Source organism: Sphaerodactylus townsendi, linkage group LG02, assembly GCF_021028975.2.
Source record: "Sphaerodactylus townsendi isolate TG3544 linkage group LG02, MPM_Stown_v2.3, whole genome shotgun sequence".
In the NCBI taxonomy this organism is placed as follows: domain Eukaryota; kingdom Metazoa; phylum Chordata; class Lepidosauria; order Squamata; family Sphaerodactylidae; genus Sphaerodactylus; species Sphaerodactylus townsendi.
Window position 1 is genome coordinate 162,117,408 of NC_059426.1, and position 282,174 is coordinate 162,399,581.

The 282,174-nt window shown below is 45.4% G+C and overlaps 1 protein-coding gene across 2 annotated transcripts; it reads left to right on the forward strand.

The window, feature by feature from the left end:
* The first annotated feature begins 37,195 nt into the window (after nt 1–37,195).
* RCOR1 (REST corepressor 1) lies at nt 37,196–242,388 on the forward strand. 2 transcript variants are annotated; one of them, XM_048485455.1, is made up of 12 exons: nt 37,196–37,697; nt 37,834–37,893; nt 129,498–129,581; nt 179,041–179,093; nt 187,887–188,048; nt 197,557–197,675; nt 205,923–206,001; nt 217,837–218,049; nt 224,520–224,597; nt 228,448–228,505; nt 231,355–231,584; nt 234,815–242,388. In XM_048485455.1, exons 1-12 carry the CDS (start codon nt 37,454–37,456, stop codon nt 234,854–234,856), a joined length of 1,422 nt encoding a protein of 473 aa, XP_048341412.1. In that variant the 5' UTR covers nt 37,196–37,453; the 3' UTR covers nt 234,857–242,388. The 2 variants fall into 2 exon arrangements, with proteins under 2 accessions (XP_048341412.1, XP_048341413.1); XM_048485456.1 differs by having other exon boundaries at nt 217,852–218,049.
* Nucleotides 242,389–282,174: the final 39,786 nt, after the last annotated feature.

Genomic DNA, 282,174 nt, shown 5'->3' on the forward strand with positions numbered 1-282,174 from the left:
AATAATAATAATAATAATAATAATAATAATAAGTGTTGTTGTTTGTTTGTTTGTTTGTTTAACATAATATACCGCCCCATCCCGAAGGGGCTCTGGGCGGTGTACAACATAAAACATCATAGTATATTAGCTAGAGGAGCGAATCAAAATTATAATTAACATCTACGCTCCATCACTATAAAATCCCATTTAAAACAGCAGTTATTTCTTAATACAGGCATCCCACGAAATCCTTACTTAAAACCTAAACCCTCCCAGAGAAGAGGGGGCGGGGAAACGGTGGGTCCCGGTGATGTTAAGGGCCCCTATTTATTTATTTATTTATTTGTTTATTTGTTTGTTTATTTATTTATTTATTTATTAGATTTTTATACTGCCCTATCCCCGAGGATATCCCCGATAGCAGAAAGGAATAAGGAATAAAGGGAGGCACACTCAGCGGCTGGTCTCTCCAAAGGCCCGGTGGAACAACTCAGTCTTACAGGCCCTGCGGAATTCACCGAGATTCCGTAAAGGCCCTGGCCCGAGTGGAGGCCAGCCGTATCATTGAGGGGCCTCTCATAGAATGCTCTCATAGAACACAGAGGTAGGGGATAATACCTTTGTATTGTTGAAGGCTTTCACGGCCAGAATCACTAGGGTGTTGTGGGTACAGATGCAGGCAAAACATCAGGAGAGGATGCTACGGGAACACGGCCAGACAACCCCGGAAAACCCACCACACCCTGATAATACCTTTTTCTCCCGTGGTACCATGTCTCAACAGACATGACTGCGCTCACAGAACTCCATTTTCCTGGAAAAACCAACTTGCAAGTGTATGGAGTCCTGACTTGGATCCAGGCTACGTGGAGAGGAACAAAGGGCCTTTTTAATCTCTCAACCTTTGCTTGGCTTTGCTACTCGTAACTGAGCTCTCTTCATTGATATTAGGTGCTGTGCTGCAGCTGCTGTTGCCACTGCTTCTGCCAGACAGCCAGGATCCTCTCCCATCACCAGGTATGGTGCATGCTGGGACAGGTGCTCATCCTCCGCCCTAGAACTGCTCACCTGCTCACCTGCCCTCTCATGGGGAGGGGTGGGCAGGAGAAGGTCCCTGTTGGCTCCACAGAAGCCCAGCACCGATCTCTGGGACTTTGTGCTCACAGGGTACATGTTGGGGCTCGTGCTGGGCTCATGGGGAGGCACCTGGGTTGCAGGGGAGGCATGTGGCTCGCTGCTCACCTAAGATGCCAAAAAACCCTGAGCCATCCCTGGTATTCTTCAACCAGAAGAAGGTAGGTACACCCTGCACCCACTGAAGGTTCTGGGTACCCTTCAAGGGCTGCCCCACACAGAGTACATTGCAACAGTCCATACTAGAGGTTTCAAAAGTATATTTGAGCATGGCAAGTTCCCTATGCTCCTCTTGAAATTGTATCAGGCTTCAGTTTATAAAAATTGGTGCAGATGGGAATAGTGTAGATCAGTGATGGCGAACCTTTTTGAGACTGAGTGCCCAAATTGTAACCCCAAACCCACTTATTCATCGCTGTGAGAGGTAAAAATGTTGCTTTTACATATACCAAAGAGGTGTTACTTTTATAAACATAAGTATACACGGGACAATGACAATGATTGCCTTATAAGTTATAAAAGAAGGTATCTTTAGGTGTTTTCATAAGGTGTAAGACTATATTAAGTTATCTACACACATAAACATATTTTAGTGCACAAATATGGGATTTAGAAGTCACAAAGAACATACCCTTCACAGAATCACAAGATTTAGTAGGTGAACTCTGAATATAAAGTTCATGTATAGTATCTACACTTGAATATAATGAGGTTGAAAGCCTGTTAAGTTGGATGGAATCCAAAGAGAGATGGGAGTATGATGCTTAGTATATTCCATTTGACTTGTGTATTTCTTATCATATCCCAATTAAAAGCACACCTGCTTTAAAATAATGAGCTAGCAGAAGAAGAAAGGTCAAGGGTTAGAGGGGAATAATAGGTGATGTGGTGATGTAGTAGTTTATAATCATGTTTGTATATTTGAATGCTTTTATATTGTAGCTAAATAATGAAACTTAAAGAATATGTTAATCACTCATGTTCAAAATATGTATCCTAATGCTTCATGTGTAATGAATCCTGCTATAAATGTTATTCTCTCAGTTTAAAGTGTAAAATAGCTAAAACAGCTTGCTTCTCTAGATCCTAATCAGTAAGTGCTATTAAACAGAAACTCCATTCAGAAGCTTCTTAAAGCCTCTAGCTAAAGTCTTTTTCTAAGATGCTTCTGAAGCTTGGTTTCAATAGTCATAAATAATAAGGGAACATGAGTTCTTGTGCCAAACAGACACCTGCTGATAAGAGGGCCCCTAGCAAGCTTGGGATAGTGTCTTCAAAGCAGGGGAGTGGGTCAAGAAAACCTAGGTTCTTGTGCCAAGAAGTACCCGCTTATAGGAGGCTAAGATCCGGTGCCAAGATAGAAGGCCTTTGGATGAAGGGGTAAAATATGATGGTGTCTTCACAGTAAGATAAGGGAACCAAAGACGTGGCAGGTGCATCAAGAGGGCATCCAGAGGAAGGATATATATATCATGAAGATATATATCATGAAGACACGGCATGGATATATATCATGAAGACACTAACGAAGGGTTGACAGTTAAGAAGAACCAAATATTAATTACAGGAAATGACCATATAGAGATGTATTAATTGGAGGAGATACCATCCAGGCTGGTATGATTAGACAGAATTCCGCGGTGCCAGCCTGAATCCACTTAATCAGTTTCACCAGTACGGGCCACCAGCTGACAGGCCGATGGGAATTGTAGCGTTCGAACATCTGAGAGCCGCAGGTTCTCACCCCTGGACTAGATGAATTGTATTAGGCTGCTGGCCCTCATCTCCTAGCCAATGGAGAAGTGAGGGAGGGATTGGGTAGTCCTGAAAAAGCAATATAAACTGTTGTAGAACAAAGGAAGCGTGTGCCTACCACTGGGTAGGCACCCGATCTTGCAAGACCGTAAACCAATAAAAGCTTTGTTATCTGCTTCACCAACTTTGTCGAGATTATTTTGAGGGTCCTTGGACCCACGTTTCTAACATCGCAAAGTGCCAACACGGCAATTTAACCTGAATACTGAGGTTTTCGTTTAGAAAAAACGGTTGGCTCCGAGGTGTGTGTTACTCGGGAGTAAGCTTGGTGGTAATCGGTGGCTTTGCTTTGAAGCAACCGTGCAACTCTTCCAATGGGTGAATCACAACCCTAGGAGGGTTTACTCAGAAGCAAGCCCCATTGCCAGCAACTGAGCTTACTCCCAGGTAAAGGATCACACTTTAGTTCTTCACATGAAAATCAGTGGGGTTTAACAGCGCTTAACAGGGTTACCTACACTGCTTCCCCAAAACTAGGTCTTGGGTTTACTTGGGTTTAATGGTAATAATCGAGCGCAGCGGCCCAGGCCGGCCTAGATGTGGGGGTGGGGCACTCTGTTTGCGTGTGCCCACAGAGAGGGCTCTGAGTGCCACCTCTTGCACCCATGCCATAGGTTCGCCACCACTGGTGTAAATTGTCCCTGTACTTTTGTAGTTAGCCTTCTTTTTGACCTAGCCTTCTTTTTGATCCACACTCTGGCATGGAAGCTTTGCTGGGTGACCTTGGGCAGTCTCTCTCTCCCCTCCCCTCTCCCTCAGCCTATCCTGTGTAAAAAGGGTGTGTGTGTAAATATCTAAATAAATAAATACAAAGTTAAGTTAAAAACGTAACATTGTGCTGTATTTTATCCAAATATTAAATACAAAGAGGTTTTGACAAGATTATAGGCCTATTTTTTTGCAACTGAGAAAAAATAAAATTGACACAGTAAAAACGGAGTGGCTTCAATGAACATTCAGCCCCCAAGGCCTCTTCTTTGCCAAGTCTCTCCCTGCGGCAGGAGATGTCCTGTCAGCTACTTTTGTTGCTGTCCTGTGTAATGGTACAATGGAAAAAAGCAGTGTGATATCACTTCCTGGGGGAACCCAGAGGTGAGGTTGTGCTGCTCTAGGAATCTCTGGAAAACCTATGGTAAAACCATACAACTTCTGGGAATTCCAAGAATAATGTGACATTACTTGTTTACCTGCAGAACTGAAGTAACGACACATAAGCTGCAGGCATCCCTACCTACCACCACCCCCCCCCGCCCCCGGCCTGGCAATTTTACTTCACAGCATTTTTTAAAAGACATGTGTTCATGAGAAATAGGAATAAACACTGTGTTCTAAGCCAAGATAGTCAGAGGAGAAATGAAATGGACGGCGCTGCCCAAAGTTATTAACAGTGAACACACACTCTGGACTTGAAGATTCTAAACAGAATTGGAGTGCAGGAGAACAATATGAGACAATCTTTCAAAAGGACAGCTGCCGTGTAGTTTTTGTCAGAGATGACAGCAGCAATGTGACTCACAGCACACACCATGGGTAAAAAGACAATGTCACTCTGTAAACATGGAAATAATTTGCTCTCTTGACACCTGCCTGATTGCTCTCACGTGCCTTTTATATTTGCCTTTAAACAGTTATACAAACTGATTCACTGTGCAGGATTTATAAGGTCACATTGATAATCTAGCATTAGAGAACAGCCATATTATGCTTGACGTAAGAGCCATCTAGTGTGAGTTGACTGTATGTGGAAAAGAAAGCAAAATCTGTGTAGACATTTTGCATGTTCACTGCGTGGACATTTTGCATGTTCACATTCTTGGAAGAGTCTGACAGCCAACTCTCCAGGCTGAGCCAAAAATACTGTCAGATCTGACTTTGGGTAGATCTGAGAGCGTGCCCACCAGTGGATATCGTTTGCATCTAGTGCACATTTAGCACACATCTTGCGATGGTGCATTAGCAAACATCCAGGAACTGGGGCAAGCATGTGGCAGGATACACAATATCAGTGGTGCACCGACTCTTTTGGCAAGTGACTCACAAGTCAACTCCAACGTTCAGCATTGGGCAATTATAGAATGTGCAGTTTCACCTAGCTGGGGATTATTTGTCCACCAACGTATACAATAGGCAGCACAGCACATGAACACATGGAGCTGCCTTCTACTGCCGTCTTCAAACTTTTGGTCTATAAGTATTGTCTACTTTGACTGGCAATTGCTGACCAGGATCTCAAGAGAAGGTCTTTCATATGACCTATTACTAGGGACCAATGCAAGGCACTAGGATTCAGACAAAAATTATACGTGTTTTTACCATAGAGTTTTGACAGAATCCTAAAGTGTTGCATCTGATTGCTTTTTAATCTAAGAATGCTAGGGATTTATTTATTTACTTCATTTATACCCCACTGTTCTCCCCAACGGGGACCCCAAGTCTCCCACAACATTTTCCCCTTCATTGTTTTCCTCACCACACCCTGGCATAGTAGGTTAGGCTGAGAGCATGTGACAGGCCCAAGGTCATCCAGAGAGCTTCCAGCCACTGGATCCCTAGAGGGGCAAGTGCAAAACAGCATGAGGAGTTTGCTCTTCTGTTGTGGGGTAGAGGCAGAGGTGGGATCCAGCAGATTCTCACAGGTTCCCGAGAGTAGGTTACTAATTATTTGTGTATGCTGAGAGGGGGTTACTAATTGGTGATTTTGCCACGTGATTTTTGCCTTAGTTACGCCCCTCCTCTCAGCAGTAGCGCGCAGAACTTGAAGCAGTCTAGCAGGAGGTGCACCGGCGTGCGTGGCAGCCTGCACCTGCGTGCATTCATTTCCCGCCCAAGGACTGGCGCAGCGGCTGCATCCTTGCCACAGGAATGCCCCGCTGCCGGAATGCCCGGCCACACCCCCATCGTGCCCCGCCCAGCCCCATTGACACTACGCCACAGTTTGAATCCCACCACCATGGGAACCTGTTACTAAAATTTTTGGATCCCACCACTGTAGTCGTACCCACGAGGTCCCAGGGAAGAGACGACACGTGGAGATTTCATCCGGTGGAGAGAGCCAGCAAGCAGGAAGTGCGGGATCCCGAGATCCTGGCAACTCTGCCGTGCGCTCGCCCCTCACACCTTTTATTAGGGTTTCAACGGGGGCGTGTAAAGGGGTCGGGCAGGCGGGAGAACGGGAGGTCGGGAGATCGGGAGAGCGGGAGATCATCATGTGATGCATGATCTCATCGGGCTGCTACGTGCGGGAGGAAGCATCCGTGTCTGGGTCTAATCTTCACCTGAGGGCAGGAGCCCTTTTGTCCTTTTGTATGGGACACCTGGTGACCGCGAGTCAGGCAGTTCATGACCCGTGACTCATGGGGGAGCGGGGGTTGGGGGAGCGTGTGCGCCCAGAAGGCCGTAGCCGGCACTGGCATGCCTGGCGCTCCTTCTACAGTTCTGCCGGGTTCGCGGGCTCACCCCTACACACCACTGGGTAGAGGGACAGTTGGGGGCCCCCAAGTGCAGGACCCGTGGCAGCTGCCCCAGTTGTCCAATTGGTAAGACCATCATGGCTTTCCAACATTTTCCCTGTATCTACTCTGGAAGTAGATAACATGGGAATCTGGTACAAACAGCACCAGCCGTTCTCAGGATACATATCCCAGGGAAAGAGTTAGTGCATAGGTGTCAAACTCGCTGCCCTTCAGATGTTATGGACTACAGTTCCCATCATTCACTGCCAGCATCATGCTAGCAGAGGATGATGGGAACTGTAGTCCATAACATCTGGAGGGCCATGAATTTAACACCTGTGAGTTAGTGCAAACATACCCCATTTAGATTTTTTAATATCATGTAAAAAAAAAATAGGCGTTCGACCGAATGAGATTACAATGTTATATTTATAACTAAGAATGTCAATATGCCAAAGATAGCAAATCTGAAGTAATTACTCCCACAGCAACTGTAACGTCAGCCAACTACAAATCTTGATTGTTATAAATTTAACAGTATGTGAGGGATGGAAGGAGTTTGTATGATATTTCCAAGGGGAGTAGGTTAGAAGCAGAACTTTGCATTGGCTGAACCTTTGTGGGAATCTACTATGCTGCCTTTTGGCTTGAGTTGGGGAAACTCCTAAGCATGTGGTGTCAATTCAACCCAGTATTTGGCAGAATTAAAGCCTGAGGGAGAGGAGGAAGAAAATGCTCAGGCTGGTGCCAGATGTGGCTTGTGTGTGTGCAGCCCTTCATCACAAAAAACACACAAGCATGAGCAACCCCATCTTTCCATCCACTGTTGGAGAAAGAGGGTTGGTGTGGTGGACAGTACTGCCACGTCTTTAATTCCAGCCACGGAACAATAGCATTGTGAGCAGTTTGGTCCAGATTGTGACTTAAAAAATCAGCATCTTGGCAAATGACAATCTTTCCTTCTGTGCTTATTTATTTATTTACACTTGTAACCCGCCCTCCCCCGAAGGACTCAGGGCGGCGTACAACAATAGCTTAAACCAACACCAATATATAACATTCAATTCAATAAAACAGTTCCAATAACTCAGATAAAATCAGAGGGCAACAAGCCCCCCCTCCTTCCCTCTGCACCCATGGGAAGCCGAGGCAGTAGTTGGAATACTTATGATCTCCCCAGCTGAAAAAGTTTGATTGAGCAAGGCTGTTTTACAGGCCCTGTGAAATTCCTGTAGGTCCTTCAGGGCCCTAACCTCCTTAGACAGCCTATTCCACCAAATGGGGTGCAAGGCCGTGAAAGCCCTGGCCCTCGTGGTGGCCAGCCGGATGTTTTTGGGGCTGGAGAACTCTAACAGGTACCCCTTAAAGGAGCAGAGGTCCCTGAGGGGGCAATATTTCAATTTGTTTACATTATTTATAGTCCATCTTAGTGAAATTCAAGGTGGATTACACAATGCATATCAGTGCAATCAATAGGATGGTACATCTAATAAGCAATATAATAGGACTAGGAATTGCAGAAATGTTGAAACTGACCTGTCTTCTGAACATAGCTTAGGTATTAAACATGACGTGTTAAACAATGCAGAGACATGGTATTACATCAATAGATTGAAACACTTTTAGAGTAGATATGTGAGAGACAAGGTGTCTAGGGTACAAGGTACAGGGTACAAGGTGACCAGATATAAAGGTGTGAAGGGAAATCTCCAAAGTTCAGACATAGAAGCTATTTGCTTCATTACTAGACTTCTGACAATCCATCTGGTTAGCAGCACGGACCAGATTTCAGTTGGGATGGAGCCATGTTGAGTAAATTAAAACATGAGCAAAACTGAAAGATAAGCAACGGCATGATTATATTTGAAGCGGCATACTTTAACATCTCCCCCCACCCCCAGTGGAACAATAGCAATGAGTGAATGAGTTTTTGTTTACTCTGCCGTTTTCCCTGAGTTATTCTTCCTGGCTGTTTCAAAAAGTGAAAACCGAGTAATCAATGTATTAAAAACCTTTTTAGTGGAAAACTCACAGTCCAAAGGGGATGACATTTGGGAACGCAATAGTCTCATTTACAAATGAACACAATGAGGAAGGGTTGCTTGTTCTGTCTTAACATTTCACCCTAGATTTTGCAAAACTTGAATACGACATTAAACTGTGAACTGAGAATCGGCTGAATTCAACACAAGCGGTTTGCTCTTTGTCTATCTGTGGTCACCATAGCTACCATTTCAATCTACTAACATATGTAGTATTATTTTGTTCTCAAACTCTTTTATCCACAGATGCTGTCAAGAGTTTTATTTTTTTTATGCATGTGATCTATGCATCAGGTTTTGACTGTGTCAAACTGAGTAACTAACAGTGTAGTCCACAAAGGGGCCGGGGGGGGGGGCGGCAAAAGTGCTGAGGAGGCAGCGTGACCCTCCCTGGTTTAAACGCCACTTGCGTTGGCATAAGGCATTTACATCAAGGCCAGGGAGTGACGTGGCAGTGCCATGCATGGGCCCTAGCACAGATGTGGCGGCTGCGCACACTGGCACAGCTCTAACGCAGGGTAACGCTCTGATGTCAAAGGGGGTGTGTCCACGGCCAGGGTTGGCCTTAGAGTCCACATTTGCCAGTGCAAACCTGCGCTGGTGAAAGCATAGGTGAAGCCAATAAAGCTGCATGCAGCAGATCCGCAGGGGTTGAGACAATGTCACTGTCAGGTTGCTGGCTGCAGCATCATTCCCAACCGTGGCACCGAACTGTGCTGCCCACAGTAGCTGCTATGATGGCATAAGCATAAGCATAAGCATTTTATTGTCATTGTGCACGCACAGCGAAATTTACAGCAGCATTCCTCGATGCACACAATTTCAGACTCATACCCCATCCTCACTTTCCCCTTCCTCCACCCATCCCTACACAGCATACTACAAGGTAAATGAAACTTCTAAACATCTAAGAAGAGAATAAGAGAGAATAGCTTCTCAATTCCATATAGTATTTCGTTGACATTAGAATAGCTAGTATTTTTTAAATTGATGAGTATTTATTAAAATATAGACCTGACACTGGTACAAACAAAATTCTAAGGCTGATTCCGCATGGGCCAAAAACAGCAGTGGGAAAACGGTGTGAAAATGGTGTAAAAGGGTTTAAAACGGTGTAAAAGGGTTTATACTGTTTTCACACTGTTTTCACACTGCTGTTTTTGGCCCATGCGGAATCAGCCTAAGATATAAACTACAGAACTATTCTGAAACATCAACACTCATTTCTCATTCTAGACGGGAAAGCATTCATTTTCCAAATTTATCAGCCATTTGGCCATGTATTAAACAAGTTAATTCACACAGACGACTACGTTTTGCTAATGTCTGTAACCAGTCCTCTTTCTTTGGGGTTATGTTCTTCTTCCAGTTCTGTGAAAATTAGCCTTTAAGAATGAATAGCTATTATTTTCTTGCATTATCTGTTTTTTGAGGTTATTCTTGCTGTTGATGACAGTAATAAAAATAATAAAAATAGCCCCCCTATTTAGCCCCCCTGATTTTTAAAGAGATGTTGTCACAGTTGCTATGTGCGTCAAAGTGAGGTCAAAGGAACCCAGACACAATGCATTAAAAGTCATAACATATAATTTGGGCTTAAGATGCCTGGTTGGGAGATATTCTGGGAAGAATCATGTGTAAACTCAGTGAAGAAAGTGTGGAGTTTTATTGCAGTGTATAAATTATCACTGTACATCTACTGTTGGGGGCAGGATACAAAAATCATATTACCCCCAGAGGTGGGATCCAGCAGGTTCTCACAGGTTCCCAAGAGTAGGTTACTAATTATTTGTGTGTGCCGAGAGGGGGTTACTAATTGGTGTTTTTGCCACGTGATTTTTGCCTGAGTTACGCCCCTCCTCCGCTCCTCAGCAGTAGCGCAGAACTTGAAGCAGTCTAGCAGGAGGTGCACCGGCGTGCGTGGCAGCCTGCGCCTGCGTGCATTCGTTTCCCGCCCAAGGACCGGCGCAGTGGCTGCTTCCTTGCCACAGCCCCGCCCAGCAATGCCCTGCCCCCAGAATGCCTGGTCACGCCCCCCGTTGTGCCCCGTCCAGCCCCATTGGCGCTACGCCACAGTTTGAATCCCACCACTATGGGAACTGTTACTAAAATTTTTGGATCCCACCACTAATTACCCCTCTCCTGAAAGATCTGTACTGGCTGGCCATCAAAGTGTTTCTTAATACTAAAGGCCCTAAAAGGCCAGGGAATAGAGCTGCTAACAAAACCCCAGCAAATACCAGTGCCTGGGAAGGGTGGAGTTTGGGGTGGATATGATATCACTTCCAGATGATGCTCTGGGCTACTTCCCCTAGTCTCTATGGTTTCTGCCACAGAAATTAGGAGAAAATCCTAGACTGCCACTATGTAGAGGCTATTTTCTCTCAAGCTCCTCATTCACTGAGAGTGGGAAATTGGGGCTGGAGATAAGCAAATCCTTGCCCTAGGCAGGTAAATGGGAACCCTAACGTGAAGGTCAGCCTCTGTCTATACAGCCTCTCTAAAATCTTCCTCAAAAGTCTTGCTGTTTGTGCCCCAGGGTCTTTCCCCACTTTCCCCTCTACCACCATCGCTACGCGCTACTCACTGCGCGCGTCATTTCTGGCGCGCACCCTGGCTTCCCCACACCCCCACGCTCTGCGCGGGGTCGTCAAAAGGCGCCGTTTTCTCCAGCACCAGGAATGATGAGCGCTGAGGGGGCGCGACAGTAGGGAGTGCCCTGGGACCCCGCGTTACTTGGCCCAAGTAGCGCGCAGCAGAAGTTAAGTGGGGAAAGGCCCCCAGTCTTCAGAAGTGAGGCAGAAGGCAACAAGAGAAAGAGCTTTTCCAGCGGTAGCTCCTTGTCTGTGGAATCGCTTTGCCTTGAGGTATCTACCAGGTAAAAAAGCATTTCTTTTTGCTCAGGCTTTTAATTAAGAGGCTGAGCTTTTAAAAATCGTTTTTCCAGTCTGCTAAGTCTGATAATGGTTTTATGAGAAGTTTTTAAAAGATTTATAACAAACTTATGCATTTATTCATTTGAAGTATTTATCTTCCTTCCTTCTGAGCATCTCAGGACCAAAGGAGGTTGAGATGGCGCTCTGTGTTTCACTCGGTAAGCGGCCTCGAGCGGGTTCTTCCAGGTGGCTTCAAAATTTTCTCAATCAATACATGACTCAGAGAGATGTTTAGAAGCCTCTGCTACTTCCTCCAGAAATGTGGTGGTGGTGCCTTTATATTCCTGAAAAGATGTCTGCTCTGAGAGTAAAGCTCCCTGCAATCTCTGCGATGGTTTTATGCCAAGAAAACAATACACATTCCAAAAATTTCCTCAAACCAAAGAACGGTGTCATGAGAGGCGTGGAAACAACATTTGAATCTCATGTTCCAAGAGTGGAGAACAGCAGCTATATTTAGCCATTTCTGTTTCAGGTGTAAAAAAACCCAAACAGCTAATGTGTGTGGCCCTCTGTTCTGCCACGTTTTCAGGCTACTGGGTTGTTATCACTTGCTTTGTGGAATTGGTGATAACCCCTCATGGATTCTTATTGATATATTTAGTAAATAAATTTGCATTCTGCCTTTTGTTCATATATTTGCTTTGTCTTACCCAGCGCTCCTGGTAACTCAAGAAAACATAAAAATATGAAAAGCAAAGTAAAAGTTACTTTTCATGTTATTCTTGTATTATATAAAAATAAAAAATTTATTAAACGGGAAAAAAAAGAAAACATAAAAATAAATGAAATGTAAAAGGGGAAAAATTAGTTTGTTTACTTGTAAGCTGCCTTTCAACTAAAAAGTCCACAATACAGTTTAGCCATTTTTGTCTCAGCACAATATCATGCATCAGTCCCAATACATAATAAAATATGTGGTGGTAGAAAGTGTCTTCAGGCCGCAGCTGACTTATAGTGACTGTGTAGAGTTTTCAAGGCAAGAGATGAACGGAAGTGGTGCCACTGCCTGCCTTTGCAAAGCAACCCTAGACCTCCTTGGTGGTCTCACAGCCAAGTACTAACCGGGGCTGACCCAGAACTTCTGCGATCTAACAAGATCAGGCTAGCCTGGGCCGTCCAAGTCAGAGCATATAAAATATGTGAGTGAACATAAAACACTCAATTAAACACACAATTAAAATATGGTAAAAGCAATAAATGCCCTAACCAGGATGGCCCAGGCTAGCCTGATCCCATCAAATCTCAAAAGTAAGGTCAGCCTTGGCTAGTACTTGAATGGGAGACCACCAAGGAAGTCCAACGTTTCTATGCAGAGGTAGACAAATGGCTTAACCATCTCTGTTTGGATTGTGCCTTGAAAATTCCATGAGGGGTTGCCATGTCAGCCCACCACCACCATAAGCAATCACTGTAAGTTTTCTATTTACTTATTTACATTTTTAATAATAGTTTTTATTGAAAGTTTCAAATCTACATAAAATTACAATTACGTAAGTGTCTAGGTAACAATGTACATCTCCCAACAATTTGACAAGAAGTTGCATAGAATAAAACCTAGTGTCATTTTATTATTTCCCCTTTGTTATTGGTTAACTGCCCCTACCTACTGTGTTCCCCCGAAAATAAGACAGTGTCTTATATTAATTTTTGCTCCCAAAGATGCTCTATGTCTTATTTTCAGGGGACGTCTTATTTTTCTGTGTTCTGTTCGTCGGGCATGCTTCCAAACAAAAACTTTGCTACGTCTTACTTTTGGGGGATGCCTTATATTTCGCACTTCAACAAAACCTCTACCACGTCTTATTTTCCAGGGATGTCTTATATTCGGGGAAACAGGGTAGCTATACCCTCCCGTCAAATAATCTACTTCGCACTGGAGATATAACAATGTTAGGGGTTAAAAGAAACAACGAAGAACACCAACTGAGAAACTTATTTAAATTTTAAAAATTCACTTTTTTCAATACTATTTTACAATACAATTTTAAAAAATCACTTTTCTAATAGTGCCATTATTTTTGGTTACTGATCTGATCCAAAGGCTTTCTGGGAAAGGCAGATCTTTACGGAGGCAAAAGTTTTCAACCCCTGTGTGAGGCGCAACAGCCAAAGCCGTCCCTCTTGTTCTTACCAGCCCAAAATTCTGGTTCCCAGAAGAAGGCTTCCTGGGCTGACCTGAAGTCTTGGATTTGTTGTTATGGGTGCAGGCAGTAAATCATATTATTGTCCATATACAATGGATGTTGATGGCATAACAAGCAAATGACAGATCCTTGCCCCGTCGCCTTATAAATGATATTTTGACAGAATATTTATTTATTTTATTTATTTCTTCGATTTTTATACCGCCCGATCCCCAAAGGGCTCCGGGCAGTGAACAACACAATTCAACATCAAACAGGAGCAGGTCATACACAAAATATAAATACGTAGGCTCCATCTCATAATCATCAATAAAACAACCTAAAACTCATAAAACAGCGAATAACAATTAATACATAGATAATACATAAATGAACAAAAGGCGTCCAGAAACCCCAATTTAAACCTACCCCCCAAAAGGGGGACGGCGGGCCCCTCAATATGAGGGGACTCTGATGTAGCAGCACCAAGGCAAGGAGCAGTAAGGGGGCACCATATCAGCAGCTGGGCACCCCAAAGGCCCGGTGGAACAGCACAGTCTTACAGGCCCTGCGGAACTCGCCAAGGTCTCGCAGGGCCCGGACAGCTGGAGGAAGGGTGTTCCACCAGACCGGGGCCAGTGCTGTAAAAGTCCTGGCCCATGTAGAGGCCAGCCACATCATTGAGGGGCCGGGGACCACCAGCAGATTGGCCTCTGCTGAGCGCAGAGGCCAAATAGGGACGTATGGGGTAATGCGGTCCCGAAGGTATGAGGGTCCCAGGCCGCGTAATGCCTTGAAGGTCAAAACCCACACCTTGAAGATGATTCGGAATTCAACCGGAAGCCAATGCAGCTGACGCAACACAGGCTGGATATGCTCTCTGAAGGTGCCTCCTGTGAGCAGACGTGCCGCTGCATTTTGGACCAGTTTTAATTTCCGGATCAAATGCAAGGGAAGGCCAGCGTAAAGCGAGTTACAATATGGCAGGAAAGGTTGAAGATCCTGTTTTGGGGGGAGAGGGGACTTCCTGAGGAGCAACCATGGCAGGGAGGCAGGAAAATTTTGTTCTGTGGGTAGAACCGCTTGTGTCTGTGGAGATACTGATCTGGTGCCAAGTTTGAATATGCATAAAGGATGAATGTGCATATCAGTGAAATTAGTTTGGATTCATTCCATGAATAAAGTCCAGGTGTGCAGCTAGACAGTCACTACTGTGGAATGCACTTCCGCTTTGCTAAAACATCGATTAGCACGAGGGCAAAAAAAAAAAAATCCCTTTGCACAACAGAAAACTGTTGAACTTGTGGGAATGGTAGTAATCTCCCTGGCAGAGACTATCTAGGACACGTAGAACATGTTTGTGGGATCCAAGCCATTGTTTTGTCCCTGTAGATTTTTGTGTAAGATTTATGAGACGAAAAGAACACGCATACATTTCCCCCTCTCCCTTTATTTCTCTCAACTGTTTTGCCCGCAGACTCGAGTGGGATTGGGAAAGAAGCAGCTGATTTTTTTGAAAACTGTAATTTTTGACAATATAGCCCTCAACACACCGCCAAAAACTGAAAGTCTGAAGTGCCACATTTTCAGTGGAAATATGTTTGGTAAAGTTTTGGAAGATTAACCTTTTTCATTTCCCAGCCTTTGTTAGCAGACGCTCAATAATTTATCCCCCAACCCTCTGTAGAGTTGCCAGCTTCGGATACCTGGATATTTGAGGGTGGAGCCTGGGAGAAGGAAGGGGAATTACTTCGGTAGGGTATTCCACCTTTCGAAATAGCCATTTTCTCCAGGAAAAGTGGGATACATTTTAAATAAATACTCCATAAGCAATCTACGTAGTCTGGAGTCCAGTTCTAAGAACATAAGAACAAGCCAGCTGGATCAGACCAGAGTCCATCTAGTCCAGCTCTCTGCTACTCGCAGTGGCCCACCAGGTGCCTTTGGGAGCTCACATGCAGGATGTGAAAGCAAGGGCCTTCTGCAGCTGTTGCTCCCGAGCATCTGGTCTGTTAAGGCATTTGCAATCTCAGATCAAAGAGGATCAAGATTGGTAGCCATAAATCGACTTCTCCTCCATAAATCTGTCTAAGCCCCTTTTAAAGCTATCCAGGTTAGTGGCCATCACCACCTCCTGTGGCAGCATATTCCAAACACCAATTACACGTTGCGTGAAGAAGTGTTTCCTTTTATTAGTCCTAATTCTTCCCCCCAGCATTTTCAATGAATGCCCCCTGGTTCTAGTATTGTGAGATAGAGAGAAAAATTTCTCTCTGTCAACATTTTCTACCCCATGCATAATTTTATAGACTTCAATCATATCCCCCCTCAGCCGTCTCCTCTCCAAACTAAAGAGTCCTAAATGCTGCAGCCTCTCCTCATAGGGAAGTTGCTCCAGTCCCTCAATCATCCTTGTTGCCCTTCTCTGCACTTTTTCTATCTCCTCAATATCCTTTTTGAGATGTGGCGACCAGAACTGGACACAGTACTCCAAGTGCGGTCGCACCACTGCTTTATATAAGGGCATGACAATCTTTGCAGTTTTATTATCAATTCCTTTCCTAATTATCCCCAGCATAGAGTGGGGATTCCTAATGATCCCTAGAATTCTAATCCTGAGAAATCTCCAGGCCCCGCCTGGAGCTTGGCAACGCCTAGGACTTTAAGATCCCAATCAGATGTGCTCAGAATCTCAATTGGACTTATTCCCAGGAAAATGTTCCTAGGACTGTACAGTTTATCTTATATTCATATTGATTTTATAATGAAATTGTTTGCATTTTAACCTGTGGTGAACTTTCTTGGGGATCTTCATTTAGAAAGGTGGTCCAGAAATACACAAAATAACATACCGGTAATTATAAATTAACAGGTGAAGGCTTCTCTGATTTAAGGAGAAAATGAAGTTTCTGCAGGTTAGGTTGCTGTTAAAGGTACGTGCATACATAAAGAAAAGTGACAGACTTAAATTGAAGGAGAGAATTATTCTCAGCTGAAGTACTCTCAGATCTTTCCTATTCCTTCTGCATTTTTCTGTCAGTTAGGAGCAATTTCAAAGTAATTTGAAATGCTTGCAAAAAGGGACAGATTGCCACCTTCTGTGGAAAAAGCTTGTGGGAGAAGGGAAATGCCAGAGGCCTCCCCCTCTCCGTTACAGGCGCCAGTTCCCAGCCTGAAAGAGATTGGAACGCGGGGAAAGCTTTTGCTGCGTAGAAGCCAGAGGGAGATCTGCAGTGAGCGAGCGGCAAGTCCTTTCCCCTTTCATTATGCTGCATTCTTTGGAACCTTTGAGACAAATGAAAAAGAAGGGGGATGTTAGGGAAACTCTTCCCCCTTTGGCATGAACTCCTCCAGTCCTTGGCCTAGGCTCAAGGTAAAACCCAGAAAATCAGATTAGTTGTTTTAACGCTTGCATTCATTCAGATAATAATTCGACAGAACCCCCAAAGCTAAAATATGAGAGGGATGTTTTTGTATGTGTATAGGACTATTAGCTACCAGTGTTTCAACAGCACTACAATTCTGGGTTTTGGTTGTTGGTTGCTTCCATGGGGATGATTCCCCATTCTGCTCTGATTGTTGCTACGACTGCGGACCCATTTGTAGTGGCAAATGTACTTATGCACAGAGATTTCACATGCTTTCCCGTCTCGTCTGCCTTTCCCCCCACCCTTATATCTCTGGCAGTCCTTCTGCCATTTTTAATCAGTATGTCACTATAGCAGTGATGGCGAACCTTTTTGAGACTGAGTGCCCAAATTGTAACACAACCCCCACTTATTTATTGCAAAGTGCCAACCCGGCAATTTAACCTGAATGCTGAGGTTTTAGTTTAGAAAAAAACGGTTGGCTTTCTCTTCCTCCGCCCCACCCGCTCGATCAGGGGCCAGCCTGCTGTAGGATCCAGCAAGTCCCACGCACACCGCTCTGTGCCTCTCTAGCATCTCTGCCCCCTCTGCCCCCCCCCCACAGGCAGCAGCCACCAGGAGCACAGGCACCAGGCCCGCCAGCCGAGTCCTCCCTGCTCACCGTGGTGTGCACACGTAGTGCTCAGTGGCCCAGGCCAGCTTAGATGGGTGTGTTATATCTGTTCCAGAACATTCCATTAATTACATCAATAAAATATTTCGAAACATGGAGAACAGATCTAACAAGGTTTATATGGTCAGGTCGAAAGCCAAGAATAAAATATTTAAACATGATAGATACAAAAGAAAGAGGTGGTTTAACAGTACCAGATTTGAGAACCTACCATGATGCAGCGGCACTAGCATGGGTAAAAGACTGGATCCATTTAAACAATAAAACATTACTCAAATTAGAAGGCTTTGATTTACCACAAGGCTGGCATAACTATCTATGGCCAAATAAATCAAATAAGGAGGTAAGGAATACAGTATTTAAAAGCCACTGTGTTAGAGGGCCATTATATAAGATTTGGAGTAAATATAGAGACATATTTTATGCAGGTATACCCCAATGGCTATCAAGGGCAGAAGCATTACAAATAAAGGATACAATTAATAACAATGACTGGATAACATATAAAGATACCACGTACTGGGAAGGTAGAGAAATAGAATTTAAACCGAGAATAAATATTACAAAGGAAGAATATCAGATCCAATGGTTTTCATATTTACAACTAAGGGACAAGTTTATAAAGGACAAGGAAGAATGGGGGTTTATTAAAGAAGCCAATGAATTAGAAGAAGGAATCAAATATACAGGGAAGAAGGAACTCAGCAAACTCTACCACATATTATTAACACAAGTTACAGAGACTGAAGTTGTTAAAAATGCAATGGTGAAATGGGCAGAAAACACAGGGAAAGTAATAACACTAGACCAATGGAATAAGTTTTGGACAGGCATATATAAACTAACACCTAATACCGATATATGGGAAAACAGTTTAAAAATGTTTTATAGAACGTACATAACACCCATAAAACTGACAAAAATGCAAAAGGGATACTTACCGCTATGTTGGAAGTGCAAAACTGAGATAGGAACCTTTTTTCATGTGTGGTGGTCCTGCAGAGAGGTACAGAAGTACTGGGTAAAGGTGCACAACTGCATCGGAAAAATTCTAAAAATCCAATTTAAGAAGACATCTTTAACTTACCTGTTAGACCCTGAACTAGAAGAAACAAACAATCTGAAAGAACATAAACAGGTGTTTACATACATGACTGTAGCAGCTCGTCTTACTTTGGCAAAACACTGGAAAACGGATTATATACCAACGTTAGAAGAATGGGAAGATAAAATGTCATACTATGTAACGATGGACAGACTATCAAACCAACTAAAGAACAAAGACTCTGAAGAATATGTCAAAAAGTGCACACTTTGGTTTAGATATCTGTCAGGGAGACATAACCAAACAATTAAACCGATAGAATACTAACTTTAAAATGTGGAAATACTAACTAACTAACTTTAAACTAATAGAATAATACAAATATATTATTATAAACGAATTAATAAAACGCACATATAACACAAATACATGAAACTGAAATACTAACAAACTCTTCTCTCTTTTTATAGATGTGAAGCAATAGATATTTCAGAACTAGAATAGAATGCTTGAAATAATTAAACAAATAACTGGTTCTAAATGTTAGACAATCAGTAATAATACAGTAGATTAGAATTAATTCTTTTTTAAAAGATAACCATGAGTAGTTTGGGAGTTGATATATTAATTTTATATGGTAATGCTGTTGGGGAAGTCCGGGGGGGGGGGGGGTTAACTACAGAGGGTAATTAGAAGCAGGGAAGGGGAGTATTAGTACACTCTGTAGCAAGATAAGTTTTTAACCTGGACAGTAGCTACATAAGAATCTCCACCCTAATGTATCAGTGGGGAAGAAATACAATAATGACTTGCTTAACTGTACTTGTTTGTAAAATCCTTTTTGTGTTTATTACTAACATTAATATAGCAGTGATCTGAAACAACAACATGTAATAGTAAAGGTCTTTGTACCTTTCTTTTTTCTTTATTGTAGAATTCCCTTATTGAAGAAAGGGAGAACTTATGGACAGCTTCTGATTACGCAATATTACCTGTATCTTTTTTTCTGTCAACTTACTATTATGTATTTTAATTTTTGTAAATCCAATAAATAAATTTAAAAAAAAAAGATGGGTGTGTGTGTGTGTGGGGGGGGGGGTGATTTTCCACCCCCACATGACGAACTCTATGTGTGCATGCCCACAGAGAGGGCTCCAAGTGCCACCTTTGGCACCCGTGCCATAGGTTTGCCATCACTGCACTATAGTGTTTGAATCTCCTACTGATAGTTTTAAAAGAAATTAAAAACCCACCTGCAGGGAAGAGGGGATGGCAAGCAGGAAGGGAAATGGTGTCAGATGTGGACATCCACACGTTCTCTTACAAATTTTCCCAAACTCAGTTTGGGAATTATTTCTAGGAAATATCATGAATGTTTGGGAGAAATAGAATGTTTGGGAGAATGTTTGGGAGAAATCAAATGTTTGGGAGAAATAGAAATGGAGTCAGGGAAAACCCTGGAAGTTTGAGCACATGAAGCTGTCTTCTACTGAATCTCTGGCTTGGTCCATCATGGTCAATATTGTCAGTGCAGACTGCCGGTGGCTTTCTAGGGTCCCTTTCACATCAGCTCCCCCCTGACCCTTTTCAATGCAGATGCTGAGGATTGAAACTGGGATATTCTGCATGCCAAGCAGATTCTCTGCTGTGAAGTTACAACCCCTCCCAAAAGGTTGGCAAAAACATGTTGATGTCTTGCTGAAAACAATATGAAATCCACAACAATTTTTGGCGTGTGTTTGTAGTCAGAGGAATTTCCTTCCATGGAAGGAAGCCTTCATATACTACTGAGTGCCATAGCAGCATACAAGCCATGGCCCGTACCTTTTAATGCTGACCTCTCATGCAAGGTCAGCTGTTTGCAAGACCTTGGGTCTGAGTTCTTTTGCAGAAGCTCAGATTTAGCATTTGTGTAGCCTTTAACATTAACTCTTTCATGAATTTGCAAAGCAAAGAGGTCTGGGAAAGAAGTTAAGTTTAACCTAGGCCGGTTTTGCACGGCAAAATTGTACCGATGTTAGCACAGATGTTAGCAGTGCAGCCTGGAATTCTTAACGTCCCTCGAAGCTGCACCGGCTCTGCCCCTGCACTGCACGGCCATTTTCCCTTTTCCCGCTTTCAAAAACCGCCAAATTGGAGGTTCTTTTGAAGTGCCTCAGTGTGACTCTGCTTGACCCTGTGTGCTTCGGTTGCCGTGCAAAACACCACAGCAGCAGAACTGTGGCCATTTTTCCTGCCCTGCTGCTCTGGCCCGCCCCACCAATCAACAGGCACCCCCACTTTTCTGACTGAAATCCTTCTGTGTGTAAGAGAATTTGCGGCACCCGCACACCCCTCTTTTCTGACTGAAATCCTTGTGTTTGTGAGAGAATCAGCGCCCTGCTGTTCGCAGCACCCACACACCCTGCTTTTCTGACTGAAATCCTTATATGTGTGAGAGAATCAGCGCTCTACTGTTTGCGGTGCCCGCACACCCTGCTTTTCTGACTGAAATCCTTGTGTGTGAGAGAGAATCAACACCCTGCCGTTCGCAACATCTCCACACCCCGCTTTTCTGTCTAAGATCCATGGGTTATCCCTCTGCAATGAAAGACACGTCTCTTATCAACAGGGAAGAAGTTTTGGGTTCAGAGTCATTTAAAGCTAAACTAGTAAAAGTGAGTGAGAGAATGGAGGGGAGAATCAGCCAGCCAGAATGTAGGAAACAGAGGTTGTCTACACATGTGCAGAAGAGAGTGTGGTGCAAATGGGAAAGCCCTGGGCTCGCGCAAAAACAGCTGGGCATAAAGCAGTGGCATTCCTTGACTCATGGGAAGAACCGAGGAGCTATGCAGAATCGGAAATGGGGGGAAAAGCCCCACGGCATGTAAGATCCTGACCACGGGGCATTTTGACCATGCAAAAAAGGCCCTAGAAGCTTGAGTCCTGCAAAACACATTCAAGAACCAGGAACTAAGCTTGCTAGAGCTGATCTCTACATCACAGCTCAGCTCTCTGCAACATAAACCATCTTTTACATGCTCCACAACTCAACCCCAAAAGACATATGATTTCTAATGTGTTATGTCTGAGTTCCCTTAATCCCACTTATTTTTCCCACAACTACACAGCAATTGTGAGGAAAGTAATTTTAAAGTTGATGGGGGCCCAACTAGTGCTCAGGAATGTGGCGCTGGGGGAGGAGGGACTCGTTCCTTCCTCCCAAGATGATTTTCCTGAATCAAAATGGCCCCACGGGAAGAATTAGTTGTCCCATTTTGGAGCTCGAGTACATTGGTGAGGGCTTTTTTGGTGGTAGCTCCACAATTATGGAGCAACTTCCTCAGGGAGTTGCACCTGGCCCCCACACTTCAGCCTTCAGGAGGCAGTTGGAAATTTTTATTTAGGATTGCAATTGACTAATTTTGTTTTTATTTATTTGCAGTACTAATTAAATTTTAAATTGTGGTCTTTTATTTTTTTATAACTGTTGTTTTGTTTGCATTGTAAGCTGCCTTGTATTATGCAAGGTAGAAAGGCGGCTAAAATATTTTATAAATAAGATGCTTTGTGAGATAAGCTGTATACAACCTTTCTTGGGGTTTTTAGTTCAATGTATGGAATCACCAGACTCCATTTTGTTTTTCTGGAACTTCAGTTCCAACTGGAAAACCGTGGGTGCCCATGAACTGCAACGCACCTGGAATCAAAAGAAGGGGCAGAAACTATTTAAATGTCACTAAATGCAAAAGCTCATAAAACAAATGCAAGATTATTCATAACTCCAAAGAACAGTGACTGGTAGCAGCTGGTTAAGGAAATGCCACTCCCACGGTAAAAATGACATGTTTTCCAGCTCAGTGTCTTGGTATTTTACTTGGATTAATAGAAATTACATATTTCTGAAATTGTCTGTCAATCAGAAGCCTTTTGAATGTTTAAAAACAGGCTGAACAGTGCTCCAAGATTGATCCGGTGCCACGTGGATTTTGTGTGTGTCCACACAGACCTGTCTTGACAAAAGTGTAGATTATAATAAATTGGGAAAAATACATTGTCTTGAAGACCTAGAAGATGCTAAATGCCTGCACATCTTGCGGGTGTAAAGTGACATTAAGTCGTAGCCATCTTATGGCAACTCAGTACAATTTTCAAAGCAAGAGACTAACAGAGGTGGTTTGCCATTGCCTTCCTCTGCATAGCAATTCCATGCCATCTCCCATCCGAGTACGAACTAGGGCCAATCCTTCTTAGCTTCTGAGATCGATCAGGCTAGTTTGAGCCATCCATCTCAGGGCATGCCCACATCTTAGTTTATCAAACTTTCCCCGCACCTTTTCCACAGCACTCAAGGACTTCAGAAGAGTCTTCTTGCAGAGATAAGGTTGAACTGGACCATGGAACTAATAAACGGAGACATGTTGATCTTCAATGGAAGAGCTGGATTTAAATCCAGTAGCACCTTAAAGACCGACAAAAAATTTTCAGGGTATGAGCTTCCGAGGTTCAAAGATCTGATGAAGGGAGCTTTGACAATGGAAATCGTGTTTGTCTCTAAGGGCGATTTCGCACTCACCGTGTGAACTCAAGTTCGACCTATGTTCAACCCAAGTGCTCCCCACATCCTGTGAATCTGACGTGGGTTCGTCCTGCTCTGCTCCATTCTGCCATTAAATTTTCGACTCCACCTCCGAGGCGGGGTGAACCGGCGAAGCTAGGTTGAACTTAAGCGAAGCTGACGGGAGTGGGGAATATTCGTCGGGTAGATTCGCCCGTTCAGCCAATCACAGACGAATGTTTTGGGCATGCTCAGAACGGAAGACTTGCGCCGGCAAAAAGCGCGCTTTCCCCCCCCGCTTCCGTATAACACTGACGACCATGTGCAGTAACATAGGGCAGATTGCATGCCGCTCATAGCAACGAGACGGCAACATTTTTCCTTCACAGCACCATTTCGCCCAATCAATCGCACCTCATCCCTCCCTCCTTTCGGGTGGCATGTTATAAACGTTTGTCATTTTGGAGGGGAAGTTGCCATTTTGATCTGACTCCTGACAGCTGAGCACAGTTGAGTCATGGCCGGCAGTTGCTCCACCTCAGGATCCGTAACAGACAGTTCTGACAAGAGGATCAAAAGATGCATTTCCCGCGCGAAATGGAAATGCAAGCCACGAGCATAAGAATTTACGTAAATTGCACCTTCTTACGCACATTGCTTTGCGACGACAATGCTACGTAGCTGTAACGTAAAAAAAATTGGGGAAAAAAGGGACGCACTTTCGCATTCCCGCCCGAACGCAGCAGCCAATCAGGCACGACGAGTGAATGACGCGGTGAGGTGATCCCGCCCTCTGAACTCGGCTCTGGCAGGACAACCTCGGCTGCTGTGGGAAGTTACGAGGGGATTGACATAGGTCGACTCTTTCAGCCTGATGAGTCGACCCTATGTCAATTTTCAAGTGCGAAATCGTCCTAAGATGCTACTGAAGTCAAATCCAGTTCTAATAAACGAAGTAGCTGAGCAAACTTTCAAACCTAGATGACCCTGTTCCCAGCCTGATATGCTAACCGCTACACCACAGCAACTCTTACTTTAAATTTTAATGTAAGGCAAATTAGCAGAGTGACAGACGATGACAGAAACACCAATGTTAGCTGTCTGGCTTGGTTTTCCTTCTCAGGTGTGGGGGAATTTATGGTTAGCCCATATTTCTTTTTTGCAAGAGACATGCTGTGACTTTATCAGTACAGCTCTCCCCATAATGGCAGCTTCAATCAGGAAAAAGACTTCCTGATGCTGAATTCCTCCATAGCATAACGCTGTTAAATGACACAAAGTCTCTAGCTGGGCAAGATGCTGAAATTCTTTCTTTGCTGCAACTCTGGAAATAACAGAATTCCATTCAGAGAATGGCCCTGGGCTGGCCCCTTGTTGAGTGCCTGTGTGTGTTTTAAATGGCCTTAATTTTAATGTTTAGAGCCTATATTTATGTTGCATTTATATTTAAATTATGAGGGTGCTCTTTTGCTAAGTTATGTTATGTTGTTTATGTTGTACGCAGCTCAGAGCCCTTTGGGGTGAGCGGTATAAAAGTCATAATAATAATAATAATAATAATAATAATAATAATAATAATAATAATAATAATAATAATAATAATAATAATAATAATAATAAATTAGTGTATTATATGTATTAGTGTATATATTAGCAGAGTAGAACAGAAGAGACAGATTCTCAGTTGCTTTTTATATATGAGATTACTAATTATAAAGGGAGGGTTACATGGAGATAGAATAAGAAATCCTTTCTTTCCTGTTACACATCTACATTGCTGTACGTTTGGTTACATCTTGATACCCCTCTGCTGTCTCATGCTCGTGGTCGTGATGGTGCTGGTGGTGCTCAAACAAAGAAACAGAGTTGACTTTATAACTTCAGATGTACATGCTAACGACCATGTTAGCAATGGCTATTTGACTAACCAATAGCTAATCAATAGATCAGGTCATAAACAGTGACTTCAGCAACTTGTTGACATAGTAACAGTTAACCCTTTTAAGACTGAGTTGTGACAGCCACTTGAAAAATCCCAACATCCCTTCTCTCGGCTCCTTACAGATATTGGACTGCAATTCTAGACACTGCTGTAAAATAATTCACACATTACAAAGTCTGCCTGCTGACATGCATGGACTGTCAAACAGCAGAGCAGTCCTAAGCACATGTTCTTCTATGTCCATTAAAATCAATGGGCTTAACTCTGTTTGGGTTATACTGTAGAAGTGTTCTGGGAAATTAATTCCCAAGCACACAAGGGCCCAATTCAGATTGGGCTTGCAACAGGCAGGAATCAGAGGCTTCGATTGTCTCTCTTGTGCCATTCTGCTGACTGATGCTGTTTGCCTGTTGGGGAAGCCAACATGTACTGAGTGCACAAAAGTATCTTCAGCTGAGCAACAGCAGCCTCCGGAGCCATTTCCAGTGCCACAATTCCATATATGTGGAAATTAAGTTCCCAGCATGGAACTCCCAGCCCACATCTGTTGGTATCTCACTTCCTAACTGATTAAACTACCCTAAGTACATACAACTTTCCATCAGCAGGTGTAAGAGCAGCCTGGGCTGAGTGAGGCATTATCTAGTGATAAGATGGCAGAAGAGGAATGAGTTGCTCCTTTTTGATAAAGCAACCTGGCAGCTAAATTTGTATGAGAAAGAAAATAGTTTCAAAACAAGCCGAGGAAAAGCGAGGTTTGTTGAAATGCTCCCAGAATCACAGTCCATCTCTAGACAACAGAGGTCAGTTCCCCTGAAGGAAATGGCACTTTTGGAGGCTGGACTCTACAGAGCTATATCCCACTGAGGTGCCTTCCATCCCAAGCTCCATCCCCAATCGCTAGGAATTTACCAATCGTTGAGGGTGGCTCAGCATCTGCTTTGCATGCAAAAAGCCAGAACTAAATCAGGAAACGGGAACAGATAAAGACCCCAGAGACTGAAGGCTTTCACGGCCGGATTCAACTGGTTCTGGTGGGTTGCAGCCCGGAAAACCCACCAGAACCACCCTAGAGATCTCCTGCCAATCAGTATGTAATATTGAGCCCATGGGCTGGGTGTTCTTAAGCACGTAATGGCTGCTATTTATATTGAACTTGAAATCCGCACAAAATGAACAAGAAACCTCTCCAAAACCTTATTGCCACAAAAAGTTAATTTACCTCACCCTGGCTTGGTGTGGTTATATACAGTTAGGTTTCTTTCTTTTTTTCTTGACTTTAACCTCAACCAGGCAGTTTAAAAATATATATGTTTACTTCATTTATATCCCCATGTTTCTCTCAATAGCGACCCAAAACGGCTTATAACATTTTCCTCTCCTCCTTTATCCTTACAACTCTGTGATGTAGTATGGGCTGAGAGTGTGTGACTGGTCCAAATACCCCAGTGGGCCTCCGTACAGAGAGAGAATTTGTACCTGGCTCTCTCAGATCCTAATCTGATGGCTCACAACAGTTAAAAAAAAAAAAAAGGGAGTCCCGGACAAAAAATATTGTTGTGGTGCCACATTTTTGCATAGTAGGACCCTCAGTGTGACACGTGTACATTCCACAGGCTTTCCCTGTTAACTAATTTTTGTCTAAAGAATACACAGCATTTCTGCCAGGTAAGTACTGCTTTAAAAAGCACAGAAACCTAGTTCAGGGTGGAGGTGGAGAGCAGTAGGAAGCCTACCAGGCTTTTACTGCATATTAAGTATTAACTAATAAAAATATGGCTGCTGGAATGCCTAATTATTGCAACAGATGAGGCCTGCAAGATTTAGAGCACATCGGAACACCATAGAGCTAACCTAGGAAACAGACTGCCAGAGCAGAGCAGAAGTTGGCCGACTTCAGAGCTCTGATTCCATTATACAAAATGCTCCCAGCGGCAATTGGCTGTGGCTCAGTTTAAACGCAACACATTGTGTATAAAAACAAGATGGAACTTACCTGTGTACAATCCCATGTGTTTGGCAAGAGGTATAAACCAGGTCACCTCTTCCTCGCACATAGATCATTCAGATGTCTCCGTACACGGATGTTGCAATGTGTATGTGGCGATCCAGTTTAAGAATATGGAACCCTGCATGGATAAGGGCATTATTTTTTACAAACTTGATGTGGTGTCTCAGTTGGCATTTTATATTTAAAAAGAAACAACCCACCAGAGCAATTTACAAAAGCCATTACAAAACACCACTGATAGAAACAGTCCTATAAATTACAACTAGTCTCATAAAACCATTGGGGAGGGGAAGAGTCTGGTTGAAAGTGAATAAAACCTTTCGAACAGAGGAAAAAGCCCTTATTTAAACCACTTGTTAGGAACTTGCATTGAATAGTGGTTTAAAGGATTGGACTGGGATCTGGGGGACCTTCTGGGGATCTTCACTGTGCCAAGAAGCTCATTGGGTGACCTTGGGGCAGTCACATGCTGACTTTTTCCATACAAGTCCCCGAAAACATTTTCAGTTCCCCGTTTGTCTGCAATCACCACCTTGAAATGATTCCTGACCACCATGTTGTAATTGTTCTGGGTTTTTTAAAAACTCCTGTATGAATTCGACGCTTCAGTGCTTTATGCTACGGTTCTCCACAGCTCATGTAATTGTAGATTTCATTACCCCAAATTTTAAAAAACCCAAACTGACAATAAACAGGTGAGATGGCCGGAGTGAGCTCAGAAAATGGCATCGTGGAGGAACACCAGGACCTGCTGAGAGAGGCGAGGGAAACTTCCTAAAGAAATTGCACAGCAAGTCAAAATGTTTTGAAAATGTTTCACCAAAGGAATTGCTAGAAAAGGGGATGCATTTAAACGTCTTCAGGCTGGAAACAAAATGTTTTGGGGTCAAAACATTGCGGAACTCCTCAGAGGAAACTTTTTTTCCTGCTTCACTAAGTCAGCTGTAACTTTACAGCACTTTCTACTACTTCTATGCAGCAAGAATAAAAGTGAACATATCCCTCTCCCCCTCCCCCATGGGCTCATCAGTTATGGAAAATATTTTTAGGCTCCAACCCATATGTGCCCCAAAGTCTATATATAGACCTCCCCCAAAAGATCTAAGTAGAATTGAAACTTCATCTGCTACGTGTTGGGCCATCTTTGTTTTAGAATGTTCCACTTGAGTCTTACTGCCTGCATAACAGAACTAGGTACTGTCTACATAACAGAACTAGGTAGGCACTAGGACAGAAGCCGAGCATTAAAAAAAAAAAGATGGACCAACATGTGGCAGAAATTGTTACAGTTCTACTTAGATCTTTTGGTGGAAAAAGTATAAATGAATAAATGTCATTCATTCTGAAAGCGGGGGCAGGGTTGCACCATCAAGGTTGGACAAAATCTGCCATACAACTCTAATATCAGGTTTTCTAAATATTTGTATTGTACAATACCAAGTATATAAAAATGATACCCACCGTGACAGGTATTTACTATGTGCATATAGAACTGTAATTAATGTGAGACTATTTGCATTCTTCACAATTCTAGACCCAGTGATTTGTGAAAACATAAACAGGGGATGTGGGGTGGGGGGGTGGTTGTGATTGATTTCAGACTAATCAATTATTTTGAAAATGAATGGAACTAACAAACAAAGGGGGTGTTGGTTTATAAATGTGTGATTACTTAAGAGCACTGTGTGAGGGATCAGATTTTTTTAAATGGCTCTGAGCACTGAAAGGCAGAGTTCAGGACTGGTCTGAGACAGGTGTCTTTACAGTTGCAGTAACCCAATTTTGGAATGCTCTCTTGGGCTCATTCCGCACATGCAGAATAATGCACTTTCAAACTGCTTTCAGTGCTCTTTGAAGCTGTGCGGAATAGCAAAATCCACTTGCAAACAGTTGTGCAAGTGGTTTGAAAACGCATTATTTTGTGTGTGTGGAAGGGGCCTTGGTGTCTGTTTGCTGGGTGCAGAGTTTACATAGCTTCTGATGCTGAGTTAAAACATTTATTATTCCAGGTTTTGTTTTCTTCTTCTTCTTTTTTGCTGATGGAGGTTTGGTCTCCACCTCTCCCTTCCCTGTTCCGGATCTTCTCATGCGATTTATGTATTAGATTTATTATTGTATTACTAGATTGACATAAAATGTTTGTGGATTTTAAGTTATTTATAGGCTAGAGCCCTGTTAGCAATTGTGAAATGGGAGAAACAACATGACTATTCCACAGGGGTTTTTTTTAGTCTGGGATTCCTTGAGCTTTCAGGAGTCTGAGCAGACAGATTTCTGATCCCCCTTACCTGGTTTTTAGCTATTCTTAACATTTTGTTTCTTAGATAATATTCAGTTCTCATCAAGCCTTTCATCTGTTTTAGTGAGAAGACCCTTGTTGGTTAATTTACAAAGTCAGAGGGAATATGTTCTGATACCTTGTCCACGGGCAGCTTGGGTTTTTTTGACTGAAATGGGGTCCAGCCACTTTAGTACCGGATATAGTGATGATGATCTGCTCTCCCTATATTCTATCATTTTCAGAATCTTTAAATTTTGTTCATCTTAGGATTTTGCCATCTACTATTTGTCTTCTTGTTTTAGGGCGGGTCATTTTAAAATGTGCAAAATCATTTTTTAAAATTGTATTTCTAACTTTTATTGTAAATTAGCTTAGAAATTAAGCTGAGAAATGAGTAAGTGTAATTAAATAAACATCTGTGTTTGTAGTCTGATCCATCTCCCCCTCCCCCCCTCCAAAACACACACAACAACAGGATAGGACTATCATTTATTGTACTATAATTTAAAAACTGTAATCAGTCCCAGGAAAACATTTACATCCTTCTAACAGCTGCATATTTTTCCAGTTAAAAGTACTCAGTTGTCTGGATGTGCTAATTTTATGGAGTCTTTTCATTTTTATTGGGTTTTGTTAAAGATGCATAATCCTGGCATATATTTAAAAGGAGGGAAGTGATGCAAAAGTTTCTAGCCACTTTTTTGTGGGCAATTAAATAAACAAAGCTTTGGATATATGAATCACACCTTCCAGGAACGGGAACTAAAACTTGGATTGGGCAGCCTTCAAGTTCAATTGCAGGGAAAGGCAGCTTCTCAGTTTTTGAGGTCTTCTCTCTTCTCACATAAAGAGAAGGAACTTAAGCTTCCACTGCCCTCATGGTGTCCCATGGCAATCCTGTGGGATTTTCAAGGCAAAAGACGTTCAGAAGTGATTTGCCATTGCCTGCCTCTGCATCAGTACCCTGATATTCCTCAGTGGTCTCCGATTTAGTATTTCAGAAGCTAAGCAGGGTTGGCCCTGGTCAGTATTTGACCAGGAACAGCTCTGCTTAGTTTCTGGGATCAGGTTAGGTCTGGGCCCATACTGTTATACTGACCTGAAATAGTCATGGGAAGCTATTATATGTACCATATTTGGCAGCGGGGGTTCATGTGTACACATAAGTTACATGTTAGTTTCCCCATGGAGACAAACAGTAGTTACCAGCACCATTTTGAATCAGGAAAACAATATGGAAGGAAAGCTTACACACTTTCTTGTTGTGGTCTTGTTCCAAATCTGCCTTGTGCATGCCTTGGAATTAATGTTTACAATGGAATTCCCAGGCCACATTTGGGCAGCAAGATCTGGGTGAGGGAGACACAAAGACTTCATAACACATGAACTGGGCCTTCTTTTCACTCCACACACCACTTCTCCAGCTGGCTTTAATGTATGATAAAGGCAGTGGAGGAGATGGAAACATTGCACCAGGGGTGATGGGATTGGTAGGTGGGAGAGAAAGTCTTTAGCTCCTTCCCAAAAAGTTTGAGCAATGGCAACAGCTGAAGGATGCTTAACAGATTTTTCTTTCTCTTCCTTAGGGACTTGTGTTTACTTGAAACAACTTTGCCACAACAGTAGCTCCACTATCAGGAGAAAGGAAGATGGGAAGAGGAGGCCTCAGGAAGAGAAGTGAAAGGACAATACAATAAGGAAAGAGGAAGAAGAGAAGAAGAATGGAGGAGTACATCCCCTCCCCCCACCCCTTTTTATGGTTGCAATTATCTTGGAGCCCGCCTGGAATTACAGTTTGTTAGTTTTACTGAAGACCAGCATGGCTTCCCTCTGAAGCTAACTGATCTCCAGATTATAGAGATCAGTTGCCCAGGAGAAAATGGTAGCTTTGGGAGTACACTCATAGCATGTAATGGGCCGTATTAATACTTATGCTTTGCTTAATTTTTTTCTCTAAGGCCCTTTCCACACGGGCCATAAACAGTGCCCTGGGGACGGCAAAAACGCTGTCCCCAGGGATCTTGGCGCAAAGCCGCCGTTTTCCCACCTCGCTTCCCCAGCGAGGTTTTTGGAAAATGGCGGCTTCCAGCTGCTGCCATGCAAACAGCAGCTGCTGGAAGGCGCCATCCCTCCCCCCTTTCCCCATCGGCCTACCTTCTCTGCGACCGTCCGGCACGTTGCCGAGGCCTGGGGACACACACCCCCTGCCCTGCGACTCCTGAGCGGTTGCGCAGGGCAGGGGGGGCGTGTCCCCTGGCCTCGGCGACGCGCCGGACAGTCTCAGAGAAGGTAAGTCGATTGGGTAAGTCGATTGTGCGAACGGTCCCAGGGGGGTTGGGTCGGCGTCATGTACCCAACCGCCACCATGGCCGTGCGGAAACGGCCTAAGATTTCTGTTGGTTCTATAACTGTCAGGCCTGGTTCCCCCCAGGGCCTGGCATCAGTGGGCTGCAGCCAAGATCACACTTGTACTTGCTGTTGTCTGAGAGCCCTTTCTGTTTTCTATGGCTGTGCTTGTAACTGGTGAAGTATGCAAACCTCCCCCCTTCCTCCATTTCCTGGAGAAGGGAGTGAGTTCTATCACTGTCCTTGGGCTGAACACATAACAATACTGTCTTCATACTATGCTTTTCTTATGCAGGCTATTGTGGGAACTGGTGGGAGGGGGGAGTACCTGAATGGACAATGTTTGGAAATATATACCTGTTGCAAGCTATATATAGATATATACACTTTTTGCAGCTAAGGTACTGGCACAGTTCAATAAAGCTCTTGAACCATTCCTGAGCCTCAATTATTGACTGGAGTAACAGACCCTTACAATAACCCAAATTGTATTTCATTGATTACTTAATGTCCCATGCTGACTCCCTCTGTGTAACCCACCTTGAGTCCCTGTGAGAAAGTGGACTATAAATAATGTAAATAAATAAAAACTGAATTTTACTCTGCTGAGCCCCCTCCCCAAACTCCACTCTACCTGAGCTCCACACCCAAATCTACAATAATTTCCCCTGCAGAATTGGTTCCCTACTTCTCTCAGCCAAGAAGACCCACCCCACCCCACCCCATCCCTACCCACCCCTCCTAGCTCCTACTGTTCACTACGGTTTTACAGACATGTCAGATAAAATCCATTGTATGCAGTCTTAGATTACACTTGGATTAGATTTCCCTGTCAGCGTTCCCCAAAACAGGGTATCTAAAGCCACTGACTACAATTTTAGTTGGATAAGTGTTGGCAAGCTCAGGCATCAATTCAGTTAACTGAAAATTCTTTGTTCAAAAATGTAAAATATCCTTTTATATCATAGAATCAGAGGCCACTTCCGCACAGCCACGCTGGGGGTTGGGTCAGCGTACATCACGTACATCACGCCGACCCAACCCCCCCGGGACCGTTCACACGAACAGTCCCGATAACGACCGGGAAGACAGCGCCACGCTGTGCCATTGCCCAATCGACTTACCATCCCTGCGATTGTCTGGCGCGTCGCTGAGGCCAGGGGACACGCCCCCATGCCCTGCACAACCGCTCCGGAATCCGATGCGCCGGACGGTCACAGGGATCGGGCAGGGGGGGAGGGATGGCGCCTTCCAGCCACTGCCGTTCGCACAGCAGCAGCTGGAAGCCGCCATTTTCCAAAAACCTCGCTCGGGGAGCGAGGTGGAAAAATGGCCGCTTCATGCCACCGGGGAGGAGCGAGGGTGGCGCGACTATGAAGCAGCTGCGCCCCCATGCGAACAGCTCCCTTGGGACGGCGTTTTTGCCGTCCCCAGGGCGCTGTAAAAGGCCCGTGCGGAAAGGACCATAGAGTTGTAAGAGACCTCAAGGGTCATCCAGTCCAACCTGCTGCCATATAGGAACACGCAAACAAAGCACTCCTGACAGATGGCCATCCACCCTCTGTTTAAAAACCTCCAAAGGAGACTCCAGCACACTCTGAGGCAGAGTATTTCACTGCCGAACAGCCCTTACTGTCAGGAAGTTCTTCCCAATGTTTAGGTGGAATCTCTTTTCCTGCACTTGAATACATTACTCCTTGTCCTAGTCTCTGGAGCAGAGAAAACAAGCTTGCTCCTTCAAATATTTAAACATGGCTATCATGTCACCCCTTAACCTTCTCTTCCCCAGGCTAAACATATCTAGCTCCCTAAGCCGCACCTCGTAGGGCATGGCGTTCAGACCTTTAACCATTTTGGTTGCCCTCCTCTGGACCTGTTCCAGCTTGCCAATATGCTTCTTGAATTGTGGTGCCCAGAACTGGACAGAGTATTCCAGTTGAGATCTGATCAATGCAGAATAGAGTGGTACTATTACATCACTTGATCTAGACACTATATTCCTATTGATTCAGCCCAGAATGGCATTGGCTTTCTTGGCTGCCACATCACACTGCTGACTCATGTTCAGTTTGTGGTCTTCTAAGGCTCCCAGATCGTTTTCACATGTACTGTTGTCAAGCCAGGTGTCACCCATCTTATATCCATGCACTTCAGTTTTTCTACCTAGGTGCAATATCTTACATTTCTCGCTGTTGAAATTAATTTTGTTAGTTTTGGCCCAGCTGTCTAATCTGTCCAAGTCATTTTGAATTCTGACCCTATCCTCTGGGGTATTACCCACCCCTCCTAGTTTGGTGTCATCTACAAATTTTATTAGCATGGCCTTTATTCCATCATCCAAGTCATTGATACAAACACTGAATAGCACTGGGCCCAGGACAGAATCCTGCAGCACCTCACTAGTCACTTCTTTCCAGGATGATGAGCCATTCATAAGCACCCTTTCGATTCGGTCAGTCAACCAGTTACAAACGCATCTAATAGTAGCCTTGTCTAACCAGCATTTTACTAGCTTGCTTGCAAGAATGTTATGGGTGACTTTGTCAAAGGTCTTACTGAAATCAAGGGATGCCACATCCACAGCATTCCCTTCGTCTACCAAACTAAACATTTAATTTAAAGTTTATATTCATGCCCTGAAAGTTTAAATTCATATGCTGGTATGAGGCGGAATATCAATAACATAAATAAATACATAAATAAATTTAAACTTTACTTAAAAACGTGTACAGAGAAAGAAACTGGAAAACCCAACAGAAACACTCAATAAAAGCTTAAATATATTTCCATGGGAGATTCTACCACCTGTGGAGAAACAAAAATAGAGCACAGCCCCAGACGGCAGCCATTTTGTAGTGGCACAGAAGGCTGGGTGACCTTGGATCAGTCTCTTTCTCTCTTGGACTAATTAATCACAAAGGGGTGTTGTGAGGATAAAATGGAGGGAAAAACAGTGGTGTAGGCCATTTTGGGTCTTCATTGGAGATAAAAATAATTTAAATAAATAAAAAAACCAGTAGTGCCCATTGCCTCAACTTGGTTAGAAATATTAGCCAGAAGGAAGGGATCATCTGATTCTTTCATGGATGAGAGGGTGCACTGTAATAAATATGCAGTCAATTCGAAGTTAGAACTTTATTTTTCTGCACTTCACTTATACCCCCCTTTTCTCCCCAGTGGGGACAAAGTGGTTTACATCATTCTCTATCTTCCCAACAACCTAGTGAGGTAGATTTAGTTCAGAATATGACACTCGCTCTAGGCCACCTGGCAAGAGCGGAGTTTCTGAGGAGTTTCAAATGTGGGTCTTCAAGATACCAGTCAGACCAGCCATTCTCAACCAGGGTTCCGTTGCACCCTGGGGTGCCATGAGCATGTCCCAGGGGTACCGCGGCAACACTACCGCCCCCCTCATTTTTGTGGTGTCTCCCACAGGCGACAGCAAGGACATGGAGCTGGCCCATGGGGCAGAGCCTGCCACAAGGTCAGCAGCCGCCCCACCCCCCCAGTGCTTCCCTTCACCCTGGGAGGGGAAGGTGGGGGGTGTGGCAAGCAAGGGCAATGGGAGGAGAAGGTGGAGGGTGGCAGCAGGGGTACCTTGAGATATGAAGAGTGAGGTCAAGGGTACCCTGACCTCGAAAAGGTTGGGAAACACTGAGTCAGACCATTGTGCCACATCAGCTACCAGTACATAAAGTGGAAATATAAGCTTGTTTGGTCTGACATTTATTTTTCTATGCTGCTGCTTCAGACAGTCTAAAAATTAATATAAAATTAATATAAAATATATAATATAAAAACCTCAAAACAATTGATAATCCTTAGGGAGAGTATTTGAGGAAACGTCAGTGACTAAAGCAGATTGACAATCTACCTCACCATTCTTTTTGGTCTGCAATCCTGTTCGTTAAACAGGATTTTTTTTCCAGAAACCAGATTGGTAAAAAATAAATAAATAAAAAGACGTCCGTGAGACTTATTCCTGAGCAAACATCCCTAGAAGCAAGCAAATAATAATCACCTTTATTGGCCTGTAGTACACTATACCATCGCCATCGAAGCAAGCTGTTGCAGCACCTTCTGGATTGGGGCCTACAGTCTTTCCGTGGTGATTTGCAAAACACGTTTTAAATCTCCACCTGTCTGTTTAGCTTTTGTGATCTGCTTTGGAACAAGGGATTCAAGTGGGCAGTCAAGGTGCAGGGTTCTTGGTTTCCTCAGCAAGGAAACGAAAACCAGGCCTCAAAGATCAAAACAAAAGCACTGCCTCCACGGCCAAAGCGAGCTGCAACTTCAATCCTGCTAAACTCCACAAGGCCTGCCTCTCTTTTCCTGCTTCCTTCTGTGGAACAAAAAGGTTAGATGTTCTCTTCTGTTAGCCTCCATCTCCCCGCTTCTCCTCCTGAGTGGACCAGGGAAGAAAGCAGACTCTCAGTTTGGCATGACGGTTAAACACAGCTTGGAAAATATAAATATATATATATTAAATAAATAAATGCATGCACCCGTCATCAGCCTTGTTCTATGTCTCTTGCCCTACTGGTGGCTCTTAGGGGTGGACGAAGAGAGTTGCACTCTCTGTTCGAAGGAGACGTTTGAAATCTCCTTCAGGCATTTTTTTAAAAAGCGAAATTCTATTGCATGAGAACTCTCTGCCGTTTCCTGCCCGTGCACGTTTGCTGGAAGTCGCCCCATTTTCGTACAGGCAAAGAAACGAGACTCCCAAGCCAGAAGCACCGAATTGCTTGAAACTCTCAGCAAAATCGGGTGACTTTTCCCACTCGGGCCGCCTCCCCCTCCCCCCTTTTTTCCCCTCTTTCTCTGAAAAAAGAAGAGCTTCCCCTCCCAAGGCGAAGGCTCGGGGGAGAAAGAAAAGGAAAATGCCTTCCCGGGCACTTTCCACGCACACGCGTGGGAAGCGCAGAGGGCAACATGACCCCCCCAGCAGCCTGGCCGCACTTGGCGGTTTCCAGACTTGTTTCTTTTCTTTGTATGGCAATTTCATTCAAACTGGTCAGCGCGCCTCAAGTAACCCTCCGCCACGGAGGAGGGGGTGAAGGAGGAAAATAGTCCCAAGCTACTCAGTCTGACGGAGGAAGTATGGGGGGGGGGGGGAGAATAGGAGAATAGGATTGCGCCTCGCGCCTCCCGCGCTCCGGCCACTCCAGCCGTTCACTTTTGCGCCTCAGTCCGTTCTCGCAGAGCGCAATTGCCCCGCTGGGGGGGGGCAATTAGTCAACTGCCCCATCCCCCCCGCCTCTTTCCCCTAAACTGCCTCATTGGGCGTCGGATCGCCCCGCTCCCCACCACGTAGCGCAGGCGATACGCCTCCACCTAACCTGACAAACGGAAGCGCCGGGCCGGCTTGAGCGACGAGGCGGGAGAGCCTATGAGAAGCGAGGACAGCTTCCCAAAATGTGGGGGCGGCCAATGGGGGGTGGCGGGAGGCGGGCCTTCGGGGAGGCCAGCAGCTCAGGTTGACAGAGCTCAGTCCCAGCGCAGGGAAGTGCCAAGGGAGGGATGAGCTTCAAAGTTCGAGGCTGGGGCTCCTTCCAGGGGATTTAAAGCTGCAATTTTGGAGGAGGGGGGCCCGCCCTCGCAGCCTGCATTCGCAACCTCCTGGCACTCCCCCTCTGCTTTCTTTCCCCCTCCCCTCTTTCTCCCCCCCCACCAGGTTTTATATATAAAAAGCCTTTCTATTATTCCCCCCCCCTCCCCGATTTGGGCTCTGATCTCTCTTACTTTATTTGACCCCCCCACCCCATGCCAGCCATGATCGAGAAGGGCGCAGAGGTCTCGGGGAAAAGGCGAGGCAGGAACAATAATGCCAGCAGCGCGGCTGGCGCTTCCAGCAACGCCTCTGCCGCCGCCGGGGCTGCCCACAGTAACAATGGGAATCCGAAAAGTTTGGCGGCGGCGGCGGCGGCAGCAGCGCCTAATGGGAATAGCAGCAGCAACAACTCTTGGGAAGAAGGCAGTTCGGGGTCGTCCAGCGATGAAGAGCACGGTGAGGATCGTGGGGTGTGTGGAATGGGGATGAAATTAAAACACCCACCAAGCTTTTCCTTGCGAAGGATTGCACAGGACTCTAAAAGAACCCCCCGTTATCATCATCATCATTATTGCTATTATTTTTTTTCCAGGAGGAGGCGGCATGAGAGTGGGAGCCCAGTATCAAGCAGTCGTGCCCGACTTTGATCCTGGTAAGTCTACTTAAAAAGAAAAAAAAAAGCACACACAAAACACCTCGAAAGAAGAAATGCAGTCTTGCAGGGACTTCTCTTTCCGAAGAGCCTCGGCTGTGCCAGCCTGGGCCACCCTCCGGTTTCAGCCTCTCGTGCCCTCTGGGAGAAACTGGCGCCCAGGCCGACCCCATGACTGTTTACTCGGAAGTAAGTCCCACCAAGTTCAGTGGAGTTTACTCCCGTGTAATTATGCATGGGGTTGCAGTTTTTTTTTTTTAAATCGCGTCCTCAAGACTGAAGTGGCGAGTTTTGGGAAGGGGTGGGGGAAGGTCGGAGCCCTTTTTTCCCTGCGTGTATGTTATATTTTTAGTCACGTGGGTGGGGGGAAGGTAATTTTCAAGAAGCGAGTAGGGGACATCTTTGCCCCCTCCCCCCAACTTGTGTCCCCCCCCACACACACACACTTTGGGGAAATAATACCACCCAGGGTTGGGGGCGGGGCGGGTTGTTTGGCATTGGGACCGGAAATGTATTTGGGAAATGTGCCACCATGCTGGCGGGGGTGGAGGGTGGGGGAAGATTCTTAGGTTTTACTTCCCTCTGTGAAATCTCATTAAAAGTACATTATTTTTTTTTGGTCTCTCTTGTTCATTCTCCCAACGTGAGTTGTGTTTGGAGGGTGTTGGTGGCAAGGAGAGAAGTAGACCTGGGCGACACCATCTAGTCGAAGAGTCAGGATGATTCTCTTTCTCTCCCCCCCCCCCTTCCCCTACTTTCAGGTGTGGCTACTATATTCATATTCACACTGGCATAGGGGGAAAGAGACACTGTCCCTTTATGAAAATCAGTGCCAGCCTACTCCCTCGGACTCCTCCTCTTTCCCCGCCCCACCACCCTCTCAAAATCAATTATTTTAGATGCAATTGACCTAAATCAAATTACTTAAAAGAATTAGTGGTTTATCTAATTGGATTTTTTGAATGGCGCTGGGAGGACTGGGTTGCCCCACCTCTTCCTCTAGCCCTCATGACAAAATTTAGGGCGACGAGCGTGTAAAGGGGGGGGGGGTTGAAGGAGAACCGATTAATAACGATGATAATAATAATAATAATAAAGTCATTCCAGGGGGGGACTTGGTTGACTGGGTGGCAAAACAGGAAGCCAGGATTAGACCAGCAGGAGCAAGTCAGTCAGTGGAGAGAGGTTTAGAATTCTCTTTTCTTGTGGCTCGCATGTCTGGTGTGAGGGTTGGAAGTGGCATTAACAGAAGACTTGCGTTCTTGCTATCTCAGGATGGATGGATTTATTGAAATCAACTGTTACTTTAGTTGCGGGGATGTGTGAGGTGGGGGGAACAGACTGCTCCATGTGCTCGGTATTCCGTGTGCTTGAGTGAGTTTTCGGTAGGCTTTATTTAAAATGGAAACTGAGTGAACAAAGGAATCCAAGTTCTACTGTAGGAGAACTAAAAACCTGTGGTCTGTTTGTATGTGAGGGAGCTATGCCTGGCAGTTTGGGTTTTTCTGACGGGGTTCGCTCCCTCACTTTCGAAATATGAGAATTCTTATTTGTTTATCAGTGCAGTTCAATGACATGGTGGTTTTTAAGCAAAATTCTCCACTGCCTTCTAGTCGTAACGATACAGCTGACTTTTGCGTGTGGCTAACTTAGTAGGATCCTCGGTTTTTTGACTCTTTTGTTTTAACACCAGAAGAAGAATTGCTCCTTCATATGCTTGCAACGCACATCATTTCCATAGTCTGACCCTGAACTGTTCCCTCCTGTGGAATCTTCCTTTCTTCCCCCAACTCCTCCTAGCTGCTGCTTGTCTGATTGTACTCTAGTGTTGTGTAGAACTGCTGAAGCATCACTCCCAGGAAGTGTGCAGTTTAAATCTTCTCTCTGACTACAAACTCCCCAGAAACCTGCTCCTTATTCATAAGCACCTCTTAGTGACTACTTTGAAGTCAGAGAGCACCTAGGGTTGTAGATGCCATGTGGGAAAGGTCTGGGTGGGCGTGAAGTCTTCGGTAACTTGCTGTTTCGTCCAACCCTCCCCCTAGAAGCAGTTATCAAATATAAAATTTGTATTGTGGTAAAAGCTGCTGAGCAGTTGTGCCTCATGGGAAATAAAATGCTCCATAAATGGAAACTATAGTGCAGAGCAACATGTGGAGTCTATATTTTTGAGCATAACAGGATAGTTATATGTCTGCTTTTTCCTCACCTCCCCGGCCTATCACCGATGCACGCTAGCCATATATGTCTCCATATATGCTGAACGAATCCAACTTGTCACTGATCGTATGATAAATGTATGCACATCTGTTTGCCGTATCTGTGTGTGTATGGGGAAATGATTTCCTGTTTTATGTACACATGGCAAAATAAGGGTTATGTATGTGGATAGTATAACTCACACAAAAAGGGAATTCCCGCGGTTAACTTCTATGCAGGGAACTTCTTTTGGGTGAAGTGACCCTTCTTAAGTAAGGGGCACTCTCTGTTTCTAAAATTCTTTGCTCCCCACTGCTGTGTTTTGTGCACTTAGTGGTCCAGCCTTCTTAGCAGCATTGCCTAAAATAGGATCTTGCCTCCAAAGGGTCAGTCAATTTGTAAGCTCCATTGTGATGGAGTGGGTTGTGGTTGGTGTCTACTCATGCCCCAATTAACTGGTTGGACTATATCTACAGTACAAACAAATAAAGCTGTTTGAGGCACTTTGAACTGCATTGTGGCTTTGCTGTGGGCTTGGGATATGCTGTTAAAGGTGGGTGCAGAAATCTTTAAGAGAACCTTGGTCCTTCCCAGAGCTCTCTTTAGGTCAGGAGAGAACATCAAGTCTTTAAATCAAACTGAGTATGTAAATTGGTGTATGGTTATGGATGAAGGTACAATCCAGTTCTCGTTGCATGAGAGATGTCTTCTTTCCACTGTGCCAGTAACTTCTGTAAGTGGAAACTGAGTAGAACAGGCCTGGGATGTATTTACTTGCCACATGGTTCCCAGGAGTTAATCCGCATTCTGATCTCCCATCCAGTATGGATTCATGTGACTGCCAAGTGCAGATGGCTCCCATAATGTAGTCAGCTAGCATATGCTCCAAAGTTTAGGTGGGGCAGTCCTGTGACTTGAACCATGTATGGTCATTATTTAAGTAAATCCTTTGTGTTGGTATAACATATGAGAAACTCGTCCCTATTTTAAAGCTTTTTTTTAAACTGTCCGCAGTATCACATCTAACTTATGGTGACCCTGTGAGGTTTTCGAGACAAGAGACATTTGGAAATGGTTTACTATTGCCTGGCTCCGTTTCATGCCTTTGGTATACCTTAGAGGTCTTTCATTCAGATGTTAGGCAGGGTCAGGGCCAAGAGGGTGTGATTGGCCCAAGGTCACCCAACAAGCTTCCATTCTGCCAGTGGGAATTTGTCCCCAGGTTCTCCAGCTCCTGGTCTAACACTTAAAGCACTACACCACGCTGACTCCTGAAGTCTGATTAGAAATTCAGATGTTCTGTTACATCGTTGGAGAATCTGATGGTTGAAAATGAAATGCTTGAGTAAATGAAATACTTGACGCTTTCCCATTGGCTTGCAGGTTATTAATTTGGCCCTGTTCCAGTGAATCCTGTTACCCAAATGCAAAAGACCTCATGTAGACAATTGTGGATTTCACTCTCTTCTTTTCCTATTTTAGAAGGGAGGTAGGGCTATACGCCTGTTTTAAAGGCGGGACCTGAAGTTCCACTTCACGTACATCTGTTCGTTAGAGCTCCTGTCGATGGAAGCACGTGTGCCACCTTTTATCCTTGAAGTTTTATTTTCATCCCACCCTCCTTGTAATGAAGTTCTGTTCTAATTGGAAGAAAGAACTGTCAGATTGCTCTGCACAACCTGACACTGAGGTATTGCTTAACTCACACAAATGTCAGGAATGCCGAATGAATCTTTCCCAGAAGTATTTTTGTTCTTGAATGTCAGCAATTCCCGTAGAAAAAAAAAATAAAAAAGCGTATTGTTTTAGCCTCTCCCTGAAGCAGTAAGGAAGCATTATATCCAATTGACTGGGGAAGAATCCCTAGTTTTGTTTCTCAGGTGTCTACAAATTTGCTGCTGGTCTGAAAACCAGAGATAAAATAGCAAGCTCAAAATTCCTCCACTCCCTAAAAGATGCCTGCCATTCAAAACGCTTCAAAAGCCCTCCTGAAGATGTTCAAGGAGGGGGCTCCTCTCACCTTTTCAGAGAACTCATTCCACAGAGTTGGGGGCTACAGTGGAAAAGACCACCATGATCAGTGCTAGACGGACTGCCCTAAGTGATGGGATAGCGCCGGATGTCACACAGGGAATTGGGAAGGAGACAGCCCTTCAAATATGCAGGTCCCAAGTTATGAAGGATTATAGAAATCACAATCCTTTATTTAGGCATGGGGTGCAAGAAGAGATAAAGTTGTTTATAAGATGACTCCAGTAGAATTCCACTTGAGAGCCAGTTTGTTGTCAGGGTTATAGTGCAGGACTAGATATAGGGGTGAAGCTAGATTAGAGGTAAAGTTAAATGAGGGGGGGGGCTATTTTTGTCTCCTAGATTTTTTCCTTGCTTAGAGAAAACAAATTTGATTGTGTGCATTACAGCTGCCCCCAGAGTACTTTTCTCATAGTGGCGTGGGAGGTTAAGAGCTCGTGTATCTAATCTGGAGGAACCGGGTTTGATTCCCATCTCTGCCGCCTGAGCTGTGGAGGCTTATCTGGGGAATTCAGATTAGCCCCCCCCCCCCCCCCCCCACCCCCCCCTTGCCGCCCCAACAGCCCCCCCACCCCCCCCCCCCCCCCCCCCCACCCCCCCCCCCCCCACCCCCCCCCCCCACCCCCGCCCCCCCCCCCCCCCACCCCCCCCCCCCCCCCCAACCCCCCCCCCCCCCCAACCCCCCCCCCCCCCACCCCCCCCCCCCCCCACCCCCCCCCCCCCCCACCCCCCCCCCCCCCCACCCCCCACCCCCCCCACCCCCCCCCCCCCCCCCCCCCCCCCCCCCCCACCCCCCATCCCCCCCCCCCCCCCCCCCACCCTCCCCCCCCCCCCCCCACCCCCCCTCCCACCCACCCCCCCCCCCCCCCACCCACCCCCCCCCCCACCACCCCCCCCCCCCCACCCCCCCCCCCCCCCACCCCCCCCCCCCCCCTAGATACACGAGCTCTTAACCTCCTATGCCACTGCTGCTCCTAAGAAACGAGCAACAAAATAGGTCAGAGTCCTCTAACAGGAACTGAGCCTTTTGCTCTAAATTTGCTCAAGAAAACATGGACCACATATTAAATCACACTACAATCCATTTTAGCCTCGGTTGGAACACATAAGGGCATTGCAAAAGATACATGCCACAGAGTCCACTGACTGACGGGGACAGGGACGTAGCATGCCTCAAAAAGGGATCTTTAGCAGACAACCCAGCAAAACCACTACAAACAGGCAACCACCACTGTAATAAACCAAACTCTGTTTAACCCGGGAAGTTGCTGTGCATGATTATATACAGGAGTTTTACAAGCCACTTCAAATCCTTCCAAGTAACTTCAGTCAGAAATAACATGAATTGTAGGCAGCAGATTATTTTTCAGAAGAGTTCAAATGCCATTCCAGAGCCTTTGGAACATGTTACCATTTTATGGCATGCAAATAAGCAAAAGAAAAGTTTTTCAGCCGCGAGATGTGACTTTAAGACCAAACAGCACAGCTCTGCCAACTTTCCTGCCCGAAGGGAACAGCTTTAACATTGAATCTGAAGTAACAAAGTAAAAGGTGTAGATTAGAATGTCTCGCTGGATTGAGAGAGACAGGCAGTACCTGCCCTCCACCCTCTGGGAAAAGAATGGTATCTTCCAGGATAACGTGGAATCCCTGCAGACTCTCCTTCTTTCCACCATTTTTGGTTGGTAACTGGGCAGGACAGCAGGAGACCACCCGGGTTGTGAACTGCGAAGGAAGGAAGAAAGAAAGCACATGTGAATGGACGAGGAAAACCGAAACCCAAGAAAACTGAGAGCAGAAATGCCTCCATGAGAGGGCATTTACCCAGCAGAGGTGGGGCGATTCTATAGCAAAACCTGGCATGGGCCTACTATTGGAGATCTAGTGTGGGGTAGAGGTTGGCATGGGGCCAATTGGCCATGCTGGCAGGGGCTGATGGGAATTGTAGTCCATAACATCTGGAGTGCCAAAGGTTCGCCACCACTGGATTAGCCTGTACACTCCCACACATGCCAGCTGGGTGACCTTGGGCTAGTCACAGTTCTACGGAGCTCTCTCAGCCCCACCTACCTCACAGGGTGTTTGTTGTGAGGGGGGAAGGGCAAGGAGATTGTAAGCCCCTTTGAGTCTCCTGCAGGAGAGAAAGGGGGGATATAAATCCAAACTCTTCCTCTCTTCTGAATTGCGGCTTCTCTAGATTTGCTTTCTTGATAGTAACCCCTGAGGTCTCGACTGCTTCCAGATGTTTTGGAACAGCCGACGAGAAAGGGTATTGCAGGATAGTGGTAATAATGATAGTGACCATTGGAAGTCAGGCCGCTGTCAGCTCCCTGCCGTGTCCAAGCCATCCAGAAGTCAATCAAGCCAGGATGGGTTGAAGCCCTTTGTCACGACCCAGTTGGAAATTCTTTCCCAACTCCTACAGTCCTCAGCAGCTATCTCAGCAGCCATTTGCACCTTCTGGAATCCCAGAATTAGCCCACCTGGATTTACTGCAGGTGTCCCCTGCAGAAAGTCCTTGTATATTATTTTTTCTTCATTTACTTCATCAAGGGTGTCCAACTCTGGCGCTTCAGCTGTTCCTGGACTACAATTCCCATCAGCCCCTGCTGGCATGGTCATGGGCTGATGGGAATCGTAGTCCAGGAACAGCTGAAGCGCCAGATTTGGACACCCCGACTTAATCCGTATGTCACTTTTATCCCCAATGGGGACCCATCATAGCTTACATCATTTTCCTCTTCTCCATTTTATCCTCAAAACAACCCTGCGAGGTCGGTTGGGATGAGAAAGTGTGGCTGGCCAAGGTCACCCCATCAGCTTTCATGACAGATTGGGGATTTGCATCTTAGTCTCCTAGAGCAGTGGTTCCAGAGGTGGGATCCAACCAGTTCTCACCACTTCTCTAGAAGTGGTTACTAATTTTTTCTGAGTGCCGAGAAGGGGTTACTAAAGCAACCTCCCTGCCCAATAGGGACTGGAGGTGCGTGTGTGCGGCGGCGCCACTGTTTGAATCCCACCACCATTGGAACCTGTTATTAAAATTTTTGGATCCCACCACTGAGTGGTTCCGAACCCTTTTTTCACTCATGTACCTCTTGGTAACCCATTTCTTTAAAACTGTGCCCCTGTATTAGCAAAATGTTTGTAATTAATACAGTTACTGTTATTTCAAACTTATATGTTACAAATAAATGGCCCAATAATGGGATTGAAAGCAGTTTATAGGAGGCTTATTTGCTTAGTTGTTTTTAGAGGGTTTATTAGTTTTGGATGTTAGGGAGGTTATGTTTTTATTAAGTTTTTGTGTTCTGCTGTTGTCCTGTTTGGAACCTCCCTATATGTATTGTGGTTCAGTAAAATTTATTATGAATAAAAAAGAAAACCACTTGCAAGGAGACTGAGACACCCAGTTGGTATTTTGTAACAGTTCTTCCTTAGGACAGAAAGGGAATGTACTCATGTATCATTCGACAAATGGTGACTTTGTTCTCAGATGGTTTCCCTTAAGCATGTATAATTCAGACGATTATTATTAAATGTATAGAGCTGTCAGCTGGGAAAGGACCCAACTCTACTATATCTACTGAACTCTTATCAAAGTGTACTAAGCCAAGTAAAAATGCCTTCTGCATCAGAGCTCCGATAACACTAGTACTGTCCTCATAACTAACCAAGCCATAGCACACTTAATTAACGCTGTATTAACAATAATCTTAAAATAAATTTGTTTCTCTGTTTGCAATGTTTTGCTACCATTGACACTGGCATATCTTAATCGTTGTTATGCAGGAGAATCAATGGGCACAAAACAAACATTAAAACCAGAAATACTAAAACCAGTGGGAAAACCTTCAATCTCCCAGAATACTCAATAACATTCGTTGAACAGACTAGCACAAACTACTACTGCTAGTTCCTCCATCATGTAATTTTTTCCCTGTATTCCCAAACGCTCCAGGTTGAGAACCACTGCCTAAGATTCTAGTCTGGCACTCTAACCACTGCATCATACTGGCTGTTTACGCAAACAGTATCCTTCCTTCAAAGGTGTCAAAGTCCCGTCCCTCCAGATGTTATGGACTAAAGTTCCCATCATTCCCTGCCAGCATGAATACCATGTTTTGATTAAGGTTGCAAATCTTCAGGTAATGGTACGAGATCTCCTGCTATTACAACTGATCTCCAAGCAAGTGATCAATTGCCCTGGAGAAAATGATTGTTTTGAAGAGTAGAGTCTTTGACATTATACCCCTTTCAGGTCCCCCTGTTCTCCTCAGACCTGACTCCTACCATATCCAGCTATTTCCCAACTGGCAGCTCTACTTTTGTTCTGACATCAGAAAGGGAGAGAACCAGGTGGTGAGGAGGGTAGTTTGTTTTCAGGGTATGGGATTGTGTCATAGGAAGGGTTCTTGGCCCACCTGAGGACCTGTTAAGTCAGGGTTGTGCCCTCTGGGCCTGCCATGTTTTAGACGCCGTGTGAGTGTGTGGCCTCTTAGGGCCTGGCTATGGAATTTGAACGTGTGCTAACTTGGATATCTGGTTTAAAGAAGTGGCAGCTGAAAGCTGATATAAGGCGTGGGGTAGGGTAAATTTGCATGTCCTTTAAAAGGGGAAATGTTGTCTTCCCTAATTGCACTTTAAGCCCCCCTCCACTCAGGCAGCCATGTTGGTTGTAATAAAAATGGAGAGGCTTCTGGGTTGCCCTTCTAATTGGCTAGTTAGTCAGATGCTAGTCAATTGGCTAGTTAATCAAAGTAAAATGGTAGAGGAGAAATTGAGGAGGAAAAAAACCAACTCCACAAATAGTGGGATTCAAAGCCCACCCAGTGCAAAAGGTGCAGTAGACTGGAACTTTTCTTACGCTGAGTCCAGATATATACAGGATGAAAATAGTATTGCGAGGACAATAGAACACATTAATATTCAGTGTGCAGGTAATGAGCAATGTACTACCATTAACAAATTCTAGAGAGCTGCTGTGGTTAGAGTGTTGGTCAAGATCTGGGAGACCCAGATTCGAATCCCTGCTCTGCTGTGGAAATTAATAGGGGAATCTTGGGCCAGTCACAAATGTTTCACCTGATGTACTTCACAGGATTCTTAGGAGGATAAAGTGGAGGAGTGGAGGCCAAAGCGGGCTGCTTTTGGATCCCCACTGAGGGGAAAGGCAGGATGTAAAGGAAATAATGAAATCATGAAGTGGGCTGGATTGTACATTGCATTAATGATGCTGAATGAACTGTATTGTACTTAGGTGTCCCTTTGTGAAGAAGCACAGACTATCAGTGCAGTATTATTGCAGAGTTACCTCAGTCTAAGCCCATTTGTTTCAATGAACGTAGCCTGCCCACTGCTAGTGAGCAGGTAAGTATTGCGATCAAATAATGAATCATGAGGATCTTTGTAACCGTTTCCCCAAACCTTTGGGTATCTACGGATTTTGTTGGGGGTGGGGGTGGGAAAAGTGGCATATAAATGACATTTAAAATGTAGGCCCTTTTTTGCAGTTCAGTCTTCAGTCTGATTAAGATTGAAGGCTATCACTTTTGAAACGGTTCAAAGTATTCTAGCTGCGAGACAGTGCGTGAGAATCCCTGTGTTACGCCAAGTCTGGCTTGTTTCCTTAATTGCTCTGCGGTTCTCATTCCAAACTGTAAATTTGCTAATTGAATACCAATAGAGCTCCTGGACAGTAGGTTTCCTGGGGGCTTAACTTCTGTACAGATACACTGTTATCTAGCCTGTCATTCGGCAGCTACTTTGCTGGGGTGGAGGGCATGCCCACATAATCTTTCGGTCTGAAGAGGCTAACGCTTGTTTGGATTTGCTTCCTCTTGGAAACAGCACCTGTTCTTCCAGGAAAAAAATGTATTTTCACTTCCACTTTCTGCTGGCTTTTCCTTTCTTCTTTATCGTATACTGTTTGTTTCTACTGTGTTTTCATGGTGTGCCGTTTTTTTGCCACTGGATCTGAAAGCATGTTGATTTGCTTGAGAGGGAAGAGGATAAAAGGAAAAAAAACATACTGATCTTTCTCTAGATGAAGTGAGATAGCTAAAGGCTCTTTGAATTGGCTAGCTGTTTATATTTTTGGGGTTTTTCCCCCCTCTTCCAAATAGGGAGAATGGTGGCTTCCAGCATAGTTCTCCCTCCTTCTGTTTTATCCTGACAGCAACAACGTGAAGTAGATTAGACTGATTTAAGACCACCTGGTGAAAATCTGAACCTGCAACACCTAGATCTTAGTTTGATGCGCTCTGGCTCTTTTAGAAGTGTATTATTTTTTTCACGTCCCTAAAAGCAGTCATGGTAGACCTGAGCTTGAATAACTTATTTGGAAGCTCTGTACGGCTTTCTTGGCGAGGTACATTCAGTAAGTGGTTGTGGTGGGTTTTCCGGGCTGTGAGGCTGATAGATCTTGTTCCTAATGTTTCGCCTGCATCTGTGGCTGGCATCGTCAGATGTGTATCACAGAGAGAAGTCTGTTACACACTGTGTCTAGATGTTAGGAACAAGATCTACCAGACCACAGCCACACAGCCTGGAAAACCCACCACAACCAGTTGAATCCGGCCATGAAAGCCTTCGACAATACATTACATTCAGTAAGTTCATGTGGGGTTAATGTTAAACTCTGGGTTGTTTTTTAGTAATTTAGGTTTAGGGGTGCATTTTATTGTATTTTTTTACAGTATTGTGTGATTTTACTGTATTGGATATTATTAGATTATTATTGGATTATTATATTTTGATGTATTCTGTAAGCAACCTTGAATATGGTCTTCAGAAAGGCAGGTTGTAAATAAATAAATAAGTGACCTGGGTCCCTTGGGGCATTAGCATAGTCCGGAATGTTCTCGCAGGAAATAGCTGACATTTGCCCAAGAAACTACAACTATCAAATTCTGGCTATGAAAAATGTCAAGTGGCTGAAATTTTGGAAGCCTGTAATGTATTGAACACACAAGGTATCTCTGTTTGTTTTAAGGGAAAATGTTCTAGCAGGAAGTGAAGGCTAGGTACATAGTTGTGCGAGAGATTTCTCGAGCTGAGGTACTACCTCCAAAGAAGGGCCGTGCCTGAGCAGTGGAACATCTGCATGACCTGCAGAAGGCTCCAGGTTCAATTCTTGGCATCTCCTGTTAAAAGGACCAGGTCAAAGGTGATGGGAAAGACCTCTGCCTGGGACCCTGGAGAGCTTCTGGCCATGCTGGCAGGGGCTGATGGGAATTGTAGTTCATGAACATCTGGAGAGCCACAGGTTGCAGACCCCTGGAGCAGACAATACTTGACAAACCAGATCATTGTACGGTAGCTTCATGTGTTCAGAAATGAAAGAAGCAGGAAGTTGCAAAGAAGGATATAGTGACTATATTCCTTTCTCACCCTTGTTGAACCTTTGTGAGGTTGGGGCAACGAGTAGGTGTTTGTAGTGTTGGTGAATTATATATCCGTGTTTGGGAGTGCAACCTAGACGTGTACTATCAATGTGATTTTTTTTTTTCACCTGAGCCTTAGGATGGAGCAATTTGAACAATGGGAGAACACAACTAATACAAATCTTTTACTGGCCAAAGTTTTGCTCGAGGATAAGGACCCCAATATCTCCCATGCTGTGGCAAAATTCTGTTTATCTGCTTGCCAAAACCCCCCGCAGTGTCATGATAAATACGCGGGCAAGTGTCTCGTCATAAAGGGGCGTAGTTACTTTATTGTGGTTGCTTTCATACTTTGTTAACTTCATAGTCAGTTGGATTAATGTTTTAATAGTATGTATGTGCATGTGGTGGTTACGTTCTCTCCTTTTGTATTGTATTGAAGTTATACTGCTGGTCTAAGACCGTATTTATTAAATTTGATTAGTGGTCAGAGGGGCTTAAATGGGCATTAAGTTTTAATTTGAAAGAGAACTTTTGCAAAATGCTGTATCATTGATATAGGACTCTAGAAAAACTGACAAAAGTGTTTTAAAGAAGTGTTTAAAGAAGTGTTGGAAATGTGAACAGGAAGAGGAGACCTTTTTTATCACTTATGGTGAACTTGTGCAAAAGTTAAGGAAGTTTGAGGTCTATACGTGCAATAGTCCAAAAAAGTTTAAAGAGTAGTGTAGAAATGGAACCGGAGGCTTATTTTTTGCGACTTATGGACAGATCTCTGGAAAGAAAACATTCAACTTTGTTTTTATATATGAAAGCAGCAGCAAGAATATTATACAGAAAACTTCAGCTATGCCTACAATATAAAAAGTGTGGGTAAAGGCTGGTTGAGGTGGCTACATTAATTTTGCTTCTGAAAGAAAAGAACTTAAGTACATGGAAACTGGAAACCCTTGACAGAGTATGTGAACACATGCAGAAAAAATAAATCTGTGGCTAGTGGTTTTGAAGGTTAATGATTGTTAAAATAAGATCCAATAGAGAAAAGAAAGACTTAAAGAAAAGAAAGAGTTAATTTTATTTTGTTGCTTTGTGGCCAGGTGCTGAAAGTTTAGGGTTTAAAGGTGAATATTCAGTGCAGAAGAAGCTGGACATTTCTATGAAATAAGTACTTTATAATTTAGTGAATTTTTGTCTTTGTGTGTGTTTTGGATTTTGATTTTGAAGTACAGATTTAAAAATTACTTTAAAAAGGATGGACCAAGAAAGAAATTGAACTGAATTGATAGTTCAGTGGTCTCTTCTCCAGTGGTCTCTTTGTACCCCCACATGGGAATGTCAATGTGACATAGTGGTTAGAGCAAAGTGATTAGAGCATTGCCAATTGGCCATGCTGCTGGGGCTGATGAGAATTGTAGTACATGAACATCTGAAGTGCCAGAGTTGGATATCCTTGCAGTAGAACAGTGATAGAGAACCTTTTTGAGACCGAGTGCCCAAATTGCAACCCAAAACCCACTTATTTATCGCAAAGTGCCAACACAGCAATTTAACCTGAATACTGAGGTTTCAGTTTAGAAAAAAGGTTGGCTCCGAGGCGTGCGTTACTCAGGAGTAATCTTGGTGGTAGTTGGTGGCTTTGCTTTGAAGCAACTCTTCCAGCAGGTGAATCATGACCCTAGGAGGGTTTACTCGGAAGCAAGCCCCATTGCCAGCAACCAAGCTTACTCTCAGGTAAAGGGTCATGCTTTAGTTCTTCGCATGAAAAGAATGATTTTCACTGATTCCTGCCTCCCACTGTAAACGTTCATGTAGTCTGTAATCTGGAGAACTAGGTTTAATTTCCTGCTCCTCCGTGTGAGCGGCAGAGCCTAATCTGCAGGACAGGGTTTTTTCCTCACTCCTCTGCGTGAAGCCTGCTGGGTGACCTTGGGCTAGTCACAGTTTCCCCTGAACTCTCAGCCCCACCTACCTCTCAAGGTGTCCTTTGTGGGGAGGGGAAGGCAGTTGTAAGCTGCTTTGAGACTCCTTGAGGGTAGAGAAAAAGTGGGGCCTATAAACCAACTCTTCATTTTCTGCAGTTGGCAGAATTACTGTTACACAGATGGAAACATGATTTAAGATCTAAGCCGCTGGAAAGGTTTCACATGATGCTCACACCTTAATGGTAATACAGGGAGGGTGCAGCTGAAGAACCAGAAAGCATGAAATAATTAAATGGGATTTCTCCCCTTCTGGGGAAACTTTCCTCTTTTTCTTTTTAAAGGGGTGAGAGAAGAGGAATTTACATGTTCGTTTGAACAAAAGGCAATTGAATTAAAAGCTGTTATCTTTTATCTTTCTGGGAACAGTTTTGCCATCAATTGGCTTATCTTCTGTCTCTTTTCAGGCCTATCTAAGGTGCAGAGTGAAGCCACAGCTCAGCTGTGGGTTTGGTCATCTGAGCAACTGTTGAGCGTTTACCATTTTTATGCAACGTCTTGCTGTGTGTAGGATATTAGGTCATTTAGTCCTCTGCTGATACAGAAAGTGAAGAGCATCTAGTTCTGCCGACAGGAGATTACATTTAAACCGTCCTTGCGAAACACTGACCAGTTAGTCCACAGCATTTACTAGCGATATCTGCCAGTAAGCTATAAGCAAGAAAAGAAACCTGATCATAGTTTAAGAACATAAGAACTAGCCTGCTGGATCAGACCAGAGTCCATCTACTCCAGCACTCTGCTACTCGCAGTGGCCCACCAGCTGCCTTTGGGAGCTCACATGCAGGATGTGAAAGCAATGGCCTGCTGCTGCTGCTGCTGCTCCCAAGCACCTGGTCTGCTAAGGCATTTGCAATCTCAGATTAAGGAGGATCAAGATTGGTAGCCATAGATCGACTTCTCCTCCATAAATCTGTCCAAGCCCCTTTTAAAGCTATCCAGGTTAGTGGCCATCACCACCTCCTGTGGCAGCATATTCCAAACACCAATCACGTGTTGCGTGAAGAAGTGTTTCCTTTTATTAATCCTAATTCTTCCGCCCAGCATTTTCAATGTATGCCCCCTGGTTTTTAGTATTGTGAGAAAGAGAGAAAAAGGTGTGAGCATCATGTGAACCCTGTGGATTCATCACAGGCACTCAGACTGTTATTCATTTGCTTGCCTCACTTACTTTATAATCCACCTCTCTTGCTGAGACTCGAGGCAGATTACAAAATACAAAAGCAATGCCGTCAAACAGCGCAAGACATCTGAGAAACAATGCAATAGGACCAGTTTAACAGATTAGATAAGGATGCAAACAAGTAACAGTGAGACTTGCAATGAGCAGTGTGGAAACGAGATTGCAAAAGCAGAAGACTGGGCATTGAAGAGAGGCACGGTGAAACAGCAAGCGCCCTGACCTGGATTGGCCAGGCTAGCCTGATCTTGCAAACTGAGCAGGGTCGGCCCTGATTCGTACTTGGATGTTAAACCACCAAGGAAGTCCAAGGGAGTAAGCAATGGCAGACCACCCCTGAACGTCTCTTGCCTCGAAAGCCTTCTGGGGTCACCATAAGTCAGTTGCAACTTGCCGGCACTGTCTACCACCAATACAAGAGGTGTGGTAAACTGTTCCCTTTATATAAGCACGCTCTGGATCAGTTACATTAAACGACAGCCGTGGCCCCTTTAGAAAAAAATGCCTCCTTAAAAAAACCTTGCCGTATGCTATAGGAAAGAGTTCAATTGGCTGAAAGATAAAACTACCAACATGTGAATAATATGCCATTAAAGACTGAATTTAATAATGCCTCCCCCAGAACAGAAATGGAGATGGAGGGGAATGAAGCCTCTCTGAAAAAAACAAACTTAGCATTGAATTTTGCTTCTAGGGCCATTTTGGTTTTGCTTCTCTTAAACAAGACAATGTTATTGCTTTCACACCCCTCTTGTGCTCTAGATAGCTTACAACGCCCTCCCCACAACTCTTTTAATGCACAAACTCAAGCAATTAAAATGGCTTTGGTCTCACAGCAGCTGCAACCCACAGCCAAACTGGACCAGTGCATGATAGAAAGAAGGAAGATGGGCGTACCCTCCAAAGAAATACTGCATTGTCTTTGGCCTGTTCCTTACCAGTCATTGTGCAAACTGAGGTATCTGTGCCTAGAGGGCTTCCAGGACAGATAACAATTAGAAATAAAGACAAACTGGGCCACTTTGTAAACTGTGTACCTCTTGGGAGCTTGGCTTGCTGAAAATGTGGCTAGTGGTCTCTGCCCATGAACTCTTCAGTGAGTATGGGGGACCCTCCTCCTTCGAGTGGGCTGCGGGGCATGTCTTCAAACTTGTTGTTTTTCCTTTTCAACTTTGGTTTTGTGTGTTTTGGCTGTGTGCAAAGCTTGAAAATCCCTGTGATTAAGACCTTATTATTAGCTCAGGGATCTTGGCTGTGATCAGGGCGAACTGTGCAAGGAAGCTGATTGGGAGGGGTAGCTTTTCACCACTTTCACACTTGGGAGTGGTGCTGCAGGCAGGGGAAGGACTTTCCCTCCTTGCACCCAAATGAATGGTCTACTGCATAGGTGTCAAATTCGCAGCCCTCCAGCATGATGCTGGCAGGGGATGATGGGAACTGTAGTCCATAACATCTGGAGGGGCGTGAGTTTGACACCTATGGTCTACTGTTTTGCTGTAACAGTTGAGGAGTCTGGAAGTGCATGCTCAAAGAAGAACTAATTGTGTGTGTGTGTGTCCTTAAATAGTATCCTTAAATGGGTATTCAAACAATCATCTTACACCATTCTGCCCCACAGCTCTGATATGCTCGAGGAACTTCATATTCCCAGTCTGTTATACCAGCTTGGAAATAATCCTCATATCCAATTCTGTTGTTTTTTAAAAAGGTTTTTTACTGGCTATTTTAAAGATGCTACTAAGATCTACTTCAGAGGCATTTCTCTGTCCCTCTCTTTGAGTTAGGTGGTTGACTTCCAGAGATGGGGCCTCTAGTATGGTGGAGTCATTTTTGGAATTCCCTCCCCCCAGCTGTTTGCCTGGCTACCTTCTATCACTAGGTAGACATGTACCCAAATTTATGTTTGACTTTTACTGTTGTGCTCGGATTTTGTTGGGGGGTGGGGGGGGGGTTGCTGTTGGTTGGCCTTCATTGTTTTTGATGTCTACTAATTGTTCTAGCTGAGCAGTGTTTTTGAAGTTTTCAACAGACTGTTCCTATTATTGGCGAGTTTCAACAATCCGTATGTAAACTGCCTCAGAATCTTTGATGAAAAGTGTAATTTTTGGAAATGGTAATTTCAAAACTTTCAAGCACAGAGGAAAATGGAATTCTCAGCTATGTGTTTTTTTTCTTGTGAGGCTGTTGTTGGGGGCAACTCCAGGGGGAGATGGTGTGGGGAGTGGGCTACTGACCACTTCTCCTGCGGATGTTTCCCCAGTTGTGTTTTTACTTCCTGATCAGGCTCAATTCTTAGATCAGCACAATTTGGCTGTATGCAAACCAGAGGGATTTTTAGCATGGGGAGTTGGCACAGTAGAACTGCCGGGCAGAACTCCTTTAGATTATTTCAAACAAAGAACTTGAGAACTTGCCGAAGTGACATCTGTTGAGATGTCACCAGTTAACCTGTCACTAGGTTATAAAAAAATATTTTCAGTTGGCAAAGACTAAACCATGAAGGAAATCTATGGTTAAAGTTCACTCTTATAGCCTATTTGTGAAAGATGCAATATTGCTTTAGCTACCGCTGCACCATAAAAAAATATTCTGTACTGACTCTCCGGAATTGCACACCTGTGAAAACTTGAGTTGAAATGTTGCTCATGTGTATTCTGAATTTACTTTCTACGGCTGCTCTGGAAGCCCTGAAAACCTACCACATAGTATGTGTGCGTTCTCCACACTTAAAACAGTTTAATTATAGTGTGTGTATCAATAATGTGTTTTCTAACTTCTAGATTCCTCTCTAATAGGTCTATCAGTGGCTACTAGCCATTGTGACTAAAGGGAACCTTTGCTTTCAGAGGCAGTATACATCTGAATACCAGTGCCAGAGGCCTCTGTGCCCTGTTGTTGGCCCTCTACAGGGAGTGGACTGGGAGCTGGACTAGATGGACCACCGGTCTGATCCAAGCAGGGCTCTTCTTATGTTCTCTCCAGAAATAAGCTGGTCTGCAGGGAGTAGCTTGCAGATATTCTAGTAAGCAAGTTTGACTAGTCGACCTGAACTCAAAAGAAGCTTTTTGAAAAAGTGGCTGGGTAAAATACAGATTTCTAGTATACTGTTTAGTTACTTGATACAAGGTGCACCATATTCCTTTGCATAACTGGAGCAGGCCTCAGGTACTTGATGCTTCATCTCTAAGGCCCCTTCCCCACATGCAGAATAATCCACTTTCAATCCACTTTCAATGCACTGTGCAACTGGATTTTACTGTGCGGAATAGCAAAATCCACTTGCAGTCAACTGTGAAAGTAGATTGAAAGTGCGTTATTCTGCATGTGTGGAAGGGGCCTAACACTGATTACAAAGGCCCTTCCTTGTATCCTGGTTCTATCTGATGTCTTCTGTGTTTGGGCAGGATTGTGCGGAAGGTTTTCCATTGCTTAACCTTGGTTTCACAGTTAAGAAAAGAGTGGGCTGTGTGTTAAGGCTAACCAGGGTCCAGGGTTTCATCTTAATTACAGCCATCTTTATTAACTGCAGCACTGACCTAATGTTAGTACCAATATAATGTTTATTTGTACTTATCAGCGTGAAGGAAGGAGAGTGTATGTCATTCTCTAGAAGGAGACTGGGGAAGACTATGCAGCCTTGTGACTTTGTATCCCAGAAAGATAATTTCTGCATTGGCTTATAAAGTGGATGCTCTAGTCCAGGGGTGAGCAATTATTTTTTCCATGGGGCCGCATAAGCCTCTAGCCAAGGCAACCGGCTTCTGCGGGGCTTTCAAAGGCGCCTTGCTCCCCAGTATGGCAGGTCTGCTCTAGTCTAACTTCATGCTGATTGTCACTTGATGTTACCACGCAGTGCGGATGTTGAAATTTTCTTCAGAAGAAAACAACCATTGCTGTAATAATGGGATGGTCTTAAACCCAATCCTCAGTGCTGTGGAACGCAATTTTAAGAGTTCAGGGCAAATGATATAATTTTGATTTTATTGTAGAATCTACAGTCGTGAGCCACTCGTGAGCCCGTCTTGACGGGAAAAGGCAGGTTATGAGTTCGAGAAATAAATAAATATCATTGCACTGAGCTCATACATCTGTGGGTTAATCTTTGTATTGCTTTATTGCTGATCACTGCTAATAATAGGTATTGTTATTGTTAATAATACCTATTATACCTATTGCTAATAATAGCAATAATTAGCAATAATTGCAATAATTATACCTATTGCTAATAATAATACCTATTATACCTATTGCTAATAATAGCAATAAATAGCAATAATAATAGCAATAAATAGCAATAATAGCAATAATTATACCTATTGCTAATAATAATACCTATTATACCTATTGCTAATACCTTCTGCTCCATATGGGTCCCTAACATCATCAGGACCCACTATTTTTTCTTGGGAGGGTTTAAGCAAGGGTTTCGTGGGACGCTGTATTAGGAAATAATTGCTGTTTTTAACTGTATTTATGATAATAGTACTGTGATGATTTTATATATGATGTTTTTATGTTGTACACTGCCCTGAGCCCTTCGGGGATAGGGCGGTATATTAAATCAAATTAATAATAATAATAATAGCAATAATAGCAATAATTAAACCTATTGCTAATAATAATACCTATTATACCTATTGCTAATAATAGGTATTGTCTACTCAGGCGATAGACAGTGAGTGGATGGCAAAGAAGCTCTAGGGTTGGGGAAGAGGCAACTCTGTTCTAATAGTATTGATTGCTCTCAAAAATTAGACCCTCTCAAAGATAGGAGAGCTCTATAATAAAATGGACATCTTGTTGTAAGGACTTTGTAAGTATAGTGCCCGTGTCATTAGATCCTGTGAAATCATTGGTGTCTTTTTATTGTGGGGGAGGAGTTGAAGAACCAAGGCACTTGCTGAAAGATCCTCTCAAGTAGCTTGTAAGCAGTGGCCCTCTTAGCTTTCCAGGAAAAAATGCACGAGGGTATAATTCCTTAAGCTCCTGCCCAGTTTTTCCCTTTTTTTAAAAAAGGTGGAGATTGCCCCCCCCCCCCAATCCCAGTGCAGATGACATGTGTACTTGCTTAACGTCAACAGGACTGAAACACAATATTCTCTTAGATCTTTTGCCAGACTTGGAAAGTATACATTTGAAGTCATGACTGATTACTCCACCCTAGAAGCGGAACAGTGAGCAAGTTTTATAGTACAACAAACTATCAAGACTAAAAAATTGGTTAAGCCGTTAGGGAGTCAATTTAAGAGCTGTATTTGCGCCCAGTAGCAGCTTAGAGATCCCCTTTGGCTGGCCACTTATACCCCAAATACTTTGTTGGTCTTGAACCTAGCTCTTCTACTTGAATCTAGCTCTTCTAGTGTACACCAATACAGCGACCCAAGTGCCAAGAAGACCAGGCCTGGCCTTTTAGGCAGCCCCTGTGTTATGCCTGCTGGGTGGAAATTCAGCCGTCCAGAGTACACAGTAGGATAGGATGGCTTGTAATTTCCTATGGGCTCTATTTCATTCCAGCAAGGATTTATTTTGAGAGAGGGAGCTGTTCTACTATGCCTGCTTCTTCATGTATTTCTGTCTCTAGACACCATCATTTTACCATCACTCTCAATTTAGGCCTACACTATCAATTTGGGCTCCAGTCTATTTCTATTTTTTATGGCTCCCGACTTAAACACAATTTTCAGGAGGACTTTCTGCGAGTACGGCCTTGTAATTTTTTTGCCTGTGTCTCTGTGTGAAGTTGGCTTGTGACATAGGCTAATAGAGAAGATAAAAATCTAGCTTGGAGTACTATAAGCAATATGACTATGCTGTTATGTAAGTGACAGGCTGCTTTCCTTCCTTGTTAGATGGGAATAATTAGTCATGATAAACTGCAAAGCCATGTGAGCCAGAATTCCAGCCCAATAGGGAGAGAGAGAGAAAAAAAGAAAAAAGGGTAAGATAGGAACTCTGTGCTACGGAGAAGCTAATTCTCTTCATAGTAACATCAAGCTTGGAAGAGGCTGGGTCACACAGTTGAATCTTTACTTCTATAAAAAGGAAGCATTCAGGTACGAAATTTCTCTTCCTATTCTTTCCAATTGTGCCTGCTGTATTCTTTAATAGAAAATTGAACCACATTCTGCCATCTTAACAAAGTTTTAACTTAAAACAGCAACAAGATAAAGAAGCAACAAGATAAAATTTTGATGGGGAACTTGATGAGTTCCAGTAGATAGTTAGAAGGCAAATGAGGGACTACCACTCAACCTTCTTATCTGTCTAATACATCTTTACCTTTCTTCCACGGAGTTTGGAAGGTCCCCATCCCCTGATTTTGTCCTCCCAGCAACCGGGTAGATGAGGCTGAGATAATATGACTAGCGGGCCAAGGTTGTTTGTCAAACGTCATGGCAGAATGAGGATGTGCATCTTGGTCTCCCAGATCCTAGTCCAGAGGTCTGCAACCTGTGGCTCTCCAGATGTTCATGGACTACAATTCCCATCAGCCCCTGCCAATTGGCCATGCTGGCAGAGGCTGATGGGAATTGTAGTCCATGAACATCTGGAGAGCCACAGGTTGCAGACCCCTGTCCTAGTCTGACATTCTTAGCAGCTTCACTGCACTGTTAAACTTTTCTGAAGCTGGTGCAGATTTGGATCTGGTCGGTGACTGAGTGGGAAATTTGCATGGAACCCCCATGTATCTGCTTTGAATCCCACCAGCAAATCTTCAAGTTTATGGTAGGCTGCTTTCCAAGGGCCACAGGGACGAAATCTTTTTTTTTTCAGGACCAGGCAAAAGATGCAGATGTTCTAAATTTCAGTGAAGAACTAGAAGAGGTTGTCTAGATGAGACCTTGGATTTGGATCCCACCAGCTTTTCTGCTTGATCTCACTCAGTTTCCCTCCTTACTTCCCTTTCCTCATATCACTTTTGTCCATATGGATCTCGTGACCCCTGCCATAGCCCTTTCTAATGGTCCCCTTTCAGTGGAAAAGCTAGTAGGACCCATTGCTGAGCACTTTTTAAAAGCAAGTTCTCATAACGTCTGATTGTGTTGTCTAGGTGAACTTGATCAACAGAGGTGGATGCTGGATGGTCTCAACATACATTTAGCACCATCGACCAGGAAAGGAATCACAGAAAAGAGGATGGGCCCCTTTACTTTGCTTGCTCCTATGCTGGATCAAACTAAAGGTTTATCTAGTCTAGGGTTCTGTTTTGCGACCGTGACTGTCCAAGTGCTTCTGGGAAGCCTGCAGGCAGGGCATGAATGCAGCCATCTTTCATTATTGCCCCCCTCCAACAATGAATGTTCTGGGGTATGCTGCTTCTGACATATAGTTTCTGTTTAAGTCTCAAAGCTGGCTGAGAAAAACAAAGCTACAGTGGATAGGTGTTTTTTTTTTCCATAATACTTTTTATTAATTTCCTTCTTTAAAAAACACATTGAACATAAAACATACATGAAGCCATTGAAACACATAAGACATCAACAAATATTAACACGTAACAAATGACCCACATTTACAGTTACCCAAACATAATCTATCCTACCCCAACTACCCATAACAATAACACATAATTCAGTACATCTAAATCAAATCAGTTACTTTACTATTCTTTGGTAATTTAAATAAATTTCTCTTTTTATCTAGGCCCTTTCAATATCCCATAATCATGATTTTATCCCTTTTATTGTGATGTAACTGCCCAATACTTATTGCTTTGGACTTCCCCTGTTAAGTGACTGAATCCATATTTATTTTTCCCTTAATAAAGGTATACAATTTATTTCATAATATAACTTTTTTTGCAGATTAACTTATTGCAAAACTATAATTTTTGTAAACCGTTTCATATTATATATTCTTCAATCATCTTGTATCCTTTGAACTCTTTTCTAGATATATAATTAGCTTTCCCCAAGTTTTCAAAAACTTTTCTTGTGGGAGTTCTTTCAATCTCGTCGATAGTCTGTCCATATTTAGGTATTCTATAACTTGGGTCATCCATTCTTCTTTTGTTGGTGAAGCTTCATTCTTCCATACTTTGGCTATCCGCATCCTTGCAGCTGTAGATATATATAAAAATAAGTCAATATTAAGGTCCGGAATTTTCTTTATTCCTAATCCTAAAAGATATATTTCTGGAGTTAGTTCAAATGATACTTTTGTTATCTTTTTCATTGTTATGTGTATTTCTTTCCAGAATTTTGTGATTTCAGGACAAGTCCACCACATGTGTAATAATGTTCCAGTAATAATGGTCATGTCCTCTATTGATAGAGTGCCATGGTCTGACCATTATGCCCTGAAGGTTCGGATAGACATGCCGCAACAACCCTGTCTAGGCGACGGACGTATTTTTGTCCGCCCGCGGAGACTTATGGATCCTATTGGATTCCTGAATGCTCTGCGGGACTCTGAACCCTCCCGGCGCCCTCGATGGGCTAGTGGAAGGCTGGAACTCCCGCCTTTCCGATGCCATGATTACTGGCGTCCTCGCTGCTTTCGTGGCTGGCTCCCTGGTATACCGAGGAATACGCATTATGAAGCCGGGGAACTTAGGCGACTAGAGCGAGGTGTGGAGGAAAGCTCGCGGCGAAGCTACCGCGAACATCGTTATAGGGGGTGTTTATGAAAGCCTATGAGATGGCGGCCGAAGGGAGGCGAAGAGAGTCTTCTTCTCCTCCTCTCTCGCGTCTGCTAGCTCTCGCCCAGTACAATTGTTTAGCATTATTAGAGTCCTTGACCTCATTGTCCGAGGGGTCCACAAACTGTCAAGTGGCTGGCTAGCTGTTAGTCGTTTATGGGCTTTTTTGCAGATAAAAGTCGTAATAGTGGCTCAGCCACAACCTACCCCCCACCTTAGAGACAATAAGTGGGCTGGAGGCTCCCTTGCAGATCTTCCTTGGCCCTTGTTTGTGCCCGGAGTTCTCCCTGCTCTCCCGGAAGCTTAGCTGTTGACAGGAGCCCCTGGCTGCTGTTAGACCCTACTACCTGTGTCCTCTGGATCCGTGCCCCTCCTGGCTTGATTAAAAGCGTGCCAGGCGTGGGCCCTCACGACCCCCACCTGTGTAAGAGTATCAGTCAATAGCTCCCTTGAGCAAGGGTTTTCCCCACCTGGTGGGTTGAAGGGAGGCAGTGGTCCGCCTCTTGAAAGAGACCATCGTTTAGATCCTGGTGATCTGGCCAATTACCGCCCGTTTGAATCTTTCGTTTCTGGGGAAGGTAATTGCCAGCTTGAAGTTGGAGCAGCTTCGGGGTTTCCTGGAGTATACATCGACTTTTGATCCCTTCCAATCCGGTTTCCGTGCTGGGCATGTGGGACGGAGACTGTTCATCGTCGCCGTCACAGATTTGCTCCGCTTACAACTAGACCAAAGGCGGATCGGCGCTGCTGGTTTTGCTAGAATCTAACCGCAGCGTTTGATGTGGTGAATCCACGACCTTTTGACCCACCGCCTGTGCCGTTTCCGGAGTGCGAGGGCACTGTCGCTTGAATGGGATTACTTACTCGTTTCTCCGGGACGGGCCTTGGCAAGTGTCGGTGTAGGGGACCAAAAGCGTCCCGAGGAGGTGCATCACTTTCGATGCTTGGGGTGCCTCAGGGAGCGCTGTTGTCCCAGCTATTATTGCTAACATCTATATCGCGACCTTGCTCAGTTGGTGCGAGAGGCTTTAGGCTGGCGATGTCACCAATATGCCGATGACACTCAGCTCATTTCTGTTGACTGATGGAGGGCTTGCGCCGCTTCTCGCGGCTCTCCAGCATTGTTTGGAGGCCGTGGCTACAGTTCAGGTTGAAACAGAGCAGGCTGAAACTAAATTCCATGTCGAAGCCGGAGATCCTCTGGCTGAGGCGTTAGGGAAGGTTGGGAATTTCCAGCCCAGCCACGGTGTGGGAGGGGGCTTTATTGGCACCAGCCCCCCCTCTGTCGCGACCTGGGGGGTCCACCTGGGATTGCGTCTCTTTCAATGGAGACCCAGGTGGCGCCATATAACCCGGGTCAGCGTTTTACCATCTTCGACAGGCCCGGTGGCTGGCTCCCTTCCTCTCCAGCGCTGAGCTTGGCCACTGTAGGTCCCATGCAGCGGTCACCTCCAGGTTGGACTATTGCAGCACTTCGCTCGCCAGGCCTTCCCTTCGCGTCTGATTCGGAGATTAAAGATGGTCCAGAATGCAGCGGCATGCATGCTTGTGGAGAGTGCCATGTGGGAGAGCATATTACACCCATGCTTTCGCCCGCTTGCACTGGATTTGCCAATTGAATGTCACGAATCATTTCAAGGTGCTGGTGTTAACCTTTAAGGCCTTGCTTCACGGCATTTTTTCTGGGGCCTCGGCTACCTACGGGACCGTCTGACCCCATATGTCCCGAACCCGGTCTCCTGCGTTAGGCAGAAGACCGAAAATCTGCTGTTGATCCCTGGCCCCTCCATGATCATGACTGGCCTCCACCCGGGCCAGGGCAGCACAGCTCTGGCCCCAGCCTGGTGGAGCAGCTCTACCTCTCCAGCTGTCCGGGCCCTCGCGGGGTTGCTGAGTTCCCGTGGGCCTGCAGAGCGACTGAGCTGTTCCACCGGGCCTTTGGGGAGACTAGCGGATTGATAGGGGCCCCTCCCTCCCTCCCTTCTTGTTCCTTTTTGCGAGAGACCTATAAAAAAACCCACTCTGCTGACTCCTGTAGGAATGATATTTAGGCGCCATCTGACTTTAAAGAATATTAATGCTGCATTTTAGCACAGAGTAAGGTTTATTTTTTATACGGGCCATCCTTATTTATATTACATTGTATTTTAATTGATGGTGCTCTTTATACTGTTCACCGCCCTGAGCCCTTCGGGGGAGGGCGGTTTATAAACCTAATAAATAATAATAATAATAATAATAATAATAATATTTTAAAAGATTCCTCCCAGTCTTGATACTGTATATCATGTTTGAAATCTTTTGCCCAACTAATCATAACTTCCTTCACATTTTCTTTCTCTGTTTGTAGTAATATAAGGAGTTTATATAGTCTGGTTATTTTTTTTATTTTTATCATCCATCAATATTGTGTCTAGCTCAGTATTTTGCTTGTTTATTTCCATGTATTTTTTGTCTATTATCAGCTGTTGTCTTATCTGGTCATATGTAAAACCAATGGCATTCCTGCTTCTCCCTATCTTAATATTTTCTCTAATTTTAAGTTGTGTTTCTTGATTATTCCATAGTAATATTTCTTTGTAGGTTAGCCATGGTTTATTATGTGCATTTTGAACACTTTGACAACTCTCTGTCCTTGATACCCAGTGTGGAATTTTGCTGTAAAAGTTGTATTTATATCTTTCCCAGATTGTTATTAAAGCTCTCCTTATTATATGGTCTTTAAATTGTGTCAAATTACCTTTAATATTGGGCCATAAATATTCATGCCAGCCCGATATTTTGTTGAACCCTTCTAAATTAAGGAGTTCCTCATTTTCCAAAGTAATCCATTCTTTGATCCATGTCAGGGCTGCAGCATCATGATATGTCATTACAGTGGATAGGTGTTGTGCTGCTTGTCCTCCTTTCCATCATCTGACTCAGGTTCACTGAAATCCATTTATTGCATCAGAGTAACTCCATGGGGTTGTCGCTGGATCTAACAGTTTCCACTAAGCAGCAGCCTATATCCTCCGCTGTGTACCTTCTTCCTATAACGGTTTCCCGAAAGCGAAAGTGTTCTCAGGCTGTCTAATTTCTCTAAGGTTGGCACCCAGGTAAGGTCCAGGTGTTGTCTGGCTAGGGAGAGGAACTATTACTACTAAACTCTAAACAAAGCAAGCATAAGCAAAAGTTGTTTGGTGCTACAGTCTCTTGGACGCCCCCGGAAGCACATGGCAAGACCCTAGGGCAGGGGTCCCCAAACTTTTTAAACAGGGGGCCAGTTCACTGTCCCTCAGACTGTTGGAGGGCCGGACTAAAAAAAACTATGAACAAATTCCTATGCACAAATGATTGTAAAATGTTTGACTTCACCTTTCAGCCTTTCTGTCATGGTCTATTTTTAGAACAGTAACCAAAGTATGTCAAGTACAGGGTGGGCTCCAAATATTGTTGGGGAGGCTGTGGAATACCTTCCCCTGTAAAAAAAAAAAAAAAAAGCAGAACTTTCCCAATGAAGCATTCCATCTAACCCGGGATCAGGTATCTTCCTGGGTTCTTCCTCCCTAGCAGCCAGCGAGCGATTCCCATTTGCCAATGGGAGTGAGGCAGAACAGAAAGCCTGAGAGCAAAACATGGAGTAGCCGAGAGGGAAGGGCGGAGCAGGCGATGCCACATGTAAGGTTTCCAACTCTGGGTCAGAAAATTCATGGAGATTTGGAGGTGCCATCATGTAATTGCAATCAACAGCCGTTGGGGCCGGTTCCTCCTCTCCCTCGAGCCCCCACTTTGGCATCATGAATGGAGCCACATCGCTTAGCCATGTCTGTGGGCGGGATAGAAAATGCCTTCAGGGGGCCACATTTGGCCCCCGGGCTGTAGTTTGGGGACCCCTGCCCTAGGGGGAGTGTGGTCTGGACAATAGGCTTAGGTCCCTTTTGAAGCCATCTGAAGTGACGGCCATTACAGCTGGATGTAGTAGAGGATTACAGGCTTTGTTCATGCATAATGTGCAATAGTTTCCTTACCAAGTGCATATGAAAAAGATGCTTTAGGGAGGAACACTTAGAGAAAAACACAACTACTGTGTTTCCCTGAAAATAAGACAGTGCCTTATATTAATTTTTGCTCCTAAAGATGTGCTGTCTTATTTTCAGGGGATGTCTTATTTTTTTGTGTTCTGTTCGTCGGGTATGCTTCCAAACAAAAACTTTGCTACGTCTTACTTTCGGGGGATGCCTTATATTTCGCACATCAGCAAAACCTCTACTATGTCTTATTTTCAGGGGGTGTCTTATATTCGGGGAAACAGGGTATGCCAGTTTCCCTCGAAACAGTACAATTCATTTGAAACTAACAGCAAAATGCCCACCTAAAGAGAACAGCCTTGCGTCTCTTACAAAAGAGTGTAATGCCTTGGGGAAGGCATTCTGTAAGCCCGGGGCTGGCTCTGAAAAACAGAAGCCCTGTGCTGTGTCCAGCGAGATGGCTCAACTAGGAGGCGGCCCCTTGTTATATACTGCTCGCCCCACTCCAGAGAATAAAATCCCAGATTTCTCCCACAGGCTCTTCCAGTATCACATATCAAATAGGAATCAAGTTTAACATTAAAGAGCAAGCCAATTACCACCAGGGCACAAGAGTCTCATAAATATGTATATTATCTGGGACCTGTAAGCCACAGGCATATGCAGTACCACTACAACCATTCCACTGACTGAGCTAAGCAGAACTGTTTAGGAAAGGAATACTACAAATAAATTTTAATGTCTAGAAAACATCTATGTACTTTCTAAAAAACTGCCTTCCTGCTTTTTCATTTTTGTAATCCTCCTTGATTCAGTACTAGAAAGGCAGATCCTAAACTAAGTGAATAAAATATCACAAATATTATACCCGCGTAAATGTAGTAGTCCTAATGGAATGCTGCTTTTGTCTGTTTTTAAAAAAAACATTTTACTCATGAGCTTGTTCAGTACTTCAGATCCTCCAGGGGCCGCCTCCTAGTTGAGCCATCTCGCTGGACACAGCACAGGACTTCTATTTTTCAGTTGCAGCCCCGGGCTTGCAGATTGCCTTCCCCAAGGAAGGCTCCTACACCCTTTTGTAAGAGACACAAGGCTGCTCTGTCTTGTGCTTGTTGTCAGAAGCGGGAAGAAGGGGCTCCCAAAAATCCTAAATATCCCCTTTAGCCAGCACGGTGTAGTGGATAAGAGTGGTCTGCTCTCATCTGGAGAACTGGATTCCCCCCCCCCCCATTCCTACACATGAAGCCTGCTGGGTGATCTTGGGCCAGTCCTCTCAGAACTCTCTCAGACTCACCTAACTCACAAGGCTCCCCGTTGTGGGGAGAGGAAGGAAAGGAGTTTGTAAGCTCCTTTGAAACTCCTTACAGGAGAGAAAGGCCGGGTATAAATCTAAACGCTTTCTCTTTTTCAAAGTTCTTTATCCCCTCTCCCCATTTGTAAAGCGCCACCCCGTCTAGGATTTTTTTTTACTGTTTAACTGCCCAGTTCTGTTGGTACCAGGACTGTGACTGGTTGCAATAGCATGATGCTTATTTGTGCAGCAAGCAGTTAGCAAAAGTTGTCAGCATGGGTTACTGCTTCTGACATCTGTGTACTTCAGCGTAACCTGAACAGCCGCACTTTGTGTGCGAGCAGTGATGACTTTGTTCTTAGAACTGACAAAATAAAAGTAACAACAAAATGCACGTCTGAACACGTGCATTTGCTTCCCCCTGTAACTGCAGGTTCCCTGTGCATTAAAAAAAATATTTAAAGTAGTTATAAGTCTACTTTTCTCCCAGATATCTTGAGACACAAATCCCTCCCGTTTTCAACTCACTGAAATATTACCAAGGTGGAGAAGGGTTTCCATTGCAGAAGACTCCTCTTTCCAGGGGACATAAACCAGGGCATCTCTCTTGTAAGCACTGCCAAATTGTTACAAACAGCATTCTTATATTATTTAGAATAGCAGTGGCAAGTTGCTGCAAAGAGGCCCGTAGCAGACGAGCCCATTTGTGTCTACTCTGCTTACAGTCTCTGCTTTCAGGATTTGATCATTTCCTTTTCCAGCTGCAAACCTTTGCACATGTTAGAAATATGCCTTTAAGAGCTTTTATTGGAAAGCCTTTTGCATTCTGTAGGCAGTTGTGGGAAGCGACTTCGGAGTTCCTGACGGGGACATCGACGGAAAGCAAACCCGATAGCTTTATTCATACTACTCCTGGCACTCCCCCCCTTTTATCTACATTAAATGTGGCCCTCCTGGGACCCTCTTGCTGATTGTGTGTGGCTGCTAACTTCGCTGTTGGTGACAGTAGCCATGGAAACGCAAGTAGGAAGATGGGAGTTTATAACTCCCTACTTGTTGCTATGCAGGCCTACCTCACTGTCGGTATTGCATTGTCTTAATGTCATCAAGACACCTTCTGATACTTTCTCTGTTCATGAAAGGCGGGAAAGGGTCTTTCATCCCCTCCTTCCTAGTTGCTAGATACTTCGGGGAGCAGAGAGACAAGTCGCCAAATTGCAGGACTCTGGAATTAAAAAGGGGATAAACAGAACCTTTCACCGTGGTAGCGTAATGTGAATAGTAGCAATGGGAGGATTGAAAGTGGATTTACAGACCACATTAAATGCGACTGGGTAGAACTTATTTGTGCAGCACTTGAGAATTAAGTGTTTGAAGAGACGGTTTGTGAGACAATAATAGGAATTGTGGTTTGCAGAGTGTTTCCCCTCCACTCCTACTAATGCTTGGGAGTGATTTCTGTCACTGAGCTACCAAGTGTATTTTTTATGCAGCAAGGAGGGTGAAGGGCTAAGTATTTTCAGGTAGCATCGGAGGCCAACTGTTGATTCCTATTCCGACCTTTCTGCATTGTGTTATTTCTTCGGAAATATTGCGTGAAAATTTCACAATGCCCAGGTGAATCGACGCAGCATTATTGTTCAGGTCCTTGGAGAAAACGTGCCTTGCGTGAAGCAACTGGGAAAAGGGGATGGGGTTTTAAAAAACATTTTAAGGAATTTCGAATCTTATTTTTGTTGTGACTGGAAGATCATATAATTCTTTGCACCCTTTGATCCAGGGTGTCCTCTGTCTTGCAGAGGAGAGCGACAGTGTCTTTCCCTACTAGTAATGACTGTACATAGAATGAAAATGGGAGTTTCCAGAGAGCCGCCGAGCTCTCTTTGAAGTACTACTGATTTTTTGGTGACAATCAGAGTTGGGATAAAACCAGGAGTAAGGGTGTAAAAGGAATCTACAGAAGGAAGAGACCAAAACATTGTCCGGTACAGATTGCCTCCTGAAGAAGAATCTTCTCCTTTCCCTTAGTTTTAGACATTTACGTAATGTATTGCTTCTACTGTAGGTGGGGGACATCTCAGATGGGTGTCTTCTCCACCAATAGCAAGGAGGCAGGAAATCGTCATCAATTTTGTCATGTCACTTCCTGTCTTTCAAGGCCATATTTGTTCAGTATTTTTTCCTGCCTAGCAGGGAGTGCTAGTGTTTAGGAGAGGCTCCTAGGTAGTGAACGTGTGTGTATGTGGAGTGTTTGTCGCGGCAATTCACTCAAAAGAAAGAGAAAACAACAGCCTTCGCCCTAATCTTAACGGGCAAGCACAGAAATCCTCGTAGAGCACGAAAAGCGGAACGTTCGTTTTTCCCGCCTTTTCTACGCGCCCGCCAATCCAAGATGGCGTCGGGCTCCTTCACTCCTCCACGACCGGACTTCGCCAGATCGGCGGCTGAGGGAACCTCCATGCTGCGAGCCAAGGGCGGGCGACCCTCGCTAATTCTGGCTGCACCTCGACGAAAGAGACAACCTGCAGAAGAAAAAAACCGACAGGGTAGCAGGATTCGCTGAGGGCCCTCCGGCCATTCAAAAGCAAAGAAAAAAGCTGCCGGGAGCTTGACGCTTTCCCAGGGCGCTGCCACTGACGGCGGCTCCCAGACCAGTTCCTCCTCACTCGATCGGGATCTGGAGTGTTGTGTCTAACCATCGACTCACCCCTACCCCCCGCCGAGGTGGCTGGAGGGCGCCATGGGCGGCTCTCGCCAACGCCAGGTACCGGGGCCCCCCGGCAGACAGTGGGAGGGAGAGCCGCATCCGGAGCACCTCTGGATCCGCTGGGCGCAATCGCAGCTGGTCGCCAACCGGCGATTTTGCATTCTGGCAACGGCCCCTCCCTCTTCCTTCTTTCAGTCGCTCAGAGAGCAAATTGACAAAAGCGCTTTGGACGACAGGGAGCAACGAGTCATTTAAACAACCCCCCCCCCCCTACACCACCAGAGCCATAACCTGCTCTATGTGGAATCAAGGGCGGCGTGCTCCCTATAGAGACCCCCCTGGCCTTACAGTAAGATGAGGAAGAGTATATAGAGGGGAAAGGCGATGAGGATGTAGAGGAGGCCAGATTCTCAGACAATGAGGAACTTCCTACTACAGAAAAAACTAGAAATATCAACCCCAGTTCTTCAAAACAGGAGGACATCTCAACTCCTGATCTCTAAAATCTATCTCAGCCCTGGACTCTCCAGGACCAGGCAGACGCTGAAGAACCCCCAGCCAGACAGAACGGGCTAACCCATCCAAGCCTATCAAAGGATAATCCCCAAGGGCAAGTCTGTTTATTTCCTCTTCAAGACGCTGGAAACTCAAAAAAATTTTTTCCTAGTCTCCAGAATACTTTGTCAAACGTGATAACGTTAATGGCTTCAACCTCATCGGTGTGAAGGGACTTCCCCAGCTTTACAAAAGTTTTCATCTTTTACCACAGCAATTCCACACTATGCTGAAAGTCTCCAGCAGTGGAAGCTCCCATAGCAGTTCTGCACTCAGGAGCCTTGGTAGCCAAAGAAGGGGAAAGCAATATTAAAGACTTTTTAGACAGGTGAGATCTGGAGGAAGTGCTCTTGTGCAGGTCCTTCCACGACTGGCTGGCCGTGAAAGCGATCAAAGCTCTACCCCAGCATCCACAATGGCCAGAGCCACTATGGAATGGACCAAAAGAATTTTAGACTTGGTCCCAGCAGAGAACACCGCTATTAGAGAAGGTATGGAGCTGGTGTTCATCGCTAACGCTTTTATTACAGGATCGCCTACATCTTCTGATGCATCAAGTTCGCTATGACAGCCAGAACCATACGCTGCCCGTTATGGTAGCTAGAATCTAACACCCGGCTTCACTTCATGGCAGGTAGATATTCAATCCAAAACGCAGTGGCTGCATATTTCCATTATTTGGGACCAAGTTTTTTCCCGTAAAGATCTAGAACAAGTATTGATCCAAACCAAAGACTAGAAAAGCAATGCCTAAGTCAGTTTTAGGCAAGATTGCATACACCAACCAGCCAGGAAGACGCACGCAGTAACATCTCAGATCATATAAGACGCTTCCCAGATTTAACAGGGGACCACAACCGTAATTCATGGCAGACCTAGTCTTCCTTTCGTGGCAAAACTCATTCCAAGAGCTTTAAAAAGCAAGGCGCGAAAGGGTTTTCTTAAGCCGGACAAAAAATAAACAATGACTTACAGATAGCTCCCGGTAGGGGACGCCTTTGCCAATTTTCTAACAGGCCTCGGCAAGGAGAGCCTACATAGACCAGTGCGGATCTAAAGAGGTAATAGGAGACGCGTTAATGAATAGGATCTCCTCAGAATTCGTCAGTCCCAGTTGTTTGTTCCCTCACCACTCTCCAAAAATCCGAAAAAAAGCCAAAAACGCATTAGAAGCTGTCTCTACACCTGCTGGAAATCCAGGCTGTAGAGCCGGGCGTTCCTCCCCAGGAGAAATCCTTAGGGGACTCATTCTCACTTTTTTACTGTACCAAAAACTTAAACGGGGAGTCCAGGAGCAGTGGCAAGTTAAACCTCCACCTTGTCAACAAATTCTTTTCACTAATCAAAATTCTGTACTGAACTCCCTCAGGTCCATCACCACGATAGCCCTGAGACACAGGGAGTTCCTCATCACTGGACCTGGAGGGAAGCCTACTTCTGCACATACCCATCAATCCGGCACACGAAAAAAAAATTCCTTGAGGGGTTCATTGTAGGCAATTCCTCAGCTACCAATTCAGGGCCTTGCCATTCGGATACTAGGCTTTCACGGCCCCCAGAACCTTCTCAAAGCGGGTAATTCTGGGACCCATCATTCAACTTTCTTCCAGGGAAGAGGGGATACATATACATCTCTTGCTTCCTTAGATCGCACCTGCTAATCAGGTCTCAGAACAGAGCCAAAGGGCTCCAAGACATTGCCAGAGTACAACAAGTACTTCAAAACTATGGGTTCCTAATAAATGTGGAAAAAAGCTCTCTCTCCCCAACCCAGAGACTAGAGCATCTAGGAGCAATTATAAATACCGCAAAAAATGCCCTATCCATCCCACCGGTAAAAATCATCAAAATACAAAAAAAAGCTCAAACAAAAAATCCTAACAACACTTCGACCTCAACCCTTCTTCTGCAGCTGGCTAGCCCTCCTAGGGACTGTTCATCTCAGTCATAGACCTCAATCAATGGGCACGCTTACATGCCAGGACCACTCACAGATTTTCTTAAGACTGGCCTTCCAACTAGGGATATCATTCTAAGAAAGTGACAGGAAAATCCTTTACCTAACCTCAAGAGGTCAGAGAAAAGCCCCACCAGGATCTTAACAAAACAACCTACAAAAGACAAAGTGCTACCCTCCACAGACACAGGTCCTCAACTCTTCACATACAGACTCTGGAGCCTCACAGGGTGGGGATGGCATTAAACCAAAACTTTGTCTGCTGCACCTGGATTGTCCCAGGGAAGTGCCCGACTTCCCATCAATGTGCTGGAGACGCTGGCAGTGTTCCTAGCCTTACAACACTTCCAGTCATCAGAAGTACAACAACAACATCTGATAATCAAGACAGACAACATCATCTCTACCAAGATGTATATAAACAACCAGGGGGGGCTCAAGATCCCCAAAACTGCACAAGGAAGTCTTTAAAAGTCCCTCAACTGGTCGGAAAACACACTTACTGTCGGTATCGAAGGCCCAATACATAATGGGGATAAAACAATCTATTGCAAGGCAGACTCAATGAGCAGACAACAAGTACAAATAACAAGGCGCACGGGAGACTCAACCTAAGCGCGGGTCTTCCAGGACACTTGTCTACACCGGGTCAACCCAAAATCGGGACCTTGTCGCTTTCACGGGCGACAATACACAGCGCTCCTGGAATTTCATGTCCAGGTATTACCACCACAAAGTGACACAAGTGGGATGCCATCACAGCACCGCGGGGTCTCCTCGCTCTGTTACTTTACGCTCTTCCCCGCCAATTCCTTGATTCCATACTTCCTACGCAAAAAATCAGGTTGGAGAAAGCTCAGGGTCAACTCCTCGCCGCGATCTCACAATGGCTACTAAGACCGTGGTACTCCACGATACTTCAGAAATGTCCAATTCGGGCTTCATCCATGGTTCTTCCGATACTGCCGGAACTATTAACACAGGGTCCCTTAGCCCACCCAGACCCAGGGTGGCTCAGGTTGACCGCATGGAGTGTGAACGGAGAAAACTGAGACAAAGAGGCTACTCAGCTAAGGTTACCAGGACCATACTAGCAGCACGAAAACGTTCCACTATTAACATCTACAATGCATCCTGGAGGACATTTGTTAATGGTGCCAAGCATGAGAAGTGGACCCGGAAGCTCCCTCTGTAAGTGACATCTTAGATTTTCTCCATAAAGGTTTCGAGAAGGGACTCCGATGTGCCACCTTAAGAAGGCAAATCTCGGCTATCTCAACAGTCTGCCGGCTGATAGGTGAGAAAACCTATCGCGAGTACACATCCCGCCAAGTGGGTAAACTTCTTTGAGAGGAGTTAAACTCTTCCTCAGCCACCAGTGATACACCGGTTCCCCTCATGCCATTACATGTCCGTCCTAACTTCACTAACCAAACCTCCATTCGAACCGATCCAAACCATCCCATTGGCGACATGGGTCCGCGATGAAAAACTCTGTTCCTACTTCTGCTATTACTGGCCAGTGCATGCAGGGTCTCTCGGAATTGAAAGCACTTCATCGGGTCAATTTCAAGCGTATGTAACGCTCTTTAAAGATACAGAGCTTGTCTTACGCTTAGACTCCTCATTCATTCCTAAAAGTATACTCCAAATCTATATATCCAACAAGAAATCATAGTACCAAATTTCAAGCCGAACCCCTCTCATCCCAAAGAGCGTCGTGGCACTAAACCTTGACGTCCGAAGAGCATTGCAGCCTTCATAATCAGGACACAGAAGACATCCGCTGAAATGGAAAGTCTATTCCATTAATGTTACCCCTCTGAAATGTGGGCTCTCAATGTCACTAACAGTGGCTGCATTAGCACGAACGCTGAAAGCTACTAAATCATCGAAGCATTATAAATCGGCCTCGCTGACAGTCCTCGGGGCGTAACTGCGCGACTCAATACGCAGCTTAGGCTACCAATGCCGCCTTCCGCAATAGGGTCTCAGTGGAACAAATTTCAGCAAGGCTGCTTACCACTTGGTCATTCTATAGTTCCTCTTTCATCAGACACTATACAGATGGACTCTCTGTTAACTGGAAAATGGCCTCTCTCGGCCGCAGAGTGTTGGAAACATATCATCGGGATTCGATGGACTCCACCTCTATTTGGGGACACTGCCAGAGGTAATCCCATCTGAGATGTTCCCCACCTACAGTAGAAGGATCCATTGAATACTTCACTGAAGGGTCTTTCTACTCAGGTAAGTGTATTGACTTCACTCCCCCCCGGTCCTTATTAAACCCCGATGCCTTGTATATAGTTTTGAATGTTAGAATAACACAACGCTGGAGATTCCTGTTTGTTAGCTCGTTTATTCAGTTAACGTATTAAATTGTTTAGTATTGTCATAGTCAGGTCACTTCGAAACGGACTGCTAGGTCATAAGGATACTGAACAAATATGGCCTTGGAAGACATGAAGTGACATGACAAAAATTGATGACGCATTTCCCTGCCTCCTTGCTATTGGTGGAGAAGACACCCATCTGAGATGTCCCCCTTACCTACAGTAGAAAGACCCTTCACAGTAAGTATTCAATGGATCCTTCCCAACAGAGAGTTTAGCACGATTGAAAAGCCCCACTTTTGAGGTCATGAGCCCATATTTAGCTGCCCTTTTACAAGGCCAACTGCTAGTGTGCTTGTGTAGAGAGCAGGGGCATCCCATTTCCTCCTCTTTGTGTGCATACCAAGAAGAACAGTGGGATGATGAGGCTGTAGTGGAAAAGATTTATTTTTGATCCAGGTAGACTCAAAGACAGGTGACTGTGATGACATGGGACTTCCTGCTGTGCGTTTGCAGCCAGTTGGCTTCCATGCTGCCCTCTGGAGGTAAGGTTAGCCCCAAGTAGAGAAGGCCTATAGCAATGATGGTGAACCTTTTAGAGACCGAAAAGCAAAGTGGAGCAAGGGGAAACTGCACCCCGCACGCGTGTGTGCCCCTGAGCCCCCCCTGCCATGCCCCCCCCCTGTCCGCCTGGCCCCTGCCCTGGAACACCCTGAAACACCACCACCATAGCCCCGGAATGCCCTTTCCATGCCCCCACAGGGGTGCGCTCCCAGTAGATCGTGCACCCCTCACCCCTTTGGCGCTATGCCTCTGCCAAGTGCCCAAACTGGGGCAACAGCATGCATGCCCACAAAGAGGGCTCTGAGTGCCACCTCTGGCACACGTGGCATAGGTTTGCCACCACGGGCCTATATGGACAAAATTAAAAACTTTAAAACAGTTTTTCTCCTTAAGGACTGTTTATTCTTTGTATTGTCGGGCTATTAATGGCCGGGATTATCAGAGTTTCGGTATTTCGAGTCAGGAATTCTAGCAGTGTTTCGACGCTTCATTTGCATCTGTGGCATGATCCTCTGAAGATGCCAGCCACAGATGCAGGCGAAACGTCAGAAGAGAATGCTGCTAGAACACGGCCATACAGCCCGGAAACCACACAGCACCCAAATGTTTATTCTTTTCCCATCCATTCTTCAAGTATGACTGATTTTGTATGCACGATACAGTATTGAAGAGTTAAGTGTTTTCGATGTCACAACGTTTAATTCTATTCAAATATGTTGCTGGGACTGTCTGAGACTGTCTGATCCAATACAATTTCTTTTGTTAACTTCGAAAGTTGTTTCTTTTCAGTGTTTTTCTCTACTTCTCAGATCGTGAAAACTAAGGGTTTTAAGTCACTTCTGACTTAAGGTGACCACATAGGGTCACATTAGGAGATGGTTTGCCATTGGTGGACTCAGTGTCATGATCCTGGTATTCCATGGAGATTTCTGAACCAAATAGTAGGCAGAGTTGGGAATGCTTGTCCCAAGATCTCCTGGCAAACTTCCATGGCGAGAGTGGGGATTTAAGCCTAAGTTTCCCAGTTCTGATCCGACACCATAACCTCTCATAAAACTAAACTAGGATATGCTAAGTTAGCATAAGAGGCAGCATTTTTAAAATACTTTTAATGATTTTATAACCACTGCACCAACAATTTGTGGTGTTTGTGTGCTTGTGTATTCTAACTCTGTCACTCACACGTTCATGCACTCGCTCTTATGCACGGTATAGTTACAGTTTTCCTTGCAGAAACAAAGGCTTTTATGCCTGTAAATTCCACAAAGATGCCAAATAGTAAAAATTATCGATTATGCATTTTCTGCTGTTAAAGAAATAAAACAAATTTGGGTTTGATAGGAGTTTGATAAGAAAGAGAAGATATTGCACATTTAGGTTTGATAGGAGTTTGATAAGAAAGAGAAGATATTGTACATATCTCAGCCACCCTCAATTTAATTACTTTTTATTTCCCCCCTCCCCCCATGGGTTTAAATTTTCTGGAAAATTTACATGTACAGGCCCAGGTCTGGCAAGGTTGAAGATCGCTGGTCACTATAAATATAAATTCCTACCCAGAATTCTAGGAACAATTATCTTGAACCGTAGGGCCTAGTCTGACTGGTCCTCATGGTCTTGGGCAGGGCAGTGTGTCAGCTTGGCTGCTCCGGAGTGAATCTGGAACTTGTCTTCATGAACAGGATGTCTTCTACTGAGCCAGGGCCTCTCTTCACTGCTGCTTTACTTTGCTCCTACCCCAATAGAGAAGCAAGTTCTGGTAGGCGCAGAGGCAGATGTCTCCAGCAGCATGTTGAGAGTGACTATTCCATGGAATGCTGCTGTGTTTGATTATCTCTTGCTCTGCCATGGGAAAGCTTCTCAGCTTAGAGCTGTTCCCGAAATTAGCACTGAGTTGCCGTAGTATAGTGGCAGGGACTTGGAATGTTAACCAGTTTTCAGTGGCTGCTTGGGCGTTGGCCAAGGTTCCTTGTTAACAACCTGATTAGGAAAAAAAACTGTTCTCTTCAACGTTTGGAAACTGGGAAATATAAAAAGCTGCAGTCCTCCTTTGGAGAGGGAAGTGCAAGCAGTAGTTTGCTTGTCTGGACTTATTCGAGATAGTCCCACCCAAGGTAGAAGGATCCATTGAATACTTCTACTCAGAAGGGTCTTTTCTACTGTAGGTAAGGGGGACATCTCACGACCCTGGTCCTTTTTAAACCCCGATGCCTTTTTTACAGTTTTGAATGTCCTAACACAACGCTGGCCCACTGTTTGTTAGCTCGCTTATTCAGTTAACGATTAAATTGTTTGGGTATTGTCATAGTCAGGTCACTTCAAACGGACTGCTAGGTCATAAGGATGACGGAACAAATATGTCCTTGAAAGACAGGAAGTGACATGACAAAATTGACACTACTTCCACCTTCCTGCTATTGGTGGAGGAAGACACCATTCTGAGGAGGTCCCCCCACTGCCAGTAGAAAGACATCCTTCACAGTAAGTATTCAATGGATCCTTCCCAACAGAGAGTTTAGCACGATTGAAAAGCCCCACTTTTGAGGTCATGAGCCCATATTTAGCTGCCCTTTTACAAGGCCAACTGCTAGTGTGCTTGTGTAGAGAGCAGGGGCATCCCATTTCCTCCTCTTTGTGTGCATACCAAGAAGAACAGTGGGACACGAGGCTCGTGATTGGCTTTGATCCAAGTGTGGTGAAACTCAAAGACAGGTGACTGTGATGACATGGGACTCCTGCTGTGCGTTTGCAGCCAGTTGGCTTCCATGCTGCCCTCTGGAGGTAAGGTTAGCCCCAAGTAGAGAAGGCCTATAGCAATGATGGTGAACCTTTTAGAGACCGAGTGCCAGGGGTGGAGCAAGGGGAAACTGCACCCCGGGCACGTGTGTGCCCTGAGCCCCTGCCATGCTCCCAAGCCTCCGCCTGGCCCTGCCCCGGAAACACCCCCAAACACACACCCACCATAGCCCCGAATGCCCTTTCCATGGCCTCATTGCGGGTAAGCCCCAGTAGAGCTGCACTCTCACCCTCTTTGGCGCTATGCCTCTGCCAAGTGCCCAAACTGGGGCAACAGCATGCATGCCCACAAAGAGGGCTCTGAGTGCCACCTCTGGCACACGTGGCATAGGTTTGCCACCACGGGCCTATATGGACAAAATAAAACTTTAAACCTGTTCGCCTTTCTCCTTAAGGACTGTTTATTCTTTGTATTGTCGGGCTTTCACGGGTCGGGAATACTGGAAGGGAGCTTCGGACAGTGGTCAGAATTTTAGCAGCATTTTCTTCGACGTTTTCACTTCGCATCTGTGGCATGATCCTCTGAAGACGCCAGCCACAGATGGTATGCGAAACGTCAGGAAGAGAATGTTGCTAGAAACACGCCATACAGCCTGAAACCACAATAAGCACCCAAATGTTTACCTTTCTTCCCATCCATTCTTCAAGTATGACTGATTTTGTATGCACGATACAGTATTGAAGAGTTAAGTGTTTTCGATGTCACAACGTTTAATTCTATTCAAATATGTTGCTGGGACTGTCTGAGACTGTCTGATCCAATACAATTTCTTTTGTTAACTTCGAAAGTTGTTTCTTTTCAGTGTTTTTCTCTACTTCTCAGATCGTGAAAACTAAGGGTTTTAAGTCACTTCTGACTTAAGGTGACCACATAGGGTCACATTAGGAGATGGTTTGCCATTGGTGGACTCAGTGTCATGATCCTGGTATTCCTTGGAGATTTCTGAACCAAATAGTAGGCAGAGTTGGGAATGCTTGTCCCAAGATCTCCTGGCAAACTTCCATGGCGAGAGTGGGGATTTAAGCCTAAGTTTCCTCAGTTCTGGATCCCACGACACCATAACCTCTCATAAAACTCCAAACCAGGGATATGCTAAGTCAGTATAAGAGGCAGCATTTTTAAAATACTTTTAATGATTTTATAAACCACTGCAATCAACAATTTGTGGTGTTTTGTGTGCTTGTGTATTCTAACTCTGTCACTCACACGTTCATGCACTCGCTCTTATGCACGGTATAGTTACAGTTTTCCTTGCCGAAACAAAGGCCTTTATGCCTGTAAATCCCACAAAGATGCCAAATAGTGTGTACTATCGATTATGCATTTTCTGCTGTTAAAGAAATAAAACAAATTTGGGTTTGATAGGAGTTTGATAAGAAAGAGAAGATATTGCACATTTAGGTTTGATAGGAGTTTGATAAGAAAGAGAAGATATTGTACATATCTCAGCCACCCTCAATTTAATTACTTTTTATTTCCCCCCTCCCCCCATGGGTTTAAATTTTCTGGAAAATTTACATGTACAGGCCCAGGTCTGGCAAGGTTGAAGATCGCTGGTCACTTCTATAAATATAAATTCCTACCTAGAATTTCTAGGAACAATTATCTTGAACCGTAGGGCCTAGTCTGACTGGTCCTCATGGTCTTGGGCAGGGCAGTGTGCCAGCCACGCTGCTCCGGAGGAATTTGAACTTGTCTTCATGAACAGGATGTTTCTACTGAGCCAGGGCCTCCTCACTGCTGCTTTACTTTGCTCCTACCCCAATAGAGAAGCAAGTTCTGGTAGGCGCAGAGGCAGATGTCTCCAGCAGCATGTTGAGAGTGACTATTCCATGGAATGCTGCTGTGTTTGATTATCTCTTGCTCTGCCATGGGAAAGCTTCTCAGCTTAGAGCTGTTCCCGAAATTAGCACTGAGTTGTCAGGAGCCCAGTGGCAGGACTCTGGAATGGGCAACCACTTGGCCAGTGGCTAAGCTTAAGGCCATAAGGTTCCTTGTTAACAACCTGATTAGGAAAAAAAACTGTTCTCTTCAACGTTTGGAAACTGGGAAATATAAAAAGCTGCAGTCCTCCTTTGGAGAGGGAAGTGCAAGCAGTAGTTTGCTTGTCTGGCAAACTGTAGCTTGTTCTAAAGTGGAAGTCACTGATTGGTCCAGGTAACACAAATGGAGGGTGAAAAACACGAACCAGGACTTGTTCACTTAGCGCCACACTATGGTTGCATCCGAGCCAACAATTTTAATACTGCTTTTCCTGTATACGTTAATGAACCAGGGCCAAAGTTGATTTTTTGAGGTCCAGTAATGTTTTTATCTAAAATATATATATTGAGATACTGTGCCATATTTATACATCAGTAAGTGATGTTGTTTAGTATCCTTGAATGTATGAAAAGATGGTAAACCAATCGTTAATATTACAGTTGTTTCCAAGTAGATATCGTTTCCCTCATGCAAGAGGCTGAGGGGGATATGTGATCCAGAAACTCCTAGGTAACATGAAGGCTCCATTTAGCTGTAAACTGCTACATTTAAATTGCTGTACATACTGATTTACATGCTCAGTTGGACAGGAAATATATTAAGGAGTTGGAGTGCTGATTAAATCAGCCATTTTCATGATTAGTTTAATTATTCCATCCTGGTTATGTGCTTCTCAGTCAAACAGTATTTGGCTCAGTGTGACAGTGTTTCGCTCCCTGTCCCCTTCCAGTATGGGCAAGTAACTTCTTCAGTAAAACAGAATAATCTGTTTTCTTCCTGTATCTCACCCTAAGTGATTTAATATGGGAGTGACTAATTCAGAAAACAAAATTAAGATGTTTTCTCTCTCTCTCCCTGCTTGTATATAACATGTGGCTATTTAAGAAGGTTTTTTAAAAGTGAGAAGTGCATTGGACTTATCTGATTGAAGAGGAGTCCCCTATCTCCTTGAAGACTTTATGGTGGCAGTAGAATATTCTCTCTCTCTCTCTCTGTATTTTTGTTCTTCTGCAGTACCCCACTGGAATTTGATCTGATGTAACTCAAGCCTGGCTCTGTACCAAACATCGAATGGAAATTACACTAGGTTGCTAAGGATCCAGTTTAGTCAAATTGGTTTAGATCAGTAAAGAGAAGTAATAATCCTAGCTATCTTAGTTTTACATAAAAGGTGTGATTTTGTTCAAGTGTACTGAAGGGGGGGGCTGCCAAATTTTAATCTCTCTCTCTCTCTCTCTCTCTCTCTCTCCCCCTGTGTGTGTGTGTGTGTGTGTGTGTGTGTGTGTGTGTGTGTGTGTGTGTGTGTGTGTGTGTGTGTGTGTGTGTGTGTGTGTGTTGAGAGAGAGTTTGTAGCTTGGGAATTTTGAGCTGTGCCTTAGAAACCAGGGGCTGTACATAGAAGAAATTCAAATTACTTCAAACTGAAATAAGTGGTATTCACCCACCCCACAATGGCTTCCATGCACTAGCTAGACTGGGGAGGGTTTGTGTGGACGTCCATTCAAAGGGAAACAAACCCACCAAGTATCTTTCTAATCTTTTTAACGTTGCAAAGAAACAACTGTTTTCATTTTTTTTGAAATGTTTTTGTAGTCCTGTGAAGCTGAAAATGCTGTACGGGGGGTGGGGGTGGACCCAAAGGAACTTCTCCTGGGACTGCTATATTTCCATCATTTGTATATTAATCCATCTGCAAAGGCCATTCCTGTTCAATTGGCAGCCATCTATTTTATTTTTTAAATTTTATTCAATTTAAACCATCAAAAGGCAGTCGAAAGAGCAAATTGGAATGATCAAAAAAATTTTTTTTCTGTGAGATGCTAATGAAGGGGCTCAGAATTACGGGAAGTTTGAGAGAATATCCATCTTCTTCATTGCCCCTCTGTTAGTCTGCTTCCAGAGCAGTGAGTAAGTCTCCTCAATCTCCGTGGTTTCCTCTAACTCCTGGATCAAGCTTTCTCGGCTCTTCCAGATTGCACACAGTGTCCTTGTATTCCCCCCCCCCAGCACTGTGGAGAATTATAGGCTCCCAACTGTGTTGACTGTGTAAACTGCTGTAAGCCTTGCTGTTTTTGGGCTGCCAGGGAGTGATGAGAGGCTACTGCGGATGGGCCCCCCCTCAAGCTGAGTGAACTTAACAAGCTGGTGATGGGTGAGCCGAAGGAAGTCTGCACCTCATGGGAACTGTTTAATTAAGCCTCAGCTGGTCTGGCGACTGGAGTTTCTTCATCGGCTGCCTCTGGCTAAAGAGCTGTAGGTCAGAAACTAGTCACCTAGTTTGAATTTCAGCCCCTGATTCAGGCCTTTTTCTTGTTATGTCGTGTTTTATACCCTTTTGCTAAGCTGCGTGTCACCTCACCAACCACACACTCCTTTTGTTTTTCAGGCAGGGTCTACTGTCAGCTTTAGGTGGGTGCGATAAAGAGGATTTCTTAATCCTGTAGCAGGAAGCCCACCAGTTTCGAATCCAGACCCCTTTGTCTCGGACCCTGCAGAGTGCACGTAGGGTGATCTGGGCTGAAGATAGACACAGGAGTCATATATAACAAAATTAAAATTGTTCAGTTGGCACATATGACTTGTAATTCTTTCTCACTCCGGCCTGCTCGCTGACACAGTTATCAGAGCTAGGAGATGTGGTGTTCTTCAAAGTTACAGCGTTTGTCTTTTCAGCAGTTCTGCCTTAAATACAATAGCTAGACAGCTTGAATAGGGTCAGTGCTTTTTATCTGGGGACAGCACCCAAACTCTGCCTGTCAAAAATCAAACACCAATGTCCCTACTGGATTCTCTACCTAGTCCAGGAATACTTCCTGCTCCTTCTCCCTCCAAAACCAAAACTGCCCCATTTCTCTGTTGGATGTCGACAGTTAAACTGCCTCCATTATTTTTGTTCTTATCTTCTCACTTCAGCATTCCAGTCAACCTTTCATATTTGATTGCTCATTGCTGAACAGGAAGAAAAGAGGGTTGAATCTTTTCCTGCCCATCACAGTGACTGTTCTAGATAGTGGGAAGGTTGTTGCTCTTGTAGACAGAAGGAATATGGGCAACTAAAACCCTCAGATTACTCCAGGGGATCAACTTTAGGGTAGCACACGAGCAAGGAAACGGGATGAACTTTTGGGGTTCAAATTGCACCTTTTGGTCTGTATATCCAGAAAACTAGGATGTATTAGTTTTACTATCTTGTCCAAGAGTTGTAAAATCAGTAATCTAAACTTCGGGATGTCGGGCCAGTACTTGTTTGGTGGGAAGCTTTTAGCCTGCTCCTGGAAGTGATTATTGGTTTCCAAAAGGCACTCCAGACTGCAGAAAAAGGAATTAAAAAACCCTGTTGGCTTGAAAGGGAAGTCTGTGTTCAAGATGGGAAGTCTATGTTCAAGGCCCACTGCCTATTCCAAGTTATGCGAACTTTGTCAAACTTCTGTCTTCTTGCATCCATTCCAATGGAAAGGAATGTAGATGACTCTGTGTTAGTACAGATAGCAGTACTTCCGTTACTTTTAGTTTTCTCCTTTCTTCAGAGTTTCCCTAATTATTTGTGTTTAATAGGAAGATCTGTTCCTTTAATGGTTGTAAATATGGCCTGACTGATTTTGAGAATCGTACCTGCTAAGGGGGGTGTTCTTTCACACAACCAGAATCAGATCAAGTGCTTACAGGAGAGAAACAGGAAGGGGAGAGAGAACTGGCTCCATAGGTATATCTCCCGCTCACATACCTGGTCTTCGTGGGGACCCCAAGAGGCGCTTTCAAGCTTGCCAAATGATGCACTTTCAATCTAATTTGCGGTTGGATTTGACTGTGGGAAATGGCAAAATTGTCCTGCAAATGATAAAGTGCATTGGGAGTGCATTATTGGTGTGTGTGAAAGCACCCAGAAAGAGGAGGGTTTTCTCTTGGTAGTGGTAAATTTCCTTTGAAGAAGGGTTCTAAGACTGCGGGGTGCGAAAAAACGTTTCCCATAGTTTGGGTTTTTGTTTTGAAGGATTATAAGCAGTAGTGGGATCCAAAAATTTTAATAACAGGTTCCAATGGTGGTGGGATTCAAACAGTGGCGTCGCCGCACACACGCGCCTTCAGTCCCTATTGGGCAGGGAGGCTGCTTTAGTAACCCCTTTTCGGCACTCAGAAAAAATTAGTAACCACTTCTAGAGAAATGGTAAGAACTGGTTGGATCCCACCTCTGAGTACAAGCCAAGACCTTTTGGTTCACCTAAACTGGGAAGAGGGACGTTTATGACAGTTGCAACCTGTAACCTTACAGTGTACTTATTAAGCCTCATTTTTGTGGGTTTTTTTCCTGCTGTTTCTTCCTCTGCTGACTAGAAAGCTTATAGGTATAATACACTGAGATCAAGGTTCATAATCTCCAGGCAAAGTCAAATCATGTCGTGGGTTAGATATACCTTGTGGCTGATCTCAAATGGCAAATCCCTAAAACCTAAATCTCTTTTGACACTTTGGAGAGAGAGAGAGAAAAATATGGACTTCCTTATTCCTTAAAAAAAAAAGCTCATCAGTACACAGGTTCAAATGTCTTTCAGTGTTGAAATGGCGAACAGAGTTAACAGTATGAGTGGCACGCTTTTTTAAGTACAGAGAAAGGAACACATAATTGTCAGATCATCATCTTGAAGACTGGCCCACGTACTGTTAAAAGTAGATTTTTTTTTTTTGCCAGGAGCAACTGTCTCCATGTATAGAATTCAAGCTTTCAAGGAGAGTACCCTGTTTAAGGTGAACATATCTAACTGTAATTCTTGTGCTGGGCTGGAGAGAGGAAAAATGAGTTGATCTGCGGGTTACAGAAAGGTAGTGGAGATCTTTGGATGTACTCCTGGCAGGAGGAGAGGTCATGGTTCTGAATGTTCCACTGTGTAAAAAGAAACTTGTGTCAGGGAACAGGCAAGGTTAAACCTTGATTTCTAGTGCGCTTGCGTCACGTCGGGAGCTTTTTGTTTTTGCATAGAGTAGCTTTCAAAAATATGATTCCCAGTTGCAGTCTGAAGTGGTACATCTAGTTACTATCTTGGATGCATGCTGCAGTCTATCAAGCAGCTTCTATCCCAGCCCCATTACAAGGGCCCAGGCCTTTGTATATCTTTGCAGACACGGAACTGAAAATGTGTTTTAAATCCTGGGAGCAGCAGTGGCGTGGGAGGTTAAGAGCTCATGCATCTAATCTGGAGGAACCGGGTTTGATTCCCCAGCTCTCAAGTCAGCCTGAGCTGTGGAGGCTTATCTGGGGGGAATTGGAGCCAGGCCTGCTGTGCATTCCACACATCCCGCCAGCTGGGTGACCTTCAGGCTAGCTTCACAGCTTCTGGGAGTTTTCATTCTCTAGCCCACCCACTTCACAGGTGGTGTTTGTTGGGGAGGGGGAAGGGCAGCATTGTAAGCTCCTTCGATTCTCCTGCAGGAGAGAAAGGGGTATATAACCAAACCCCTCCTCCCTCCTCCTCCCTCCCTCCCTCCCCCTCCCTCCCTCCTTCTTCTTCTTCTTCTTCTCCTTCTCTCTTCTTCTTCCTCTTCTTCTTCCTTCTTCTTCTTCTTCTTCTTCTTCTTCTTCTTCTTCTTCTTCTTCTTTCTTCTTCTTCTTCTTCTTCTTCTTCTTCTTCTTCTTCCTTTTTCTTCTTCTTCTTCTCCTCCTCCTCCTTCTTTCTTTTTCTTCTTCTTCCTTCTTTTCTTTTTCTTCTTCTTCCTTTTTCTTTTCTTCTTCTTCTTCCTCCTCCCTTAGCGAAATATGCTGCACCATGTATATGAAAAGCTCCTTTCCCACATGGGATGCTCTTATGTCAGCTGTGGCTTAACCCATGGCACTGGTGCCAGAGATGGCACTCTGCATTCTTTCTGTGTGGGCATGCACAGTCTGTCATGTAGAGGGGTGAAAATCACCCCCCCCCCCCAAGCACACATCTAGGACTGGTCAAGCTTGATCCTCTTACCTTGGGAGTAAGCCTCGGTTGCTGGCAATGGGGCTTGCTTCTGAGTAAACCCTCCTAGGGTAGTGATTCACCCATTCAAAGCGTTGCACGGTTGCTTCACCATGCTTACTCCTGAGTAACGCCAAGTCCTAAACTAACCTCAGTATTCAGATTAAATTGCCGTGTTGGCCCTTTGCGATAAATAAGTGGGTTTTGGGTTGCAATTTGGGCACTCGGTCTCGAAAAGGTTCGCCATCACTGTCCTATGTACTTCACCAAGAAAAGCAAGGTTTGAAAATGCACACATGCCATTTTGTAATAAATGGGAGTCCTCTGGATCATTTCACACTCTCACACGTGAGGGTCTCGATTGTATGGGCAAATTGGCTGGATCAGTGGGATCCAGAGATGGTTTTGTAAAAGTGTGGTTTCACCACCACCTCTTTCAGTCTCCCTAAGAAAGACCCTAACTTAAGGGAAAGATTGATAATATAGGGCAGGGGGCACTGTACTTCATTGCCACCGGCCTTGTCCACCCATGATGTGCACAGATCAAGACAACACGTGATAGTTGCAGCTGCAAGTATTCTGTCAACATCGGCTTGGGAGAGCAGTCTGAAACGGTCCTGTTTAGGACCAGAAGATGGCCAAGGAGCCTCCAGTTCTTCTACTGGGAGGTCATGGCGGAGCAAAGAAGCTTGGAAAAGCCTCACAGCTAATGGCCAGATCACTAATCTTGTTCGGTCCCTCAAGAAGGGAAGTGAACCTGACCACCCCTATATCACCTCTATGGACAAGTGAGCCAGCAGATGCCATGGACCCCAGAAGTTTCCACAGATCTGTGGCCTTTGCCTCTGCCCCCCCCCCCTTCTTGTTTTCCTTGCTCCCAAAGTTTAGGAAGCATTCTTCTTGGGTCAAGGACCTGCCTTTTGCTTATGTTACGTTTATTCATATAATCACCCATGCACAGTGCTTTATGGAGCAACTAAAAACCACCACCAGTTGCATTTCCACGAACCAAAAAGGCCATCAGTACACTTGGTGATAACAGTGTTTTAGAAGTGGCTTTTGAAATCTAACATCTGTTGGCAGCAAATGCACAAAAGCCTCAGGAAAGAAAAGGCACAATTGCTTCTAGGAGATGCAATTTCTCAACTCTCTCAACACACCTCTTTGCTGCCTGGAATGTGTACAAGTTCTATTTCCAATATTCTTAAGAGTCTATTAAAGACTCCCCAAGTATTTCTCCCCCCCCCCCCCATCAAGGCGGATGCTGAAATATTAGTCTTCACTCCCTACCAGAAGCGAGCATGTCTGATCCAAGCAAGTTGAATAGCAGAATTCACAGAACTTTGATTCCACAGTCCTTCACATGAGCGGCAGACTCTTATCTGATGAACTGAATTTGTTTCCTTGTTCCTCCACATGAAGCCTTCTAAGTGACCTTGGGCTAGTCACAGTTCTGTTTGAACTCTCTCAGCTCCACCGACCACACAAGGTGTCTGTTGTGTAGAGAGGAAGGGAAGGAGTTTGTAAGCCCCTATGAGTCTCCTTACAGGAAGGAAAGGGGAGTGTAAATCTATACTTCTCCTATTTCTATGTGCTATCACTCTGAGACTTCTGTTTATTTCTCCTAAACTCTCTGGTATGCCATGGAGTCCACCTTCTGTAGCTGCCATTTCCTCCAAGGGAACGGTCCATTGGTATACTTACCCTGAAGGGGCCTTCTCCTGGTGGGCGACGAGGGGCAGCCATTTTAAGGCGGCCTTGTTAGATTTAGGCAGGAACTATAACAAACATGTAAGGAACACCGGGGGGGGGGGGGATCACGAATGACAATTAAACATACACCCACGTACACCACTTCACAAAAGACGACAATTAGGTGAATAGGGAAACTAATAGAAGAAGATCTGCTAATAAAGCTAAGTCCAAGACCTGCTCTCCCTGCTGAGGCAGGAAAAATACAGAGGACAAGATGGATGCCAAGCCTTCTACAGGAATTGACAACAATTAGTCCTGCCTCCCTGAGAAGGGGTTGGGAAATCACCCATACAGGATGCCCTCGCTCGCCTCCAGGAGAACTGATTTCTGTAGTCTGAAGATCAGTTGTAATTCCAGAAGAACTCTAGGCCGGGTGGCAGGGGCTGATGGGAATTGTAGTCCATGAACATCTGGAGAGCCGCAGGTTGCAAACCCCTGCTCTAGGCCTTGTCTGAAGGTCCATACCCCTGCTTTGTGTGTGCCACCTCCTAATAAAGAACTCACAAGACCCAGTGTTTCAGAAACTTTATGTATTATTTAATAACATGTTGATTAGCAGTAGCGTTATGTGGTTTCAGTTACGCAAGCAGACTCGCTTATACTGGCTGTTACACTGAGCTCTTGAATTTGATTTGTGTCGCTCTTTAATTGTAAAAGGGTGAAGACTCCTGTGCTAGTTCTTGATTCTTTGAACTTGTGGACTGGCTCTTTCTATTGTGTGCCTTTGATCAGCGTAGTTTGCTCTTCTCCCTCTGCACTGCTGTCTTGGGGTGGAGATAAAACCAAGGCAGTGAGGGCACCTTGTCTACAAGATCTCTGTTATAATATGGGCAATGTGATAAACTATAGAACACAAAAATACACTATGCCCATTGGGTTATGCCCATTGGCTTATTACACTTATTACATACAAAAATCACGCACAGGGGAAAAGTGCAAGTGTTCTATTCATATACAAAGGTACAATAGAAACATGTATACAAACTACAAAGACTACACGCACAGACAGCTGTTAATGTGCATCCTATTATTATAACGCACACTCCTTTCTTAGGAATTTAAGTCCTCTATGCATCACAGTCCATGAGGATTTCCAAGTATATGACAATGTTCCAAATCAGCATCAAAGTCAACGTGTAACGATATTCCAGTCCAAAAATGGCTCTTTCTACCGTGTGCCTTTGATCAGCCTAGTTTGCTCTTCTCCCTCTGCACTGCTGTCTTGGGAATGGTGTCCCTGGAGATAAACCAAGGCAATGAGGGCACCTTGTCTGCAAGATCTCTATCACTGGTAGCTGTTCACTTCCCCTTTTGTACTGGAGCTCAGCAAGTCTATCTGGAATGAACACTTACATTTCCCCTACATCTCCCCTGTTTTAGATTGCAAAGCCCTTTTCGGGTGCTTGTTGGAAAAAGAGCCACGTATTTGGAATAAATGCTAAAATTTGGGTCAGGATCATTTTTCTTGTACTCTGTAAAACACACTGTGCCCTGTGTAAAATAAGAGGTAGTCATTGCTGTACTCAGCTAGTATGGAAGGGGGAGATCTAAAAAATGTTCTGGAGTTATGCAGTGGGATCTCAGCCTAGGGCAGTGATAGTGAACCTTTTCGACCGTAGTGCCCAAAATTGCAAACCCAAAACCCCACTTATTTATCAGCAGTGCCAACACAGCAATTTAACCTGAATACTGAGGGGTTTTGCATCAAGGCCCCACCTGCCGCTTGCGCCTCGCGCGCTTGCTCCAGTGCCCCCACCCCACCCCACCCCTCTGCCTCCGTCAGATCGCTTCCCACTCAAGCAGGGGCCAGCCTGCTCTAACCTCCAGCAAGTCCTGCGCGCACCGCTCTGTGCCTCTCTAGCATCTCCGCCTCCTCTGCCCCACAGGCACCAGGCCTGCCAGCCAAGTCCTTCCTGCTCACCGTGGGGCGTTGTGCCCAGCGGCCCAGGCCAGCCTAGATGTGTGTGCGTGTGTGTGTGTGGGGGTGATTTTACACCCCCCACATGATGAACTCTGTGCACTCTGAGTGCCACCTCTGGCACTCGTGTCATAGGTTCACCATCACTGGCTTAGGGAGTTCCTGGATTAGAGTCACACACACACAAAGCCTTTATTGGCATCATACAGTAAAACAATTTGTAACCAGAAACGTTTTACAACCAGAATAACATAAGCTGCAACTCACAAATAAACCACTACATTTAATATAAAAAAATCTCCTTAGCAGATGTGCCAATTATATCCAACAGAAACTTAAGCAACTAATTCAGAAAAATCCTGATTTGATCCATCCAGGAAATACGTTATCCTTTGATCATCTGTCATATCTACATTAAAAGATGTAAACAAATGGTCGGGCCATACCTTATAACCTTAAGCATTCCCTATTTGGACAGTGAAACATGATATGCTCTAGTGTTTCTACTTGTATGCTGTTGCAAGGGCATAATCTTTCGGTCTTTGGTATTGGATTAGAGTCTGTCTGAGGACCCCCCTCCCCATGCCAGCTACTGTGAACCTTCTGAAACGAAAAGTTATTCTGCACACACTGTGGCTCCTGAAGGGGTATAGCTAGGGAAAATGGAGCCTGGGGCAGACTCCCAGAGCCCAGCAGATCTCCCTGCCCTCCCAAGAGTGCCCCACTTCTTACCTTAGCCTCAGAGGGAGCAGGGTGTAGGTGTACATCGAGTGAGGAGGAGTGTGGGGTGATTTTCCACTTTCCCATGTGACCCCAATGGCGTCTGCCCGGGGCTTCTGTCCCTACCCCTTCCCGTAGGCTCCAATTACCCTCTTTGGAGATGATTGTGGTTAACAATGCCTCCTCCTCCTTCATTTTTTTTAAGCTTATGTCTGTCTCTCTGTGTTTTCTCTTTTGCAAGGGGTGTACTTTATATACTGCAGCTGCTTCTGCAAATGTGTTTCCACACTTTCCTAGGAAAGAGAGTGCTCAAGGGAGGCTTGTGATATGTAAGTTACGCATGTGCTGGCCTTTTGGTAATTGCTTCTGCTGCTCCACATGGTGGTAAAACTTCCCAGTTCCCTGGCTGGATTATACTCAGACATCTTCTGGGGCACATGCATAAGGACGCCGCGCTCTGAGGCCAGTCACCGCAGGGCCCCTTGTTGACTCTGAAAGACAGGAAGGGCTTTATTTTTTTTCTACCTCAAAGGGCCTCTGGTAAAATGATGGCAGAGCTAGAGGAAAAACCCAGTGGTAGGTAGAAACAACTCAGGGAAAGAGAGGGTCTTCTGGCTCACTGCTGGGTAAGGCACAGTCTGGATGTGTGGAAGAAGCAGATTTTAATGAGGCGGTGTGCATTTTTCTGGTCCCCCTACAGGGCAGTGTTAATCAATAGATTCTACTTAATCCCTGCAGCAGCTTCCTAAGGAGGAAGTTTTGAATTTCTCTCTGTCTCTCTCTGTGTGAGTATGTCAGGGTGACCACCATCAAATTTTAAAGGTATGAGGAAAATGATTGCCAGCAGTGGAAGATCCCTCCGCTTCAGAGCCAGTCAACAACATGTGGAAGGTTTTCAACCAGTCCAGAATCCATTTTTATTTTTAATTAGGAGAATAGGAGAACATGGGAAGGCATAGTTTTAAATGTATAGGACTGAAGCCTCTCCCATGGTATTACTTCCCTTATGGCTTTGTGCCTTCATTTTTTCCCCTTCAAATGCAGATGCGCTTTCTCTCAGGCTTCCAGATTCTGCAGTATTTTGTGTTTCTTTAGTTTAACAGGGTGGTGGTTCTTGAGCACTCCTTAGAGCTAGGGACGCTACATCTCCATCAGCCCCTGCCAGCATGCCCTGCTGGCTGGGGCTGATGGGAATTGTAGTCCATAACATCTGGAGTGCCAAAGGTTCGCCACCACTGGCCTAGAAGCTGCCAAGGTTGTCTCCCATTCTGTTCATCCGTAAATATTTAAATATTAGAATGCAGATAGAGACCTGTGTGTACTGTTTTTGTGTGTGTGGAAAAGAACAGTACCAGTGGTCTCTGATGAAGGGAGCTTTCACTTTTGAAAGTTTATAACCCCCCCCCCCCAAATCTTGTGCTACTGGCCTCAAATGTAGGCCACAGGCTTTCAAGAACCGTCATGGGATTCTGGACAAAGATGCTACCTGCCCTTTTCCCGGTTATGACCCTGCTTCAAACCATGTGCCTCATTTTGTGATCTTTTATTTTGCGCACATACATTTATGTACCAATATGCACAGGTGTCAAACTTGTGGGCCTCCAGATGTTATGGACTACAGTTCCCATCATCCCCTGTCAGCATCATGCTGGCAGGAGGTGGTGGGAACTGTAGTCCATTAACATCTGGAGGGCCGCGAGTTTGACATCTATGCATAGGATAGATATGACAGTGTGGACTATAGTTCATTAAAACTTCATATCACAATAAATCTTTAGTAAGTAAATCAGGAAGAAATCTATTTGAGTTTACCCTTGAATCTTTACCTTGCAATAGTTAATGATGTCGTGGTGCTGGATGAGAAGTCCTGGGATTGATTTTGCTGACATATTTTCTGAAAAGATGTCATTTGTCATGTAACAGGAAGCTTAATGTGTCCAGTAGCAAAGCAGCATTTACAAAAGGGATATTAGATGTCCCACCAATGCAACAACTCGCTGCCTGTACAGTGTTTAAAATGTAATTTACTCTAATGGCGGGGGAGAGCTCTAACTTCTGTTCCACGTGTTCAACTAATTAAACAGATTAAGGCCTTTTCTGCTCAAGTCACTTAGAGTGCTTCTGGGATGTTTTTGTTCCCCCCTTTACCATGATGTTTGTCTGCACTCACCTTTTCCAAATGTTCCATGGCTTCAGTGAGTGTGTTAAAAGATTTTTTTGCTTACTGAAATGATGCTTAGTTTATTCATTGCTTTGATGCTCTGTAGATCCGTCTAAGCGACGCTTCATTGATTCAGCCAAAAATAGCATAAAAAAACCACAAACGCAAAATGTTGAAAATAAAGAGGTGAGGGACATGAAAGAATGGTGGACCAGGCACCAAGGGAGAAGTTGGGGGGGCGGCACAGAGGCATAGAAAACAGCCTGGCTTTTTGGTGGGAAAGATAAAACGTTTCAAATGTGCCCTCACTGTGAAGGAAGCTGGCTTGGAAGTGTTTCACTGAAAAGAAACACTGTAAAAGTGTTTTCAAAAACTACGGAGAACAAGTATTTTGGAAATGTTTCTGAAACCAAAGGCGGCGGGGGACTCCGCAGAGGAAACATTTTATTTCCAGCCTGAAAACATTGTAAATGGCGCATGTGAAAAGGCCTAAGATTCCATTACCATGCATCCTTTTACTAGTTTGTTAGATCATGTTAACTCCCCTCTCCCGCTGCTGCTTCTGTTCATAATAGTAACAAGGGTTTGCTGCTATCAAGTGCATTCTGAGTTGCCAACCAGAGGTGAGAAGGAGTTGAAATCAAGACTGGCAAAGGAGGAGGTTAGAAGGGAGAAAGAGAGAAATGAAGGCATATCATGAAAGGAAGAGGGCAGGAGGAGGGAGGAGAAAAGGGTGGAGAAGTGGAAGATAATTTCGGAAAAGAGAAAAGGGTTTATTCTCTAAAACACACTTGCAGGGAAGGTCTGGCTAAGGAGACAAAACTATTTAATTAATTAATTTATTTATTATTTAGGCTTATATACCGCCCTATCTCAAGAGGGCTCAGGGCGGTGTACAACACAAACTTCCCCACAAAAATAACTAACCCCAACCCCAACAGGTGAAGCAAATGGCTAATACAAATAAATAATTTACAAATAATAAATGCACAACTCCATTTGCTATAAGCTAAAAATCCATTAAAACAACAGTTAATACAATAAAATGGCGTCCAGCAAATATCTGAATTTAAATTTAAAACTCTCCCAGAGAGGGAAGAATGGTGGGTCCCATTGATGTTAGGGTCCCCCCTGATAATAAAATATGGAGCTGAATGGAAGACAGGGAAGAGGGACACAGACTGCTGGAAACAACAACCTTGTTAGGAGAAGCTGCAGCTTGGCAGCAACCGTAGCAACAATGAGCTGTGCTTGCTGGTCTTCTCTTGCTCCAGGACTGGTCTGGTTGGTGGTTTTAACAGGACCTGCGAGCGTTTGCAGCAAAACTTTGCAGAAAGGGACAATGAGTCCAAAGCTTGACTCTCCTCTGTCTTGCCTGCTCCCCTAGTGGCTGAAAAGCAGAACAACATTAGAAGAAAAATAAATGGAGCTGTGTTCATTTGGACTCCACCTGGGATGTTTTGGCCAGTGTTGGGGGCTGTGTCAGAATGGTTAAAGCAGAGTCTGTTGAAGTTGCATCCGTCTAAGACGAAGGTCCTGTGGCTGAACTGGGGACTAGTGCGTGGGGTTGGACCATTACCAACTCTTGACGACGTGCAGCTAACACCTGTGCCGACTGTCAGGAGTCTTGGTATGATACTTGATGCCTTCCTATTGATGGAGGCTCAAGTTATACATGTGGCTCACCTGGCTTTGTGTCATACGCTCAAGTTGAGATTATTGGCATCCTCCTTGTCCCAAAGAAACCTAGCTACAGCGATCTATGCAACAGCTACTTCAAGATTGGACTACCACAATTCACACTACACAGGGCTGCCCTTGGGCTTGCTTCAAAAGCTCCAACTGGTGCAGAGTTCAGCATCGCAGGCCCTTACTGGGACCCTGTGGCGAGCACATATACAACCTGTGCTCTGCCAGCTGCATTGGCCCCGGGTGGAGTACCAAATCAAGCTCTAGGTTTTGGTGTTGACCTTCAAAGCCCTAAACAATCTGGGACCATCATATCTGTGGAGCTGCCTCTCCCAGTGTGTTCCCTGATGGATGCTGTGATCAGCAAATAACAATCTACTGTTCTCCTGGAGGCGAGGCTCGGGCATCCTGATTGGGTGATTTCTAGCTCATTCTCAGGGAGGCAGGACCTATTTTTGTTGTCACTTCCTGAGGAGGGCTTAATCACCCTGCCTGGATCCAGTATTGTTCCTGCCTAGATAGGGAGTGCAGGGCTTGTCCAGTGCTCCAAGCCCCTCAGGCAAACAAAATTTTTTCCTTCTCTGTCTAGTCCTGTCTTCTCGTCCAGTAAGTGTAAGTCTTGTACTGTTTCCCCCCCCACTTTCAGTCCAAACCCTTAAGGGAGAGACCAATTCCCGCATAGGCCTAATGGCCTCCCTGCGATCCTTCTCCCCGCCGCGAGAGGCCTTTGGAAGGTCCGCGGCAGAAGGGACCCGCGCTGCCACCCGCTCCGGGTCGCAACGTCACGGCTCCGCTGACGCCGCCATGGGGTCTTGCTCCCAAGCCCCGAACACGGCCGCATCAGAGGAGAACCCACCGGCGCCATTACCTCCGCCTCCCCCGGAGCGGAAAAAAGGCGCGAAAGCAAAAGCAGGCGCAAAAGCAAAAGCGGCCCCGGCCAAACAGCAAAAGCGGCTGGAGACGGAGGCCCCCGTCTCCGCACAGAGCACCAACGTCCTTACTCAGGACGCGGCTGGCGAAGCTCTGCAACTTCCCCCGCACCCCCCCCCCCCAGAGCCAAACGGAGGAGTCAGGCAGAGAGCGTTCCGGCTCCTCTGCAGAGGGCGGGGGCGGGGAGGACTCAGAAAACCAAGAGGAAAATAACGACTCTGACTCAGACCGGCCCAGCAGATCCCGGCCCAGGCAAAGGGGGGGGGGGGCATCCCCTTTGATAGAAAAGGGGAGGTCACACTCAAGAGGATGCACGATCGATTAGCAATAATTCTTAGGACACTTGCATCCTCGGCCACCATGGCTAGAGCCGCCATTATATGGGCCAGACGAATCCTTGCCATCATTCCCCCAGAACACATAGGAATTAGGGAAAGCATGGAGAGAATGCTATCAGCAGTCTCCTTCTGGGCTGACTCCAATCTGGACGCCTTCACCCTAACTTCCCGAGTCCTAGCCCTAGGGGTAGTTGTGAGGAGACAAGCCTGGCTCAAGGCCTGGCAAGCGGATTTTCACTCAAAACTCGTAGTCTCCACCCATGACTATCACGGATCCAGACTCTTCGGCAAGGACCTGGATGCCGTCCTGGTTGAGACCAAAGGAAATAGAAAGACTATGCCAAAATTTGTCAGAGCAGACCAGGGATCCCTCCATAAGTCCTACACCACATTTAGGTCCCAGCGCACCCTGGCGCGCACACCCAGGGACGGCCGACGATGGTCTGATTCCTATACCTCACGCAGGCGTCCCAACAGCAACAACCATAACAACAGCAATATGAACAACAACCAGTCTTCCTTTCGTTCCTCCAACTTCAGATCAGGCAGGGGAGCCAAATCCTTCCAACCTGACCGCCCAAACCGATCCTGACAAACCCAAGCCCCTGGTCGGCGCCCGATTGCAAAGATTCCACCGGAGCTGGACGGGCCCCAATGTCGACCTATGGACCCAAGAGGTGGTCACCACCGGCTACCTAATAGAATTCCTCAGAATTCCAAAACCCAGATTTCAAGCCTTCCCCTCCTTGCGAAATCACCAAAAAAGGCTCAGGACACAGCAGGCAATCCAACACCTCCTCCTGATCCAAGCCATCAAGCCGGTACCTCAGTTGGAACACTTTTGTGGAGTCTACTCCCATTTCTTTACTGTTCCAAAAAGAAACGGGGAGTGGCGAGCCATCCTAAACCTGAAGTACATCAACAGGGCCATCCGGCTACGTCGCTTCAAGATGGAAACCCTCAGGTCCATTGTGGAAAACCTCCGGCCCGGAGATCACCTAACATCACTGGATCTTACCGAGGCCTGTCTGCACGTGCCAATCAACCCTCGACACCGTTGCTTCCTGAGGTTTGCAGTAGAGGGTCAACATTTCCAGTACCGGGCTCTTCCCTTTGGACTCGCCACAGCCCCAAGAGTTTTCACAAAGGTCCTTCTTGCTCCCATCACTGCCCTAAGGGAACAGGGCATTCACGTCCACCCCTACCTGGACAACATCCTCATTCGATCAACCTCCAGGGAACAGGCAGGGGCGGACGTGGACCTCGTGATGACGACGCTGACTTCGTACGGTTTCTTGGTCAACTTGCAAAAAAGTTCGCTGACCCCAAAGACGCGCATGGAACACCTGGGAGCCACGATCAACACCTGTGCCAACGCTCTCTTTGTACCACACTCAAAGGCCCTCAAAATCCAAAGGCTAGCGACATCTTTCATCAACGCCAAGAGAGTAGCCTTGCTACAACTAGCAAAACTGATGGGCCTCTTCATCTCCATCATAGATATGCTCCAATGGGCACGCTTCCATGCACGGACACTGCAGAGGTTCCTGAGACCGTATCAGTGGGATATCATGCAGAAGAAAGAGAAAACAGTAATCCTTTCGACGCAAGTCAAACACAGCCTCGTTTGGTGGTCCCAGCTCAAGAACTTATCCACAGGCAAGGTATATCTTCAAGACAACAAGGTGCAGATTTTCACAGATGTCAGCCTTCGGGGATGGGGAGCCTCCCTCAGAGATCAGGTAGCCCAGGGCCTATGGAGTCCCGCACAAGCACGCCTCCCTATCAACCTACTGGAGATGGTGGCCATTCGACTGGCGCTTCAACACTTCCAACACCACGTCCGCGGTCACCATGTCCTGGTCAGGACAGACAATGTGGCAGCCAAGGCTCACCTCAACAATCAAGGGGGATCGAGGTCCGCCCAGCTACATCGAGAGTCTGTCAACATCCTGACCTGGGCAGAGAGACACCTCAGATCGCTCTCAGCAGAGCATATCAGAGGGAACCTCAATGTCGAGGCCGACTGGTTGAGTCGCCAAACCATTTCGGAAGCTGAATGGAGACTACACCCGTCAATCTTCCTGCAAATATGCCAGCAATTCGGGACGCCCCAGGTAGACCTGTTCGCATCACAACAAAATAATCAACTACCGACATTCATGACCAGATACCACCATCCCAGCGCAGCGGCCACGGACGCCCTGACCACCTCATGGCCTCCGGGCCTGATGTATGCCTTCGGACCGGTACCTGTCCTTCCCAAGCTTCTGAGAAAGATCTGGAAGGAGGAGGCAGAGGTCATACTGGTAGCCCCATGGTGGCCAAGAAGACCATGGTTTTCGTCCATTCTACAACTGTCTGTTGCGCCTCCACTTCGTCTCCCCACACCTCCAGACATGCTATCACAAGGGCCAATCTTTCATCGGAACCCAGAATGGTTCTGCCTCACCGCTTGGCACTTGAACGCGCGGCCTTAGAGAGGAAGGGATACTCCCAGAAGGTGATTAACACCATCATTGCCGCCCGCCGACCATCCACTCTCCGCATCTATGACTCTTCGTGGAGATCCTTCACCAAGTGGGCAAATAAGAACCACATCGACCTCATTCGCCCCAAGGTTTCCCAAGTCCTAACGTACCTACAAGAGGGGGCTGAAAAAGGCCTCAGAAGCGCAACCCTTAAAAGACAGATAGCCGCCCTATCCACGGTCTGGATACGCTTACAAGGTGTCACTGCCTCTCGACACCCAGACATCCTCAGATTCCTAAAAGGTGTGCACCAGACCCAACCTCCGGTAGTTCATCGCTTTCCCTCGTGGAAACTAAACACCGTGCTCAACGCACTAACAAAACATCCATTCGAACCCATTCAGACGGTGCCCCTGAGATGGCTCAGGATGAAACTTCTCTTCCTAATAGCCATCACCTCAGCAAGAAGGGTCTCCGAGCTCCGCGCTCTGTCTATAAACTCTCAACTCTGCATTTTCCACAAAAACAAGGTGATCCTGCGGCTAGACCCAACTTTTATTCCAAAAGTGGGATCCTCGTTTCACCTTAGACAAGAAATACAGCTTCCGGCCATTCTTTTCCCAAACCAAAACACCCAAAGGAGATCCTCTGGCACACTTTAGACGTCAGAAGAACACTCAAGGCATACATTATTCGCGACAGAGGGGCGACATCAGAAAGACCGAAGTCCCTATTCATCAACGTGCCTCAGTCTCCCACCTCCTGAGCCCAGATGGCCAGAGCTTCCATCAGCTCAAATATCAGAACCTCCATCACCGAAGCCTCTGCTACAAATCGTCCAACATTCCGGGTTCCTCCAGGAATTACGGCACACTTCCACCAGAAGCCGCCCAAGAGCAAACGCCCGCTGCTCAGATCGCCAAATTCCGATAGAGGACATCTGCAAAGCAGCTACATGGTCCTCCAGCGACGCCATTCGTCAATAAGCACTATAGACTACAATCCAAGGTCGTACAACGACCTGCGGCCTTCGCCCAACGTAGTGTTAGGAGCACATATTCGGTGAATAGTGATCCCACCCGTTAGGGACACTGCTCTGGGAGGTCCCAATCAAGGGATGCCCGAGCCTGCAGCCTCCAGGAGAACGTGTGTCCATTGGTAGACTTCTACCCTGAAGGGGCCTTCTCCTGGATCGGCGGCGGTGGGGCATCCTGGCCCTCCCAACAAGATCAATTCACCGCAACAGTACTAAAGAATAATGAGCGCTCACGCAACCACACACTAGTCTATTAGACAAAATAGTTAGGAGCACATGTTTTTAGGCTTGTTGCCTCAGTTATCAGACGTTGTATGTTGTTACTTCCTAATGTTTTCCCTTTCATAAATGTTTGAGATCTTGCACTATACTACTCCGTTACTCCAAATACTGGATCCAGGAAGGGTGATTAAGCCCTCCTCAGGAAGTGACAACAAAAATAGGTCCTGCCTCCCTGAGAATGAGCTAGGAATCACCCAATCAGGATGCCCTCGTCGCCGTCCAGGAGAAGGCCCCTTCAGGGTAAGTCTACCAATGGACCGATATCTGGCTGACTTTGGCCGGGGCATTTTTGCCCCTGGCCCCGATTTGCTGGAACACTCTTTCTTGATGGAATTCCACAGGGCTTATAGGACAGAGCTTTGTTCCATAAAGCTTATGGTTGAGGCAACTACACCTGTACCATCTGAATGGCCTCCCTCTTCTCCTCCACTCTATTGTTGATATTAGTGGGATTCTTTTAATAGAAAATGATTTTATTTGCCATCTGTGTGTTTAACTGTTGCTTTTTATGTTTTGATGTCTATTGGAAATTGCTCTGAGTCCACAAGGGGAAAGATGGCGTATAAATATAATAAATAAATAAATAAATAAATTGAATGCAGCCTTCAGGGGCCCTCCAGCGGCCTTGGTGCCCAGGAATGAGTCTAGTAGATGTAAGTGGCAAAGATAAATATTTTCTTGCCTCGCTGCTCCTTTCCAGGAAGAGAATTCTTTCTAAGTAGCAGTGGCGTAGTGGTTAAGAGCAGGTGTGCTCTAATCTGGAGGAACCGGGTTTGATTCCCCACTCTGCCGCTTGAGCTGTGGAGGCTTATCTGGAGAATTTGGATTAGCCTGTGCACTCCCACACACGCCAGCTGGGTGACCTTGGGCTAGTCACAGCTTTTCGGAGCTCTCTCAGCTCCACCCACCTCACAGGGTGTTTGTTGTGAGGGGGGAAGGGCAAGGAGATTGTAAGCCCCTTTGAGTCTCCTACAGGAGAGAAAGGGGGGATATAAATCCAAACTCTCCTTCACCTTCTCCTTCTCCTAAGCTGCTCCTTAGCCACAGAGTGGTATTGTTTGCCCCTGATGGTGGTTGAATTCAAATATCACAGAAACCTCCAATTTTTAAAATAAAGTACGGTTAAAGAACTAACTAAACCCTGGGTGGAATCCCATCTACAATTTGTCCATCCAGAAGGGCTTTTGTGCAAGGAAACTTAACCCCCCCCCTGCCTCCCATAACAGGTCAAGCCCCCTCCAGAAATGCTGCTTCAGGGCACGGTGAATATCCATGAGCAACGTTTTTTCAACTGACCCGCTGGGATCCAATCTTTACTTTGCGCTTGACAGCCGGCAAACCCTGGCGGTTTGAAGCGTCTTCCTTTGTACGTCGCCACTGGCCACAATGCATGATGATGCGAGAAGTGAGAATTCAGCCAGAGCTCTTATTTCAGATTCCTCCATCCTGCTCCTCGTGTTCTCGGCTTGTGATTTTCCTGCTTGCTTCTTGCTTCTCCAAACCCGTGCGGCGAGGCCCTTTTTCTTTTGCTTGCGCAAGGGAGAAAGGGGATCATCTGATAGCACGGAGACGGCACCCTGCAGGCTTGCAAGGCAGGGAGGCCAAAGTTAGCTCTGCCCGCTCCAGGGTATCGCTCAAGAGAGCAAGGTGCTAGTCACACTTGAGTCACATTTCGTCTGCAGCGATGCCGAGCAGACTCGGGAGACTCATGATGCAGTCACACCTTTGTCATTTTTCATGGGGATGCTTAATACGCCTGCAAGGTGACGCCGGGTGCTGATGAAGCAAACGGGTCCCTGGCTGCGGGCATCGATCCATTCAGCAGCTAAAAACGATGCTGGAAACGCGAGCGGGAAGACCCCTGATCAGACCTCCCTTCTTTCTAAAATTTGGAAACTGGTGTGGTGGGCTTTTTGAAAGGGACCAGAGCTGCGAGCAGGCTTGCCAACCTCCAGCTTTCCATAGTAGGTTTTGAGGCCAGAGCAGAGTATCAAGCCAGAGTCTCTGTCCCTGAGAGCCACTTCTTATACAGCAGCATGTAAAAGAACCTTAAGGATTTTTGGTAGCCGTTTTGGAAAAGGACCCCCCCCCCCCCCCCCCCCCGAAAATTACAAGATTAACGGGCCACTGTGGAAGTTTCACGAAGTCATTCAACAACTGGGCCGTTGGTATGCCCATGTGCATATTGTTTTTGTTCATTTGTTGCGTTGAACCCTTTGTAGAGGGACCGCTTCGTGTAGGAATCCATGTGTAAATTGTCACAACAGTAATAAGCCTGTGTACATATCGGTCATGTTGTTAAGTTTAACACAGTATGAAATCTTATTTCTGGTTGTTTTGAGTGTTTATGGAATGTTAGAGATGCTGGTACGACGGTGCAGTTAGCCATACAGGTGCTTGGTTGGATTGGTGACCTCCAGGTGGGGGCTGGAGCTTGCTTATTATTTATTTATATAAAACATTTAGTCCACTTCCCTTGGATGGCTGCTTTGGAAGGTAGACTCTATGCCACAGCAAACTCGCGGCCCTCCAGATGTTATTGGCTACAGTTCCATCATCCCCTGCCAGCATCTGGAGGGCTGAGAGTTTGACACCTATGCTCTGTGCTATAATATCTTACTGAGGCCCCTCCCCTCCCTAACACACACACACACACACACACACACACACACACACACACACACACACACACACACACACACACACACACACACACACACACACACACACACACACACACACACACACACACACACACACACACGTCCTATGCTCCATCCTTAGATCTCCGGTACTTTCCTCCAAGTGAGAGATTGTCAGGTTGACTGATTTGTGGTTGGCTCCTTTTGTCCTGAAACTCTTGACGCTGGGAGCCGCAACTAAGTTTGTGTCTCTGTGGGACAGCAGATCACTGCTTAGGGGCGACAACAAGATCTGCTGGTTTGGAGCTGGAGAGGTTTGTTCAAATGTTAAACGATTTTGTTAGTGAATGGCCTCTGTCGTAGCCTCTCTCTCCCCTCCACCCCTTCAGTAATTTCTTTCGAAACCTTTTAGCCCCAAACATTTGAGCCTTGTTTTGTAGAGAAGGATTTTCCAACCCTTTGATTATTTGGGTTGCTTGTTTTCCGCATCTATTTCAGGCCTACAGTATCTTGAGATGGGGGCGATCAGAACTGTGGACAATACTCTAATGGATACAGTAGGTCTGTGCAGAGCTATTGGCCTTCTATCTGCCATTCATAGCTCAACGACGGTATTTCTTGAAACGTTATATCCTATCGTTTCTGTTCTTAAAAGCATCTATAGCCCAGCATCATTTAAAAATGTGGAGAATATTGGAGCCAAGCCTTAAAATAGGGGGCTACCTTTACTTTTTTATTGACATTTTAATCCCACCCTTCTTCCAAGAAATGCAGGACTGTGTGTAGCAGCCCTTTTCTCAATTTTGTCTTCACAATAACTGTGAGGTCAGTTAGGCAGAGAGAGAGAGAAAGTGATAGTCTGGTTTTTGTTATCTCAGCAAGCATTGTTGAGTGGAGATATGAACCTCTCTAACTGCTTAATTTCCATTTACTGTAGAGAACTTGGCGAGGAGGGAGGTGTTTATCTAATGTATACCATATCCTTTTGCCAGTGGGCACACAAAGGGCTGCACATTGTTGTCCACTCCTCCATTTTATCCTCACAACAACCTTGTGAGGTAAGTTAGGGTGACTATGTTCCCCTCCTGAAGTCACCCAGCAAGCTGCATTGGCACAGTGGGGATTTGAACCTTGCTGTCCCCAATCTTAGTATGACCCTATAACCACTATACCACAGTGGCTGTCAGGAGCGAAGGGGCCAACTGAAATTCTTATTGTATTATTGTATTATTCGATTTGTATGCCGCCCTCCCCCGAAGGGCTCAGGGCGGTGAACAACAGCAGCATAATAGCAAACACCAGTAATCATAACATCAAGCAACAAAACAGCACAAACATAGGATCAATAAAACTTAATAAACACAGCATTATAAGCAACAAGAACATCAATAATCATAACTTCATAAGCTATAAGGCAACATTAATAGCAGCCTACATCATCAGCATAGATAGACATAATAAGCACAGATGGCGACTTTCCCCTCCTGTAGCCTCAGACTACCGAAAACACAGTGACCCAAGACTAACCCCCAACCAATCTACATCCGTGTTAGTACAGTAAGCCTAGTCTAGTGACTAATCTGAAAAATACAGCATCATATCACTAAACTAAACCTAAAACAAACCTAACTATGCCTAACACTGGCTCTGAAGAATTTACAACACAATAAGCACATTACCTAAGAATAGCGATCTTTTTTTAAACTCCCAAATAACAGATCCCACAACTACAAAAATACAATGAACTGACAGAGTCAGCTCCACCTACAGCATAACGCTCCCTAAACAGTCCCCAAACGGGCCCACAGCAGGAGGCGCCTTGGGCTGCTGGTGGAGCTCCTGTTGTGGCTGCCAGACCCCACCCCCTGCAGGTGTTTCCAATGGGGTGGGTGGCGAAGGACTCCTTCCCATGGGCAGCAGGTGGCAGCTCACAGGGTCGACTTCTGCTTGGCTGGCTGGCAGGCAAACCGAGGCCCTTTCTGCACGGGCGGTAAAGAGCGCCCCAGGGACACTAAAAACAGCGTCCCTGGCGATGCAGCAGCGCCGGCCTCGCAACCCCCGAGCGGCGCGGAGACGCTGCTTTCGAAGCTCGCTCCCTGAGCAAGGTTTTTCAAAAGCAGCGGCTTCCAACTGGAAGGCACCATTTCCCCCCCTTCCCCAAATGCCGTACCGTCCCCTCCAGCCTTCTGGCGCGTTGCACAGACCAGGGGACACTCCCCCCCGGCCCTGCGACTCCAGAGCTGTTGTGCAGGGCAGGGGCGGTGTGTCCCCTGGCCTGAGTGACGTGCTGGAAGGCCGGAGGGGAGGTAAGGCGTTTGGGGGACGGCGCAGCCTCTGTGCAGGCTCCGCCATCTTCCCCACCCCTACCGGAACCGTCCGTGCAAATGGTCCTGGGGGGGGGGGTGCGTTGGCATCGTTTCTGCCGTTGTACCCCCAAAGTGTGGCCATGCAGAAATGGCCCAAACCTTATGGCAAGAGCTTGCATAACTAGAGAGCCAGGAACAACAAGATTTTGTTTGTGGTGATGAGTTTAGCTTCTAGTGGGATAGGAAGAGTGACAATGGACTTTGGATGGTAACCTGTGTGCATGGGAAACTTTTGTAAGGATCTGGGAGTCTCTTAAGTGCCCTGATCTAAATTTAATATTGCCAGTTTAAGTAGTCACATCCTTCTAAGCGTATTGAAATCAGTGGACTTGGGCACTGTGTAAATATTTACTCTTCCTGCCTCACCCCACCTCCCAATGAACTTTGCCAAGTGTATTTGGGCCGCGTGCAACTTTCGTAGCCTAGCCTACCTCACAGGATTGTTGTGTGAACCATGTGCAACTGGGATCCCCAAACCCGTCTGAGGCTGTGGGAAATTCAGACAGTGATGGGTGCAACCACAACAATGGCTGCCACAGGAAGTGGAGCAAATAACGAAACGGCTGCCTCAGGAGGCGGAGCCAACCACACAGTGTCAGGGAGTGAGATGATTCTAACAGTAGCGCTTCAACTTTTCAGGCAGAAGTTCTGAACATATTGCTTAACACTATTTCCTTGCATATGCACAAGCTTACCTGCATTCACCTGGTGAAGATCCTTGTTCTGTGGTGACAGCTGATATCAAATCAATGGTTTTTTTTAAATTTGCACAGCTAGTCAGAAGCACTGCTGGGGAAGAGGCCTATCTAGTCCCTGCCACTTGCTAAAAACTTGGGCGGGGGGGGTGGTACCAGGAAAGGCATTGGCAAGTGTTACGTGTGGGACTCTTGATACATGCTATCTTGAATTCCTTGGAAAGAGAAAGTAAGGCAAAAAAGTATACCAGAGAACCTCAAAGGGGGTGGGGGGTGGGATCGGGGGGAGGGGGGGGGGAGAAAGCCAGTTATCCACCACTTCCTTCTTTTTTGTGTGTGTGTTCAAAAACTTTTCTACTTGAAGATAGTTTCTTACAGGCAGGTAAATCTCTATCTTTGTGTGACCATAATAATTAGAAGCGGCCTAATATTCCAGAGAGTTGGATCCTGACTCTTTTGAAAAAGAAAGCGTAGCACAACAAGAATAGTGCCTCAGCAGAACTCCTTTATCTTAATGGCTGCACACGCTTGGAGCTCAGCAAAATATACAGCCGGCTTTCCTTCTGCTTAAACTACACACCCAAGGTCACTTAACAAATTAGTTTAAATGTGGCATCCTGTTTTCCCCTGCCCAATTGGAGGGTTTTTTTTAAAACCATTATTAAGTCAAGGATTTCCCTTCTCTCTCTCTGTACGCTTATGGGGTGAAGTGATACCGGGGTGGGAAGGGAATAGAAGGTTATGAACCCAAAGATCTCTCTTCAGCATTAATAAATCTGAAAAGAAGACTTGCATCTCTGAGAGTGCCTCCCCTGGTGCTGCATTAGCCGGTAAAAGAACGGATATTAGCTTATTCTCTCTCCCCTGTGGTGGCTGTAGCTCTTTCCTGTATCATTAAAGAGGCTCCCCAGGATCCAAGGCCCCTTCTGATAGCAAGAAATGGAAAAGAGGAAACGTGCCCTTTCTGCAAGGAAGCGTGCAAATTTAAAAAGACACAGGAAAAAGGATATTCATTTCATTCTTATACAGGCTGTTACTGGGATTTGTGAATGTCCTGTGCTCAGAATCTGTTCAAACGATCCCTCACTGAACAACGAGAAGGGAGGCGGCAGAACACCAGTGGGGCAAGAAGGAGTTCTGGAAGAAACAGGAGTGGTTCCCTGGGGCCTGAGATTTCATGTCTCATTGCGGAGAGATGGAGTGGTAACTTGAGTGTCAAGAGTCGCATCCGGAAGACCCATTCAAGCCCCGACTTTGCTATGAGCAACCTTGTCATTCACTCTGTCAGCCAAACCTACCTCACAGGGTGGTTGTGAAGACAAAATGGAGAAGAGGGAGAACAAGGTCATGCCCGCTCTGGGTAGAAAAGTGTGCTATAAATGTCTAAACGCTCCTGTAACTAGAATGTTGAACTTGGTGTGTAGACTTTGGAAGACCGAATCTGCTTGTGGGTGGGAGAAGAAAGAAACAGTAGCTATAACTGTGTGTGTGTGTGTTTCAATCTACAAAAGGCATAGGAGAAAAGGTTAAACACTCTTTTCCCCCAACAACCACAATTTTAACATTATATTCCTGTGAGGAAGATTGACATTACCTTTCTCTTGGGCTTTTATCCCACAGTGACCTTCATCAACCCACTATCTTGCCACCAAGAAACTCTACAATTAAGTAGTCTTATTTTTCACTCTTGAAACTGGGGGGTGTCAAAAAAGTTATGCTGTAACCTGTGGGAGAGGGAAGTCTTCTGTTCAGGGTGGAATGCAGGGGGAGAAATACAACATTGTTACTAGGCTATACTTTGGGCACACTCAAAATTGCTGTTTGGATCTTGGCCTGGCCTACTTAATAATGGGCTAAGATATCACACAAACAATGAGTTGGTAAGGATGGCATACAGACCATTGTTGATCTGTTTTGGGTATTGTAGACTACCAAGCAGAAAACAGGGGTCAGTGCTATCAGTCAAAGACCAGGAAAGTGATTTGGGCTCTTAGCTGATAGTTCCACGGGAATGTCAACTCAATGCATGGCAGCTGTGAAAAAGGCAAACTCTATGCTGGGCATAATTAGGAAAGGAGTTGATAATAAAACTGCAAGGATTGTCATGCCCTTATATAAAGCCGTGGTGCGACCGCACTTGGAGTACTCTGTTCAGTTCTGGTCACCACATCTCAAAAAGGATATCGAAGAGATAGAGAAAGTGCAGAGAAGGGCAACGAGGTTGATTGAAGGATTGGAGCACCTTCCTTATGAGGAGAGGCTGCAGCGTTTGGGACTCTTTAGTTTGGAGAGGAGACGTCTGAGGGGGCATATGATTGAAGTCTATAAAATTATGCATGGGGTAGAAAATGTTGACAGAGAAATTTTTCTCTCTTTTTCACAATACTAGAACCAGGGGGCATTCAATGAAAATGCTGGGGGGAAGAATTAGAACTAATAAAAGGAAACACTTCTTCACGCAACGTGTGATTGGTGTTTGGAATATGCTGCCACAGGAGGTGGTGATGGCCACTAACCTGGATAGCTTTAAAAAGGGCTTGGACATATTTATGGAGGAGAAGTCGATTTATGGCTACCAATCTTGATCCTCCTTGATCTCAGATTGCAAATGCCTTAATAGACCAGGTGCTCGGGAGCAGCAGCAGCAGAAGGCCATTGCTTTCACATCCTGCATGTGAGCTCCCAAAGGCACCTGGTGGGCCACTGCGAGTAGCAGAGTGCTGGAGTAGATGGACTCTGGTCTGATCCAGCAGGCTAGTTCTTATGTTCTTATCCCCCAAGGGTTGGCCTTAAACGCCCAGAGATGGTCCTTCATCTTATAAACCCCCCCATCCTCCAAAAAAACCCCTTTGTCCAACGTCATTGACACCTTTCCATCTTTGTTGCTGTACCCACACGGAAACATCCCCTGGAACCAGACACCGGCCATTTGGCTCTGAACCCTGGATCTTCTTCACTTCATGATCAGGTTGTATTACCCACATACCCCATACCCTTTTTCTATTCCAAATGTATTTCCCAACCAATCTATATCTTAGGAACTCTTGTATGTGTGTGCAAGTTTGCTGAATTGGATCAAATACTTGTGAATCCCTTATCCTTACAATAAAGATAGTCATATTTGCATTGTATTCCTCTCTGTGGATTTTCTTCTGAGAACTGATCTTCGTATATACTTTGTATATTAAAGATTCCTTATCTGGCCTCTTGCAACATTAAAAAGCAGTCTGCTCTAAGCTGATATTCCCCACTATATTGAGAGACTATGTCTCCAATTTGGGTAACGTGTACTGTAACAGTTAAGAGTACTAGTGCAGCGACCCAAGTTTAAATCTCCATTCTGCCCTGAAGCTTGCTCAAAGAGCTTGGGCAAGTCCTATTCTCCAAGCCTCACCTACCTCACAGGGTTGTTGTGAGGATGAAAGCTGGGGGCAGGGAAGGGAGAAGTGTGTACACTTCCATGAACTCCTTGGAGGAAGAGTGGGATTAGAATGTACTAGAACAGGGGTCTGCAACTGGTTCTCCCTATGTTCGTGGACTACAATTCCCATCAGCTCCTGTCACTTGGCCATGCTGGCAGAGGCTGATGGGAATTGTAGTCCGTGAACATCTGGAGAGCCACAGTTTGTACTAGAACCATGGTGGCGAACCTAGGGCAGAATTGGCCATGCTGGCAGGGGCTGATGGGAATTGTAGTCCGTGAACATCTGGAGTGCCCTAGGTTCGCCAGAAGAATTCCAGCTTTTGATAGAAAAGTTTTCCCCACCATTATTTTTGATTAATTGCTCCTGTACTGGTAGGTTTCAAGGGCAAGAGAATTGATAAAGCAGCTGCATCATTGAAAAAAAATGTGTCCATGCCCTCAAGTCCTCAAGTCCAAAGGGGTGCATGCATGGCATGGCCAGAACCACTTAGGAAGCAATTTATGTAGCCTGACACACCCTCTCATACAATAGCCAGTGCTCAGGACTCAGGCTAAAAATAAGCCTGCCTCAAGAATCGCTATCCTCTATACGTGCTGCCTGTTGTGAATTAAGCAAATGAATCAATATGCATCTCTGGCATGATTAAGCTTCTGATAGCCATGGGGATGGGCATCAGAACAGTGAACGTGTGCCCTATTGGAAATATCTGTGATCTCAGTGGAAAAGGGTGACATACAGATGACAGATCTATCTAGCTGGCTGGCATCTGCTGTTTCCTTATGAAAACCTGGCATGCTTTTGAATTCGTGGGTTGGATTCTCAGATGCCTTCAGTGGACATAACGGCTGTAGCACTATTGGAAGGTCAGAGTTGCCTTGCAGAGGAGGAGGCCTGTGTTCCCAAGGGCAGTCTTTTCTGCTAATGCTAGGGACTCCAAGTAGACTTCCAGACAAGCAGCTGTCAAACTGTGCTGGGGCCTGACCAAAGATTGCGGTAGTGTGCGTGCACAGAAACAAAGCAACGTAAGGTATTCCCAAGGTTTTGTATTTTGCTAAGCAAGTGTCGGCATGCACAGAATTCCACCTTTCAAAGCTTTAGCAACCGGGTTGGATCCTCAGAAGTTCTGTGAAGGTTCTATGCATCTAAATCAGGAACCGAGCTTAGGAGATCATTTTAAAACAGAATTTCTTCTCCTGGAAATCTTCCACTGAACAGAACGCTACAGTAAAATTGTCTGTAGCTAAATACCTAGGTTGTAAGCAGTGAACTGAAACTTGCAAAAGACTCTCTGAATTCAGTTAAACAGCTGCTTCTTGCTTGCAATAACTTTGTGGTGAGCCCAGTACAGCTTCTCCAATCCACCCAAGTATGGGATTCTTTCAGTGCATTCCTCTTGCAAAATGAATTCAGTTCCAACAATCTGGGCAACACAGAGGCCAGGCTACAGTATTATTTATTTATAGTTCACCTCCTTGAGACTCAGGGTGTGTTACATAATTAAAACAGTGAATAAGAACAGCATAAAACTGGATTTTAAACTTTCAGAGAGGTTTCAGGTGGGTTGCCACATGGGTTTGCAGCGGAAGAGCAAGGTTCGAATCCAGTAGCACCTTAAAGACCAACAAGGTTTCCAGGGCATAAGCTTTTGCGGTCAAAGCCCCCTTCGTCCAAATTAGACAACAATGCACTGAAGCAGAATAATGCATGCAAACTATTCAACAGGGCTGGATTCAAAACTGCAGAAAAATGGTGGGAATGTGTACAGGAGAGCCAAGAGCTATGGGGCTGAAGATATACCTCTGAAGATGCCAGTCACAGATACAGGCGAAACGTTAGGAACAAGATCCGCCAGACCACGGCCACATAGCCTGGAAAACCCACCACAATCAACTGTGTATGCAGAAGTTAATCAACATAAAGGGGGAAATTAAATTATAATCATAATATTATTGTTGTAATCAAGCTATTTCAGGACTGGTCTTTCCAACGGCCCATCACTTTGTCCCTTAAATGTGATGGTGGATAGTGTTGTCAAGTCACAGCTTACCTATAGCATCTGTGCAGGGGTTTTAGGGTAAGAAACCTCCAGAGAACTATGACTCGCCCAAGATCACCAAGTGGGCTCCAAGTGGGGAATTGAACACGGTTCTCCAGATTACAGTCTTCCTTCAACGCTCAAGATTCACACCACACAAATCTGTGACACTTGCCTAACTCAGACATTCTTGGTTTCTGCTTGATTTCAATCAGCATCATATTCCTTTTAATTTGTAAACAACCTGTTAAATGATGTATCTCTTAATTTTAAAGGCCATGGTTGAATGCGTTCTAAACCTTAGGATGTTTCGCAGCAACAAGTTCATTTTCTAGACTATAAATAGAGATAAGAAGGAAGAAAAATCAAGTATGCTCAGCCCTGTCATTGCCCGCCCCCGCCCTCCCCCCCGCTAAAATAGTCTGAAAATGTGGTACCTGGATGGTACTGTGAGATGCTTGGATTCCAGGTGGCCTGTTCTTTATCCCCTCTGATATCTTGGACTGTGACCAGAGCTGCCAACTGAAGCAGTGAGGATAAACAAATTAAAAAAATGTTCAAGGTTAATATACCTTCATGCTTATCTACCTTATTGTATGTATGAGGGAGAGATCAGTATAACACTGGCAAAACTGGTTACCTCTCCTTTTTTAAAACCAAGTATCAGCCACCCAAATGGCTAAACCAGGGGTAGGGAACCTGCGGCTCTCCAGATGTTCAGGAACTACAATTCCCATCAGCCTCTGTCAGCATGGCCAATTGGCCATGCTGACAGAGGCTGATGGGAATTGTAGTTCCTGAACATCTGGAGAGCCGCAGGTTCCCTACCCCTGGGCTAAACGCTGCGATTTTTGAAGGAAGTACAGCTGTTAGCATCTGTTTGTCAGGTGTTTGGTGTTCAAAGATTTTTCCCATCTTCCCCACTACTGGAAGAATAGCTTCCCTAGTACCCACTGCTGTATAACAATCATAGTGATAATAACCAGTTTTCGGAAGCCTGGGGTTACACGCACCCAGGATTTCTCTAGCAATGCCCTCCTGGTACGTCGGACTAGGATGCTGGAGAGACCTGTATTCAAACCTCCATTTTGCCTTGATAATTGCTGAGTGACCTTCGGCCTAACCAATTTCACCCGGCCTAACCAATCTCACAAGGGGGCTGTAAGGATAAAAGGAGGAGTGGAAAACAGTTCATGCTGTTTTGAGTTTCTGTGGGGAAGGGCAGGATTAAACCGTACTGGATAAACCAGAATAACTAGGTGCTTTATTGGTATAAAACGTTAGTGAGTTCCTAAAACTTAGAAGGGAAATGACTTGGAGGCAAAAAAGAGAGTTCGTGGTGGAGCGAAGTATAACAGGAAGCAGGTTAAAAAAGAGACAGAATGGCTTCTTTGCTGTAGAAACTCCCAGTGTGCTACAACCGTGGAAATGAAAGTCTAGGGGTGGGGGAGTGGGGGGGGGGTCGGGGATAATTTTTAATGATGTTTTTATTGTTTTTTTTATTGCCGCTGTTGGTTTATTGCGTTTTTATTTGGATGTTTTATTGTTCTAACTTTGTTGTAAGCTGCCCGGAAGCTTTTCATGAGGTGGGGTAGAAATATTTATAAATAAATAAGATTGAGCCCCCCCCCCCCCCATACTGAAATACAAACCTCCCTGGGTTGTTGTGTCAATAAAATGGAAAGAGAGGAGAACGACGGGAGTCCCTGTTGGGGAGAACGGCGGAGTATAAATGAATGATCGGGGCGGGGGGGGGGGGGGGAAGAAAAATCATTACTATTTGAAGAAGGGAAATCCACCTGTGAATCAATTTTGGTTGTGTGGAGGCGTGGAAAGCAGCTGCTCGAGAGCAAATTGCAGATTTGGCTGAGAAAAAAAAAGATAAACAAGGGCATAAAGAGAGGGTACAGAGAAAAACAAGGAAGGCCTCTGAGAATGCACATGGGTCTGAAAAGTGTAGAAAATCTCCCCGTTGCCCTGCACCCCACCCTTCTGGAAAGGCCACCTAAATATTTGGATGTTTGCTGCAGCAGTTTGTCCTTTTGAATCTCTCTTTTGTTATGGAGCAGGGTCAGCCCAGGAAGGGATGGGAAGTAAACTGCGACTACATCAGAGCAGCAGAACTAAGAAATCTATGAATGAGCATTAAAAGAAAAAGAAAAATCGCTTTTGATTTAAGGCAGTTAATTCTCTTACTCCTATTGGGATTGCAAAATCCTTTGCAGCCATAATCCAGTTACTGCTCTTACTTTTAGGGAATTTTATCAGTACAAAAACTGACAACACACACAACCCTTACTGAAATCATCCACAAGGCCCTTTCAGTTCACAAAAAATTAGTTTTAAGAATCCTTGATTAAATTGTACTGAGTAAAAATACATTTGACTTTTTTTTCCTGCTCCTAGTTAGATTTTGTTGTGTTGATTTCTGGTGTTCCGTCCCATAACCTGATTTATGTGTTAGTATTGATTGACTGGGATTCCTAATTTAGTGTTTTTGGTTTGGTTGATGTAAATAGCTGAGAAATCCATGTGTTTAGATGAATGCATGGGGTTTGAGCTTCACAGATGTTCACAGCAGTTCTCCTGAGAGCTGTTTTCCCTCCCCAGGGTAGCAGAGGGTATATTAATACCTAAAACCCCCAAATTACTTAAAACCCCCAGGTTTGCCTAATATTGTATTGATAATGGTGCAGGGTGGATTTGATTTAAATCATGGTTTTCAACATAAAGGCTTATTCTTGATGGTATAATCCTAATATTTAGAAACCGATGACAGTTTCATTTTTAGAATAATAACTTTGTGGATTAGTTTTACAGTTGTATCAAAAATATTGATTTGGTTAAACTATTAGAAATACATCGATAGATACTAATGAAATTATTGCAAAATGAAATATCTCCAGTTTCATTTGGGCCGCCTGCCTTGCATTTCTTTGTTGCAGTGTTTGCATTTTGCTCATATGCCTGCCTTACCCATAGGTGGAGGAACTTCACTAAAATATTCCCAACCTGGGTCTCTTTTATGGCCTACTGCCATTATAGATTTTTCTTTAGGAAGAGAATTCTATGATAAACCTTGGATTATATATGAATAGATCCTGACACTTGTGGAGTATTGTACTCTAAAAGTTTCAGTTTCATTTTTATGGGTTGCCCTTCCCTCCTCTCACTTAGCTCCTCTTGCAGCTCTGTTTCACTCCAAACAATTTTCTGTTCATTGAACTTCTTGAAACTTTGCACTTAAAAGGTAAGGGGTTGATTTTGTACACATAGATTTGCAAAGGGACGCTGGGATTAAGGACTTTTTCTCAACTCTATGTTTATTTTGTAACATTTTTGATGCGAGGAAGATAGATGTTATCTTCAGACACAGATTCACAGTTTGGGGGAACTAAAAAACCAAGCAACTATGATAATGTCTTCTACATGGAAAAACTGCCCCAATTAATCTTACAGAAGCCTCTGGAAGAGTATGACATAGTGAATAGATTAATGGATTTCGTTTACCCAAAAAATTTAACATGGCATGAATGTACAGTTTTATGCTACATAATTAAAAACTAATTTCATGATGAATAACGGAAAACTATTTAAACTATTTTAGATCAATGTTTATTGCTGTTTGTTTTCTGAAATAATGATTCTTGGAGTAGTGGTCATAGTCTTAAGCGAGGAAAGGGGGGTGTTCAGTTGAAATCCTGACTTTGCGTGGAAGCTTACTTGTCAGCCTAACCTACCTTGCAAGGTTGTTTGGGGGGCAGAATGTAGGAGGGAGAAGATCATAAGCTCCTTTGGGTCCCCATTAGCATGAAAAGTAGCACATGAGAATCTAAAGAATAAATAGATACAGAAATGGAACATTATAAAACAAGCACTGGAAAATGTTTCACATCTGTGTTGCTCTTCTAGGATTCCCTTTTCTGTGAACATCTTCTCTTCCCCCAGAAACAAATGCCAGTTGTCTTTAAAAAAATAAGTTTTCTGATTGTTGCGATTTCAAAAACAGCACAGTACCGCTAAACCAGGATAGATTTTTTTTGTTAAAAAAACCTTAAAATGAAATCTTTCTTCTATATATAAAACACGAACTAGTGGAATCTTAATGGCACCCTAAAGCTTATTATATTTATTCCTCCATAAGGTTTCATGGGACAGCATGTTATGGATTAAAAGGGCATGGAAGGCATTTTTAGTTCATGACATTTACGAACCAAATTCAAATGTATATAAGGTAAACCAGTGGCGTACCTAGGCAAACTGGTGCCCTGGGCAAAACCTGAGTTTGATACCCCCCATGGCCGGAGCAGTCCGGCAGCGGCACACAACCTTCCCGGATGACCCCAGCAGCCCAAGTTCACTGGAGGCGAAGCTCCCCGTCCTCCTGCTCTGCCTCTGGTGTCTTGTGGGCCACTGTACAGAGTGAGCGGGGCTTAGCCAGAGTGGGCAGGGCTTAGAAATCAGGCGCCCCCACATGACTTACAAATTTCTGCGCCTTGGGCAGCTGCCCACTTTGCCCAATGGGCGGTATGCCACTGAGGTAAACTGTACCCCTTAGAGACGCTGTAGCTGATCCCACAGCCCCTCTGTTAAACAGCATTAACCCTGAAACTGAACAGTACAGTTTTTGTTTCCTCAGAAGGAATAGGAATCACATTATTGATATAGATTTTAGGGGATTATCAGGTATAGCTGTGTACAGGAAGATTTAAATGCTGCTTAATTTAGAAGTCTTTAATTAAAAAGAAGCCACTTGATTTGTGAAGCTTTGGCCCTGGAAACGTTCCACCGCTTTTAGCAGGCCTTCTGAGCGTGCACCCAGACTGTTCATCCGCAGAGGATTTGCTGTGAAGTCTTGGGAATCTTGCTGAGTTACGCACCTGCATTATTTGCTGATCAAGGCTAACGTTGCATTCGAAAAGAAATGGCGTGTGAAGAGGGATTTACAGCAAAACACAGGCGAATTCTCTCTAGGTTACTGTGACATGCCGATCTCTCAGATTGCTTTAACTTCTCATTTTGTAATTACATCTCTTCGCCCCCTTGCCCTGCCCTTCTGTATGTCTTTATGAAGAGAGGCGTGTGTGATAGCAACAACACACACACACACACACACACACACACACACACACACACACACACACACACACACAAATCTCTTTTCTGCTCTTGTTGTACCAGCTGAATCGCATTCAGCAGGGTTATTCAGGGTAGCTTGCCAATTGTTTCCGAGATCAAAGTCCCAAAAATATGAAGGAGTTGGCATTTAGCTGTGTGATACCATTTTGTATGATTCTTTGCTGATAAAATCCCTGTGATGTGCTCTGATTTGGATGTTGGATGGGGAACAGATCGTGCTGTGGATGAAACTGAAAATGGTACAGAATTTAGTGACCTGCCTGATTGTGGCTAGTCACAGACGCACATTATTCCTACCCACACATATTGTACTGTGTGCCAGTATGTTTTTGGGTTCAGTTCAGGGTACTATTGCTTACTTTGTAATGTTGCCTTGGCCTGAGGCCGGCTTACTTTGAAGGACTTCCCCTATATAGCAGGCCTTCTTAGTTTTTTTGGTAGAGAAATTGACGCTCTGTGTATTGTCGAAGGCTTTCACGGCTAGATTCAACTGGTTGTTGTGGGTTTTCTGGGCTGTCTGGTCGATCTTGTCCCTGGACACAGTGTGTAATAGACTCCTCTCTGTGATACACCTCTGAAGATGGCAGCCACAGATGCAGGCGAAATGTTATGAACAAGATCTACCAGACCATGGCCACACAGCCCGGAAAACCCACAACAACCAGCTAATTCTCTTTGTTAATGAGCCTTTTTGGTGTTTGGTGTTCTTATGGATTAGCCTTCCATATGGGTAATGGTTCCAAAAGGTGTGTGAGGCTGAAGTTTTGTATGAGAGCTTTTTCTATAGGAGGAGGTTAGGTTTTATTATTTTCCATCCCTGTCATCCTAGTCCTACTGCATCATTTGTTGGTTGTCCCTGCTGTCTGATTTAATTGTTTTTCAATATTTTGCAGTTGCTCCTGAATCTTGGTGATGAAGGTGGGGTTATAAATGAACTTAATAATTAATGGCAGATGTGTTTTTAGTTGGACTTTGTAGATAGTTTTATCTGTTCAACATCTTCTGTTTCTCGTCGCCACCTTGGAGATTGATGAGATATATGGTTTTTAACTGAATAGTTGCTACTGCCAACTGAAGATAATGTAGCTACCAAAATGGGCCCTGCGCCCGGAAAACCTTCAGTGTGCCTTTGAGTCCCAGTAGACTCATGGTGACTTTCTGAAGTTCCACTTCATGGGGTTTTCAAGGAAGAGATGAGCAGAGGCGGTTTGCCATTGCCTTCCTCTACATAGCAGCGCCAAACCTTAGGCGGAATACAGGCCTTAGTCTTAAACAGCTGCAAGGCTTTTAGCAAGTGGTGTAGAAGAGAGAAAGATATACAATGAGGCCAGGAAGTCATTTCATCTAGAAGGAACAATTGAACGCACAAAACAAAGATTGAACAGAAAGGAGAAATAATCCCATCCTTGTGGGCGTGGATCACTTCAGATTGGTAATGAATCGATGAAGGAAATTGTGTCACAGGTTTTCACCTGAAGGGGGGGTTTGCTTTCTGTCCTAAGCTAGGTGCTGCTGTTACGACTGAGAGTGTTGAATCTGTTAATAATAGGCAATTGGAGGCCAGTTCCCAGAATTCGTAGAAATATGGTAAATCCCGGGGGGAATGAAGCTGCATTTTGAGAACGGTGGCCCAGCTAGATTATAATTTATTGTGTCTTGAAAATGTCTTTCAGGTGATGCATGTTTTCTTAGCAACAGGCAGAAAAGGGAATCTTGAAGTTAATGCCTGATATAAAGGAGCCATGAACGCTGACACTGTTGTCTGCACTGATATCTTTTTTTCCTTTCTCCAGCCTGAAAGACTTGTGGCTTTTCAGGACTTGTGACAGTAAAAAAACCTCTCCAATTTAACCTGGCAAGTGGGATGGTGACATTGTGGTTGTGGTGATTCATGTATTTTGCTGCATAAGAACTGCTGGAATTAATTTTTAAAAGGTGGGGGAAGCTCCGCTGCTTGTTAGCTACAAATCTGTCTGTACTTGGAATTCACTCTCTCTCCCTCTCTGGTGCACGTACGCTTTCCCCTGCACAGGTAAAGCTTCCTCATAAATAAATGTCAGGTCATTTCTAAAGTCGTCCTGGATTCCACTGAAGATTATGCCAAGGTCTGATCTGTGCTTGAAAACCCACAGTTCGAAGAGACAAGGAGGATACCACAGAATTTTTAAAAAGGAGTTCTAACAGGGTATCTGTTTCAAAGTGTAATTTCACACCTCTCACCTGGTATGTGCTGCCGTGAGGGAATTTTGGTCTTTTTCTTTTAGAGCCTTCCACACATGTGGGGAAACTGCTTCATTAAGACTGTGAGGATTCCCACCTTCCACAAGAAAATACAGTTTAAAGATGCTTGCATGAATGGTCACTGAGCTAAGCAATTGATTTGTTTTTCCTCTCTTTGTTATTAAGCTTTCTTGAAAAAAAAAGGCAGCTGGTGAATTTTAGCCCTGTGATCTTGGCACGCGTTGCTTCAGTGTTCTAAAGAGACAGAGAATCCAACATCACAGTGCTCACAGATGGAGATTTTGTTCAGCTGTTTCTCCTCCCCAACCCATAACCTTTTCAGTGCATGGCCAGAGCTGTGTGAGGTGTTGTGTAATATGCCTCTGTGTTCTGCTGTTCCCATTCAATTACATTAAAAAGTCATATTTCTGGTGCTCAAATATTCAGTGACTTCGAGTCTGAATTTAAGTGTTCTTGGTGCGTTTCGCGAATGTTGTGTTTCAGTTAGATGTCCAGCAGCTAGAAATGAATGTCCGTCTGCTACTTTAAAAATACCTTGAAGTGTACATTGAGAATGAACTTGGAAGTATTGGTCACTCGGCTGCACAAATGACGCGTTCCTCTATGTGAAAGTCGGGACATGCAAAACCATACTGTGAGACAGTGGTCTTTATTATTAAATGAGCACATTTCTGTCAAACCCTTCCTCCAAGGCTATATGTGATGCCCCTTATCCCCATTTCGTCTTCAAAGCAGCCCTGTGAGGTGACTCGCACAAGGTCCTTTAATGAGTTTTGCAATGAACAGGGATTTGAAGTTAGAGCTTGCCAGGTCTGGTCCCGACATTGTAACAACTAGACCAGGGGTGTCCGATTAGAGTTGGACACCTCTGAACTAGACCATGCTGATTTCTCCTTCTTCCTGGAAAATTCTTGGCTGTTTTACCTTTGGTAGCTTTGGAGTTAGAGGCTGACATTTAAAGTGGAATTTTAGGGGCAGACCTAAGAAAATTAAACTTTCTAAAAAAAACAAACCCATTTATTTTATCTGTTTCCTTTGAATGTTATTTTTGGTGAAAATTGGGAGCAGGCATGAAACAATAGATCACTTGTATCTGAATTTGCCCTAGCCATTTCGGCTGATCAATTCTGAAGTGCAAGTCACTGTTATCTAAGTTTTAAAATAAACTTGATGCAATTTCAGTGGGCCAACTACAGGATATTTATACCCTTTTTCCTTGTGTAGTATTCAGTATCTTAGTAAAGTTTACATTGTAGCACTGATCAGTTATTCTTGGTACGCTATCCGCCGAATAACGATGCCCAGTTCCTGAGTCCCCGGGAAACTTAACAAAGATTTTTATTCAGGATTCATTTAAAACGTTTCTTAGTCACATTTCTGCCTCATGGAACTCAAGGCAGCTTACAGTATAAAAAGAGCATAATACATAGCAGTTCATAAAATACATGGAGGCCATGAATTAAAAATCACAATTCAAAATTTGACAATAGGCAGAAGGACTAGGCCAGTGATGGCAAACCTATGGCACGGGTGCCCGAGGTGGCACTCAGAGCCCTCTCTGTGGGCACGTGCACACAGAGTTTGTCTTGAAATTGCCCCCCCCCCCCCCACACACATCTAGGCTGGCCTGGGCTGCTGGACTTGATGTGCATGCACCTCAGCGAGCAGAGAGGACTCGGCTGGCGGGCCTGGTGCCTGTGCTTCAGGTGGCTGCTACCGGGGGGGGGGGGGGGCGGCGAGGCGGCAGAGATGCTAGAGAGGCACAGAGTGGCAGATGTGGGACTTGCTGAAGGCTACAGCAGGCTGGCCCATGCTCAAGGGGGTTATTCAGGTTAAATTGCCGAGTTGGCACTTTGCAATAAATAAGTGGGTTTTGGGTTGCAATTTGGGCACTCGGTCTCAAAAAGGTTCGCCATCACTGGACTAGGCTAATTAAACACTGTTCTAAATAAAACTGTGTCCAGCTGCTTCCTAAAGATCAAAAGTGAGGGGACCAGGTACACCTCCTCGAGGGACTCTGGGGAACAGCTGTGCTCTGTGCACCAAATCTTACATCAGTGATGCTCAGTGGGTGGGGAGCCACATGTGGCTCTTGGACATGCTACCTCTGGCACTTCTGGGTACAATTCCCCAATATGATATGTGCCTCCTATTTCAGGAAAGTGAGCAAGGCCATTACCTAGTTGGGCTTGTGGCTGGCAGGTTGTTCCCTCATTGAAACAACTGCCAGAGGAACAGGTAAGCTATTAGGTTCACTGAGATGCAGGCCTCGTGCCAGAGATGGAAATAGATGTGGCTCTTTTGGTTGACAGTGGTTGAGAATGTCACGTGAGCACACATGCTTGTGATTCAGATCAAACTGCTGGTGCAGCACAGTCCGTATTGCCTACTCAGACTGGCAGCTGCTCTCTAGGATCGTAGGCGGAGGGAGGGCTTTCCCATTACCTACTGCCAACCAATTCTTTCAATTGAAAATGCCGGGAATTGAACCTGGGACCTTCTGCAGAAGCTCTGCCACTGAGCAACAGCGCCCCCCTTCCCCCTAAATGTTGCTCTCCATATGCTGCAGAGTGAATAATTCCACTGTATTTCATGGGCAGGGTTGACACTTTTTGGCTTGGCTGAATGGCTGGAGTATAGTTTTTGTTCACATTAAGCTTTATCTTCTTCTTCCATCTGCAGATGGCAGAGAACTTCAGGACTGAGAGGTATGCCCTTGTGCACTCCATTTATGCGCATGCCTGGGTCATGCAGAAGCCTTGGTCCCTTGCACTGCCTCTGCCTCCTGCAAAACTTAGCAGTTCAATGTGGGGAAAGGGTTCTTTCTCGTCGTTTATTCATTCATTCATTCATTCATTCATTTATTTTATTGTTTAGATTTGTAGACTGACCCATCCCCTTGGGCCTCTGGGCGGTGTACAACAACATCAACATATATCCAGCTTGTGACGAAATAAACAATTATTACATGTATTAAAATCCATTAAAATCATTAAAACAGCGGTCAATACAGCGGTTTGCTATGAGACAAGAGGTAATAGTGTCCTTCTTTATGGTATAAGTTTTGGACAGGGGTCTGCAACCTGTGGCTCTCCAGATGTTCATGGACTGCAAATCCCATCAGCCCCTGCCAGCATGGCCAATTGGCAGGGGCTGATGGGAATTGCAGTCCATGAACATCTGGAGAGCCACAGGTTGCAGACCCCTGGTTTTGGAGATGGCAGAAGCTGCCTCTCCTGCTAAAGTTCAGCTGTACAAGGACATCCCTCCAAAACTGCTTACTCCTCTTGAACTTTGTAAATAGAGACCTGGAAGACCTCCCGGGAATGCCTCCCTCCACCCAGTATATATGTAGTCATCATAAAATGTCCCAGTCAGAAAGGATTGCCTTTTGTCCTGTTTAATAAAAATTGGGAGTCTAGTGGTACCTTAAAAGACTGATATTTTTATTTTGGCATATGAGGAAGAGAGTTTGGATTTATGCCCTGCTTTTCTCAACTGTAAGGAGTCTCAAAGTGGCTTGCTAACTCCTTCCTTTCCTCACCCCACAACTGACACCTTGTGCGGGAGGTGGGACTGAGAGAGTCTTGAGAGAACTGTGAGCGTCCCGAGGTCACCCAGCAGGATTCACGTGTAAAAGCAGGGAAGCAAATCTAGTTCTGCAGATTAGAATCCACTGCTCATGTGAAGGAGTGGGGAATCAAACCCAGCTCTTCACACGCTCTTAACCACTACACGGTGCTGGCTCTCCAGCGTTTGTGAGTTGGAGCTCGCTTGATCAGATTTATATCAGAGTGCAAATCCATCAGGCTGATGTGTGCGTGCAACAGAAAGGCAGGGGAATGTACCAAGGAACGATGATTCGAAAACAAGATCCAATCTAAAGAATAATTAGCTCACTGAAAACAGGTGTGAGACATACTCAACTATTATTAGATTGGCCAACTGTAAAACATAGCTCAGGATGAATGAGATAAGCAGGTACAAAAGGCCTGTACGGAAGCATAACTGAAGTAATTAAAATCTGTTAAAGGTTCGACAGGCAAGTTATTATCATCTGGAACATTTGAGTTCTCCTGAACTAATGTTTTTTCCGGGCACATATGCACTCTTGCTCCTAGTAGGCAGCTAATTTGGTGACTCACAGTGATGCTGGATACCATTTTATTTGGCTGTTACAGTTCCTCCTGGGCAATAAAGCCACTTAGATTCGGGGACAGGGTGGGGAATGTGATAACGCTTTCAGTTGCAGGGTGGCAATTCTTGAAAACAGCTAGCAGTTTCTTATCGCAACTTGTGGCCTGTGTCTGTTAATGAGGGACGTGGGAAAACCAGGCCTGTTCGCAAAGATGACTAGAAAAATTGGGTTGCTCAGGAGGCGGCAACTCAAATTCTTAATCCTTCAGTTTGCTTTTATTCTGGAGATTGATTTTAATACACACAGAGAGAGAGAGAGAGAGAACGAGAACGAGAACGAGAACGAGAACGAGAACACGAACTAGGTGCCATGGAGAGCAGTTTATTTGACCTGATAGATCCCAACACATTTCATAATGAACTTTATCAGGGGATCTCAATCAGAAACTTCTCTAACTCCCACCCTGAACAAAAGTGTTATTTTAATGTAGAGCCAAATCAGTTTCTAAACCAAAGGCTGGTTGTTAATGCGTATCATGGGTATAAGTCAGTAGTGGCAAACCTATGGCACGGGTGCCAGAGGTGGTACTCAGAGCCCTCTCTGTGGGCACGCGCAAACAGAATCCTCCCCCCCACCCCATCTAGGCTGGCCTGGGCTGCTGGCCTTGATTATTAGCATTAAACCCAAGACCTAGTTTTGGGGAAGCAGCATAGGTAACCCTGTTAAGCACTGTTAAACCCCACTGATTTTCATGCAAAGAACTAAAGCACGATCCTTTACTTGGCAATGGGGCTTGCCTCTGAGTAAACCTTCCTAGGGTTGTGATTCACCCGTTGGAAGAGCTGCACGGTTGCTTCAAAGCAAAGCCACTGACTACCACCAAGCTTATTCCCGAATAACACATGCCTTGGAGCCAACCGTTTTTTCTAAACCAGGGGTAGGGAACCTGCAGCTCTCCAGATGTTCAGGAACTATAATTCCCATCAGCCTCTGTCAGCATGGCCAATTGGCCATGCTGGTAGGGGCTGATGGGAATTGTAGTTCCTGAACATCTGGAGAGCCGCAGGTTCCCTACCCCTGTTCTAAACCAAAACCTCAGTATTCAGGTCAAATTGCCGTGTTGGCCCTTTGTGATAAATAAGTGGGTTTTGGTTGCAATGTGGGCACTCGGTCTCGAAAAGGTTCGCTATCACTGGACTAGAAAATGGTGGGGACGGTGGTGGCCTCCTGCAGGAGTATTGGAACTACTGACTAGGGCGGCTGCTGGTCATTGCTCTTTAAGCAATTGAGTTGATTATTGGGTTTTTGTGGGAGGTCATAGAGTTAGGTTAGTTGGTTGGTCCCCTTGTGGGGGCAATAAGAATTAGACTGCTCATAGTTTTCTGGTACTTGGGTAGGGTTTTTTAGTGTTAGACCACCCCGGTTATGGAACCGAGGGAAATCGTTGTCTTTTGTTGTCTTGCCTATAAGGTTAATTTTGAGGCTTGTTAGTGGTAATGGTTAGGTTTTCATGTACTATGGATTGATATTTTTGGTAGCTGTTAGAATGTTGTGTTGTTTGATGCTATGTTGTTATTATGCTGTGAAATGTAAGATGCTATTATACTGTCACAAATTGTTACGATGCTATTATGCTGATATGTGTTAGTTGTTAACCTGAGACGTTGGACCAGTGTTAGGATTTGTTGTAATTGACTTTACTTTATGCCTATTGTATTGATATGCTGTTGTTATTTACACCGCCCTGAGCCTTTGGGGGAGGGCGGTATATAAATTAAAAGTCAAACCAAATCAAAATCAAATCACTTCAGCAGTGCTGTCCCCAGTAGCAGAGGCGTACCTAGGGAAAATGGAGCCCGGGGCAACATCTAGGGGGAAAGGAGCAGGGGGTGCGGAAAACTCAGCCCTGGGCTCCATTTTCCCTAGATACACCTCTGGGCCAGCCACGGTTCTCTTTGAACTCTCTCAGCCCCACCAAGGTGTCTGCTGTGAGGAAGGGAAGGGAAGGAGTTTGTAAGTCCCTTTAAGACTCCTCACAGGAAAAAAAAGTGAGGCATAAATCCAAAGTCTTCTTCTCGTCTAACACCCAAATCCTTTTAAGTGTTGTGTGTATGGGGGTGGGGAATAAATTGTAGCCAAAAGATAGTTAAAAATTACCACCCTCACCTCCTCCTTCAAACCAAGTTTTAAAAACCCAGTGAGGACTAGAAAACTTTCCTACAAGAGGTTCCTTGGGTAACTGACAGGCCTTTTGCTATTTTGCCCTTTAGATTAAGAGAAGAAAGGCAGCTGAGAGCCTTCAACAAATTTCTCCAGAAAATTAGATTCAGGCTAGAACTGCCACAAGGCCAGTTTTAAAGCAGCCCAACTGTGCAAATCCCTGACATAAAGGAAACTTGCTACAAAGATTAAATGTTTTTTGGAACATCAAGGTGCTTATTCCCTGGATGTTTTCAAAAATGGCAATCTAATTCTGGTCCTGCCCAGTTAACAACTTTTGCGTTATTTTCAATACCCTGGGGAGGGGGGGAAATGAACCATTTAAATTAGGTTAAAGTAATTTTGCTTTCTATGCAAACCTGGATACAGCTTTGCCTGTCATTTTTACATCCTTCCTGGAAGAAACAAGAAACCTAGAAATTACATGCAGCAAAACCCTTCCAGTATTTCAAATTGCTCGTGCACAACCCAAATTAAATCTGATAGTGGAGTTGTGCAGAGGCGTACCGGGGGGAAATGGTGCCCGGAGACATCCGTTCTCTGGGCGTGCCCCCCATGCCTGGAGTGGGGCCCACCCCTGCCCCTCTCCCAGCTGCTGGCTTTGAGCCAGCAGTCCCTTCTGCCCTCCCCTCTGGGGCAGGAGTCGGCAGGCAGGAGGGGACAGGGCTTGGGGGGGGGGGTCCTCTGGCTTCCTTGGCCCCGCCCATGTCAATGATGACATGGGCGGGGCTGAGGGCGACAGAAGGCAACTAGGACTTCCTGCTGCATTGCCGTCTTCCTGGTCACGTGGGGGTGATTTTGCGCCCCCACGTGACCAGATCAGTGGCACCCGGGGATAGAGGGTACCCCCTGTCCCTAGGCAAATACATCACTGGAGTTACATTTACTTGTTTTTAAACCTAGACCAGCAAACCTGGTTCCCACTTTGCAACATTTTGTAGAAGATCCTAATCTCCATTCAGTCCCAATCAGTAGTTCACTACAATAATATCAACCGTTTGAAGCAGAGAGGCAGACCAATCCAAGAAAAACCCACATATGGAAACTTCTACAGAAGTTTGATTAATGTTTAATAGCCTGGACAAGTACTTGACTACACACCCAAAGCAAATCGGGGTGGTGTCTCAAGAGAGCCGTTTACTTTAAATATGAGCTAAGAATACCGTTGGCAACGCTGACCATTTTTCATTCATTTTACCGACACAGGACAGATTATGAATGGAAAAGGTTTAAGGTTTAGTAATTCTACCCCAAATCCAAGACATATAAAACCCATGTAGCAGTGCTATAGAGCTTAAGTATCTTTATGGGCCTTACAGGATTATCTGTCTTCTTGGCTCAATGCAGAGTATACTGAAAAAAAATGACTGTCAAAATAGCTATACAAAGCTGTACCATTTAGAAAATCCATATCCTGCCTTTACACGTAAGAAGTGCCCTCTAAGCACCATCGGAATAGAAACTTGGGAAGCCCCAATTCTCCTTCCCTAGAAGTTCCAGTTTAAGTGCCTCTCCATGGCCGGACCTATTTAAAAACACAGGCAGGATATAACTGGAGAGGCCGAGGATTGAACCCAGGACCATTAGGACAAAGGATCTACAGTCACTAGGCTAGGAGAGACCTCTGCCTAAGAACATGGAAAGCAGCTGCCAGCCCCAAAAGATAGCAGTTAAATGCAGCAGTAGCACCTTGCAGGTTCCAATCTAGAAGGAAGATGTTTCACAGAGGCCAGCCACCCATCCCTGCAGGAGCAGAAGGCTCAGCAACCTTTTTATAATGACAGAACTGAGCAGTGTCAACATTCAGAGCAACAGATCAGCAAGGAGCCAGTCGACGAGAGCACACTCATGTAACAAACTATACGTCTTAACGTTACCAGTGAGTGACGTGCTGCTTAATAATCTACAAAGTTTCCACAGCTAAAGTGCTACCGTAGTTGCTGCAAGTCCTTTATTAGACAGTGGTACACACAAGGACTCACAAGCAGTAATAAATATACACAGGAGTACCCTGCCCAATTGTTTTAATGCATTAGCATGGACTTGTGCATGGTTTGTGCAGTTGTTCACCTCCATCATTCCCCTTCCGGTAAAGCACCTCTAAGAAACCTTTTAGTCCCATAAAAATCTTCGTCTGCCATTCCCTTCACACACCCGTCTACAATCCCAACCACCCCTCCAATGTACCTTCAAAGTTAAAGGGTTCGTTTTCTTTTTTTGAAAAGCCTTTTGGTTCTATACCAAACTTATCTCTGGAGCCATAGTTTGCTGTACAGGAGAATTTTCTAGATTGTCCAGAAAATATAATTAGTCCAAAATACTGCCACCTGACTTTTTTCTAGGAGGAGAAAATACATTACTCCGGTGCTCCAAGAATTACAATGTTTACCTATTTGTTTCTGGGCACAACTGAAGGCGTTGGCTTGGAACCCCCAGACAATTCGTATCCAGACCAGCACTGAGGTGTACCTGCTTTTAAGAAATGAGGCTCCCTGTAGAATAAAATATTGGGAAGTTGGAAGACTGTAATCCACCAAAAGCAAGGCCTTTTCAGTAACTGGCCCCAGCAGTGTGGAATCAGCTTCTCTTAGATACCTATTTTGCATCTTCATTTGCTTCCTTTCAGTGGCAGGTGGAACATTTTCTATTCTCAACTTGTGATACTGGAAACTAGTCAATGTTTACAATGTGGCTGAGTTGTGGCTTCATACTGAGAAATATTTAAGAGAGTTTTACATAGTTGTTTTGGTTGTTTTGAGGCTGCCGTTTGGGTTTTACTACATTAGTGTTGGCTTGAACTGCAAACTACTTTGTGAGTCTTTCTGAGCTAAAGAGAAATAAGAATATTCTAAATAAAATGTTAATACAGGGAAGTCTGTTTAGGTATTTACAAACCAAGTTGAACACAGCAACAGCTACTAGTGTGATCTACTAGGCCAGGGGTCTGCAACCTGTGGCTCTCCAGATGTTCATGGACTACAAATCCCATCAGCCCCTGCCAGCATGGCCAATTGGCAAAACTAGGTCTTATGTTTCATGCTAATAATCGAGCCCAGCAATCCAGGCTGGCCTAGATGTGGGGGGGGGGAGGGGGGGCTCTGTATGCACGTGTCCACAGAAAGGGCTCTGAGTGCCACCTCTGGCACCCTTGTCATAGGTTGCCGATGCCCCACTCTCAAATGTTTTCTGGGCGTAAGGTGCCCAAATGGTTCTTTAAACAGAGGGACTCTCAGACGTTTCCGATGCCCCACTCTCAAATGTTTTCTGGGCGTAAGGTGCCCAAACGGTTCTTTAAACAGAGGGACTCTCAGACGTTTCCTGAGCAGCAGATTGTCATGTGGATTCTCAAGTGTTCTCCTATGTTTCCGTCACAACCTCTGGCGGGCTGCTGAGCCAGACTCGTTTTGGGCTGACCCTGCAGGGCGATCTTTCCATTCTTACTCACACAAACCTGGAGGGATCCGGGGAAGTTGCTCCGGCAGTTTTTGGCACGGTTGAGCACCTGCTGCAGGCCGAAGAGGCAGAGGGCGGTGGAGGTGGGCATTCTGGGCATCTTGCCGGAGGTGATGGGCCACTCCTTCATGGGCCTGCTCCCGGCCAGGTTGCTGAAGGACCAAACAGGGAGATCTCCCATTTTAGACTTCTTCTGGGCAGTCCTGTATGAGGTCATGTGGCTGCATCCCCAAATATATACTAAAGTTAAAAATAACTTTTTAGGATTTTACATCAAGCTCATGTTCTTAACAGCTACCTCAACGGGGAGGTAAAGGTGTGCTTGTTCTAGACCGTGCGGATGTGTGTACTGCAGTAGCGATTAGGTGAAGAAACCACCTTGGTCACCCTGGTGAATGACTTGCACTGGGTGATGGGCAGGCAGAGCAGGGCACTGTTGATTCTGCTGGAACTCGCAGTGACTCTTGATACCATCAGTTATGGTGTCCTTTTACTGCATGTCTGAGCAGGGATTGGGAGGTCCCATTTGTGGCGGTTCCCATGCTGCCTGAAGGGGGTGGTATTTCGGTCAGGACTCTGCACCACATCTTGTCATTCAGATTTTGAGTCACTGTTTCCTCTCCATCCCCGCCCCCTTAGAAGACCCCCCAAGCACAGCCACTCTACCTTCATTTTGCAAAACCCTGCATAAGCATCCTACCCGTTGTAGAGAGGATGTATGTTTAGCATAATCCGCATAATTCATGTTTAAGGATAGTCACGTCTCTCTCCCATTCTCACCTTGAATAAGCCCAGGGTTCATTTAGAGCAGAGTAGATCATTTGACTGGCGTTGCCACTGGAAGTAACTGATCCAGTTCTACATGCTGACACAACACAGCCCATTTCTCTCTGCTTGCTCTCTTTTCTCTTGGCTAACAGTGCAGGGAATCAAATAACAGCCTTCGCTGCAGATCTGCTATTTAACCCTATAGAACGAGTATTTTTTGGTCATGGTCAGCTCCTAGAGGGGGTCTGAAAATGAGAATTGTATCTACATTTGAAACGTGGTGCAGACACTCCTTGCATTTACACAGGCTATATCCCCAAAGAGACTTTTCTCCACGCCTTCCAAGCCATATCAGTTTGTTTCTGGAGTATTCATGTGACACAATTAATTGTTTGATGCAGATTTCTCAGTCTTTTCCTTACCTCTGTTTTTTATTTCTCAAACCCCGGTTTGTTACAACCTTTATGAAAAGAGCATGGTCCAAGTGCATTGGCAGAACAGCTAGACAGGACAGGTGTGCATTTTTAAAAGATCCTGCCCACATGGGCCTCATTTTCCGTCCGTCATCCCTGCTCAATTGCCACTTTCCTTGCTGCGACACCGGAGGGATTTTTGAAAACTGGTAATTACTGTTGCATTAACATATTATAGAGGTGTGGATAGCCTAGCTTAACTTCAGCTCGTTGGAGCCTGGGAGCTGAGTTGGCCATGGTAGTTCTCTGTCTCACCAAAAGAAAAACCAAAATTGTAACTTCATTCGCCACATGCCGGATCGTCCTTGTTTTCTAATGCTCCGTCTGGGTCCTAGTGCCCATTTAGTTCTGTTAGGCAGGCACCAGGATCCAAACGGAGCATTCTAAAACAAAGGCAGTCCAGCATGAGGCAAATGAAGGTACAATTTTGGTGTTTCTTTTGGTGAGACAGAGTACAGTACTTGAATGAGAGACCACTGAAGAAAACTGAGGCTGCTAAGTGGAGCAAGGCAATGGCAAAACCAACTCTGCTTCTCTCTCGCCTGGGATCGGGGCTGCCGTGAGCCCATTGCAACTCAGTGGCATCGTCTTCTTTTAATGTTAGAATCTGTGGCAGCAGTGTGTTAGTTCCTGTAAATTTTCAGCTATCTTTTAAAAGAACTTGAGATTTTGCATTAAAAAAAAAATGAAAACAGGGCGCTCTGTGGCAATAGATTGTTATAACACTATTGCACAATAACTGAATGGCAATTGCTGACTTGTTTTCTTTTAAAAAGCCCTCTGGTGGTGAAGCGTGGGGGAGAAAATCCAGGGAAAGCAGAGGCTGATGGCCGTGCAGACCTTGTGCGCAGACAGACAGTCCATTTTCTGTGTGGAAACTCCACTGGTAGTGGAAATGGTAGGGAAATGAAGAATCCTTGCAATGTCTTTTGTTTCCCTAGTCCTAGACGTGTTATGTATGAAGCATCCCTACAAGGCATAACGTTTGTCTTTTTTGATTTAATATTTTCTTTCCTAATTGGGAGCGGCTCCCGAAGGGTCTCAAAGACCGAAAAACATCTCACCCATCCCAGTTTTCTTCCTCTGTTGGAGAATGACTTACCGTTCTTATGTTTTAATCTGTATATCTGTTGTTGTTTTTCTTCCCCCCCCCAGCTAAATTTGCAAAGCGATCTCAGGAGAGAGAAAATCTTGGTATGCTCGTCTGGTCACCGAATCAGAATATATCCGAGGCAAAGTGTAAGTCACTAGATATTTTTTCCTTTTCTTTGTTAATATTGTTTTAATAAACTGTTTCAATAAAAGTCAAGATGGAGTTGCCTGGGTTCTCACCTGGGAGCGCCTGCAGTTTGTGACCTATTCTACTCTTCCATTGTGCTAAGAAACAAATTAACGTTTTGGGAGTAACGTCACCTTCCAAAGGGTCTTTGTTACTCAGATTACCAAACTGTGTGCAAAGCATAACTGTATGCAAAGCATACAGTTACCCAGATTACCAGGTCCTATAGGAAGAAGAGCGAGCGTTCTCGAAGGACTGTTGTTCATGGCCACAAATCTTTGAAGAGCTCACACCCAAGCTTCCCTTGATTCCCAGCCAATTAAAATCTTGATGCACGAAGAAGAGAGTTGTTGGGCTAGCCAGAAGGGGAAAAGAAATTGTGCTGGCTTCTCAGCAAATGATAATCATAATCATGAGGTTGAGGGTGTACATTCCAATGAATATTTGAATTTGAATCTCTTGCTGAATAGGATAGAGGAAAAGAGGGTGGTGGTTGATTTAAGCTAAGAGAGAAATCTAGCAGAGAAATGACACGTGGTTTCAGTTCTTCTTGGCCACACACCACAGCTAGCCTGACTTCATCATGTTACACCAAAAAAAAACTGCTTCAGATTCAGGGAAGTGGGTGGATGATGATGAGGATGAGGATGAGGATGATGATGATGATGATGATGATGAGGAGGATGATGATGATGATAAGAAGAAGAAGAAGAAGAAGAAGAAAGAAGAAGAAGAAGAAGTCGTCGATGACGATGACGACGACGACGACAGCAGGGTCGAGGACAAAGAGCTGGAAAAGGATCACGAAATAGAAGGACCTACAAATTGAAGTCAAACGATTGTGGAGAAAAAGAACAGCAATCCCAATAGTGGTCGGTGCTCTAGGAGAAATTCCAAGAAACCTTGAAAAGCATCTGAAAAGCCTAAACTTGGACAGAACATCAGTCCACATGCTGCAGAAAGCAGTACTTCTAGGAACCGCACACATTCTACACAAATACCTCTAATATCCTAGGTCCTTGGGAAGGACTTGATATTCAGAGTCGAATTCCAGACACTTGTGCCGTGTTGTTAGGTACATATAATAATAAGTGTGCCATCAAGTCACAACTGACTCACGAGGACCCTAAGACCGTGGGGGTTTTTCAAGTAAGAGATTAGCAGAGGTGGTTTGCTTTTGCCTTCCTCTGCACAACTACCCCAGTTTCCCTTGATTGTCTCCCATTCAAGTAGTTATTGTGCATGGCTGTGTTTAACTTCAAAGCTCTGACAAGGTCAGGCTAGTCTGGGCTACTAGGTCGCTGGGTGGACGCATGAAGCTAGTTTATTCTGATCCAAGACCATGTATCACTTAACTGGCAGTTCTCTCCATCTTCCCCTGACCAGCTATCCGATTTCCTTGCGCTGTGAATGATGGAAACGGAATCTGGGGCTTTTCTGTATGCAAAGCATATGTGTTGCCATATGGTCATAGGAAGGAGAGAGGTAGTCCTGATTTCTGATGTGTTTGGAGTTGACAGTTTCCCCAAGCTCACATCATTACTTATGAATATCATTAATAAACACCAGCCAGGAAATCTGGGTGCAATTATCCATCTCCATGTTAATTACATGATGGGTTACTTGCATCCAGGCATCAGTTGCGTGGAATATGATTCTGCGTCAACCTAACATTGAAGGATGAATGTGAAGAGCACTGCATCCATGTGCTAATGGAGTTGTGTGAGCCATGGGGGCCTTAGTTAGGGACAAGCAATCTGAGTCCCCTTCTGCATGGGCCAATAAACGCAGGCTAACCACGGTATAAAACCTGTGTTTGGGGGACGGGGGACTTTGCACCAATCCTGCTCCTAATGCTCTGCGTTTTCCCCCAACCCAGATTTTTTCAACTACCTGCGATTCTTTTGTTTTAATGTGGATTGCTGCTGTGGCCAGACAAATGGCTGCCCCAGAAAGCACTTTACTTGGCCACGCTACTCTTTTTTTCCCCAGTCCCCGCCTCTCTGCTGTGTAGCTACGGAGGGGCACAGGGACGGCAACATGGCTGTGGAGGTCCATGCCTGCCAGGCTTTGTGGCTACACTGTGGAGGGAGGTGAGGGGGGGGGGGAAGCGCCTCCATGTGAAGGTGCACGCCCTGACCAACGCGCTCGTTGACCATGAGACGCCCTGCCGTGCAAACGACCTGAGGCTACGGATGGGTTAATTTACCCCGCCTGCAACCCGCTTTACATTTGCCGTGCGGAAAGGGCCTGAGTTAAATGCAAGCAGGTCTGACTTATGCTTCAGAATGCAAAGCTTGAGCTTTACAGTAAAGCCGGTGATTTGGGTAGGGACCAGTCGCTTGCTTGGAGCCCTTGTCTCATTTCTGAGCCCACCACATGCCTCCCTGTTGGTGTAATCTGCGTAGCCATTGTCAGCTTACATAAAAATGGGGAATTATTGCATAATTCTGGTATACTCCCATTGGAATGTTCTCATGCATACTCCCTGCAAATGTTTAAGTCTGTGACAAGGATATCCACAGATGGCATGTGTCATCTTGCTCCCCCACTGTAGGCAGGCTCTACACACACTTCTAAACTGTTCTCCTGCATGTGTATCTTCAGATGAGTTGTATTGAGTGCGTGATGTACAATTGAATACCGTGTCATGCATTCCAAAGAGCTTATTAAATTAGTTTTAGTGACTGAAGATCTCTCTAGTTTCCAAAGGCTTTCAGGACCATATACAAGTGTACCCCCTATTTTGTTTCCTGTTCTCAACGTGAATTGGAGTTGTCGCTTCTTATCATAGAGTTATAGGGCTGGAAGAGACCCCGAGGACCATCAAGTCCAATCCCTTCAATGCAGGAACACACAATCAAAGCACAAAGCATTCATGTTAACATGCATTGGGGTGGGCAGGGTTGGTGGTGGAATCCACCCTTTCCCTGCTCAATTTGTGTTCATAAACTCATCGGTGCGGCGTATTGGTTATGAGCAGCGGATTCTAATTTGGAGAACCAGGTTTGTTTCCCCACTCCTCCATATGAAGCCTACTGGGGATCCTTGGAGCAGTCACAGTTCTCTCAGAATTCTCTTAGTCCCACCTACCTCACAAGGTGTCTGTTGTGGGGAGAGGAAGGAATGACGCTTGTAAGCCGCTTTGAGACTCCTTACAGTTGGAAAAAGCGAGGTATAAGTCCCAACTCTTCTTTATCATCATCACTGAAATGTTTTGAGGAAGACATGAGAACAGCCATGCCAGAACAAGCCAGAGGCCCACCAAGACCAGCACTCTGTTCACACATTTGGGTCACCAGCTTCTCCTAGGAAGCCCACAAGCAGAACAACTGCAATAACATCCTCCTGCTTGTGCTCTCCGGCGACAGATACACAGAGGCATACCGTGGTACTGGAAGAAGTAGACATCCATCAGCTATTAGCCACAGATGGGTTCCCAAGTATGCACTAGTTCTGTTTACCGTATATACTTGTGTATAAGTCAACCCAAGTGTTAAGTCGAAGCACCTAATTTTACCACAAAAAACTGGGAAAACTTTTTGACTTGAGTATAAGTCTCGGGTGGGAAATGCAGCAGCTACTGGTAAATTTCAAAAATAAAAATAGATACCAATAAAATTACAATAATTGTGGCATCAGTAGCCTACATGTTTTCGAATATTTATTTCAAAGCTGTGTGGCCGGATCGGTCTAGTGGATTCTGATTACCAGGATTTTACCTTTGCATATGATTGTAGTATTCTTTATGCGGTGTATCACAGAGAAAAGTCTGTTTCTCAATGTGATACACCTCTGAAGATGCCAGCCACAGATGCATGCCCGTTATAAACAAAATCTACCAGATCCCGGCCACACAGCCCGGAAAACCCTCCAGAACCGTAGATACCAATAAAATTCACATTAATTGAGCGTACCAGCAAGTTAAATGTTCTTGAATATTGGTCGTTCAAAGAAAAACAGTAAACCAGCCCTGTAAGCGGCGAGGGTCACCAGGTGGGGGGTAAAAGGGCAGGAACCTGCTGAGGTTTATATGCTTGCCCCCTGTTCTGCAGAAGGGGGGCGGGAGGAAGCCGCTCTATCGCTACAGCGGTTGGAGCCATGCGCGGTTGGGGCTTTCAAGGCTCCGCTCCAGCCGCTATGGGGACCCTCACTCGCGGCAAGTTGAGCCGGGCTGAAAAAAAGTCAATTTATACAATAAAGTATATACTGCAGTTACTGTTTCGCCATACTTCTCTTAATCACGGTAATATCAGGGTGCATTTTAAAGTGGATAATTTTGCACTTTTCTGTAGTCATGTGTAAAAAGATGCATGGTGCCGATCCAATCCGCCGCATTCGGTTCCAAAAGCAGCGAACAAACGCCGCTTAGCGTGTTCGCCGCGTCTCTGCTCTCTCTGTTTTCCTTGAAAAGGCGTGTCATTTACTACTAGTTCCAGAGGCCTCCTAACTATGGAGTTGCTCTTTTAACAGCGTTGTCTCAAAGGACTGTTGCTCATCACTTTCTAGAGGAACGAAGTAAAGGCTGCGGCGGCAGCCTGTTTGAACGGCTGGCAATAAATATTGAACTCTTTGAGGGTGAAGTTGGAGTGATGACACAGCGTATTGCCGGTTAAAAGTATCATTGGCAAAACAAAGGTACAACTAACTCTTTCTAAGCAAACTTTACCGCTGCCGGTTAGCGCCCGCCCCATTTCAATGGCAGTTTTGTAGGAGGAATTGGTGTTGAATTCTGTCCCCAGTCAAGCACGGTGATGTCTCTTCTTTCCTCTGCTGCTTATCTGAAAGACTCCAGCAACAACATTTTGTAAAGGGCTTGAAGAAGACGACAAGGGAAGAACACAGATCGCACGAGCCTTTGCTCTCTCTCCTCTTTTTCAGCACGCTCACAGCCCACACTGGTTTCTGTGAATATTTTAAGCATTGTAATTTTCATATATGTTTACTTGGGGATAGTTGCTCATTGACCACGGCTACTGGAAATGTTACGCATCTTCTGTCATTCCATTTGTGTGTTGATGTGTCCAAATCACTTGGAATTCCGTTATTAAGCAGGTTTTTGCCAGTGGCGCAGGCTGCTAGCCAACTTACCAGTGTGCCTGCAGGCGGGTACGTGGCACAGCAGAAAAGGTGAAGCTATGGCCATGTGCCCTTCTGGAGGAGTGAAGGCACTTTGCATCAATCTTCAGATTCTTTTTCCTGTATGGTCTTCGGGGGCATTTTCCATGAACAGAAAATAGAAATGAGTAGCTGAGACTTCTAAAATTGGCTGTTGTGGGTTTTCTGGGCAGTGTGGCCGTGGCAGGGCCGACGGGGGGGGGGGGGGAATGGCATTCGGGGCAAAATGGCCCCTGTGCCCCTGCGTGCCCCCTCACCCCCCAACACGCCCCCCCTTTAAAAGTTAAAAAAAAGGCCTGTTCTACGCAATAATGCTCCGGGGTGGGGGGGTGGCCTGAGGGAGAGGTGGGGGGAGCGATTCTCTGCCCCCCTCATGCCTGCGCCCAGGGCGTTTGTTTCCCCTTCCCCCGCCCCATGGTAGCGCCACCTATGGGCCATGGTCTGGTAATTTTTGCTCCTAAGGTTTTACCTGCAGCTATGACTGGCAACTTCAAGACCAGAATAGCACTGCCTTTTAAAAAGTTATTCAAGTTGTCAAATCTGATAGAATTTTTGGACTTAACAAGACTATGCTACTGCGTGTATTTGACATTTTTTAAAATAATATATCTATTTTACAGTGTGTGAGCAGGATGCAAAGTTTCTGTTCTGTGAATGGGGGTACCTTTTGCTGGTGTGAAGTTATCCAACAGTGGAAATCCAAGCTTTGGATCCAGCCCCTTCTCTTTTTTTTAATGCTTTCTTGCAGAAGTTCCCAGCACTACTTTGGGATCTTGTGAAATTTTAAATTAGCATGTGTGCTAATTTGAGTCACTCAGCAGTGGGGTAGAGCTGATATTCGCAACATGCGTTGGAGTTAAGAAAGCTTGCTATGACAAGAACACAACTGCGTCTTGCAGCTGCTTATGGTTAAATTTTAAGAAGAAACAGAAATGAATCTGTTCGGACTCTGTCATCCTTTGCCACTGGTAAAGTAAAATGAAGTGAATGGTAGGAATCAGGGTCATCAAGTACAGGGCATGGTCCAAGTATCCTCAAGGAGAAATACTGGAGAAGTGAAGAATAATAAGGAACAAGATGTTATTGTTCATGTATTTTTCTGTAAAATACTTCTCAGAAGTCACTGTCAGATATGCATCCAGGTGCATTCTCATGCCACCTGGAATGCACATGTACTGTCCACATCAGTGGGATTTTCTCCACACTCAGTCCCTCAGGAGCAGCAGTGGCGTAGTGGTTAAGAGCAGGTATACTCTAATCTGGAGGAACCGGGTTTGATTATCCTGCTCTGCCGCCTGGGCTGTGGAGGCTTATTTGGGCAGTTCAGATTAGCCTGTGCACTTCAACACATGCCAACTGGGTGACCTTTGGCTAGTCACAGTTCTTCTGAGCTCTCTCAGCCCCACCTACCTCACAGGGTGTTTGTTGTGAGGGGGGAAGGGAAAGGAGTTTGTAAGCCCTTTTGAGTCTCCTATAGGAGAGAAAGGGGGGGGGGTATAAATCCAGCTCGTCTTCTTCTTATGGAAATCATTTTCCCATTGCAGGCATTTTCCCATTGCAGGCATTTCCCATTGCAGGCATTTCCCATTGCAGGCATTTTGTAAAAAACCCAGTATAGTATAATAATTCTATAAAGATCTGCTGTCGCTTACTTCAGCTTCTAATAGAACAGTTAGCACACAGGTGAAGAGAAGAACAACCCCCCCCCCCCCCAAAAGGAGGTGGTGAATCATCGGAATTTGTGTCAACCATGCCGTTTTGGAGCTGACACAGAGTTTTTGTAGGGAATCTTTGGAAGGTGGAAGTAAAGGGGAAAGTTGGAGGAAAGTTCCAGGAAGGCTCTCATGTATGGAAGCTCGGTTGGAGTGTGCACTTCTGGACTCACGGCAGCCTAAGATGATGATGATGATGATGATGATGATGATGATGATGATGATGATGATGATGATGATGATGATTTCATTAGATTTTTATACCGCCCCATCCCCGAAGGGCTCAGAAGATATGGGCCATTTCCGCACTTGTGGTCTGCTTTGCATTGAGCAGACATCTCGTTCAGGTTTGACTCTCAGTTAGGCACTTGTCACACTGCCTTCAGATCAGAGAATCCTTGTAGTTTCCAACAGCTCTGAAAGTGCGGCTTTTGCACTTCCTTTCCAGGGAAAGTGAAGGAGATCATGCATTTAGTTTTCTTCTGCGTTTTTTTTAAACTCCTCTCCACCTTTTTAAACCTCCTCTCTCCTTTCTCTCTGTAGGCCACTATTTCAGAAGGAACAGAAGAGCTAAATTGTAGATCTTGATCAAAGTTTTGCTCCAGCAATGAAGAAGAAGAAGAAGGATTTATATCCCCCCTTTCTCTCCTGCAGGAGAGTCAAAGGGGCTGACAATCTCCTTGCCCTTCCCCCCTCACAACAAACACCCTGTGAGGTGGGTGGGGCTGAGAGAGCTCCGAGAAGCTGTGACTAGCCCAAGGTCACCCAGCTGGCGTGTGTGGGAGTGTACAGGCTAATCTGAATCCCCCAGAGAAGCCTCCCCAGCCCAGGCGGCAGAGCTGGGAATCAAACCCGGTTCCTCCAGATCAGAGTGCACCTGCTCTTAGCCACTACGCCACTGCTGCTCCTGGGTATAACTCACAGTCCAGCGATATTTTATGAATACCAGGTTGTTCCAGTGGGACTGCTAGATCCTCTAAATTGTAGATTTTTTTCACAGGTTGTGGAAGATTTTAAATAGGTGCCATGAGCCAGCCACAGTTTGTCGTGAGGAAGTCTTCTCTCTAACAGCAAAGTTGATGTGACATCTGGCACTTTCACAAATTGGGGTTTGGTGCTTTCCCAGGAACTGTGTTTCTAAGCTAGAACTAAACTGTTGTACTGGCTACTGGCTAAGCTAGAACTAAACTGTTGTACTGGCAGTGTGAATCTCAGCAGCGAATTCTGTTTAGATTGAATCATGCTATAGCTCAGCTCATGAATGGAAAAGGGAGGCACAAACCTGAGATTTATTATGTATGAGTAGTTTTTTAAAATTAACTTAAAACATCGGCAGGAAGAAGTGGCAGTGATTCCTGACCAATGTAATTTTTTAAAATTAACTTAAAACATCGGCAGGAAGAAGTGGCAATGATTCCTGACCGATGTATGTTTGAAATGGGATCTACCCTCCCCATTGTCATCATTGCCACCTTTGTTGCCGCTGTTATTGTTAATTGATGCACTAGCACTTTATAGTATTATTGGTATTACTGTACTCTATTTGGGATTAGTGACTGCCGGAATCAGATAACAGAAGTGTTGAATGATTGTAGGCAGCCAATAGATTTAATTATATTTGTATATGTGTATGCGTAAGTTAGGTTGGAGTAGGTAGTACTATAAGGGTATTGTTAGTTTACTAGATTTTTATATGGGGGGAGATGGCAGCGAGGGGGCAGTGTGGGGGGGCAGGGAGATCCCAGTATTGTTGGGACGGGGAAGATACGCGGGTAGGAGGGGGCCGTATGAGAGAAAAGGGGGGAGATGCATTTATGCTCGCCCCCTTTCTGGCCTCCGGCCTATCCCGAGAGATGCGGGCAGAGAGGCTCAGGTATACCCTGCTTCGAGCCTGGTGTTGATTAATGCCAGGTCCATTAATAATAAGACTGCAACGCTTCGAGATTTTCTCGAGGCGCAGCTGATGGACCTGGCCTGCATCACCGAGACCTGGGTGCGAGAGGGCGAGACGGTCGCCTTGAATGCGATCATGCCCCCAGGTTTCGCTTGTGTCCACCAGCCTCGAACACAGGGCCGGGGGGGGGGGGGGGTGTGGCGATGTTCATCCGAGATTCCATCACCTTCAGGGCAGTCCCTGCCCCTCAAATTCCCGGATTCGAGTGTGCTGGATTGGAGTGGCTGTCTGGGGAGAGGCTGGCCGTCCTCTTGGTGTACCGGTCGCCTAGCGCACCTGGGGACGGCCTGCCACGGCTGCTGGAGGCGGTGGCCGAGTGGGCGTTGCGATTCCCTCGACTTATTGTCTTGGGGGATTTCAGTGTCCATGTGGACCGCCGCCTCATGTTCAGCGGCAGTGGACCTGGTGTCATCCATGGCGACGCTAGGACTCTCCCTTCTAAACACCGGCGCCACCCATGAAGCTGGTCACACTTTGGATCTGGTTTTTGGGGCGGGAGTGAATATGGTTGTATCCTCTGTTAACAGAGTGCCATGGTCCGACCATTTTGCCCTGAAGGTTCGGGTGGACTCGCCGCGCCAACCCTGTCTAGGCGATGGACCTATTTACGTCCGCCCGTGAAGACTTATGGAACCGGCTAGGTTCCTGAATGCTTTGCGGGACCCTGAGCCTCCTGGCACCCTCGATGAGCAGGTGACAGACTGGAATTCCAGGCTGTCCGATGCCATCGAGGAAATTGCTCCCAGGCGCCCTCTGCGCCCCCGTTCACGACGGGCTCCTTGGTATACCAAGGAGCTGCGCCAAATGAAACGGGAACTCAGACGGCTAGAGTGAGTGTGGAGGAAGTCTCATGACGAAGTGGCGCGAACAACTTATAGGACGTTTATGAAAGCCTATGAGTTGGCGATACGGAGGGCGAAGAATGCCCATTTCTCATCCTCCCTCGCATCTGCTAGCTCTCGCCCGGCACAATTATTTTGGATTGTCCGATCCCTCACCTCCTTGGTGGAGGGGTCTATAAATTCTCAATTGACTATCAGCTGTGAGGCATTTTAGAGCTTTTTTGTAGATAAAGTCGCGTCACTCCGCCGCAACCTTCCGGCCACAATTGATACAGTAAAGGAACTCGAGGCTCTCTCGCCGTCTTTGGGTCCAAGTCTGGACCGGTTTTCCCTACTCTGCGAGTCCGATGTTGACAGGGTCCTAGCTGCTGTTAGACCTACTACCTGTCCTCTGGATCCGTGCCCCTCTTGGCTGATAAAAGCTTGCCGGGAGGAGTTACGACCCCACCTGTTGAATATAGTCAACTGCTCCCTTGAGCAAGGAGTGTTTCCGGGTGGGTTGAAGGAGGCAGTGGTCCGCCCACTCTTAAAAAGACCAACTTTAGATCCTGGCGATCTGGCCAATTACCGCCCCGTTTCGAACTTGTCGTTCTTGGGGAAGGTAATTGAGAGAGTGGTGTTGGAGCAGCTTCAGGGCTTCCTGGAGGACGCATCGGTGCTCGATCCCTTCCAGTCTGGCTTCCGTGCTGGGCATGGGACGGAGACCGTCCTCACTGCCATCACAGATATACTCCGCATGCAGCTAGACCAAGGCGGATCGGCGCTGCTTGTGTTACTTGATCTCACAGCAGCGTTTGATGTGGTCGATCACGACCTTTTGATCCACCGCCTGGCAGCCTCTGGAGTGCGGGGCATTGTCCTTCAATGGATTGCCTCGTTTCTCCAGGGTCGGGGTCAGCAGGTATGGTGCGGGGTTGAGGCCTCCCAGAGAGCCCCACTTAGTTGTGGGGTTCCTCAGGGGGCCTTGCTTTCCCCGCTTTTATTTAACATCTACATGCGACCCCTTGCTCAGCTGGTGCGGAGCTTTGGGCTGGTCTGTCACCAATATGCGGATGACACCCAGCTCATTCTGTTGATGGAGAGGGGGGCGGCCTCTGCCCCTGCAGCTCTACAGCATTGTCTGGAGTCGGTCGCTGGTTGGTTGAAGCAGAGTAGGTTAAAACTTAATCCAACAAAGACGGAGGTCCTCTGGCTGGGCCGGGGGGAGAGACCAAGGGAATTCCAGCCGCCTATATTGGAGGGGGTCGCTCTGGCCCCGGCATCCCTGGCTCGTAGCCTGGGGGTCCGCCTGGACTCTGCCTTGTCAATGGAGAGCCAGGTGGCCCATGTTACCCAGGTTGCGTTTTTTCATCTTCGCCTGGCACGGCAGTTGGCTCCCTATCTCTCCCAGACCGACCTGGCCACTGTGATCCATGCAACAGTCACCTCGCGGTTAGATTACTGTAACTCGCTTTACGCGGGCCTTCCCTTGCGATTGATCCAGAAGTTGAAGCTGGTCCAGAATGCAGCGGCACGGCTTCTGACAGGTGGTGATTACTCAGACCATATCACCCCTGTGCTACGCCGTCTGCACTGGCTCCCAGTGGAGTTCCGGATCGTCTTCAAGGTGCTGGTAACAACCTTCAAGGCCTTACGCGGCATGGGGCCCTCATATCTACGGGACCGCATCACCCCTTATGTCCCACATAGGCCACTGCGCTCGGCAGTGGCAGAATTGCTGGTGACCCCTAACCCCGCGACGGTTCTGGCTGGCCTCGACCCGGGCCAGGGCCTTTACGGCTCTGGCCCCAGCCTGGTGGAATACCTTACCTCCATCAGTCCGGGCCCTGCGGGATCTTGGTGAGTTCCGCAGGGCCTGTAAGACAGAATTATTCCACCGGGCCTTTGGAGAGGCCGGCCGCGGTTTTACTGCCCCCCACTGAAACGCTGCCGAATTTTTCATCTTTGTCATCTTGGTTGGGCCTGCTGTGATTCCATCTGGGCCCACCTGTTCCCTCCCTTCCTTCTTTCATCTTTTCCCTTGCTTTTAGCCTTAGGAACGGGCGCCTGTCTGAACTGTTTTATACTGTTGAATGGCTTGGATTGTTTAAATTATATGTAACTGCTGCCGGAGTTTTAATGTTTAAGTTATGTTGTTGTGTTGCTGTTAATAACAGCCATGTTGTTGAGCCGCCTCGAGCCCTCCGGGGAAGAGGCGGCTTATAAATCTAAAATATAAATAAAAATAAATAAATATAAAACATTTATTAGCTGCCTTTGTACCTTACAGAAACTCAAGGAGGCTCATAAGGTGACTCACGACCCAAGCAAATTGTTCTTAGTTTGGTTCTGGTGGGTTTTCCGGGCTGTGTGACCGTGGTCCGGTGGATCTTGTTCCTAATGTATTGCCTGCATCTGTGGCTGGCAGAGGTGTATCACAGAGGGAAGTCTATCACACACTGTGTCCAGAGAGAAGGGACACCCCCGAAGGGACACCCCTTCGGGGGTGAGGCGGCTTATAAATCCCATAATGAATGAATGAATGTATGTATGTATGTATGTATGTATGTATGTATGTATGTATGTATGTATGTATGTATGTATGTATGTTTGGGGTATATATTGTCCATGTCTCAGGGTGGGGAACCAATCAGTAAGTGCTGGAAAACCCACCAGAACCAGTTGAATCCGGCCGTGAAAGCCTTCCACAATACATTGTTCTTAGTTTGTTTGACTTTTGAATGAAATATCAGTGTATGATTTTAAAAATGAAGATATACATGTGAGATGTTTTGGAAACCCTTGTATCATAAAGATGGGCTCATAGATGGCCAGGACTGGCTGTGTGTCTTCCTGTTGCATGTACACTTGGTTGCTAACATAAAAAAACACAGTTGTCGGTATTTGTGTGAATGGGAGCTGGGGATGAGAACTGCGACTCAGTTAAGCTGGTTGGTGTTATTTGAATAGAGAACCTTTTCTAAACTCGCTCTGGCATGTTCCTAGCCAAAGGAAAGTGCCGTGGCCCTGAGGAATATAATAGGCATTCCTCAGTTACTCTGAGCAAATAACAGGTAAATCTCTCGCTCCTCTGGAGTGGCATATACAAATCCTTTCATGTTGCATGAAATGCAGTCTGACAGCCACAAGGCAAAAAATGGGCTAATTTTGTAGAAAGCACAGCGTTCTATCCTGTTTGTGCAAGCTGCCTTCTAGTGTGTTTTTTTCATGGGCGAAAATGGATTGCATGCTTAAAAACAACAACGACCCTTTTGTCTTGTTATTGACAAAGATTTGGAACTTAAACTTTTGGTGTGATCCTCAGTTGGTTAATTGGTTTTTGCTGTCCCCTGCAAGTAGGTGATGCACCACATGTTTGTGAAGAGATGAGATGGGACAGCGAGAGTGTCATTGTGAGATCTGGGAGACCCAGATATGAACCCCCACTCTGCTGTGGAAGCTCACTGCATGACCTTTGGCCAGTGACATGCTCTTGTCTGAATTGATCTTACAGACTGGTTGTCAGGAAAATGCAGGAGGAGGAGTAGGAGTTGGATTTATATCCCCCCTTTCTCCTGCAGGAGACTCAAAGGGGCTTACAAACTCCTTTCCCTTCCCCCCTCACAACAAACACCCTGTGAGGTAGGTGGGGCTGAGAGAGCTCCGAGAAGCTGTGACTAACCCCCACCCAGCTGGCATGTGTTGGAGTGCGCAGGCTAACCTGAATTGCCCAGATAAGCCTCCACGGCTCAGGTGGCAGAGTGGGGAATCAAACCTGGTTCCTCCAGATTAGAGTACACCTGTTCTTAACCACTACGCCACTCCTGCTCCTCACGAACAATGTTGTAAGATGCTCAAGGTCCCCATTGGAGAGAAAAGCAGAGTATAAGTATATAAATTTAGTGATTAATAAGAACTTGATTTAATTTTTTTAAACTTGGGATTTTTCACTTTGTTTAAATTTACCAGATATTGTATTGTCGAAGGCTTTCACGGCCAGATTCAACTGGTTGTGGTGGGTTTTCCGGGCTGTATGGTCATGGTCTGGTGGATCTTGTTCCTCACGTTTTGCCTGCATCTGTGGCTAGCATCCCACCCTGGGACATGGACAATATAGACTTCCCTCTGATGATGCACCTCTGAAGATGCCAGCCACAGATGCAGGCGAAACGTTAGGAACAAGATCCACCAGACCACGGCCACACAGCCTGGAAAACCCACCACAACCAGTTACCAGATATTGTTTTATTTTGGATTGCAAATCACCTTGAGGACCTTGCAGTGTAGCAGTGGGATGTATAAACTTTATTTTAAGTTGTGTATAACCTTGCCTTTGCCACCACTGGGGACCCAAAACATCTTACAGTGCTCTCTCAATTTTATTTGCACCACAACCAAGTGAGGTGGATTAAGGTGAATGCATGTGACTGGCTGAAGGTCACCTAGCAAGCTTCCGGGGCAGGGTGGGGATTCACACCTGGGTCATTGAGTCGTAGAATTGGAAAGGGCCATCTAGTCCAGCCCCCCCCCTCCCCCGGTCCATTACAGGATCATCCTAGACTAGCCTTAACAAGGGTTCCTCCCACTGCTGCTTGAAGACTGCCAGAGTGGGGGAGCTCACCCCCCCTCCCCCCTTAGGCAGCCGAGAGTCTTGAACATCCTAGTTTGACCCTCGAACTAATACAGTTCAGTGACTTGAAATAAGTACATATTAAAACCAGCTTCCAAGCCACTTGGGAATTAGGTAGCTAGCTGTTGACACCTCTCATAAAAGGTTCAAGATAATAAAATATTTTCAGCTCAACTTACTGAAGGTAGAAGGGTCTGTGCAAACAAATATGTGTATGTGAGTGGGGTCCTCCATAACTGGGACAGTATCACAAAGAAGGCCATATGCAATTAACTACCTGTAGGGTGTTAGATGCAGTGGAACCTCGGTTTTCATTGCCTTCGGTTTTCATCAGTTTCGGTTTTCATCAATTTTTTCAGTGAAAAATTTGTCTCGGTTTTCATTGATGTGCCTCGGTTTTCATCGATTTGCAGTAAGGTGCATGGGTTTGTGGAGAAAAATCACCTGGGCAACTTGTTTAATGACACTGTCTTGCCCCATTTCAGACAAATCTTAAAGAGGCATCAGAAACAGACCTCTTTGGACAGCTTTCTGGTGCCACATTGGTCCACTGGCTCTGAAGCTGGTCCTAGTGTTATTGTTTATTACCATTTTCAGCATTAAACACTATGTTTATTCACCAAAAATGTGTTTTTGGTATGTTTTTTGGAGTGCCTAGAACAGATTAATTGGATTTACATTGATTCCTATGGAAAAGTTTGCTTCAGTTATCATCAGTTTTGGTTTTCATCGACTCTTTTCGGACGGATTACCAACGAAAACCGAGGTTCCACTGTACTTGGTCACAGTGAGCAGGGTGATAAAATATATAAAAGCTTGTATGTTGCCTTTTTAAATATTTCTCTGCCTGAGAGAGAAAGTGTGAGAGAGTGTGAAAAAGTGTGAGAGAGAGAGTGAGAGAGAAGAGAGTGAGTGTGTGAGAGAGTGTGAGAGAGTGAGTGAGTGTGTGTACTTGGGTTCTATTTGCTTGCTATGCTAAATCTAGAAGAGCACTTGTAGATAAATTTTAAAAAATTAACACCTATGTACTGGATTAAGGAAAATAGCGTGAAGTATTAATTTTATTTAATTAATAAAGATCTTCCATGCTGCCTCATCAGAGTTCTGCTCAAGGCAGTTTACAATCAAAACAATATCAGTATAAAAACAATAAACCATTTAAATAAGCCGTTAGATGTAAACAGCGCAAACATCCATAAAATTACTGCGCCAGCAAAGGAGATTTGCTGTGTGTTTATGACAATAACTGGCCTACAATTTTTTTATTTTTATAAGTTAAATATTGAAATTGAAAGTGTTAATTATGTGCATTTGCAACTGATGGTAAAGCTATTTGAATGAATGTTTAAAATAGCATCGTAAAAATTGAATTTTAAAGTGGCGCTTGTTTGTATTTAAAGTACGGATTGTCTGCATAGAAATCAGAATAAATATGCTGTTTGTTTAGCCCTGTATAATCACTTTTCAAACATAGAAAGATTTTATGCTGATTCAATTTAAGCTTCAGCAGGACTCGTGAGAAAGTAAATCACAGACTTGATGCTGAAACTGAACGTAAAAAGATCCAGACTGGATCAAACCAGGAGCCCATCAATTCTAGCATTCTGTTCACATTGAGGCTGAACAGTTGCCTCTAGGAAGCTCACAAGCTGGAAAACTGGAACACCATCTTCCTGCCCATGTGCTCCAACAACTAATATGATGAGGTGTGCTGGAGGCAGTAGATATGTATTCTGGCTATGCTTTGTTTCACATAAAGATGTTAGTAGACTGTATATTCTATCACACTATGATAGAATAACTGTGACAGTGTGTAACAGACTTCCCTCTGTGATACACCTCTGAAGATGCCAGCCACAGATGCAGGCGAAACGTTAGGAACAAGATCCACCAGACCACGACCACACAGCCCGGAAAACCCACCAGAACCATTTGGAAGAATAAATAAAGAACAGGAGAAACGGGGGTGTGGGGGGGGGGAGGGTATAAACTGAAATGTACTGCCTACTCTGTGATATGATTACTGACAGGGTGCAAATTACAATATTTTCAACGATGAAAATCAGGAAGGAAACGTAACAAAATACTTAATTGTTTGAATCTTACAAGACATGTTTGCCATGATTGTAGATGGTTCTAAAACTGGACTTGGCAAATTCACGCGGGATGTGTATGTGTCAGTGGCTCTTAAGCTGTGATAGAAATGGAGCCCCTACACGAGAGTTGGAATACCGCTGATTCCCACCGACAAGCAAGTATCTATGATGACCTGCAGTTGAGCTTTCTGGGGGCATTTGGGAAGCAAGAGGGATGGTTGCCGTGCTAGATGCGATTCAACAGGTCTGATTGCCTCCTCATTTTGAATACCCATGTTTATTGCCCTGTCTGGTGTATATGAATTCTAGATAAATGACCCAGGACTAATGAGCCTCATTACTCATTATTAAATGGAAGTTTAATTATCTCTGTAGGATGATTTCCCTCTCCAAATCCTGTTTCAATAGGTGACTTGATTTAAATATATTTGTGTTCAGTCTTATTGAATGAGACACACTGCATTCAGTGACTTCACACTACTAGCTAGTAGCAAGTAGCATCACACACACACACACACACACACACACACACACACACACACACACACACACACACACACACACACACACACACACACACACACACACACACACACACACACACACACACACACACACACACACACACACACAGAGGAAAGCCCCTGCTTATTGTTGAAGGGTATAGCTTTACCTTATGGAAAAACCTAGGAAACCGCCTCTTTCTGTGTGTGTGTGTGTGTGTGTGTGTGTATGAGAGAGAGAGAGAGAGAGAGAGAGAGAGAGAGAGAGAGAGAGAGAGAGTGTAGGGGCAGGCAAAGAAGAAATTCTGTTTTTGTCTTGCTAAGCAGATGGTTGTGAAGAAGAGCTGGCTAAGTTAGTTTCACAGGCCAAGGCCTGACTGTGCTAAAGGGGGGGGGGAGTAATTCTCCAGAGGAGACCACCCCAGCCAACCTAGGCTGCCTCTAGTTGCCATGGCAATGGAGTATTGATTTTGTGCCCCCCCCCCCATCCCCTTCAGTGTGAAGAAGCAGAATTTTGAACCAACTATGTTGTTAACCATGTTCAAAGTAATATATAGAACTGAAACTAAGCAGTGAGTATTAGCGCATGTGTATTTTGGGTGGCGGGGGTGGGGGAGGGGAAACTATTGAGCTTAATTACCACTGAAAATATTTTTGACAACGAATAACTGTACTCTGAGGGAGAGCGGGAGAAGAAGACACGGTTCTCCAGCTTATTTAAAATGTGCATTTTTGTCTTTCACCAGTGGAGGCAAAGCAGCAAAACAGGTTTAATTATAACTATTCAAGTCGTTTGTCTCAATTTCAGGAAGGTGATGATGGATTCTGAGGAGCTGTTTGCTATTCAGTACCTTTGTGCCCTTATTTCAGTGACTGAACGATTCCACTTTCCACAGCCTACTTGGGGGGGGGGGGGTGCAATTGTTGCAAGAGAACTTTGCAAAGGGAAGGGACATCCAAGCATGTATAGTTGTGTTGCTTACTCGAGACAGCCGCCAGTGCTCTGAGCTGCTGGCTTCTGTGACATAACAGCAGCTCAACCAATGAAATGAGAGTATGACATGCAACTTCTTGTCCAAGGTTCTGCTTGGGTGTTATCATTCTCTCTATTTTAATTTTTGAGACTTCTCAAATAGTGCCTGGTCATTGAAAGCCAGGGTGACTTATGGGATAGAGTGTCAGATTAGGTTCCTGGGAAACCTGGGTTCGAATCCCCTCTTCTACTGTGGAAGTTTACTGGGTGACTTTGGGCCTGTCTTGGACTCTCTTCTTGACCCACCTAACATGGTTGTTGTTGTGAGAGAATGGAGGAGGGGACAGCAATGTTCTAAGTTTTTTTTTAGTCCCAGCTGGGGAGAAAAAGCTGAGATGGATTATTCCCCCTTCTCCCAAGGCACTCAAGTTGGCATACACGGTCCTTTATCTTTGCCATACCCTGTGAGTTCAGTAAGGTTGAGAGAGACTGGCCCAAGAAACCCATTGAACTATATGGCCAGTGCCACCCCCACCCCCCTTTATTTTAATTTATTTGATTTTATTAAATTTCTATACCGCCCCTCCCCTCCCCTCTCAGTCTCAGGACTGTTTCCAACATTATATATCTCGTTGTGGAAGTTGGATGTCAACAGTGCCAGGATGCTCTGCTTTAAAATATCTTTAATATGCTGGTATTAAATTTTGTTTTTCGCAAATGAATGTTCAGTGTCAGCGTTTCTGTTGTTGTTGAGTCGCAGGTCCGATAGAGGCTTTCTTCCTTTTGTGGGAAAGATAAATGGGAGCTGTCATTTTCCCAAGACCTGCCAATGTTTGACCATTGTTTGGGGAGGGGGGGGGGGCAGCTATCTGAATCTTTTCAAACATCTTTTTAACCTCTTGCTTTCAGTCAGCAAAACCTCGAAAGCATTACACGATTTCCTGAGCAACTGAGGGAGAATTTCTGAAGTGCTGAAATAACATTGGCAGTTAAGTCATGCTTGGTTGAGAGGTCATCTGCCAATTTTCCTGCAAGCAGAAAGGCCACAGCAAATCAGTTCAGAGTAACGTTTAAATACTGAGGAAAAAGGGAAGCAGCCAAGGTAGGTTCCTTCCCCTTCGCTTTTCTGGGCACTTACCTTCATTCCTAATTTAGTTCGTGCCTTACCTGCTGCATAAGGTACAGATGATCATCAGTGTAACTTCTGACCTACCTTATTAAAATTGTCTTGGATAGAAGAGGGCTACGTAGATCCAGGATGCCCAAGTTCACATTGCAACAAAATGTTCCCTTGGTCAGGGGTGTCCAACCCTGTCCCTCCAGAGGTTTGTGGACTACAATTCCCATCAGCCCCCGGGGTACTGTAGCCCACGAACATTTGGAGGGCCAGGATTGGACACCCCTGCCGTAGATGAATAATTAAGCCTTGATTTTTGGCGATCTGGCTGTTTGTGAATTGGTGACTTGGTGGGTACGTACCTTTTGACTTCGAGAGCCAGTAGAGTGCAGTGGCCCAAGTGTCAGGCTAGGATCAGAGAGACTTCCTAATCCCCGCTTTGCGGGGTGACCTTGAGACAGCCGCTCTCCCTCAGTGTAAACCGCATCTCAAGGTTGTTGAGCGGGTAAGCCAGGCATGCCAGGGTTCCCCAACATTGTACCAGCCAGTACTTCCTATGGAGTCTGCCAGACTTTTTGGAAAATAGGTGCAGTCTCTGTAAGGCAGGGCTTATTATTAGCTGACCACATTCGTGGTAGAATTTTCCTCAGATATGTTAATAACCACTTCCAATGGAGGATCAGAAGGTCCAATAAGAGTCCAGGGCTCATTTCGCCCATGCAGAATAATGCACTTTCAACTGCTTTCAGTGCTCTTTGAAGCTGTGCGGAATGGCAAAATCCATTTGCAAACAGTTGTGAAAGTGGTTTGAAAACGCATTATTTTGCGTGCGCGGAAGGGACCCAGGTTTGGGGTTTCTTTATCTTTTCTTTCTTTTTATTCTCCCTTCTCTTTCACCCTTCTTTATTTGCCCTTCTCTTTCTCTCTTGTTCCCCATTGTCTTTCCTTGGTCTCCCTCCTGCAATTATTTCCTAAAGCAGTGGGGTTTTGTGTTCGGCCCTGCTTCTTGTGGCAGACATTTTGAGTTGGCGTTGGCCACCACCTTTCAAAATTCCAGAGGTGTCTGCTGAGTCAAAAAGGTTGGGGACCCCTGAGCTCCTTGAAGGAAGGGTAGAATGGAGAATGTGTATGTGTGGTGTGTGTGTGTGTGTGTGTGTGTGTAAGGTGTTAAGTTGCAGCAAACTTGTGGCAACCCAGCACTTAATATACCTTTCTGCCCTTGGCTCCAACCTGCTGTACAAAAGATTTGTGTCTCAGAGTAAATGCATCTTTCGTAGGTTTCCAGACACACACCCCTTCCCTTTGCCAGTTACTTCTGTTTTACTCATCACATTATAATATTGGAACATTTGATCATGATCCTATCTAAGAAAGTGAGGAAGCCAGCATACTTCCATTCAGTCTCCTGCATCGTCCAACGTGGTGGAAAAGGGGAAGGGAGAGAAATATTAGGAATGAAGGCATTACCAGAAATAGTAACTGGAAGCAAATATCTGCACTGGAAGCAGAAATGAGAGAAGACGTAAACAAGACATCCTTCAGCCGCAGACAAAGCCCGTAAATCTGCCATTGCTGCTTGAAGTATGGATCTGTTGCTGTGTCTGGCTATAACTGCTTTAACACTTTACATCTTCATGGTATGTTAGGTGCTGTATGCATAGGCAGCAACAGGGTCCCTTCCTAGAAGTTTTGTGTGACTACATTACAAGGCAGACTACATTACAAGTGAAATATGCATTTGATTGGGTTTTCTTTTTCTTTTCTTTTTTGCGTTATTTGTTTTAAGACTTACTAAGTGATGTATGGAAACCAATATCCTAAAGACAAAAAGAAAGTCACAGTACAAAAGAAAGGGGGGGGGGGAGAAAAGAGTCAGTTTGAAAACAAATGGAACTCTGTTTTTGTATATGGTATCAGCAGCGAGACTCTTACATTCGCAAAAGGATAACATTTCATCCATACCAACAAGATCGGCTTGTGGAATTGTTGGAACGGGCAGAGATGGCAAAACTTATCTCTTTGATTAGAGAAAATATCTAATGTATCGTTGAAGGCTTTCACGGCCGGATTCAACTGGTTTTGGTGGGTTTTCCGGGCTGTGTGGCCGTGGTCTGGTGGATCTTGTTCCTAATGTTTCTCCTGCATCTGTGGCTGGCATCTTCAGAGGTGTATCACAGAGGGAAGTCTGTTGCACACTGTGTAAAACCCACCAGAACTAACTTATCTAAATTAATGGACTATTGGAAACTCTTGATGGACTTTTTTGCGTAAAACAGAAAAAACAAATAGATTATTGGTGGTTTGAAGGAGTAGAAGATTCAGGGAAAGGGTACAAGAGAGAAAAGTGTGAATTATTTTAATGATATTAATGAATTAAGAGTTAATTTCTATTTTGACTGTTAAGTAGAGAGCAAGAGGTAAACTTTTAGGTGTGAATATATTTGGTGCAGAGGAAATCAGGAGCCTGAGAGTGGGTTGGGGTTTTCTTTTTAGCATCTAACCTGTTGGAGGCTTCTGGTGAGCTTGAAGGGCTTGTGTGTGGTTTTTGTGTCATTTTTCTTGGTCTCAGCAAAAGAATATTATGTGGATTTTGTGTTCAGAATTTTTCTTTGGACAGATATGTTTAATCTCTTTCTGACTGGTGTTATCCATTCTGTTTGGTTTTTCCAAACAATATTCCTCACGGTGAACATGGCTGGCCTGTCTACTAGGCAAACCTAGAATGCCAGGGCTGAGGGGTGATGCTCAAAGAGTTAGAGGACCACAGTTAACCGAGGGGGAGCAGAGGAGAGAGGGAGCAGAACCAGCATGCTTGTCTTTCATGTGCACTCAGAGGCCCCATCAGTGTTTCCCAACCTTTTCGACGTCACAGTACTCTTGACCTCACTCTTCATATCTCACGGTACCCCTGCCATCCCCCCGCTCCTTCCCCTCCTAGTGCCCTGCTTGCCGCCCCCCCTTTCCCTTCCCAGGGTGAAGGGAAGCACTGGGGGCGGGAAGTGGCTTCTGACCTTGCCGTGGGCCCTGCCCCATGGGCCAGCTCCATGTCCTTGCTGGCGCGGGAGACCCCACAAAAGTGAGGGGGACCAGTAGCATTGCCGCGGTAGCCCTGGGACATGCTCATGCGGTACCCCTAGGACATGCTCTCCACTGCTCCCCCTGGGTTAACTGTGGTCCTCTAACTCTTTGAGCATCACCCCAGGGTACTCGGAACCCTGGTTGAGAATCGCTGCATTACATGAATGGGATTTAATCTCAAGTAAGCATGCTTGAGAACCAGCGTGGTGTGATGGTTAAGAGTGGCAAACTCTAATCTGGTGGACCGGGTTTGATTCCCCGCTCCTCCACATGAAGTCTGCTGGGTGACCTTGAGCCAGTCACGGTTCTGTCGGGACCATCTCATCCCATGCAGAGCTGGCAATTGCAGACCACCTCTGAACATCTCTTTCCTTAAAAACCCATGGGATCGCCATAAAAGCTTGACGGCACTTTCCACCACTACGTGTGTTTCGGATTGCAGCCCTTGTAATGTTTCAGAAGAAAAAGGAGGAGGAGAAGAGTTGGGGTTTATACCCTGCCTTTCTCTGCTGTGAGGAGTCTCAAGGCGGCTTACAAACCCTCCTTCCCTTCCTCTCCCTACAACCCGCCCCTTGTGAGGTAGGTGGGGCTGAGAGAGTTCTAAGAAAACTGTGACTGGCCCAAAGTCACCCAGCAGGCTTCATGTGGAGGAGCAGGGAAACGCATCCGGTTTACCAGATAAGAATCCACTGTTCATGTGGAAGAGTGGGGAACCAAACCCAGTTCTTCAGATTAGAGTCCACCACTATGCTTAGCCCACTGCTATGCATGTTGAATGAGGTGGGGTGGGGGGTTATAATTAATTTAGGTAACAATAATCCTTGGACTGGCCCTGAAGTCAATGTGTGTGCAAATTCTGAGCCCTCCATTCAGGGGCATTTGTTTCTGTCCGTTTGCCACATTCCTTTGCGATAGAAGCTGGCTTGGAACCAAGACTTGGAACCAGCCTTGGCTCCTGTCTGACCAAAACTAAAGCTGTTGCAACCTTCACTGGGTGTCTGTGGAAATCATTTGGGGCAGAACTGTCGGTGGTTGAAATTACAGATCAGCGAGCTTCGCCAGAAGGGACTGGGAACTGCGTCTGCTTCCTGTCTGCTGCGTCTGCATGGGCGGGGAAAAGAACCAGGGAGAATGTTAAATTGGGACATGTGCCTAATCCTCTGTTATTCACCCTCTTGCTGGTTTCCCCTTGGGGGGGGGGGGTCTCCTGTCCACTAATTGTTTTGGAAAACGTGTCTTTGGAAGGTGCTTGTTTTGCGGGAGCGCAAGAAAAAATGGTTGGTTGGGAAGCTGGCTGATAGAAGGAGCTAGGGGAGACCCCTATGGCAACAGAACCCGAGTCCTTAACACATTTTTGTGCTAGAATACATGTATAGGATTTACCCTTCCCTTTGTTCTCTCGGTTATTTTTATAAATGCCAACAAAGTTCTTCCAGCCGCAAGCAAAAAAGGATCGATAGGTTGGCTGGCTGCAACCTGAATTCCACAGCGTGCCGTGAACCTGGCCATCAGGGAACCCTGGGATGACACGTGCCTCAGCTGCAAATCCAACATATTTCAAGTCTGTGACCTGAGAAGCGGGAGATTGAACAAGATTTCAGATTGAGATTAATTGGTCGAACGGGCACCTGGCTGCAGAAAGTGCTGTCCTGTGTAACTGGGCCTTGAAATCTGTAGGCTGGATTGTGGTGCCTGCACAAAAAAAAGTATGGGCGGCTGAGAAGCTTCAGTTCTCTCTAGCTTTTTTTTCACCGCTGCGCTGTCTACTTAATGAAATGAGTGGTGTGTGTTGGGTGGTTTGGGGAGTATCAGGTGGCTCCGGGACCTTTTTTCTTGCACCTGGATCTGCTCATACTTGCAGCTGAGAGTGACTTCAGCAACACTGCGTGTGTGTTTCGGGTAGTGTGTGTGTGTGTGTGAGCTTATTTGGCACCGCTCTGCATGCAGGGATTTTATAGTGATGGCTGAACATGGGGCGTCATCTTTTCTCCTCCTCGCTGCCCCTTACCCACCCTGTTCTTTGCCCTGGAGCCACAGCAGCTAATAATGGGTCTCCTGGTTCCCCAGAAGGCAGCATGAGACCATAAGAAGAGCTCTGCTGGAGTGCAGTGATGGCGAACCTTTTCGAGACCGAGTGCCCAAATTACAACCCAAAACCCACTTATTTATCGCAAAGTGCCAGCATGGCAATTTAACCTGAATACTGAGGTTTTAGTTTAGAAAAAAACATTTTTTTTGCTCCGAGGCGCGCATTACTCGGGAGTAAGCGTGGTGAAGCAACCGGCAACGCTTCGAACGGTGAATCACGACCCTAGGAGGGTTTACTCAGAAGCAAGGCCAGCCTTGATGTGTGGGAGGGGGGCAGTTTTCCGCTCCTCCCACATGACGATCTCTGTGCTCCCATGTCCACAGAGAGGGATCTGAGTGCCACCTCTGGCATGCGTGCCATAGGTTCGCCACCACTGGACTAGTGGTCCATCTAGTCCAGCGTCCTATTTCATATAATGTCCAGTTAGGTGTCCTTCAGCAAATTTCTTTGCCTTAGCTAGAAAATGATCCTCTCTCCTATTCTCTCCATTATAGTGTGTGTGTGTGTGTGTCATAGTTTGAAAAACTGACTGCCTTCAGCCCTGTTTGGTGTCTGAAAAGTCAACATTTAACATTTTCCTCACCCATTTTGTTAATTTCTTAATGAATACCATTGTATTAAAGACTAGAAGGCTAAATCACATCTGTGGGTTTCCATTAATATGAGGAAGAACATCTGCACTCCTTCCTACCTATTCTTTTATGTTATTTGCTTTGCTCTGCAACTCTTTTGGTGGTGGTGGTGGTGGTGGTGTGTGTTATTGTAGTGTGTATTGTGTTTGGCTGTATCTGTATTATTGTGTATTGTGTGTGTGTGCCAGTATTGTGTGTGTGTGTGTGTGTTATTGTGTGTGTTATTATTGTGTGTTATTTATTATTATTGTTCCATTTGCACTCCCAGTAATTCAGTTTCTTCCATCTTCTTCTCCTGGAGAAAAAGGGTTACTTCAAATAGAAGAAAATTTGCAGTTGCAAGTGACCTGTAGAAATGTGTGCGGTTTTGCCTTTCTGATCTAATATATTCTGACTGTGGAACTTTTTAAAAAAATTTCAGTTACAACAGTTGTTGCAAGGATCCCTGGAAAATATTTTTTTCATTTCGAGATAATGCATAAAGCAAAGTTGAAGAGTGCAAAAGAACACTGCTGGAAGGCAGTCTCTAGTTGTAAACATGAAAAAGGATAATGTAAACATCAGCTGGGTGGGGGGACCCAGATTTAAATCCCCTCTGCCGTCGAAACTTTCTGGGTGACCATGAGCCAGTCACACGCTGCCAGTCTAACCCACCTCACAGGGTTGTTGTGAGGATAAAATGGAGGAGAGGAGAACGATATAACCTGCTGTGGTTTCTCACCGGGGAGAAAAACAGGGTATAAATGAAGTAAACAGACTTTTGTTTCTTGTAAGTACAGTCCAGGTGCTGTTTGGCACAAACCATTTTTTAAAAGCACCAGCAAGATTTGGGGGGGGGGGGGGGGTTATGCTTCAGCCATTGGCGTAGGAGAAACCCCTGCCCCGGCTGATGTGTGTAGTGAAGGAATACCATCTGGTACAGATCATGCAAGGTTCTCTTTGATCCTCTGACAGGTTCGTTTGAGGTCACAACTGCTGCATTCTCATCTGATCCCACATATAAATAAAGTCGGAGGACAGGGTGGGATTTTTTTTTTTGAGGATTCTTCCGTCTAGCTCCTTTTATGCTCCAGGCCGCGAACGATCGGATATTGGCCTTGCAAAATGCTTTTTCCGAGGTGTTCTTCTAGCTGAACCTGAATGTTTGTACACCAAAATAAAAGGCCTAGTATGCGGATTGCATCCCCCCCCCTCCCCCCAAGGTATAGGGAATTCCCTCAGTCTGGCCACCCTGTGGTACTGGCAAGCTGCTACAGGAACCAGGGAAACCTTCCTGAAAACTCATTTCTTCACGAGCGGGGCTTGCTAACATAATGCATTCCTGGCTTCTGATCTAGATTTATAACTCTATCTTTTCTCATCGTCCGCAAAAGCAATTAGGTGGAAGGGAGGCCGGCAAAATAATACCTGCTTGAAGAATGCTGCTCCTGGAGGGTGAACCACACAAGGAAGATATAATCCTCCCCCCCCCCCTCATTCTGAGAGCTGCTTTGCTGCCGCTTTCTTTGTAGTAGCCAAGCTAACGGTCAGTAGCGACAGTTGTGGGAATAAGTTGCTCGCTGGGAGAGTCTGAACCGATGTATAGGGAGCAGAGGAAGCCTGCTCTTTTGCTTCATCCATAAAATTGCCATCTGCCTTGTTGCAAACGAGTTGTCTCGGATCTCTTGTGCCAAGAGCAGGGCTTTTCAAAACAGCAGGCTCCATTCTGCGAGCGGAGCACTTTTGAGCTTGCTTGCGCTTAGTTATGCAAAGTTTTTGTGGGCCAGCCGGAGGGTGATGTCTGATGCACTGTAGTCACTAAGGACTATCAAAATTAAGGGGCAAAAAATAGGGGCATAGGGGCAAAAAATCCAAACTTCACATACACACAACAGGGGTCAGTTCTATTAGTCACAGACCAGGGAAGGGATTTGGGCGTCTTAGTTGATAGTTCCATGGGAATGTCAACTCAGTGCATGGCAGCTGTGAAAAAGGCAAACTATGCTGGGGATAATTAGGAAAGGAATTGATAATAAAACTGCAAAGATTGTCATGCCCTTATATAAAGCAGTGGTGCGACCGCTCTTGGAGTACTGCGTTCAGTTCTGGTCGCCACATCTCAAAAAAGATATTGAAGAGATAGAAAAAGTGCAGAGAAGGGCAACAAGGATGATTGAAGGATTGGAGCACCTTCCTTATGAGGAGAGGCTGCAGCATTTGGGACTCTTTAGTTTAGAGAGAAGACATCTGAGGTATGATATGATTGACGTCTATAAAATTATGCATGGGGTAGAAAATGTTGACAGAGAGAAATTTTTCTCTCTTTCTCACAATACTAGAACTAGGGGGCATCCATTGAAAATGCTGGGGGGAAGAATTAGGACTAATAAAAGGAAACACTTCTTCACACAACATGTGATTGGTGTTTGGAATATGCTGCCACAGGAGGTGATGATGGCCACTAACCTGGATAGCTTTAAAAGGGGCTTGGACAGATTTATGGAGGAGAAGTCGATCTATGGCTCCCAATCTTGATCCTCCTTGATCTCAGATTGCAAATGACCAGGTGCTCAGGAGCAGCAGCAGAAGGCCATTGCTTTCACATCCTGCATGTGAGCTCCCAAAGGTCTCTGGTGGGCCACTGCGAGTAGCAGAGTGCTGGACTAGATGGACTCTGGTCTGATCCAGCAGGCTCTTTCTTATGTTCTTATGTGTTTGGTGGTTTGTTAGGTTTTTTTTAATACAAGTTCAAAACACCAGTTCATAAACAAGATTAGGAAGAGGCAGCTGTTAAATAATAAGGGAGCAGTTCTAATTCTGGGTCAGATCTTACACTGAACCCATGGGGGGAAGTAGGATTAGTTAACACCAAGAATTTTGCAAGGCATGGCCATGCTGTTACATGTGCTAGAAAGCCATTAGGTCATGCATCTGAAATGTATTAAGACTATATGTGAGAACATGTCCTCATACCTTATCCCAGTGCATATTTTTACACTGGTGCTGCTCGATGAAGTTCTTTCATGTTGAATATGTGCTGAATTTCTCTTTTGCTGACAAGTCTTCAAAGATATAATAATTTGACACATTTATGCCATTTTTTGTTTTTGTTCGTTATTTATTGTTAAAGATGTCAGATTTCCAGAAATTTTGAAGCCCTAGCGAAAAACATTTTGAAAAACAGAAATTCTTGGTGGCCTATAAAAGAAGTACAATATTTCCTTATCTAAACCAAATTTATTCTAGCATTTTAAACAGAAAAAAATACACAAAATACACAACTTACAATTTAGCATATAAAATTGTAGTATTTGTCATGTTCATGGAGTTTAAAAGTATAAATTCCTTTGATTTTTAAAGGCAGAACTATGAATATACCTAGTAAGAGAGAAAGACAGAAGGGCTTGCTACCTGTGCTACCTTAGCACATCCAAAGTTTTGCCATTGGAATGGTGTGAAAAAAATAAGCAGAAAGTCTAAACCAGTTTTCTATCAAATAAAATAAAGCATTTTGCCAGATATGGTCTCATACATCCGTAGTAGAAGTGTTAGTGTATCTGGATGTTAAAATTTATAACACTGAGAACACTGACCCCTTCAGTAGTGTGTATGATATACCTAATATATGTTGTGAAAAAAACTAGTCACATATTTTTATTATATTATATTTTTATTATGTTGTATTTTGGAAAATGTCATATGTACAGTATATACTGGAATTATCAGTATCTCATACTGTACATTGTCTTGCATAAGAACTTTCACATTTTGAGTAATGCTCAATCTCAAAAAAAGTGTTATGACTTATTCCAAAAGAATGTTCAAAGTGGGGGAGGCAGGCTTCTCTGGCCTTCATATGTCTGTTAATTTTGCAGTGGCATTTCTAAAGAGGAGTTGTGGGGTGGGGGGCACATTTGAACTCTCTCCTGTTCCTATTTTATCTGTACGACAACTCTATGAAGTAGATTCCAGCAGAGGCGTACCGGGGCAAAATGGCGCCTGGAGACAAAAACCAGTCCAGGCGCCCCCCACGCGGAGCCCCGCTTACTCACGAGTAAGCGTGGCTTGCTCGTGAGTAAGCCTCACTTACTTGTGAATAAGCCAAGCTTACTCGCGAGTTGGGCTCCAATCCCTCTTCGCTGTCTAGAAGCCGGATGCGAGGGAAACTCACACCTGGCTTGTGGGCAGGGAAGAGGGGCTGCCTGATGGTCACGTGCGCGGGGGGGGGGGTAATCCTGTGCCCCGCATGTGACCAAAAGGTGTGTGCCTGGGGACATGGGGTACCCCTTGTCCCTAGGGCCATAAGCCACTGGATTCCAGAGGTATGGGGGGGGGGAGACACACTGAGCTTTTCTGATGAGAAAATGTATGAACCCTGCTGAATGGTCCTTGCAGTCTAGTATCCTGTTACCTTCAGTGTATAATCAAAAATGGACCTCATTGTATGATGTGTGCAAGCCTGCCTCTTAGACAAAACATGGATTTCTCCTCCCCATTTCTGAAAGTGAGTTGCACACTTGAATCCCTTGTGGAAATGCTGTGTATGCCTCTGTTGGCCAGCAAAATCTGCCCAGGGATTACATGCCAGGCTGATACTATGGCTGTAAAATATAATGTGTGAATTGTTTCTAATTTGCCCTATTAATTACGCAGTGGGTGTCTTCTCGGCAGTACTTCCCTCTCTGTAGGAAACCCTAGGAACTGAGATCTGAAAGGAGAGGCTGGATGTAGCTAATTACCAGCATGCTTACCAACTGATGATTTCTAGGATTCTTTGGTGGAAGTCTCTGTGTTAATCCTTTATTTCCCTCTTTCTGCAGCCGTGGCTATCCGTAAACACGGCTGAAGAGCTCTACTGAGCTGTCCTGCTCCCAACGAATGGAGAAGACCATTTATGGAATCAATGGTTATTTATTTACTTAAAATGTTTACATACCATCTGGCCATGAATAGCGCTGAGGTGGTGTACAGGTCTTCAGATGTAGCCATGGCATCCAAATAAAAATCAGCCAGAATCACTAAAACATAACAGCAGATAAAAACCAGGTTAACCATAAATTCACAATATAGTAGATAGACCCGTCAGAGAGAGGTACATCAGCTGGTACATTTTTATTTCATTTTCCTCCAAGGAGTTCAGAATGGAGTTCGTCATTCTGCCTTCCTCCATGGTATCCCCAAAGCCACCCTGTGAGGTAAATTATGAGTGAGTAACTGGCACAAGATTATCCAGGAAAGTTTCTATGGCAGTGGCGATATTTGAACCTGGGTATCCCAAACCCTGGCCTATGGCATTTCTTCCATTTATCTAAAACATTTATTAGCTGCCTTTCAGAATTCAAGGTGGCCCCAATGTTATGATAAACCAATTTTCTTTAAGTGGTCCCACAACCCTTTGCTATCTCCTCTCCCCTAGAAAACCATATTGAATTTGTCTCTTCATTTTTCTTCTTCACTTCCACGTTGCGTAGTGAAACAGTGGTGCACCTCAAGAACTGTGAGGTGTTTCTTTGACTCCAGGCACAACAGTGTTCAAAATACGTTTCTTGTGAAAGAGGCAGGACTCTGTGTGTGTGTGTGTGTGTGTGTGTGTGTGTGTGTGTGTGTGTGAGAGATGCTACTTGCTAGTACCAAGTACTTGTATCTTGGGGTGGGGGGTGGGGGCTCTCCCAAATCCTGAGGGAGAAATTGGTGGAAGTCAGTGCAGCCTTATTATGTATGAATGGTGGCACCTTTTTGACAAAAAATGTTTTGGACACTGAATTTCCTCCCCTTTTCTAGTCAGAGTGACAACTTGCCTGATGGCATGGTAACAGCAGTAGTTCTCTTTGTATAAGCCAGTAAGGCAACCTGCCAATGGAGAGGATGCTGGTGCTAACTCTCTGTGGTGGTTTCTCTTTTCACCCACCCACCCACCCAGTTAATACTGTGTTTCTCTGAAAATAAGACAGTGTCTTATATTAATTTTTGCTCCCAAAGATGCGCTATGTCTTATTTTCAGGGGAGGTCTTATTTTTCCGTTCCCCAACTGCATGCTCTGGGGCTCTGTTCGACGGGCATCCTTCCAAACAAAAACTTTGCTACGTCTTACTTTCAGGGGATGCTTTATATTTAGCACTTCAGCAAAACCTCTACTACATCTTATTCTCAGGGGATGTCTTATTTTTGCAGAAACAGGGTATGGATTTTGTATTCTCTGTAGAGATACTCCGTTCCACAGAAGGAACCCCACCATTTGGAACAGGATTTTGGAAATGTTCAGCATTTTACACAGCAAATGCCTGTCTTGTTGTGCTTTATCACATTGTAGGTGTGACTGGCTTAACAAAACAGAAAAGAGGCAAATATTTCATAGTGATCCCCCAATGTTGCTCAGGGAAATGTGTCATGGCAGTCTGCCACATTCCTTCAGTCACTGCCCTGACGAAGAGGAAAGCATTGTGGCAGTGAGGAGGAATTGCAGTGGCTCCTACTAGGCTGTAACTTCTTCCTCAGCTTCAGTGGGGGTTGATCCTGGGTGTCCCAGGTCCTAATGCAGAACTCTCAGCACTACACCCTGCCAGCTCCTTCATCATTATTATTTAATTTTGTTTAATATCACAGTAGCCAGTTTTTTTAGCTGGCTGTTGTCCTTTCATTACAACTCGAGCCTCACCCAGAGGCCTCGGACCATCAGCATAGTATTCATGTGGTTCCCATCAGGGTTGCCTTCTGAATCTGAAATACGTTGAGTTTGTCAGGTTGAATTTCTTTTAAGTCCTAGTGTTTTCAGAATGGCGCCCAGGGGGCCGATTACCACTGGGGCAACTTCACTGGGTTGTGCCACAGTCGCTGAATCACGATTTTCAAAATGTGGTATTTAGTAAGCTCCTCCTCCTCCTCCTCCTCCTCTCCTTCTCCTCCTCCTCCTCCTTCTCTCCTCCTCCTCCTCCTCCTCTCCCCTTCCTCCTCCTCCTCCTCCTCTTCTCCTCCTCCTCCTCCTCTCCTTCTCCTCCTCCTCCTCCTCCTCCTTCTCTTTCTCCTCCTCCTCCTCCTCCTCCTCCTCCTCCTCCTCCTCTTGTTCTCCTCCTCCTCTCCTTCTCCTCCTCCTCTCCTCCTCCTCCTCCTTCTTCTCCTCCTCTCCTTCTCCTTCTCCTCCTCCTCTTTCTCCTCCTCCTCCTCTTTCTCCTCCTCCTCCTCTTTCTCCTCCTCTTTCTCCTCCTCCTCCTCCTCCTCCTCCTCCAGCCTTACCCAGAGGGCTAGAATGTTGTAATGTATCGACAAGCAGATCCTAGCAGAGCTGCCTTTTGAATCTGACATGTCGATTTTGAAGATGTTTCAAGTGCAGCCATAGAGTTTTCACAATGGCACCCAGGGGGCTATTACCACTGGAACGAACTCAGCTGGTTTGTGCCATAGTCGCTGAATCTCGATTTTAAAATGGTCATAGTGACCTTCTCGGGTTCTTTTTCAGCGACCCTTCTATCACCAGGTATTGCTATATCGATGATGATGATGATGATGATGAAGAATAAGAATCATCATCATCATCTATGGGAAATCAGATGCATCATCTCACAATGATAGAAGGATAATGGCAAAAAATGATTCCCTGAGGTTTGAGGCTCTTAGCAGGACTGGTGGAAACTGAACAAATTATACAAAATAAGCTAATATGTGAACCACAGTTGTTTGTATATAGCATATAGATTGTAAAAGTTGAGCTCCCTTGGCACAGAATTACTCCCCCCTCCCCCCAAAGCTGCGTATGGATAGAGCCCAATATTTGATACTTTGTGGTGAATGGCTGGAAGACTGTGCTGCTTGTATCTTACTGAATGTATGAAAGACTGGGGATAAAAGAGCGCCATTCGAATCCAGTAGCACCTTAGAGACCCTCAAGATTTTTTAGGTACAAGCGAGTAGTTAATGTAGGTTTTTTTCCCTTTATTATATATAATTTAATAAATGCACACTACAGGTGTGTTGGGTTGTCTTCAGAGACACTTGACACCCCTAGTACCACTTTATATCTACTTGCCTGCCAACAGTAAGAACAGAAAGGAAGGCAAGAACAATCCTTTAAAACAGGGGTCCCCAAACTACGGCCCGGGGGCCAAATGTGGCCCCCTGAAGGCATTAATCCGGCCCGCCAGGCATGGCGGCGATGGCTCTATTCATGTGCAGTGGGGTCTCGAGGGAGAGGAGGAACCGGCCCCAACGGCCATTGATGTAGGGCTCGGGTCTGGCGGCACGGGAGGGTTTCCCACTGGGTTGTTGTGGTTGCAGTCGCTTGTCTGCCTTCAGGCCCCCCACAACCCGAGAATGGGGCTACCCACCTCTGCCCCTGCCAACAAGGCCAGCTGAAAGCAAACAGGGCGATCCCCACCCCCCCACCCTGTGGGACCGGCTGGTAGGTGGCGAACGGGTCTCCGTGGCTTTGACTGTTGGGTCTGCTGGAGGGAAAACAGAGCCCTGGAGATACCCGCGGCCTTCGGGGTCTGCCAGATCAGCTCTCTTGGGCTTCTGGGCTCCTTTCTCCCCAACCAGCCTATGCAACAAGGCAATGCCCACAGGTCTGCTCTTTTTCTGTGACTGGAGTTGCTGCTTTCTAAACATTGCTGATCACAGGCAGGAGACATATTTGTGGATATTACCTCTATGTAAGAGTAGCCAATCTCTAGGGGAGGCCTGGAGATGTCCCAGAATTACAGCTGACCTCCAGGTGACAGAGATCAATTCCTAGAGAAAATGACTACTTTGGACGGTGGGCTCCCCACCCCAAACCCTGCCTTTCTCAGATTGCACCCCCAAATCTCCATTAATTTTCTGACCCAGAGTTGGAAACCTTACACGTGGCAACTCCTGCTCCGCCCTTCCCTCTTGGCTACTCCATGTGTTGCTGTCAGGCTTTCTGTTCCGCCTCACTCCCATTGGCATCAGCCAGGCTGGCGAATCACTCGCTGGCTGCTAGGGAGGAAAGAACCCAGGAAGATACCTGATCCTGGGTTAGATGGAATGCTTCATTGGGAAAGTTCTGCTTTTTTGTTTTTTTTACAGGGGAACAATATTTGGAGCCCAACAATATTTGGAACAATATTCCCCAACAATATTTGGAGCCCACCCTGTACTTAACATACTTTGGTCACTGTTCTAAACATAGACCATGACAGAAAGGCTGAAAGGTGAAATCAAACATTTTACAATCATTTGTGCATTCTTCATTGTTTTTTTTAGTCCGGCCCTCCAACAGTCTGAGGGACAGTGAACTGGCCCCCTGTTTAAAAAGTTTGGGGACCCCTGCTTTAAAACATGGTTTGAAACAGCTTCCCCCTCCCCCCCCCAGCGTGAGTGTAGTGGTTAAGAGCAGGTGCACTCTAATCTGGAGAACCGGGTTTGATTCCCCGCTCTGCCACTTGAGCTGTGGAGGCTTATCTAGGGAATCGGATTAGCTTATTCACTCCAGCACATGCCAGCTGGGTGACCTTGGGCTAGTCACAGTTCTTCAGAGCTCTCTCAGCCCCACCCACCTTTCAGGTTGTTTTTTTGTGGGGGGGGGGGAAGGAAAGGAGATTGTTAACCCCTTTGAGTCTCCTTACTGGAGAGAAAGGGGGGGTTATAAATCCAAACTCCTCTTCCTCCTCCTCCCCACCACCACTTCCTGATTTTGAAACATCTGGCCCAATGAGGATTTCTGGTAAATTTGGAAGCTGGCACACTCTTCTGTGTCTTCTGGTTGTTAGTAATAAAAAATAATGTGTGGATTTTGTCTTGGTTTTAGACTTTCCCTAATTCCATGCCATTTGTTCCATCATGTTCTTGTCAGTGGGTGAACTAAAATAAAGGAACAAAATGCTCCAGCCAGAGACGAGTGAAGGTAAATGGGATTTTAGGTCAGTTTCAGCCCTGATTGACCCTTACTGCTACGTTGCCTTCCAAGAAGTCTGTGCTGGCTGGACTGGCCCACCACCCTTGGTGTGGAGTCTTACTCTCAGTCGTAGCGCACGCTTCTAAAATTTGCTGCGTTGTTCCTTTGAGGGACTTACTGTAACCGGAATCCTTCAAGCTGCATCTATTCTGTAATCGACTTAAAAACAGCATCCAAATTAATTACTGCATTCTTTTTATGTGAGGAAGGTGCCAAGATGGCTAGGAAGATATTAGCTGAAGAACGCAATGTGCATGTTCTCTTCGTTCTTAACAAAAAGTTCTGTTACTTGGAAGTTTTTTTCCAGCACACATGGACTGCTCGTGGACTTGTTCTGTCTTTTGATGCGATGATCTCTGATCTTCTTCTGCCGTGCATTGGCTCCTATGTGGTGTAGTAGCTAGATGTAGTAGTTAGGTGTGCTGGTCTAGGATCTGGAAGCCCCAACCTCAAATCCTACCGTGTCCACATAAACTTACTGGATGACTTTTGGCTAATGTATCGTCGAAGGCTTTTGGCTAATGTATTGTCGAAGGCTAGACTTTTGGCTAGTCTCTGTTTCTCTCTGTCACTCTCCGCCCCCATAATTTACCTCAGGTATTGGTGTTTTGAGGATAAAATGGAAAAGGGGAAAATAATGTTATAAGCTGCTTTGGGTCCCCACTGAGGAGGAAAGGGGGTATACAATACCTTATAACAATAATACATTATAATAATTATAAGGGCTATTGTATGACCAATATGGATCTAAGTCTGCCTGTCTCTGTTAACATTGCTAAGTACTTCAGAGACACACAAGTAACAAATGAATAGTTGGCAGCAACTTGGGGTGCATCCGTTCTTCACGCACCTCCACCCCTGGCCCCATCTCTGAGCCCCACCCCAGCATGGAGCCTTCCAGTCGCTTCTGTCCTCCCCAGAGGGGAGGGCAGAAGAGGCTGCCAGCTTCGAGCTGGCAGCCGGGAGGGGGCCGAGGCTTTTTTGGGGGGGGTCTTTTGGCTTCCTTGGCCCCACCCATTTCAATAATGACATGGGTGGGGCCGAGGGCGCCAGAAGATTACAAGGCAGCAGGACTTTCTGCTTCCTTGCCGTCTTCCTGATCATGTGGGGGGACGATTTTGCGCCCCTGTGTGACCAGATCAGTGGCACCTGGGACAGAGGGTACTTCCTGTCCCTAGGCAAATACACCACTGCATCTAAAACTCCCATAATTACCAGTAAAACTGAAAAAATACTTCCTTTCTAAAACAAAGAAACTTCTAATCAAATCATCGTTGAGATGCCATAAACCAGTAATGAGAGCAGTGCGTTGAAAGCAAAGTCAAATAGCTATTACTGCTTTCCCACTGGCTCCTCTCCAGTGCTGCATAGCTGGTTACGATATTTCAGAGGCCCTTCCAGGTGGTTCAGTTGAATCCGGAAGTGAGGCATCGGCTCCTGTGTTGTCTCAAACTTTTAATTCTCGTTTTTGGCATTGGGATCTAGGAATCACAACTGATTTCCAGACTACATAGATTTGTTCCCCTGGAGAAAATGGATGCTTTGGAGGGTGGAATAAGAGGCACCGTATCCCACTGGTGTCCCAAGGCTCCATACCCAAATCTCTAGGAGTTCCCCAACTGGATCTCACAACTTTACCCCATCCCCGCCAACTCCTGTTGGTGGCCACAGAGGACCTGGCAACCCTAATCCAGCCTGTCTGCTGGTCCTATCAGTCCTGAATAATGAGCGTTTTGCTGTAGGCGTCTATTCACTGTGGAATCTTTTTCCTCCCAGATATAATGTCTTTAAAAAAATTAATATCGTTTGATCTTTCATACAATTTCAAGCAATTCTCAAGAAAAACAGAAACCACAAATACATTTAAAGTGTGAAAACAAATACCAGACTGCCAATCTTGACCCATGCTTGCATATTTCAAGAGCTGAAGTCTTCCTCTCCGTGTAACCTGCCCAGTTGTTTATAAACGGAAGAGTTGTTGACACTCCTCGCAGGCCACAGCAGATGGATAGCAGGCTATGGATCACTTCAGCAGTTTCCAAACTGCGCAAAACTGGATTTCCCCTTTTTTCCGTGGGGTCACCTTCTTGCAGCAGCTGCGCAAGAACGCCACAAGGTGGCAGCGTTGCATTGCAGATATTCTCAGCGCCGACCCACCTGCTATCCGCAAAGCAATACTACTGGTTCATTCCTCTCTCTCTCTCTCTCTTGCTCTCTCTCCTTCTTTTACAGAAAAGGTTAAAACCGTTCCAGGTATTTTGTTTAGGCTGTCACTGCGTTCCCGGGGCTTGATGGGGCTTTCAGATTTGTATGCAAGAGATCGGCGTTGGGTCTGCTATATGATAATGGATTTTGGACCAGGAAGGGCGGAATGAGAGATCTTTGCTTGCTTCTGCCTTAGCCTTCTCATTGTTTGATCAATGCTAGAACCCGCAGCAGGCATACTAATACGGGGAATGCTGCTTGGAACTGCTGCTGTGTCCTCAAGTCACCCTGTTCTCTCAGTGCATTTCGGCACGTAACAGACAAGGTGTTCAGAACCTCCTTGCGGTACCTTGTCACGTACCGGTGAATTAAGGTTTGCTGGGGTAGCTTTGCTTTAGGATCTCTTAAGCTTTCCGTGGGCTCGGCTTGCACGCATCCCCTCGCCGCGATGTGGGGAGAGGGTCCATAGGTCCTTTTTGCAGCAATCCGTATGTAGCCGGCAGAGTGGCTAGGAAGCAAGATTTAAAGACCGTGGCGTGCGTGGGTGGAGGGGGGGGGCGGCTCTAGCTTCAGAGGCTCTGCCCTGTCGAATGGAATCGAAAATGGCAAAGCTGTTGTTAATGGGCTGCATAGTAGCTAATGGATCTGGAAGCAGACCCAACCCCAAATAGCCATATAGCAGCTTACTCAAAGCGCTACAGTTTTTTTCCCCCCAACCGATATCTCTTCGAGATGTACTTTCCCCCCACAGCATCCTTTTTCAAATAGTGGATGTCTTTATGATTACCACCCTGTAAAAGAAATCTTTGTTGATTTGCCTCTTTGGGATAAATTTGCATACAGATAAAACCTGAAATAGGGTGTGTGCGTGTGTTTGTGCTGTCACGTCACGGCCAAGCTGTGGTGACCCAGCAAGGTTTTTCAAGGCAAGGGATTAACAGATGTGATTTGTCATTTCCTTCATACTTCTGGTTTTGTTATGTGTGGTTTTTTTGGGGGGGGGGGGGTTGGATGATGCAGCATTCGCTGTCTTGGAAGAGCCGCTCCCTTCCTATTTAACAGAGGGGAGAATGCCTCTTTTAAGATAGAGGCAGTCACCTGTGGTTTCCTAAGTACTTGTATAAGGAATAAAATATTTTGTGGGCCAGCTCCTCTTTTTTTTTTCCTTCAATTGATCAAAAGGTTTTGACTACTCAATCCAGTCATTCAACTAAACGTTGCAGCCCCGGAGGACTTGTGGGATATTGGACTTGTACGACCGTGCCCTTAACAGAATGAAATTTTAGAAGTTGGCTTCTTGCGGAAGCCGCTTATATGCATTACTAATTCATAAAAAGAACCATCTGCCCACGTGAAGGCTCGAGAAAGGTTTGCAGAGCGTTTGCACAAAAAGCTCATCAGCATCAGTCATAGCCTCGGGCACCCAGTTTACGCATCGTTTTCTAGGTGCCCAAATAAACTGTTTCAAATGTGAACCTAAAGTCATGAACGTTTGCAAATCTGTGCGTCGTGGGGGTACGTTTGTTAGGAAGCTTTCCATCTTCTTTGGAGAGCCTGTGATAGAGCAGATATTTATCATGCAGAAGGTCATGGGTTCAGTCCCCAGCATCTCCAGTTTCAAACTTGGATCAGGTAGCAGATGATGTAAGAGACCTATACCTGAGATACCTGAGTATAGAACACTGAACTTGATCATTTAAAGATAAGATTCAGTGTAAGGCAGCTCTGTGTGTTCATCCACGTTAAGCCCAAGGGCCTTGTGGAATTTTGAGAGAGGATTGTGGGCGGCACCCAAAATGGCTGCCATGAAGGGCAGGGCCAATGACAAAATGGCTTCTAGAGGGACAGGAATTGCTGCCAGGCAACTACCATTGGGGTGGAGCTACAATAGGTGTCCCCAACCTCTTTGAGCCTGGGACATTGGGATCATGGGGGATTTCAGTTCCCCTGGTATCTGTAGGAAATCCAACTGCCAAAAAGTGGAAAGTCTGATGAATTCCTGACTTGTCTTGCTGACAACTTCCTTTTCCAGATCATGGAAAAGGAAACAAACAGGACTTCTATATTGGACTTTATTCTCACCCACAGGGAAGAGCAGGGTTGGCGAGAGGAAAGTAGTAGGCACTCTTTCTTGGCGCATTGTGTTCAGTTTTGGGCACCCCTGTTGGAGAAGGACGTTGAGAAGCTCGGATGTGTCCAGAGGAGGACAGTGATGGTGATGTGGGGTCTGGAGACCCAAGTCCTATGAGGCGATGTTGAAGGAGTTGGACAGGTTTAGCCTGAAGAAGAGACCGCTACGAGGTGACATGATCGCCATCTTCCAATATTTGAAGGGCTGTCATATAGAGGATGGAGAGGAGTTGTATTTGTTGTTGCTGCGGAAGGGCGGACCAGAACTGACAGGTTGCAATGAAATCCAGAGTTTCCGACAAAGCATTAAGAAGAGAAGAAGAAGAAGAGTTTGGATTTATATCCCCCCTTTCTCTCCTGCAGGAGACTCAAAGGGGCTGACAATCTCCTAGCCCTTCCCCCCCTCACAACAAACACCCTGTGAGGTGGGTGGGGCTGAGAGAGCTCCGAGAAGCTGTGACTAGCCCCAGGTCACCCAGCTGGCGTGTGTGGGAGTGCACAGGCTAATCTGAATTCTCCAGATAAGCCTCCACAGCTCAGGCGGCAGAGCTGGGAATCAAACCCGGTTCCTCCAGATTAGATACACGAGCTCTTAACCTCCTAAGCCACTGCTGAAGAGCTTCCTGATAGAGCAGTTCCTCAGTGGCCCAGGTTTCCGGGGGGGCGGGGGGGCTTCTCTGGAGGTTTTTACGCAGAGGCTAGATGACTATATGACAGCCATGTTGATTCTGTGAACTTAGGCAGATCATGAAATCATTAGAGGGAAGGAATTTGCCTGCAGGCCCTATTGGGCAGGGATCCAGGTGGGTTTTTTTGCCTTCCTCTGGGCAGAGAGCACTGAGGTAGGTAATTGTGAATTTTCTTCACGGCACTGTGGGTTGGGCTAGGTGTCTCCTGAGGTCCCTTCCAGCTCTGTGGTTTTCGTATCTATTTGTGATCTCTTCAATATTGGGTCACGTTCATAACGTTGCATCCCAAGCAAGCACATTGTCCCTTTTGGAAAGGATCCACAGAAGAGTTTGGAATTATACCCCGTCTTTCTCTCCTGTTAGGAGTCTCAAAGCAGCTGCCAAGCTCCTTTCCCTTCGTCTCCCCGTAGCAGACACCCTGTGAGACAGTTGGGGATGAGAGAGTTCTGAGAAAACTGCGACTGGCTCACGGTCACCCAGCAGGCTTCAGGTGCAGGTGTCGGGAAACAAAGCCGGTTCACCTGTGGAGAAGTTGGGAATCAAACGCGATTGTCCAGATTGGAGTCCCCTGCTCTTAACCGCTACAAATAACAAAGGATCTACAAAGGCCGGTTGTTTATTTAAAACCATTTTTATAGACTCCCAGACAATGGCAGTTTACAAGATGATAATCAATGGAACAATTGAAGCCAGCCGCAACGCAGCTGCAGCGCCTTCAGAAATGTAATATCCCTTAAAACTTGACACAGCAATAAAACCAGCATCAATCACAGCAAACAAGAGGCAAGGCAGGGAGGAGAGAAATCAAATGCCCAGACGCAGCGAGAGATCTTAACCTGGCGTGTCAAGTTAAACAAGCTCGATACCGGGCATATAGTTGTGGGAGGGCATTCTAGAGCTGAGCGGCTGCCACCAAAAAGGGGGTGTGGTTTAATAGTAGCATGCAGAAGGCTCTGGTTGAATCCCCATCATCGCCAGTGTAAAAGGATTAGGTCAGGGGTGTCCAACTGTGGCGCTTCAGATGTTTATGGACTACAATTCCCATCAGCCCCTGCCGGCATGGCCAATTGGGAATTGTTGTCCATGAACATCTAATCAGGGGTGTCAAACTTGCGGCCCACCAGATGTTCATGAACTACAATTCCCATCAGTCCCTCCCAACATGAGCATTGGCTATACTGGCAAGGGCTGATGGGAATTGCAGTCCATGAACATCTGGAGGGCCGTGAGTTTGACACCTGTGATCTAAAGTGTCAGATTTGGACACCCCTGGATTAGGTCGTTGGTGATGAGAAAGACCTCTGGCTCAGACCCTGGGGAGCTGCTGCCAGTCTGAGGAGGCAGTACGGACCTTGATGGACCAATGGTCTTATTCAGTATGAAATGGGTTCATGTGTGAAAGGTTAAAGGTTATCTCGCACACACACACACCCCTCCTCAGTGCTGATGAACACAAATGACAAGCAGATCCATGTGGGACAGCGGTTCTCAACCTGGGGGTCGAACGACCTTTTCACAGGGGTCGCCTAAGTCTCTTCATCAGTGTTCTCCATCTGTAAAATGGATAAATGTTAGGGTTGGGGGTCACCTGTATTAAAGGGTCGCGGCATTAGGAAGGTTGAGAACCACTGGTGTGAGAGCAAAGGCTGGATGCGCTGCCTATGTTTTGGCTGGGGGGAAAAATGGATTGTGGAACTGGGAGAGGAAAACCTGTTTTTTAAAATCCATTTATAAGAACTCTGAACAGCCCCTGCACTGAAATGCTTGAGATTGGACTTTTTCCACCCCAGAATAAATGTCACCCTTCAGAAAACGTAAAACGACTTAAAAACAGCGGCCGCCAAGGAAAAGCAGGGAATATTTATCTTTTGTTTTGTGTGGTGGCGGCGGCGGCAGCGGCAGCGTCCCCCCACCTCCAAAATAGTTTTCTTCTGGAAATTGGTTTTTATACAGCCAGTTCTATCACTGGAAGTTGCCGTGTATAATGGCTTTCTAAATGAGCGGGGACTTGGTGTTTATGAAAAATTACTGATTATTCCTTAATTAATCTCAGTTGCTGATGGTTACTTAAGCTTTCCATTTTTCATAATTAACTAAAAGGATTAGAGTGAAAAAAAGATGTTCATCCTTAGCGGGCCGCTGACAGATGAGCTCAGACGATCGCTGGGGGCTCGTTCGCACGTTCGAAAATGCTGGAAATTTTCGACACATTCATCGGAGCGAGCGCTTTGTTCTCATCCAAGGAGTACCTTGCTTGGAGGTTTTTCCTTTTCTGCCAGGGCAGCTACTAGCAGACACTGTTGTGTCTGCTTACACCTTTACAGGGAGAAACTACTTGGCCCCCCCAATCTAGACCACATTCTCATTGAGACCGAGGACAAGACCAAGGCCATGCCACGCACCAGGTGCTTGTCCTATGGTCATTCCTTCTGCACCCAACATTCCTTGCCCAAGTTCCGGCAAGACTCTAAAACAGGGGTGTCCAACTCTGGCGCCCCAGATGTTCATGGACTACGATTCCCATCAGCCCCTGCCAGCATGGCCAATTGGCAGGGTCTGATGGAAGTCGTAGGCAATTTGTCATGCTGGCAGGGACTGATGGGAATCATAGTCCATGAACATCTGGGGCGCCAGAGTTGGACACCCCTGCTCTGAAAGAACCAACTGGAACTCTCAGCGATCCTCCTTCAGAAAGAACCCCTTCCACAAGAAGTTCTCTCCTAAAGGAATACAGACCTGGAGGAGCGGGAAAATCAAGTAAAGCATGCCTCAAACTCTCCTCCAGTGAGGGGCAGACTTTTCTTGTTCCAGGAACAATGGCTCCAGTCTAGTGCAGACTCCTGGGTCACAGAGGTGGCTCCAAGAGGCTACACCATAGAGTTCCTGCGAACCCCTCCAGAGCAGTTTCTAAAGTCACCAGTCGCTCAAAATTAGGCCACGGGCAGGAGAACCTTCCTGGCTATCGAACATTTCAGAGACATTCAAGCAAAAGAGGTGGTCCCTTGGCAGGAGATAGCTTTAAGAGTTTACTCCATGTTCTTTATGATTCCCAAGTGGAACGGGGGGTGGGGGGTGGAGCCTCAGTGGGGTATAATACCACAGAGGAGGAGGAACCTCATTGGGAAGTGGTGGAACTACAATGGGATACAATGCCATAGAGCCTGCCCTCCAGAGCAGCTAGTTCCTCCAGGAGAATGGATCTCCAGGAGAAAGGATGGAGAATGTTGAGGATTAGTTGTCATTCCAGGAGATCACCATTTAGAGCCTGGCAGTCCTAGTGTCTGGCCCCTTTTTGGTGCTTCTGTAGCTTTTAATTTATATTATAATTTCTGTGAATTAAATCGAACTTTGGAGGGCACAGATGTATCTATTATGTAAAAGGCTAGCTGTAGTGGCGACAACTCACTTCTAGCCAGTCGTCATGCCTGACTCACTTCCAGCCAATTGACTTGGGGGGTGGGGCTTACCTGTGGGTGGGCCGCAACTGCACTGTTAATTGTTGCTTAGTGATACAGGCAGCTGGGAACAGGAGGAGAAAGAGGGGCTGATGACAAGGGGCTGAGGTGGGAGAATAGGCAGGAAAGGTCTGTTAACCCACTAACAGTTTTATAGAATCCGCTGTATTTGTTCATACAATGGGCTTTACTGCTAGTGTATAGATATATATGTTAAAAGGGTGAGAGATTGCCTCTTGCTGATCTTATTGGCATCCTACGAATGCAAGTCGGCGAAAAGTGCTGGATGAACATCACAGGAGATCAAAATGTGCGAGGTGTGCGTGATAAATGGAAATGGAAAGCAACACATGCAACAAGTGGCCCAAAATCTGTGAACGAAATGCCGTTAAACCTCTTTGCCTACGCTAAGATCTGACACATGGAAGAAGCAAAGGCATATAAACACAGGGGCCTAAAATTGCTTTGTCTGGGCCCAGTCAGTAGTGTCATTTAGTTTGGTGGCGAGCCTTTGGCACTCCAGATGTTATGGACTACGATTCCCATCAGCCCCTGCCAGCATGGCCACGAGTTTAGGATATGGTTCCTGCAACACTGGCTCTTTTCTTTGTCCCCCACTTCAGAGATTTGGAGATGCTTCTTTCTACTGTGGAGGCTCTGCTGAGTTCTCGCCCGATAACTGCTGATAGTCCTTTCCCACTGGTTTTTCCGATCCTTCTAGCGCTACACATTTTGTTGAATGAAGTGGTGTAGCATAGGTTGTACCTGTTCGTACAACTCCTGAATTAAACCATTTTCAATGTTCTTTTATGTGCGAGTTGGGGAAACTCCAACTCCCTCCATTAGGAAAGATTAAACATTGTGAATTTCCCAAAATATTGTCCGAAGAGGTGCAATCCACTCTGCTAGATCATTCTGCCGCATTTCTACAGCAGCGGACAGCTAACTTGAATGCGCTTCATGAGCGACGTGTGAAGTTAGCTATCACTAAATCTTCTTTTGTACAGCGAGTGACCGCAAGCTTAATTATTCTGAGAGGAGAAAATTTTCCCACATTTATTGTTTTCCCTTTAGCTCTTTTTCTCTGCTTCTCCGGTCTTAAAAAGTCCCAAGCATTTTGGCCTTTTCTTGCAGGAGCAGGTTTCTGACAAACCCCTTGATCCCCCCCCCCCCCCGTTCCACTATTTTTCTTAGCATTTCTATAACCTTCTTGAGATACATTAAAAGGGTGAGAGATTGTTGTGGCGGGGGTGGGGGGGATCTGAACCTGGAGATTCCCAGGTACTCTAACTACTGCACCACACTGGCTGCCATATGAATTCTTCCACAATGGCTTAACATCGATTCTAAACCAGAGGTGTCCAACTCTAATTCTTCAGATGTTCATGGACTACAATTCCCATCAGCCCCTGCTGGCATGGCCAATTGTAGTCCATGAACATCTGAAGCACCAGAGTTGGATACCCCCGTTCTAAACTGTCTTTCCTTAAACTCAGGCACAGGTGTCAAACTCGCGGCCCTCCAGATGTTATGGACTACAGTTCCCATCATCCCCTGCCAGCATCATGCTGTAGTCCATAACATCTGGAGGGCCGCGAGTTTGACACCTGTGCAAGGCTTAAAGCAACACCGACTTCTGAAGTATGTGTCTCAATGGAATCATTTAGAGATCATTGTTATAAGAAATATTGTTAATGAATCAACATTTTCAATGTATGCTTTGATTTTAAATACATGCTTTAGTGTCTGTTGAAAAATTTCAGCTGGGGTTCAATGTATGTATTTTATTCCGTTGGGTCCCCCCCCCCCCAATCTTTGTGATCCACCTTGAGTCTTTGGCGGAAAGGAAGAATAGAAATGAATTAAGTAAACGAAATAAAATGTGTGTCCTACATCAGTTCCCAGTATATGCCCAGCCTTCCAGGTGGCTGGAAAACTAATCGCCTCCGGCAGCCGTTTTGGAAGAGATGTCAAGGTGTCAGTGGATTGCTCAGTAGCCATTCTGAAACAATTGCGCTTCTGTAGATCAAGGGTTGACTGAAGGAAGAACACAATGGCAGACAAATTAGCCCGTGATAACTCTTTGTTTGAAGCTCGGCTTCGTAGTCCTCGGGGGTCCAGACAAGATCGCAAAACCAAAAGTGTAGCTCTGGTGGGTTCTCGTTGACAATCAAGTGCAGTTTTTTTCAAGGTCTCCCATTAGCACTGATCTGGAAGTTGAAAAGCAGGAAGTTGAGCCTCATCGTGAAATTAAAACCTCACCAGGCATTGAAGAGAATCTGAGGAAAGTTCATTCCTCCCCAACCCACCATCTAGTGTGGTCTGTTGCATAGTTTTGGGAATTGAGGGGGTTTCCTTCTGCTTCTTTTCTGACATCATCACAGCCTCAAATAGAGACGTTTATTTATCTTTCTTCCTTGCTCTGGTGAAGAGGTCAGGGTAGGTTAGCACAGTCTCAGTGAGCCCAGTGGTGACCGAGGACTAGAAATTGCCTGCAGGCTGCTGAGGAACCGGTGACCCAGCAGTGACTCACAGGCCGTGATGTGTAGCATTTTCCCCGTTAGCCTGAGCCTACCCCTGACGCATGCACACACAAGAGAGATTAACCGAACTCAGTTCAGCTTCACTGCCGGAAGCTTTCTACGAAGCCTTTTGAAAAAGCACACCTATTTGTACCTTTTTATTATTTTTTCCCCCAATCAGAACATTTAGAGAAGCACCCGGTTAGCGGATCAAGACAATGCGGATTCTCCTTGAATGGTAGGACTGCCCATTTCTCTCATTTTTGTGATCATTTTGTGGCCTGCCTTGTGGCGTGCTGCTGCTCTGAGAGGAAGTGGGTGAAATACTGTTTCCCTGAAAATAAGGCCTACCCCGAAAAAAAAGCCCCAGCATGATTTTTTGGTATTTTTGGATGATGCCTGAAATATAAGCCCTATTCCAAAAATAAGCCCTAGTTATGGGTTCCCCTACGCAGCCTGCGCCCCTGCCACACCCCTGCCCACCCCCGGAATGCCCCTGGAACACTCCCGCCCCCTGGGCGCTATTCCCCTGGGGCGCAAAAAATAAGCCATCCCCTGAAAATAAGCCCTAATGCAACTTTTACAGCAAAAATTAATATAAGACCCTGTCTTATTTTCGGGGAAACACGGTAAATACACCCCCATTCGCACCATGACGTCAGTTCCAAGGAAAACCCAAGAGGTGACATTTGGTAGTTCTAGGAATCGCCAGGAAACCTATAATTTTACGGGAGGGTTTCTGGTGATTCCTAGAGCTACGCAACATTCAGCAACCATCTTTGTGTGGTCTTGAGCTAAACCCTGGCAGTAAGAGGCATTTGACCTGAGTTTTAGCAGACTCTGCCCCACGCTGAAGTGGTAAGGAATCCAAAGCTCATTCACAAAACCCTGCAAAGCTGTTGCATAAAGGAGGAGGCCAGCTTGGACAAATCATGTTTTGCTTTGTTGTTAGGGCAATTAAAATCTGCAAGGGGGAGTACATAGCAACTGTAGTGCAGAGGGCTTTTTCTAGATGTTCCTCAGTGCCCCTATGACGATGCATCAAAGCCAAAAATGCAAGAAAATCCCTGAACATTAATTTGATAACCCCAGAAGACCTATCTCATGTGCACTCTCTCTCTCCCTCTTTTCTGATAGATCTGTGTTTTTGCACAGTTTGGGATTAGAGGAACTTCAAGGAGGATTTCTTCTTTTCAGTTCCCATGTGGCAAGCTAGTAATTTTCATAAGGTCATCTGCAAGGCTCCTGTAACCCCTTCCTACTGTCAGTATGTCACAAATGACTAAGCACAGGTATGTGTGGGCAAGTAAACCCTCCATTGGGGTGTTGTGTGGTTTCCAGGCTGCATGGCTGTGTTCCAATAGCATTTTCTCCTGACGTTTCGCCTGCATCTGTGGCTGCCATCTTCAGGGGATTCCAGCCACAGATGCAGGCGAAACATCAGGAGAAAATGCTGCTAGAACACGGCCATACAGCCTGGAAACCATACAACTCCCCAGTGATTCCGGCCGTGAAAGCCTTTGACAATACATTAAACCCTCCATTCTTTTTGGGAGGCTCATAACTTTGAGAGATTCATTTGCTAGGCTGGGTTAACAATATAGCCTTATCTCCTGGTCTGAAAATGGCAGAGCTCTGTGAATCGGGAGCCGGAAATCTGCAGAAGCAATATGTGGTACAGCCCTCGCTGGGCTGTGTGACCACACACTTCAGGTAGAGGAAAGAATTGCACTTTGAAATACCCCCTGCCCCCCCAAAACGTCCTTGCGTATTGAAAGGTACGTAGTTCAGTGGGGCGCAGAGCCTCCTGCGTATTTAGTCCATGATGTACAAAACGTCCCCCACCTCTGCTCCCCTCTCGAAGAAGGATGACGATTCAAGCATAGATTTCCATTTCATTTTTGAAACCTAATAGCCGTAAGCCACAAAGCCGGGTGGGATGGCGCTTGTGTGTGGAATGTCAAGCAGGCTCCCTGGAACAGGCTCATCCGCTATCAATAATTTCTCAAGGTAATGAAATGATCTATCATGGCCCTACTTTCCTCCTGCACAGGAGCCTCTCCATTTGGCAAGGCTGATTTGCTGCTCCTCTGGTTTTGCGCTGTCCCTCCTCCTGTGCATGTTGCAACGGCCTCTCCATGCAGCTGCAGTTGGTAATTATTTTGACGCAGAGTTCAGTCTGGAGTCAAGTGAATGCTCCTTAAACTTCCCGTTGAAAGAGAATGCTCCTTTTTAAAATCCCTCCCGTGTTCTCGAACTATGCCGGAAGCTCCCGAGAAGCACCTTAATGGACAGTAAAATCTCTGACTTTAATTGCTGCAGACGTTAGGATGCGAAGAATCTAATTTATAAGAGAACTTTTTAATCCCTCTTCCTTTATAGATCTTCAGAGATGATAAAAATGGTTAAAATACAATCTGGAAGGTGAGCTTGGCTTAGTGCTAAAAGGCAGTTAATGGCAGCTGCGCTGTATCTAAGAGGAAAGTGGTTAAGAGGACTAGGGCTGCCGATAAGTAGTCGATCCTTCACGAGCAGAGTTCTTGAGCATGAAGTAGGTGAACACACGAAAGAGAAGCTATAATTTAAAGCAGTGGTTCTCAACCTTCCCAAGTCCGCAGCCCTTCGATACAGTTCCTCATGTTGTGGTGAGCCCCCCACCCTAACATTTATCCATTTTACAGATGGAGAACACTGATGCAGAGAGTCTTAGGCGATCCCTGTGAAAGGGTTGTTCGACCCCCAAAGGGGTCCCAACCCCCAGGTTAAGAACCACTGATTTAAAGTAAACTGGAGAGGTCCAGACTTTCAGGCCGTTCCAAACCAACAGTTCAGTGCTTGCAATGAGATAGAAAAGTCGAATTCGACATTGTGATCAACAATTTGAACTCAGCCTAACCTGATGACACTTGGTTTACTGATCTCAGAGTGGTAAGAACATAAGAACATAAGAACTAGCCTGCTGGATCAGACTAGAGTCCATCTAGTCCAGCACTCTGGTACTCACAGTGGCCCACCAGTTGCCTTTGGGAGCTCACAGGGAATGGTATCAGATGGAGGCTTTTTGGATAGACAGGGAATGGTACCAGATGGGGGCTTTTTGATCAAGAAGAGAGAGAGAAGAGTTTGGATTTATACCCCACCTTTCTTTCCTGTAAGGAGACTCAAGATGGCTTACAAGCTCCTCTCCCTTCCTCTCCCCACAACAGACACCTGGTGCGGTAGGTAGGGCTGAGAGAGTTCCGAAGAACTGTGACTAGCCCAAGGTCACCCAGCTGGCATGCAGGAGTGCAGAAACACATCTGGTTCACCAGATAAGCCTCATAAGGCTGCAGGCGCCTTCAACCAAGCAGATGACAGATGCAGTGTTGTAGGGAAGCACTTGAGCATGTAAAGCTGCCTTCTACTGAGGCAGACTGTGGATATGTAGAGCTCAGTATTGTCTGTGTGACTGGCAGCAGCCTTCTAAGGTCTCAGGGGAAGAGAAGTCATTCCTAACTGCTTCTAGCTCCTTCGGGCAGACATGCCAGGGATTGAAAAGCAGGTGCTCTACTGCTGAGCCACGGTCTTATTCCCCGGTTACAAGGTGTACCAAGCTTCTCTCTTGACTAAGCCTTTTGGTCAGTTCTGAGATGTTCCCAGAGTGCATGAATTCTTCTCCAGTGTTCAGTGCAGTGTCTGTTGTAGTAATTTCCTGTCTGATCCATGTACAACAGGAATGAAGCGGACATGGTCTTAACCAGGGGAAGGAAATGGTTTGTTGAGATCTCGTTCAAAGTCTAATCTTCAAATTATCTCTTTTTTCTCTCCAGTGGATGAATACATCGCCATTGCTAAGGAGAAGCACGGCTACAACATGGAGCAGGTAACAAATTAATAGGTTTGATAGTTAGGTAACAAATTAATATGTTTAATTAATCGTTTAACCCAGTGGTGGGATTCAGCCGGTTCGCACCACTTCGTCAGAACCGGTTGTTAAAATGGGGCTTGTAAACAACCAGTTGTTACATTATTTGAATCCCACCGCCAGAACTGCTTATTACATTGTTTGAATCTCACCACTGGTTTAACCTATATAATGCTTCCTGAGCTGCGGAAAAACAAAGTGGTGGGAATCTATCATTCAAAAATTGCATTGTTTGGACTTAGATTTAGAGAAAAAAAACTATTAATGTTAACACATAGGCAAAACTATAAGGGGACGGGGGGCCGTCACACACCAGGCGCACACCTGAGGGGGGGGTTGCCCCCTCCCCCCCACAGCACCCCCCTCCAAACATACCTTAGTTCAGCCTGAAAAAGTTCAGGCGGAAAAGCGGCCTGTTCAATTCAGGCGGAAAAGGGGCACAAGTGGAAACTATACTACCCAGGAGACCTTGCGAGCCCCAGCTACAGTTTGGCCCAACTAAAGCTCCGCGTTGACACCAAGAGAAATATTAATCCAAATAAGAATAGGTCTTTTGGACCAGGAACAGCAATGGCTCTATAGTCATTCAAACTCATCCTGTTCACCATCATATCATGGAATTACTATTAAACCAGGCCATACAGCCTATTATCTTAGTTTACTGATTGACCATAAACAGAGATGGTTTTTACTAGGGCCAGGGGCAATGGGTTTCCCTTTGGATCTGCAGTATGGTAGATTTAATAAAACACCATATTCTAATAGAATCTGTAATGTATGTAAAACAGCTGTTGAAACTTTGGAACATTTTTTTTCAGAAGTATGATGTGTTTAGGAAGAACTGCTTTCTATTAGCCAAACCTATTTATAATATTAAGTCAAGAATGATACAAATACTTACTTGTAATGATTTTCAAGTTTTACAGAGCACTGTGAAGTTTTGGGTGTTCGTTTTAGAGAAGTGATTGTTCTTATGTTCTTCTCAAAAAGTTTGCCTAATAAAGGTTAACCGACTGGCTGGCTGGCTGACACATTAATATGGAGTCTAAACATATTCGACAGTTAGGTGTGTAACTTCCGTGCTCCCAGCCTGCCTGTTTTTAGTACATGTGCGGTTGGGATGAAAAGGCTTGGTTAAGGCATGACAAGGTGACATATCACACAACAAAAATGGCAGTTGAATGGTAGTTGTGAGGAGTTGCACTACTTCTCCGAAAAGGTTGATTTAATGATGTTATGAATAAATTCATGAACTGCCAGACTGAATAAGGCAAAGTCACAGAGTACTGATACAATAACGGCATGAAACTAACTCCATAAAACTAACTCCCAGATCTAGGCCCCAAACAGACAAGCTTTGTAGTTTTGCTAACTGGTCAAGTAAGACGGGGCTGCCTCCCAGCCAGTGCACCCCTCTCCTTCTCACAGATACCCACCCAGGGACCCTGGAGCAACCCCATCCTTGGACTTCCCATCAGGAGCAGGGACCTCCAGGAAAGCCAGGAGCTGGGAGAAACTACAGAGAAATGGCAAGAGAACCTCAGCAGCCAGAGCATGCCTCAGTAGTTCCAGGGAAAAGAGTGGAGGTAGCACAACCCTAGTCAAGTGGCAGTTTGCAGCCCACTGCAGCCTTAGAAAATGGGGAGAGCTGGCACAACCCCAACCAGGCTGCAATCAGGGAGGAGGACCAGGAAAGCAGAAGAGCCAGTCTCAGTCCAGCAGGGCATGACAGACAGCTCACCAGCCAGTAGGAGGCTGGAGTGGGGAGCTCCCAGGAGGGAGGGAACCTCCTGAGAGGGATAAAAGGGAGTCAGGGAAAGAGGGATGTTAGTTGGTGTGATGCAGGGACTCAAGCTTGCAGGAGTTCTGTTAACTGCCTGATGACAGTAAAGAGCTTATGAGGAGAAGCCAGAGTCAAGTCTTGTTTGTTCCACAAGGGTAGCTGAGCTCCTATGAGGGCAGGGTAGCCTACACTGCAGGGGTGGCCGGCAGGGGTGGCCAACTCACAACTTGTTATTGCACCTTGAAAATTTGGCAGTTCCTCTCTTCCTCCTCATAGCTGAGAAAGTGCCTGAGTACTATCTGCAGCAGCAGCAAGCCTTTATTGGCATAGACAACAGTACAACAATAGTAAAAAAACTGATTAAAAAACATATACAATGCAGGAAATAAATGTTAAGTGGAAGGAAATCTACTGGCATTTAGTAATTTCCAGAAGAAGGTCTGCCACTATCATACAGAGAGAAGGATCAGGATTATCCAGCAAGTAGTGTAATCTAAATAAAGCGGGGAGATCGGGTAAATGCAAAGGGGTAAGATTCACATACTTGGATCTAATTTTCTTGAATCTGAAACTGTGTAGTAATTGGTGGGCCAGAGATTCAACTGAGCCATCATTACACGGGCACAATCTATTAGCCTTTTCTTGCTCGTTAAATCTGCCATGCAACAAGGCAGAAGGCTTAACATTAAACCTGGCGAGCATTATGGCTCTCCTTTGAGCAGGGTTTATTAAGCAATACAGGTAGTGTGCCTAGTGACCCTGTTCAAATGGGAGAGAAAAATACAGGGGGGAGCACGTTCTGAGTACTATCTGAGAGACCTGAATTCAAATCCCCATTCTGCTTCAAAAAGCTCACTAAGTGATCATTATTTACTCTTATTACTAAATGTGTAACCCTCTGAAGGTGCCAGCCGCAGATGCAGGTGAAACATCAGGAGAAAATGCTACTGGAACACGGCCATACAGCCCGCAAACCCCACAATACCCCTCTGTATAACCCATTTTTCTGCCCTCATCAGGGTTACCAAAACAGCATTTTTTTTAGTCTAGCCTATTTCACACTGTTCTGAAGATAAGATGAGGAAGGAAAGACTGTATATACTGCCCTAAGCTCCCTGAAGTGGTAAAAAATGTACTGATGATATTTGGTCATTGACCATAAAGACGACGATGTCGTCGTCGTCGTCGTCGTCGTCGTCGTCGTCGTCGTCGTCGTCGTCGTCGTCTTCTTCTTCTTCTTCTTCTTCTTCTTCTTCTTCTTCTTCTTCTTCTTCTTCTTCTTCTTCTTCTTCTTCTTCTTCTTCTTCTTCTTCTTCTTCTTCGGAGGAGGAGGAGGAGGAGGAGGAGGAGGAGGAGGAGGAGTAAATAGGTTCATCAACATATTTAGTAGGTCTGCACTGGTAATCTTCAGAGAACACCGCCCCCCCCCCCCCCCCCGCCACCCATGTGATGAAATCTTAACTAACCTTGGAGTATCAGAACATACGGTAGAAACTTAAAAAGGGCACAGCCACATGCTTTTCTGAGTTTCCTCAGATGAAGGGAAATTACTGTGTATGCCTGTGACAAGAACGATGCCTCAGGTAACTCTTGGTGGCTTTGCGCTTCCTATGCACCCAGTTCCCAATTCCTTATAAACGGGATACTTTTCAAGAAGCGCAAAGCTTGACTCTAATGGCTGGATGGAACAAAACGGCTTAACGCTCGAAAACGATGAAAGTAGACAATCTCATTGTTTAAGCTTTCATTATTTGACGACTCTGTGAAGCACACCCCTTCTGGGAGGTTTGAAAAACCGCCTTTATGTCTAAAGATTCTTCTAACACTGAGTCACGTTTCAGGGAATTCCGAAAAGGAAAACTCCCTCGATGTTGAGCAATGAGAACATAATGACTTGTGGAAGAAAACAGTTGGGGCGATGGACTCATTCACAGACGTGGAGTGGCTGTAGGTTTTGAAGTAAAAACTTTGTGCCAAGAAAAGGTCTCTCTCTCTCTCTCTCTCTCTCTCTCTCTCTTTTGGCAGAGCAAAGTGAGAACGGGAGTGGGGTGGAGGGAAACACCCGGTGCCAAAAGTTAGCAGTCTCATTTTAAATGGTGAGAGAAACTTGGAAGGGGGCGGGGGTAAGGAGGCAGGGAATCTTTACGGGGACGGCAGAATCAAATCTGACTTTTGCCTGGCACGGGAGTGTATTCTGTGATATTTTTAGCTGGTGGATTGGGGATAATAATTCCACTTGACACTTGAGAAATGCGATTTTGCCAGCTTTACTTCAAGTGTAAGGTAGCTGGGCTCTTTCAAAACATCCAGGCTGGAAGGAAGGAGACATAATTATATAACACGAGGGATTTTCTGGCGTGATTCCATCGCTCCGCACATTTGTGTTGTGCATCACCGCTCAAAAGTAGTGTGGCGAACTTGCTTGGCCTTTCTGTGGCTATGCCTCATTTGGTGCTTGTGTGGACACAGCACGAAACATCAGCTCTGGGGAGTTTTGGCAGAGTTGACTCCCTTTCCCACAAGTTCATAGAGGGTTTTTCTGCCATATCAGGGGCTGCCCAGTTATTCTGGAACAGAGGGGGCTATAAGCGTGGCTCACGTGAAAGGGCAGATGCCAGATGTATTTTACTGCCCCATACAAGGAATTTGGTAATGTGCTGTTTGGTAGAATTGAGACTGAAGCGTGACCATCATGAAATCACTAGCTTTGAAAGAGAGAGTGCCGGCGTGGTGTGGTGGTTAAGAATAATGGACTGTGATCTGGAGAACTGGGTTTGAGACGCGCTTCTCCACATGAAGCCTGCTGGGTGACCTTGGGCCAGTCACAGTTCTCTCTGAACTCTCTCAGCCCATGTAGAAGCAAGCAGTGGCAAACGATCTCTGAAATGCCTCTTGCCTTGAAAACTGTATGGGGTCACCGTGAATCAGTTGTGAGTTGACACCACACACACACACACACACACACACACACACACACACACACACACACACACACACAGATAGGGTATCAAAATGCTCAGGATTGTTCCCATTTTTGCTGTCAGCACTGGGATTGGGCACATAAGTTGTGAGTTCAACAGCCCAGGGGCTCCCCAAAAAAGTCTGTGTCTGAATACCAGGTTCCCAAGTCAGGATTGTGTGAAGGCTCCATAAGGAGCAGCAGTGGCGTAGGAGGTTAAGAGCTTGTGTATCTAATCTGGAGGAACCGGGTTTGATTCCCAGCTCTGCCACCTGAGCTGTAGAGGCTTATCTGGGGAATTCAGATTAGCCTGTGCACTCCCACACACGCCAGCTGGGTGACCTTGGGCTAGTCACAGCTTCTCGGAGCTCTCTCAGCCCCACCTACCTCACAGGGTGTTTGTTGTGCGGGGGGAAAGGCAAGGAGACTGTAAGCCCCTTTGAGTCTCCTGCAGGAGAGAAAGGGGGGATATAAATCCAAACTCTTCTTCTTCTTCTCTTATTACGCCAGAGTCTAGTATCTTTTAATTGAGTCTGATATCATTTAATTTGAGATATCCCAGGGATGATTTTGTCAGTGTCATTGCCTCAACTTAGAATGAAGTCTTCAGTGTGGCAGCCAATAAGATTGCTTCCCAGAGACTTCTCTCTTCTCCACATTGACCCCCCCCCCTCCATTCCCCACTTCTGAATCATTTTGTGACACTTTTTTGAAGCTGAGATCCAAACCACCAGAAGATGGTTCATCATCAGCATGTTGTAATTCTGCTCTTGCTTATCTGCTGATGATATTTCTCGTATTTGTCAAAGGGACTATGTCTGTGGGGTCAATACAAACTAATTATCACAACTCCTGGGATAATTTCAGCTTGCTAACTGTGGCTGATGTTTCCCCACATCCAAATTAGATCCATGACTGTCTTGGTGGACGACTGCCATTGGTGTTAAGAGATGAAGTGATGCATCCTTTTTAAAAACTTTCCTTAGACACAGATAATCCAGGTGACTTCCTTCCTTCCTTCCTTCCTTCCTGTCTGTCACCTTCTGTTCTTTGGCATAGTTAGGTGTGTGATGGCAGAACAATTTTGGGCAGTTTTGAACGAGGCATCGTTCTTTGACCTGGTTCTGTCTGTCTTCAGACGCAAATATAGGACAGAGACCTGTTTTAGCCGTTCTGGCAAATGGCCTGCAACCTGCAGATGAGTAAAATAAATTCTCTTCTACTGATTTTGTTAAATTGTGCAGCAGCTTTTGATGCCACGTAGTCAATGATACAGTTCTGTTGGACTGTGTAGAATACCTGGTTTGAACCTTAACAGTGGGCCTCCAATGATGCGGGGGGGGGGGGGCTTGGGGGGGTTTTTGGCCAATGAGCTGTGGAATATAGTTGAAGATGCTGTCACCCCTTCAGGATCTCTTGTATGGAGTATCAAAGAGGCCAGGCTGTCACCATTAAACCTATATGGAGTTGCTGAGTGGGCTCATCTTTAGCATTGGGACTGGGTATTCTCCATATGCCTTTCTAAGAGGGAGTGAGCTGTCTGTCCCAAACAATGCCTCTGTTCCCACTGTCCTTTCAAATGCTGATATTGTGGGAATGCGAGGGGGTGGGTTATGGGTTGAACCTTTCTGTAACTTACAGGTATATACTGAGGCCAGAGAGCCCAACTTTTGTTTCTGCTATCTGAGCCTTGGGCTGACACGGTTCCAATAAAGCTCTGGAACCCTTCTTGAGTCTCGTTTGAGGACCCTTACCCTCGGAATGGTTGTCTGTCGCCTGAACAAGTGTCTGGAAGTGTTAGTCTCTGAGTAAATGGGGTGAAATTGAATCTGGACACGAGGATATGGTGGTGGAGAATGCCCATGTTATAGAGCAGAGGTCTTCATTAAGGTGCCTGTGAATGTCATGGCACCTACAGACATCTTTCCTGGTGCCTGTAAATTGTTTTCAGAAAGTGGGTGGGCATGTTAAAGCTTTTTTTCTTTTTTTTTTTTTTTCTTTTTTTTTTTTCTTTTTTTTTTTTTTTTCTTTTTGTTTTTTTTTTTTTTTTTTTTTTTTTTTTTTTTTTTTTTTTTTTTTTTTTTTTTTTTTTTTTTTTGTGTTTTTTTTTTTTTTTTTTTTTTTTTTTTTTTTTTTTGTTTTTTTTTTTTTTTGTATTTTTTTTTTTTTTTTTTTTTCCGTAGCTTCGTCACTAGTAACCCTCAAAACTTCTGATTTGACTATTGGAAATTTGATTGGCTGTGCAGACTGTTTAAAATGTTGCTTTGGCAGCAGCTGCTGCCACAACACAAGGACCTACACTATATTGCTCAAGTTAATCTGTGGCAATCACATTGTGGCTGACTCCACCTCCTGCGGCAGCCATTTTATGACTGTGCCTACAATTTTGTGTCTGAATTCCAAATGTGGTTGAAGGCTGAAAAAGGTTGTGGACTCCTGCTATGGAAGATAGTGACTTACCAATGATAGATCGGGGGAGTGGGGGAGGGGATGTTCCTAAGACCAGCCTTGCATTTTGAAAGTCATTGCTGGGGGTATCTGTTCATTTACATAGTTTCTTGGTCTCCCCAACCCTGCTGTACTAATCCAGCCCAGCAACTTTCAGGGTTGACTCATGTGTTTCTATGTGGGATTGCCTGTGAAAATATATTGGGCAGCTTCTATAGGTGCACCATGCAGCTGCTCTTCTAATTGATATCGACAGTGAATATATGTCCTACTCTGTTTTTCAGTCTACTTTCGGGTTGATTTCAGGATGGTGGTTTAAACTTTAAAGCCCTTTCTAGACTGAAGATCTGTTTCTCCCATTATGAGTCCAGGTGCTGTTTCTGTCAGGTACTTGTGATGTCAGGAAGAGCCTGTGCTGTTCATTATGTTCCTTTACACTCTGCAGTGGTTTCCTGAAGAAGTCCAACTAGTTTATTCATTGCCTTTCTGTGACAGATGCACATTTTTTTCCCAACAGTAATTTAAGCTACCCGTGTGGTTCCTTTTAATGGGCTTTGACCTGATACGTGTTTTGTATTTCATATTAGGAGGTGGTGTATACTATAGAGTGTCTTATGGGTCTTTCTAAACTTCCTTGGAAAGGTGGCATATACATCTTTGAATGCAAATTTGTGCCTGTTCTTCCAGGGCAGGGGTCTGCAACCTGCGGCTCTCCAGATGTTCATGGACTACAGACCCCATCAGCCCTGCCAGCATGGCCAATTGGCCATGCTGGCAGGGGCTGATGGGATTTGTAGTCCATGAACATCTGGAGAGCTGCAGGTTGCAGACCCCTGTTCCAGGGTATGCATGCATTTGTTTACATTTCTTATTGCCTGCCTTTCTCACTGAGGCTCAAGGGTATGCAGTGTAAGTTGATACTGTCAGAATGGAATATCCAGTAATCTGTGCAATAGAGTTTGGATTGCAGGGGGCTGAAAAAAAGCCACGGCGTTTAAATATGAAAAGTCAAACAACGTAGAAGTCAAACAGCAGGTAGATATTTACAACAACAACAGACAGTAGACTGTCTTGTAGTCTACTGCACCTATCTTCTTACAAATGCATATTTAATGGTTTGCGTGATTGATCAACTCATGCAAGCAGTGCTGTGTAGAAAAGAAGGAGCAGTACTGCAGTTCCTTGGAGCCTGGGGTGGTGAACCATTATTGAATTCTTCCTCTTCATCTGGAGGGGTCATAAGTCCAGCCAAATGGTTCCTTTCAAACAAGGACACAGAGTACATTGTGTTAACAGACCACTTCCATGCTCTTTATTACAGTGACTGTAGCTATTTTGTTTAGTAAGAATGCAAGGAGGGATATAACTCCATGGAACAAACGTGCATCAGAGAGTGAATTCATCCACTAAGACCTTCTTGGGGCCACCACAGCCTAGATTTGAGAGCAGAAGGATGCCGTCCTCTAACATGAAAATTATCAGCATTGTTACCTTTCTTTCATTGCAGGCTCTGTTTTTCTTGACTTGTATCGTAATCCCATTTCACCCTTTCCTCCTGCAGGCCCTGGGGATGCTCTTCTGGCATAAGCATAACATTGAGAAATCTCTGGCAGATCTGCCTAACTTTACCCCTTTCCCAGATGAATGGACAGTGGAAGACAAGGTCTTGTTTGAACAGGCTTTCAGTTTCCATGGGAAAACGTTCCACCGGATTCAACAGATGGTAAGGAATCCTCAAGGCCCCAGATGCAGATGTGGGTAATGGCCCTGGTACCAAAGCAAGGGAGGCCCTTGCAGGTCCTGATTCGTTGAAAAATAGTTGTCTTTCTTGGATTGCTCTAGAAAGTGAATCTTGTAGAACAAAGGGACTAGTGACTTGTGAAAAGCTGCTTAGCAAAAATGCCAGGGCGGAGGTTAAGGTAACAGAAACATAGGATGTCTCAGTATCTATTTGAATAAAGGCTCATTCCGCACATGCAAAATAATGCACTTTCAAACTGCTTTCAGTGCTCTTTGAAGCTGGGCGGAATAGCAAAATCCACTTGCAAACAGTTGTGAAAGTGGTTTGAAAACGCATTATTTTGCGTATGCGGAAGGGGCCAAAAAGTGAAACCTGTCTCAGTTGACCTTTTGCAGTCTGATATTCACGTTTCAACCCTAACATGGTGGTCTGGTGGAGCGGCTTTCTGTCTGTGGAGGAGGGGCAGGGAGCTTTTGCCCATTTCCCCCATCCTGTTGCAGATTTCCAGTTTGAACACATGAAGTGGCTTTACTGAACCAGAGCCTTGGTCTATCAAGGTCAGCCTTGTCTTCACAGACTGGGGTCTTCGGCTGAGGCCTTTCAGGTCGCCTGCAACCTGATGCCCTTCGTTAGAGATGCTGGGGATGGAGCTTAGAACCTTCTGCATGCTCTACATGCAGAACCTTCTACATGCTCTACTGAGCCATGGCCCCTCCCCACATAGTTCTCTCAGTCTATCAGACGTGTTATAACTGGGTGCCATCAAACTTCAACTACTAACTCATGGCAACATCCAGGCCCAGGGGGTTTTCGGGGCAAGAGGTCAACAGAAGCTGTTTGCCATTGTCTTCCTCAGCACACAATCCCATTTTTCCTTTGTGATCTCCCATTCAAGTACTATGGCCAACCCTGCTTAGCTTAGTTTAACTTCCAGGTTCTGAGAGACCAGTGTGCCGTAGTGGTTAAGAGCAGTGGACTCTAATCTGGAGAACCAGCTTTGATTTGCCACTCCTCCCCGTGAGGCTTGCTGGGTGATTTTGGGCTAGTCACAGTTCTTTCAGAACTTTCTCAGCCCCACCTACCTTGCAAGGAGTCTGTTGTCGGGAGAGGAAGGGAAGGCAACTGCAAGCCGCTTTGAGACTCCTTCAAGATAGAGAGAAATGGAGTATAAAAACCAACTCTTCTGAAGAGAGAGGGCTAGTGTTGTCAGTGCTGTTCAAGCCACTGACCTTCAGGGGCACAACTGTGGGAATGCTGAAAGCTGTGGTGAAAGGTGGAGGGGAAGAAGGTTCTTTCCTCTAGCACAGAGGTGTCCAACTCTGGCACTTCAGATGTTCATGGACTACAATTCCCATCAGCCCCTTGGCCATGCCAGCAAGGGCCAGTGGGAATTGTAGTCCATGAACATCTGAAGCGCCAGAGTTGGACGCCCCTGCTCTGGCGTGATTGTGTTCTGCAGTGGCGTAGGAGGTTAAGAGCTTGTGTATCTAATCTGGAGGAATCAGGTTTGATTCCCAGCTCTGCCGCCTGAGCTGTGGAGGCTTATCTGGGGAATTCAGATTAGCCTGTACACTCCCACACACGCCAGCTGGGTGACCTTGGGATAATCACAGCTTCTCTGAGCTCTCTCAGCCCCACCCACCTCACAGGGTGTTTGTTGTGAGGGGGGAAGGGCAAGGCGATTGTAAGCCCCTTTGAGTCTCCTGCAGGAGAGAAAGGGGGGGATATAAATCCAAACTCTTCTCTTCTTAGGAGCTAGGCATAATAATCTGATAATGTCTATGTGAGAGTGCACCCCTCCCCTTCCTTCCCATCCCTTGCATGCCACCCCGCACTCCCTCCCCTTCCCTTGCATGGCACCCCTCCTTCCCCTCCCCCTCCCTCTAATAGGGTGGGTGGGCCATGTCCAGATGCCAGGCCCCCTCCCCATCCCTCCCTGCTCTGGCGTGATTTGGTTCACACTGCTTAGGATCTAGCCATAATAATCTGATATTGGCTGTGTGAGAGTGCGCTCTACCGCAAGCCACTTGCTTTCTTCGGGGGCTTTTTGTAAGAGCAGAAGCTTTCTTAATATTTATTTCCCTGAAGACTGAGGGTCACAGTAAAAGCTGTGTGTTGTTAATTAGCGGAAGCAGTAGCTGTAGCTAATTTGGGTTTGCCAAAACTTCTGGCAACTGTCTCAAGTCACTTTCTTGTGGGCTATTCTCAGTTCTGCACGCCTGACTTTTTCAGAGCAGATCTCGATGCACTGCTGGAAGTGGGGCTCCTTGCCAAAATTGCAATAAAAAAATGCCTGCCCCGTGTTGAATTCCTCCTACTCTCCTCCCTCCCCTGCTTTCTCATAATGTTTAGGCTGACTTATCTGTATTGATTATCTGCCAGTGGCGGCCAATGATATAGAGCGCACTTGGGTGAAAAAATGATTGTCACAGCATGGGGTAGACCTGCCTAAGCATTTCCTTTATGGCGCCCAATGCTAAGTTGTGTCTTAATCCTATCCGACGTTCGCCTCTTTGCTACGACTAAATGTCAAGAAGGGAAGGGCGGTGTAAAAATACCATGATAAATAAATACATTTTTAAAGAGACAGAAGGAATTGAAGTGTACCTTTCCAGAATTTCCTGAGGATGTCTTCAAGTGCTCGACAAGTGGGATTTTCTGACAGGTTGCAGAGAAGGTTGGGGGGTGGCTTTGTGGCAGAGCTTTTCTTTTGCATTCGCCTGGTCCCAGGCAGAGACGTAGTTGGGCCAAACTGCGCCCGGTGTGCAGTGTATATTTCCGCCCTCCTGCCCCCCCCCCCCCCGCAGCGCCTCCCCTTTTCCCTTTCCCACACTTACCTTAGTTCCTTTCCTTTTCCTAGAACTTTTTCAGGCTGAAAAAAAGGCCTATTCACAGTTAAGGCTTAAAAACGGTCTGATGGGAACTATACTTCCCAGGAGACCTTGTGAGCCCCAAGGTCTCCTGGGAACTGTAGTTCCTCAGGCCATTTTTAGCCTGTACTGTGAACAGGCCTTTTTTTCAGTCTGAAAAAGTTCTAGGAAAAGGAAAGGAACTAAGATAAGTGTGGGAAGGGGAGTGGGGACACACCGCGGGGGGCGCCGTGGGGGGGAAGGGGAGGGGGAAATTTTGCACCCCCCATGTGACCCCGAACCTTGCACCCGGTGCGTGGCGCACCACTACCACCCCGCCTCTGGTCCCAGGCTCACTCACTGACACCTCCAGTTCAAAGAGTCAAGTCACAGGCCAGGGATGTCCAACTCTGGTGCCTCAGATGTTCATGGACTACAATTCCCATCAGTCCCTGGCAGGGGCTGATGGGAATGGTAGCCCATGAACATCTGGGGCACTAGAGTTGAACACCCCTGTCACAGGTAATCCAAAAGATCTCAGAGCCAATTCCAAGCAGAGTAGAGAAGGAGTGACCTTGGTGCTCAGGTGTCAAAATTCGCGGCCCTCCAGATGTTAATGAACTACAATTCCCACCACTCTTGCCAGTATAGCCAACGCTCATGTTGGGAGGGACTGATGGGAATTGTACTTCATGAACATCTGGAGGGCCGTGAGTTTGACAGCCCTGCTTAATGATCTGACTACGTTGGAGTCAGCTTTATGCACGCATCTGGGATTCGAAGGTGCTCTTGTTCTGCGTTTATGACCCTTTGACTCTGAAATGTGCATGCCTCCTGGCCAAATAAAAACAATCTCTTGGCATTTTTAGAGAACTGGAACAAGATGAAAGCTGCGTGCTGCGCGTTGATTTGCAGCCAATAGCGAAAAAATATTGGGCAGATTGTTCCAACGATGTCAGCATGGTTAGGGTTTCTCATAAAGTTGGTCGGAATAAATGACTTCCTCATCCTCCTCGGAAGGTAATTCTTCTGACAGTCAGAAGCCTTCTACGAGGGCATCTTTAGCATCTTCCGATCATTTCTGTAGCACCCCATCGACCCTGGACCACATAGCAATGAAGACTTGGCTTCCTGCCTTGAGGAGTTTGCAATCTAAATAGTCACACTGAAGAATGTATGGAAGGCAGGGGAGAACCAGCCACTGGGACATGTGGGGTCTCATGTCCCCAGGCGCCTGCCATTTAGTCATGTGGGGGGTGGAAAATGGCCCCCCACACCCCTCCTCCTTCACCTGCATTCATTGCTTGCACGGCCACACCTGGCGTACTTGGTGACAGCACACTTGGCTCCAGCCAGGCTCCTCCCGGAGGCACCCCCGCAGCCCTGGCCGGGGTGGGGGGGACCGCCTGCCTCTTGGCCCCTCAGCTGCCGACAGTCAGCTGCCCCTCACCTCGGGCCCAGCAGGTGGCAAAAGTGAGCCGGTCCCTTCAGCCGCCCCTTACCTGTGCAGCAGCTGGGCTGCTCCTTCAGCTGGCCTCCACCGGTCCAGGATCCTGCCCCGTCCTGCCATGCGCCCCTCGGCCCAGTCCCACCAGGTTGCCTGGGACCACTGCGCCAGTTATGGCAAGGGGAGGGCACCCCGAGCAGGTGCTGCCCCGGGTGCCATTTTCCCCTGGTACGCCTCTGATGGAAGAAGAAGAGGAGGAGGAGGAGTAGTTTGGATTTATATCCCCCCTTTCTCTCCTGCAGCAGACTCAAAGGGGCTTACAATCGCCTTGCCCTTCCCCCCTCACAACAAACACCCTGTGAGGTGGGTGGGGCTGAGAGAGCTCCGAGAATCTGTGACTAGCCCAAGGTCACCCAGCTGGCATGTGTGGGAGTGTACAGTGTGTGAGTGTACAGGCTAATCTGAATTCCCCAGATAAGCCTCCACAGCTCAGGCAGCAGAGCTGGGAATCAAACCCAGTTCCTCCAGATTAGATACACGAGCTCTTAACCTCCTACGCCACTGCTGCTCCTGGGGATAATAAAAGAAAGGAAGTAGATTCACTTAGTTTCCTTTCTGTTGGGATTATGAACTTAAGGCAGGGAAGGCGGTCTTTTCCTTGGCCTGAGTGCTACCTCCCATTCATCATTACCTGGGTTCTTACAAAAAAATGGGAGAGTCAGTAATATGAGGATTGCACATGGCAAGAGATTTTGCACGTGTTTGGTTGTGTGTATCATGATGTGTGTGATTGTAATGGTGAGGGGAAAACACTTGGGGGGAAGGTGGGGAACTTGAGGTCACCAGTAGAAGGTTTTAGACACACATTTCCACAGAAGGTCCACTCTCCTTATTTGAACGATTGCCATTTTACAGGAGGGGGCGCCTCCGCTCCAGAGTCCGATTGGCTTCCAGCCAGCCCTTCTGAGTCTCAGATGTGACCTAAGCCCATTCTAGCTCAACTGTACTCTTCCTTTGGAGCACAGGTGTCAAACTCGTGGCCCTTCAGATGTTATGGACTGCAGTTCCCACCATCCCTTGCCAGCATGATGCTGGCCGGGGATGATGGGAACTGTAGTCCATAAGCATAAGCATTTTATTGTCATTGTGCACGCACAACGAAATTTACAGCAGCATTCCTTGATGCACACAATTTCAGACTCATACCCCATTCTCACTTTCCCCTTTCTCCACCCATCCCTACACAGCCCCAAACATATCAACACGAAGCCACGGAGTTCAGCATAGCCACAGCTCTAGAGTAGAAGCTGTCTCTAAGCCTCTTTGTCCTAGTTTTGATAGACCTGTATCGTCTGCCGGATGGTAACAGTTCAAAAAGAGAGTGTGCTGGATGAGACGGGTCTCTCAGAATATTTTGGGCTTTCTTTAGGCTTCGGGAATTATAGAGTTCTTCCAAGGAGGGGAGAGGGCAGCTGATAATCCTCTGTGCAGTAGTGATCACCCTTTGGAGCGCCTTCCTATCTGCCACTGTGCAACTGGAGAACCATACACAGATGCAGTAGGTTAAGACACTCTCTATAGCACAGCAGTAAAAGGACAGCAGGAGTTTTCCATTCAGTTGTTGTTTCCTTAAAAGTCTCAGATAGTACAGTCTTTGCTGGGCCTTCTTAACCACCGCGGCAGTCTGTACGCCCCAGGTCAAGTCCTCTTTAATCATAACGCCCAGAAATTTAAAACATCTGGAGGGCCGCGAGTTTGACACCTATGCAAGTTTGGAGGAAGGGTGCTGCCATGCATAGCAAAATAAATTGGGATGCCACTGTCTGATATGCCCATTGCAGCTGCCTACCTCTGGCTTAGCTGGGTTTCTCTTGCTGCTGTTAGTAAGAGGCACACCAAACCTACTTTCATTGCAACCAGTATACCGTCTAGGTCAGGGGTAGGGAACCTGCGGCTCTCCAGATGTTCAGGAACTACAATTCCCATCAGCCCCTACCAGCATGGCCAATTGGCCATGCTGACAGAGGCTGATGGGAATTGTAGTTCCTGAACATCTGGAGAGCCACAGGTTCCCTACCCCTGGTCTAGGTGTATACTTGCACATCAGGGCAAATGCTGGCCCAGCTTACCCACAGGGCAAATGCAATATCCCGGGCCTGTGAGAGTGACCTTTCTCTTTGCGCCCATTTGTGCTAGTGTGGCATAGCGAGCAGATAGTCGAGCTAGGGTCATCCAGGCTGGAGTTCAAGTTCCCGTTCTGTTGCAAAACTCAGTGGGTAAGCTGGGCCAGCTTAAATGGCCTTACAGAGTCGGCGTAGGATAAACTGGGGTAGGGAGATGGGGCCTGCCTTCCTTGGGGGAAACCACTGCAAAAATGTAATTATCTCATGATATAAAGTGGCACATATAGTCTGACGTCGGTACCTACTTGATTTACATTTGCACTTTGCAAAAATCAATCCAGCGTGCGGACTCCCCGAGCAGCAAGGAATAAACGGTTCTGCATAACCAGTTAAAATCTAGCCATAAAACCTGATAATTAGAGCCATCCTTATCCTTCAAAATTAAGCATGCATTTGAGTGTGTTTATGTGTATGTGTGTTCGGGAGTGGGGGTCGGGGAAGGATAGCAATCACTCGCCCTTCGTAGTTACCCAGAAACATAAAATTGCCTCTCTTTTTTTTTTTTTTGCGGCCAAACAAAATAGCACGACATGCAGTGCTATTCAGAAGGCAGAAGAGAATTCTTCAAAAGGCTTTATCAGGCTGGATGGGTTTTTTTTTAAAAAAAACCAAACAAACCCCAAAAGTCTTGGGGGGCGGGGAAGGAAGGAAACAAATCTTCTAGGGGCCCTGACCTTAAGACCTCTTTCTCTACATCTTGTTTAGGATGTTTTGCTTGCTTTTCTGGGCCGAGGAATGGAACAGCTGGTATCAGACTGTGCCTCTGGCATGCGGGGGAGAAGAAGAAATGAAAGCCATCCCTCTAAGAACGTAACAGTTAGGGCTGCCAGGTCCTGCCAACATCTGACAGTGGACATGCAGTGGGGTTGATGCTGTCAGATCCAGGTTGGGAAACCCCTGGAGATTTGGGGATGGAGCCTTGGGAGGGGAGGGACCGCAGTGGGGCACAACACCACGTGGTCCACCCTCCAAAGCATCCATTTTCTCCAGAAGAGCTGGACTCTGTAGGAGCAGCAGTGGCGTAGGAGATTAAGAGCTCGTGTATCTAATCTGGAGGAACCGGGTTTGATTCCCCGCTCTGCTGCCTGAGCTGTGGAGACTTATCTGGGGAATTCAGATTAGCCTGTACACTCACACACTGTACACTCCCACACATGCCAGCTGGGTGACCTTGGGCTAGTCACAGCTCTACAGAGCTCTCTCAGCCCCACCTACCTCACAGGGTGTTTGTTGTGAGGGGGGGAAGGGCAAGGCGATTGTAAGCCCCTTTGAGTCTCCTGCAGGAGAGAAAGGGGGGATATAAATCCAAACTCCTCCTCCTTCTCCTCCTCCTCCTCCTCCTCCTCCTCCTCCTCCTCCTCCTCCTTCTTCTCCTTCTTCTGCTTCTCCTTCTCCTTCTTCTGCTTCTTCTCCTTCTCCTTCTTCTGCTTCTCCTTCTTCTGCTTCTCCTTCTTCTTCTTCTCCTTCTCCTTCTCCTCCTTCTCCTCCTCCTCCTCCTCCTCCTCCTCCTCCTCCTCCTTCTTCTTCTTCTTCTTCTTCTTCTTCTTCTTCTTCTTCTTCTTCTTCTTCTTCTTCTTCCTCCTCCTCCTCTTCCTCTTCTTCTTCTTCTTGAGATGGGCTGTAATTCTAGGAGATCCCCAAGTCCCACCTGCCAGTTAACATCCCTGATAACAACCAATAGTTGAGAAATGCTGAGATGCAGAGGTCTGCAACCTGCGGCTCTCCAGATGTTCATGGACTACAAATCCCATCAGCCTCTGGGAAGGGGCTGATGGAAATTGTAGTCCATGAACATCTGGAGAGCTGCAGGTTGCAGACCCCTAGAGGGGGCATTTGTGCAGAAGACAGTGGCTGGCAAAATTCAAATATGTTTCAGGCTGCAGGCACGCTTCCCTGTTTTTGAAACAACAACAACAACAACAACAAAGAAGCAAAAAAAAAATTTGAAAGACGGCTCCTTAATTGCAAATTGCGTTTTCTGAAGCAGGCTTGACTAGAAGCAAAAGCAGAACAGCTGATAATGTAATTAATAGTTAAGTAAGAGAGAATGCCGCTTAACTAAAGCAGCGTGGTGTCGCGGGCAAAGGAAACATTAAAGCTGGGGAAAGAAGGTGTTGTTTTGTGAAATGGCGGGTTGGCAGCTGAAGTCCAAGGAAAGAGAAACAAAAAACCAATCTGGGAGATTTTAGCTGGAACATCAGAAGTATTGCCTTTGGAAACGTACCTTCTGTTCTGTGGCTTAAGTCCCTGGCTGTTGACACAAAAGTCACACCGTTTCTGGAAAAGCATCCAAGGTGGCAATTAGCCTGTACCTGTATTGTCGAAGGCTTTCACGGCTGGAATCGCTGGGGTGCTGTGTGGTTTCCGGGCTGTATGGCTGTGTTCTAGCAGCATTCTCTCCTGACGTTTCGCCTGCATCTGTGGCTGGCATCTTCAGAGGATCATGCCACAGATGCAGGCAAAACATCAGGAGAGAATGCTGCTTAGAACACGGCCATACAGCCCGGAAACCGCACAACACCCCAGTCTGTACCTGGTTTCTGGAATGGCACCAAGTGGCGGCCCTGCTGGGCAACTGCATGATTGGCACTTGGCATTCTGGTGTAAGGAGAATTGCAGACCATTCCTGTCTTGATGTGGCATATACCTCTGTGAGTAACACGGGGTTGCCAGCTCTGGGTAAGCAAATCCCTGGAGATTTGGGAATGATGCCTTGAGAAGATGGAGCTTGGGAGGGGAGGCATTTCAGGAGGGTATTAATGCCACAGAGTCCGCCCTCCAAACCAGCCATGTTCTCCAGGGAACTGATGATGTCTGTCATTGGAGATCTCTGGGCCCCACCTGGAAATTGGCAACCTTCGGAAAACACGGTGCTACAATGTGATGATGGGCAGCTTTTGGGCACAAGGTTTCCTAGACCGGGTACAACAATTCCTAGACCGGTATTGTTCTCTATTTCACAACCAGAACACGCAAAAGCATCTCAGTGGCTCCCATCTTGTGTTTCTCAGCTTCCAGACAAGTCGATAGCGAGCTTGGTGAAGTTCTACTACTCCTGGAAAAAGACAAGAGCTAAAACGAGCGTCATGGATCGTCACGCTCGGAAGCAGAAAAGAGAGCGGGAGGAGAGGTGAGTGCGCAAGCGGGAATTGTGAGGATCTGGGGGCGAGGGTGTACAGATAAATATTTATTTTCGCCAGCCTGCCTTTCATTAGTCTGCCTTTCTCACCGTGACTGCGAGTCAAGGGCTGGACTCCCGAGTGTGATAGAACTGTTCAGCCAGTCAATAAGGCAGCGGCAAAATAAGGTAACGTTTGAATGATAATATTTGAATCTCGATTGCAAAGATTCCTAGCAGAACACGGCTATTCAGTCGGATCATCAGCAGGCAGGCTACGAAGTACGATAGCGTGCGAGTTTCACATCAAAGATCCCCAGTAAAATAACATCAAGCGCGCAACTGGAACTGATGATCTGGAAGAAAAAGAATACATTAGCTCTAATAAAGGTCAGCTCCTGAGCTCATTTATCACATCACAGCTTTACTTCCTCCAAAAGAATGCCTTCCAAAACAGTTCTGTTTTTGCTCATTTTGCGGAACAACAGAAATGTTGGGGACCTTTTTAAAGGCTCCTAAAAGGTTGGTTTATGTGTTCTTTTGTTTTGTTTTGTTTTGTTTTGTTTTTCTGCACAGACGTGGACAGTTGGAGGTACTGGCACAAATCTGTTTCAGTCATTTTAAATAGCAGTGCCACTCCAGATGTGCGTAAGACGAAAAAGGTGGATAGTCTGTGGGTCTCATCACACAAACTAAGTGGTCATACTTTTTCAAAACACTTGACAAGCAAAGTTTGCCAGCTTGCCTGTGGTGTCCCACAAAAGAAAGCATCTCTTGTGTTTTATAGTCTCCTTCCATGTTGATCTACAGCACAGGTGTCAAACTTGCGGTCCCCCAGATGTTATGGGCTACAGTTCCCATCATCCCCTGCCAGCATGATGCCAGTTTGACACCTATGGAAAATAGAGGGTCGCTGTGCAATAAGAATGTTTGTCTGAGCAAAGCTTAACTCAGAGGTTGTGTTTCTTGTGGTACACGGTTGGTTCACCTAGCAAGAATATATTCAGAACTCTTAGGTACTGAAGGCCTTTTGTGATGTGCGCATTGAGGGCGTTCCCCATCAAAATCACAACTACTGAGTAAACTGCGAGGCTGCTCCATGTTGGGTATAGCTGAAAACTCTAAATAACGTGGAAAGCAAATTTGTTGTGTCGTGAAAGACAGTGTTCTTGCTGCAATGAAGCACTCAGTAGCAGAAGGTTTTACTGGGTTTTTGATGTGGGCCACATGATGTCCAATAGCAGATTTAGGGGTTGGAGCCAATATCAGCACCTGAACGGAAAAACTTTAGGAGTTATTAGTGGCCACTCGCTTCTGAAACAAGGTGAAATCTATACCTGGAGAGATTTTCTGGTCCTAGATCCTCTAACAACCTTTGCTGTAATAACACTTTCCCCAGATCTTGTGGTTTCAACATGCTGGTGGATATTGGGATTTTTGTGGGAGATGATTCATGAACTGGCAAATCTTTCCGGTTGCTGGCCAATAGGGTTGGCCCAGCGTGTTCATAGGAAACTACAGCACACATGTTAATTCCCTTTTTGCTAGATTGGAATTTTCTGGAAAATATGATCCTTGCACAGGGTTTTTCTCCCCTTCTCACATCGCTGTTCTACTTTTTTAATCATGTCTTTAATTCCTAGATGGGGATTGGGAGGGGGGGGGATGCTCTTTTTTGTGACATATGAGTGATGTTATACTGTTGCTTATAAAATTTAAAGTCTATAAAAGATCATTCTTTTAGATTAGATTAGATTAGATATTTAATTTATATACCGCGGTGCACAACAAAGTAAATAAACAATAACATAATAATACAATAGACTAAATAATACAATAGAACTAAGGGAAGTAACAATGTCAATTGTACTAGCCCCTTAATGGGTCACAGTTCAACAAATACTTAACAATCCAATATCAGGTTAACAACTAGTAACAAGTGAGTAGCTTATCTTGTGAGTAGCTATCATATTACAGTCATCAAGCAGTCTTTTTCCCCCTGTTGGTAGTTGAAGGCCTATCACATACAGCGGTTTGGATATTTTTTTATCCTTTTGGTAGGGGTCGGCTACCTAGGTCTGTGTTGCTTACTCTAATGGACTGGCAACCTGAAATCATGAAATCATTCGCAATGGAAAGCCTGCTCAGAAGTGGTTGCAATCAACGATTTCGCGATCTATTAGTGCTTTCCTTGTTCTGTAGGTTTGTTTCCCTAGGTCCGGTCTCGGGTTACGTTCTTTGAAGATACATTTGAGTCTAGATTTTGCATTAATTCAATGTTCTCGCAATGCAGGAATATTGATTTGAAATAGGCTGAGAGCCTGTTGCTATGGAGATGGTAATTCCACTGCTATAATTCGGGAAGGGCCCCGGCTGGCACATGTTAGTTTCGTGTTAATTTTGCCAGCTTTGCTGTCATTTCTCCAGTATCACCGAAACGGCGGTTCCAGATTGTGTTGGCCTTACTAATTGTGAGCTGCCTAAGATGTCTGTGGAAATTTGGAAGGGTGTGCGCGCGTACGTATGAGATGTGTCACCAAAACAAGCTTAGGATCTCCGGACGCTGAGAGCAATTATACCTGCTACTTTAAAAAAAACAATCAGTTTCTGCAGATGAACTATGTCTGAATATATAGATATGATAAAAGCAGACCTGTTGCCCTTAAGGGGTACAGTCTGCAGGGCTGCTTATGGTAATTGGAGTAGAGATCTGTACAGCTCAGGCAGCGGAAGATCCTTGTCTAATAAGCGACTTTTCAGGGTGTTCGCTTTTTAAAAAAAAACACACACACACAGGTTGTCTCAAAACTGTCACAGCCTAACCTGAACAGGTTTTGTTAGGTTTTTTCCTCCCTTCTTTTTAAAAGAGCACTTCGCGTGCTCTGTTAGAAAGCGGGGAAGCAAAGTCGAACGTGTGCTTAGTTTTCGTGGCTTGTGTTGGTGCTGTTTGTGGGTTTCGTGATGCCATTTTATTTGAGCGAGTCCAGATTTATGCGCAAGCTGAAGTAAGCTACAGTTTCGGACCGCAGGTTAGATGGAGATGCTGAATTTTTAAAAAATTACTAAAATGGCGAAAGTGCCACATTTTTTGGTATTGCTGTGGTGGTAGTGGTGGAAAGGGCCATTGAGTTACAGCTGACATGATAACCCCGTAGGGTTTTCAAGGCAAGAGACATTTGGCGGTAGTTTGCCATTGCCTGGCTTTTCATGTACTGGGAGAGTTCTGAGAGAACTGTGGCTAGCCCAAGGTCCCTTAGGAGGCTTCATGTGGAGGAGTGGAGAATCCAACCCAGTTCTCCAGATTAGAGTCTGCCACTCTTATCCACACTTTGGGGCTCCTTAAATTGGCCGTGGCTTAAGGCTTTGGCAAGTCTCAACCTGACCCTGTGCTGGTTTCTGAAGAAGCAGCCCACGACTTTTGCATCATTTAAGAAATGGCTGGATGAGGATTTTATTCCCAGTCATCTCACATCCTGAAGCAAAGGAGGTGTTTGTTCTCCAAACAGATGTACTGGGAAATAAGGTGGCTTGCTGGGTGCCTCTTTGGGATAGGGTTGCCAACACCCACATGGGACCTGGAGATCTCCTGGAAGCATGGCTGGTCTCCAGATGGCAGAAATCAGGTCTCCTGGAGAAAATGGCTGCTTATCCCCGAGGAATACCAGGGTCTCTATGCAGAGGAAGGTGATGGCAAAAGGCCTCTGTTAGTCTCTTGTCTTGAAAACCCTCCTGGGTTGCCATAAGTTGGCTATGACTAGACAGCATTTCATGCATTCCAGTCTGGTAGAAAGCCACTGTCTTTGTCATGTCTCTTCAGACCTCAGCCTCAGTGCTTTCTCTTCTGCAGTTTCCTATGGAGTCCCCAACAGAGGCATACGGGGGGAAATGGCGCCCGGGGACAACTCCTTCTCCGGACGCCCCTTGCTTGGGGGTGGGGCTTGGGGGCAAGGCTGCCCCACGCTTGGGGGCAGGGCTTGGGGGTGCCAAGTCATGCTTCCAACCTCCATGCACACTGGCTTTTGAAAGCTGGCCTGCACAGGGGGCGGGGCTTAGGGATGTAGCTGTGCCCCCCATGCTCAGGGTGGGGACTTGGGGACATGGCTCAGGGGCACTGAGCCGCACACCCCGGCCTCCCTGGGGCAAGGGAAAGGAGATTGAAGCTGGCCAGCAGGGTGCAGGGCCGCCACTGAGCATGGGGCACGACCCCTGTGCCCCACCCCCGCCTCCCTGCAGGCCATCTCCTGCCATCCCCAGGCCCTGGGGATGGCAGGAGACGTCCTTCATGGAGACGGGGTTGGGGCTTGGTGGTGTGCGCCACTGCTCCCCTCGAGTTAGCATTTCAACTGCAGTTCAGTTTATTATAATCTCACATGCATGCCTTTACATAGATAACTGTGTTGTCTTCAGACATAGTGATCTAGATACGGGTTGCTTGTTGTTTCACACTTCAGTTAATTTTCCTTGCAGGACCCAAAGAAGAAGACGGCGTGCGTATGAAGCCTGGCTTTTCATGATAGGCACAGGTTGCGCAAACACTAATTCTCGATGCAAAAACCAAGTGCCTCTTTTTTTAAAAAAGCAGTTGCATACTCTGACTGCTCATTTATAAAGTAGCACATTAGTTAAGCTTGCCTCAGAGCTGGTGCCCTCCAAAATAGCTACGCGCACGTTATTAAGTTCTTTTCACCTTAATTTGTTTAAACTGAGTTGGAAAGTAAATAATATTCGGCAGCGCGCAGGTACAGGCTCCGGTCTCGCTGGAAGGAATTCCAAACAAGATTAGGAGAAAACAACACTGGTTTCTGTCACCCAGGCGTCTGCAGTATATTTTTAATTTCATGGATTGTTGGGGAAGGTGTGCTGTTCCCTTCCGTTGGATCTGAAGCCTACGCACATATTAAAAGTCGATCTAATAAATACCTGTACTCTCGCAATGCTTCTTACGGCACAAGCCATTCCAGCCTCATCCGGTACAGTAGTTCCGAGTTGTAGGTGGGATCGGAACATTAATTTGAGCTCTGGTCTAATATCCCATTGGAGACGGGTGAGGCGTGAGAACTCAAATTAGCTTGCTGGATTGGAGCCCCTGCCCTTCCGCTCAGTCCACCTACTCCCATCCTACATAGCACTCTGTGTGGATCTGAAAGTCAGCATTAGCCGGGTCTTTTATTATTGTTGTTGTTGTTATTTTGTTTGTTTGTTTGTTAAACTTGATAGACCGCTCAACCCCCGAAGGGCTCTGAGCAGTGTACAAGGCCATCTCGGCAATAAAACAACAATAGACATAAATAACATTAAAAACCCATATTGATTTGGTAATCGAGGAATGCTGTTTCTGAAAATGGAAACAGCATCCCTCTTTAGATATGGCTGTGGAATACCATTTTTTTGTTATGTCCTGCCACATGACAACACAAAATAGTGTTCAGGGTTTTGACGTTAAATATTGTTAGTGACAGTAACTTCCAAGGATCAGATTAGCTGGTTTGGTTGGTTCAAGGGTTTCTTTCAAGTAGTATTTTTTTAAAGGTACTTAAGAACTTTAGTCCTCGGTAGGGAAGGGAAGGCAGCATAGAGCTAGCCAGAATTTGCCCAGAAAACTCACATGCCACAATGAATGGAAGATCATATAAGTGCTTAAAGCTTGAGGGTAGCCGGGGCATAAACCAAAGGACTCTCAGCTTGGTGTAGTGGTTAAGAGCAGGTGCACTCTAATCTGGAGAACTGGGTTTGATTCCCCGCTCTGCCACTTGAGCTTTGGAGGCTTATCTGGTGAACTAGATTAGCTTGTGCACTCCAAGGGAGGATATAAATCCAAACTCTTCCTCTTCTTCTTCTGAACGGCAGCCCTAATCCTAACCCTGTAAGATTTGAGGGTCTGTTCAAGATGGGCCCTGCTGTTTCTTACCCACTTTTTGGTTTGCTTGTTTAAAGTTTAAATTTATAAACGGTTTAAATTTAAATTTGGCCATTTCATTAAGTCTCTGTCAAGGAGAAACAGAGGGTAATTAACTACCAACATGAACTAGATGGATAGGGAGCCGTTTCATCCTAAGGGGCACTTCCAACTAGCCAGATATGACCAGGAAGCTCTCATGATGGTGATCAACCATCTACCATAACATGATGGAGATCAATCATCTTAATTCCTCACACTGAGTAATAAGGTATACTGCTTCTAAGTGTGGAGGCTCCATTCTTAGCTATCATGATTCAGAGTGATCTATGTTCATATCATGAACATAAGATGAGAGTACCATTATCCTAATAATTTTCATCTTGGTGAGGAATTTTGCCTGTGTGGCTGCTATTGCAAATTGTAGCAATCAGTTAATATAAAATCCCTTCATCCGTAACATATAAAAAAACCAGTGTGTTTTGCAAAGAGCTTTGTGGTTTATTTATTTATTTTTTATTTCAAAAACTCAGAAAGAAATCATAACAGTAACTTCGTTTGCTAATACAAGATGTTGGGTTAAAAATAACTGCAAAAAATATTTTTTTGTAGAAGTCTCAACATCCTTAATTGTTTGATCACAATTGACTTGATTTTAATTTGATACCCATTGTTATTATTGATGAAATGTGTTTTGCCCAGCAAGGAACTGAAATCGAAAATAACGTAAAATAAACCAAACGACAGGTTGCCAAACATATGCTTGGATGTGCGTAGTGGTTTTTTCCCGGAGGGGAGGAGACTGGGAAAAACCATTGGGTTTGTAATAGGAAAATTTGAATCGGTGGCCATGCAGATTTAGAAACCAACTGGACATGGAGCTGGTTGACATCATCTGAAGCACATACATGTGCTAAAGCTTTTAAGCAGGTATTTTTGCAAGGAATCCTTCTCCAAGGTGTGATGGACTAATAGAAGTTCACCAAGCATTATGACATCACCCTAACATACAGCAGCCTTTCTAGGTTTGGAAGAGGAGGAGGGGAATAGTCTTCAGTCAACCCAGTCCAGATTTCTGTTTTCCACAGAGGCCTGCAAGCTGAGGGTCATAGGCCAGAGCCTTCCCCCCTTTGCTGTTGACTCTCATCGTGTTCAGAGGCATACTGCCTCATTAGGTGGAGATTGGCATTGAACCATCATAATGAATCACCCCTGAGGGGTTAGCAGTAGTCTCCTTTTAAAGCCAACGAAGCTCGTGCCTTCAGTAAATGGTGTGGAGAGTTCCACAAGTTGTTGCGTGAAGCACTTCCTTTTGTCTGTTGCGTGAAGCACTTCCTTTTGTTTGATTCTCGTGCCTTCAGTAAATGGTGTGGAGAGTTCCACAAGCTGTTGCGTGAAGCACTTCCTTTTGTTTGATTCTCAGTGCTGTTGGGTGCCTGAGCTCTCCTATGGGGTTGGGGAGGAAGTATGTTCCTACCATGCTTTCTCCACACTAAGCCCAAATTCATCCACTTTGCAGTTTGGTGCCTTTGTGACACCTGTAGAGAGAAGGAAAACTAAGGCATAGAAGGAAGGCTTCCAAAAATAAAAGGGGATCTGATCCCCTTAGTTATTGGTATCAGCGATGCTGTTCTCCCCTGAGCAGGAGGACACTGGGTCAGAGGAGAAGGATCCTTTATAAAAAACACACTATTTGCTTTAAATACACTTTGTTAAATGTTAGTGATTTCTCTTCATTTCTGTGGTGCCATCTGTCATAATGGGAAAAACTGTGTCTAAAAACTGGTTCTGGTGGGTTTTCCGGGATGTGTGACCGTGGTCTGGTGGATCTTGTTCCTAACGTCTCGCCTGCATCTGTGGCTGGCATCTTCAGAGATGTATCACACAGGGAAGTCTGTTACACACTGTTTCCAGAGATGGTAAAGTAGCAATAGCAATACTATCAACCACGTCTTGGCATAAAAAGGTCCACCCAAACATTTACTGATTGGTTCCCCACCCAGGGACATGGACAATATATACCCCAAACATTTCCTTCTCTCTGGACACAGTGTGTAACGGACTTCCCTGTGTGATACACCTCTGAAGATGCCAGCCACAGATGCAGGTGAAACGTTTGGAACAAGATCCACCAGACCACAGCCACGCAGCCTGGAAAACCCACCAGAACCAGTTGAATTCGGCCGTGAAAGCCTTCAACAATACATTGTGTCTAAAAAGGTTTCTGGGTGTATGGGTTTTATGGTACATGCCTCAAAGATGTATATGTGATTTATTATGTTTATATATTGCCACTCCCTATGTAGACAGCATGCAAAGTTGTGAACAAATAATTGAGCATTGCCTTCCTCTTTGTTTTGTAGTGAGGATGAAATGGAAGAAGCAAATGGAACTGCCCCTATAGATATTGAGGTTGAACAAAACAAGGAGACCAAAAAAGAGGTATTTTCCCCAAGAATCTTATATAATGTATTAAGAATACACCATCAACTTGAATGAATAAGTATTGGTTTTTTTTAACATTTTCTTTTGCTGTGGTATGTAAGGATTCAGTTCTTTACCCAATACACATTCCTGCCTGTTATCCAAAGAACTCAGGGTGTTGTAAATGGTTTTCCCCTTCCCCATTTTAGGTTAGGATGACTATGTGACTGATTTCAAGTTCACCCAGTAGGCTTCATGGCAGTGTGGACATTTGAACTCAACTCTCTTAGACCTTTGTCTGATGGGCTAAGCAATACACTGCACTGCTTCTAATCAGGCTCTTGTGGCATTTTTAAATTACTTTAAAATGGCAGCAGTGTTTTTTAGGGTGACTTCAAGAATTCCGCCACATCTACGTTGGCTCTCAGGCTGTTGGAATTACTACACTGTAGGCCAAGAGTAGGCAACCTTTTTGGCTTGAGAGGACAAAAGGCCTTTAACTGTCTGCAAGGGTGGTGTGCTGGCATATTAAAATGAGAAGAGATATGAGTTCTATATTTGCACAGCTGAGCCCTGGTGGTGTTATTGGTGCCTCCGTGGCTCATCTTTGGGGGGAACTGATCCTGCTGGCTGAGGTCGTGTTTGGATGTCATGCCAAGCCATTGCCTCAGGAAGAGTCTGTAACTGAACTCAAGGAGAGCCTGTTGTGATTTATTTATAAATGTGTCGATTCTGTCAGTGTTACAAAACACCCCAAACAATGTACAGCATTGGTCTGTTTTAGGCCCTTTCTGCACATGCAGAACAATGCACCATCAATCCACTTTCACAGTTGTTTGCCAGTGGATTTTACTATTCTGTACAGTAAAATCCAGCTGCAAAGTACTTTGAAAGTAGATTGAAAGTGCATTAGTCTGCATGTGCAGAAGGAGCATAAATGTTTCAGGCAGTTAAGAGGATGAGGCAATAAAATGATCTTAGCTGTGGGCCCAGAGTCAGCGTAATATAGGTAGATTCCTTGGAGAACCTGGGAGAATGGGAGGTTTTGACAAGGTCCCCCCAGTAGTTTCATTCTCCCTAAATCATAACAGTAGGCACCTTGCAGTGCCCCCTCCATCAGTAATAATGCTTGCTGCACTGAATAAAACTTTGGCCTACTGTTGGTGCCAAGATAGAGTAAGCACTCATCTAATTTGGTTCAGTTGGAACAGGGCTTGGATGCAAAATAAAATCAAGACTCTTCCCTTGCATCTCGGCAAACTGTGGCTGTTATCCAATCAGCACCAAAGGCATCGTTGTTGTGTCTTCAGTGCCGTTGCACCGCAGAGAACTAAACAGAAAGGTTCTAGAAGCTTCAGAGCAGTGGTGGGATCCAAAAATTTTAGTAACAGGTTCCCATGGTGGTGGGATTCAAACTGTGGCGTAGCGCCAATGGGGCTGGGCAGGGCACAATGGGGGCGTGGCCGGGCATTCCTGGGCGGGGCTGTGGCAAGGACGCAGCTGCTGCGCTGGTCCTTGGGTGGGAAACGAATGCATGCAGGCGCAGGCTGCCACGCACGCCGGTGCACCTCCTGCTAGACTGCTTCAAGTTCTGTGCGCTACTGCTGAGAGGAGGGGCGTAACTAAGGCAAAAATCCCGTGGCAAAATCACCAATTAGTAACCCCCTCTCGGCACACACAAATAATTAGTAACCTACTCTCGGGAACCTGTGAAAACCTTCTGGATCCCACCTCTGCTTCAGAGTGCTTGTGGTGCTCCCCTCCATCTTGAGCCGAGGGCAGTGTGGTTTCCCACCCAAATGGTCACGTGATGGAGGAGGGGAGAGTGCTCCTCCCTCAATTCTCTGTTTGCCGCCATTGAGAGAGGACCTGCTTTGCCAGAGCATTTCGTTTACCTCAGGATTTTCCCCCCTTTCTTTTCATCAATATGGCGTTATTTAACAAATGTACAAATATGGAATGAAGATGGCTCAAAATGATGAGCGTAATGAAAGTTTGTTCTGCCTCGGTGAGACTCATCTCTCCGAGACCTACCCTTCATTTGCCTTTTTACTCCAAACGCAAGACCTGAACATGCCCTCAGGCTTAAGGCTGTGTTGTGGGGAAAATCCCTCACTGGTGAATTCTCCCATGGAGAAATCTTTAAAGCGGGCTTTTGTGTCTTTGGTGTCCTCAGTCTTGATAGCTCCATCTGATCCATCTCTGAATTCAGTCTTGATGGCCAAACAGGCAAACTTCGAGCCTCCTGTAAAAAAGGATAAAAAGAAGAAGAGGAGGAGGAGGAGAAGAAGAAGGAGAAGAAGAAGAAGAGAAGGAAGAGAAGTAGTTTGGATTTATATCCCCCCTTTCTCTCCTGTAGGAGACTCAAAGGGGTTTACAATCTCCTTGCCCTTCCCCCCTCACAACAAACACCTGTGAGGTGGGTGGGGCTGAGAGAGCTCCGAAAAGCTGTGACTAGCCCAAGGTCACCCATCTGGCATGTGTGGGAGTGTGCAGGCTAATCTGAATTCCCCAGATAAGCCTCCACAACTCAAGTGGCAGAGCAGGGAATCAAACCCGGTTCCTCCAGATCAGAATGCACCTGCTCTTAGCCACTGCTCTTAGCCACTGCGCTACTGCTGCTCCTAAAAAGAAGGTTTATCTGTCATCTAAGCCATCATCACATCGAGGCTTGTCACCAATTGCATCCATAATCTGATTTCCCGGCTTGCCGGTCAGCTGTCTCCTCTCAGCATCAAAGGCCATCTCTTCCTCAATGCCATGCTTCATCTACTCAAGATGAACAGTCTCCCTCTATTGACCACCAGTGTCCCCACCATACCCCTTCCAACTGATAACTTCAAGCTGACCAACATGCACCCTTCAGTGTTGAAACATGAGGAGGCTCAGCCTACTTTACCATACCTACAGCTTGATTCAGAGGACAGTCTTCCTTCAAACTTGGAGGGAGAGTCTGAGGAGGTATCCATGCCTTCACTAGGGGACAGCCCAAGAAACTAATCCAGATGGTAAAGGCTCTAGAATTGGACTCTGCTCAGTTGGCTCTGAAGTCTTTGGATCTGGTAATTAGTGTGTCATACGGAATGTTATGGGGGCCAATTGCCCTCCCTTCAGTCAAGGGTATTTGGGAAATATCCGAGGAGGTATGGGTTAGACCATCTTCTAACCAAGCATCCACCAAAAAAGTGGGAAATGTGTAAAAGGCCAAATAGGAAAGGTTGGAATTCCTCTTCCGTCGCCCAGTTTGATTGCCATCAAGGTACTCCCGTCACATTAAAGGTCTGGATCCCATTCCTCCCCTATGGATAAAAAGAGAAGACGGTTAGACACATTAGGGATAAAAATATAAGATAAATAAACTCAGTGGACCCTTGAGTGGTAGATGTGGTATTCCTCAAATTCTGAAGATGACGATCGGCAAAAATTCATATCAACCTGTCTGTTGCACAGTGTGCAACAGACTTTTCTCTCTGATACACCTCTGAAGATGCCAACCACAGATGCAGGCCACACAGCTGGAAAGCCCACAACCACCAGTTGAATCTGGCCGTGAAAGCCTTCGACAACACACTAGCCCAGGGGTAGGGAACCTGCGGCTCTCCAGATGTTCAGGAACTACAATTCCCATCAGCCTCTATCAGCATGGCCAATTGGCCATGCTGGTAGGGGCTGATGGGAATTGTAGTTCCTGAACATCTGGAGAGCCGCAGGTTCCCTACCCCTGCACTAGCCCATCATTATTTCACCCTTCTTCCACGGAATTCAGGACTGTGAACGTGGTACTCCTTTCCTCCATTTTTCCTTCACAGCAACCCTGTGAGGTAGGTTAGGACGAGAGAGAGACTTGCCTGGTCACCCTATGAACTTCCCGGCTGAATGTGGGTTTGAACTTGGGACATGCATGCAGTCGGCCCTAGCTAGGTGGGATGAGGGGATGTAGCCTGGAGCTGTTTGTGGTCACGCTGCTTGACTTGAAATTTACGGATCAGGACTTTTCCTACCAAAAACTCCTCCTAAGTGCTGAATCCTGAAAGTGCATTTTCCTTCTGTGCCTTCCCCCCCCCCCCCATTCCTTCTCGAAGAATCCCTTCATTATTTTTGCAGTTAAAACACACACACACACACACACACACACACACACACACACACACACACACACACACACACACACACACACACAAACCCCTGCTTAAATGACAGATGGATACATTCATTTGATGCAGCTAATGAAGTTTTGCTGAAGTAAACTTCCACTTTGGGAGTATAGCGTGACACTGAGTGGTAATTAAACATAAATTTAATATAGTTTAAATTCAGTTAAAATTGTCTCCCTGCCAACTCCACAAGCCAGGGAGCCGAGGTGTGTAGCAATTGTGCTCTTGCTTGCTGGAGCCTCTTTTGAGCTCCCGGAACACCAGCAAATCCCATCTCCCTGTATAACCCAGGATAAACGTTACACCATCCACTTTCTCCCCCTAGTCCCAAGATTAGCTTTCACACACCAGGCTTTTGGGTCAGGGTACAAAAGACACGGTTGCGCCACAGCAAGAGGAGCCCAGAGTGTTTCAGATAAGCAAAGAAATGCCAAATGCCAATTTGTTCTGCCTTGAGGGGCTGTGAGGAGTCTTTCTGGAGCTCAGAGGTAGCAGACCAAGTCCGCTGTGTGAACAGCATCACATCTCCAGGGGCATCCCAAAGCGAAGCTCGGATCCTGGACACCTGATGTCTCCAGATAGGTGGGTTCCTGATTTTCCTGAAAACGAGGTGGGCCAGGGGAATCTTACACTTGTGGGTCTGGAGACCAGAATCCTCCTGTTGGCATGAACGAGAAACTTTACCCCCAACATGGCATGGGAATAGAGTCTCAGAGACCATGTGTGGGTGAAGGGCTGTCAAGCCGCAGCTGACTTAACAGCGACCCCAGCAAAGGGGCTTTCAAGGCAGGTGAGAAGCGGGGATGGTTTGGCATTTGCCTTTCTGTGCAGAGGTCTCCCATCCAAGTACTAACCACAATCAGCGTCTGAGGTCGAAGGAGATCGGCCTATGCTGTACTGCGTTCCTTCTCTCTGAAAGACTAGACAGACAGGATTCTAGGCCACAGATGTCAAACTCGCAGCCCTCCAGATGTTATGGACTACCGTTCCCATCATCCCCTGCCAGCATGATGCTGGCAGGGGATGATGGGAACTGTAGTCCACAACATCTGGAGGGCTGTGAGTTTGACACCTGTGTTCTAGGCAACCTAGGGTAGTGATGGCGAACCTTTTGGAGACTGAGTGCCCAAATTGCAACCCAAAACCCACTTATTTATTGCAAAGTGCTGGCAAATTTAACCTGAATACTGAGGTTTTAGTTTAGAAAAAACTGTTGGCTCCGAGGCGTGCGTTACTCGGGAGTAAGCTTGGTGGTAGTTGGTGGCTTTGCTTTGAAGCAACCGTTCAACTCTTCCAATGACGAATCATGGTGAATCATGACCCTAGGAGGGTTTACTCCCATTGCCAGCAACTGAGCTTACTCCCAGGTAAAGGATCGTGCTTTAGTTCTTTGCATGAAAATCAGTGGGGTTTAACAGTGCTTAACAGGGTTACCTACACTGCTTCCTCAAAATTAGGTCTTAGGTTTAATGCTAATAATCGAGCCCAGCAGCCCAGGCCAGCCTAGATGTGAGTGTGTGTGTGTGGGGGGGGCGACTCTGTTTGTGCGTGCCCACAAGAGAGGGGTCTGAGTGCCACCTCTGGCACCCGTGCCATAGGTTCACCACCACTGACCTAGGGATTCTTGGAACCTACGGACAGCAACGGCGTCAGTATACCCCAGTGTGGGACACAAATCTTGCGGTCTTTCCCCCGTGATGGTCACGTTCTTGGTGGTTCCCGTACCCACGTCAATGTAGCAATGGCGTGAAATCACAGTGAGGGAAACTACTTCCTTGCAATCATGTGCTTCTGTGAAGGGGGCCGCTTTGTGCTTTAAAATGGTGCAGATGTGAGAAGGGAAGTTGGAAAAGACGACACCTCTGCTGTCCCTGAGACCACAGCTGTCCTGGTCAAATGCTAATATTGGATGAGTATGTAATTAGCTCAAGTTTGTAATGTCTTTGACAAGGGTTCGGTTATGACAAATGCAGGCACGGTAGACTTCAGTTCTGCCTCCCCCGTCCCCTCCAGCCTTTGATAGCCATTGGCTCCCTGCCGTGCAGGGGAGAACAGTGAATGTAGCCATGCATGGTGAAAGTCAAAGTTAATTTGTATCTGCTGTGCTTTCCAAAAGGAAACAGATGGTTGCAATGTTTGAGTTCAGGTTGTCTTTGCAGCCAAGCAGCGTGCTTTGGATTGCACGCCCTCATTTTTCATACTTTAACAGAACTAATTTGTGTCATTTTCTGATACCCCCCCCTTCACCCCCAGAGTTACCACATCACATTGAGATACTCCAAAGCAATATGTGGGTGCCTGCATGCACATACTGCGCTGGGTGATTAATTTTCTCTCCAGTGGGGTCCCAAAGCAGATTTTACAGCATCATTTCCCCAGCGTGGTATAATGGTTAAGAGCAGGTGCACTCTAATCTGGAGAACCAGGTTTGATTCCCTGCTCTGCCACTTGAGCTGTGAAGGCTTATCTGGAGAACTAGATTAGCTTGTGCACACCAACACATGCTAGCAGGGTGACTTTGGGCTAGTCACAGTTCTTCCAAGCTCTCTCAACCCCACCTACCTCACAAGGTGTTTGGTGGGGGGAGGGGAGGGAAAGGAGATCTCCTTACAGGAGAGAAAAGGGGATATAAATCCAACTCTTCTTCTTCTTCTTCATCATCATCATCATGCTCACAACAACCGTGAGGTTGAGAGAGGATGACTGGCCCAGGGTTGCCCAGAGAGCTTCCGTGGCAGAGCGGGGATCCTCCCAGATCCTAGCCTAAAACTGTTAACCACTACACCACTTGGACTAGTTGTCTCAGTTACTGGATAGTGGAAACTCTTTATAAGATACATAAGCAGCAGTTCATGGATAAATCTGGCTTATCAGGTTATGAGGAACTGGATGCTTAGCAAATGGTTGATCTGCCTTTCCAGAGCAAGTTAGCCAAATATAAGCATCTTGAGTGGAAGAGCAAGGATGAAGTAGGCAGCCCCTGGAGAATTCATCAGTCTTTGTATCTGAAGTCTTGGGTGGATGCAGTCCAAAATTATCCTGCAAGATTAATCCAGGGGTGCGAGGTGTCCATTTTTCCTTCACTGTCATATTTTTTCGGGCCGGGTTTCTCTCCCCCTCCCTCTCCTCCCTCTTTAATTAAAAACTTGATGAGCTCACAATCCCTCACTTTATCATTTGGTTAACTGATATTAAAAATTAATACGGGCAAAGGAAGGAATGGGGGATGCTGTCCTCTTTGCAGCGTTCGGGTCGCAATCAGTTTTGTTAAGAGCATTTTTTTTCAGGGGGGTGGCTTTTTATTTTCATCTCTTTCCCCCCTACTGTTTCCTGCCTTCATGGCATCCTTTTCATCTGTTCATGTCACAATTGCTGGGGAAACCTGCTGCTCCATCCTTCAAGTGTTCTCTGGACCAGCAAAAGAAAACTGATCGGATCTCCGACTGCTCCTGAACTATAAGGGAGCTTCCAGTATATTAGATGGTCACTGATGTGAGCCTGAACATGTTTCAGAGCTCAGCCTTGAAGTCTGTTGACAGGAGTCTTTCTATTGCACGGATCCACAAATGCTAGCTTCATGGCCAGTGATTATATTTTATTTATTTATTCATTTGATTTGGAAACTGCCCACCCCCAAAGGGCTCTGGGCGGTGTACAACAAATGTAAATACAATAATACAAATACAGTAATACACAATACATTAAAATTCATGATCAGATCAATAAGACATATAAAATCATAGCAGCATACAGTATAAAAATGGTGGCGCCCGATCCAAAGGCCGGGAGGGAACAGGCTGTGCTGACAAGATGTTATGCCAAATGTGCCAAAAGCGGTGTGGTACTCAGCACGGGGGCATCCCGTGCTTGTAGTGGCATTACTTGTAGTGGCATTCTTCTCTCCCGTCTTCTTTTGCATTTGTTGATAGGATTGCCAGCCTCCAGATCCCTGCGACATTGACAAATGCAAAATCCCCATCGGGAGGCTGGACATCTCCCAGAATTACAGCTGTTTGTTCAGATCACACTGATGAATTCCCCTGGAGGAAACAGCTGCTTTGGAGGCTGAACTATATGGCTTTATACCCCACTGAGGTCCCTCCCCCTTCTCCCCCCCCCCCAAACCAGCCCTTCCCAGGCTCCAATCAAATCTCCTTGAGTTGGCAGCCTTAATTGTCGGGGACTTTTGTGGGGAGGTCTTCTCACACTCATGTTGGGGCGAGACTTGAGAGTCCACCCTGCTGCTCAGAAGAGAAGCAGTACCTTTTTGGTCATTTGAAAAAGGCAGCTCCCCTCTTCCTTTTAGGGCAGTGCAAATTGGGCCTACATGCACGCTATCTTGAACACACCACCAAAGATGGAAAGAGGAAAAGTTTGGATTTATATCCCACCTTTCTCTCCTGCAAGGAGACTCCAGGGGGCTTACAAACTCCTTTGCCTTTCCTCTCCCAGCAACAGACCCTTGTGGGGCAGACGGGCCCGAGAGAGTTCCATAGATCTGTGACTAGCCCAGAGATACCCAGCAGGCTAGATAAATACCAAGACCACACAGCAGGAAACAGCTGAGTGACCCACCACATCTTGGCTGAATGAAATGGCTAACAATGAAACAGCCACATTAGCTGTAGCTGCAGCACAATCTATTTACTTCTAGCTATTTACTTTACAGCTGTTCCATTTTGTGTAGTCTTGGTATTTATCTAGGGCAGGTAGCCAGTCCCGATAGCTCTGTGTGCGTTGTCTTAAGGCAGTGATGGCGAACCTTTTCGAGACCGAGTGCCCAAATTGCAACCCAGAACCCACTTATTTATTGCAAAGTGCCAACACGGCAATTTAACCTGAATACTGAGATTTTAGTTTAGAAAAAACAGTTGGCTCCAAGGCGCATTACTCAGGAGTAAGCTTGGTGAAGCAACCGTGCAACACTTCAAATGGGTGAATCATGACCCTAGAAGGGTTTACTCAGAAGCAAGCCCCATTGCCGGCAACTGAGTTTACTCCCAGGTAAAGGATCATGCCCAGGCCAGCCTAAATTGTGTGTGTGTGTGTGGGGGGGTGATTTCCCCCCCACACACGACGAACTCTGTGCACACGTGCCCACAGAAAGGGCTCTGAGTGCCACCTCTGGCACCCGTGCCATAGGTTCACCACCGCTGTCTTAAGGAAATCAGCATAGCCTGCAGCTGAGAAAATGAGTAGGTAGTGATTGGAGTAGGGCTGCCAGCGCCGGATTGGGAAATTCCTGGAGACCCTACTTTAGCAGGGCATATTGCCACACAATTCACCTCCAAGGCCCACATTTTCTACGGGGGAAGTGACCTCTCTTGTCTGAAGATTCATTGTAATTCTGGAAGATCTCCAGGTCCCACCTTGAGGTTGGCAACCCTAGTTGCCGGCGCAGTCGTGCCAATAGTTTTGCAGGTCTCTCTGCCTTTTGCCTCGTGTGTACTTGAAACTTTTCTCGCTGTGCTGAACACAGCAGGAGCGGAATAAAATTTAGCCTTCCCTTCCTTTTGAATAGGAGATTTGTCTTAAAACGGCAGACAAATCTGACGACTCCTTTGTAGAGACGAATATCCCAGATTTCATATTCAGAAAAACCGCCTCCCACCCCTTGTCCTTAAAAGGCCTCTTTCTGGGCAAATTTCATACCCATGCAAAAAAAAAAATCATCTTTATCTTTCTGCATGGCTCCTGCGCTGCATCTAAAAATGAATGAGCTTTAAGGATTAGAAGGCAGTCATCTGACCCCTCGTGTTTTGTTTTAAATTAGTTTCTGCTTTTCCCCCTCTGGCTGACATGTAGAAAATTGCATATCAAACTTAAACTTTACTCTCCCGTTCTCTTTCTCTCGCCCTCTCTTTCTCTCTGTCCCACCCACACACTCAACAAGCTGGGTTTCCTTTTCGTTTCTGGTGCAGAATTAAACCGACACCCTGCGGTCCGGCGTTGGGAATCTTGGCTTTGCAGATCGTTAGGCAGCTTTGAGTTACGTGGAAAGCTCTCAGTGTTTGTGCACAAGCAGAGTTCTCCTTCCTGCCTCTTTTCCTAATTGCGGGAGTTTTCCAACAGTGTTTCTCAAACCTTTTGCGTTTGTTTTGCCCTTCCGAGCTTGTGCCGCCTTCTGGGGCTCCCCAATCCATCAGCAGCCATCTGTTCCACAAGCGAATGAACAGAGATCCTAGCGTGTTGTTCGTACACACACAGACCACTGCTGCGCTGTGGTTTTATTAGAAGACAAATAGAACAGGAACGTGACCCTCGCCTTTAAACCCACGGACAGGAAAATCTAACAGCAAAACAACAACTCTTTCTGGAACACCCTCCCTCCTTACACACGCAACCGCACGCGCACACACAGAGCAAACGGCATTGGGATGGCAAACTGTAGGTGCCACCCATCCACAAATCCTGTGTGGATTGCCTGAATGCCCATTGCTGGACAGGGAGGAGGCTTTCAATCCATCTCATGTTTGGCTAGTGGGGGAAGAAGGCGCCCACCTGCTTAAGGTCTTATCCCTTTCCCCAGATACCCATGATCTTAGGGGGCGGCCGGGGGGAGAGGGGTGTCATTTCCTAGACTTTGAAAATTGCGCTGATGCTTCCTTATTGTAAAAGGAGAATATGCCGGGGGAGCCTCTTTTAACATTTATTTTAATCCCAGGGCGAATATTTCAAAATCAAATTGATTTTCTGGATTAGAGACGTTTGTGTCAGGATTTCAGCAGCTCCGCTTCGGATCTGTTGATTTGCATTAAACGGTTTGTTGCTGTATTTGTGGAAGAGTGTACAAAAGAGGGACCCAGAGGGAGTGGGTGTAAATCCCAAGCAGCAAGCAAGACGGAATCCTCCACACATTTGTTTCTTTCTCTTTCACCCCGTCTCTCCCACATGGAGAATGGTGTAGTTCAGGTGTTCAGTAGCCTTCCTGTGATCACATTGACAATTCATTAGCAGGTATGGAATTGGCTTTGGTATGAGCCGTTACTGGCATGTTGGGCTTGAACATCTGACTCCTCCAATCTGCAACTGTAGCAGCTCATTTCAAAGTTGTAGAGAGCCAATAGGGTAGTGGCGAAGAGTGGCAGACTTTAATCTGGAGAACTGGGTTTGATTCCTCACTCCTCCACATGAAGCCTGCTGGGTGAGCTTGGGCCAGTCACAGTTCTCTCAGAACCCTCAGCCCCACCTGCCTCACAAGGTGTCTGTTGTGGGAAGGGAAAGGGAAGGCAATTGTTATTCCACTTGGAAACTCCTTTCAGTAGACAGAAACAGGGTATAAAAACCAGCTCTCCTCTCCTTTGATGTGTGGCTAATTTTCAAATTAGGAATCTTAGTTGACAAAGCGTATGAATTTTAATTGACCAAAATCTGCATTAATTTGCATGGGAATAAAACAGCGGTTTTGAAGGGGAGGGGGGAAAAAAAGCTTAATTCTTCATTTCTTTTGAGTGTGTCTCAGCAAGGCACCCCTTTAGAAGAAGCATTTCTTCCTGTGTGCAGGCAGCGAGGGAAATCCTCTTCTCAAATTATTCTGCCTGCAGTTTAACTTTTCAAAAATAACGTATGAATTCATTGGGGTGGGGTAAAGCCGCCGCTGTGGCCCATCTAGGTTTTTCTCTCTGATCCATGCAACCGATTAATCACAGAAAGTGCTCTTCACTAGGCATAATGCGACACCCCGGCTTATGTGTGGCAGGTTTCTACCTTGCAGGCACCACCGGCTGAAACCATCCCTCAGGTCAAGAAGGAAAAGCACAGTAGTCAAGCTGCGAAGAACAGGGCCAAGAGGAAACCTCCTAAAGGCATGTTCCTCTCCCAAGAGGACGTGGAGGCAGTTTCCGCCAACGCCACGGCCGCCACCACTTTGCTGAGACAACTGGATATGGAATTGGTCTCCATCAAGCGACAGGTATGAGTAGTTTCCTGTAGCAAAACCAGGCCTTCTTTTTAATCATCCAGTACTTTTTATTTCTTTTTTTAAAGAGGAGCTGCCATCGGTCTCAATTTTGTGGCTCCCTGGGGGATTTATAGTTTGGACGAGACGTTTTACATCAGGATGAGGCTTGATTAAGAAGCTGTCAACTGAACAGCGTGTGCGCTGGAACCGAATTATTTTTCAGCTTGGCTTTCTATTTACAGTACAGAAGGGAACAGAGCGGGGCCTGCCAGATTCCTGTCTCTTTCCCAAGATGCCACTGTGGACTTCCATAAATTAGAGCCTACAAGCTATGTTCTTTGGACTAAATTCTCCTCTCTCTTTTTTTGGAGGGCATTCATATCAAGCAATCGTTTTGCATTCGTGTTTGGCCAGTATCCTTACCCCACCCCAGACTTGTGTAGCGAACTTTCACTTGATCTGGGCTGGAGGTATGACATCCCCTGTTTCCCTGAATATAAGACATCCCCGGAAAATAAGACGTAGTAGAGGTGTTGCTGAAGTGCGAAATATAAGGCATCCCCCAAAAGTAAGACGTAGCAAAGTTTTTGTTTGGAAGCATGCCCAATGAGCAGAACACAGAAAAATAAGACATCCCCTGAAAATAAGACATAGCGCATCTTTGGGAGCAAAAATTAATATAAGACACTGTCTTATTTTCGGGGAAACATGGTAGTTTCTGACATACCATCCTTGTGCAGTGATCCTATTCACATATTTTGTCAAGGAGAATGCAGGATTGACTTTCTCGGTTTAAAAAGGGGCTTGGACAGATTTATGGAGGAGAAGTCGATCTATGGCTACCAGTCTTGATCCTCTTTGATCTGAGATTGCAAATGCCTGAGCAGACCAGGTATTTGGCAGCAGCAGCAGCAGAAGGCCATTGCTTTCACCTCCTGCATGTGAGCTCCCAAAGGCACCTGGTGGGCCACTGCGAGTAGCAGAGTGCTGGACTGGATGGACTGATCCAACAGGCTCTTTCTTATGTTCTTGGTGGCAGGCATGAATTGTTGCCAAGGGAGACGTAAGCCCTTCCTAATGTGCCTCGTTACCCTTTGTATTCCCTTCGAGTTGGTGTTACAAAGGAGGATGTGTTCCTTCCCCAATGTTATCTGGTCATGTTGGTAATTACGTGTGCGCTCTTTTCTTTTAAAGGGATCCGATTATTTCTCTATTAAGTAGAAGAATGTACTTCTTTTTTGGAGCAGCCTAATAGCTCCAGCTAGCCCAATCTCATCTGCTCTCAGGGGCAAAGCAGAGTTGGCCACCGTTAGTATTTGGGTGAGAAACCAGCGGGAATGACTGAGGTTGTTTATGCAGAGGAAGGCAAAGGCAAACCCCCTCTTGCCCTGAAGACCCCCATGTGGGGGAACTTCATGGGGTCACCAGGAGTTGACGGCACACTTCACTTAAGCCTCTGACTGCAGATACTTCAAGGTGTTGCTTCTTTTTCTTTTGAACCAGTTTCTAGATTTGAATGAACTATTCACATTGTACAATATCAACTGCTGATGATAGAAATTTTAGGCTCAAGATCAACACAGTGTAGCGATTAGTGTGTCAGGGTAGCAGAGGTGTACCTAGGGAAAATGTAGCCTGGTGCAAAATCTGAGCGCCCCCCCCCCCGCCCCCGGTATGAACGGCCACCCTCCTCCACCGCAATCAAACAACAGTTTTTTGCACCAGGTTGTAAAGTCAGTGTCTGGACCCAAGGGGAAGGAGGAGGGGTGGGGGGCGATTTTCCGCCCTCCATGTGACTAAATGGGCACAGCCTGGGGACATTTGACCCCCTATGTCCCCCTGCAGGCTAGGGTCTGGGAGACCCAGGATCCAAAGGCCTGCTTTGTGTTGAAGCTTTTAGAGCCTGCGGCTCTCCAGATGTTCATGGACTACAAATCCCACCAGCCCCTGCCAGCATGGTCAGTTGTAGTCCATGAACATCTGGAGAGCCGCAGATTGCAGACCCCTGTTCTAGAGTGACCTTCAACCTATCACTTATTCTCAGCCTAATGTACCTGAAAGTGTGGGGATAAAGATTAATCAGAGTAGAAGGGGATGATGGATACAGCCCTAAGTTCTTTAGAAGAAAGGTGTGATACAGATACACTCAATGAGCATGTGGGGCTCTTTGCACACACGAACCCATGCCTCATACTGAATCAGCCCATTGGCCCAGTCTGTCTTCACTGATTTGCAGTGGCTCTCCAGGGTCTCAGGGAAGGGATATTTCACACCATGTACTACCTGATCTTTTCAACCAGAGATGCCAAGGATCGAACCTGGGACCTTCTGTATGCCAAGCAGATGTCCTTCCGCTCTGCTCGGCGTGCAGAAGGCCCTAGCTTCAATCCACGGCTTCTCCAATTAAAAAGATTAGGTAGGGGGTGATGTGGAAGACCTCAACCTGAATCTCTGGAGAGTCACTGCCAGACTGAGTAGACAAGACTGACCTGAGTATAAGGCAGCTTCATGCACTAAGGAAATAGAACTTAGTGAAAAATGCAATATTAAGGGGAGGTGGTATTGCTAAAAAAACCACACTCGCACATCCTGTGTGCCCAGCCGGAGTTGATGCCAGAGCTGTTGCTGCATCATTTCTGGAAATATTGTCAGTATTATATGCTCAGGAGCCTTCTGGCACAGACTGGTAAGCTGGCACCGTCAAAGCTGTGTGTGATCCCAAAGGAAGTTGGTTTTAGGTAGCTGGCTGAAGGTTAGAATCATAGAGTTGGAAGAGACCCCAAGGGCCATCAAGTCCAACCCCCTGCAATGCAGGAACACACAATCAAAGCACTCCTGACAGATGGCCATCCAGCCTCTGTTTAAAAATCTCCAAAGAAGGAGACTCCACCACACTCCGAGGTAGTGCATTCCACTGTCGAACAGCCCTTACTGTCAGGAAGTTTTTTCTGATGTTTAGGTGGAATCTCTTTTCCTTCACCTTGAACCCATGACTCCTGGTCCTAGCCTCTGGAGCAACAGAAAACAAGCTTGCTCCCTCACCAACATGACATCCCTTCAAATATCTTATCATGGCTATCATGTCACCTCTTAACCTTCTCTTCACCAAACTGAACATCCCCAGCTCCCTAAGTCCCTCCTTGTAGGGCATGGATTCCAGACCTTTTACCATTTTGGTTGCTCTCCTCTGGACCCGTTCCAGCTTGTCAATGTCCTTCTTGACTCAGCCTTCCATCCTTCCGAGATCGGTGAAACGAGCACCTACCTTGCTGGAGCTAAAGTGTAGATGACTGGGGACAGCAGTGGCAAACTACCCTGTAAACATAATCTGCCTAGTAAATGTTGTGAATTTGACATTTGCCCATCAGTAAGTAATGACCCATTGCTTGCTTACCTTTGCGTACCTATTGTATGCTCATTTCATGATGTTTGTGTATTAGATTATGAGTCTGTTTCAACCACAGTTACAAATAATAGCTTTGGCTCAGATCCTGCTTGTTAATCTTTTTGGTAATGAAGGTTTCTGACATGGATTATGAATGCCTCATGAGTGTCTGGAAATGAAGAATAAACATTAAAAAATCATCAGGTGCTGTTTATTTAGAAAATGCGTATGCCACCTCTTCGGCGAACTGCACGAGGCGACTCACAAAAATAATTAAAGATGAACAAACCAATGGAAACTCCGATCATGAAAAACAGTTGAAAACCCAGAGCATAAAAACCTATCCGCTGCTGCAGAACCGCAGCAAAGACTGAGAAACTATTGGAATGCTCTGTTTATGTCACTGCATATCTCTTGATATGCTGCTTCTTACGTTTTCTGTTCTTCCTAATCCAGGAACTAGAAATTAATACTTGTGTGCAAGCAATCCCTCTTTTACTCCTTGCTGTCCTATAATTGTTGAACGAAAACCCGTGTCGTGATGTCATTGAATGCATTGAATATTTTTTTTAAAATGTCTTTATTATTTAAAAAAGATAAAAAGTTACAGAAATAAAATAAAGAGAGAAAATAATTCAAAGGTATCACTCTGATATTATAGGCACCATACAATATTGATGTCAATGTCCTAACAGATATAACAGATTTTCACTTTCTCAATTTGTGTTTCTATATTATTGTACAAAGAGGAGGTCTTCTACAAACTCTAGTCTGTAAAAAACAGAGAGAGATATAATTAAGTTTTACTAACTGTTCTAGTTAGTAGTATCTATTTTTCTATTTTTTCAGTCATTGTTCATATCTTCCTTATTTAACTAAATTTCATTCCATCACTTATAATTACAGTAAGTTACTCATTCAATTATCTAAGTTGAGTGCATTAAATATTGCAGGTTGTTACCCTGAGTTTCCTGCAATGTCTCAGAATTGCCAGTTTTCACAGGGGTGCAGAATATACTTCCAAGATTGGGCTGCTATGTTATTGAAACTATTTTAAAGTTTAAATCATGGAGTGATTTTTAAAATTTTATTTTACAAAATAAAACAAGAGGGGGCCATTAAGACTAGCCTGTCCAGTTACACAGGTTTTTAGGTGGGAGGAAGTAATTCCTTATATCAGTTCAGTATGAAAATATTCATTGGTCTTTAAGGATGCTTAGATACTTTTAAACCATTTGACTCTCTCCTGGACAGGATGGAATTGATTTAAATCAAATCGATCTAAATCACTAGTCAGTAAGACTAGTTTGAAATCATGGTTTTCTGCATAAACAACACTTTTCATGATGCTGTCTCATGCAGGTCTTGCATTTCTTTATTGCAGTGTTTGAATTTTGCACACAAGCCTGCTTTACACATAGGTAGAGGAGCTTCATTAAAATATTCCCAAACTGGATCTCTTTTTATGGCTGGCTGCCAAAAGGTTTTCTCCTGCAGGGACAGAATATAATAGGATAAATCTCAGACTTTACACACGAGATCCCCAAACTTCTGCTTAAAAGGTTTCATGTTTGCTGCTTGCCCCTCCCTCCTCGTAATTAGCTCCTTGTGCAGATCTATTCCACTCCAAACAATCTTCTGTTCATTGAACTTCTTGAAAATTAGCACGTAAGAGGCAAGGGGTACGTAAATTTGCAAAGGAACTATGGAATTAAGGTATTTTTCTTAACTTTGTGTGTTTATTTTATAAAAATGTTTGCTGTGAAGAAGCAAAGAAGTCCTCTCTGCAGACACAAATTCACAGTTCTGAAAACTGCCGAACCAAGCATCTGCAATAATATCTTCTAGACAAAAAATTGCCCAAAATAATCTAAAACCTATGGAAGAGCATGAAATTGTGAATAGATTAATGAAATTTGTTTACCAAAAACATCTGTATGCTACAGAATTAAAAACTAATCCTTATTTCAATATGGGTAACTTTTGTATCTTAAATAGACAATAATCTTTTGGTAGATTTTTTTCAAAAAGTGTTTTATTTAAAAATCCAATTTTAAATTTTAAAAATCCAATTTCTTAATTTCCTTTTTAAAAGCGTTGATTTTTATCTACCCCACTCCTGGAGGCTAACCAGTGAAAATTGACCCTCCATGGCATCACTGTTGCTAAAAGACTTACGTTACCACACTGGAGAGATAAAAGGCCCACCTGCAATAATCCAGAGGACAATATAATCTTATCAACATTTGAGTGCATGGCATATAGACAGCAATTGCACATGGACATATTTTTAAATATTCGTAAAATGGTAAACTTATCTATAGGCCTGCTACTACTGTTTTTATATTTTGTTGAATTTTCTTATTATTTCCATCTACTAGGGGTAAAATAATTTTTTTTAAAAAAAATTACGGCTAGCCAGGTTTATTCCAGAATATGTTTTCATGAGTCAGAGCTCATCAGATGCATTATAGCATGTAACATCTTTTTTTAAAGAGATTTTTTTGCATCAAATGGGGGGGGGGGGGATGATAGGCGGTGATGTAGAAAGAAGAGATCTGTTTAAAAATGTTCAGCTGTGAGTCCTCGCAAATGGATTCACAATGATGAGGTCAGGTACTCAGTACTTTGTGTTTAATTTGTTACACCTTTGTTGTAAAGGGCGAAGACCTGAACCTATTTCCAAAGTTACTTCCCAAGGGACCTTATGCCCTTTGAATTGTATCTGAGGTGGTCCTGACCTACGCTCCTGACGGTGTAATCCTATGCAAAAGTACTCCAGTCTAAATCGATTGATTTCAATTGGCTTAGAATGGAGCAACTCTGCATAGAATTGCTTTAACTATTCTCTTAGACCTTGAGCAAGCACACAGTTCATTAAGTCCTGGTCCCTGGATGTGTTTCAGTCCTTTAGGGAACATTAGTGACAAATTTAAGATCCAGGTGTGCTTCTCTTCCCCCTTGGAAGAAGAGTGCTGCAGAAAGTTTGCTGATCAAAGTGTGCAGGTGGCTTTTTTATTTTTTGGGAGGAAAAGGTGTGCTGTTTTTCCTTTCCGTGTTGCTTTTATCCATGTTGACGGAAAACCTTTCTTTTCAGATTCAAAATATCAAGCAAACAAACAGCGCTCTGAAAGAGAAACTTGAAGGGGGGATTGAAGAATATAGGTTGCCGGAGGTGAGTAGAGTTACACCTAAAGTTATTTTATCTTCTATAAAAGATCAGGGGTGTGGGGAGCTTAGTAAGTTCTAACTTGCCGTTCAGTGGCTCTGGGCTCCATCAAGATCAATGACTCTGCCTGTAGAGCGCGTGAAACTCTTTGTATGAGCAAGAGTGACTGCTTAGAACCTAACCCTGACAGAGTACGTCTTACCGTCCTGTAATCTGTGTGCTGCTGTACCGGGTAACCCTGGATGCTCTGTGCATAGAAGGGGAACAAAGGAATACATTGCCGTCAGCCTGATGGATTCAAGTATGTGTTGGAAGTGGTTCTGTTACTGTATCGCAATCACACCTACCTGTGAAAAGGTAACTTTCATCTCCTGGATGGAGAACAGGAAGGCCTATGCAAATGTACTGGAGTAAAACTTCAAAGGCCTAAATTGCCTCATGGCAGGAACAGAGTTTTCCTGGGAAGCGAGGACAAAGGGCTGCTGCTATTATTATTATTATTATTATTATTATTATTATTATTATTATTATTATTATCATCATCATCATCATCATCATCATCATCATCATCATCATACACACACACACACACACACACACACACACACACACTCTTATTTATTTATTTATTTATTTATTTATTTATTTATTTATTTAATATACCGCCCTATCCCCGAGGGGCTCAGGGCGGTGTGCAATATAAAACTCATATATAAAATCATACATATAGTTTAAAACAACAGTTATATCCTAAAACAGCGTCCCACGAAACCCTTACATAACCCTCCCAGAACAGAATAATGGGTCCCGGTGGTATTAGGGAACCCATATGGAGCCAGTGGGGAGGGGGCTGGGGCGCCCTCAGCGGCTGGTCTCTCCAAAGGCCCGGTGGAACAATGAAATAGAGGCTAGATAGATTCCAGCTCGGGATTTGGCCAGAGAAGCATCTCTGGGCCATGGGCTCCTGGAATGAGGCCAAAGGAATCCAAAAGGAACATGTTCAGCTGAGAAATCTCTGTAACTGGAGTTTATTTTGTTTCTTTGTTTTGAATTTTCACAATAAAATCCGTGAGAACCCAGCTGGTTGGAGTTATTGGAGGAAAGAACCCAGATTTTACTGAAACAAGCGTGGCTCTCCCAGGCTTGGTTTCATCATAAGGCACTCGGCATCTTCTCTCAGAATTGGTGGCTTGGACTTGACCAAGTTCTCTTCTTCCATGCACCAATTCAGGGATTGCACAGAGAACGTACGCAAGTCAATTTGACCAGTTGTGCGTTTTTATACGTATAAATGTTGTTTAATATTGCATTTAATATAAATACTGAATACTAAAAATCAGTAGGGAGAGGCTGTGGCTCAGTGGAAGAACCTGTGCTTTGCGTGCACAAGGTCCAAGGTTCAATCCCCAGCATAGACCTGAGACCTTGGAGAGCTGCTGTCCATCTGAATCAGCAATACTGACCTTGGTGGTTGTGGGATTCCTGGGCTGTGTGAGTGTGGTCTGGCAGTTTTTGCTCCTAATGATTTGCTCCGAACATCTGCTCATGTCCTGGTGGATGTGGGTCACTTCCCTGCGAAGTGGACTAAAAGCGTACCTCCCACCACACAATGACTCCACACCATGCCGTGAAGAGAAACACTTCTTACCGTGACATGATTCTGAAGATGCCAGCCATAGATGCAGGCAAAACATTAGGAGCACAAACGGCCAGATCACAGCCACACAGCCCGGAAAACCCACAACAGCCAGTTAATTCAGGCAGTGAAAGCCTTTAACAATACAGTATTGACCTTGATAGACCAGTGCTCTGATTCATTATTAGGCAGATTCATGTGCGAACACGTGTGGCTCTGATTCTGTAAATGGTTTGGGTGACTCCATTTCACTAATAGTGGTGCCTTCCTGTTGTGCCTGAAGGAGACTTCAGCTGAGGAAACATTCCCTTGAGGAACATGAGAAGAGCCATGCTGGATCAGACCAATGGTCCATCTAGTCCAGCATCCTTCGCACACAGTGGCCAGCCAGTTTCTCTGGCCAAGACCTTTCCCAGATGTTACCTCCAGGCACTGGGATTCAGAGCTTGACTGTCGCCAAATGTAGAGGTTCCTTTTAATCACTGTGGCTAGTAACCCCTGATAAACCTGTCCTCCATGAATCTGTCTTATCCCCTCCCCTTTTAAAGCTGTCTTGACATGTGGCCATGACAAAATCCTCTGGTAGCAAATCCGACGTTTTAAGCACTCTCTGTGTAAAGAAGCGTTCCTTTTAACCTTGATCTTGATCCTCTTTGATCTGAGATTGCAAATGCCTTAACAGACCAGGTGCTTGGGAGCAACAGCCGCAGAAGGCCATTGCTTTCACATCCGGCTCCTAAAAGCATCTGGTGGGCCACTGCGAGTAGCAGAGAGCTGGACTAGATGGACTCTGATCCAGCTGGCTTGTTCTTATGTTCTTATGTTCTTAACCATCCTGAAGCTATTGCCTGTCATCTTCACTGGATGCCTTCTCGTATTTTGGGAAAGGGAGAAAAAGTGTTGTCAACTCTCTTCATCTCCTCCATGATTTTATAAACCTTTGTCACGTTCTCCCTTAGTCATCTCTTTTCTAAAGTGACAAATTCCAGACTTTTGAGCCTTTCCTCAGAGGCAAGATGGTACAGCCCCCTAATTATCTTGGTGGTTCTTGTCTGCACTTTTTTTTCCAGCTCCACGATATCCTATTTGAGAGATGGTGATCACATTCCAAATTGTTAGGTCTTGAACCAGTAATCAATAAGCAGACTCTAGATGCAGGATCAGTAGTCTTTATTGAGTAGGCAACAAGTTCCCTAAACTCAGGAAGCCAGATCTGCCGATCTGGCTTCTACATTCATATTTATCCCCCAGGTTTGCTCCCTGAAATCCCCCCTCCCAGTTTCCTAGAGAATGTGTGAAAGTGAAGCGTGAACAGAATTGTTGTTGAAAGCAAGCATCCCAAGGCCGAAGCAGAGATAGTCAGATAGCCTCCTGCCAGCTTCCTTCCCCCTCCCAGCAGGGTTAGTCTAGTTATCTACATTGGAAAGCATACAGAAAGAGATCAAACAGTGGGCAGATACATTAACACAGAGGTGTCCAACTCTGGTGCTTCAGATGATCATGGACTACAATTCCCATCAGCCCTTGCTAGCATGACCAATTGGGAATTGTAGTCCATGACCATCTGAAGCACCAGAGTTGGACACCCTTGCATTAACATGTCAGAGAGCGAGTTACATTGTGAAGCATAGATCAATCCCCATACAGCAAAGCCAATACTCCCTCACCCAGGTGGGAAATCCATCGCCCCGTGGCCCCTGGATGGCTGGTCCCAGGAAAGGCAGATGCCATTCCTGACGGTGCCATAGATCTATAAAGAGGCATTATAACATTGGCAGCGCTGTTTTCAATCCCTTTCCTACTAATCCCTAATACAGAGGTTGCTCTTTTCACTGCCGCAGCACTCTCCTTATGCTAGAGAAAGGCGTCTGCATTAGCCCCTGTAATCCTTTGTTGCCATAAGTAGATTGCAGGTTAGTTCGTCTTGATGGATAAACCTGGGTGATCCTGACATCTAACTCCCCTCTTGCACTGACTGGCCACTCGTCTGCGCCTTCCTTTCCTGCAGCCAGTCAACAGTTGACTGTATGGTTAATTGAGTCTGCCATTTAACTGTTCTTTTTGCTGAGACTGATTAATGCAGGCTTTGTTTAACAAATGACTCTTCTCTGTCTTATGGCTTAAGCAATTTGTTCATTTGTATGCGGTTGCCTGGCTGGGATTTGAAAGCAGGCCTGTTACCTAAGCAGACGATTCCTTTTATTTTTTATCATCGCTTAGGTTCTGCAGAAGTTCAACGCGCGCTGGACCACAGATGAGCAGCTTCTTGCTGTGCAAGGTATGGAGCTCTAAATCGATTCCCAGTTGGGGCAAGTGACTCTCGGTGGCTTCGGGATGGAGCAGTTCCCTCTGGGCTAATGAGGAAGGCGTCTGGATCCTCCTACATGCGCTGCATTGTCCGCGTGGAGGTTGTCCTGTGGGGGCTCAGCAACAAGTTCTCCTTTGGCACTGATGCAGTTTCACTGCAACACAGATATGGCCAGAACTAGACCAAAAAGATCACATGGGCTTTTTCTGCACACAGGAGCCGAGCTAGTCCAGTGTCTCAGTTAAAACAAGCCAAAAAAAGGAAGTTTAGAGACCCAGAACAGCCTCAGAGAAAGGCAAGAAACAACACAATGAAATGGTCTTATGTAAGTTAGAAGTCACCTCACTAACTTCATGTGATAAGGAAGCACAATTTTGGCAACTAATTATCTTCACTTCTGCGAAGGTGAGACATTCTTGCCCCTCTCAGATGCTTCTGCACATGGACCGCAATGTACGGAAGTGGAAGCATCTGAGAGGGGGGAAGGATGTCCCACCTTCGCAGAAGTGAAGATAATTAGTTGCCCAAATTGTGCTTCCTTATCAAGTGAGGACAGGTAAATATTGTTAGATGATTTTAAAAACGCAGAAATATGGGAAGATGAAGTGATGGAGAGCTTCTTCTCAGAAGGGGTTTCTTGCTTGTGATCGACTTATCTTTGGGGTAAGATACTTTCATGGACTCATGTAATTGTCCTCCTTTAATTATCTGCGTAACGATGGAAGGTATAATTTTGTTGATTTAATTTTTAAAATGTGACGGTTGTAATAAACGATTAAAGGATAAGCAGAGATTTTCACTTGGGTATTGTACGCAGAATAAGCTTGAGATGTCGCTGAGGCATATCTCGTGTCAGGAGTTAAATGATCTGATAACAGGAAAGTGAACTGGATGCCCAGGGCTTTTACCAGGCGTCATCTAGACCCATCTGTAACTGGTGAAATGTCAAATGCAGTTTAAACATCTTGCACTTGTCAGCTAGTAAGATGGAAGGTGTTTTGTTGGAAGCGGTAGATCCACCCATGAACCACCCCTATTGTGGTTGAAGACTGCCAGCAACGAATATGAATGTTGCTGCTGCCAGGTTTGCAGTCAGTTAGAGCTATCCTCAGGGTTGTTTCCACTTGTGTAAAGATATATGGAGTGGATCTTCGGTGGTAATTTCATTCCAGGTATTTCATTGTTCAAATTCCATTCATTCATTCAAATTTCATTGTTCCATTCCATTCATTCATTCATTCATTCATTCATTCATTCAAATTTATAGACCACCCTTCCCCAGGCTCGGGGCGGCATACATATAAATGAATAACACTAGGTCAATGAAAACATTTTATCTAACTCCCAGCACCAAAGTTTAATATTAGCGCCACCATAGTTTAATATTAGCTCCCAGTGTCATAGCGCCCAGGGGGAGGGGGGCGTCTTGCACCGGCACGTGCCAGTGCTGCACAGGACACACATATGCCCCAGGCGCGGTTCCCCCTCGCTATGGCTCTGTTAGCTCCACATTCATGCATATATTGTGGGGAAAAACGGAAGGGGGAAGGTGGGAAGGAAAAGGGAAGCCAATTAGAACGAACACTGTTGTGGTCCTCAACCATAAGCCTGGAGAACATCTCTGATGTGCATTCCCTGCAAAGCTGCACTAAGTCCCACAGGGCTTGGGATTCCCTTGTCAGAGCATTCCCCCAGGCTGGGACAAGAGCCAAAAAGGCTGGTCAGGTGGATGCAACGTGGAGCGTTCAATATTCCGACCATTTTGGTTTTCATTTGGGAAAGTGTGCCGTTACACCGGTGAAAATGGTCTTGAGGATATGGGCAGCAATGTGGTGAAATCTCAGTTTTTGGAGAGGAGGCCCAAGGAGCCGTCCTCAGTAGATCTATTCAGACATAAGTCCCATGTTACTCAGTGGAGCTCAGTTTCCCAGATAAGGTCTGCATCTTCAGTGAGCCAGGGTGGTGTTATAGGCAGAGTGAGCTGAGGGAGACCCAAATTTACTTTCTTACTCTGCAACAAACAGTGGCTGACGAAGCTCACTCAATTTAAGCCGCCTTGCAGAGGGATTATGAGAATAAAAAGGAGGAAGGGAGAACCGTGTATGCTGATCTGAGCTCCTTAAGAAAGGAGTGGGTTGAAAGAGCAAATTAATGAGAAGACGAGCAGAGTTTCAGCATACCTCAAGGTTCCTTATTTATCTTCTCCTAGCAGAAGCAGAGTGCGTTTTATGCAAAGACATGTAAATTTTTTTACATAATTTGCATAATTGATGAAAATGTCAACTTTTCTCAGTACAGAATTTTTAATTTTCTAAACTCCTGTGACGAATCTGCTGTTGTTATTTATTTAGGGAGTATATATGCCGCCTTTCCAGCAGATTAGAAATAAAAACAATGCCATTAAAAATATAATAAATTATCAGTGTAAAAATAAAGCAAGCCATTCAAAACCAGCTGGGCGTATGAAAACAGCGTAAAACAACCCTTGAGTAAGCACCGTAAAATCCCCATGAAATAGACATAAAACAGCTTAAACAGTAAAATAAGCCCCGTTATAAAGAAACTTTAAATTGTGGGCTGTGGGTTGACAATTGGGATGAAGTTGACATGTTCCATTTACCCCGTTGTGGATCCATCGGGGCAAACTAGTTCCATACTTAACTTTGTATCGACCCATGCCACCCCATCTTCTTTCATTCTGATAAGATACAGAGCCTCAGCAAAATGAATCCAGGCTTGGTGTCATTGTGCCGCTGTGTTATCTTTAAAGCGTCCCCAGCTGTGGCGGAGCACCTCACCCATCTTTCCCCGTTTTCTAGCAATCAGGAAATACGGCCGTGACTTTCAGGCAATCTCCGATGTGATCGGGAACAAGTCCGTGGTGCAAGTGAAAAACTTTTTTGTAAACTACCGGCGACGCTTCAACATAGACGAAGTCCTTCAGGAGTGGGAAGCGGAGCACGGGAAAGAGGAGACGAATGGAACGAGCAACCAGAAACCTGTAAAGTCACCGGACCCTAGCATTAAAGTGTCCGAAGAGGAAGATGAGGTAGGTCTCTCCCCCCCTTCCTCCCCGTAATTTCAGGATGAATTCAGAGATCTCTCCATGGGAAGGGCTGACAGTCATGAATCCTTTCGCTCACATTCTCTGCAGTAGCTCTGATGGTGTATGAGAGAGGAGACGATTCTGCACCCTTCCCTTCCCCTATTTCATCTTCCCAACCCATAAAACCATAGAGTTAGGAGGTCCACAGAGACCATCTAGTCCAACCCCCTGCCGAATCCAGGATCAGCCTAACGCATCCCTGAGAAGTGTTCATCCAACCACAGCCAGAAAGGCCCACTTTGAGTCCCACTGATCAGGAGAAAAGCAGGATATATTTTAAATAAATATAATAACTCAAATAAATAATAGCCTAACTAGGGCCCTGCAAGCCCAGGAATAAACCCTCCTGGCATCTGAAAGGGTTGCTGGAGAGAAGAGAACACAGGAAAGATTTGTGATCCTTGCATCTGCAGATTGCTCAATCCAGTCCAGAAGCCAGTTAAAAACAGATGTTTGAGGCGTTTATTTGGTTGTCTATCCAGAGTCTTCTCCTCTCTAGTATTGTTAAAATAAGGACTATTACCTACTCCCCCCCCCCCCCACAGTTATTTTAGGGTCTTGTGCATCTGAGACATTTCGTCAACTGTGGGTAGCTACATTTTGAACTGGGTGGCGTCCATTTTTGCATCTTCTTACCTGCATGCTAAGGATGCCCGCTAGCCACAACTTGTAGCAATTGAAGTCAGCTTAAGGATCCTACAGGATGCAGACAGAGAGGACTTAGTAGAACAGCCTGAAAGATGGGTTGACGTAACTTTAACATTCCAACTGATGAAGAGTTCTGGAGAATCACAAACTTGCACAATTTATTATGTCGCTTTGGTTTTCATAAAAATTATTAACAGGTTTTGGTTTTAGATATGGTGACAGACCAGCACAGTTATCCGCTTTTTTGTTTCGTTCTGTTTCTCTCACCTGTCTCCCACTTTTTAATACACATGTCAAAGACAAGGTGGGCTTTTTAATGAATATAAAAGACAGTTGCTGAGCAGATCTGAAGAAGGCAGGGAAATGAGGTAGGGGTGAAGGAAAAGCACCCCAAGGAAATGGAGAGGAAGTTAGCAAGGGTTAAAGGGGACACGTACACTCACACATACGATACACGAACTGAGCTTTGCAGGAAGAAAGGCAGCCCACAAATATTCATTGTCAGGCCAGCCACTGGAGGATTTTTCCATCTTTGCTTTAACATTCTAGAAAACTCAGGGGGAGCTTTTCCCCTTCGGAGTGTGTTGTAGCCATTTTCCCTTTTAAAACAGCCACGTGCTCCGAAAGGGGTGTTCTCCCTTTCCCTTAGTTTGTTCCTCACCACTGTTATGTGAGGATGAGTTTCCAGCAAAATGTCCTCCTCCTTGACTCTTTGCCTTCAAGAATTTGTGGAATTTGTTGCCTGTTCGCCTCTTCTGTTCGCCAAGCCACAGAAGACACTGTTTAAAAAATGATCCCCAACATAACAAAAAGTGACCCAATAAGGATGAGTAGTCGTTGTTTTTATTGTATCTGGGGGAGGGGCAGAATTGCAAAGTATTAACGTCACTTTGCTCCTAAAGGCCGCTATGGCAGATCAACCCAGTTCAAGGCTAGTCTTGCTGTGAAAGCCCAACACTTATATTATCTGCCTTGGCAGAGTGTACTCAGGCGTTGCCGGCGGAGTCTCCCGCTCATGTTGACGAGCCATTGACTCCTTCATTGATTCTGTCTGGCAGGAGATCGGTTCCAACTTGACACCTTTCTCAGTCCCTGGAGTGCTCACGCTGTGCATCTGACACACACACACACACCCCCAAAAAGGCCAAGACAAAGCCCAAGCACCAAGAGAAATATTGCTCAATTCTGAGCATGGCTGGATCTCTGTCTGTCACCAACTCTTTTAAATAATAGACTAAATCCTATGAGCAGTTGTTTTACCCTATCAAACTCAGGATGATATTACCGCACAGTTTTATCTGTATTTTCTCTTGATGCCTAATAAAGGTCTTTGAATTGGAATTTAATAGACTAAATTATGTTGACCTGCGAACATTAATGAATAATCAGACTTTTACATTCTATCATCTATCTTATGACGTTTGAACATTCTCTCAACCCCTCTGCAAACATAAACACCCAACCCAAGGAGAAAGTTTCACCCTGGCCTTTTCCCTGATGTTTTTTAAAATACAGCTCTCATAATTTTGTCATGGGAAACACCAAATACACCTCACACTTCTTTGCAGCCCGATAAAGTACAACTCAAAAAAGCATTATCCGGTATTTACGCTACCAGAAGCCACAATGACTAAACTGAAGCTACTGTCACTTTGTCACTGGAGAAGACTTACTGGAAAAGACAATAATGCTACAAAATGTTGAAGACATTAGAAAAAGAGGAAAACGTAAGATGAGATGGACTGACGAAGAAAAGTACTCCGTTTTCGTGACCTGAGCAAGGCAGTTAACAATAGGACTTTTTGAAGGTCAATGATGTCAGAAATGACTTGATGGCACATAATATACAGAACGGGCTTTTTCCATTATTGTTCTCCCATCCCTTTCTGAAGGCTCTCTGAGAGAAGGCCAAGCCTGTCAGTTCCAGGGACAGGACTACCCGTGGCCTTTGGCAAAGTATAACACAGCCACCCAATTTTAAAGGGGTGGGTGGGTAGAGAAGAGCCCATCCTCTTCTGCCCCATTCAGCTTTGGGCTGCTCCAGGTCCTGCAGCACCTCAGCAGAGCACAAAGCAGGTGGTTGAGAAAGAGGGGGCATCAGGCATTCTAAACAATGAATTGTCACCAACCCCAAACTCTTTTCCCCTTTGAGTATTTAAGACACACCATAAGTCCCCTGCTAAAGTCTCACATGACCTACTACGACCGGGAGGGAGGGAGGGAAAGGGAGGGAGGGAGGGAGGGAGGGAGGGAGGGAGGGAGGAAGGAAGGAAGGAAGGAAGGAAGGAAGGAAGGAAGGAAGGAAGGAAGGAAGGAAGGAAGGAAGGAAGGAAGGAAGGAAGGAAGGAAGGAAGGAAGGAAGGAAGGAAGGAAGGAAGGAAGGAAGGAAGGAGTTTCCTTGAGGATGGACAAAGAGACAGAATTTGTTTCCTCAGGGATGGATAAAGAGGTTCTCTGAAAACATGTCACTGTGAAATCATGTACCCCTCCATGTGCACACACTCTTTCCTTCTTTTCTCTTCCAGGCTACTCCTGTCTTGGATGTCAGATACGCATCTGCGTCATGAAAACTCAGGTAGCCGAGAACAATTTTTTGTTTTTGTTTTGACTACTGTGTTATCCGCGATATCAGGTATTAGCAAAACCTCAGATGGCCAACTGCATCATATCTCTGTGGACAAGCAGCTATTACCAAAAAAAAAATAAAAAAGAGCCCAAGAGTGAGAGAGAAAGAGAACAGATTTGAAACGAAAGGCAAACGCCTCCCCACACAGGCCCTGCGGCCCTGCATTATATTGGCCTTAATTTTCTCCTTGCTCCTCCGCACTGCCTCCATTTTACGCTTCTACGTCTTCTGGGACGGGTTTCTCCGTTTTCGTCGATATCCTTCCTCAAGCATCGGCTTCTCCTGGAACCATCCACGCCTGGCGAACGGGCCTTGTTCAGGAAACCCTCCTCTTCCTTTGCCACCTCTCCACGCCAAGTTGTTAACCTACTTACAGCGGGTGTGTCCAACAGCTACTCCTCAAGAGGACGTTAGTATGTTTATGGCCTTGTGTGGTTTCTGCTTATTTTCTAATGTAATCATTATTTCTAAGACAACCCTCTTTTTGATCAATGAATTCCCAGTCCAGAAAAGCGCTGTGTGAGTGCCCAGTGGTATGGCAGGGTCTCAAATCGGGGTGGGAAGGGAAAAATATGGTTGGGGATGAGATTCTCGAGCTGTTGCTCGTTTTGATTTCTGTCACGCCCAGTTCTTTTCTCGTGGCTGTCTTCTGCTACTTTTGGAAAGCTCACCCAACAGGTTGTGATTTTTTTTTTAATGGTGGTTATGATTCTTGTAATGACTTCTTATTTAGTGCAAAAAGGAATGTGTAGCCTATAATCTGCTTTGAAGTAATCTGCACGCAGACCCCCCCAAAGTACACTCAGCGTACTTGCAATGTATTCTCGGGATGCCAACACGGTTGACCAGAACATCAAATAGTTAAAAAAATCAGCTTTCTCTATCTCTCTCTTTTTTTTTAAAGAACACCATGTATGCCTCTGCTGCTTCTTATTCTTTTTTTAATATGCAGGGGTCATTCCCTGTTCAAGTGAATAGTGGCTGCATAGGTTCTCTGTTTGGGTAGATTGCTTGCCTCAGTGGGAGTTCAGCCATGACACCATAGCACACATTTTAAAGAGGGATTTTTCGTCTTTCTCATGGGACCGCCCAGAGGAGGAGCCAAAGCCTCCAGCCCTACTTTTATCCACCAATACCAAGAACTTTTTCTTAATGTTCTTTCAGCAATGTACAGACAGAGTTGGGAACACCCCAGCGCTGAGGGAATGTCGGCGGCCTAGTCCCTTGGGAAAGACTGCCAGGGCTACATAGTCGCTGCCCTTTCTAGGCACTGGGTTAACGCTGTGGGAAAAGTCAGTGACTTCTCCCATGCGACATCGCACGCCGCACCTCGGCCTCATGGGAGATTCCTTCATCACTTGCGTAGCATCCAAAGGGTCCCCCTCATTTGAGGCAGTATTCTTAAATATTTTCATCAGTCACCTTGCATTCACAATGTAAATTAAGCTAAGATTTTATACATATATTTTTTAAACTTGACAGATCTGGTTGTTTTAAGCATGGCAAATCAAAGGGAAATAAATCTGAATGTCTCCCAAAACCTCAATGTCAGGGAGCTTCTTTAGATACTGAAGCGAAATACAAGGTTAATGTGTAGCTTAATAAACAAACCCTTTTTCTCCCCATCATAAAGGGCCCAATCCTCAGTGTTCTCTATCATGTCCTCTGGGCTAACTGCACCATCTCAGCTTGCAGTCCCCCTAATTAAAAATTGCCTTCAGCAACTGGAACTGACCCCCATCCCCTGCCCCCAACAGACATACCTGTTCACTAAACGTTTTGCTGATTAAACTGCTGGTTAAATTGATCACCGCTTACAGCATCCATTTTAACAACAAGCAACAAAGACGTCAAGGCAGGGGGCCAAGGCTAGTCACAACTCAGTTTCCTGCAGGAAACTATATGATGGTGCCTGTTTGCCTCTGTGGCCACATGCCGCTGAAGCACAATAGCTTATCCCTTGCTGCCTACCTTAGCGTCTTTGCATAGCAGCGGGAATACATTGTTTTACATAAATTAATTATAATAGTTAAAAGACCTGCAGTACTATCCTAAGCAGAATTATGGCCTTCTGAGTCCGCTGATTTCAGTGGATTTAGGAAGGTGTAACTCTGCTTAGCATTGCACCATAAGATATCTCTGAAGCTCTCTTTGGGGGACAGGATTGACGTTCTGCATAAGAGGGCAGAGCTTGGCTTTCTCATCCTTTATTGGTGGACTTGGCAATTAATTCATAGCCAGTTGTTAGTAAGCGTTCCTTATGAGCTCATGTTATCAGTAGCCTGTAGTGATCCTCCACCATCTTCAGGAGGCTAACGTAACAGCAACACTCTAGCATTTGCCCAGCCTCTGTGATTTAACCATGCAGTTTTCATCAAACACTAACAGCCCCATCCAAAGGGTGGGGACAGTGGAGCAGCAGCAGTGCCGCCACTCTGCCTCCAAAGAGGCAACCGGCAGCACGGGGGCTAGGGGGGAAGGAATTACTTATGTCACCTTTTTTGGAGGTGTAAGTCCACACCATTGAAGGGGGTGGGGTGTTCTTAGAATGCTCCCCTCCGCACTGATGCAGACATTTGTTGCAGCGGCTAGCCACTGCAGGGATCAGCTTCCAGGTTTGAGTGCTGCAGTGGTCGGCCACTGAAATAAGTACTTCGGTGCCAGCGTCCATTCCAGTTTGCACAGTGCTGGTGGCACAGACACCGCTGCTTCCCTTCCACCACTTCCAATGTGACTTCAGCCCCACCCCCTTTGGATTGCACAGTAAAACGTTCTCGTGACATGATGCTGTCATTTTCTGGGTTGTGCCAGAGTGCTGACATGTTGGTATTGCTCATGCGCTCCCCCTCCCCCTGCTGGTTTCTCGACACTGGCTACCCTGTCACTACCCCACTTAACCATTTCCACATCTTTGCTTAAGGTACGTGGTTCACAAACGGCTCTGCGAGAGCTCTTTACTGGAGCAGTTAAAGGCTAGTAGTACCCATGTGGCAAGTACCTTTTGAGCGACATCTGATTTTGGCTGCAATCTGACGCAGGAAAATCTTTAAATGCCCAGGGTCTTATCTGAGTCACAGAGAACCAGCAGCCTTTTGAAAAATAGCACCAACTAGTCTAATATGGAAAAGAGAATAAGGAAGCAGCTAGCAAGCAGATGATGAAATTTCTCGCTGTGTTCCATAGTTAACTCTTTCAGTGACGCCTCCTGGAGCCTGTGATATATGGTACAGTTTACCAGCTCTAGGAGTTCCGTTTTTAACATTCCTAGCCCAGGAATGCTTAAAGCTCTCAAGTGATGTGATCAAAATTTGGCATAGATGGCCACATGGTTGGTGAAAAGGTTTGGGTTGACACCTGGTCACTTTTTAAAACAAACAACCAGTTCCTTTTTTGTTTTTTTGGTCCAGCCGCCGTGCTTTACAGTGTGCAATTTTATCAAATATTTTAGGTCATTTTAAACCACTGAATTATCAAGGAATAAAGGTTGACTGGGATTGGCTGTAAATAATCTGCCTCAAAGTAGTGTCGTAGAAATTCCCCCCTCTTGGGTTTTCTGCCATTGCTGGACTGTACCACTTCAGATTGTGGATGGGGGGGCTGATTATTGGAAAGTTTTCATGTTTTTTTTAAAAGGAAAACATTTCCAAGTGCAGGAAACTTGTGCAGTGTTACAGACCTGAAAGCGCTAGATGAACTGGGAAGGAACAGTTTAACATTTCTTCCCCACCTGCTATCTCAAGTGGTACAGTCCAGTGAGGAGGCTGCTGTTTGTGTGGCTTGGCTCTGAGTCCAGGTATAATAACACTGCAGCCCCTCTCCGAACCAACCAACCAAACATATTCCGAAGACGAATGGTTTTGGGCTCAATGCCCTGTGGGAGGTCAACACGAAACCCCTTTAAGAGCAGGGGAAACCTTCCCTACTCCCTCCCTTTTTAAATTATAGCCATCTGTGAAACAGAGCAGCAATGACTTTTTTTACAGTTACTTCAGCTATGCCTGCAATCGTTACCTAATTAAATGAAATACGTTTTTGCGAGTTTTTAAATAATCAGGTCTTCTGTGTGGAATTTGCCTCAGTTTTATTGTTCAAGCATTAAATTAATCGAGGCTGTGCAGTCTGATGAGAAGGGTCCATGAAGATTACGGCCTACTATGTAATATTTGCTTAAATTTTGTTTCCAACTATCAATGTGAATGTCATAATTATATATTTTGTGGAAGATGGGGAAATTTTAAAATTTCCTCCTAAGTATAAGTTATTGTGTATAACAACAGTATCACTTAGGCAAAAAGTGGTACTTTTAAAAAACTTTTAGTTTTAGAAATCTTAACAAATGTATTGTATATGCATTGAATTTTACATTTGTTCTATTTAATTTTTAAATATAGTTGTGTAACATGCTAGGCGATATTTGTTTTCTTCCCCCCTCATTTTTTCCTCTACCCGCTTATACATTGAAATACCTTGTTACTTGAATATTGTATCCTAAGTGGTCTGAAACACAGCGATCAAAACTTCTGTAACCTAGAACCAGGGGAGGAAACAAACATTGGTTAAGTTTGAACAGGTTCTGTTAATTTCATACAATTAAGCACTAAGACTTCATTCAGATGTTACGATTAACCTGGCATACTTAAAGGAGAATGGTGTGGATCCACCAGAGTGCTTCTGAAAGTGGAAGGGTTTCCACCCATGGAGTGTGATATTCTAAACCCCACCCTTGTGCTGCGGCCTAAAACAACTCCCCGGATGTTTGTGTACGTGGCAGAACAAGAAAGAGGCACTCTGTGGGCAAAAATTGTTCCATGTGCAGAAATGCTCCAGTAGATCTAACCAAAAAGTCACACATTCTGTCCTGTTCATAAACCCAGTAGGTCTGCTTCTTACCTTCTGTCTGGCTCCCATCAGTGAGATTATTCTCAATGCTGTCACCCCTACAGCTGGCACACAGCGAGATACAGCTTTGTGCAGCAAACATTGGCTTATGAATTCATGTATTCATACGAATTCATATATACAAACCACAACCGGTGCAAACTGATTTTCAGGACCTGTTTGGCATGAGCCAGTGTGCTCTTAATTTATTGGTCTGTCTACGTTCAGCTATTACAACTAAACATCTAGATAAAATTAACTGGGGGTTCGTTAAACAATAGTTTACTGTGCCACCTAAGTACTACCTACAAGTAGTAATGGGTGCAGCCACAAGGGCTATTGGGATACATCCGTTTTCAGGGATTTCTGAACAGCTTTTGTGAAATCTCCCTTTCAGAGATTAATGCCTAGCTTGTCTTGCTGGTCAGTATATAGTCTACCTGGATGCCTAAATTGTCCTCATCCTATATGCCTCCATGGAAGTTAAATATCCCTTCCCTGTACTGGTGCCTATGTTGGACAAGCAACTCTGAGTGATGCTGCTACTCAGCAAACTGTGGTTTAAGAATTCAGACACCTTAGCTTCAAACCTTAGTTTTTAAGTCCTAAGTTAATACCCAGCAACAAACTCAAGTTTGTTGACCTGTCTGCATTCAGAGGAGGGGCTCCGGATCACTGATAAGAGCATCTTCTTTGCATGCAGAAGGTCCCAGTTTCAAACTTGACATCGCCACTTAAAACATCAGGTAACTGGTGGTAGATCTTCCTCTGGAGAGCTGTTGCCAGTCAAACAAATAGACTATTGGCTCTGACTCAGTATAAGACAGGTTTGTGTGTTCAGAAAGCACAACTAACTAGGGTTTGAGTAAGCTATGGCTTGCAAACCAGGATTTATCATGCTGCCTGATTGCAGCCTAATTCTGCCCCTTCTTCTTTGAATTCTACAACCACAAATGGCTCACCAGAGAGCTACTAGTATGTCTGATGGCTCTCAGCTCAAGTCCCAACTGATCCTGACTTACTGACGCTTAGTGTCATGCTGGAAACTGGCATGAACTCAGTGGATTTTTTGTTGCTCTCTTTAAACTGCTGCCCCCAGGTCACATCTCCAAAGTATCTTTAAAAATCCCCCTTTGTTTCAAAAGGAGTTTGTCACGTGGCATTGGTGGAGGAGGGGGGAAATGCTGTTATTCTGAGAGAATGACATCTAAAGCTAGCTCCCTTGCGCTCAAGAATCTAGTTCCGTAGGTTGGTTTTTTTTAAATGGTAATGCCTTGTTCAATTATGAGCCTAATTACAGAATGAAATCCTCCTCCGCCGTACTTCTTTCATTACTTTTGGTAAGAGAGCCCTTTTTTAAAAGGCGCCGTCCTGGCAAACAAGTATCTTTCCTATTTTTGACCTGGCTGGAAGATGTTTATTATCACTTTTGCTGCATCCTTATGAGTTCTTTCCCTTCCCTTGACCCCCAAGCTTACTCTGCCCACCAGCTATGCACTGATCCATGCATGATCCACTTCCTGCAAAGTATAAGGATTTCATCTACAAAGGAAACCTCAACTATTTAGCAAAAGGTTCACTCACAAAATCATGAATGAGATTTTTTGGGAGACTGTCGTTTAAATTGTCGTAGAGATGATCGTACTCCCAAAACGGATGGCACTATTTTAACAACAAATAAAACTGTGATTTCTGTTAGCCAGTCAGAACCTTTGTGCAATGCTCCAAAATCTAATTCTGCCGTTGCCAGAGATCATTGCAGATTTCTTTTTCTTGGGCACAATCCATCATGTTCTTGCGTGGCATAGCTTCCACTCGTTTCAACAGTTTAGAAGAGAGAGTGAAGAGTTTTGGATTTATATTGGGGATTCCTCAAGTGTAATCGGCACTGAAATGAGAGGGAGCTGCGTAGGCCCGGTTCCTGTTGGGTTGCTCTCGCTGTGGATAATAAAGCACAATAAAACAGTGAAAGCTCTAGTTCTGGAAACAGAAGGTCAGTATATGTCTATGCATGTTGTATATTAATGAGTGTTTACATTCATATTCTCCTCAAATTAAATTTATACTGGAGTGTATAGTATTCCATTATGTAGATTTTATTAATTTTGTTAACTTCTCATAGACAGCTTGCAAGTTTTGGGTTTTTTCCCCCCTCTGAGATTTTATGATGTATAAGGTTAAGTTTGCAAATAGAATAAAATGCTGTATAGCCTTTGAAGTGATAAAAATTATGCATTGGGGGGGGGCGGGGCGGCTAGGGTTTTTTAAACAAAAACATATGTCATAATAATGCTGTTGTAAGTAATATTTTCCATGTCTCTTTTTGCCTGTGTTTTCCCCTCCCTATAATTTAGCACACTTACTGTGATGAATGTTCATAGAATTATAAAACTGCTTAGCCACTGAAAAGAAACAGTTTTGGGAACCCCCTCCCCCTCATTGAATTATCCATTTATTGTAAGAGGAATTAACAGGAGGGGTGGAGGGGAAGTCGCAATTTTTCATTTGTAAAATTATACGCCGTTCATTTTTCTATAATTCCCAATGTTCGCCAACATGAAATAAAATGAAAAATCAAGCCATTGATAAATCAAATGAGTATTAACAGCCTCGTCATTCCAGAAAGGAAGGGGGGTGGGGTTGCGTCAATACAAATCCACGAGAGGCTCGAATGGTTCTTCCTTAAAAGGTTATTTTGGGTTGATTTGGTTTCCGTGTTCGCATCATGGCAATTTTGGTCTAGTTCCAAAAGATGAGGGAGGAAACGGCCAGCATGGTGTAATGGGTAAGAGCAACGGATTGTAATCCGGAGAACTGGATTTGTTTCCCCCACTCCTCCACATGAGGCTTGCTGGGTGACCTTTGGCCAATCCCAGTTCTCTCAGAACTCTCTCAGCCTCATCTAACTCACAAGGTGCCTTTTGTGGGGAGAGGAAGGGAAGGAGTTTGTCAGCTGCTTGGAGGGTCCTTGCAGTTGAGAAAAGCAGAGTTTAAACACCGGCTCTTCTTCATCTCATGTTAGTGGGCAACAGATGCGCATAAAGGAGTCGTGAAGGTACTTTTGGACTTTGCATCTCACTGCCAGCCACCCACCTCGTATTTCTGGTAATCCTCATCCATGCTGTCAGAGAAGTTGCATCGGATGCACTTCATCGTTGTGTCCAACCAGCTGTGGTTTGACACACGCATGTACAAACAGTCCCTATAAACAAAAAAAGTATTGTATTGTCTGTCGAAGGCTTTGCGGCCAGATCCAACTGCCATGCTGGCAGACAATAATCTTTTTGGTTGTTGTGAGTTTTCCAGGCTGTGTGGCCGTGGTCTGGCAATTTTGTTCCTAACGTTTCGCCTGCATCTGTGGCTGGCATCTTCAGAGGCGTGTCACAGAGAGAAGTCTGTTACACACTATGATAGAATAACTGTGACAGTGTGTAACAGACTTCTCTCTGAAGATGCCAGCCACAGATGCAAGCGAAACGTTAGGAACAAGACCTACCAGACCTACGGCCACACAGGCCGGAAAACTCACAACAACCAAAAAGATTATTGTCTGCCAGCATGGCTAAAGTAGCTTGGTACCCCTGGAAATTGCCTCTTCCCCTCAACTGGACTCTGGATCAAAGAAGAGCAGACCCCTAATTCTGTCACATTTGTGTACATTCCTGGCAGCCATTGCTGCAAATCTCTGACAAACCAAGGTGAATATTTATTTACTGAACAGCCTCTCTTTCTCACTCAGACTTAAGGCAGATTACACAGTATAAAGCAAAGCAGTGAAATAGCATTAGATGTCTAATAAACTATGCAGTAGGGTAAGGATTAGAAAGATTAGAAGCAATGCAAAAAAGGTATCAGCCGTGATACATCAGCGCAGAGAATGGAATTACAGAATTAGATCACGGCATTAATACATACAAACATAATACATACAATGAACAGATAATAGATACCATAAACCAGGAATCCCTGACCTTTTCCAGCTTTTGGACACCTTTTGAACTCTGATACAACACAGAATGGATGCCACAGGTTGTTAGAGCTAATCACATGTCCTAGAGAGTGAGGTGATGCATAATTCTAACAGTAATTCTTCAACATTTGAAAGCAGATAATCTGTTTAACGGGATGCCTTTTACCACAAACGTATTGTTTTCAAATACTTTCTTCATTACACCCATGCTTACGGTTAAGAGCTCATGTATCTAATCTGGAGGAACCAGGTTTGATTCCCAGCTCTGCTGCCTGAGCTGTGGAGGCTTATCTGGGGAATTCAGATTAGCCTGTGCACTCCCACACATGCCAGCTGGGTGACCTTGGGCTAGTCACAGCTTCTTGGAGCTCTCTCAGCCCCACCGACCTCACAGGGTGTTTGTTGTGAGGGGGGAAGGGAAAGGAGTTTGTAAGCCCCTTTAAGTCTCCTGCAGGAGAGAAAGGGGGGATTTAAATCCAAACTCCTCCTCCTCCTCCTCCTCCTCCTCCTCCTCCTCCTCTTCTTCTTCTACTTCTTCTTCTTCTTCTTCTTCTTCGAAGCCATGCTGGGCAAAAGCGTGTCTACTTTTTTAAACAGTGGGCACCATGAAAGGTGTTGGCACCATGGCGTCCATTGGCACCATGTTGGAGATCTCTGCCATAAACAGCGACATAGATTACTGTCCTGTTCCATTCCAAAAACTATTTTCCTGAGCCAATCTGTTATACGTTAACGCTATTGTCTGTATTTTTTTTTTAAAAACCCTTCTAAACAATTCTGTTTCACATGGTGTGTGGAACACTTGAAGGGTGGGAGCCTTCCTGACTTTCTCAGGCAGGCCATTCTGCAAAGTGGAGCCACAAGAGAGAATGCGGGTGTGTACAGACAATGGTTTCATTTGCCGAGCAGCACCTGCATATGAAGGTGAGTCTCCTTTTGACCTGGTGGGTTTCTTGTTTTCTGTTGATCTGCTGACAGGTGTTGTGGCTTGACTGAAAGTCAGTAAATCTCGTTCCCTAGCCTTTTCTTGCAAACGAGATTTCTTCGGTTAATACATCTCCCAAATTCTGGCTTTCTTCCTATTGTTTAAATACTTGAACAACAATGATCCTGTTCCCAGCCTTCTAAGCTAGTCAGTCAGTGAGGCGGCAACGCTTGTGTTTTTTTAAAAAAATGTGATGTTTGACAATATAATTCTACTCCAAAGCATTGATAACTAAAATATGTTAGAGGATTCCTCAAGTTGTCTCATATCTGTGCAGCAAATTTCTTTAATAATACAAATCACTTGCTGGAGGCCTGTGAGGAACTGAGGGGTTGGGGAGAGAAACCATTTGGAAATCAGACGCCCAGATCTGCTCAACCAACTTTTCATAATATCTCAGTGGGCTTGAACAGGCTGACATACTTTCTCCTCTTTAACTAATACTTAGCTGCTGTTCATATCCCATGCTTCCAAAACATAGCCAGTCCTCACCAGGCTGTTTAGCTAATTTACCCAGTTCTAGTTTTCTGCATCTATCCTCCTGAGTAGGTAGAGATGCAAGCTGAGTCCGTGAGCAGCCATGTTGGTTGTCTTTTGTTATCCACAGTTGACTCTTGGGATAGTCATGTCTGAAATTAGTATCACTGGTTCCAGCTCAATCCAGGCAGCTATTTTCTTCCTAGTCAAAATAATTCTAGCAGCTGTCAAGCAATTCCAAGTGAGCTCTTAATGTCCTTTGAATTCTGAGAGTTTCAGGTAAATGGACTAGTCACTGTTTGTACAAAATGCAAATCTACAAAAATGCAATCTGAGCACTGGTGTACACCATTTACATATACAACTTTCTGCACCATAGTTATGACTGCTGCCATGAATCTACAAGCTCTACCATCTTGTTTTTCATGTGCATGTTTTCTTTGTACATGGGATGGTGTACGAATAGGCCAAAAATTCAATTATTAAAAATTGTATATGTATGTGCGTGTGTGTGTGTATGTATATATACATCGTATCTGCAGTGATCTCTCTAGGATAGACTAGGAGGAAACCGGATCTCCACAGGCAAAGTGTTCCACCAGTCAGGGGATATTCCTGAAAAGTCCCTGGCCTTGGTTGAGGAGAGACTGACTGACTGGGCCAGAGACCACCAGGAGGTTCTGTCCACTGAAGCGTAGGCTCCTTGAGGGGACATCTTTTTAAGGTGGCCACTGGACTTCTGTTCTATCCAAGGATGCCTCTGTCTTGCATCTGTGCAGAACTGCCAACCAAGTACAAAGCCTGTCATCTCATGGGTGACATAAGCAGTGGCGTAGCGCCGAGGGGACTGTGGGCATGCCGTGGCAGGGGCATGGGGTGCAGTTCCCCCTCGCTACAACTCTGGACATAAGCAACGCCACATCTGAATAGGAGCCTGAAGGGATTCAGATGAGGTACAGGATCAGTCTAGTACAGGGGTCTGCAACCTGCGGCTCTCCAGATGTTCATGGACTACAAATCCCATCAGCCCCTGCCAATTGGCCATGCTGGCAGGGGCTGATGGGATTTGTAGTCCATGAACATCTGGAGAGCCGCAGGTTGCAGATCCCTGGTCTAGTATTTTGTCCTGTTTCCCAGACAAAAGTTAACATCCACCAAGGACTGGGACATCGTAAATATGGTAACATGCAGCTGAGCAGTTTGTGACTCATTGCTAAAAAAGTTTAATGGTTCTATAGTCTATCCGAGGCAAAAATGGGTACCTTGCCATTCCTATCAAAATACATTATCGGATGGAGGGTGGGAGAAACCAAGTTTTCCACAGAACTGTCTTTACTGAAGGAAGCTATAAGTACCTTGAGAAGTCAATCTGAATAGTTAGATCTGCAACCCAGCCAAGCACATGGGATTTCTTTGCTTTCTCCCAGGCAAAGCCCAAAAGATTCACAGTGGAAACAGAGCAAAACAATGGCTGCATGAATGGAGCCCGGCATTTAGTACATTAGAGGCAATTAGACAAGTTTCATGGGAGTGCCTATTTATTTTCTGCATTGATTGTGTTACATTTAGCAAGTAGGTTACAAGCATTGCAGTAGATCTTGGTTTATTTGCGTGGGGGAAAAAAGGCTGTTGGTTTGAAAAAGCCTGTAGTACTTCAGTAATAAAGATATATTTGACACGGACCTACAGTTCCTACAATTCATTGCAAAACAGCTTTTTGAGCTTCCTGTTTTGAGAATGTTACCGAGCGCTGTGTTGTGAGTCCAAAATTGTGCTGTGGCAAAAGGTCTCCGATTCATGTGTATCTTGATTGGGATTGCATTGTGCTCTCTCCTTCTGCAAGTTTTGCAGATGCATTTGTGGACAGAAGCTAACAAGCCCTCTTTTTCGAATACCGAAGGGATGTGAGTTGCGATTCTTGAATTGCGGGTATCCCTGAAGGCTGCAGATTCAGTAACAAACTTTCTGCCAATTCCAACCAATCTGATTGTAAATTAGTGTAACAGTTGAGGTAGAAAGGTATCTTTTTGCACTCCCCAATTCCCCTGTTAGATGGAATTTGGAACTCTCCACTGGTGGTTTGTCACTACCTCTGGTTATTCCCTGCCCCCTTGCTGGGGACTCTTCCTTTCAACTCAGCCACAACCCAGAGGTATGGTTATCCAAGGGTTAACCCTAGGGTTGCCAACCTCTAGGTGGGGCCTGGAGGTCTTCTGGAGTGACAACTGATCTCCAAACGACAGCAGTTTGTTCCAGAGAAAATGGCTGCTTCAGAAGCTGACATCTGGCATTATAACTTGCTGAACCCCCACCCTCCCCAGGCTCCATACACAAACCTCCAGGAATTCCCTCCAGGAATTTCCCTTCAGAAAGTTGGCAACCCTTAAGAGCTCTGGCGAGCAATCTCAGACATAGGTGAAGAATCCAGCCAGCGCTTCTTAACTAGAAAACCTTCATTACTACGAGGCACGAGCTCATACGCAAATACAGGATGGTTCTAGCATGCAGGCAAGAAGATAAAGGAACGTGGAAAAATTACTAGGTGAGGAGAGACTGATTGACTGGGCCAGGGACCACCAGGAAGTTTTGTCCACTGAAGCGTAGGCTCCTTGAGGGGACTTGAGCAACTGGCCCAGTCTCTGCTAGAGTCTTGCTGGTGGGTGCATGATGCGTCCACGCACGGACGCACACACGTGCACACACCAAGCAAGCAACAAGCAGTCAATGACTCCACACCAAGGGGCAGCTCCTTTTCAGCCCCACCACCACAATCATGCCAAGAGGACATTAACCAATCTAGATGCCATGCTCCAGAGCCCAAACCTGATTGACCAATAGAAAGACATGTTTTTTCTCTAGGTCCATGGTGGCGAACCTATGGCACTCCAGATGTTCGTGGATGACAATTCCCATCAGCCCCTGCCAGCATGGCCAATTGTCCATGAACATCTGGAGTGCCATAGGTTCGCCATCACTGCTCTAGGTCACAGGTGTCAAATTCGCGGCCCTCCAGATGTTCATGAACTACAATTCCCATCAGCCCTTGCCAATATAGCCAATGCTCATATTGGGAGGGACTGATGGGAATTGTAGTTCATGAACATCTGGAGGGCCGCGAATTTGACACCCCTGCTCTAGGTTGTACAACCATGCCTATTTGGCAAAATGGAATGGTTCCCAGGCTTCGGGGCTCCTCTTCACTCGTTCATCTTTATCATTGTCAAGCACTATCAGCCCATCTGGTTCCCATCTATAACAATGAGTTTCTGAGCTACTGTGTTGGGGAAAGGAAAAAAACACAATTGTTTGCATTGATTAACACTTTGGTCCTTTTCCATACTGGAGCTTCGAGGCATCAAGTGGGTGGAGATATTTCTGGTTGTGGGACATGACTTTCTCCCTCGCCTTCCAGACATTGTTTCTCCAAAAGCCACATTTGAGGGGTAGGCGACATTTTGGGCTGCAGCAGAAAGGGTAAAAGCAAAAAAGTCATGCCCTTCCTGCCTTTGGGACCACTTCCAAGCCTGATGTTCCACACACGGTCTCGTCTGCACAAACTGCGACTTAAGGTGTGTGCGAAATAAACAGTCCAGCACTACACCCAATAGTACTGGTCCCATATGAATTCTGGTCGACTAAAAGGGTATGTTGCAATTTCGCTGGGCAGTGGGAGCAGGCCACTAATAAATAACAACACAGCAGACACGATTTGAAACGATTACCCATCAGCCTTCCTCATTAGTGTCAAGTTTCTGCTTGGCCCATGACAGCGCAAAAGATAGAAGATCTGCACTGGATCATGTTCTGTGCTCTGCTGTCTAAAGAAGGGAACATATTAGCATACAGTGCGTGTGCTTTTCGTGTTCAGGCTGCAAAATATTACTGGTAAGCTTTCTGCCAAGTAGTCATCAGTATAATGTAGTGGCAGAACACCCCCTCCCCTTGGGTTATTTTGAATATTTTTGTCCTACCTTTCTCCTGCATCAAAGAGGGATCAGCTGATGGCCACTCTCAAAAGGAAACTTGGGCTTAATTCAGAACTCCCATTTTAGTTCTTCCCTCCCCTTCTTTTTCACTTCTGTCTTTCTAAAAGAAAATTTTAAAAATAAAACTATTTACTTAAAAACGACCCCCCCTTTAAAAAAAAAGACCCTGCAGAAGAATCAAGTGTAACTCAAGAGCTTTCGTTTTCCATTGTCTTCTCTAATTAGAGGCTTAGATCCATTGAGTGCTTTGTTTCATGTTACACTTGAAGAAGAGGAGGAGGAGTTTGGATTTATACCCCACCTTACTCACCTGTAAGGAGACTCAAGGTGGCTTACAAGCTCCTTTCCCTTCCCTTGTGATACCTTAAGAGTTAGACAGAGGTGGGATCCAGCAGGTTCTCACAGGTTCCCGAGAGTAGGTTACTAATTATTTGTGTGTGCCGAGAGGGGGTTACTAATGGGTGATTTTGCCACGTGATTTTTGCCTTAGTTTCGCCCCTCCTCTCAGCAGTGAACCATACAGAGACGAGAAGCTTGATCTAGCAGGAGGTGCTACCAGCAAGGTCGTGCAATAAGCCTGTGTGCGCATTAGTTTCCTCGGCCAAGGACTGGCACGGTAGCTACATCCTTGCCACACAGCCCCGCCCCAGGAGAATGCTCTGGCTCCCGAGATCACCTGGCTACCCGTCGTTAGCAGCCCAGCCCCATTGAAGCTACCACACCAGTGATGAAGGTTTGAATCCCACCACCATGGGAACCTGTTACTAAAATTTTTGGATCCCACCACTGCGTCTGAGCCTACCCTGCAAGGATGGTGCTCACAACCACCTAAATAAAATTAAATCTTTAGCATCATTACTATCATGCAAGCATTATTTAATAAAGAAATGTTAGTCATTATGAGGAAGGTGAAGGTAAAGTTCATTAAGGGATACAACACATTTCTCCAAGCAAAGACATATTGGGCCCCCAAAAAACCCATGTTTAAACAAGGCAGAAATGTCCAGGAGTGGAATCTGGGCCAACGTTTCAAGAGAAGCAGTGAAATATTTTTATCCTCACACGGAAGTAAGAGGCAGCCATCCATTTACACGGAACTGACAAATACAATCCCAGCGTTGGAGGCAAGAAGCTGGATTTGACACAACCCAAACTCTTTTCCCCCCCATAGCAGCCCACTAACTTTATCTGTGTCAAACGCTACCCATTAAATTTTCAGGGAATACTGTGCTATGCCTGGAGACAGTGGGTGGAAGGTAGCATATATGTCTGCTTTGTTTTTGGAAGAGAGAACAGGTCTGCTTATCAGAGGATTTGAAAAGTGAAGAAAATTTATTTGCAAGTTGCGGCAGCTGCTGTCGGTCTCGCTTTTATCTGATAGGGAAGGCGCTCTGAAAGACATCATACTGGAATTTCTATTTCCTTAGTGCTTTCACAGTTTTTTGTCATTGAGATCTACCCTGTCACCAGAGCACAAGAAAGACAGGTACAGAGTTGGAGAAGATGGCTTTGTTCTTTTTCTGGTTGTTTTTCACCATTTTGCAAATGTACCTTGTGAGCATCTTGGGCAGTAGGTATGTGTGTAGTGGGTGGGGGGAAGACAATTGAGTATCAATATTCTCCAACTAATTCTTGCAGTTATTTCAATCTGCAGTAAGACTGGCTGGGTACTGCTCAGCAGTCCGGTGGGATTCTCATATCATTGGCTGACAGGGTAACCAGCGTGGTGAAGTGGTTAAGAGCAGGTGGATTCTAATCTGGAGAACTGGGTTTGATTCCCCACCCTCCACCTGAGTGGCAGAGGCTTATCTGGTGAACCAGATGTGTCTCCCCACTCCTACATTCCTGCTGGGTGACCTTGGGCAAGTCACAGTTCTCTCAGGACTCTCTCAGCCCCACCTACCTCACAAGGTGTCTGCTGTGGGGAGATAAAGGGAAAGGAGCTTGTAAGCCACCTGGGGTCTCCTTACAGGAGAGAAACGTGGATTATATAAATCCAAACTGTTCTTCTTTTGGGTGTGATGTCATCCATAATTAGTGTTTAGTTGTGCACCTTCGTTATTGGCTTATCTGCTGTGATGTCATGGTATGCTTCGGAATGGAGAAACATGGCAGGGAGAAGAGTTGGGGTGGGGAATTGGTAAAGAACTGAAATCAGATCTTCATTTTGCCCCCCCCCCCCCATCAGTTCCTTACCATATGATGACACTCAAATGGTTTTGTGTAAATAACCAAAGCTTCCATTGAAATAACCTGGTTTGTTTTTAAGAAACTTTCATGCTGCTGCCTCCGAGGGGGCACCCCAAGGTCCCTTGCAGCCCTCCAGAATTGCAATAAAGATCTACAGATTAAGGCATCACACACACGTTATTGGCTTATCTGCTGTGATGTCATGGTATGCTTCGGAATGGAGAAACATGGCAGGGAGAAGAGTTGGGGTGGGGAATTGGTAAAGAACTGAAATCAGATCTTCATTTTGCCCCCCCCCCCCATCAGTTCCTTACCATATGATGACACTCAAATGGTTTTGTGTAAATAACCAAAGCTTCCATTGAAATAACCTGGTTTGCTTTAAGAAACTTCTGCGCTGCCTTTCTCTCCGAGGGGCACCCAAGGTCCCTTGCAGCCCTCCAGAATTGCAATAAAGATCTACAGATTAAGGCATCACACACACGCGCACAAAGATGAATCGGCTGCGATTCTTATTAGATTGACTAAAAGTGAAAAATGTCACTCAGTTTGGCATTGACAAATAGCTAACGACTCACCAGTTCAGCTGACGCCTTGAATATCTAATAGGGGAAAAAAACAACAACTCTGTCTTACTGTTCTTTAAATTCTCCAGTAAATTATTCCACAGAGCCACACTTCCCAGTGAAAGCACCCGTGATTGAGCAAAGGAAATTAGGCTATCTACCAAGAAAGGAAGTTGTGAACGCCCTGCTGAGAGGAACCGGGGTGGGGGGTGGGGGTTCAGTATGTTGGTGAAACTGTGGGCTGGTCTGGACATGCGACAGGAGATGGCAGAGTACTGAATGAACTGTGCCACTCTGCAGGAGGGATTACGTGGTTGACAGCTCCCCCACACCAATAATTCTTTGTAAATGGACAGCTAGCACTGCATGCGAAGCACTGAGTGAGAACATTTTATTTATTTACTTGCTTCATTTTTATATTTTGCCTTTCTTCCTTAGTAGCAGCCTGAACAGCCCAGAGTAGCCCCAGCTCGTGAAAGCTTGGAAACTACACAGGAGAAATGGCCATAAATTGGCCCCAACTTCTCTGCACCTGATCATTATATATATTTTTTTCTCCCGCAGTGGGGATCCAAAGCGGTTCATAGCCATCACTACATTTAAATGTGTGGTTTTTGAATGATTAGGTAAGCACCTTCTCAAACCAAGTTTTTCCCTAGCCAGGTCACCCACCTCAAAATCTAGGATTCTCTCCTTTCAAACAAAGAAATCCCTCTTGCAGTCATTCCCACCCCTTCCAGAAGATGCCCAAAGTTAACACCACCTATTTATTTTATGTTTTTAATTGAGATTATACTATACTTATCTCACAGGGTAGGTTACACATAGTACAGTAAATAAAATGGCATATGCAGCAAACAATGCATTGGGATTGTAATAGTCTGGAAAAAGAAGAGAAGAGTTTGGATTTATATCCCCCCCCCCTTTCTCTCCTGTAAGGAGACTCAAAGGGGCTTACAATCTCCTTTCCCTTCCCACCCCCCCACAACAAACTCCCTGTGAGGTAGGTGGGGCTGAGAGAGGTCCGAAGAACTTTGACTAGCCCAAGGTCACCCAGCTGGCATGTGTTGGGAGTGCACAGCTAATCTGGTTCCCCAGATAAGCTTCCACAGCTCAAGTGGCAGAGCGGGGAATCAAACCAGGTTTTCCAGATGGAGCTGTTCCAAGGAAAGCCAAAAGCGATGCGGGGGACACTTTAATTTACACTGTTTTGAGAATGCTTGGCATCAAAAGCATAATACAGTATTGTCATGCCCCCACAGAAGCATTTATTATTTTCATTGTTAAGTATCAGTTTCCCATAGCTAGCATGGGTTTAGTCCTTTGTATAGTCTCCAAAGGGAGGGAATTTTAGTTATCCCCTGTCCCTTTAAGAAGTTTCCCAAGAGGCAGTTTTCTGTTATCTCCCAGCAATGTCCCTGTTTAACTCAGTTCAGTGCAGGTGCCCAAGGAGTTAGGAGGCAGTAGTATTTTGCCATGTCAAAGGTGTAATGAGAGCACAAAGTTGAGGTTTACAGAGAGTAGTAGCCTGATAAAGTCTCGAGGAACTTAAAGAAGTGGACTTTCCTGGAAGCAGTCAAAGAAAGAACAAAAGTCTACAGCTTCTACTGTCCAGTCAAGCAAGTACTTTATTTTAAGACAGACCCTGGGAGGAGTTAGGGTCTCCATTCTTCTAAATATTAAATCTTTTATTTGAACTGTTAAACCTTGCTTGTGACTCTCCCACTCTGTTCTGGCCAGGCACAGGGCACCAGAAACAGTTGTGCTTGGGGAACAGAACAGTATAATAATTAAAAGGGGACACAGTTGATTAACATTAAAAAGTAATAGAAAACAGAATTATAAAAAGGCATATGTACACAATATCTAAAGATTATTAAAGATTATTAAATTGGCACTTATTCCTAACAACGCGAAGGTTTATATAACCCTGTAAGGAATTGGCTGCCCTCTCACACAGATCTGCAGAAGAGCTATTTAATTAGAAGGACGTCAAAGCTGCAACAGAAGAATCGGTTGTCAGCGCAAGAATAAGGGTTAATAACTTGGCCCGAATCTCCGCATGGAATGGGCAGAAAAATAAAATACGTTGTAGTGTTTCAATAGTTCCTGAATCACAAGGGCAGACTCTTCTGCATATGGTTCTCTCTGGAATCCCAGAGAGTAGGGCAGATGGCATAGCGTTAAAACGAACGAGAGCATAAGCTCTGCACTGCCTTGGATTTTGTAAGAGGGAAAGATATTCAGCTGTGTGTCCTGATGTGCTTTGGACTCCCAGACTCAATGGGGAGCATGTCTTAGAAGCAGCACAAATAAGATTTTGAGCCTCTGTTTTCCCCAAAATCTGTGTTTTATGCTTCTATGAGCATCAGAAGCAGAACAGGAATGGAAGAACTCAACAGATAGGTCAGTAGAGTTAATCTTCTTCTCAATTGTAAATAGCCAACTACCCTGTTTCCCCGAATATAAGACATCCCCGGAAAATAAGACGTAGTAGAGGTTTTGCTGAAGTGCGAAATATAAGGCATCCCCCAAAAGTAAGACGTAGCAAAGTTTTTGTTTGGAAGCATGCCTGACGAACAGAACACAGAAATATAAGACATCCCCTGAAAATAAGACATAGCGCATCTTTGGGAGCAAAAATTAATATAAGACACTGTCTTATTTTCGGGGAAACACGGTAGATAAATGTGATTCAGTAAGCATCAGATAAGTTAGACTTGAGGAGTCAGAGTTATAGTGTACCTGCAGCCAGTAGATAAATGCTGTAAGCCACGCTAAGGTCTCCATCTTGTCTTGCCCAGTTTCTGCACACAGGGTTGCGTAAGAAACGCACCTCGGCATTCCCGTGATTTTACGTAAAAAAGTGATTGTGGGAGCGCAACTGAGCAGCTGGCAGCTCCAATCCGCAATGGGGTGCCATATAGAAGTTGAGTGTTCAAGGCTATATTTGGCTTCCTGTATTTTTGTTTCTGGCAATGCTGGGTTGATTCACCACCCCCTTACCATTAAATGTCTGGCTTTTGGACTGGCAATATGCGATTTTTGGCTTCTTTTAAAACGTAGGGGTTTGGAAAACTCTGTGAAGATCTGCTGGCTTGCTGAAGTACTTATCTGCCTTCATTTACCCTGTTTCCCCTAATATAAGACATCCCCGAAAAATAAGACGTAGTAGAGGTTTTGCTGAAGTGTGAAATATAAGGCATCCCCCGAAAGTAAAACATAGCAAAATTTTTGTTTGGAAGCATGCCCGACAAACAGAACACAGGAAAAATAAGACATCCCCTGAAAATAAGACATAGCACATCTTTGGGAGCAAAAATTAATATAAGACAGTGTCTTATATTCGGGGAAACACGGTAGGATATGCCTGTGTCTTTAAAAGACAATTATATATATATACAGGAGAAGTCTGTTTAATGGCTGGTGACTGAGAATGCAGTCCAGGAGGGGGGGGGGGGAATTGTGGATGTGGCATGAGAAGGTGTCAGTGTGAATACCCTGTGAGTGCTCTGTTTTGGGTTATTTTGATCGATCTTAATAAAAGGTCTGTATGTGGTGTAGTGGTTAAGAGCAGGTGAATTCTAATCTGGAGAACCGGGTTTGATTCCTCACTCCTCCACCTGAGTGGCAGAGACTTATCTGGTGAACCAGATGTGTTTCCACACGCCTACATTCCTGCTGGGTGACCTTGGGCTAGTCACAGTTCTTCGGGACTCTCTCAACCCCACCTACCTCACAAGGTGTTTGTTATGAGGGGGAAGGGAAAGAAGCCTGTAAGCCTCCTTGAGTCTCTTTACAGGAGAGAAAGGTGGGCTATAAATCCAAACTCTTCTTCTTCTACGTGGCTTTATTATTTATATTATTTATTAATTAAATTTATAGGCCACCTCATCCCCAAAGGGCTTGAGGCGGCTCACAACATGGCTGTTTCAAACAGCAAATTAATACAGCATAAAAAGTTAACCCATTAAAACTCAACAGCAGTTAATACAACAAATAGATTAAAACAACAAAATTGTGTAAAACACACACACACAGAGGCGCCCGATCTAGAGGCCAAAAAAGAAGAAAGAAGAAAGGGGAGGAGATAGGCAGGGCCCAAGATGGAATTAGGGCCCAACCAAGGTAGTCTAGACAGGCAGCTTTGATTTCAATGGGGGGCGATGGAGCCGTGGCCGGCCCCTTCAAAAGCCTGGTGGAATAGCTCTGTCTTACAGGCCCTGCGGAACTCACCAAGGTCCTGCAGGGCCCGGACAGCTGGAGGTAGAGCATTCCACCAGGCAGGGGCCACAGCCGTAAAGGCCCTGGCCTGGGTCCAGGCCAGCTGCAACATCGCAGGGCCAGGGATCACCAGCAGTTCTGCCGCCGTCGATCGCAGCGGCCTATATGGGACATAAGGGGTGATGCGGTCCTGTAGGTATGTGGATTCTAGATTCCACTCTGGAACAAGATTCCACTTTGTGTCTAGATTCCACTTTGGAACAAGATGGCTGTTTGCGACTTCTGAAAAATAGTTCCATTCAATTAGATTTTATTAGATGATTGGGCAATTGGGGGCCTTCTTGTTGTGTGATGTTTTAATTTTATATGGTCAGCTGCCCTTGAGCCACAGGGAGAAAGGTGGGATATAAATAAATGTGTCAAAAATAGGTAAAATAAAATGTAATGAGTGAGGAGGGGAAAAATCACATGCAGGTCCAGGTATCTGGGACCAAAGCTTTGCAGAGTTTGTACGAAAGGCAGACAGCAGTTTGAAACAGAGAGGAAGCTTGGAAGTTTCTTTTTGGGGTAGAATAAAAATTGCTCAACTGCGGAGGAGGGGAGGCTGCACAAGGAACCCTTTGAGGATCCGCTGTCTCGCAGGAGTTCCCGTTCGCCTCAATTCATGCTCTGTTCATAAATGTGTAGATTAAGCAAATATACGGGCACGATAATTCTCCAGTGCATACTCATCCAGAGAAATTAAACCCTGCAGCGATGCTCCTGGAACTTCTCAGTGCTTGGAGTGTTTTGGGGGGGGGGGTGTGTGTGTGTGGAATGGAAGGAGAGAATACATAAGAATTACTTACAGTCCACCCAGTTAGGATGCCTGCAAGCTAGTTGAACAGTATAAGGGAGGTGATAGATAGATTGACACCACTGACTTCATGCTGCACTATAAGCATCATCTAGATTTTTTTAAAAAACCCCCCCCTTTTTTTATATGACTTGCAAAACTGGAGCTCAGTAATTTCTAGATGCAATAAATAGCCATAATTCCCACATGATAATGGGCATTAACAGCTATGTAGGGTTTTTGTGGCGTATTTCATAAAATTACTTACTTGCATTTTATTGCTGCTTGTCGACAATGTTTGAAACAATAAATGCATCATTTCAGGGATTCTCTTCTATTGCAGATGGTGATCAGGAGGGGTTTTTTTTACAGCTGGGGTAAAATAAAAGATAACACCTGCCGGTTCTGGTGGGTTTTCCAGGCTGTGTGGCCGTGGTCTGGTGGGTTTTGTTCCTAACGTTTCGCCTGCATCTGTGGCTGGCATCTTCAGAGGTGTATCATAGAGAAAAGTCTGTTTCACACTGTGTCTAAGTGAGAAGGGAAAGTTTAGTGTGGTATATTGTCTGTGTCCCAGGGTGGGGAACCAATCATTAACTGTTTGGGGGCCACAGTTAGGAACAAAATCCACCAGACCACGGCCACACAGCCCGAAAAACCCACCAGAACCAGTTGAATCCGGCCGTGAAAGCCTTCGACAATACATAACATCTGCTTTTCAGGCGGAAGTGATTACATGAGGTTGAAGTGAAATTTTCAGAATTGGGATGGTTGGTATAGTGCAGTGATGGGGAACCTTTTTGAGACCGAGTGCCCAAATTGCAACCCAAAACCCACTTATTTGTCGCAAAGAATCAGCATGGCAATTTAACCTGAATACTGAGGTTTTAGTTTAGAAAAAACGGTTTTCTCCGAGGCGCGCGTTACTCGGGAGTAAGTTTGGTGAAGCAACCGTGCAACACTTTGAACGGTTGAATCATGACCCTAGGAGGGTTTACTCAGAAGCAAGGCCAGCTTAAATATGTGTGTGTGGGGGCGGTGATTTTCCGCTCCCCCTACATGATGAACTCTGTGCGCGCGTGCCCCCCCACCCCCGGCAACATCAGTGACGTGGCAGCTGCAGTTCGCAGTGCCCCAACGGCACCACCAAGCCCGGTACAGGCTGCACCTCCACCACCTACCTACCTACCTACCTACCTACCTACCTACCTACCTACCTACCTTCCTTCCTTCCTTCCTTCCTTCCTTCCTTCCTTCCTTCCTTCCTTCCTTCCTTCCTTCCTTCCTTCCTTCCTTCCTTCCTTCCTTCCTTCCTTCCTTCCTTCCTTCCTTCCTTCCTTCCTTCCTTCCTTCCCTCCTTCCTTCCTTCCTTCCTTCCTTCCTTCCTTCCTTCCTTCCTTCCTTCCTTCCTTCCTTCCTTCCTTCCTTCCTTCCTTCCTTCCTTCCTACCACACCTTTTCGGGGAGCAGAAGCCCACCCCCAGCAGAGGACAGCTGGCCAGCACCACCAGAGGTTCCAAATCTACCCCTCCACTCTCATGCTGTGGAAGGTGGGGCAGGAGGCCCCTGTACCAAGGAGAGCTGAGGCGGGGGCACAACTACTTACCTCCCAGCTCCTCAGAACTGGCAACTCCTCACCTTGCCTCAGTCCAAGCTGGCGAGGCAAAGCATGCTGCTGCCCCAGAGTCCTCCTGGGGCTTCCTCAGCTTCTTCAGTTCTTGTCGTCACCGCCGCTTGGTTGGGCTGCCAAAATTCAATCTCCCGCTTCCTGGCCCCCAGCTCAGGGGGCTTTGGCTTCTCTGGCGTGCCCACCGAATGAGGCCATCCTCAGGCTGCCTTCCTGGCGGATGGGGAGGAGGGGGCAGGTGGCCAAATGTGCCCCCCACGTGACCTAGGTGAGTGGCACCTGGGGAGAGAGCCCCTCCTGCCCCATAACATCCACCACTGACTTTAGGCCAATCAGTCTCTCTCAGCATAACCTACCTCACAGGACTGTTGTCAGAATAAAATGCCGAAGGGGAGAACACGTCATCAGTCACTCTAGGTCTTTATTGTGGAGAAATGTGGGGTATAAATAAAATAAACTTGGATTATGGGAATTCTACTGTAGAAGAAGAAGGAGAGTTTGGATTTATATCCCGCATTCTCTACTGTAAGGAAACTCAAAGGGGCTTACAATCTCCTTCCCCCCCCCCCACAACAAACACCCTGTGAGGTGGGTGGGCTGAGAGAGCTCTGACTAGCTCAGGGTCACCCAGTTGGCATGTGCTGGAGTGCACAAGCTAATCTGGTTCCCCAGATAAGCTTCCACAGCTCAAGTGGCAGAGGGGGGAATCAAACCAGGTTCTCCAGATTAGAGTGCACCTGCTTTTAACCACTACGCCATGTCTTGGAATGTTCCTTAGTCTAGGGCTGCACAGATTTTGTTTGCTTCTAAGAACCACCCCCAACATTTAGAAGCCAGATTAATTTTTTGGCTTTCAGTGTTTTGAAATTTGACAACTGTTTTTATTCATTGTTGCTAACACAAAACCTAATCTAAATTCCTTTCACAGTTTCTTGAAATTTTATAAAAGCTCTACCAAAAGAGTTGTAGTATATAAATGAGCAACTTTGGTTGTTACCACAACAACAAAGAACAAGTCTTTGACTCAAATAACAGAACACCCATGTTTGAGGAACTGGTAAACTAAAAAAAAAGACATAGAATAAACCCCAGGAGAGCCGAGGGGCTGACTTACAAATATGCCCAAATGCCTCTTTCAATCTCTGTGAAGAATCTCAAGATATATATCCCTTCAGGGCTGTACCGGCCATTGCTTAAGGCGCATTAATGCAATATTAATATTACATTATGCCTTCTTATGCCAGAATAATCTACTCTGAACAGAGGAGCAGCAAGGGGGGAAAGCGCCCGGTGCACCAGAGCGTCCTTTGCCCCCATCCCGCTACGCCTCCGGAACGCCCTCGCTGCACCCCCACAGGGCTGCGCGCTCCGTGCGATGCGCCCCCTCTCCCGTCCCCTTGGAGCTACGCCTCTGACTCTGAATAATCTGGATGGTGATAGAACTTTCTAAATCAAATCAAGTCTCTCACAATTCTGGCTGCAGAGAAACATAGTGGTGGACAGGAGCTTTCAAGAGCAAAGAAACAATAAAAGATGACAGGTTTGGGTTTGTCAAAAAACCTAGGCCCCCCGTAATGAAATTTCTAGGCCCGATGGCAGCCTAGCAACTGGGATTTGTCAAGCCTCTCTCTAGCACCTCCGTTCTTCTTTGCATGATTACAAGGAGATACTGAGGACGGATCCAAAGCTGTCCTCCCATCCCACTCTACTCCTTACACTGTTTTTAACTCCACTCATAGTTCCATCCCTCTACGTCACAGCAGCGACTGATTTCCCCTCCCTGCCGTTTGCTTTCTCCTTTCTCGCTTCTGATCCGTACTTGTCCTCTGAAGGTGAAGTGGATGATTGAGCTGGCTTCCCTGCTGTACCACTGACTCTTTCAGCTCTTTTTCTTCCTAACCTTTCTTGACATGTAGTTCAGAACCCCTGCGGAATCTTTGCCCCCTTCTTTACATCTTACTCCAACCTCCTTTCTCTCAGATCTTGCCACTGAAATGGAGAAAATAATCGCGCCAAGTTCTTCAGAGGTGAGACTTGACAAGCTCTGGTGTGAACTGTCATCTGAGCTGTCTCGTCCTTCTCAATCCCCTAACCATCTTTTCGCCCGATCTCTGACTGGATCTCTGACCCCGGTGTCACGACACCCCAAAACCCCTGTGCATTTCTTTCCTCTTCAGACGAAGCCAAACTGTGGGCATGAATGAGCAGATGTTGACTAAACCTCAGAGTAAACAGCTTAGGACATGGCTAGGAAATATCTGTCACACTGAAGGCAGAAGGTGGTATTTATAGAGCACCAGAGTGGCTTGGAAATTCCCTCATCTTTTTTTTTTGACAGCTGAAACACAACTGGGTGAACAGAAATACGGCTTTAAAAAAGTGAACAGATGTTTGAAACATGAAGGAAAGGGCTAAGTGGACGGCCTCACCCATCTTTTGATTTGATAGGATGCACGTCATGCAATAGCAAAAACTATGATGTCATGATTTAAGGCCTATTTGTTATATTTTATGGCACCTTTTCTCCAAAGGTTATGTGAGAGTGACTGAGCTGGTCTGGATAGGTGAGTATTTGAAGCCAGCTTATCCCAAGTCGTCGTCTGCCATGCTAACTACTATGTGACACTGGTCCTCAATATGGGAGCAGGGTAGGGTTGCCAGCCTCCAGGTTGGAGAGCGAAATTTACAGCAAATCTCCAGAGTACAGAGATCAGCCCTCCTAGAGAAAATGGCTTCTTTGGAGAGTGAACGCTGTAACAGAAGTCCCCAACCTTTTTGAGCCAGTGAGCACCTTTGGAATTCCGACACAAACGACAAAATGGCTGCTACAGAAGGTGCGGTCAGCTACAAAATGGCTGCTGCATCTTACCTTCAGTCACATAATGAAGATCCTTATGCTGTGGTGGCAGCAGCTGGCAGAATAAGTTTTTTAAAATTTGCACAGCCAATCCAGTCTCCAATGGGTAATCAGAAGTCCTGCTAGGCAAAAGCTCTACATTGTCCCACTAACAACACTTGACGGAGGCCAGTAAAGATGTTAGTAGTTGTCATGGCACTCTCAGGCAACATTTTAGGGATGTCTGCTCTATGGCATTATACCAGGGGTGTCAAACTCGCGGCCCTCCAGATGTTCATGAACTACAATTCCCATCAGTCCCTTTCAACATGAACATGGCTATACTGGCAAGGGCTGATGGGAATTGTAGTTCATGAACATCTGGAGGGCTGCAAGTTTGACACCTGTGCATTATACCCTCCTGAGATTCTTCCCCTCCTCAGACTATTCCCCAAATCTCCAGGAATTTCTTAACCCGGAGTTGGTAACCCTACAGCAGGCCCCACATCTTCTGTCTCTGAACCCAGCAGAAACTTGCAACACTTATCCAAGATTACCCCTTTTCTTTATTTTCTGCATTTTCCACTAATGGGGACCCAAATCGACTTACATCATTCTCCTCAGTTTTATCCTCACAATTACCCTGTGTGGCAAGTTACGTTGAGAGTCTGTGACGGGCCCAAGGTCACCCAGAAAGCTTCTCTGGCAAAGTGGGGATTCAAACATGGATTTTCCTAGTCCTGTGCTTTAATCACTGCACCACACTGCCTCTCCACACATACAAGATCCCATGCCACACATAACATCTGAACAGTCACAAAGGAAACCTTTCTACTTTATTTCTGAAATAACTGCAGCTCCACCATGGTAGTGGGCTTGCAATCCAGGCTGGGCCTCTCTGGACCTATAGACAAACAGACAGGCACAGATACAAACACACACACACAATATTTGCATCAGTCCCGCAGTGATTCCTGTCTCAATGAATCCTTGCAAACTTAGCTTGTAGAGGTTATGGCTGAATGCTCAGTTTCTGTAAATAATGTCCTTGGCACGCGCACACCTGTACTTTAAAATTTCCCCGGTAAGTTATACAGCTGCATAGCAATAACACTGGGTACATAACCAGAGAAATCAATGAGGAACTGGCAAGAATTGTCCTTAGATCCTTTGCTGGTAAAAAGAGTTTGGCTTTTCTACAACAGCTCAGAAGCCCTACAGAAACCCAGTTGCCATCCAGGGTCATTACAGTGGCAGGAGACACTGTGCGATGGCCACTGCACTTGGCGCCAAAAAAGCAAAACCAGGGTTAGCTTTCTGCTCATAAACTTGGAATGCAGAAGGAAGGCAGGAACAGGGAAATGGAGACAGGCATTGAATTAGGAGCAATTTGTTTCTTTTGCTCTGAAATCCGCTTTGCCTTAGTCAGCGCTCTCTGCAAGACAAAGTGAGGGTTGTAAATAATCTCTGCCTTCAGCCTACTCCTGTTTGAATTACTGGCTCCTGAGCAGGGATCAGATGGCTGGCAGCTCAGGGAACACTGTGTGGTCTACACGAAGCTGCCTTATGCTGAATCAGATCCTTTGTCTACAAGGTCAGTATTGCCTACTCCAGGGGTAGGGAACCTGCGGCTCTCCAGATGTTCAGGAACTACAATTCCCATCAGTCTCTGTCCAATGGCTCATGGCCAATTGGCCATGTTGAGAAGCCTATGGCCACTACAGGTTGTAGGGGCCGATGGGAATCAGAATCCTGAACATCTAGGAATGCAGCAGGTTGCCTCACCCCTTAGCTCCTACTCTGACTGGCACCAATTCCATCACTAGATCCCCAACTGATGGTGCTGGGGATCAAACCTGGGAGCTTCCGCATGCCACACAGATACGCTGTCACTGAGCCATTGCTCAGATTGGTGACTGCCTTATGGGGCCTCAGCTAAGGTCTTTCACATCACCTATGACCTGATCCTCTTAACTGGAGATTGAATTTGGGACCTTCTACATGTCAACCAGTTGTCTACCACTGAAGCATGGCCTAGAACTGTGGTGGCGAACCTTTGGCACTCCAGATGTTATGGACTACAATTTATGTTGCCAGCATGGCCAATTGGTGCATGCTGGCGAAGATGGAATTGTGAATCCATAACATCTAGATATAAGTTCCTACTAACCTAAAGAAATACTCCCAAGACACTTTCCCTCAGCTCTGTCTTGCTTCGTCTCTTTCATGGGTGCCAACATGTTGGAACAAAAATTGGCCAAAGAAACTCACTGCTGATTTCGTTCAAAGCTTGGCCCTTTTGGACAAAGAGCCTGGTTGGGACAGGTTTGGGACCAGAACGTTACTTTCTTCTTGGGCCTCAGGAAGCCAGGGATTCCACAGGCTCTGTGGGCATTAATTTGCTAACATTAATTTGGTCTTTCTGACCTGCACACAGGTTATGACCATTTCTGGTTCCGTTCTAGAAGTTTCTGCAACTCAGCATAGGGACTCATGAAGAAGAAGAAGGAGGAGGAGGAGGAGGAGGAGGAGTTTGGCTAGTTTATAGTTCCGCCCCCCCTTTCTTCCAATTAGAATGCCCTGTAAGGGAGACTCAAAGGAAACACAAACTCCTTTCCCAGATTCAGCTGGCTACAATGTCACTGTAATACTATCTGTGGTGGAGTGGGGCAACTTGAATGAGCTGCGAGAACCACTGTGACTAGCCAAATGGTCAGCTTGGCGTATAACATTAAACATCAACATTTAACATCATCACACGCCAAGGTCCTGTTCAGGGTTTCATTTCAAGTCCTTCTAGTTACAGTCTTCTGATATTGCTGCGCAATTTTTCCTGCAAGTACACTCAGACCCTATGGCTCAGTGTACAGGATTCACTAATCACGAAGGGTCCCAGGATAAGCCTCACACAGCTCAAGGCGACAGAGCTGGGAATCAAGAAACTCCAACAGTTCCTCCAGATTAGATACATGAGCTCTTAACCTCCTACGCCACTGCTGCTCCTGGATTAATCAAGTATCAATGTATCAAATATCAATTAATCAAGTATCAATGGGTAAGCTCTACCTGCAGTCTGAAATTTTGAAGTTCATTTAAAATTTTTTCCAAACTAGTTAGAAGCTCTGCAGCCTTAAGGGAATTTAATTACCACCATCCTTAACCAGATTCAGCTGGTCCAATGTCACCGCTTACATTCTAGCACCAAACCAGGTGAGGCAACTTCTCAGCAGTTCAGGTAATTTCTGAAGTTGCCCAGATTCCTCCCTGGGGTGGGGGAGAGGAAGCCCAGTTAGGAGCTCCAACCAGTGTTAGAGACCAACAAGAGCCATGAAGTTTTCCCAGAACAATCCAGTGTCCTCAGCAGCCCAGGACGGCAGCTCAAGACACACATAGCCTCATCCAAATAGTTTTGCAGCAAATACATTTTAGACTTGCTCCCTTTTAAATATCCTACAAACCAGCCGTTGTGGGAATGGACAAACAAGGAAGGCAAGCCTCTCTTGCATAATATGATTCATCCTTGCTCCGCTTAAGAGCCTTTCATTAAGCCTGTGTTCCTTCCTCAGCCCCCAGGAATCTTGAATCAATGCCAGGTGTATGTTTATGAATTCTAGTAAACCAAAGCTAAGGGGCTCAAGGTTAGTAGAAGGCCTTGTTCTGTACAATGCTCATAACAGTAGTTGATCAAGCCCCCGATTAACATGGCAGGTAGCTTTATGTGACCTTGGGCCATGAGCGAGTCTATGGGATGTTTACTGGATAGTTAAGGCATGCCTGTATTTGTTTTTAACGTGGCTTCCCACTGCTGCCTTTATGCTCTTTGTTTTTATTGTGCTAATTATAATATATGCTTGAAGTAAATTCACATTGAACCGAGACTGTTGGGAACCATTTCAAGAGGCCTGCAGCACAAGAAATAATCATGGCCAGTTACAAATTCTCCCGCCTGCTTACACTTATCCACGGACTGCCAGGAAGTTTAATCTGCCGTTTCGCCGGTAAGAGAGCAAACTGGCCCCTTGGACCTTTTAGGGCTCACGCTGGAGACATAAGCTGTTTGCAATTTCTTTGCCTCTGGAGAAAGTGACACGGGGAACTAGAAAACCGCGCCAACTTAGAATAGAAGATGAACATGAGACGAGGTTTTCAAATGCCAGGAAGACAGGGAACTGTCGCTGGTATCGCTGGTCACAATTCACTTCGGTTATGTAACCAGAAGTGACCTTGGAGATTGCTCTGGTATTTTGCAGAAGAGTTGTGACGTGCCAGAGCACCGGAAATGAAACCAGAAAGAAGCGCACTGGTGCGACACCAGCCTGTGTTCCTCTCCCATTCATATTCCTCATGCTGGCTTCCAAGGCAATGGTGGGCCATGAAAGGGATTGCTGGAAGGCCTCACTGGAACCCTGTTTACATGTAAGCTTCACTGCTGATTTCCTTCTTGCTTATGCAAAGGGCGGGAAGAAAAAAATGAAAAACTTTGGTCTGTCATTCACTAGGGAAATGCCCATCACATACATAGGAGAGGGACCTTTAGTTCTCTGGAGTTTAAGTGATGCAAGTTCTCTCCTGAACACAACTTATCTCTGGCAACCAGTGAGAGACCTGGGCAGGTAGGGGAGTGCGGGCGTCACTTTTCAGGTAAATCTGGCAGTGACCTCACACCTCTCTAGGAATTGCTGAGAACTCTATAGTAAAACCACAGAGTTTCTGGTGGTTTCTACAGAGAAATTGCCAGAAACTCATACCCTTCACTCAGTGGCCTTTTCATTTTTTTTGTCAGTGTAACCCCCATGCTCAGAATGGGTTGACCCAGTAAGGGGTGGAGACTCAAAGCAGCAAGAGGCTGCAGCAGACCTCATGTAGTTGGAGGAGAACAAGCGCTACCAGACTTGGACCTTGGTTGTATAAGCTCTTAACACCTTGATAAGGGTTTCTTTTGGTGGTTGTAATGGGTGAGAGTTCTCCTGGAAACCTTCACCATGTTGGAATCCCTGTTCACCAAGCCCTTGGAGTCTTCAGTGAGCCAACCCACTTGCAAGAAGAAATGGACTCTAGCAGTATTCAGTAGACTGTAAATATAAGGACGAAATGCAACCTGAAACAGGACGAAATGTCGCATGTTAAAAAGTGTTGACGTTATATGTTAAGAAAGTAAAACGTTTTTTTACCCAAAAAATTGTTGTTGCAAACTCATTCCAAGTTCTGCCCCACAGAACCCACAAGCTGAGGTTACATCAGCACCTCAAGTGACAGTGGGGAAAAAGGAAGCTTACTACTGTCTTGGGTGGAATACCTTGTTTTGCTCCCTACTTAAATGCTATAGGATACTGTTATGCCTTTTCAGTTGTGTCCCAGATTAGTGTCCTACAGAGCTGGGACGGCCACTGAATCAGCCCTCATTTTCCCCATCCCTTCCTGGGAGCCCAGTCGGCAAGACAGACTGGTTACAGGGCCAAACAAGGAGCACATGGACCCTACCTCCTTCAAGGCATGTTGACTAGGGGAGTGAGAGATTAATTTTCAAACAAGGGATGATATCTATCATTTACTAAGGGCATATTTCCATGCTGCATCAGTCTGGGATCCTATTTCTAAGTAGGGTTGCCGGGCCATGTCTGGCAACTGGCAGAAGGGGGGCATGGGAGGAGTCTGTTTCACATGCAGCGTTACATAGCTTCTCGAGGAAAGTGGAAGTGATGCCATGTTGCTCTAGGAACTAGAAACTCTATGGTAAAGCCATCTGGCATTGCATACTGCACCAAAACATGGAAGTACTACTCAGCAGCTGTAGATGACCGTTATCGCCATTTTAAATCTCTCACTTGTTTTATGTGGAAATTTGATTTTGCTTTAAGAATCCCAAATCGGTCTTCGTGGATAAAAAAAAAAATCAAAACTGTTGTGAAGATATACAAGGAGGAACAGAGAGAGATTAGAAATTGCATGTGTGTGTTTTCTCCCTTAGCCGTTCCTTTTTGTTGTTGTTTGATGTTTGATCAGCTAAGCCTCTTACCACGCAGAGGGGGACAGGTTTCATTATGTCTGTGGCATCTTGGAAAAGGGCTGAACGACTTCAGGTGCCTAAGACGGCTCATCTGCTTACGATGCAGCTCGCATCTCTCAAGATTTTCTTTGATCCCCTTTTAGAGCTCTTGCAAATACTCCCCTTTTATTGCCCTTTCTATAAATGCTGCGGTTTCTTAGGGTTTTTGCACAGTTGCTGGTCTGGGTGCTTAATTGCTACATAGAGAGTTATGTGGGGTTTTGAGTCTTTTGGAAACCTTATCTTTACCTTGTAGGTCCATGGGCCAAGCTAATTGTGCTGATTTTACGTGGCAATGTTTTTAATAGTGGTGTAGAAGAACTATGGGGTGCAGAAGTAGGACAGAATTCATACATCTGCTGAAGATGGCTATGAGTTGGGAAATTTATGGAGATTATTGGCGTGCGCCTGGGGACTGGGGGGACTTAGAGTCCATTCTCCAAAGCCACCATTTTCTCGAGGGAAGCTGATCTCTGTAGTCTGGAGATCAGTGGGAATTCTGGGAGATCTCCAGGCCCCATCAGGAGGTTGGCAACTCTAGATTAAGTGAATGCTCGAGGCGGCATTTCAAAAAGCCATTTAATATCGTTTATATTAAATGTATTAGATTAATATATCTTACTACCTAGGCCTCAATAATTCGTGCCTTAGAAACAGATGTGTTTATAATAAATAGAGGTTAACATAGTGTGACTGGAATTTGTTTACCTAAAGGATGATTGTAAAGTGTTTGTAGAAGCAGTCAACCAAGACACTATCTTGGACGGTCTTTTTATAGTGTTATTCTGACAGAAGAGACCCCTACTCCCATCTTTTAAGCCACCTGGCCCGGAAGAAAGAGGCCTTTATTGTCTGCCAATAGAGAAGGCCTGATGAGTGAATTATATCCTGCAAATGCTGAACTGCAGGCAGTAGATTTTGCAATATGTCACAATGTTCCAACCTTCAAGGATATTTCCTGGACTGAGTTTCCATTCCTTGTTTTGGATAACACCTCCTCCTTTCTTTCTGTGATAAGATAAGAGTATAACACTGTGATAAGAGTATAACACTGTGGGACCCAGTGTGGGTAGCTTAACCTTATGGCATCCGGCCACTTTAGCAAACAGTTGGACATTCTTTGGGAACAGCAGCCTTGCCTTGGAAGATGCGCGCTGGACCATTACCATTCTAAAATACCCTCCTCTAAGTGCGAAATGCCCACCTCTTTTAGATCATGCAACCTGTGAAAAGGCATGTGGTGGGCTTAATTTGTATTGACATGCAATCAAAGTGAAATAATCAATGATGTACTGATGGTGTACTAATGATTGATCACCTCACTTTCCACTACACCAGGGGTAGGGAACCTGCGGCTCGAGAGAGAGAGCCGCGTGCGCGTCTGCCCGCTTTGAACTGCGCTGCTCCAGCCGAGCGAGGCAGCTAACCCCATCCGCCGCCCGCCTTCAGGTAGCAGGGCAGGCGCACCAACTGCCTGCAGCCGGCTGGGCTGCGCTGTGGGCTTTCCCTTCTCGCATGCCTCCCATTGAGGAGTGGGATGAAACTTTCGCAGGCCGAAGCCGCTGGACCCGCTCTTTGCCCGCCTGCGCAGCAGGGCATGGACTCATCAATAATGCTTCTCCAGGGCAAGTGGAGTAAAAGGTTAAAAAAACCCAATGTATACAGTGTTATCTTTATTTTAAATGTCAAAAATTATGTGCGGCTCCAAGTGTTTTCTTTTCCCGTGGAAAACGGGTCCAAATGGCTCTTTGAGTGTTAAAGGTTCCCTACCCCTGCACTACACCAATTCCTCTTCCACTCATCCTGGCAAACCTCATACCCTCTCCCTTTCCCTCCCCTCATTATTTCCTTCTCAGCCATTCATCCACTTATCTTTAATTTGCCTCCTATCTTCAACAATTTTATTCGGAGGAGGGAAGCCAAAATGGTAAAAGGTCTGGAATCCATGCCCTACAAGGGGAGACTTAGGGAGCTGGGGATATTTAGTTTGGTGAGGAGAAGGTTATGATAGCCCTGTTTAGATATTTGACGGGATGTCATGTTGGTGAGGGAGCAAGCTTGTTTTCTGCTGCTCCAGAGACTAGGACCAGGAGTAATGGGTTCAAGGTGAAGAAAAAGAGATTCCACCTAAACATCAGGAAAAACTTCTTGACAGTAAGGGCTGTTCGACAGTGGAAGGCACTACCTCAGAGTGTGCTGGAGTCTCCTTCTTTGGAGGTTTTTAAAGAGAGGCTGGATGGCCATCTGTCAGGAGTGCTTTGATTATGTGTTCCTGCATTGCAGGGGTTTGGACTTGATGGCCCTTGGGGTCTCTTCCAACTCTATGATTCTAGAAGTCGTGAAGAATGATGCTGGAAGGAATTTTGTTAGTCTTGAAGATGCCACTGACTCCTCTTTTATGTTGCTGCTGTGCACGGCCTAAAACGGCTGCTACTTTTCTTGGATTGGATTCAGGGTTTTTTTCTTTTAAAAATAAGCATATTTCTTAGCCCTAATGGCTGTGAAGCTATTTGTTTTAAACATTGGCTTCTTGTTTTTCCAGTATGTATTCAAAGCAACTGACAATTCTAGAAAGGGGAGGGGGAGAGTAAAATTATGATAAAATAAAAACTAGAAAATGTATAAGTAAAATTGCTCCAATGAAAAGCCCTCAAACTCAATGACCTGTAGCTGTTTCATAGCTCTTCTGAAATGCAAGCAAGGAATAATAATTTTTTTTCTGTTCCAGAGAAGAAGAATAGAATAGAATAGAATAGAATCTTTATTGGCCAAGTGTGATTGGACACACAAGGAATTTGTCTCCGGTGCATATGCTCTCAGTGTACATAAAAGAAAATACATTTGTCAAGAATCATAAGGTACAGCACTTAATGATTGTCATATAGGTCTAGTAAGCAATCAGGAAACAATCTACAAAACAGTTGTAAAAAACACCTTACTTTGTTTAACACTCTATCCGGGGTAGGAACCTCAGGCTCTCCAGTGTTCCAGGGGCTACATTCCCATCAGCCCTACAGTGATGCCGAATTGCAGTTCCTGGAACATGCTGACGAGAGCCGATAAGGCCCCTACCCCTGGTTTAGATAGTTAGCACAAACAGGGTCTGACATTGAAAGTGTGGGGTAAGGCTGCCCCCCCCCCCCAAGCTGGTGCTCTGGCAGAAGAATTTGGAGTGGGTGGGGACAAGTAATAAGGTAAAATGCTGAGGTTCAATTTCATTAAACTGGAAGTGATGTCACTGCAGCACAGCATTGATCTAGGATTCATATAAAACTCTGGTTGAACCATAAAGTTTGGGGTGAATCCTGGGGCATCAGGGCAACATGGTGACATCACTTCCAGTTTCATGCTTGAAGTTATGTTGTGCTGTGCACAGGTGCTGTTCTGATCTCCTCCCTCCATTTTTCTCCTGCCAAGCAGTAGTGAGCCTATATATGGATTGCACCCAATTACCGTGACCCTTTCTTTGCTGTTTCTCATTTTCTTGTTCATGCTCCCTGTTATCAAGACTATAGTTTCTTCAGGCTTCTGAAACTTCAGATCACAGAGGAGCAACTGGCCGAGGATTTCCACTGCCCAGGAGTTGGTTATTCTCATTGCTGTTCTCCCCTTTGCAGGATTAGGATTAAGGAGAATAAATTGTTCAAAATGAATCAGCATACAAATGTTCTTAGTTTGCAGATTACAGGGATGGCAGTTTGGTAGAAACTGCTCTGCTAATCACAACATCTTAGCTATGCTCTTTTTATTGTTATACTTCCTGGCCGATTACGCATGGAACACTTAGTTCAGGACTGTTCTGTGCGCAGTGGGCTTGCAGAAGGCTCTCCTCACATTTCCCTATTTACACATGAGGAGGCACTCCCTCCTTTTTCCAGGGTTTTTCTGTAGGCCTGGTTCTCTTCATTCCACCCATCAAGTGATTTTTAAAGGCACAGAGCTAATTGCATCTGGAAGTCAAGACTGCTGGTTTAGCACTTTAATATGCACTTATGTCGCTATTACTGTTGCAAAAGTAATATTCCTCCCAGTCCCCCATGAAAGAGACAAAGCAGTTCCCTGGACCACAGGCTGCTGAAGAAGGGGGCCATCCTAGAGCAGATATTATCTCCCCCTCCCCTCCACACAACATTTCCTTCTGCTGCGGGTGGTACTGCCAGAGGACAGAGGCTTGCTATTTTCAAGCTCTCTTTATACTGATACCTCAAAATGCAGAAGAATTAGAGGTCAGTGTTGTGTGAGTGCACTTCTTTTCTATCAATTGAAGCAGCAGGCAACATGGAAAGGGGGAGTGAGGGAGAAGAAGTGTAGTGGCACGAGGGAGAGGGTTAAGGTCTTGCTTGCCACAGAGAGAATGGAAATTGAAAACAGGGTTTGTTTTATTTATTGAAATTAATGTCTTCAAATGTTTAAGCTAAAGAACATACATAAATTGAATTTTACTTTGTTAAATGTAACCTGGAATCCCACACTAGCAATTTCCTCAGGACCATGTAGCCCTTTGAAACTGCTATAAAGTTTGGAAATGCTACTTCAAGAGAAAGTATAAAGAGGGTTGGAATTATCTTTCTGGTGGCAGCAAAATATAGAGGAAGGAAAGGAATAAATAAACATTCTTTTACACGTATATATATTTATTTGTAAAGAAATAAGTGCGGGCACTGCAAAGGGTTTTCACAGAAAGAGTCTATAGATAGCATTGCTTGGGATTAGACCTGATCTCCAGGCAAGAAGAAAATGGCTACTTTGGAAGGTGGTCTGTATGACACTCTAACTTGTTGAAATCCCTCCCCTTCCCAAACCACGCCCTCCTCAGGGTCTACCCCCCCCCCCCGCCCAAATATCCAGGTATTTCACAATCCAGAACTGGCAACCCTATCTATACATCTAGACCCGAGCAATTTCTGTAGCTGTAAAGATGGAACTCAGACACGATCAAAAGCACCAGCAGATGTGGATGCATTCAGAAGCAGCCAAGGATGTGGTATTGAATTTTCTTAGAGGTAAATTCTGATCTGGAGGTGACCCATCTCTCAGATCTCATACTCCTATGAAATATTATTTAGCACCTGAGCTGCTGAAAGGATCTGGTGTCTTGTCAAATAATTTGTAAGGCTTTGGGGGTCTGCAGATAAATGGAGAGTCTTAAAATTATTACCCATTAACGCTAGTATGAAGGCCTGCCAGTAGCTGGTAGATTAGAAGCAATGATTACGGAGGGAAGTGTGATTCTGGCGAAGCAGGATTTATGAAGGGTGGCCTGGTGGGACTGCCATTGCTGTTAATAGTCCGAGAGAGAAATTATGTCCAGTGCTGGAAGAGAAATTTTACAAGCATCACTACAAAGCAGGTGATTAGTAGAGATCAGCAGAAGCTGAATAGTGCACTAGATCAAAGATATTCAGTGTGTCATGGATAGAGTGGTAGACTAAGGACTCTGGCTGATGGTTTTTGTCCACTCTATGCCAATGAAAAAAGCCAAAACAGTTCTTGTTAAAACACCTGCAAGATGTTTCATTGGTGCTGTGCAGAAAAGCTGAACTGAGAGAATGTGAAAATCTTGAGAGACCGTATTCTGCGCTGAAGTGAGAATCAGTTTGTGCGAAGCCATTCTGAGAAAAGAGAGACTGTCTGTGCTAAACCTGTAGCGTTGTATGAAGTGTAGAATTGCCAGAGAAATAGGAAGAAACATTGAGAGACAAGAAATGGAGTCAGCTCCTAACAGGGTCTCAGAAATGTAAAGGAGTGAGAAAGTAGATTGATGTAAAGTGAAAGTTACCTCTCCAACTTCGCCACTGACCCTTCGGCTCTGAAAGAAATCACCAGCATTGGTAGGACGTTGTTGTGAGCACGGTTATTGCCTCCGTTTGTTTTATTTATTATTTATCGTGAATTATTTCCTGAAACATTTAAGCTGAAGAAATACATAAATAAAATTTTAATTTGTGAAATGTAACCAGGAATCGCACACTAATAATTTCCTCAGGGCCAGATAGCCCCTTGAAACTGCTTTAAAGCTTGGGCACGCTGCTTCAGGAGAAATTGTAAACTTTTGGAAATTTGAGGCAGAAGCTCTGTTTTTAACGAGGGGCTTTTAAAATATTTTCTTGCATACACCCAGTCACACAGTGAAGGATGGCGGCAGCTTCCGAAACAAACCATCTGTTTGTCTCTTGCCTTGAAAACCCTACAAGGTCCCCATAAGTCATCTGTGACTTGACAGCTCTTGCTACCAACACCGTGAGTAATAAGGGCTTTCCTACACACACATAACACAAGCGCCAAACTGGAGGTTGAAGTGCTATGCTAGATAGTTTTCATTCATGTGATGCAAAATTCCTCCAGCAGGGGTCTTTGCTTGTAAGAATTATTTCCAGGATATTTGTAAAGAATCAAGTCCTGGATTGGAGATGCCTGGTGTTCCTGCTCCCCTGCAGCGGAGAAACAAAGATGCAGAAAGGGGGTGGGGGGAGCTTCCTTTCTGAAAAAAAATTGTAAAGATTTTAACACCTTGTTTTGCTTTTGCACAAGCAAGTAAATTCCAAACCGTTTTGAGTCAAGGGCCGTTTACATACATGCGTTCTCCTTCGCTTTGAGTGTATATTCCCGTCGAGGTTTATTTTTGTTTGCGGACATGTTTTCCACTCTTTGGCACGACCCCGCATTGAGCCCTATAACTCCTCATGTTTCGTGATTGCTCTGTAAACATGTTTTTTTCATTCGCAGGGAAAGCAAGAGATTCCTATGCATAAAGATTTCCTTGGGTTTTCTCGCTCCTCCTTGCCTTCCCCTGCCCACACCGCAACACTTCCTCCCAATCCACTCCCCACCTCTCTCCCGTGCCTCCTCCACTTTGGGAAAGTTGGAAGTTTTGGGAGGTTCCCCTGGTAGATTCCTTTTTAAAAATCATTATCCCAACACTGACTATTGCTGGTGTGGTGGTCTCTCCAGTCAACAAACTATTCATAAATCAGATGTCCCCCTCCAAAAACAAAACAAAAATGCTGGCAGGCCATCTCCCAAAGGTTAGCATCCTCCTGATGGCTAAGCCAGGGGTGTCCAACTCTGATGCTTCAGATGTTCATGGACTACAATTCCCATCAGCCCCTGCTGATGGGAATTGTAGTCCATGAGCATCTGAAGTGAAGTCCATGAACTTCTGAAGTGAAGCCCCTGCTGATGGGAATTGTAGTCCATGAGCATCTGAAGTGAAGTCCATGAACAGCTGAAGTGAAGCCCCTGCTGATGGGAATTGTAGTCCATGAGCATCTGAAGTGAAGTCCATGAACATCTGAAGTGAAGCCCCTGCTGATGGGAATTGTAGTCCATGAGCATCTGAAGTGAAGTCCATGAACATCTGAAGTGAAGCCCCTGCTGATGGGAATTGTAGTCCATGAGCATCTGAAGTGAAGTCCATGAACATCTGAAGTGAAGCCCCTGCTGATGGGAATTGTAGTCCATGAGCATCTGAAGTGAAGTCCATGGACATCTGAAGTGAAGCCCCTGCTGATGGGAATTGTAGTCCATGAGCATCTGAAGTGCCAGAGTTGAACACCCCTGGTCTATGTCGTGACTACATCCTGAAATCTAAAGCTGAGGACTGGGGCAGCCTTGTTGCCTGAGAGCCTATTTTGGCCAGGACCACCCTTCTCTGCCCCCCTCTTGACAGTTTGTCTGCTTGAATCTCCAGAAATAGCCAGATGCTGTTGGGGATGTGGCTTGGATGGTGGTTTTCAAAAGGAGAGCTCAGGACAGTCATAAGTCATCATACCATTCAATTTTACTTCACACACACAATATTATTATTTGAAAGTAACTGTTCTATTGTTGCAGTTTATCTGACCGTAAACAATATAGTATTCCTCCTCCCAACAATCACCAGCTCTGAGATCTTTTCCATTTTTCAGAAATCCTACCACATTATCACCTGGATAGGAACACTGGAGCAGAGGTGTACTGGGAGAAAATGGCATCCGGGGCAACACCTCCTCAAGTGCCCCTGCTCCCTCCCACACCCCACTTACCTCAGTCAGTGGAGAAGGGCACTGGTGGCGGTCCCAGGCAGCCTGGCGGGGCCGGGCCAAGGACTGCCTGGTGGGTGGGGGTGCTTCTCTACGGGAGGGGTGTGGGAGCGATTTTATGCCCCCCACGTGATCTAATGGGTGGCGCCAGGGGTCAATTGACCCCCCCCCTTGTCCCTCTGGCAGATACGCCCCTGCACTAGGGAGAGGGAGGGTATCCACAACAATGGAAGGGGAAAGGTTGGTGTAAACAAAAGCAAAAATTGAAAACCAACTGCTTCTCAACCACGCAGTAAGTAGCGCATGTGTAAATGACCAAGTTCTGCCATTCCAACATTTGCCCAGAGTAGGTGGGCCTGCACGTTATCTTTGGTTGGGAATGGCATAGCTGGAACTTCATTAAATGTAATACTGCATTATAAATCAAGTGCTCTCCGGTGTGCAAATTTTTGCCTCGATGCTTGTACAGCTTCCAGGAGCAACACTTTGTCTTGCTTTTTCTTCCTCCCCTCTGCCAGAGTCCTTTGAAACTGCCTTCTTAAGATAAAACTAATGACCTATATGGAGCTCAGGCAGAGCTTTGATTCACCAGTTAGCTTCAGCTGCGAAATATCCTGTGCTTTCAACTGGGATTTACAAATCAGGCTCATCACCTGGGGTTACCAACTGTGGCTTGGGAAAATCCTGAAGAATTAGGGGTGGTGCCTAGGGAGGATAGAGTTTGGGGAGGGGCAGGAGCTCGGCTGGGGTGTGGTGCCATAGAGTCCGTCCTCTATGTTCCTCTAGGACAGTGGTGGCAAACCTTTGGCACTCCAGATGTTATGAACTACAATTCCCATCAACCCCTGCCAGCATGGCCAATTGGCCATGCTGGCTGGGGCTGATGGGAATTGTAGTCCATAACATCTGGAGTGCCAAAGGTTCGCCACCACGGCTCTAGGATAATTGATTCCTCTAGTCTGGACATCTGTTGTAACTCCAGGGGTCACCTGGAGAATGGTAACCCTGCCCCACTCACGAAAACATTCTCACAACTAGATAGTTCACATATTCCCTTGGCATCAAGTCCTACTCTGCTCAATGAGACTTAGGCTGCTATCAGATGCATGACTTCCAGCCTAATTTTACTTTCACTGAGTAGCAAGCGCCCACTGGTTTGCTCATTAGTGAGCATGACTAATAGAATCCCATTGCATAGCTCGAGTCCATGCACTTAGGAAACTACAGCCAGAGGACTGCAGATCAACTTTTCCCATGTTTGCTCAGAAGTAGATTGCACTGCCTTACTTCCAAATATGCCTAAGGAGAGGTGGGATCCAGCAGGTTCTCACAGGTTCCCGAGAGTAGGTTACTGATTATTTGTGTGTGCTGAGAGGGGGTTACTAATTGGTGATTTTGCCATGTGATTTTTGCCTTAGTTACGCCCCTCCTCTCACAGTAGCACGCAGAACTTGAAGCTGTCTAGCAGGAGGTGCACCGGCGTGCGTGGCAGCCTGCGCCTGCGTGCATTCGTTTCCCGCCCAAGGACCGGTGCAGCACCTGCATCCTTGCCACAGCCCCGCCCAGTAATTTCCCGCCCCCGGAATGCCCGGCCACACCCCCGTCGTACCCCGCCCAGCCCCATTGGCGCTACGCCACAGTTTGAATCCCACCACCATGGGAACCTGTTACTAAAATTTTTGGATCCCACCACTGTGGGAGTTACCAACCTTCAAGTAGGAGCCTGGAAATCTGCCAGAATTACAGACAATAGAGATCATTTGCCCTGGAGAAAATGGCAGCTTTGGGAAGTGGAGTGTATGGTTTTATACCCAGCTGAGGTCCCTTCCTTTCCCAAACCCCTTTCTCTCCAGGTTTCATACCCAAATTTCCAGAAGTTTCCCAACCTGGATCTGGCAACTCTATCAATGCAACCCCAAGAATATACGATGCCTGAACCGAAAGCAGGAAGATGATTTAAGAGGAGGCGGTACAGAATCTAAGAGGGACAGGCTGGTCCTGGCATATGGTGGCGGAATGGGAGACAGCCATTTAGAAGATTAGACCAGTCAGGCTTTATTGATCTGGGCAGTTCCTCCAATCATGTTGCTTCTGCAGAAAGCATATTCTTGTCTGCCAAAAAGGCCAGCTACAAGGTCAAGATCCGACCTTGTCAGTTTGGATTTGCATTACGGAATTTGTTATCGGTTTTCCGTAATCAAAAAAGTTCTGGGGTTGGATCAAGGCTAAATTTCCCATCAGCAGAATGGAACTTTCCTGCTTCCTCCATCCCCGCACTGATCTCCAAGCAACTCTTCTCCGGGGGGGTGGGGGGTGGGGGCGCCCTGGGGAACAACCCGGGGGGCGTTGCACTGGGAAGAAGGAATGAGTACAAGTGGCCACATTAGGCAGGATCTAACCCCTGCTGTGTCTCTCCACCAACTCTCTGACAAATGGCAGTTTTGTTCTCCCACCGCTTACGCATGAGAAATTCACTAAACCATTAATCTTAAGATTCTGTCGTCTTAACGGGGCTAGCATTTTGACTTATTAGGTAGGGACAAGGTTTAATTAGTTGCGATGCATTAAGTACGCCTTTAATACAACACGGAGAATTAGCAAAAAGGAAAAAAAATGCACAGGCTTATCTTGCTGCTCTCAGATTCTAATGATGCTGTTTCATTGGTCAGGAAATTCGGCCACTTGTAGCAGACAACCCCCCACCCCTCTAACATTTTTAGTGACTGTGGATGTTTCCTATGTGGGTGTTGACTTTTAATAGTGACAGAAAAGGTTGTTTTGTAATTTTGAGGTGGGTTTCCTTTAGCTGAGGCCATTTGGTAGGTGGTCTACAATAATTTGTGAGAACTGTATATATTTTTAAAAAATCATCTAGTAGGCAACCTTGTCCAATGGAAACCAAACCAGGAAGTGCTGTTGAAGAAATAGCTCTGTTTTCATACCCCCTACCATCAGCAGCCAAAGAAATGGAGTGGGGAAACCCAAACACAGAGCCTGATGTAGATTCATGGACATCATAGAGGAAGAAGGAAACTAGACATGCAGCAGCCATATTTTGTGGCAACATATCTTGTGGGGAAACCCAAACACAGAGCCTGAGGTAAATTCATGGACATCATGGAGGGAGAAGGAAGCTAGACAGGTGGCAGCCATATCTCGTGGCCACATAACTTGTGGGGACTTTCAGCCGCCTCAGTTGGAAAGGGTCACTTTGGCTTTGACCCCTTCGGCTCGCAACCTTGGTGTCCACCTGGATTCGTCTCTTTCAGTGGAGATCCAGGTGGTATATGTAACCCGGGTTGCTTTTTCCCATCTTCGCCAGGCCCGGCAGCTGGCCCCCTACCTCTCCCAGGCTGACCTGGCCACTGTGATCCATACAACGGTCACCTCCAGGTTAGACTATTGTAACTCGCTCTACGCGGGCCTTCCCTTGTGGCTATTCTAGAAATTGAAGCTGGTCCAGAATTAGGTGGCCCACCTTCTGATGGGCAGTTCAGCCAGGGATCACATCACCCCTGTGCTTCGCTGCCTACACTGGCTCCCAGTGGAATTCCAGATTGTCTTCAAGCAGTCAATACCCTTACAATAAATCAATACATTTAAGACAGTATGTTCAACAATATATTAACACATTAACACTACTCTGATAGTGTGTTATACTTTCAGAGCAATGTCTGTAAAGAGCTGCTGATATCGGAAGCTTACCTAAATGTCTTGATAATAAAACTGCAAGGATTGTCATGCCCTTATATAAAGCCGTGGTGCAACCGCACTTGGAGTACTGTGTTCAGTTCTGGTTGACACATCTCAAAAAGGATATCGAAGAGATAGAAAAGTGCAGAGAAGGGCAATGAGGATGATTGAGGGACTGGAGCACCTTCCTTATGAGGAAAGGCTGCAGCGTTTGGGACTCTTTAGTTTGGAGAGGAGATGTCTGAGGGGGGATATGATTGAAGTCTATAAAATTATGCATGGGGTAGAAAATGTCAACAGAGAGAAATTTTTCTCTCTTTCTCACAATACTAGAACCAGGGGGCATACATTGAAAATGCTGGGGGGAAGAATTAGGACTAATAAAAGGAAACACTTCTTCACACAACATGTAAGAACATAAGAACATAAGAACTAGCCTGCTGGATCAGACCAGAGTCCATCTAGTCCAGCATTCTGCTACTCGCAGTGGCCCACCAGGTGCCTTTGGGAGCTCACATGCAGGATGTGAAAGCAATGGCCTTCTTCTGCTGCTGCTGCTCCTGAGCACCTGGTCTGCTAAGGCATTTGCAATCTGAGATCAAGGAGGATCAAGATTGGTAGCCATAAATTGACTTCTCCTCCATAAATCTGTCCAAGCCCTTTTTAAAGCTATCCAGGTTAGTGGCCATCACCACCTCCTGTGGCAGCATATTCCAAACACCAATCACACGCTAGCGTAGAAGAAGTGTTTCCTTTTATTAGTCTCCACTTCTTCCCCCCCAGCATTTTCAATGTATGCCCCCTGGTTCTAGTATTGTGAGAAAGAGAGAAAAATTTCTCTCTGTCAACATTTTCTACCCCATGCATAATTTTATAGACTTCAATCATATCCCGCCTCAGACGTCTCCTCTCCAAACTAAAGAGTCCCAAACGCTGCAGCCTCTCCTCATAAGGAAGGTGCTCCAATCCTTCAATCATCCTCGTTGCCTTTCTCTGCACTTTTTCTAGCTCTTCGATATCCTTTTTGAGATGTGGCGACCAGAATCCAAGTGCGGTCGCACCACTGCTTTATATAAGGGCATGACAATCCTTGCAGTTTTATTATCAACTCCTTTCCTAATGATCCCCAGCATAGAGTTTGCCTTTTTCACAGCTGCCATGCATTGAGTTGACATTCCCATGGAACTATCAACTAAGACATCCAAATCCCTTTCCTGGTCTGTGACTGATAGCACTGACCCCTGTAGCGTGTATGTGAAGTTTGGATTTTTTGCCCCTATGTGCATCACTTTACATTTAGCTACATTGAACTGCATTTGCCATTTCTTAGCCCACTCATCTAATTTATCAAGGTCCACTTGGAGCTCTTCGCAATCCTTTGTGGTTCTTACCACCCTACATAATTTGGTATCATCTGCAAACTTGGCCACCACACTACCCACCCCTACTTCCAGGTCATTTATGAATAAGTTAAAGAGCACTGGTCCCAAATAGATCCTTGGGGGACACCACTCCTTACATCTCTCCATTGTGAGAACTTCCCATTTATGCCCACCCTTTGTTTCCTGTTCCTCAACCAGTTTTTAATCCATAGGAGGATTCCTTCATTGCTGAGTTTTCTCAACAGTCTCTGGTGAGGAACTTTGTCAAAAGCCTTTTGGAAATCCAAGTAGACAATGTCCACTGGTTCCCCCTTATCCACATGTCTGTTTACACCCTCAAAGAACTCTAGTAAGTTTGTAAGACAGGATTTGCCTCTGCAAAAGCCATGCTGACTCTTCCTCAGCAGGTCTTGCTTTTCTACATGTTTAATAATTTTATCTTTAATGATAGATTCTACTAATTTACCAGGAACAGATGTCAAACTGACTGGCCTGTAATTTCCTAGGTCCCCCCTAGACCCTTCCAGTCTTCAGGGATGGAGCCTGATTTCAGGGATAAGTTGCATATTAATGTGAGAACATCAGCAATTTCATGCTTGAGCTCTTTAAGAACTCTTGGGTGAATGCAATCTGGGCCAGGGGATTTGGTAACATTTAGTTTATCAATGGCTGCCAGAACTTCTTCCTTGTCTACCACTATCTTCACTAGTTCCTCGGATTCACCTCCTAAGAAGCTTGGTTCAGGTGCAGGAATGTTCCTCACCTCCTCTTGGGTGAAGACAGATGCAAAGAATTCATTCAGTTCCTTCCATCATCTAGGGGCCTACCGCTTCCTAGCTGGCTTTCCTGCTTTTGATGTACTTGAAGAACTGTTTGTTGCTGAGTCTTGATGTTCGCAGCCATGTGTTCCTCATAATCCTTTTTGCCTCCCTTACATTCAACTTGCTTCCTCTTTTGCCACCATTTGTGTTCCCTCTGGTATTCTTCATCAGTTAAGTTGGACTTCCATTTTCTAAAAGACATCTTTTTTTCCTAATAATTTCCTCAACCTCCCTTGTTAACCATGGTGGCTTTCTTTTGGACTGGGTGCTGCCTTTCTAACCCTCGCAGACACATATCTCCAGCTGAGCTTTTAAGACTGTGTTTTTAAATAACCTCCAAGCACCTTGGACATTTTTGACTCTCTTGATTTTCCCTTTCAGCTTCCTGCGCACTATCCCCCTCATCTTTGAGAAATTTCCCTTTCTGAAGGCAAATGTAACTACATTAGTAGTTGTCACTTGTTCGCATGCAGAGATACTGAATCTGACAGCATTGTGGTCGCTGTTCCCTATCGGCTCAACAACACTGACTTCCCGCACCAGGTCCTGGGTCCCACACCAAACATGTGATTGGTGTTTGGAATATGCTGTCACAGGAGGTGGTGATGGCCACTAATCTGGATAGCTTTAAAAGGGGCTTGGACAGATTTATGGAGGAGAAGTCGATCTATTGCTACCGATCTTGATCCTCCTTGATCTGAGATTGCAAATGCCTTAGCAGACCAG

What these genes read in the sequence shown, in the direction of transcription:
- RCOR1 (XM_048485455.1), top strand. Translation starts at nt 37,454, where the DNA reads ATGCCAGCCATGATCGAGAAGGGCGCAGAGGTCTCGGGGAAAAGGCGA. An exon ending in CGTGCCCGACTTTGATCCTG is followed by an intron (nt 37,894 to 129,497) that starts GTAAGTCTACTT and finishes TCCCCCCCCCAG; the next exon opens with CTAAATTTGCAAAGCGATCT. An exon ending in ACGGCTACAACATGGAGCAG is followed by an intron (nt 179,094 to 187,886) that starts GTAACAAATTAA and finishes TTCCTCCTGCAG; the next exon opens with GCCCTGGGGATGCTCTTCTG.